Source organism: Aristolochia californica, unplaced genomic scaffold (genome assembly GCF_029961685.1).
Source record: "Aristolochia californica isolate CCGP_79_NKW_82.1479 unplaced genomic scaffold, dmAriCali1.0.hap1 SCAF_14, whole genome shotgun sequence".
Taxonomy (NCBI): domain Eukaryota; kingdom Viridiplantae; phylum Streptophyta; class Magnoliopsida; order Piperales; family Aristolochiaceae; genus Aristolochia; species Aristolochia californica.
In genome coordinates this window covers 2,417,627-2,647,877 of record NW_027181815.1, presented here as the reverse complement: position 1 = coordinate 2,647,877, position 230,251 = coordinate 2,417,627, and the positions used below count along the sequence as shown (strand labels likewise).

Genomic DNA, 230,251 nt, shown 5'->3' with positions numbered 1-230,251 from the left:
TGCTCTTATTTACCTCAAACTTAAAAGACGATCGATAGTTCAACCCTTTTGGATCTCTCAACATCTAATGTAGTTGTTTGCCAATAGAATAAATACTATTGACGAAGGTGTTTATTTTTTCTTTTGGGTCAATTAAGCTGGTCATTATACACTAGTATGCTCCGTTGCAAAGTTTTAGACTCCTCTTTGATACCTTGCGATTTAATAGTACCAAACTCGTTACAATACTCTTTATTTATTTTGTAACATTATAGTTTTTGTAGTTTTAAATGTAGGTCGGAACTCGAGCTCAAACTCGGTTAAATATTTTGGACTCGAAGCTGAGATCAAGTTCAAAGTATTCATATCAAACCAAACTTGGGTCGGCTCGATGCCACCCTTGATTCTATATACTATTCACAACGGCCCTGTTAGTGCCTCTGGTGGGAAATTTATATCCTAGGAAAAACTATAAATGTTTTAATTTTTCCTAGGATACACATTTCTAAGAAACTTTCAAATAAAATCCTATTAATGCGTTACTAAAAAAATTAAATAGAAAATTAAATGAGCATGTTAGTACATTTTTTAGGGAAATAAATAAAAATTAATAATAAATCTCATATATTATAGTGTGATCTAATAGATTTCCGTAAAATAAAATTTTAAATAAAAAATTACCGTTGAAAGTATTACAACATTAATTATCAAATACTTATTCAAAAAAATTTCATATAGGCTAGAAATTTTTATATGATTTTCCTAGTATGAATTTTCGGCCAGAAAAGTATTTCCATGAAACATGAGACAGTAATGGTCAATAAAAAAGGCCAAAGTATCTAGAGGCATAAACAAGGTAGTAATGTGGGGCATACAAAGTAGGACCTATCCAGCCCACCCGCGGTTGTTATTTATTAAAAGAAGAAGGCCATCTATTTCACATAGGAAAGCGCTATGACTGATTACTTAAGCATCACTAAGCCCTGTATAGATGCATACGTATACACAGCCACGCACTACTGAGTGATCCCATTCCCACCAAGAAGAAATCCACCGATCCACACTCTCTAATGAGCAGCAACCCAGACGATGTGATCCTCCGGGAGAAAGTGACAGACGGGCACTGAACCTGGCGTCACCTTCAGCACCTGGAAAGCCAAGTGCTTCGGGTTCCAGCCGGAGGTGTCCTTGTGGCACACGGCCACCGCTTCCACCTTCCTCCCGTCTTTCCCAACCATTGGCACTACGTATGCTTTCGTGTCGTGGGTCTCATGGCAGTAGTATACTGCGTAAGCGTAAGCCTCCTTGTGGCAGGAGACTGATTTCGAGCTTCCCACCTCTCCCACTCCCGACGTGATGGTGTAAACCTCGTGGCTGCTTTCCCGCTCCTTCCCGGCGACAGTCGTGATCAGGGGCTTCGTGTTCTTTCCTAATTTGGATGCGGCGAAATCCACCATCGACTCCAGAGATGTGGCACAGTACTTGCTCTCTCCCTTGGCCGCGGGCCCTTCGCAGCTCTCCAACGTGTTCTTCATCGTCTCCGCTTCCACTGAGTCGGGTTCGATGGAGAACTTGTGGAGGATTTCGGGAAGTTTGCTGGAGGAGAAGGGGATGGACTCGGCGGCGGATCTCGGTAGAAAGGTAGAACCATCTGAATCGGATTTGGAGAAGCGAAGAGTCATCTTGGCGCCGGCATGCAAGTCCTTTTCCAGGAAGAAGAAGGCAACGTTGGGGTCGTCGTGGAGCTGGTCGGCTTCGGCGGCATATACGTAGTTGAACGGGCTCTTTCCAGGGGCGACTCGGACGACGACGGGATGCCCCTTGTGGCCGGTCGCAACACCGACACCGCCTTTCCCCACTCCGACTTGGGTCTTCCCGTGGCCGGCATTAACGTTCACACCGCCTTTGTGGCCGACGTCGACGGCGGTGCCACCAGGTGTACCCTTTCCGGCGTCTACTTGAACTCCATCCTTACCCACTCCGACGGCGGTGTTTCCACCCTTTCCCTTGCCAGCGTCTACGTGTACCCCGCCTTTGCCTACCTGAACCGAAGTGCCTACCTTCTCCTCCCCCACATCTGCAAATTAAATAGCACAAGAAAAACCAGCAACATAAGATTTCAGCTGGTTGATCAACCAGAGAAGAAACATAAGCAGAAAATATGAAAACCCACCTGGTCGTAAGAGATCTCGAATTGCACTAGGCATCGGAGTGTTGGGCAGCTTGGTTTGCCAGTAAACTTGGGCGGGCAAGCTCGCATGGCTTGTAATGGCGGCAGAAACAAGCTGCAACAAGACCACAAAGCAAACTCTTACTAACTACCAAAAGCCATCAAAGCATACGGGCAAAACAGAAATCATGTTTTGTCCTTTAAAATCACAGAAGAGAAGAAATTATGCCTCACCAGGAACACTTGAAAGAAGCAGAACAGAGAAGTATCCATTGCACCGAGTTGCAGAGATCTACCGAGCTACTAGTGTAAACTGAATATCTATCAATATTCCGCACCCGCTTTTATAGAAATCTTTCTGCCTAAAGGGACTGGACACTCTCACCCAGAAGGGCTTGGATTAATTGACTCAACTGCCATCTCCTTACTGACTTAAATGCTGGGGACGTTGCCGGCCATACAGGTGGAGTTACTTGACAAGAGAAATCATTCAGTTCAAAGGACAGACAATACAAAAGCAGAAGAAAATTACAGTACTTAAAAGGGTATGGTGAAAGGTGGGAAGGCTTAAGCAGGGATGGAGTTCGTCTCACAGATACATTAATGAGCTCATCAAACTCCGGTTTCTCTCCCGGAGAATCTTTAATTGGGTGCCAACTACCCGGCTTCCTGTCGTTACCCTTCATTGGTTTTTCCGGTCCGCCTGGGCCATTCCGATTGGTAGCGGCTGAATCTACTGCACCCAAGTATTGATGGGATCACATTAAACCTTCCTTCGTTTCGCCATTGCTGACTATCTGGCATTCTGAAGTCCGAATCCATCCATCTTTTTCTTTCCTTTTCGTTTTCCTCTTTGTCATGATTTTTTATCCCGGGACGTTTTCCTCTTTGTCGTGATTTTTTATCCCCGGAATCTCAAACAGTAATATTACTGCTCAATTGGAGCTGAGGAGATGAATTAAAATTGAATTAAAATAAAATGAATTGATTCAACTTTAACTCATGTTTGGGTGGTAGTGTAGACGAGTTCAAGTGGCTGGAAAATAGATTCCAGTGTTAGTGCCTCCAAATGAAAAATATGATATAAAGAAGAGAATGAGTAAACTTTTATGATATACTTAAATAAAACATATACTTAAATAGATAATTAACTAAAATAAACGTGGTTACTATACTTATAAGTGATTTGACGTGTAGTATTAAAATATATTAATATCCTAATTAATAAAAAACTATATTATATTACTTAATGATTATAATTTATTATAAATTAAAAAATAATTACGTGTGACTAGAATAAATTATACAAATTAAAAAATAATATAAGAGAATATAATAAATAAACCTAATGGTTTAATTAATTATAAAAATTGGATAATTAAACCAATTAATGATAACAATTTATTATAAATTAATATACTAATTACGTGTGACTAGAATAAATTATTTAAAATAAATAAAAAAGTTAAAAATAACATAAGTGAATATAATAAATAAATAAATTATTTTGTAATAACATAAGATATAGTTTAACATTAAAACTCACTATTTTAATACAAAATAAAAATACATAATAAATAATTAAATATATTAATTTATCAATAACATAATATATATTTTACATATTATTAATTAATAATATATTAACAAAAAATGAAAAACTAATGGCTTAATTAATTGGATAATTAAACCAATTATGACGATGGTTTAATTTTTCCTAACTTATAAAAAATTAAACATCGTCTTTGTCTTCCTCAGCAACGGGCCAGCGGGCAACGACGACGGAGGCAACACTCTGACGGTACGCCGAGAGGGAGAAAAGAGAGGCCAAGAGAGGAGAAGCCAGGAGGCTGAGAGGATCTGCGACAGAGGGTCGGCCTCCCGTGCTCTGTGATGGAGGTCGAGAGGGAGAGGAGGGAGGAAGGCCGACGAGGGGGGGGGGGGGGGAGGGGGGAGAGAAAGGCCGAGAGGGTCGGCCTCCCGTGCTCTGCGACGGAGGTCGAGAGGGAGCAGAGAGAGCGAAGATGAGAGGAAGAAGATGGGGCAAAAAATCGTTGGGAGACGATGTTCGAGGGAGAGGAGAACAGCGAATGGGGAGAAATTTTTCGTTTTGGGGGAGGGGTGGGGATGAAGCAACACACGAGGAAAGTTGATAATTCACAAAATAGATAGGATTCAACTTTCTCCCGTTTTTGCCTAAGCGAATGAAACGGTGTAATGTCACTTCAATTCAATTCTTTCTACACTAACGCAATTTTTATGAACTAGGTAATGAGGGGGGAATTCATTCCACTTCATTGTGGACTAACCCCCCCTTAGTGCGTCTGGGAAAAGTGAAAGTGAATTTGACCGAATGCACTAGTGCATGCAACGGGTGCAAGTTCAAGTAGATGATTGAACTCGCCAATGAGTAAAGTGGGTGAAACAGGATTCCTGCCGAAAACCTAGTTCATCAACTTGAACTCACGTCTCAGCTTGCGAAAGTTGATCTCGCTCTCCTCTCAGTGCTTTCGCTCTCCCATCTCCCTCTCCCTCTCGTTCTTGGCACTGTCACTCACCCTTCTCCCTCTCACTTTCGCTCTTAGCCCGCAACAGCTTTGCGTCTACCCCTCTTACCTTCCCATCCAACCTTCCTCCCCTCTACGTTGTCTCGCCTCTCGCCTCGTACGTGCTTCACTTTTGTCGCCTCTCGCCTCTTTTTTCCCCTCTCTCACTTCTTACTCTCAACTTCACCCAAATCCACTCGATTTACCTCGATTTACCTCAATTTTCCCCATTGGGCTTCGATTTTTCCCAAATTGCAAAAGGTAACCTTAAACCCTATTTTTTCAGTTTAATTTATTGTTTTATTTAATTTAATTAATTTATATATGATGTATTTATATTGATTGTTTAATTGCTATATAATTTTGGGATTTTTAGGGTTAGGGCGTATGGTATTCAAGGTTTAATTTCGTGTTGTACAATTTCGAATTTACGGTTTAGGATTAATGGTTTATTAGGGTGTAATTTCTGGAATTAGGGTTAGGGTTAATAGAAATTAGGGTTTAGTAGTTTCAGGTTTGGGGTTTTAAAGGGGTTAGGGTTTAATTTCGGGTTTAGGGATTTGGGTTTAGGTTTTAGGTTTATTTGGGTGTAATTTATAGAATTAGGGTTAGGGTTAATAGAGATTAGGGTTTAGTAGTTTCGGGTTTCGGGTTTTCATGGGGTTAGGGTTTAGGGTTTAATTTTGTGTTTGTGGTTTTGAGGGGGTTAGAGCTTAGGACTTAGGGTTTAGGGTTTAATTTTGTGTTTGTGGTTTTGAGGGGGTTAGAGCTTAGGGCTTAGGGTTTAGGGTCACCTTCCATTTCTATATTAAGTTTCTGTATTTTCCATTATATAAGGTTGAGAATGTGAGAAACAAACAGAAGTAGGAAGATTTCAAACAAGAAAGGTGAACTTCTTCGTTTTCCACTTTGTTCGTACCCTTTTTTTTTATTATTGAAAATAGCATAAACGTTGTCTAGTTTTTAAGAGTTTATGTTCTGGTTTGTCGATCAAAAACCAATTATTCATATACTAAATAAATCAAATGAAGCCTTTAAATGGTGCACTAATGACGCAGGTTTAGGGTTGTTCTTAAATGGTGTACATACTTGTGAATGTTTAGGGTTTAGATTATATATGACTGGAAGAAGAGGAAATGGTGCTATGGACGAAGCTTGTAGGCAGTCATATGATATTGGAGCTTTAAAGAAAACAGCAAGATGCTCGGTCTCTTGATCGAGTAGGTCAATATGGGCAACAAGTTGTCCAATGTTGTTTGGAAACACGAAATGTTTTGGACTACGTCAATAAGTTTAATGAAGATGCATTAAATAAAAAAACATGTAACAAACTCGAAAATCAAATAAAAACATAGAAGAAAATAAACCAAATAGTAACGAGTTGTCTCAACACTAGTGGGTTCGATTAGGTTGCAACCACACAGTGATTTACTGCAAGTTAGTTTGTATATAGTCTGTATGGCAAAACTACATTAAGGTCAGTAAATCTAACATGTCATGTTTTTCGTATTACTAAGCTCTATTCCAAGACTTCTAAAAGATTTTTGTTTTCATGAAGGAGTACAAAGACACTAACAAATATAGACGTAAAGGGTGCCCACTATATGAAAAATTGTCTCTGGTTGTGAGAAACTCTATAGCCATGGGGATAGTAAGTCAAATTTGTGTAGAGCTAGGTGATGACCTCCTTCGCGAGCTAGAAGGGCCATTGAAAGATGAGCTCAATGATGTCGATGTAGTTTGGGAGATTCCTCTACCATTCTTTAGTAAGAATGAGTAGACACCTAAGTAGTTTCGAAGAGGTAAGTTGTCTCCTTCAAATTACCGTAGAAAAGTTACAAAATGTCCACTAATAACACTGGCTGCGAAACAAAAATAAGTCTTTATGGTTTAATACTTCACAATTTGAGGCTTCAGATGTGCCACGAAATGGAAATATAGTACGATTTTTTTGGTACCAGTTCCATCACTCCCAATTGTCGTCCAAATTTTTAATGCAGCAAACCACAATTCTTTCAGTGAGCAAAACAACCATCAACACCATCGTAGGAAAAGGACCAGAATAGATAAAAAACCACATTTCTCTGAAAGTTTCTGTATAGAATTTTTTTTTTCTCATATTTAGGTATGAAATGGTTGAAAACTTGTAAAATTCTTCCTGTATTTAATAATCAATAAACATGTAAATAGGCAAATGCTTGCATGGGTAAAGATTTTGTTCAGAAAAAAAACACGGCAAACGGGTAACAATTAAAAATCACTCCAAAATACTTTAAGAAGAAGTCAAGACTCCTCGTTGGGATCATTAATGAGTAACAGACACCCAGAATTGAATAGAGTTAATGAATTCAGTAATGATACTTGTTATACAGAAAAGAGTAGCCATCATGTCCCATTCCTGGAGAATCACATCTTCTATCTCTGACCGAAACAGACGTTTCATATCTTGAAGACATGTTTTGTTTCTCATACCAGAAATAAAAACAAATCAAAACTATATGCAATATCAATTGTCTAGAAGACTAGAATAGTGTTTTCATGCCATGTTAATTCATTTCATCTTTAATTACTCACGGGTAAAGGGGTCGTCTATGTGAGCCGGGCTCTAGCTTCGATCCTAAAATTGTTTTGGAGCTTGAACCCAATAATTTTAACCAAGTTCGAGCCGAGTTCGAGTTTCAACATTTATTTAAAATTTTTCAAAAATTACATGTCTTGAGTTCGAGCTCCAACATACATTTAATTTTTAAAAAAATATATGTCAAATAAATTATATATAAAATTATACATACATTTTACATAAAAATGGGCATAACCTATATATAAAACTGGGTATAATCTCTACTTAAAATTGGGCACAACGGTGGCATCGAATCCAGTTGAGTCTGAACCTTCCTATATTCGAGCCGAGTTTGATTTAAAGATTTTGACCTAGCCTCGAGCCTAAAATTGTAATTAAACTCGAACCTAATAATTTTTACCGAGTTCGAGGTTAACCTACATTTAATACTCTACATAAAATAAATGTTAAATAAATTATCTATAAAATTATGCATACATTTTTAAAGAAAGAATGATAGGGGGGGTTCGAGATTGAATCTCGATAATGGATTAGAACCCACCAATATTAATTTTTTTTACCTAAAATATTGTCTAGTTTATTTTTTAAATGGACTTCTTATTGCCTCTTCTAGGGAAATAAATAAAAATTAATAATTAATCTAATATATTACTATACTTATCGATAAATTTTTAATCAAATAAAATGTCAAACACAAAATTGCTAGGAAAATTACCTCATGTTAAAAGTATTATAGCATCAACTATCAAATACTTATTCAAAATTTTTCTATACGGTTTTCTAGCCCATCTTAGCAAAAAAAAATTTACTTAGAAAATTATATGATTTTTTAATAAGTTTTTCTAATTAGAAAAATATTTTAAAAAAACATGAGGTACTAATAGTCCCTATATTTTTACTAAAAATGAGTTTTCAACATTTATTGAAAAAACCATTAATAGGCTCTATATTTTTACTTGTTTATGATCTCGCATGTGTGACTTTCACACTACGAAATCGTCTTCACGGGCCAGCGAGGACCTATCATTGACAACAGAAACAAAGGCGAAAAAATCGAAAGAAGAGGAAGAAATCGGAGGGAAGGGGATGTAGCGGCCGACGAGGAGTTGTCAACGGCAATAGAGAGCCAGATTGGCGGACAGGAGGGGCTTGGCCTTTCCCCCTTCTCCCCCGCTCCCAATCCCGTGACTCACAAGCCCGTTAACGAGCCGGCACGTGAGCTTTCAAACCGAACCTTGATTTGGTCAAAACGAGCCATAGCCGAATATCCGGTATACCAAACTCGTGAGCCGGCTCGAAGCCACCCTTAGTGGTGATATCAATTCGAATTTAATGTGCAGATTTGAGTAGGAAACAGTTTGGAAGGATGCGACTCTTTTCTGAAATTGAATAATGTTTCTACTGTTTAAACATAGGAATAGCCAAACAGCTGGAGAGAAGCTCATTCCCCTGACGAGGATACCAGAAGTGTTAGCACTAGGCACTCAGCAGAGCTTTACAAAATAATGTGAGGCAGATCAATTTATATGACACAACAACGACAAAACATAAGAAACAGAAACAAATAACATCACTGCTTTGATACACCAAGAGAATAACACAATCTACCCAAGCAAAACCAGTGGTTGGAATCCTCACTTTGCTTAACCTCCACGGTGACAGCAACTAGTTGGGAGTTTGAAGCAACCAGTCTCCCCAACGCACATCAAAGAGTCGCACCAAGCCACCGCCGGCTGCTAAATACAGATATCAGACTCAAATTTTGTGTATGGTTAACACAAAATCATATAAGCAATGAGAGCAAACTTCAACCGGGACTGCAGAAAGGTAAATCATTGACTCAACGAGGATACTAGAACATTGTGTTCATTCAAAAGCCTATGGAAGTGAGCTAAACGATTTTGTAGGTTTACGATTCCTGCAGCCTTCTGTGAAAGAATTGTGTGCAGTCTGAAGATATATTCGTCAAGATGATTTCCAGGATGGTCGGCTTCTATTAAAAGCTTCATCTCCTGCATATAATACAATCGCTCAAAGATTAAACTAATAATATCTCCGCAAAGCGTTCAAGTAGGTGTGCTGACTGACCTCCCTGACAATATCTATTGTCTCCTCCACTTGTTTCCGATGAGCAACTACAAGATCTTCCTCCTCCTGAGATCATTTGAAACGGTTAGCATCAAGAGGAGCATTTGGTAAAGATGAAAATATGATTATTTTAGTGTTGCACCTTCAACAATGCATTTAGATTATTGTCAGCATTGAAGCCATTTGCATCCGAATCCGGCAGCTCTTTCCATTTCAGTTGAGCCTCACTCTTTCTCGTATTACTCTCAGTTGCTGAAACTCTATGCATCATAGGTTTTCCTTTTCTACCCGGTTGCTTATCTTGCCCATATGATTCATCTGGGAAATCTAACTCCTCTCCAGTTGCATAGCCCCTGCCTACTTGTTGCTCTCTGGAATAGTTCAAATACACAGAACCAAGTTGCCCATCATCTCCCCCTGAAAATTTATTCTTCATGCTAGGTGGCAGTGAGGTCTCCATTTGAGGTTGCTTGGACCAACCAAATCTGTTTGTCTCATTTGACATATCAACAGAATTACCATTTACAGATAAGACTTTCGATAGTGGCAAAGCTGTTGAGTCTCTGAAATTCAAGGTGGATGACAATGGATCCTTCTTTGAATTATTCCCCTTTGAGAGGCTTTTCACCCTGGTAACAAGAATTAACCCAAAAAGAAAAACAGTGTCAGCATAGCACAAGAGAGGGTATACACATATATGTTTAAGAAACAAATCCAACTAGAAACTCAAGCTTAGATTGAACACGTCCTACTCAAGTTCTTACACTATGTTATTCACAAAAAACACACACATACATATTAGGAGAGATAAGGGAATATAATGAACAGGAATGAAACAAGACAATCACCTATCAGCATATCTTAATGTGTTCAGAGTGTGCTCACATGAGCATGAGTTTGGAGAAATGCAGGATATCATAACAGTACGTGAATCTCCAACAAACGAGTCCCTAAGGACTTCGGTTAACTTGCTACCTCGGAAAGGTATATGACCTTGGTCATTGTCTAGAGCCCGAATACACTCCTTCAGTGCAAGTAAACTTTTGTTAATCTCGGCACCTTCCATTCTGTACCATAAATACAGATCAATTCCTGTGCTAGTGAGAAAAATGTCTCTGAATTTAATCCAAGACAAATAAGAATCTTCTCGTTTTGCAAATGACTATGAAGAATATTGACAAAATAATACCTAGTCTGCTTATCATTATCAGTTGTATCTGCTCCACGCTCACTTCCAGCAAGATCTATAAAGGATAGCTTCCCAAAAATTCGGGGAGGTTTAGATTCACTTCCATCAACAGATCTTTTTATAGCCAGTTGAAGTATTGCATGAGAACGCGATGATTCCTCATTTGCACCAGTTGTTCCAGTACTCCTGGTAGCATTTCCTTTCTCGATAAACTCTCTAATTGTCTCAACACTTGATACTCTATACTCTTGCAGTCCCACAATACATACTTGTTGTTTGCCATCTTCTCTCATACAAAGTTTCCTATGAGAGACCAAATTTGCAGGGTAAGAACAAAAATAATACTTCAGACCATCAAGTACACAAGGTAATGATGACACACCTCCTATCATTTAGGAGATCGAAAAGTTTCCCTCCATATATCTCAAAGAAACTGACAAACAACTGAAAACCCTGGTTTCGGTAAGTGTGATGCATCAACATTAGAATGTCCTGAGATGCTTTTAGGGGGAGAGGCTGCATTGTGTAAGTCTTTCCACTGCCTGAAAAGACTCAAAGAACCAATTAGTAATTGGTTCTACACTTATCAAGAAATAGATATAAGCCAGTAGATTACAGAATCAAAGACAAACAAAATAATAGGTCAAAATATAAAAGGAGAACAGCAAAAGTAGAAACAAGTCATAGGTAAAAGGAATAATTCGTGTCATTTATCAATTCAAAGCAAATATTTAAAATGATAAGCCTCCCACTATCATACAATTAAGTAACATCTAGCTTATGATTAATCACTTCCCCACGTCATCTTCTACACCCTGTTCATTAACTTCCCCTCTAAGAGCTTGACAAAGGTGTCCTCAATACCATATCGTAATAATTGTAAATAAACGGAATGGGCAAAAGCAAAGCATCATCACACATAAACCAGAACTTAGTCAACAAGTTTGGATGATGATAAGAAAGTACTACGTGAATAAAGTTAGCAGATAAATTCGGTGATATATTCCTGTAGAAAAAGTAGGTATATTATAAAAAAAAGCTTGTCTTTCTTACATCCAAACTAACATCTGTTAGAAAGAAAGGTGTATTCATCATAAGAAGTGTGATGAGTTAAAGAAAATTACCATCTAATGCATTGGGAACATTTGAACTAATCTTTTCTTATAAAAATTTTGTAGAAACAGTCCAAAGATGGGAAAATCAATAAACAATTCAAAACAAGAATCCAGTATATGAGACTAAAACCCAACCTGTTTGCCCATATGCAAAGCAAGTTGCTTTTATCCGTTGAAAAATTAATGGCACAATGGGTGCAACAGTTTCCCGATACACCTGCAAAAGGAAACTAATTTGAGGGGAGGAAGTGAACTGGTAGTTCAGATCTGAAAACTGTGCTCTCATCCCAGGCTTACTTCATCATTTGAAACATTCTGATTCAGCACTGCATCAAAAACAAATTCATGTTTTTCAACGTACTCAGTTAAATCTACCTGTAAAAGAAAGCAATATGGAACATTAGATACCATAAGCAATTTTCTTAGGAGAGCTCCAAACTACATGAACTACAAAATATAATAGTTCTAACAATACAGAGACACGGATAATGGTTCCATATACAGAACTTTTGGTTGAAGAAACAACTGAGGCATTCCTTTCCCATGAACCAGCAACAGCACCACAGTTGTACCAAAAAAATGGAATAGTCATTGTCATTAAATCCTGTTGTCACTTACTTTGAATTTTGTTTCATGAACTGTAAGGGAACTTGCGCTTGGTACTATTGTTATGATGTCTTCCTCTTTCTTTGATATCTCCTTCTTATTGAGTGGCCTTTTGCGTACCTGCAATAGAATCGCCAACATACAATTTATTAAGACATATTGACAGGTACAACAGGAAAATGCTACTTTTTACCCAAAATAAAAAAGGAACATACCACAACTTTTATCTTAGCAACGGACCCAGTCTTTTCTCTATCGGCTGAAAAGCTTTTGAGAAGATTATTTTCTGACAAGCCACGGGGTTTGCCAGTCTGTCTAACAGTAGAAAAGCCAGGATCTGAATCATCAAAGCTCCTACCTCGTGCAGAGTGATAGTTGAAAGTACCTTCAAATAATCCTGGGACTGGCATCTGCTAGAGGCAGTAGGGTAGAAGAATGACAAAAATGAATACTGAGAACAAAATGAAATAATAATAAAGCAATATTGATGACGATGACGAATCGTGCAAACTGTAGCATTGACAAATAAATAAATCATGAAAGAAGACCGATACTAAGCAACGCAAACTATGAATCCACAGGGGCCTCAGTTCAGCTATTTTTTTCATACCATGGGAAAACTAACGATGAATTTAGTACTTTCGGGATATAGATACGATTTCATTAAAACGGAATACAAACGTGCACTTTCAAAGTCATCGATTTGGGATCAAATCTGTGACGCAGGTCTCCGCAAACACTAAGAACAGAGCCCATAGGTGTTCTTACTCATATACTAAAAGAACCCAATTAATCTCCATTGCCACAATGAAAAATGTTATCAATCAGCATTACAACCAAAAAATACTATTAGTGTACTTGAAACGCATCGACAATAGGGACCCCTCCTATGGAAGCAACAGAAACAAACTATTTTAGATATTCTGTAGCAACACCAATGTAGTCGGGAGCTGAAATACCGCAATCACATTGTGAGAACTGTGAATAAAAAAAAGGCTCTTTTAAAATAAGTCGGGAACTTAACAAGTAAATTCTTATGGAAAACTTGCTCCATGTGCATCTGATGTACTATCGATTTAGTTATCGCTAACACATAAATACACATAATCCAGATTTGCTTACATCGGGTAGCAGCTCAGTGTCGAAGGAATGCAGATCCAGGATCCCAGGACTGAGCTCGCTAGGCGAGATGTAATCGTCCCCATTCTTCCTCTGACTCGAAGATCTGGAGAAGACCGGCGGCGTCGATGGCTCGGAGAAAAGCTCCCCGCTCCGCTGCGCGCTCCGATACATTCTGGAGTAATCCTAAAGAAGAATACAAAAAAAATCCAAAAGGACATCGTATTTTAGAGGGAAAAAACAAAAAACAAAGAAAGGAAAAGAAAAGAGAGAAGAGGAGAGAAAGGGACAGTACCTGAGAAGGTGGTGCGGCAGACTGAAGCCATCTGTTGTTAGAAGCAGCATCGAGAAAGTGATCCGTGTACTGGCGCTGGTGGTGAGCCGGAGCCGGAGCCGGAGCCGGAGATCGCTGCATTTGCCTTCCGACTGCGTTCATATTCTCCCGACTGATCAAACAAGGATCAGAAGACAACCAAACAGGGAATGAGCCTCTCGATCGACTGCCGCCGGGAGAGTGGCGAGAGAAAGAAAAACGAAGAAGAGAAACGCAGATAGGGGAGCGAAGCAGCAAGGGATTATTACAAGAAAAAACTTGAAAATTAAGAGAGAGAAGCTGAGAGGGAGAGAAACGAGTAATTCAAAACTTTGAGGAGGGAGACCGGGGGAAACTGACGATGCAGACGTACCAAGGGGGGTCTCCCTGTGTTGAATGCTGGAGAGCGTTGAACCAATGGCGGGGGCCCACGTGGCGAATCGGAGGATGTGGATACGCCGTTAAACGAGATAGGAAGGCGAAGAACGAAAGACAGTTGGAGTGAAAAAAAATATCTGCCTGAATTTTGTTGGGAACACAAAAGAGGCCAGTAAAAGCAGGTAGAAGAGTGCGTGGCCGACCACATTCTTAAGATGATTCCACGTCAGCAGAGTAAGGCCACCACAGCCTTTTCTCTCACGACAGCGATTTGATGCTTCATGAGATAAAATGAAACCATATTAAAGCGTGACGTTCTAACGGTAGGACCATGTGAACATTGAAATTTTCTTTCAAATTTTCTTCTTGCTTCTAATCTTGTCCCATTATTATCAAACATTCAATTCAAATTAATGTAAAGTTGTTTATAGTTTGGAGGTTAGTTCATATATGTTATGTCGTTGTATTCCTAGTTTTTATTAGGGTTGGTGACTTTCAATCTCCAAAGTTCTACCTAATTACAGATGAGCAATTCAATACACAAAGCAGGCCATTAGGTGCACTTGAAAACCTAAAATTGTTCAAGATGTGCAATGGATACCACTTGTTAGAATTATACCAGCTGTTTGTTGGCTTTTAATTGCAGTTTCTTGACAATTACTGAATTGTACATCTTATAGAAAAATTCTTATTAGGAAATAAGAATTCTAAATTTTATATAAATAAGTTTCTAAGAACTATTAGTGTCTTATGTTTTTTTTAATATTTTTTTTAATTGAAATTTTTTATTAAAAATCATATAATTTTCTAAGTAAGATTTTTCTACCAAGATGGGGAAAAAAATGTATAGACAATTTTTGAATAAGTATTTAACAGTTGATGCTGTAATACTTTTAGCATGAAGCAATTTTCATTGCAATTTTGTGTTTGACATTTTATTTGATTACAAAATTATTGATAAGTATAATAATATATTAGATTGATTATTATTATTTTTTTATTTCCCTATAAGAGGCAATAAAAGGTCCTTTTAACTTTCCTAAGAAAATTTTAAAATATTTCTTGTAATTTTCTAATAAGTCACTAATAGTAATAGGATTTTATTTAGAGTTTTTTTTTTGGGAATATGTATCATAGGAAAATATTTCTAGTTTTTCATAAAATATAAATTTTCATATAGGGGCACTAAGGAGGCTATAGTAAATTTATGGCCAAATTCAAAAACTACAAAACAAGCTAGACAACAATTGGAATAAAAAATTTAATATTGGTGCATTTTAATCCATTATTGAAATTCAATCCTGAACCTCCCCTATAATTTTTTTTTTAAATGTATGCATAATTTTATATATAATTTATTTGAAGTCACCCCTATGTGCAAGATCATAAACAAGGAAAAAAAAACTCTTTGTCCCTTCCTCATGGTTCTTGAAGAAATTGAAAAGATATTTTAGTAGAAATATGTTTCTAGAGACTATTAGTGGTTTTTTCAATAAATATTGAAAAGACATTTTTAGTATAATTATAGGGATTATTAGTGCCTCATGTTTTTTGAAAATATTTTTCTAATTATAAATTCTTGTTAAAAAATCAAATAATTTTCTAAGTAAGATTTTCTTGCCAAGATGGGCTGGAAAATCGTATAGAAATATTTTGAATAAGTATTTAACAGTTAATGATATAATACTTTTAGCATGAGGCAATTTTCATAGCAATTTTGTGTTTAACATTTTGTTTGATTAAAAATTTATCGATAAGTATAGTTATATATTAGATTAATTACTAATTTTTATTTATTTCCTTATAAAATGTAATAAGAGGTCCATTTAACTTTCCTAAAAAAAATTTAAAATATTTATTATAATTTTCTAGTAAGTCTCTAATAGTAATAGGATTTTAAAATAATTCTTATAATTTTTAAGTAGAGGTCATGCCCAATCTTATATATGTATTATATATATAAGTTATGCCCAATTTTATGTAGAGGTCATGTCCAATTTTATATAAAATATATGCATAATTTTATATATAATTTATTTTATATATATATTTTTGAAAAGTTTTAAAAGTATGTTGAGCTCGGCTCAAACTTGGTTAAAATTTTTGGGCTCCAGCTCGATGATAATTTTAGGCTCAAGACAAGGTTCAGGTATGGTTACATGTTATAAGTGTCACGATTTACAAACTTAAAATGTAAAAATCTTAAAGCCGACACGCCTTCCTCAACGCTTCGGAGAGCAAAATCCCGCGCGCGCCCTTCAATTTGAAATATGAAAAACCGCGCAATCTAAAATGCAAGTTCGTTATTGATCGCGAACGGCGAGGTAAGACCCACTACACGTCTGCACGGCGAGCGGCGATCATAGCGCAATGGCCCAGGCCGCGCGCCTCAACCTGCGAATGCAAAAGGAGCTCAAACTCCTCGCCACCGACCCACCTCCCGGCGTCTCATTGCCAGCCGTCTCCGAGGGCTCCAGTGATTCATTCTCATTGTCTGCGATTGATGCCTGTAAGCCCTCTCATGGCTTCTGCTGTTATGGTTTATTTAACCTCTGTTTTAATGTTACCATTTTTTTTAATGTTGATAGGCATTCGAGGACCTGAAGGTACAGTTTATGACCGAGGAGTTTTCAGAATCAAGATTCAGATACCGGAGAGGTTTTGTTGTTACAATTAATTTTTGTCATGATTTTGGATTTTATTTCTCTCTATACGCTCTACTGGTGGAGGAGGAGATAGAGGCAGAATCATTTGTCGAACATTTCTTATCCCCCATTTGAGTTGCTTGTCTCGCAGGTATCCGTTTCAGCCTCCCAACGCGACGTTTGCGACACCGATTTATCATCCTAATATCGACAATGGCGGACGTATCTGCCTGGATATTCTCAATCTTCCTCCCAAGGTGCGACTGAAGTTTTAAAATCAGTAGGAATGTGCGCGCGTATCAGTATACTTCTTTCTTTCTTTCTTTCTTTTTTTCACGTCTTTTCTTCCCATCTGCTTGCAATTTCTTTTTTCTGGTTTCATCTGGTGAATATGTGAACTGGAAATATTCCGAAGCAACAATTTTACAGGGCTCCATTTATTAATAAGTTCTCATCTGCGATGTGGCGCCTCATAATGACATTTCATAAAACAGATCGTTTTTCTTGCTCAGTCGACTGCTTCCCGGCTCTTGTCAGGTCTTCCAATTCTATACAGAAACAAATTTTTTGGAACTCTCTGTTTTACAGTGGATGCTTCACCAGGTTCTAGACTCCTTATTGTAGGTGTTGTATTCTCTACCTAGTTAAGTAGAAGATAGATTCTAGTAGTGAAATTATAGACATCTGAAAGGCCAAAAGAGTTTTAATTTCTCGCTGCAAGTTTTTTTTCTGGCCTAATGAGTTGTTGTCTGGCTAAAATTTATGAACCATTTCACCACTGTTGCTCTGCAATTCCTAAGCGACAGATAGTTGCTGTGAACTGCTTTAGCAAGATAGTCATAAGGTTGCTTGCATAGGGCTGTAATGTCTTGTTTGAGACGGCGATATCTATCTTTATAGTTCGTAGATACATCACACACAGAGGCCTGTGCTAAGCAAATTTAGTGAAATGCTGGCTGCTGCAGGGAGCGTGGCAACCGTCATTGAACATTTCAACAGTGCTAACAAGTATTGGTCTGTTGCTGATTGAGCCTAATCCTGATGACGGTTTAATGTGCGAAGCTGTATGTGCTTGTTTACCAGTGATTATAATAGATACAGCTTCCTTGCGGCCCTCAACTGAATTCTAACTTGATCGTATATGCAGAGCAAGGAGTACAAATACAACAGACAACTATTTGACCAAAAGGCGCGGTCTTGTACTCAGAAGTATGCCAAGCCTGGAGCTTTAGCCTCTACTAACAATGAATTTTTTCTTGAACCCAACGAGGTCAGTGGCAGCTAGATAGTTTCTGACCATTTCTCCTTCCATTTGTTTGTAACCTATCTTACAGTTCTCTTAATTTCTTCCTCAGGTCAAAACAGTGATCACAGAGAGTAGCTCTAAAGCTCAACCCAACGAAGACGAGGAGAGTCGGAAGAGGCTGTGTGGGGCAAACAGGAAGGTCTCGCTGGAATCTAGATCGTTATCGGTGATACAAAACAGTGAAAACAAGGGGAATGAAGGCTCTGTTCGTCGGCTATCACTCTCGCGGTCACAAAACCTTTTGGGTGCTTCAGACAAGCCTTCATCGTTGTTTAAGACTATAAAAGCCGATGAACGAGGCAGTAATAAAGATCATGGTGAAAGCAAGGCACTTAGTGATAATTGCCAGAGAGAGTCACTGGTTTCTCTTACTGTTATTGTGTCAGATAGTGAGGGAAGTGAAGAAGAGTCCAGAGCACACGCCAGGTCAAGTTTGTCTCTGAGACGGAAGCGCTGTCAAGAAAAATAGATAACCATCCGACCTGAATTGTTCACACCTTCATACCCTTTATCTCAAACATGCCATACAGTATTACAACAGGGAGTCTGACACCGTAACCTGTCTAAAATCTATATAACTTTGAGCTTATATAATTTCTTAAAAGTTCTATATAATTTTGAACTTATGGTTGCTAGCTTGCATTGAGTGATTGTATTCAAATTGTTTGGTCTCATGTTACTTAATATGCCAATGATCCTCTCTCCAACATCTTGTTGAGACTACTATACTCCCTTATCTGCACCAATTTTTTCTTGTAATTTTCATCTACCCGAAGTCTTCCAAAAACTACTTGGGCCTTGTTAGTGTCCAGTGCTGGGTAAAAATAGCCAAAAGTCGTTAGTGCCTAGCATAAGTGCAGGGGGAAAGTAAAATACAAATATATTTCACTTATTTGTATTTCATTTTCCTCCGTTTTAGGCATAATGGGAGGGAAAGTGAATTTAGAGGGGTCGAGCTCTGAATTCATTTTCCCTCCCTCAATTACATCGGGCTCGGGCTATCAGGAAGGAAGGCTCTCTCGAATGAGAGCTTCGGAGAAAAAAAAATTCTCTCTCGCTCGTGATCGACCTTTGGCGATTTCAATCGCCCTCTGTGGGACCTATCTCCGGCGTTCAACTCCCTTCCTCTCGCCGTCCCCAGCACCGACAACCTTTGGCGATAAACTTCGACTTTACACTGTACTTTACATTGTGCACATTAACACAAACAAGTACTTTATACTACACTTTCCATTGCGCACATTAACACAAATAAGTACTTTACTTTCCCTCTCACTTTCCCTAGGGAAAGTACTTCACTTTTCTTTCCTCTTTCCACTTACACTTACAATGTGCACTAACCCCCCTTGGTGTATAGTTTTTTCACTTTGTCTCGAATGGCTTAGTCATGGTTTTTACTTGTTGTACTTTACACCTTAATTCTCGTGACTCAAGTTTTGTCTGGTGTGGAGTTTGTCATTCAGGTTGTGTTTTTGTATCTCCATGTGTTGCCAAATAGTGTTTGGTCACTCGTTTGAAGTGTCTCCGGTTTTATATACAACATAATTGTAATTATACAAGTTTTTCTATGGTCAATATGTTTCATCCTTTTAATTGGTGTGGATAATTGTTATAGTCTACAATCTTCACCATGTGGTTCATTGCAATTTTCCAATGTTATTGGAATATTATTTATTTGGTTACATTTCATTGCAGGAATTTTCCTCCAAGGGCCAATGTTTCAGGCCTTAGGTGAGATACTAATGTTCCTCATTCACCCGGTTTTATCCTTGGCGAGTTTCATTGATATTTGATCCACTTGGCAAGTTCTGGCATGTTTTGAGTTTGTTTATGATTCTTAAACTGTTGTGAGCACCTATGAAAATCTACAGGGATAAAGTTAATGGTGTAGAAGGGGAGTGGGGATGGAAGGAGTGATAAATAACCGAGGGATTAGATTGACTTAAATAAAGATATAAAATATATCATGAAAAAGCAAATATTAGTCAAGTAAGAGGTTCACTAATATTGCTGGGTGTGAGCATGTACTCTCCTTTTTACATAAAAATACTTTCTTTTAGGAGATGGAATATCAAAGTTTGCATCTTCCATGGACCCCAATTGTCTCTAAGATTTGTACATTTCACATTAAAATATTAAGATTTTGTAGTAGTTGTGTCATTTTTGGGGATGATTTTTTTTCTTTCAATTATTTTTTATTCCTCTTACTTGAAATGAATGTTAAAAAGATTGGAAAACGAGTTTTCTATTGTTGGAAACTATAAGAAAACTTAAATCCTCAAAGATGCCATGGAGATCTTTTAGATGCTTCATTTATCTAATCCCTAAAGTTTCCCGTGAATCATGGTGGAGTAACAAGCCTATTAATTCTAGTACATCTTAATGGTTATTCTCTCGGCTAGTTCATTTTGTATGTCTTAAGAAAATATATTAATACAAAGATAGTTACTTAATATAATGATCAGGTGACTTGGGCATTTGGTTCAATGGTCACATTGGGGGTTCTTAGTGTGAGCTATTGTGTTCAAAGCTCAAGGACTAATGAGTTGTGAGTATGTGTAATCAATATATATATATATGATTGATTCAATACGAAAAATCATTTGGTACAAAACCTGCGAAACGGTTATCTTAGTCGTCCCATCATGATCAAACGATTGATCATTTTTTACCCTCTCTCCTTGCGTGCACTTTCTGTTCTCTCCCTACTGAATTACGATAATGAGACACATTAAAATTCAATATGAGTCCCCTACCATAAAAACAAAGAAAAAATAGGAGGGAGGGATCACTTCTTGAATGAAAAATAAATAATTTAATATTTAAATAAAATAATTAAAATCTAATATATTATATGGCCCTGTACAAATATGTTCAAGACACACACACACACACACACATATATATATATATATATATATATAATGTTCAAATAAGAAAGAAGGAATGAGGATATGGTCGAATGGTAAAATTTCTCTTTAGAAAATTGTGTGTATATCGACATAAAAAAATATTTTCTACTACACTTTTTATTGGGTATATTAATAAAAAATAATTTTACTAGGTAAAGTAGATTATATTATAATTCATTTTCACTTACACTAATGTACGTTTAAAATGTAATTACCTGCACAATTCACGAGACCAATGACAGTAATTTGCATATTTTTCAGGCGACGTTAATTAACATCGTCGTTAAATCCCATGGCTTGGAGCTGTAGCATCCTGCGTGGGCCTGGAGCCATCATTTGATGCCTAACGCGTTTTTGAGTTCATTTGCGGGCTGGAAGGGGGTCTCCCGCCGTTTTTGTTCAGTTCACCGAGGGAGGAGCTCTCTTCCCTTCATTCTCGTTTAATCGATTTAGTAACCGGGTTCCCGGTGTCGAACTGAAGTGGCACAACACCCTGTTTTTTCTCCATTCCCTGCACAGAAAAATTCTTCGTTGTCTCCGTTTGTTCTGGTACGGAGTCACGTATTTGAGGTTAGGGTCTTCAGTACATTGATTTTCTTCTTACTTCTTCGTCCGTTTGACGGTTTTTCTCCTATTACGATGATTAATATTTCATTATTGGTACCGGTTGTTTGCCTTTTTATGTATGGCATTTTCTGTTTTGATTCTATTAATGCTTCTGCGTTGCTCAGTGCGTTTTGAGGTAAGTAATTTTGTGCGCAATGAGTTCGAGTATCGTACTTGCATTAACTTTCCGCCCATGATTCAAAGCAAGTTGATTATAGGGTTTATGGCTTATAAGGCTCTTAGGTATCATCAATAGGTAAAGGGTGTTCGTTGAAATGCTGTTTTTTATTCCGCTAATATATCTTGCCGTTTTGAAGATTTCAATCATCATCTGTTTTTTTTTTTTTTTTTTGAATCCTTGTGGGTTCTGCCACGTTTAAATTCTGAACTCGTACCATTGGTAGCGCGATGTGTTATTGAACATTTATTTATTAAGATCCCACTATTTCAGAGAGTCTCTAGAGTACCTGTCACATAGACTGTACATTTTTTTTTTTTTTTTTTGCTGAAATGCTTTAATAGTAGATACTCATCATCACCAGATATACTATCCAGAAAAAAAAAAAAAAAGTCAAAAGCGTTCATGGTGGTTGTTCAACTTCCAAAAGATAGCTGGGTAACAGGGGACTCTGGAGCCTTTGTGGCATGATGTGTGGTCCCATGAAGTCCATTTAAATTTCCAGTGCTGATGACTATTTGTAGTTTTGATGGAGGTCGGGTCTGCAAACAAATGAACCCTGTCGATTGTCTCTAATGGGCTTGGACATATTAGTGTTTGTCACTAGATTGTCTAGAGTTTTGTGTGAAATTAGTTATGTAGTTACTCCCTAATCTGGTTTGATTTTGTGGCCAGCCAGCTAGTTTATTTGGAGACTTCTATTCTCTCTGTGGATAATCTCTGAGTGGTTGAAGGTGTAGAACTATCAAGTCTTGCCGAATGTCCTTACAACTGCTCTACTGTGTTGATTTGCCTTTCTGGGTGTTGATCCATGGATAATAGTTGTCCTGCATGAACAATCTAATTACTGTTGTTCATGATGGAACTATGGAACTTCCATGGTTCATTTTGGCTTAATGTCATAAACTTTGCTAATTCCTCAATTTGCAGAGTCAGACCTGTTCTTTGGGTCTGTAAACTTCAACGTTCAATATGTATTCAATCAATGCTTTCCTGGTAAAACATTTGGAAGATTGATCTGTTATGTCGTCTTCTAAAACGTGTGCTACCTTTTCTCCATTACAGAGGTATTGGTGCCACTGACATTTGCGGCTTCCAGTAGTCAATATTGCGGTATTTAACCGCTTGGAGTTAAATATCTGTTCTGCCACTCAACTGTTTAAAACTAGCAAAGAAACTGGACCTTTGAAGTTGATCTTAAATCTGAGATGTATAGATCAGTTTGCGTTGATTTAACTGTTGATTTGCATTATTCTATTACATATGTGAGCAGATGTTTATGATGTGTCTTATACAATATTTTATTCTATTTGTATGATCAATGCAAAACATCAAGAACACTTGGCATTTTGGAGGAGTTTGGAAATTTATCTGCAGAAGTTAGAGTTGTAGGGATTTTAATGCAAAAGGACAATGCTAGTTAGCAACTTAGAGGATCAAAAAGCTTGTTTTAGTTAAAACTGGACTAAAAACCCTAACCTACTAGTGCTTGAGCTGAATGAGGATATTGAAGGCCAATCCCGTTTGACTAGAAAACATTTGTTATATTTTAAGCTTTTTTTTTTGGGTGTGGCATTGTGCATATGGCTGTGTGTTAGCTACTTTACTTAATTTGGAATTCACTAATGGCATAAGTGTGATATTTTGATCGATCCATGTGAAGCTATTGTGTGAAAAATACTGCAGTTTTAAGTTTCTTGTTGTTGGAGGATAATTACAAGTAGTAAAAAAATTCCTAAATATAGTTGGACGTGGAACTGTTTATAGTTGTTTTTTGCAGTTACATCTTACCTTGTGCACATTGTGAAGAGCTTTCTTTGTTTGGTTTAATTTCAAATTTTGATTTTTTGAGCTGGGACTACTCAATGTGCACCCTTTTTTTTTGTATGTCTCTGGCTTGTGAAATGACGGCAACCACTAATGTTATTAGATTGTTCCTTCAAGTCTTCTGCTTAGATTTCTGTCTTTACAGTTCGTGATCCTCTTTCGTCTTTTCTTGTTCTTTATTTCCATTTATAGTTCTTTTCTTTAAATGCTTTTTATTTGACCTCATATTTACTGTAATTAGGTGTTGATCATTACGTTATGGGGCCACTTTTGATTAACAAAGGTATCCTTTTATCATCATGTTTTTCTTAATGTTTTACTTGCATTGCCATTTCTTTGTAGTGTGCTTCATTCAAGGTTGTAATCGAGATAAGGTTGTAGATTTTGTTATTTTATGCTTTATATTTTTATTTATGAATTTGCATTTACTATTATTTGTTGTATAAATTTCTCTTATTAGGATTGCTTGTTTTTAATATGATTATCTTGATCATTGAACTGCTGAACCAAACTAATAGTTTTCTTTTTCTTGGTAGGGTAAAAGGTTGTGTGGTGGTTCATTTATATCAGTTAGTTACCTATATATGCTTGAAAAGTTTCATAATTTGCTTATACCATTGAGATTTCCAAATACCTAAATATCCTTTTTATATCTCACAAGAGACCTAGTACCTTGACATCATATTTGGTTAATTGAAAAGTGGAAATTCATTGAATTTACTTTATGGATGAGAGGCATTGTGAGGAAGAGATTTTTTTAAAACAATGATTTTTCTCAATATGACAACATGATGAATCAGCAAAATTTAGTGAATATTTGCTTTTTCCACAATGAACTAGGTTTTTTTTTTTTGTGATATATTATAAGGGTATGTGGATACTTTTTGAAGTTGCAAGGGTATGCCGGAAGGCATACAATGGTTTAGTACGTAGGTAATATATTTTTCCTTTTTCAGGTGACATTATATGTATTTTTTTTCTTGAAAAGATGCTGATTTTTATTAAGAGAAAGCTCAAACGAGCAGATTACAAGGGGGGAAGCCTTCCCCAATAATGAGAGATTACTGGGAGGTTCTAAATTTTCCCAATTTATCAGCCAAAGAATTGACTGATCAAGGAACTAGGTTCCAATTACAATGAATAGATGACACAATGTCAGCAATACAATCAGTAATAGGCCAGTGGCGCCAAGGGGGGGAGCTATCTTTTGAGCACCAGCTGATGGCAGTTTTATAATCTCCTTCAATAAACAGCTTGCCATGGAGACGCTATTTGAAGATTAGAAAGCCGAATAGAAGAGCACTTACTTCAGCAGTATGTGAATCGGCAATGCCCATCGGCCCTGCATAAGATAGAATAGGTTCTCCATTGTTGTCTCTGAAAACACCACTAGATCCAGCCAACCTAGGACAACCTAAAGCACTGCCATCAAAATTGAGTTTGATGCAGTCGCAAGGGAGAGGATCCCAGGTGGCCATAATCAGAGTTCTGCACGGGCCCACCATATGCGCGATCAAACCCCAATTTTCCCAAAGGGAAACACTCGATAAAGAGGCAAACTCCTTCTTGGTATGTAACCAACTCGAGATAAGGCCCACTGCATGAGAAGCCGTGTTTTCCGGTATGCTAGCCGTGGAGTTGAATCTCTGGTTATTGCGCTCGAGTCATAGGCACTATGGGACATGTGCAAGGCATGTCGAGAGAATTAGCTTGCCCAACCTAGGAAGGCAGATCCCCATAATTATCTCATAGGTTCCAAAGAGGCTCTGATGTAGCCCCATTTGGAGTCCAATCTTCTGAAAGATCTTCATCCAAATTTGCCAAGAGAAATCACAATGTAATAGAACATGCTGGACTATCTCATCGCTCGTACCACAAAGGGGACAAGTACGATCGGGGGCTGTGTAGCCTCTGCTATGGAGGTTGTTAGAGGTGAGGATCTGTTCCCTTAGGGCTGTCCACATGAAAAATTTGATTTTACTAGGCGCTGAGAGCTTCCATGCTAAGTTTACCTTGTGCTCCTGCATGTTGTAATCTTGCTTTCTGATATGAGATTAGGCGGATGCAACTGTGAATCGGCCATTAATATTGGGCTTCCATGTCAATTTATCAACTACATGCTCACGGATAGTAATGCTGCTGAGTCTGGAGAAGAGAGACAAAAAAACTGAAGTTTCCTCATCATTTAATCCTCGACGAAACGTTAGACTCCATGAGTGGTCTCTCCAATAATTTGCCACTAATCAGGAGAGGTTCCCTCGCCACCCTAGAGAGCCCCGGGAAATCCTCGAAGAGGGGGTGGGGGTCGTGCCATTCATCCGACCAAAAGACGAGGATCCTTCCATTGCCTGTGTGAAAGGAAGTTGCATCTCTGAATATTGGGAGGAACTTTTGAATTGATTTCCATATCGGGGATAGGAGGCAAGTAAAGCCATTCTCCCTCCACCAAGCACCTGAAGGTTGAAGATAGAACCTGACCATATCTCTCCATAGGTTGTTATGCTTGATGTTGAAGTTCCAAATCTATTTCAGCATAAGGGCAATGTTCAACTCCTTCGTAGGCCGGATGCTTAAACCACCCCGATTGCGAGGCATGCAAATATCCTTCCAACTCACCAAATGATATCTGAAGGTATCCTCTGATCCTCTCCAGAGAAAATACTGACAGATGGCGTCAATCCTGTAGCAAACAGAGGCCGGACAGTGCATGAAGGATAATAAATAGTTTGGCAGTCTTGCCAAACAAGACTTGAGGAGAGTGAGTCGCCCTGCAATAGATAAAAGCTTGCCCCTCCAAGTAGTTAGTCTCTTTTCAAATTTTTTAATAAGGGGGGACCAAAGCGTCGTTGAAGGCCGAGAGTCAAAGAGTGGGAGTCCTAGATATGTAACTGGCAAATTTCCCAATGAGCACCCCAAATAGTCAGCCATACCCTGAAGCACAGATGAGTCGATGTGATAGCCTAGGAGAGTGGTTTTAAAAAATGGAACACATGTGGTGGATTGTAGTCGAAGTTGATGACTCAAGTGGAAGAATTGATTCTTGTTAGGTACTTAGCTCATAGGCTTGAAACTCCAAAGCTGGTGGAATGTTGAAAGTTAGGCCCTTAAACTAATCTATGTTTGAGTAGCCCAATTTAGTGCATAAACCCAATGTTGGGCTACAAGCACTTAAATGCACCTAGCTTTTGGTAGCCCTTTCACTCTTGTGATAACTTTCACTTTGATTGCCGCTTACTCTTCAAGAACATGACAATGCATTCTATGGTGACTTCTCGCTATATTTGTTGGCTCTTCTGACCTTTATGACAATTCTCACTCTCTCACTAGATGAATGAAATAAATGGTGAATTTCATGTTATGTAAGGGGGAGAAACACAAGCAATTATGTTACCGGTTTAGTTTGGTTAAGATGGCCTACTTGATATGATTCCTCATAATTTATGCGTTAAAGATAAGTTGATTGGTGAAAAGCACTCATTGTTTGGAATCTTCTAAGGACTTTTTGGTTTAGGATTTGACTTCAATTATGCAACCAAATGTGTGGATTTGAAGTATAAACCTGGTTTAGGGTTTGACTTTAATTATGCAACCAAATGTGGATTTGAAGTATATACTTAATTTACTTAATCTTGTGGGATCACATGATCAATCACTTTGGAGTCAAGTTGATTTGAGTTGATGCAGAAGAAGTGAAGATGATTCAAGGTTCATCTTTAAAATTGGAGTTGACGGTTATTTTATCTTGATGGCCATAGATGGTTAACACTTTGGGAATCCAAATGATCTAATTTTGCAATTAGTGGTGTATTGTACGTCTTTTCAGATTTGGTGAGATGACCCAAAGTTCATGGTGAAGTGATTAGTTTAACCAATGAGATTAAGCGCTTTTAGAACATGACAAGCATACATAGTTTCTTCCCATTGTGATACACCCTCTTTTTTTCTTTCCCACTGGAAGGTTTCATTATTCTCTCATTTGGTTAGTTTTTCTCGTTATGTTTATTCTTCTTTTGGAGTTCTCTAAGTTGAATCTTGAGGAATATGGCATCGTATCCATCATCTATTTGACCCTTTGGGCTTGCTAGGTCTAATGCCCTTGACTCTAGTTGTACCTTTTTATAAAAGTTTTGGAGTGTTGTAAGGATACTTTGGGGTTTCGTATTTAGTTTCTCTCGATAAAATTTCATGGTTTCCCTTCTTGATTGTAATTCAACTATTGATATCCTAAAATCAACTTCAAATTTTGTGCATTCATATATTGTCATTTGCTATTGCTAGTTCCTTCATAAAGATCTTTGTTATTTTTTTCTAGGTTTTTGAATCACTTTGAGATGTCTGCTTCAAATGGAGATATGCCTGTCACATACAATTTCGAGGAAGCAAATCATGGAAATGAGCCCAAATTTGAATGGGGTAAAAAGAGAGGAGTTGGTGGAGCAAAAAAAGATGTCCAATTCTACGAATCTTTTACTTACGATGGGATTGATTACTTTCTCTATGATTGTGTATATTTGTACAAAGAAGGTGACCCAGAGCCATATATCGGCAAACTAGTGAAGATATTCGGGAAAAAACACGAGAGGAAAATAAAAGTTGTTTGGTTTTTTCGTCCAATTGAGATTTCTAATTGGTTGGGTGATATCAAGCCTCTTCAAAATGAGGTATTCTTGGCATCTGGCGAAGGTGTTGGTGTTTGGAATCTCAATCCTCTGGTAAATTTGGATATTCAGTTTGTACTCCTGAAATGACATTTCTTCATACACGTCCTATAACTTTTGGCACATGGTATCCTCAATTTTTTGGGTTGTCCTAGTTACATGAACTTCATTGGAATTGATCTTGTGCCAACTATAAGCTTGGTTGCCCTTGTCATGTTTTTTAAGCTTCCGTATCATTTGTTTTCTAGTTTTGATGAAATTATGGGTTTCATTTGGAGATGTTTTATTATCATTTGTCATTTGATATCTAAGAAAAGAAATGCTCTACACTATATTTCTACAACTTAACTCTTTTATATGGCATTAGTAGTTTCATTATCATTTTGTTTTATGTTTTTTTATTCTTGTGCTCTTTGTGGAGTACTTTTATCCAACAAAATCGTGGTATGTTTAATTGTACTCGGTGTCAGTTTCTTTGATCTTCTAGTGTATTAGCTGTCCTTAAAAATATATTGTCAGACACTTGCAATGGATCACTTTCCAGTAGATGGGCACGGTTGAAAGTATGTTCTCTATAGAAAGATCTAGAGTTGGTGTAGGGAAACATTATCTGGCTATAAAACATGATGAAGATATTTTAGATGAGGAGATGATGGCCATTCCTTTAGTAAATGGTCCACCTGGAAAGAGTAGGTATGGTCCTTTTTGTAGATACCGAAAATTTTGTTAAAAAAGGGTTTTAGGGTGTTGGATCGTTCATAAAGTGGAAAAGATTGTGAAGAAATTTAGGTAGTATAAAATCATGATTGCACAATAAATTTATGGAGGGAGGAATCTCTTGTTGCTAGGTTAAAAAAAAAAGATGTCATATGCATACGTTTTGTTTAGTGGATAGATTTGTTAGTGGGAATAATTCTACATAGATAAGTGTTATGAAAAATACATAGTTATTAGTCGGAAAAAGACTTCTTACTCCGGCTAGTCACTTTAACATGGTATCAGAGCCATAAGATCCTGGCATCAACAGGTTTTCAAACTTTTCTCTCCATCATAGCCCTGCTTCAACTTCAGGCGAAGTAAAAAACTTAATTTTTTTGCTGGTCAGCAAAAAAGGTTGGTTCTTTCCCTCTTCTCATGTTATAACAAAGTGGATAATAGCTTGTTGTGCTGCTTATGCAGTTTTTCTATGCTATTATGCTCCTAAGACTGTTGTTTGACTACTGTAAGGCAGTCATATGCCACCACAGACCCTTTTTGTTTTAGTTTGATGATATCTTGATTGGAAGTAGATTAAAGGTCCAACTTATGTGTTGTTGCTGTTATAAGTTTGATTGGATTGAGAAATGTACTGAATTTTCTGGAATTGATCTCATTTTCTCTGGTTTAGTGCTATTTTAGCTGGATTTGGTCTTCCTTTTCTATTAATTGATTGTTGGAAGTTTGGGGTTTGCATTCTAGCTTCTGTGCAGGCTTGAGTAGTAGTTTATGTCATTTACATTATATTGTGTGTGGTGTACGGGGATAAAGAAACAACAGTACTTTTGTAGGCAAGAGCAGCTGACTTGGGGGTGTCATTGAGAGATCAGTAATAATATATTACTATGGGCAAACAGCTTCCGTTACTTGCTCCCCATTCTATCCTCTGTTATAAGGAATTTTTTTAGAGAGGTAATGCTTTTTTGTGCTCACAACCACCTTGCTGTGGTTGAATGGCAGCTCCCCTTCCAACTTGACTTAAACTAAACTTTGATGGTCCTCTTTTGGTAACCCGGGCCCTGCTGGGTTGGGTGGGATCTTTTGGGACAGCTCTGGTCAGCTTCTTCTTGCCTTCTCTGGACCAGCTGGGCTTTATAGATCAAATGAAGCAAAATCGAGAGCTTTTTCAAGGGACTTAGGCTGTTCAAGCAAAACTTTGGGTGGTCCCTAGTAGTGGAAGGTGACTTAGCGTTGGTTATTGGCTGTGTTAGCAAAAAGGCCTCTGCACCGTTGTGCCTTCAGCAAGTCATATAGCCTGAAACTGAGAACCGAGGTCAGTAAACTTAGAGGCAGATCTTCTTGCTAAAGTAGGTGTATCCAAGCTTCCCTGACCTTTGGGCCTTCTCTTGATCTCTAGATTGGTTTAGCCCAGATTGTATTTTATTTTGTTTTCTATGTTGTACCCTAAGTTTCCACTGCTATTTTAATATAAGCTACTTGCCATTTTGAAAAACAACAGTTGCATGCTGTTTGGTTTGTCTTACCAGTGAATGATGGCAAACCTAGCTGAAGAGATCACTCTAATAAATTTTGAAGGGTCTGAATATAAAGAGACTAATTCTTAGTGCCATTACTGTTAGTGTTGAATGCTTGCTGTACAGGGGCATGGCCCTTTTCTGGGACAATTGGAATTGGTGCTCTTTCTTTTTCAAATTACTCCTGTGATTTATTTATTTATTTATTTTTTTGGAAAACTGTGATAGCTTTTATTGATCAACTTAGGATTAGTATTACAACATAAGGTACAACCTAGAGTACCAACAGCTCAAGAGGCTAAAGCTCAAGCAAGGCCCTGAAATTGAATGTTGCCAATTATTTGTTCTTGTCAGGTTCTATTCAAATCTTTTGGGAAGCTAAGAAAAAGCTCATGTACTATAGAGATGATCCTCTAAATGCTGTGATCGAGGATTGGGAATTTGATAACATTAAAGTAATGATGTAGTTTGGAAATAGTATGGAGACACATATTAGTGCCCAAATTGTGATGTATGAAACTGCTAAAAGAATGTGGAAAACCTTAGCCTTCTTATTGTCGCATGATGATGTATTTCCTGTATTTATGAACTATATACAAAGTATTTCCATTTGATGCATGACATTTACAGTTTCAGGATATTTCAGCAAGGTGATAGGGGGTGTTACAAAAAATTATTGTGTACCATCCTTTTACCAGTTGCTTGCTACTGAAGATGTGTCTACACTGGAGAAATCCTTATATAGTGTTCTGAGGGCAGGCAGTGTAGTTACTTCTTTTGGGGATAAATCCATGAAGGGTTTGGATGCTTCTGCTATAAACTTAACCCCCACATCTAATAGAGTTGACAATTAAAGGGGGTGTGAGGGTGGTGTCAAGGGATGAGGTTGTGATGGAGGGTCATGCAGAAAGTAAATGTTTTCATTGTGGGCAATCCAATCATTACTTAGATAAATGTTGGGATAAATTAGGTAGACCAACATGGGCAAATTCAAGTGTCCTCGAAATTGGTGACTCAGTAAGTAGTGGTGAAGTTGAATCAACGACCGCCCTTCAGAATGGGATTTGGAAGCTAGTGTTGAAATTGGGACAAATGTCCTCATCCACGAGTTCAACTGGGATCCTCATCCATTGCCAGTGCCACTTTTTAGTATCAGGCGAGGATGTCTACCTTGTTAGGTCTCAGTTTGTGCTCCATTTAGTTTGTACTCAATTTGTGTTGTGCATGTTTTTGGCTGATTGTCGTTTGTCTAAGCGCCTATATGTAGGGGGAGTGTTAGCGGGAATATTCCCAGATGGTAAGTTGAGAAAAGTCACATAGTTATTGGTGGAAAAAGATCTTCTAATGGGTAATCATTTTGGGACTAACCTGAATTCAATTTTAATAAAATTTCTTGTTGCCTTGCTTTTACTCGACTTGCATTGCCCATGTGGATTGTGTTGATGATCAGCACCTTGGTTGTTTGGTGCATTTGTTATGAAAAAATAATCAGTTTCTTTTGTTCATTGGCTCTTAATTGAGCGTGGTTGGCTTTAAAGTTGGTCTTATGATGTAGGACAATAAGTACTCCAGGTTCTAAATTTCCAATAGATGCTGAATTAGGTCACAATAGCACTGACTAAACAAATTAGAAAATATTAATTGCATGCTAACACCATAAGAAAAATAACTTAAACAATGAAAATATACTAAAATCACTACAAACATGCAAAACAAGCATTAACTAAAGGAGAAAATAGCATAGGAATGAAACTTCTTAACAAATCTGGGAGGATAAAGGTAAATAAAGCTCCAAAGGGCTCAAAACAGGTTAGGAAACAAAAAGGATGTTATTATCTAGGTTTGTCTTGCTTTGATTTACTCAATCCAAACAAGATAAGCAAATTTTAATGAAAGAACTGAAGGTGAATGAAAAAATTAATAGTGAGCTGCTGTAATTGAAGCAAGTAGTCCTGAAATTTGAAGAAAAGAGGGTCAAAAGAGGACAAACAACAACTTTAGTTGTGCCACAGTACAAAATTCTTTCTTATTGCAATGACGTTACTGTGAAAAAATAATTTGTTTGGAATGCAAAAATTAAGAGAAAAACGAAGAAAGGAGGAGAAAGGTGTTATGCACGCAATAACATTATTATTTTAGTGTTTTCTTTAATTTACTTTATTTTATTTCAGTTTTAGGTCATAGGGGTATTTTTGGAATATTTTATTTATAGGGGTATTTTTGGAATATTTTATTCATAGGGATATTTCTGTAATATTTTATTAAACCCTAACAGGGTGAACCCTATTTAAGGGGTAAGAGTAATGAGAAAAGGAAGCATTGAAGTATTAAGAATTAGGTTAAATTTAGCGTAAGAGGCTTAGAGTTTTCCTCAACGAGCTCTAGGGTATCAAGCTTCCCTTTGGCTTGATCTTCGTTTTCGTCTTCCCCATGTCTTCCTACTACCCCTATGGTAATGCTTGGAAGACCCGTAACCCGTGGCAGATTGCAGATCCTCCCAAAGAATCCACGTGTCAGATCCGGGACAGTATCAAAAGGTAGGCATCACACCTGATTTTTTGAATTCACTTCCAAGAGAGTGAGATCTCTTCAAACCCTAGCAATATAATTCTGGAATTTCCTTCATTGTATGCCAATGAATGGACTCTGGTGCCTTTAAATACCACAAGCCCAAGATTTAATTGCCCAGATTAAAACATCTTATTGATTGCAATGAAGCTCTAAGGTTTAAAACTTAAAAGAATGCCAATGGACCTTAAACCGACATTAAATAGTTCAACTAAAATAAAAAATGCAAATTATAAATAAAACACATTTGTATGACTCAAGACAAAGCCCAACTTAAACATAACCTATTGATAATAAAAACGAAATTGCAACTAAAACCCACCTAATTTTCTAAACCTACTGATTAACAAAAATCTTGTGATTCTGACTTTCTTGGAACTCTTGATCCCTATCATCTTGTTTCTCCCAAAATGATTAATCGAAACTGTGAAGCTTGTTTCTGACTAATAAATATAGGATTCTTTAAAAATCCAAACCAATGTGGGACAACTCTCCTACATGCTGCATCTCTTGACTCTTAACCAACAAGTCTAAGACATATACCACATTTATTGTTGCCATATTCAATTCTTCTTGGGTTGTGTTTAGGAATGGCTATGGGTTGGGTTCATTTTATGTGGTGAGTTAAACTATTTTTTAAATGGGTAGACTTGAACTTGACCCATTCTTGAAAGGGTTAGACATGAAAACTAGTTGCTCTTTGGCGTTTTCCTTCTCTTTGAGTTTGTCAGATTCTGACGTTGAAATGTTCAATTATCAATCTGGTCTAGAATTCCTCTTTTATTGCATAGACTTTATAAAGCTATTGTAACTCTGAAGGGTAGTCTTCCTAACTTTGATTCGGATACTATCTAGTTGAATTTGGCTTTTGGTTTCTATATCGATGTTCTCTAGCCCTTCGAATTTATTTTCAATTCCATTCAAAACTTGGTCTTGCTAGAGCTCAACAAGCAGCCCCAAGTTCTAATCCATTGACTTGTGGAGGCCGTCGAGGAGGAGTTTGTTTAGCAAGGTATTGATGTTAATGTACATTCTAGTTGGAGGGGGAGCTTTAGTAGCAAGGTATTGGTGTTAACAAATTTTTCTATAAAAATCTATTTGATAATTTCAACCATGAATTCATGTGAGGAATTTTTGTAAGACAAGGTGTAGGACAAATTATCTCTGTTGAGCATGTTTGATCATAGAGTCATCTACAAGTCATCCCTTTGAAGTAAATTGAGCAATTGATTGTGTCAATCTGGGCGCTTATAATCTATATGCACCAACATTAGGGGAAGTGTTGGGGTATATTTATGCGAATAAACTAGTGAAGAAGAAGTAAACTTCTTACATGAAAAGGAGCCTTGTGGTTATGGTATTTGTCACTAAAGTCAACTATGATGTTTGAGTTCCACTCTAATTAGGAAAACAATGTAATTTACTTTCATAAATACAAGATAATAAGGGGTTGATTGGATTATGCCCCACAACCCTTCTATTTCACTCCCAAATTTCATGTTGTGCATTATGTGTCCAAATCTAACACTTTTATTGGAGATGAACATGCCAAAAAATTGGCTTTTGTGGGGTCGTTAAAGATTTTTGTGAGAGTTGCTAATGTTTAATTTTGTGAAAAAGTTTCATTATCTCACATGATTAGTGATACTTCCTCCATGGCTTGAAGTTAAATATATTTTCATAAACTATTTGTTGTTGTTGCAACCCCTGGACATTTTTATATCAGACCAAAATTGTATTTTCGTTTTTGTTTTTTATTTTTATTTTTGGGTTCCTAGGTTGTGTTCTCCCATACGCTTAAGTGTTTTACTTTTGATTTTTTTGTTAAAGTTGTAAGTTGTTTTTGTTTTTTGTGTGGAGACTTGTTTGAGGAAGTGTATATAGAGCAACTTCTTGGATATGTTGCTCAGCTGGTGTCTAGAAAAGCATGTCGATTACATTAAGCTATCTATGACCTTAAGCAAAGTTCTAGAGTGTGGTTCAAGAAATTCAGTCATTGTTTGTATTGCAGAGAATTCTTTGTAATCACTCATTATTTGTATTGGAGAGGTCATTTGGACAGTGTTGATTGCGTACATTGATGATATAGTGCTATTTGGCAGTACAGAAAGAGTATTGACTAGGTGAAAGAACATTTGGTAAATCACTTGTTAACCAAGAATTTAGAGATGTTTAAATACTTCATCGAGATTGAAGTAGAAGCAAGGTAGGTATTGTCTTGACTCAAAGAGAGTATGTGACTGATATGCTACATGAATTTGAGTTCTAGGAGCTAAATCCATTGAAACTCCTATAGAAGTTGGCCATAGTCTTCATGAGGAGAACAACGATGAACGTAGAGATAAGACTATGCACAAAAGGTCGGTAGGCAAGCTTATTTATGCCACAATGATTAGACCTGATATAGACATTGTAGTGAGTGTGATTGACTAGTTTATGGAGCACCCACAAAAAAACTCACATAGAAGCTACATTGAAAATATTACGCTATTTGAAGGATGCACCAAGAAAAGGGTTGTTGTATGAGCCACATAGGTATTTGTAGATTGTTGGATATCCTAATGCTTACTATGTTGGTTCTAAACTAGATCAAAGATCTACTTCAAGATATTGTGTTTGTTGGAGGCAATTTAGAAAGTTGGAAAAGCAAAAAGCAAGTTGTAGTTGCCCGTTCCAGTGCAAAGGCTGAGTATAGAATAATGGCTGATACAGTTAGTGAGTTTTTGTGGGTGAAATTTGTGTTACAAGAATTGGGCATCCTTGTTAAAGACGCTATGGTTATATATTGTGACTATCAAACTGCCGTATTTGTTGCAAGTATTCTTGTATTTCATGAAAGGACTGAACTTGTGGTAGTTGATTATCACTTGATCGGATTATGCTGTCATGAGTGGAGCGGTAGTTACTCTCTATGTGAAGATTACTGATCAACTTGGTTATGCGTTAACCAAACCTCTAAGAAACAATATTATGGGAATTTTTTGTACCAAGCTGGGGCTTCTAGATATATATGTTCGAACTTGAGAGGGAGTGTTAAAGTTGTAAGTGTCAAGGGTATTTTGGATATTTTACATACTTAGTTTTCTCCACTAGTGTTAAGAGAGTGTTCGTCTATTTACTTTTCAGGGTTGTATGATGTATATACTAGGAGATATAAGTAATTGAGTCTAGAGGGGTGTTTATATCTTCCTACTACGTGTTCATTGAAATGATTTTTTTTTTTAAATGATTGAAATGATTTATTTAATAAAAAGAGATCGAATTTTGACCTCTAAGAAGAGTGTCACACACTGCAGCACTTCTGAATTTTCTTCTTCCTCTTCTCTCTTTCCTCTCTCTACTCTATTCTATCTCTTCCACTCAATTTTACAGTGCTGTTCATGTTTAGTGTTTTTTTTTGCTGGTTCCTGGGTTTGTCTCCTCCCATTTGCTGTAGTGTTGTTTATTGTTTTTCCTCACATTGCCGAAGTACTTAATAGTTCCTAAGATCTTTTATGTTTTGTTAATGAAAATCTAAAAGGAGTTTTGATTTATACAACAAGGACCAAGTTGATCTCCTATGCTAATCATAAAATTAAAGTATTGGATTTGTTAAAAAGTTACCTTTTGTACATGTTTTGATGATTTTAAAGTATAAAATGTGCCTAAACTAATAAAAAGAAAATTGTCTTCTCTGTCTATAATGTTTCTCAGGAGGTACTTGTTGGCAAGTGCAATGTCATGTGTGCATTGAAGGACAAGAGAAACCCACTGCCATCGAGCGAAGATTTGAAAATGGCTGACTTCATCTTCTATCGTACATTTGATGTTGGAAAGATGACAATATCTGAGTATGTTGATGACAAAATAGCTGGAGTAGAAGGTATGATTGCCATCTTCTGTCCATTCTGTATCCAAGGCATTGTTACTTCTTCTAGAGATGTTTGAATGCACATGCACATAGCTTTGGTGTATTGTTGGTTACTTTGTTAAATATTCTTGTTAATATCTGCATTGCCCTGAATTTTCTTAATTTCTTTAAATGTGATGTTCACATTGTATTGAATTTTGGTTTTTGTCATCCTGCAATGGAAACGATTGTTTTGATTATGTATGAGTTTTGCGTTTTGCACTTGGTTACCTTCAAAGCTCTAGTGGTGCAAGTTATCATGTTTTATTGCTTCTTTCTTTTCTACAGTGGCTCAGAATCTAATCAAGATCTTTTCAAAGATTCAAAATGATTGTATTGTGTTGCACAATCCTATCATGTTATTTTGTTTAGTTTTAGCGTATAAATTTGTGTTGCTATCTGTAGGGTTTGTTTGCAAAAGCTGTTTTAGGTTGGTGTTTTGGTTTGTTACTTTTAGATTTTCCTCAATTTGTTGAGTCTTTCTATGCTTCACTTGTTGCATTTGCTTCAAGATATGATGCAATGCAAAATAAATTATGCTTGTCTTGTCCTATAATTTTGAATTTCAAGGACTTGTTTCTTTTATTTTAGTTTATATTTTAAAGGGAATATCTGTGACTTGTTTGTCACTTGCACAATGGCCATAGCGGGGCATTTTTTTCTTATGGTGAGGTCTTGGTTTTGCATCTGGTGGGAGGGAAATCTCTTTTTGTTATTGGGAGGGGTGGAAGGCTGATATAACTGTGGTTGAAAATAAAAACATAAAGGGAAATTGAGAAAGCATTAGATCAGTTACATAAAAAAATAAAAAAAATAAAAAAATACAAGAAAAAGTTGTGTGGGCCTTTAGCTCAATAAGCACTTTGGGGAGTTCTTGTGCGAAGCCTTGGGTTCAAGTTCGGCCTTGGTATGGGTTCAACAACCAAAAGATAAAGACTTTGTTTATTTTAAATTGTTTCAAGGTGTTGGGAGAAAAAAATACATTTATCTTATGAAGTTTCTCTTTAATTGATGTAGTTTTGATCACATAATCTCTCTTGTGGAGTTCCATATTGTTGAATTTCTAGAAAGAGAAGAACTTCATTGACTTGATGTAATTTGAATACATGAGCATCTATTTATAATAGAGAAAAGAAGTAGAATCCAATTGCAATTAAATTACCTTTATCCCAGTTACACCCAAAATTAAACACTAAAAGATAAGTCCTAGAATAATTGAACAACTGAACATAAACTGTTCTTCAACACATATTTTAGCAAGGTTGAACTTTTTATTGATGAGAAACTACCAACTCAGCTACTATATCAGCCCCTAGACTTGCCTAGGCAATTATGCGGATTATTACAGCTTTTGAATGCTTTTCTAATTCATCTTGCATTTGCTAATGCACTGCTTCGCAGTTAGGTATTTCTTTAACAGAGTTGGTGATCTAAAGCCTGCTTCTGTAGCCAAAGATGAAGGTCAAAGAAAAAATGGAAACAGCAAAGTAGGAACTGACAAATCTTCAGATGCAGGCATTCAGCCTGTGTTAAATTCAGAAAAAGGGGCAGAGAAAACGGTTGAATTGAAGGTTGAACAGAAACCTAATACAAACATAAATAACTTCATGGAAGTAATACCTGACCTGGTTAGTCATGGAAAACTTGATGAAGTTCGTGCTTGTCAAAATGAGGAGCGTGAGAAACATAGATCTGGCAATGATTCTGGCACACTAAACAACAGGCCTGTGAAGAAAATGAGGGTCTCTGAGACCTTGTCGAGATGTACAAAGGACCAACATGAAGTTGAGGCCGGTAGAGATCTTGGAAGTGTTTCTGGAGCCAAAACTTCAGATGTTGTAAAAATGAGGCGTGGGATTTCCTTCGATAAGGATAAAGCAGCTCAGGTTGTTGAACAGGAAAAGAATTCAACAGCTACTTCTAAGCCAGTAGAAGTAACCAGAAGACCAGATGCGGTATGTATTTCTCTATCCTCTTATGTATGTTTCTGCAGCATGGTTAAGCTGCTTCTCAATACTTAAAAATCATTCAGTATACCTATTGAAAAGCGATAGAAAAATTAATAAAAGTAATTTGGATTCATGGACCTACTTAGCATAAATACCTGGTCTTTGATTTGACTATTCCTTTGTTATGCTAATGCTCATTATTTTATTTTCTTGCCTTTCTGCAGGACAGGAGTAAATGGTTCAAGGCTCTTGTGAGTACCTTTTGGTTCTTATGATGTTTATCTTGTGTTCATGTTGGACAATCTGTGGCGATTGTGTAGTATTTGATTTGTTTTGGATTATATTTTTGAGTAACCTCGAGTCATGGCTACTAACGGTTGAGTGGATTGCTTTAGATAAATGTTTGGTTGTTTATCTGTCGAGTTAAAAGGTCTTGTTCCTTTTTAAAAAAAGTATAAAAAGGTCATAGTCGTTTGTTTTTCACGCTTTTTGACTTTTACATGAATGTCTACAACACTATGGGTGCTACACTCTTATTTCATGAGAGAGTCAGTGAAACAGAACATGAATAGATGAATAGAAGATGATGAATTTGAAACAGAGAATGAAAGAAACAATTCAACTGAAAACCAGCCAGCTGCGCTGTTTCTTGTTTGACTCTTAGCAAAAAGAACATGAACGTATTGTATTGCACAGAAATGCTCTCACAGGCCTGTCTTCAGAATGCTTACTGAATTTCTTAGTCAGATTATTCTATATGATAAATCTAATTGTTGTTTTTCATTTTTAGTCAAGTGTATGGTTGATCATTAAGTTGGATATTAGCTGTTGTATCTCTTCTACTGGCTTTGCTCTTTTGGAGGTTTGATTGGTTATATTCAAATACTTTCATGTTTAGGAAACTTGATTGCTCCTTATAGGGAGTTTTAAAATTTGGTAATTAATATACTGTTCTTTTGCATGGTTGGCCATCTTCACTAGCCTGATTGTAAGTTTATCTGTACTTTTTTGTCAGCCTTGGGAGGACAGAATGCAAACTGCTGAGCACCAAGGAACACTTCTGCTTCTTGAAAACTTGGATCCATCATTCACTTCATCTGAAATAGAGGTCTGTCTCCTTTATTTCAAATCTCTCGTTTACTCTCTTTTTTTTAATCTCTTTGTTTTCTTTTTATGTATATTTTGTTCCAAATCCCAGCCTCTTCATTAGTGTGCTCAACCATTAATGCTTAATGAGATCAACCAAAAGAACTATCAAATTATGTTGCTACTCTTTTTGTAAGTGCTTTCTTACTCAATAGACGTAACCATGATTTGGTTTAGGATATCATTTGGCATGGATTTGGGGCTAGTTGCACCGCTAAGGTTGTACCACGAACCAAGTTTTCTAGCCCGCATTCAGGTATGAGTATCTTATTAAGATTAGAAAGTTCTGACAGGTTTAGTAATTGTTTCACCCTTTACTATTAATTCTTCTCTTAGGTTCAAGAGAGACTTTGTGTAGCCATAACCCCATGACATGATGGATTGTTGTTCTAGGGAAAGCTTATGTTATTTTCAAGTCAAGAGATGCCACTACAAATGCACTTAAAAAATTAATTGAGGGATGCTTTTTGCTGCCAAATGGAAGGTTTGCGTCACTGTGATTGTAAATTTACATTTGCAGTGGTAGTGTGCAATTTTCCCCTTAAATTTCACTTCAGAAGAATTTGTTTCTTTAACCACTTTATTATTGGCTGGTATTTTCAGACCTCTAGTGTGCAGCAGGGGTACACCAAGGGAGCCAGGGAAGAAAGCAAAATTCTTTGGGCATCTGAGTGTTGACAATGTCAAACGTCAGCAACGAGAGGAAACAGTTACTGCCTCATCTTCTTAAACTACTTGCATTACTATCAACGTTTATTCTTTAAAAAAAATAATAATAATTTGAACATGCTGTTTTCCAGAGAAATGCGGTGTCTACATCACACTGTGCTCAGCCAAATACCATTGAGTACGAAATGTCAATGGAATGGAAACTGCTACAGGAAAAATCTGAAGTCTGGTGGAAGGAGTTATATAAGGTTAGCACATTGTGTATTTTTTTTCTTAAGTATACTATTTTCTTTGGCAATAGCATGGATTGGGAGAGACATGATGGATTACTCGTCAGTTCACAGTTTTATTCTCATCAGACATCAGACGGAACCCTTTTATTGTCTTAAGAATCCCTCTGCACCTATTTTGATATCAAGTAGTTCTCCTTTCATGTTCTTTCTAGTTGCTGGTGTCCCTTGTTGTTATTATTACCCATTTGGTGCATTCTTTCTTGTGGCCAATGAATAGTTCATTCTTTGTTTTAGCAACAAGGAGATGAGTTGAGAAAACTAAGAAGGAATCTCCAGGGGAAATGAGCAGCTGAAGCGGCTGGTAGGTTCGATTTTGAGATGCACAGTTCATGGTTTGGGTGGGTCTTCTGGTATTTGATATTTGAAGATCTTGATTCTTGGCTTTTTCATCAGGGTGCGTCCAAGGCCTTTGAGATATGCCAATTTAGATGGGGGATCGTCTTTATTTTTTGTTTGGGTTTGTATATTTCGCCCGGAAAGCTGTTTCACCTCCAAAAAATCACGAGATTCAAATGCAGCATCACAAGAGCAATTGCTTAAATGTGAAAGACAGAGAATTATGTTCTCACAGTAGAATCGATATGCATGTAAACTGTAGCGATGTATAATCCATTTTTGGCTGCAGAAGAAATCCCAAGAGGCATCGTTGGAATCTTTTTTCTTTTTCAATCTCACATTTTTTTTTTTTTATCAGAGTTTCCTTTTCTGGGGTGAATCGTTATATTTCTACACCATTAAAAAAGGGATCAATTAGTAGACTGGTACGTAATTTGCTAAAGAAATCGTTTCATTTCATATATAGTTTCTTCTTTCTTGTCTAAAGAAATTTGCTTCAGACGCGACTGGTCTCGCTCTTTTGCTTTTCTTCGTTCTAGCGAAGGCACGACGACGACTTTGGCTGTAGCTTCGTCTTCTTAAGACAAATGAAAGTCTTTTTCATCTTTTACCCAGAAGTGCATGAAAGCCACAGGTCGCAGCAAGGACCAACCCTGCGTTATAGTCGAAGATGAAAGCTTCCAAAAGACTTGGCCTGGCGTTTGGCGGTACAGCCAATGGGATTTGCAAACTGCGAACAAGTACATGTCTGGATTTAACCCAATTGACTTTTAACCTTGTTACTCGTTTGCCACGTGTCAGTAAAGCGGAAGGGCCACCCAGGACCTAACCTCCAGAAGCTTCCGCTCATATTCTTGGGCCCCAGTTGGATTTCTTCTGCATAACAGCACAAATTAACTTATTATCGCCATCTGCACCGCACAGGATTAACCGTACGATGAGCAAACGAGAAGTGGGGCCAATCCGATGCTCCGACTCTGGCAGCCGGATTCTTTTACTTTTTGTTAAGAGATGTGACATAAATACCCATATGGTAGCTCGAGCGCGAAGAAATAATAAAGCGTTAGCCGGTGGGGCAGTGTCGGAATTGAACTTTTTGGACAACTAGAGACCGCTCCGACAAATCTGGTGGAAGAAAAACTAATCCGACGGTCATGATTGTTTCTGGATGGACTTCACGCTTGCATTGAAAAGTTATCCACCTACTGATAAATAATAAAAGAATAGGAAGTAAAAGGAGGTTGCCGGCACCGTTCTCTCTCTTTTGGATCCGAAGAGAAAAAAGAGGGAAACGAAGCTGAGCAAACAAGCTAGAGGAACGACAGAAGCCGACGAGGTGGAGGAAGAAAACCGCCGACTGATATCCTTTCTTATCGACCGTCTGATCTTCTCTCCCGCCGCCGTCTCCGCTAGATCCGCTCCGGTTTTCGCGCTGTCCGGGAGATCCAGATTCGCCGCCGACGGGCTTTTCGATTTTTGGTTTGCGTTTCTTAGCCCTTCCCTTTTTTTCCGGTGTGGATAGGTATATAATAGAGTGAGAGTGCGTCGGATCTGAGGAAGTAGGAGAAGACTTGGTTGGAGATGGCGCCGAGCACGATCCGAAAGGCGATCGGGGCGGTGAAGGACCAGACAAGCATAGGGCTCGCCAAAGTGTCGAGCAACACGGCTCCGGATCTGGAAGTGGCGATCGTGAAGGCGACCAGTCATGATGACGATCCGGCCGAGGAGAAGCATTTGCGTGAGATTCTTACTCTCACGTCTTATTCTCGGGGATATGTGAACGCCTGCGTCGCCACCGTCTCGAGGCGGCTGGGGAAGACGCGCGATTGGATCGTTGCCCTCAAGGCGCTGATACTGGTCCACCGACTGCTTTCGGACGGGGATCCCGACTTCCAGCAGGAGATCCTCTATGCAACTCGCCGCGGCACACGACTTCTGAACATGTCCGACTTCCGCGATGAGGCGCATTCCAACTCCTGGGATCACTCTGCTTTCGTTCGCACCTACGCGCTGTATCTCGATCAGCGCTTGGAGGTGATTCTTTATGACCGCAAGTCAAGGGATGGCCGCCGCGACCGGGATCGAGATGGGGATGCTCGGGATTTCCGTGACAGGGAGTCTGACTCTTACGGGGATCGATATGGGAAGTCGTACGAATATGAGGACAGGGATCGGAGGGCGCCGGTGGCTTTTGGGAGATCGTACGAGTACGAGGATAGGGATCGGAGGGCACCGCCACCACCGGCGCCAGCGACCCCATTGAGGGAGATGAAAACGGAGAGGGTTTTGGGGAAGATGCATCAGTTGCAGCAGCTCCTCGATCGCTTCCTGGCGTGTAGGCCGACGGGCACCGCCAAGCACAGTCGGATGGTGCTGATTGCTCTGTATCCAGTTGTGAAGGAGAGCTTCCAGCTCTATGCGGATATTTGCGAGATCCTAGCCGTATTGCTTGATCGTTTCTTCGATATGGAATATCCGGATTGCGTCAAGGCATTTGAGGCATACGCTTCCGCAGCGAAGCAGATCGATGAACTCGCAGCTTTTTACGGATGGTGCAAGGATACGGGTGTTGCTAGATCTTCCGAATATCCAGAAGTGCAGAGGATTGCGGATAAGTTGTTGGAGACGCTTGAGGATTTTATACGGGACCGTGCGAGGCGGCCCAAGAGCCCAGAAAGGGGAGAACTTGAACCGGCCCCTGTTGCGGAGGAGCCACCTGCAGAGGATATGAATTCAATTAAAGCACTCCCGGCACCGGAGGATTACAAGGAGCCGGAACCAGAACAGCCGAAACCGGATCCTCCGAAGCCGCAGGTGGCTCCGGATTTGGTAGACTTGAGAGAAGATACTTTAACAGCCGACGAACAGGGAAACAAGCTAGCGCTTGCTCTGTTTGCCGGGGGGGGCACCAATTCGGCGACCAACGGGAAATGGGAAGCATTTGGGTCGAATGGTGCGGCCGACGGGGGTGTGACTTCAGCATGGCAGAATCCTGCTGCGGAGACGGGCAAGGCTGATTGGGAGCTAGCTTTGGTGGAAACTGCTGGTAATCTGTCAAAGCAGAAGGCAGCATTGGCGGGTGGGTTCGATCCTCTTCTTTTGGACGGAATGTACGATCAAGGAGTCGTGAGACAGCACACGAACATGCAGTCATCTGCAGGTGGAAGTGCCAGTAGCGTGGCAATGCCTGCTCCAGGCAAGAGCAAGACGCCAGTACTCGCGTTACCCGCACCGGATGGGACTGTTCAGACTGTGGGTCTGGACCCCTTCGAAGCCTCTTTGAGTGTGCCTCCCCCAGCATACGTTCAGATGGTCGATATGGAAAAGAAGCAGCAGTTCTTGACACATGAGCAGCAGTTATGGCAGCAATACCAGCGAGACGGGATGCAGGGGCAGGTGGGTCTGGCGAAGATTGCTCAGAACGGGCATTACCCTGGTGTAGCTCCGCCCACGATGCCTATGCCATACGGAATGCCAATGCCACCTGTTCAGGGTACCGGTTATTACTACACCCCATATTGACCATCTCAGTATTTTCTTCTTTCCGTGTATAAATTTTCTGCTGTTTTTCGCAGCTTGGGATAGGTTTAATTTTTTTGTTCGAGTTCCGTTCCAACAGTATGTTTGTGTTTATGTCTGAGAGAGGTAGGGGGAAGACAGACAGGTGTCTCTGCCTGTACCGGGTCGTAAGCTAAAGCATTTGTACTGAGAAGGCTATATAGAACTGATGAGGGGAGTGTGATTCCACAGACTGGTATCATGTTATTTCATTTTGTGCTTTAGTGAAATTCAATTCCTTCATTTTTATTGCTGTTTGATCGGCCGTTGTGAGTTAATGAATCACGGATCATCTCCCTCGCTTACCGCTGTCTGTTTGAGTATCGTTTTCTATCTTTTTTTGCTTTTGTTGCTGCTTGCATAGAAGCTTAAAGTGAATTCATGTGTTGGGTTTGCGTCGTCAATCACGGGGGAACGTGTGAATAGGTCCTTAACCGGATGAGATAATTCCTTCCTTCTCCATGAGACCAACAAATTCCATCAAGAAATGAATGAGTTATGAGTTACATTTACAGCTCAAGATGTTTTGGACCCTATATTAGCCATTAATCGTCTGTGATCATCGCAGCTACCCTGTGTGGCATATGAATTCAATCCTGGTTACCAAAATGGCCGTTAGATTTTTTGAGTGTTCAAGTTCTCTCTCAGATTTACTGGAAGGACGTATAGATCTATTCGTCTTCCTTTTCCCCTTCCTTGGTAGGATTTTAAGGAGCAATAAGTATTCTTAATAACACTTGACTGCAACTGTTACTTGGTGCCTCGTCAGAGTTAACTATTTTTTTTTTTTTTTTTTTTTGTGAATGTATTTTTGCCGTATGTATTTTCTTTTGTAAATCCTTTAAAATGTCATTACAATCCAAAAGCTTTTATGCAAAAACCAGCTTAAACCAGTTCAGCCAATTAAATCTATGGCCGAACTTTTCATAGGTCTGAAGAAGTATTGCTATAATTGATTGAAATTAACGTCAAGTAAAGTACGGAGGAAATGAGAACTTTTTTGGACGAATGAGTAAATATTCACCAAGTTGTTTTTAAGAGAGCTTGAATCAAATTTCTTTCTATTAAAAGCCCTTAAACATTAATTACTGCTCTCCCTTCCCCGGCCTAGAAAACCTGTTCATAAAAATGTTTCCGAAACTTACAAGAAATTTTTTAGAATTAATCGGAAACTTAATTTAGACTTCAGAGAAGAAAAATATTTCCTATAGTAAATGTGTTATCACTATTATTTAGACAGTTAAATATCAATTATTCCGAAAGCAAAAGAAAATATTTGATTATGCAAACATCTGAATGCCTTAAATGAGAACAATGCATGCCACTGAATATTAAGGTCGCCTGCTTGGAAATCCATCTGCCGACCTCAACTGCTTATGCTTGCGGCTTTTTTCAACGTCATTTCACTAACCCTCTCTTAATGTTAATTTTTACAAATAGATTTTTTAAAAAGGGCGAAAGATAACACAAATTACAATCTAGGAAAAAGGGCGACAAAATGTTATCGAATCTGAGGCTAAACGCGTTAACTTTCATACAAAAGGAGGGCAGGCTCCCATATAATTCCTCCAGGGTTCTTCATCTTTTTTTTTTTTTTTTTTTTGTACAACAAATTGGTCATGTATTCGTCTACTCACAGCGGAGCGCAGACCAGTCTGCCAGTCAAGAACCAGTTTCATTGTGGGGTTGAGCACCGTCCAGTTCTTGATTAGTTTCACCGACTTCATACTCCGACAAGAGATCCATTAACTCATTGAGCAGCCGTTGAACTTTTCTGTTTGACGCCATGGCTGGGAGGATATCTTCCCTTAGGAGTTTGTGTTTTTTCATCCCCTGCGTTGTTTGTACAATAAGTGCTTAAAAAATAAACGAGTTCTAAGTCGGTAACACTAAACGAGACAGAAATTATTACCCATAGAGTAATGGTGAAGTTCATGTACAACTTCCTGTCTTTTTAGTTTCTTTCAACTCCATAAATCGTTTGTGCACAAAAGTAGTACCAAAGCACATACTCCACAACAGAATCTCAGGCTTGAAGCCTTTCAGGCTGCTTTTTCCATATCATTGACTTTCTTCTTTCAATGGTTTTCCTTAGAGATATAGTTTCAAATAATTGCTTCAACGAGAAGAGTTTCATAATTTTCATCTAACAAAGGATGAAAGTACTTCCAAATAAAAAATGAATAAAAGAGAAACAGGAAGAAGATGCCAGAAAACAAAGCCTAGAGGTCAAACATTGCAATTCCAATACCATCATGATAGACTACCAAAGGACTAAAATTTCCAGAGGATGATACAGTGTAAGAGTATATGAGAGAGAGAGAGAGAGAAAGAGAGAGAGAAAGCTCACAAGAACAGAAGGATCCCAAGCTGGGTTCTTAGGATCTGAGGAAGCAGACTCAGCCATTCCAGTAGGAGGCCCTAAGAACCCTTCACAGAGTTCACGCAACCGCAACTCATCTCCTTCTCTGAAAGACATAATATAAGTAAATCTTCACTAGCAAACTGTTAGCAAACGTTGACTCGCTACAATCTCAAAACAACATTGAGAATCAACTAACCTTGCTAAAAAACGTATATAAGAAAGAAGGCATTGTCGATACTCATTAGGCGACTTCAATGCCAAGGCTGATGCCAACTGAGCCTCCAAATGAGCACGAGTTTGAACCCCATCATCTGTGACCCTGCAGATTCTTCTTTATAAATAAATAAGGAATTTATAGAACTTTTCTAGAAGGAACAGTCATGAAAGTGATCTTGTATGCTCAAGATTGCCTTCTTAAAAATCAGATAGATCTACATTTCTTGGAAATGGCAAATGGCAACACTACCCTTATGAACCTGCAATCTAACAACCCTCTATGAGTTTCCCTTGGGTCCTCCCCTCAAATTCTGGATTACCATATCTTATCAATACTTTTTAGCAGCTGAGCCTGGAACTTCGGCACCAGAAGATACCTGCTGTGCAGGTCTCAGATGTTTCTATTTTGGGGATTTTAGTAGAGGCTTTAGTCAATCAGCTACAACAGACAATCAGTCAATACTATACCAACTTTCGCAATTCCTCCCACTTCGATAAAGATATACAAAATAAACTGCCAGAGACACTTGGGGAAGTTATTACCATATGACCCAGGTCCAATAGGGAACTATTCCAAAAACTTATTAATTTCATTTGGACCTCTTTTGTTATTGTTTTTATTTTGCAATGTTGGGTCACTGCTAAATTTCAAGATTGGAAGCACAGAGTTGCAAACCTGCTCCAACCAGGCTTTCTGGCTAAAAATTTCCCAACGTCCACCTGCAAAGCAGCTAGCTCACCATTCTGACTTGAACCCAAATTCCAAGAGCTTATGAAGTTTGAACCAGGGAAGCAATCATCAGCTATTCGAAGCCAACACATCATGCTTGTGTCAAAAAGAAAAGCATGCCGAGTAGATAAAACAACGAGAGGCAAACCCGATCTTGAGAATCTGGCAGATATCACTTTCACTTGACCTGAAATTTGTATGTCAGCTCAGAATGTCAAATGATCCATTCAAGCATGCAGCAGCAAACAGTATGCTAAAAAAGGAAGGTACCAGCATCTTTGGTAGATGAAGAATCCTGCCTTGAGGTTATAAGAGAAGCCAAGGAATCATGCAGAAGACATGCCCGGTTAAAAAGATCCCACACATAAAGTGCACCTCTCCTTGTGACAACTAGCAGCTTCCAGCACTCATCACAATCTATAAATACTGCTGTGGATCCCATAACCATTGTTGGCATAGCTCGTCTCCCACATTTCGTGTAAATCTACACAAGGAAAATCAAGGCACACAAGAACCTTCAAAGTATAGTCATTGTATTTTTTTTTAAAAGTACACTCATTTGTACTTATAAAAGAACTAATAGACTCCTTTCACGTAAAAGCACCACTTCGAGCCATGTAAGGGATGAACATAATATATGATATGTATCAGGGATTCATATTCCACCCTGGGGCCATGCAGGTGATCATCATCAATGACCCTTATTTCAACAACTACATTGGAGTACATGACATGGATCAGTTTCCTCCATACCAATTTATAAGAATTGGTCCACATAACTGTAATGAGGTTTCTTACAAGTTTTTAACTGACTTTCAACAAGGTCTACCTTCTTAAACTATACTAGGAATGAAATTAAAACCGGTCGAGCAGATATCACAACCTGTAAGTCCTGCTCAAAAAGTTCCGTCGATTTTTTTTATTTTTTTTAAAAAAGCATTTGCTTTCTCAATTGTATTACAGTGAGCAGTTACTTTATCAGAGCCGTACGGCTCCTTGCAGTACATCAAAAGGATTGCAAAGGTGGTTCAAATTACCTACCGACTTTGCAATGTTTATCCAAAATTTAATACGATTATTAAAAGCCTTTAAAAGACCAGGTTAAGGACATATACCTGCAAGCAGCCATCTTCACAACCAACAGCCCAAAAATTTGAATTTCCAGCCAAAACTGTGACTTTTCCTGAAACTCTGTCAGACCACAGAGTCTGATCATCTCGCCTGCAACAAACTTCCGTTTCCCTCGCTGTAAATGTACTATTACCCATGCCAACCAAGTCATTCACAGCTCGCTGAACAGGCTTAGCTTCCAAGCAGGCTGGCACACAATCTTTCCCTTCTTTTTTATCAAAAGTCCGAATAGAAAGAATGTCTGAAGAAGGCTGTGGTAAACCACCAACTCCAGACTGTTCTACACTAATTTTTTCATCAGTTGATCCAGCTGCTTTCTCAATCACAAGGCTTTCAGTAATTTGGGACCTTGCAGTGACTCCAGAACGCTCCTTTCCTCCACAATTGTAGCATTTACCTCCAGCATTCCCACTAAATGATCTTTTGGCAGATATTTCCAGGGCCCCAACATCAGTGCCCACATCATCTTTCCGTTGCTGATTAGAGACTGCAGAAGAGAACTCAAGGGGCATAATTTCCTGCTGAGCAGGAACACCAACTGCCTCAGGGATGATCCTTTTTCTACCATCAGGCCTTCTATACTCCCTTTGTTTTACAGGACTTGAAATTCGAACTGGAGCAGGCTTTGTCAGCCCCTCACAAGTAGCTCCATCATCTTTCTTCCCATCTTCAACTTGAGGTTCTGAGGTTTTAATGTTTGGTTGTGAAGTTACTGGGTTTCCCAACTCAGTGGGAGATTTTTCAGGAATTTGATCATGTTGGACACTGGACGGCCCTTTTTTAGGGGCAGATTGCTTAGCTGATGCAGCCTCCAGCAACAACTGAGCAGGACTCTCAGCTAAGTTTGCTTGCCATCCTCTGACATCACCATAGCGACTCCTCTTCAGCTCATCCAACTCTGAGTCACTTAACCTGTGGCCCAGTTCCTTCACTTCAAAATGGAAGGTTGCCACTGTCCCGTCTAAGGAACATGCAAAAAGTACATAACCATCTGGACTCCTGTTTTGAAAAGAAAACAGCTAGTCATAACTGTGTTCTGTAATTTGGTCCCAACTTGAGCCCTGTTAGCACCCGATCCTGGAGACTCATAATTCTATAAAAGCTGGTGATGAATTTACAGAAACTCAAAAATATGAGAATACCAAAAGTGCCCTTCACAGGAAAACATAAATATTTAAATACCTCAAGCTTTTTTTCCTGAACAATATTCTGCCTTTCCTGTGGTCTATGTAAAGAAACCCAATCCGGGCTGTGATTGCCACCCAGGGGCAGCAATTTGCCCATTTCTCTGGAAATATCCAGGCTGGGAATCTATGGATGCAAAACAAATTATTTATCCAGTGACAAATAAGCAGGTAGACATTTTCCAAGAAAAGAAAGGGCCTAATTTCTCATTACATGAGCATTTCAAGGTAGCAATGCATTTGTAGCACCTCCAGAAAGGGCACTAACAGGGTATTAGAAAGTCCTAGAGAAAAGAAAATAGAAGGATTTGTAAATCATGAATTATAAAACTCAAGCAAAGGTATAGATACAGAAGTTTTAAAATCTTAGAGATGCCACAAATAAATTGGGACCTAGCCCCTGAACCTTACCATGATAAATCAACAACACTTTGCGTAAAGAAATGTTTAGCCACAAAGAGAGGCCGAGCACTTGCAGTTGTCCAGACGGTTATAGTACGATCCTGACTCCCTATCGCAATAACATTGTATGGCTGTGTTTCTTTCGTGGAAGACTTCGAAGCCCCATTTGCCCAGCCAACAGGTGCAACGTTTACATCTTGACCATTGGAGAAATTCTTGCGAAACATGGAGTGATTGAACTTTACTACAATAACAGGAGCATTGTGCCCTAAAAAGTCAAATGTAGCAGACCACTCGCCTCTTTCTAACACAGGAGCTGAATGCCGAGGCTTTTGAAACCCATGAGTAGTGGTTATAAAATGACCACAAGGTGACCAACCAAGTCGTCTAAAGAATGTGGAACCAAGCTGAAAAGACCAAGCGATACTTTAGGATGAAAACTACAACTGCCAACTCCACCCCTATAGGAATCTTAGTTGCTGTTACTTGATGGCTTTCCTGGTACGTTACTGGAGATTCCTCCCTCTTCAGTTTTCTTTCTCAGATTCCCTCATTTTTCTCCTCCATGCTTCTATGCTCCAGTTACCATGCCACTAAGTAACAATAGCAAGTACGATTCCCATAGAAGTGGAGTTATAAATATTCAATCATAACTGAAGAACAAAACTAGCAAAAGATGCTGACTTTGTGTTGACTACAAGCGATCAAAATTTCGAAGGATTCATGATCTAATAATGACAGTTAAAACACATAATCACTTGAAAAATCGTTGACCAAACCCATTCATTTGTCATCATTCAGACAACTGGAGTTAACACATCTCATCCAAAATTGAGCCATTCATGCCAAGGCTCTGTGGAAAATAGGTTTAGCTTAGCCGCTATTGGACAACAAGAAGAGTACTCAAATGTTTGAATTAAAATCTAGCATAAATAACTATTACATACAGATTTTGACCAGTGTCCTTCAGTTCGGTGAGCAAGGCTCCAATTGCTAGTGCGCCAAATAATAACAGTCTTATCATCTGACTGACTCGCTATGAAGGATCCTATAGGATCCCAGGCAACCCCTTTAACAAGACTAGAGTGACCCCTCAAAACAGCTGTGCAAATACCATGGGTCATGTTCCATATGTGAACTGTGTTATCCAAACTGCCACTAGCCAACATTGAATCATCTGGAGACCAATTAAGATCCACCTACTTCAAGCATAAATAATGAAAAAGAAAATATTAGACAGCTAAAATTGGAAAATAAATTGATTCAGCTTGGAGAAAACTGTGAAATAAAAGTAAAGACTTGTTTACCACATCAGCAGTATGCCCCCTCAAAGTCATTGCAACTTTCCAATTCTCCACATCTGGAGGCTCTCCACTGCCAAATTCAGTGGTCCCTGTGCCAGGCTTTCTCTCATGAATAAGAATGACCTGATCATCAGATCCTGAAGCCAGATAACGGCCATGCTTGGCCCACCTAACACAATTAACAGAACCAAAATGGTCACGAAGTGTTGCTAATATCCTCTGTGTTGACTGGTCACTTTCAGACTCCTTCCCTGCAGATTTCATATTCCATATTCTCACCTACGATAAAATCATATCAATATGAAAACCATCAATTGGAATGAAATAAAAGAAAAGACATGGAGAATTGCTCCACTCTGTATGTACCAAAATTGACCACTCTGCACATACATACAGTCAAATTACTACCTCTTGAACCAATGGTTATAAATTATATAGGGCTAACAGGAAGAGATGCGACAATCCATTTGCATCATGCTCAGTTTCCTTTTCACAACCAGCGTGCAATATAAGGGAGTGAACCTAAAACCTTTTACTTCTGGCCGATCATTTAAATAATGTGATCGTTATGCATGAACTAAACAAATCGGTTTTAGCTTGCTCGAATAAGTAAATGGGTACTGTCAGGTTAAGCTTATGTAATCTATGCCATGTATTGATTAAACGCAATATTTAGTGGGGCTACCGTACAAGTTGTTAACCTAGCTATGTCTAAGAGCAGCATCTTTTTTTCTTGATAAAAAGGAAAACTGCTACAACAGTTGAAACTTGAAATAGCTAACATATAATATACAGCTGGAATCAATATCACCTCATCAGAATTATTACAAGCTTGTATCAGTTTCTCTGAATTTTAATTAGGGAGATCTGTTGAAGAATTAAAACAAGCTGTAACAAATGCAACAAAAATTCGATCAATAAACTAACTGCCATGATCAAACACTGGAGTATTAAAGATGAGAAAGATTGATTAAACAACAGTAGAGCACTCTTCAAGTTTGATCTCTTCCCAATAAAGAAGAACTTGGTCTAGCCACAAAGCAAAAGCCTCACATTTGTTCAACCACATGAATTACTTTTAGTTCCTCAAGCCTGAAATCCTTAATACTCTTGGGTTCATCAAGCCTGAAATAGATCTCCAACATGACCAAAAGGATCTCCGACCCCTTCGTGAAATAATAAATCCCCATCTACTCGCATTTACATCTTCACAGGAAAGAAAGCAAACCTACTGATAAAGTTCATGAATTCACAACAGAACCAATGACTAACAACATGGCAAAATGTGCCGTTAATACAATGCACCTTTTCTCAACCAAGGAAGTAAAAGGGAGATTCAAGAAGCCGGAAAAAGTATACCAAGCTGGAAACATCAAGAGACAACAAAGAAATCGTTGACTTTAACGTCAATAACAAACAAAACAGAAACAGATCAAGTAGATTTTCCAACAAAAGAACCAGTACCAACAAATACAGAACGCACCTTGTGATCCCCTCCTCCAGTGGCAAACCTAAGCCCGCCTGGTTGAATATCAATGGAGAATATCTGCATGCCTTCATGTCTTACCCAGTGGGGTTTCTCAGCTATCATTCTGCCTCACCTGTTTTTGAACTAACCGTCAGTCATTGTTGTCACTCTTACTCTTTAATGACAATTAAAGGGGTTCTATACGCATGCTGACAGACAAACGCTATCTAAAACCCAAGAAAACCCCTTCTACTTTTTTAACCACCACAAACGGATAGCACCCTGCGCAGATGTGGGTAAGCACCTCCAACGTCTCAATGCCGTTGCGCAATCACGTATGAAACACCAGAAAAACAAAAAAAAAAAAAAAAAAAAAAGGATGAAGAGAGGCCAGATCAGATACCTGAAAATTCAACGTAGTGGCGAGAGGAGCTGGAAACAGCGAAAAAGCAGCGAAGTGAATGGTACTAGGAGGACGGAGGACAACAGGATCAGACAGCGATGGAGAAGAGCAGCTGTGAGTGGCTAACCGGGGACAGAGGACAGGAGAGGTGATCGTGCCCTAGGTCCCTTTCCTCACTTCCCTTTCAAACATTTACCAGAGCAGAGATAACCACTGTCATATAGGCTAACCGGACCAAAAAGAGTTTTCCGCCCTCGGGGGGTTAACCGTTGAAGTTTAGGAAGGATGAACCTGTGGTCATACTCATAATCGAAAGTATTTCATTTATTACAGAAATGCCACTACAAAAATATATTTAATAAATGAGGAAAATAAATAAAAATAATAATTTTAGATATAGGTTCGCACGAGCGACGGGGATGGTCAAGACCCGTCAACATCTCCTCTGTTTGACATTTTTTCCCCACTCTATAATGACTTCCGCAATTGCCGGGCTCGGCTCAGCTCTTGCCGACTTGGGGTAGTCCTCGGATGCTCACTTGTGAGAGTCACGGAGGCTGAGTGACTTGGTCATCGTTGGTCACAGAGAACTTAAGTGGTCCTCGGGGGAACATCGAAACACCTTGTTCGAGGTACCAAACCCTAGCCGAGTGGAGGAGGAAGAAGAAAGAGAAGCACCCACCAGCGAAGTCCATTCCAGACTCCATTCAAAGTAAAGAAAACAAAAGCAATGAAAAGGATGCGTCTACAGCATGCACATATAGATTGAATAGAGAATCCAAAGGGCCCCAAGAGCGTTCAAATGAAAGCCAAAAAAAAGGAGGAGAAGGGACCGGGGAGCGTTTGATGTTAGACAAAGCGAGCCTCTTTGTCTCCTTCTCCGGCCTTTCTTCTCAAGAAAAAGAGAAAGAAGCTTCAACGTCTTTGTCTCTCATCTCTTGTCGTCCCTTCACCATCTACAAATGACAAGCCAGCGGCGGGTGGTAGTTGCAGACAAGGGATATATCGTCCCGGGTTTAATTTCTTCCTCGCTTTGCTTCTAATCCGAGGAGATGCTACTCAGAGGCTCTTTCTCCAAAGCCAGGGCGCTTCTCAAGGATTCCCTCTACAGCGTCAAGTCGTTTTTCTCGAGTGGCTATCAGAGGCTACCCAAGACTCCTCCCTTCTCCGCCTTCTCCTGCGGGGGGAATGCCAAGCAGCTTCAACGGAGCTTCAGAGAGTTGGATAATTTCTACGACGGTTTCTCTCAGCAATGGGAGACCAGTACTGCTGCTACCAACGAGATGAAGAAGAAGAATAAGAAAGACAAGGAGTTGCAGATGATCACGGAGAAGACGGGGTTGGCCGTCGGCGAAAGAGATGAAGACATCTACAATGGAAGCTTCATGGGGTTTGCAAAGTTCCGTCCCTCGGACAAGAGACAGCAGCTCCAAGCGAGAGAACATCATGAGAAACGGATTAGAAGAAGAGTTGGGAAGGAAGAAGTAGAAGAAGAAGAGTCGTTTTCCCAGAATTTAAGAGTGGAGCTGTGCTGCACCGTGGCGGACAGGCTCAAGAAACTGGAGCAACTGGACGCCAGCAACGTCGAGCATGTCCTCGACATCGAGGAAGTCTTGCACTACTACTCCCGCATCAAATGCCCCTTCTATGTCGACATCTTCAACAAGTTCTTCATGGAGATGTACGCGGAGTTCCTCACTCCGACGTCCGGTAGCTGCCGCTTCTGCCGGCGTAATGCCTGACTTCCGGTACCTGAGGTTCGGGAGTTTCCTTCGGCTGATCTCTTTTTTATGTACAATTGATCGATCCAGTGAATATTTGTATTTGTTAAGGTTTTGTTCATTCAACGAATTATGATGAAACTATGTGGATTCTTCAGGAAGTTTTTGGTCATCAATCTTCCCATTTGTTAGGTGAAGAGGATGATGTCTTAGGTCCCGCAGCAACCGCCATTGAAGTGGCCTTCAGTCTGATCTCATTTCATGAATAAATGGTCTCGATTCCTGTCATATCATATTGAAAGTTTAAGATGAGATATCCAATATCATTAACCAACTCCCTGGATTTGGTCATCTACCTAAAACTCCATTAACACCGGCTAGGTGATTGGCCTGATCAAACCCAGGAAGCCCTGGAACTGCAACGGTTGTATTGTACACAGAGTGGCCCAAGCACAGCTAATGTTTGGAGACGATTTGGTGGGTCCGAGTGGTGATGAGTAGGACCTACTTAAGATCCTCGCCATGATTGCCGGCGCATTAGTTTAGGAGCGAGTTTAAGTTTGATGATTATGAGGTAGATTAATATTTAGTTAAGCTTTTCATTAGTGGAGTCCAGATTCGATGATTATGTTTCCTCGGATACCTTTTTTTTACCCAATTCCTATGCCGTTTCTGGTGGGTCTACCCTTTTTAGTGGGCCCAAAAGCCCATTATCGATCCGGTTAGCTTGTAGTTTGATCAAAGAAGGCCTAACTGATAATGGAGAGAGTACACATGGCTTTAATATATATATATATATTAACTCCACAAAGGTCTTTGATATTTAATATAAAATATATTAGATTATTGTTAATCTAAAAATATATTTCACTCTTAAATAAATTATGATTATTTTATTATTAAGCACACGAAGTTGAAATAAATTTAAAAACCATACTTTATTTAAATAAAACACTTATTTAAATAATATAAATATAATATAATATTTTATATTTAAAATTATTTTAAGAAGTTAAATTTAAAAATATTTAAATAATAGTAACTTATTTATTACTAAAAAAAATTGGTAACTTGAAAAAATAATATAATTATTATTATAACTATTTATTTTGATTAACTAATATTTATGTCATGATTTTGATATATCCAATTATTTATACTAGCACTATATTTATATTATTTAAAATTTATATAGGAATTGATCAAGTTGTCACACAAACTTTGGAATTCTGTATTCAAGAATGTGGTTGGAAACATAAAAATTTAACCACAAAATTTTGAACCTTGATCAACGGTCCAAATCGTGCACCTCGATCATAATGTCCATCTAATGGCTGAATTCAAGCACATACCTTGATTGATAACACACAATTTGCCATAGTTAAACATGCATTTTGATCGGTGACTCAAGTACAAAATAAGAACAAGAGAAAGGTCAACTTAAACTTACACATAATTAGCCCCATGTCAATTATTTATTCAAAGTTTTGATCGAATGTACAAAGAATAACAAAACCGACTATTGCCACACGTCATGTTCCCGTCAATGGAGGACTTGGATTCACTATGAGTACAATCTCATGAAGAAGACACTCGGCCTTGCCATATGGCACAATCTCATGAAGAGAATACTTGGCTTTGCCGTGTCTCTTGGTATCAAAGAGGAGGTTTGACAAAGAGAGTTTGAAGTAGAGAAGGGGGAGATAGTTGAACCACCTCTACTCCCTATAAATAGAGAACACCCTTAGGTTTCAAGATTGAGAGAAAAGAACCTTATAGAGCATTTGGAGGGAGAAGGAAATTGTTGAAGCAAAAAAAGGCTATGTGACCAAACTTTAAATCTTGCCTGTCTGTTGGAATTCATTGTAATGAACAATCATTTTTGCCACTATTTTGTCCTTATCCTTGAACCTAATACACATAATAAGATATCAAATCTTCTCATCAAGCACCAAGTGGAGGCAATTTTCATGGGTAGGGATAAAAAAACTTGTCTCCATACCAAATAGGTGCAGGAATTTAGGGTTTCACCCTGTCATTGCCCCACAAGGACAAATATGTGACTCTATTTAGCATAGTAGGGTAAGTTCCTTGTGAAACTTGCTTCTTTGTCATCTATAATGCTCCTTGTTGAAGATTATGATATAATATGCTTTTTTACTTTATTTTTTTTTCGTTGTTCCTAAGGCAAGATAATTGTAATTATACAAGGTTCATTTATTATCAATAATAAGAAGGGGAGAGGTCACTCTTATTTTGACCTAGGAGGTTCGCCTCACGAATACTCTCCTTCACTATCTTCTTTCACTACTCCTTACTTCTGACCACTCACTACTTCAATTCTTCTTCTTCCTCGTTTCCTCTAACTTCTCTACTCTCTTTTTCTCAGTATTAAGCACATCTCAAGGTGCTAAATCCTAACATAGTATTAGAACAAGGGTTCTAGATTGTTGAATTTTTCAAAAAGAGAAAAAATGCATTGACTTGATTATAACTGAGTACAATGAACCTCTATATATAATAGAGAAAACAAGTAGAATCACATTATAAAACTACCCTTGTTTGAATTACACTCAAAGTCAAACACTAACAGATAACTCCTACAATAATTAAATGACTGAAAATAAATAGAAGATTAACAAAACTGAAACACTTTTAAACTAGGACTCTTCTGTGAGACCTCCTTTCCATGAAACTCCTCTTAAACTCCACCATATTAATTTTGGCTCCGTGAAACTTCTTGCTATGAGAGAGTCATGTAAGACTCCTCATATATGTTCTTCAACAATAATCAATTTTCTCTAAATTCATATGCAAAGACAAAGGAGGTTCAAGTTCATGCCATGCAACCCATACAAGCAATTTTTTTTCAACCACATGCAAGTCATAATTGAGATTTTCTTCATTCAACCAAATAAGTCCTTGATTAAATTTGATTTGTTTTTTGTGTTTCCTTGAGTCATTAAACATCGACCTAAGTGGGAAATCCGGTGTTAATCAAGTCGGTCTTCATTCATGTCAAATAGAATTTGATACACTTCAAAATTCACATTTTCTTGTTTTCCCTAAACTTGGCCAAATCAGGTTGGTTTTGTTGGTTTTTCCTAATGCATGTAAGTAAGGTTCTTTGTTTATCATTGATTGATTGAGTTGAAGTTCTTAATTGTTGAATTTAGGATCCCATGATGTTAAACTATGAAGAACTAGATTAAGTGAAGAAGAAGCCAAAGAGGAAGATAGAAGAGAAGAGAGAAGAAAGAGAGAAGGAGTAGAAGCAAAAGTGGTCAACTAGGTGAGAGAGTTTGAGAGAGAGGGACGGAGGATTAGGGTTGTGAGTGATGTCCTTAATCCTATCCCTTAGCATCTATTTATAATATTAAAAATGTTAAAAATTACATCAATGCCCTTTACCCCAAGAAGGGAGGAAAGAAACAAAAATTTAAAATATTTTACTTCATTCCCACTATACTCGAGTTACATCTTTCAACACTCCCCCTCAAGCTAGGGGAGAAAAAAAATCATAGATTCCCAGTTTGACGCATGTAGTTTGAATATTGGTTGTAACTAGCTTCGTAGGAATATTTGCCACCTGACCTTTAGATGAAACATGTCTGAGAGATATAATGCCAACTTGTAATTTTTCTTCTATTAAATGGCAGTCTACTTCAATATGTTTTCTTCTCTCATGGAAGATTGGATTTGAAGCAATATAGCCTGGTTGTCACAATGTAGTTCCATATATGCTTATTTGTGGAACCCTAATTCAATAAGGAGAATTTTGATCCATAGAAGCTCACAAAATACATGGACCATAGCTTTGTATTCAACCTCGACATTGGACCTTGTAACAACATTTTATTTTTTACTCTTTAAATATATGGCATAAAATGATTTAAAAATAGAAAGGATTTCAACTCATGAAGACATGACTATAGTCATAAAACACCACGATTACAACAAGTAAATACCAAAACTTGATCTAGAAATTGAATTCCCAAGGTTTCAAAGCGGTATCATACATAAAATTGCCTCTTTTATCGAAGCTAACTTAGATTTGAAGAACTTGAAATAAGTAGTCCTATGATAATACTTAAGATAGAATTAGCATTTGATTTTCATTTGATCTTAGATAAATCACCCTTGATTACAGTCCTTCTTTCCGAGATACAAAAAAATAATCACCTCAAAGGAAGAAATAAAAAAAAAAAAAAACTTATCTTTTCTTGAACACAAAATGTTCAACTTCGAACCTTATTCAGCCGCAAGACTCCACTGAGAAGATTGATGAAGAACCTGATTAATCAACAACTGAAGTTCTGGATCCTAAACCCATAGCTCTAATACCATGTTGGATTTAGGATCCCATGAAGTTAAACTAAGAAGAACTAGATTAAATGAAGAAGAAGCTAGAGAGTAAGAGAGCAGAGAAGAAAGAACAAGGAAAAGAAAAAGTAGACGACTAGGTGAGAGATAGTGAGAGAGGGAAGGAGGATTAGGGTTGTGAGTGACATCCCTAATCCTCCCCCATAGTATCTATTCATAATATTAAAATTGTTAAAAATTACATCAATGCCCATTACCACTATACTCAAGTTATATATTTCAACACTAATATTTTTTGAAACTCATTTAACTATTTTCAAGAGCTTAAAAATATGTCCTTATGCTTGTCTAATTGTTGCTACTTGATGTTCTTAATTCCAACCTTCTTAGGTGTCCTTATTCTTTAAAAAATTGGTTTTTCAATATTTGATAAAGAATTTCTTTGCATCAATGAATATATTTAATATGTCTAAAAGTTCCTCCCATTCTCATGAGTTTACAAAATATAAGTTCCTAAAAATCACAATAATTCCATTAAAGTGTGTCTCAAATTATCTTTCTTGGTCATATTTATATCAAAAGATTTCTTATTACTCAAGACTTAGATGATCATCTCACAAAGTCTCCTCCAAATAATGAAGAAGAACTTACCTACAAAGAAAGCTTAAAATGATACCTTGGTGATAGATTGTATGATTAATAGTACGAAAGAATATGTCACTAATAATGTGCTTGTGAAGTTGGGCTCAAGGCCCATTCCTAAATGATTATCCAAGTTAAGAAGTCTGTTTTCCAAATGGATAACCCAAGATCTTTGTGGGACAATTCTTTAATGCTCCCCTTCACATGTAAGTCCTTTTTTGTAGCTTTACACATAGACAGTTTGGGTAGAGGCCCATGTATAAACATTTACTTTAATACCCTATATAGTTGGGTCCAAGGTTCATCCATAAATGACCAGCCAAGTTAGGAACCTTTTTCCAAACTAATAAAGCCAAGATTTTTATTCTTATTGATCCATGTGAGACTATTTTTTAACAATAACAAAAGGAGGAGAAAAGGGCAAATAAATTGAAATTGAAGCTTTAATTAAGGGAAACAAGAAAATTTTAAATTAATTAATTAATCAAAATTGAGCAATTAGGATGAGAAAGAGTTAAGTAAGCAAAAACTAATGAAAACATGGTGGGGGGTGTGAATGTTGGAGAAGGGTCTCAAGATCCCTTCACGTATCCTAATTTTGATGATAATAAACCCAAGAAATTAAACCATGGCATACACGTGTAAATTTTGGAACAAAGACATTGAAATAAGCAAAAGAAGTTGACCTCATATAAGGAGTAGAATACTTCATTAAGGAGGATGAAGACTTGAAGTAAAAAGGCTGAAACACAAGCACATATAGAGAGTTGACCCCTTCAGTGAACAAATGAAGAACTAAAGTCAAAAGTGTTAATTTGTGGAGCCTAATCAATGCCCTATGATATATTAATTGTTGTTTCATTAAGGGCAATTTGGGAATTTTACTCGTATCGTGGTTGCCATAATTTTCTCTTTATAATTGAGGGGCGCCGCTATTAGGGTTTTATCATCACCGAGAAGGAATTGGAGCTGCAACCCGAGAGAGGTTAGAGAAAACACCAGTAAGTGTGTGAGATTTCTCTTATAAACTTTGTCATATTTATAGTGGATTACTGCAGCGGCGGAAGACAAAATATAGTCTCACCTTCAGGCGAACCTGTATAAATCTTGTGTTTGATTTCGTGCATGTTTTTTTATTCTTTCGCGTTTATGATTATTACTCTCGTTAGTTTGAAATTAGGACGTCTAATTCGTAACAAGTGGTATCAAAGCATTGCTTTGTGATTGAGAGCAATGGCTAGCGGAGAATGATCGACACTTGGAGTCAACAAGTTCGATGGTATGAATTTTGTGGTTTGGAGGATGCAGATTAAAGATTATTTGTACAGTAAAAAGCTGCATGAATGAAAGATGATGAGTGAAATCTCCTCGATAGACAAGTATTGGGAGTAGCCCGATTAACACTATTGAAGAACGTTGCTCACAACGTGGTATCGAAGAAAATCACATTGAGGATGATGAAGATTCTGTTTGACATGTATGAGAAGCCCCCCGCAAATAATAAGGTACATATATAAAAAAACTCTTCAATTTAAAGATGATAGAAAATACATCAGTGACATCACATTTGAATGAGTTTATCACGATTGTAAATCAATAGACCTCCATTCAAATCAAATTTGATGATGAGGTTCTTGATTTAATTCTTTTGGTGTCTTCGCCAAATTGTTGGGAGCCTATGAGGGTTGTAGTCAGCAACGAAAAATTGATTTTTAATGATGTTCGGGGTACCATTCTTGTGGAGGAAGTTCGTAGAAAGGATTTCGAAGAATCGTTAACATCTAATTTTGCCCTAAGTGTCGATACTATGGGCAAGAACTTTGAGAGGGATTCCAACAAGGGCAATGGTAGAGAGCAGTCAAGGAATGGTAGAAACAAGTCCAAATTCAAAAGGAATGTGGAATGTTGGAATTGTGACAAGTCTGGTCACATAAAGAAGAACTACTGAGTTCCGAAGAAGGATGAAAAGAAAAACGATGCTACAAATGTTGTGATTGAAGAGGTACTAGATGTTTTACTCTTATCAGATGGTAGCCCTATTGACTCTTGGGGTGTTAGATTTAAAAGTTTCTTTTCACACCACCGCACATCGTGAGATCATGGAGAATTATGTTGCTGGAGATCATGGGAAGGTGCACCTTGTTGATGGAGAACCTTTGGATATTAACGGTATTTGTAATGTTAGTTTGAGGATGTCAAAAGGGACAGTGTGGAAAATTCACAAGGTGAGACATATACCAAAATTATTTCGTAATCTAATCTCAGTAGGGCGACTTGATGATGAAAGTCATAATGTGACTTTTAATGGTGTTGTTTAGAAAGTCACTAAGGGAGTTATAGTTGTTGCATGAGTTAAAACTAGAACTCTTTACATCACTTCCAGTTGCAGAGACACGATTGCAGTTGCTGATGCTGTTACTGATTCTGACTTGTGGTATTATAGGCTCAGTCACATGAGTAAGAAAGGAATAAAAGTGCTTCAATCCAAAGGGAAGCTACCAGGGTTGAAAACTGTAAATAATAGTTTGTGTGAAGTTTGTATTTTCGGCAAGCATAAAATGGTTAACTTTTCTAAGGCTAGAAAAGAGCAAAAGATAGCAAAATTGGAGTTGGTTCACAAAGATGTGGGTGGGCCTTCAACTGTTACCTCCCTTGGTGGTTCTAACTACTATGTGATATTTATTGATGATGTAAGTAAAAAGGTATAGGTTTCCTAAAAAAGAAATTTGATGTCTTTGATACCTTCAAGAAAAGGAGAACAATGGTTGAGAATGAGATATATATGAAGGTGAAGTGTTTACAGTCAATGGGGGAGAATACATAGATGATGATTTCAAGTGGTACTATGTTGATAATGGAATTAAGATGAAAAAGATCATTTCTGGAAAACCTCAATAGAATGGTGTGTAGAGGGGATGAATAAGACTTTGAACGAGCGTGCTAGGAGCATGAGATCGCATGCAGGATTGCTAAAGATGTTCTGGTGTAAGGCTATTAGCACCATTGCCTATTTGATCAACAAAGGTCCCTCAACACCATTGGATTGCAAAATACCAGAAGAGGTCCGGAGCGGCAAAGTAGTAAACCTTTCTTTCTTCAAAGTTTTTGGTTTTGTTTCTTATATTCATATTGATTCTACTATTAGAAACTTGATGTTATATCTAACATATGTTTATTTATTGGCTAAGGTGGTACTGAGTTTGGTTATTTCTTCTAGGATGACTAAAGTCATAAGGTTATCAGGAGCAAGGATGTGATCTTCAATGAAAGTGTCATGTATAAAGACAGGTTGAGAACAGAGTCTGAGATCACAAGTGATGAAGCCAAAAAGTTTGAAGTGATTCAATTGAGAGATCTTCTAACTATTGAGATGGAGAATATTTCTTAGGAAGACTAGGAAAACATACCCCCAAAAGTAAATCAAAACATTCCTGTGACTGAACTCAGGAGATTTACCAGAATTAGCATACCACCATAGAGGTACTCCCCTCCACTAAATTATATTTTGTTGACTAATAAAAGTAAACCAGAGAGTTATGAGAAAGTCGTGCAAGTTGATGAAGCAATCAAATGAGAGTTGGCTATGAAGGATGAGATGGATTCATTGTTATCCAATTAGACATGGTTGTTGACCGAGCTACCAAAAGGGAAGAAGGCCTTGTAAAATAAATTGGTGTACTGAATAAAAGATGAACATGATGACAACAAGATGTACAAGGCAAGACTGGTGGTAAAGGGCTTTCAACAAAAAGAAGGCACTGACTACACTGAGATTTTCTCTCCAGTAGTGAAATTGACTACTATTAGAACAATGCTTGGATTAGTAGCAAATGAAGATTTGCACTTAGAATAGTTGGATGTAAAGACAACTTTTCTGTATGGTGATTTGGAGAAAAAAATTTACATAATGTAGTCATAGGGTTTCAAAGCACAAGGAAAGGAGAAAATGGTGTGCAAACTTAAAAAAAGCTTGTATGATCTTAAACAAGCTCCAAAACAATGGTATAAGAAGTTTGACACATTTATGAGTAGTAATGGTTTTTTGAGGTGTCATGCAGATCAATGTTGTTATGTGAAAAAGTTTGATGACTCCTATATCATTTTATGCTATATGTTGATGACATGTTAATAGTAGGTGCTTGCAAACAAGAAATAAAAAAGTTGAAAAGAGAGTTGTCTAAGAAGTTCGCAATGAAGGATTTGGGTATTGTAAAACAAATCATTGGGATGAGGATTACTAGGTATATTGATGTCTTGAAATTGTCATAAGAAGAATATGTGAATAAGGTGTTGAACAGATTCAACATGAATGATGCAAAATTAGTAAGTACTCATTTGGTTAGTCACTTTAGGCTATCTAAGGAGCAATCACCTTCTATAGAGCAAGAGTGAACCAACATGGCCAATGTGCCTTATGCTTCTGTTATTAGCAGTCTCATGTATGTCATGATGTGCACTAGACCAGACATGGCTAAAAACATTGATGGCAGGAAGAGTACCACTGGATATGTATACACGTTGGGTGGTACAACAATTAGCTGACTCTCTACGTTATAAAAGATAATTGCTCTTTCCATGACCAAGGCAGAATATGTCATCGTGACTGAAGACAACAAAGAGATGGTATGGTTGCAGTCTTTCTGGGAAGAATTAGGTCTCAAGCATGGGGAAAATGTGTTATATTGTGACAGTCAGAGTGCTATTCATTGAGCAAAGAATCCTCTTTATCATGCCAGAACAAAGCATATACAGGTGCGTTATCACTTCATCATATGGACTCTAGAGGATGGAGTCTTAGCACCTGAGAAGATTCATGGAAATCTGAATCCGACAGATATGTTGACAAAGACTATTACGATTGAGAAACTAAAGACTTCGATCTGAGGATTGAGAAGTTGTTGCCATTGTAGAAGATATATTGATGATGGATTGGTCTCTAAGTAAGAGATTGTTAAGTTGTGGAGCCTAATCAACGCCCTATGTTGAGTCAGTACGCGGAACAAGGGACACCGCTATTAGGGTTTTATCATCACCAAGAAGAAGTCGGAGCTATAGCCAGAGAGAGGTTAGAGAAGACACATGTAAGTGTGTGCAATTTTTCTTGTAAAATATTTAATTTTTATAGTGGATTACTACAACGGCAGAAGAAAGGACATAGTCTCACCTTGAGGCAAACTTGTATAAATATTGTATTTGATTTCATGCTTGTTTTTTCCTTCTTCTGTGTTTATTATTATTATTGCTCTCCTTAGTTTGGAATTAGGGCGTCTAATTCCTAACAAAAAAGACTCGACCACCAAAAATAATGACTTGTAAATTTAAAAAGTAGTTAGCCCCTTTAGTGGAAGAGTCCAAAGGATTTGACCGCCTAAAATGAGTTGCCCCTGTTGTAGCAAAGTTAGTGACAAAAGGAGTGAAACTCCTCAAAATAGTGAGTTGTGAAAATGAAAGAAGTATCATATGATAGGTAGAAAAAGAAGTTGACACCTTCAATCAACGAGTTTTGAATTAGAAAGGAGTTACGTTTTTTGCAAGCAAAAGAGATATTGAGATAAAAAAAAAAAAGGTATTGACTACATTAAAAGAGTCAACTACGTGCATTCCACTGAATAAGGTTAGAATTCAAAAAGGACTCAAGCACTACTAGAGTTGAGCCCTTTCTACAAAAAATTAATTAATATAATATGAAACCCTGATCTAGAAGCTATAGGTCTCCTAAACGAGTAAGTGAATACCTCCATGCTCAATACCAAAAGTGAGATTAATCCAAATTTTTCATGATAAAAAAGTTTTTTACCAGTCATAACAATTAGGTTTTTGAATGTTGGAGAACTTTCTATTTAACCCAAACTCGCCCCAGAATGTGGTATAGTGATTTTCAAAGTTCTCAAGCCATCATCCAACATGATTTGAGAAGTTTTTGCTTCCTCTCAAGTTCAAAAGAAAGTCAAATTTCTATTTTTTTTATAAAACTAAATATTTTAGTACCAGTACTTTCAATCTAATGTGAATATTTAGATTCCTGATTGCTAAGCTTGTGCTAAGTGATATTTATATTATATTAAATTCAGCTCTTTAAATTTAAGTGCTTGATTGACCAATTTCCTTGTAAGAATTGTTTTGAAAATCAATTTTTTGTATTTTTAAATTTTAAACCACCCACATTTGAGCTACTTAATTCGTTGGTAGAGTCACCACAAGATTGATGTAATTATATTGATTTGGATTTGTAATATATGCCTATTAAGAGGCATTATTAAGCTAAATTAGAAAAAAATAACCTTTATAAATTTTAAATAAATCAATAATTGGATAAGTTTATGAGTACCAATGGAAAATCTGGGTCTAGGCGTTTGTACCTAATATTGATTACTACAAGTCCCATTTGTTCGATAAGTAATGTAATTAGACCCAAGAGGTCTGGTACCGTAAATTCTGTTTGAGTTAAGTATATAGTGAATTAACTTTGAGGTACAACCACCTTGGAATTGGATTAGCAATCCGAAATAATATTGGGTTGTGAACCACTACAAAAATTGTTGTGCTCAATTGATTCTATATATGTATGCCTATTATGATTTAAATTAGAACTAACAAGTCATTAATTCATTTTGAAATTTATTACTTGCTCTAGCCTCCATTAATAATTTGGCTTGGATGTATGCTTGGATATAAACTAGTTTACAATTATTCATCTTAACCATAAGAAAATACTATTTAGTGTTTATGTTATGTTGGTGCCAAAGGATCTAGAGACAGTTTATTTTGGCCACCTTTGTGACCTAGCCTACAAATCCAACTAATGGGCAATATATTACAAAATTGACACATGTGATTCTGTCATGATATTTGTTTGAAATAGTGTTGTTCCATTGCCATTTGATTGCTACTAAGCATCTAATTGAGGGTACTTCACATTCTATATATGTATGCCTACGTACCCTGTATGGTTCAACAGGTTTCTTTACTCGAGAAAGGGTATCAAGCTTGGTATGGTAATGAGAAGTACCCTCAATTAGATAAAGTTCAATCTTTGCTTATCCTCAGGTTCTTAATTACATACAAAAGCAATTGAGCCCTACATGCTCCTGATCATCAAAGAATGATGCACTTCTTTAATTGAATACTTGAGTAGAAAATAAAGCCATTCCTTGTTTTTTTTACATGAAAGGAGAAATCCCTAATTAGGAAAGGAAGATCAGGTCAGGGTGGTGATGATGGAGTCTGGGACCATCTTATTAGGTTTAAATGACATGGCTACAGGAGGAAGATGATGATTCTTGTAGCAAGATGCATAAATAAAAAAGAATTGCAGAAAATTCACCTAGTTCGCAAATTACTGTTCATCAAGAATTCACACAGCTCCCATTTTTTATTTTTTATTTTAATTTTCTTAACCATGATTCTTGCTTGAATTTTGTCTGGTATGAGATAGAATCAAGGCTGTCTTATATGAAAGAAAGATGTTGATTCTGTCGTACTGAAACATGGTTTAGAAAATCTCAAAAGCCTTTTCTATAACTTTTTTAAACATTAAAAAAATTAAGGTACTGGCAGCAATCTATGATCATTTGTGAATCTTAAGAAGGACAGTTACTTGATTGGTGGTTTTTCTCCAATGGGGTTGTAGCGAAGTCACGGAAATGACTTTTTATTCATGGGAAGAACAGTTGCCCCATATCTAGCTCAGAACGAACAGTGAAGCCTCAGCGATTGGGCAGAGATTACCGGCTCCATGATCAGAAACTACAAATTAGAAGAAGGTAGTGCGTCCATTTAAGGGGGAGAGATCAAGACTTGTCTCTTTAATCCTCCTTTTAGTCGTCCTAATTATAAGTTGGATTAATATCATTTGGTTGGGCAATGGGTTGATGCCATGCGCACTAGCCTCTTCTTTTCTCGTATCACATGGAAACGCACTAGCGCTTAATCGAAATCCTCCTCTTTTTTCTCACTAATGCGTCTGTAATGATCTCCGTAACCAAGCCCTACAGATTTTGTTTAGTATCTTTAGTGGGGATCTGAGTGTCGCCCACCATTGCACCTTTTGTTCCCATGCCCAGAACTCCATGAGAATCCCTAGCCGAGGACAATAGTCCGGGTCTCATATCTTCATGAAGTAAAGAAGACCCATCTTGTTTCCGCTATGGGAAATCCCCATTGTTCAGCTCCTACTGTCTTTATAGTTAAAGAAGAAGAAAAAGCAGGCTTTTGATGTTTGCGAATGATGCAGCTGGTTAGAACAGCGAAAAAGGGCTGTTATAAAGAAAAAAACACGTCCAGGCACCCCGACCCACCACAGTCTAATCAAAGCTTTGCGAGATGTTAAGAGATTAAGATACAAGTAATGGTGTAAAGAAAAGGTTCCAGAGGGGAGTGGAGGGAATGATTCTAATGTCTTATTTACTTTGTTCTATGGAGGGCCAGAGAGTGGAGGCAATTATTCCAAACAAAAGGTGCGAAGTTGCAGTATTCTCTTCTTCTTCTTCTTCTTCTTCTTCTTCCTCTTCATTTCTTCTCCTCTCCTCTTCTTCTTCGACTTAGCCGCTTTACTCTTTCCACGACACTCGCCGCTGATCAAACAGTGACATCGTTTGGACGCATTGATCCTCGTTTGGAACAATCTGAAAGGCGTCACTGGGAAAGAATGATACCCGTTTGTAAAGCAAAGAGACTCGAATGACTTGTTTAATGGAGGAAGCTGGCAATGATTTAAGGAGAATGAAGCCATGAAGCTTTCCATATTTAATAAGGGATCTCTCAAATGTACGCGGGGAGAATGATGAAGACGGGACGACGTTCATAGTCGTTTCTTTACTTGGTTTTCCTAAGGAGGACGGACCCTCATCAGTTTCTACTCATCATGCATGACGAAATCGGTCGTGGTCCCCTTGAAGAAGATGAATTTCTTTTTTCTTTTCAATGGGGAGGTCATTATCAGTCTTTATATAAAGAATTTCATATCAGATTTGGTGCCATGATAGCTTAGAAACCTCCGTTCTTTTTTTCTTTCTTTTTCATTGTTTTTTTCATAATAATGAGAAACGAGAATTCATTATGAAGGCGCGCAAAGGATCAATAAGTAGAAGGAGATGAAGATACAAAGAACTAGAAACAAAAAAATGAGAAAAATCTAATGAAAAAGTGAAGGCTAATGAGACTCTAAAAGGCAATTAGATTTTTAAACTGTTTGATGCTAATGAGTTTGTAATCGAGAATTATTTATTAAGTAAAAGATATCACCTTCCTCATTATATAAAGTCATAAGGCAGGAGCAATGCCTGAAATCAAAAGGATTTGCAAGAGGAAGGGTAATTTTTCAGGCTACAGTGGAGCTCTATACTAAACTCATATTCATGAATGAAGTAGACATTACTGTATCTGTATAATAGACAATTAGCATTAAGCCAAACATCAGTTTTTTATAACATAAACCAGACATCATTTCATGCAGTCAAAAAGTTGCAATAAGATTACAATATCTTCCTATCGTCTTTCTCAGTTTTTGTCATCGATCATTTGAAAAACTGACCTAACTCAAGGTAATCTGACCTGAAAAAAGTTTTGTGTTGCTTGGATTATGTGACATATTGAATTAGAGTTGATCCTCCAGATAATCAAACCAAGCATAGAAGCATACCTACCATAAACAAAGGAATGCTTCAAGTTAAGATTAGTATGCTACTTAATGAACTAACAAATAAAGCATAATTATCAATTATAAGGTTAGAGCCAAGGCAAGCTTAAGTGACAGATTATTTAATCACAGAGCCTGATGGAAGGAGCATTTTAGACAGAACTAATAGGTAGGAGTGGCTTGAAAGAGTTCGGTTGACAGGTATGTGTCCAGCATTTTAAGCATGTGATCTCACTGAAATCAGGCTTTTTCAGGAGATTAGGTAGGTGCTGATTCACTTGTGAAGCCAAGAACCAACATCGTCACGAAGCTTACTGTAGATGACCAAGCACTTTAAAGGGGGACCATAGCGTTATCTCCTTATCAATAATGCTTATAGGAGTCGGTCTTATAGAATTCACAAATTTCACAAACGAGGAGTGAGTAATGTTGGCTGATTTGCTGTCTTTTGCCTGGTTAGTGATGTTGCTGAATGAATACGAAGTATGCTTAATGACTAAGTAGGAATCCATGAAGTTCTCCTGATTCTAAAATAAATATATGTAAGTAATGTAATTAGGACAAGGAGATTCATTGTCCTATATTTAACTTTTTCCCACCACTCTAATTAGCTTGTAATGCGGTGCTTAATGACGCCAAGCTTTCGATGATTTCAAAATTGAATCGATCTTACTTGTGTTCGTACTTTTGATATTCAATTCGAGTAGATGCACTGCTGAAAAACATAGAACACGGGATGTGCCTTTATGCTTGATTGAGCATATTATATTAAGGACTGGAGGTTAGAAAAACAAAACTGCAGAGCCAGAAGCAATGAATCATGATAAAAAACTATTTAAGTTTTGAATTCTCACCATCTGTTCAATAATAATAAGTAAACAAAAGCCTTAAACTCCCAGTATCCTTAAACCATGCAAGTATCATTGGCTTCAGTCATCTACTGTATCACAACTCTAGTTCAGTTCCTTCTAGTATATTTACAGTGCAATAACTTGAGACGAAAAACCCCGAGAACAAGATTCTTGTGAGATTAGATAACTGATTAGAAGTACTTCATTTGTAAGATACTTTTTTGTTGAACTTGTAAACAAATGCTTTGTCCTCATGGAGAATAAAATAGGCTGTGAAGGGAAAGCTGCCATCCAGAACTATGTTATTCTAGTAATGCATTATTGTGGCCAAGTCAACACCAGCTGATTTCTTTGAGTAACAAGTATCACTTTGCTTTAAAGGCCGGAAAGTACCTTTCAACAATGGCTAATAGCAATTGAAGGTTTCAAGAGGCAATACACATTAAAAAACAAAAAAAATCCCACTAAAGAGTTCATCGGAAAGATGCATTTTCTCTAAGCTGTTTTACTTTGAAAAGGAAGATTTGATAAAGAGGTAGTCTAAACCGACGTACACAGCAGTGTAAGATCTATAGAGTTTGGTGTGAATCTTTTCTAAGCACTTGAAAGATGAGATGCTCTACTTTCTTTGTGCTTCACTTTAGTTTCACGATAACTCATTTGAATATTATATCCATTTCCAAACGTCACACACTACAGTTTAGTAAAAATTAAAAGAGTGGATTGTAGTCTCCTAAGCATAACCTCAACTCTTAATTATGCTTGATTTGACTAAAAGTATATTTGATTGTCAACTCAATCCACAATCGAGGAGTCTCTTTTACATTTGGAGAAGTACTAAGAGTGAGCATCTTCCTCCTGGTACTTCACCCAATTGTTCTTGACAAGATAATTAAAACAAGTTTGAGATCTGAAGGATTCTCCGACCGTCTTGTCCAAGGAAGTAGACAAGTCTCACCTGCTACACCTTCTGTTTTCATTATACATGTCTCTTTTATACTCGGGAACCATGTTGGAGAGAGAGTATTTAAGTTAATGTTAGGATCTTTAGTATTATTGTGACGAATGAAATTATCATTTAATCTAGGGCAAGTATAAAGGCACCCATTAGAAGGGATCCGAAGGTATTTCTATTCATTCTTCGAGTTTATAATTGGTGTTAAGGGGAACGTTTCCCAAATTACATAGTTCTTAGTTAGGCCAGAGAATAATGGGTTAGCCTCCTAGTTAACAAAACCTTTTCTAGTTATCGTAATTCCTAAGATACGAATTGGACGATTGAGAAGGTTATCCAGTCCTTATAAAATTGTGTGTTTTTTTCTCTTACCTGTGTTCTTTCCAGTTTGAAGGCCGATATCAAACTCTTCAGATATACAGGTTAGCCCAGACGGTAATAAGAAGTGAGGAAGCTTCTGACCTGTTCTTTAAGAAAGATGGTAGTGGAGGAAATGGATTCGCTCTCTAGAAATTTTTCATAATAGTTAACTGGTGAAGCTTCCACTGGACTGAGCAGTGCCCATCATAGTGAGCTTTTCCTTTCTTCTTTTCTGATGGGAATGGCTCACTTTCAGTGAACTTTATCTGCAGCCTAAATATGTGCCACATAGGATAATAAAAGAAAATGTCACCCAAAACCGACCCAAAACCGACCCATTACAAGACATCTTTTCTCTCTACTCTCTTATCCATCTAGTGATTAGTCTAGAGTGGGTTAATTACAACTTCCTAAGTATTACTTGTTCACAATAGGGCATGGCAACAAAGGAATGGGAATTACCATTCTTTACTCTTGGCTCCTCTCTCTCTCTCTCTCTCTCTCTCCTGTTTGGAGAGAGAGAGAGAGAGAGTGGGGAGATAAAAATCATTTCGGGAGAGGCAATAGTTTGATCTTTGGAAAAGTTGACAGGAACAAGATACGATTCGGTCTTCATTACATAGCAATTTGGAAATTATATAAGACTCTTTATGCTTCAGAGAACTGTCTCTGTGAGAAGGAGAGGACCGAGCAGGTGACCCACCTACTGTCATTTTATGCTTGGCAGGGTCCAAGTGGTCAAGAAAGTGAGAAAGGCCACGGTTCTTTTGGGCTTCAAATCAGCTTTTTGAAGGCCTCAGCCCGTGGTCCAGTTCCAAAGTTTCAGGGGATGAAGAAATACTCCAAGATCCTACCTTTAATCTCATCGATCTCTCTCTACCCTTTCTTTCCTCTGACAAATGAAACTGTTTCCCTTGCATGCTCACCTCCACTTCGTGGGATTGCTCTCATTCCTGGTCTAGGTCCAGTTTGAAATGCTTAACGGAATTTACAGGAGGAATACATATAGAATCTTTCTAATCCCGATCCGTGTAGGTCTCTTTCATTCTCAAGTTAAAAAAACTAACTAGTGACAGAATGATCCACTTGAAGAACCATTCCTTCCCTATGCCCTCTAGTCGCTTCTGCAAATATTCCTCGGTACAGAACCAAAAGGAAAGTGCTCGAACACCGCTAGATCCCTAAACGTTCCTCCGTCGAGTCTCGATCGCATGATGAGGCGCATGGAAAATCTATCATGAATTCCGGGGAACCTCCAAGTGCTCAGCTTTGGCAGGTCAATGGTCTATGAACAATCAAGGTCTAGTCCTAGCCCCTCCAATGGCAAGAAAACGGTATCTATCCTAATGTAGTTAGATTACAAAGAGTATCCATTCATGGTGGCCCATCTCAGGAATATGTCATCAAACTCACAGCATGGTGAGCTTAGTGAGAAAAAGAGTTGAAAACTCTTCTCTTTGAGTACCCTTGGCTGCAGTGGTCAATAAGCTTACAGAGGAGTTGACAGTTTAAACAGGAAAAGAGTGAAAGGTAAGGGAAAAGAAGAAGGGGGCGCCTTTTAGGGTTACGAGCGAGGAATCGTTCTTCCAATGGTTGAGGGGGAACTCCGGTTAGTTAAGCACATGGGGAGATACTCAGAGATTCCTGCATTGATGACTCTCTCTTTCTCAATCAGACACTCCTTCAACGCTACTTTTAAGTATTTAGTTAAAAAAAACCAAAGAAAAGGTAAAAGCCAAGACAGTTGCAGTTACCAACCAGCTCATAACAAGGGCCGGGACCAGGCACTTTTAAGATGGTAGCAAGGCTCTCCCTAGGGTTTCCGCTACTGTATTACCTTAGGAAGCCAATACCTAGTTGTGGTTTGTTGTTACGGAGTAACATTCTTTAGTTTCTCGGCTAAAATGCACTTTAAATTTAGAAAGTGAAAACATACCCAAGTGTTTGATAAAATGTCTGAGAGAGATTTGGCGAGGAGATGCGAGATGGCGTGCTAGGTAACCCAGATCCAGGCGTCAACAACCCTAAAGAACAAACAGGAAAAAAGGAGAGGAAAAGACATTAATGGGTGGATGATGCACCCAAAAATAGGCCCTAAAATTCCTAAAACAGTTGTGGGATCTCAAAAGACAGGTTCCAACCATTCAGCGGCATTGCCTTCATAGGGCTTCAATTTTTGAAGAATATCCAAAACCTTGGAGGGATCAGGGATCAGGGATCTGGGATCAGAGATCCCCTCATTTCTGATCTCCCTAAAACCATCAGATTCAATTTGAGCGAAATTCAAGCAGGGACCCTCTTGACTCTGTCACAAGGCATCGCCCATCCATCATGCGCTTGTCGACGGCAAAGATTGCCGGCCGGCATGCGCCCTATAATATATCAAACATATCTTTCCTCCCGGCCCTCCCCAAATCTTCATATCCTACAGCCCTTCTTAAACAGTACTACGAATTTCAGCTTCTTCATTCTCCATGTAAAGGAAGAAGAAAAAAAGGAGAGTAACTTATGACTACAGAGTGGAGTGTGGAGTGTGGAGAGTGAAGATCCTTCCCCTCTCTTTCTCTCTCTCTCTCTTTCAAGACATTCCTGAGTCTAAGAAAGAGAAGACTTCTCAGTTTCATTAAAACTGCAAAACGTAGAAAGCAGAGATGAGTGATGTTTCACACTCAAAAAGGGGCACTTTTCTCTCTTACTTTCTCTCTCAAGGTGGTTGTTTGTTAATTCTAGTAATTAATGGGACTATAAATTAAAGAGACTTGCCCCACTACCATTTCCATGTAGCTGCCATATATATTGATCTCCATTTCAAAATTTCCTTTGCAGAAAAAGGGGTTGTAAACGTATATATAGATATATTTTCCTTCACCCAGAACTCATTCTCCCTCTCCCTTGCCCACTTCGACTCTGCCGCCTACTCTCCGCCTCTTCTCTCGGAGTTGTATACTCACACAGCATTCACAATCGACACGAAAAGAAAACGACAAACGCAGAGAGAGAAGTAATTACCCATTCTTCCATTTGGATAAGGCCTCCGAATCCATTCCTACAAAGCAGGAGCTGATTATCCTATTTAGATAAGTGAAGGGAGTTCAACTTCCTCATAATCTCTTCCCAATCGGCCTTTCTCAGCCCTAAATCATCTCCTTCACATGTTCTTCTTTCTGGGTTTTGCATGAGATATCCCCCCTTTCTCTCTTTCATCTTTTTCTGTCTGTCTCTCTCTTTCAGTCGCTCTTACTGTTAGGGAAGGAACACAGGAAATAACTGCGTCACTAACTGCCACCATTACTACTAAGTAGTAGCTTCTGGGTTAATGAACTATTTGAGGGAGATGGAAGGGAAGCTAGCCCATGATCCGTTAGGAAATGGCCGTGGGACGGGAAGGTGCGTCTTGGTTCCTGGCCCTGTCATCGTCGGAGCTGGTCCCTCCGGCCTCGCCGCGGCTGCCTGCCTCAAAGAGCGGGGAGTCCCCAGCGTGATCATCGAACGGGCCAATTGCATAGCGTCGCTCTGGCAACTCAAGACGTATGACAGACTCGGCCTCCACCTGCCCAAGCAATTCTGCGAGCTGCCGCTCATGCCTTTTCCTGCTTCCTTTCCGACGTACCCCACCAAGCAGCAGTTCATCGCCTACCTGGAAAATTACGCCCGCAAGTTCGAGCTGTCCCCCACGTTCAATGAGACCGTGGAAAGTGCAGAATACGATCCGGCGGTCGGAATCTGGCGGCTGCGAACGACTGGTCCCAAGAAGGAGACTGAGTACGTCTGCCGGTGGCTTGTCGTCGCCACCGGCGAGAATGCCGAGGCCGTTGTGCCGGAGATCGACGGCATGGAAGATTTTGCGGGTCCCATTATTCACACCAGCTTGTACAAGAGTGGAGATGCCTTTCGTGGAAAGAGAGTGCTGGTGGTAGGTTGTGGCAATTCGGGCATGGAAGTTTGCTTGGATCTTTGCCACTACAATGCTCGTCCGTCTCTTGTAGTAAGAGATTCGGTAGGTTTCATCGATAGCTTTTTCCATACTTGACTGCGCTTAATCTTCTTCTGTCTCCTCCTTCTCCCATCCTGGATCACACGTATCCTCCATCCCTTAAATTTGAATATTTGATTAAAAAGCTCAGGGCAACAAACATGATTCCTTATTTCCTTCATTGGATTTCTGGCTCTCTCGTTAAAAATCAAACATAATCGAATTCCGCAATTATCGAAGGATACGATACGGTTCCCAGATACAGAAGTAGATTTAATTTTCTGCCTGTAGATCCCAATCACATCGGCAATACCCCACATGAATGATTTTTCTGCCCCATAAAATCGTACATGAAAACAGGTTCCTTTTCTGTATCTCGAACAGTTTGTGTAACTGCAAACTTCTTCACTGTGATACGTATGTACTTCCAAAGATTTTCTTTTTCTTGCCTAGGTCTAGTGTCTGTTTTCTGCTATGTCTCGGCTTGGTTTAATTGGAGAAAGATTGACCTGTTGATCTCGATGCTGGCTTTTCCTCGCCCATTTTTCTTTCGTTCTTCCTTTTTTAATCTTCCGTTCTGCTTAACTTTCTTGGGATGCGTCCGCATGCGGGGCTCCTGTACTTCCTTTTTGCTTTCTTCTGTTCGTGCCACCTAACCAAGCAAAGCATTATATATGAATATGAATGAAGCACTACCTTCCGTTCTTTCTTTCTCTGCATTACACCTTTCCATAGCAGAAAAGACAGTGTCGACAACATACAGATTTACTCCGATCCTTCGGTCTTCTCAGGTGCACGTTTTGCCTCGGGAGATGTTTGGGAAATCGACTTTTGGGATCTCCATGTGGTTGCTCAAATGGTTCTCCATACAAATGGTGGATCGCTTCCTGCTACTCTTTTCTTGGCTGATGCTCGGTGACACAGCCCTGTTAGGCCTCGACCGGCCCAGACTCGGGCCTCTCCAGCTCAAGAACATCTCTGGGAAGACGCCCGTCTTGGACGTCGGGACCCTCGCCAAGATCAAATCCGGAGAAATCAAGGTCAGTTACAGTTGGAACTCGAAGCTGTCTTTATCTGATCAAATCCCATGATTGATCCGTTGTCGCTTGTTATATATATCGAGTAAATTATGTTTTGGGATTACAGGTGTGTCGGGGGATAAAGAGCCTGACGAGGAAAGGAGCCGAGTTCGAGGATGGCAAGATAGAGGACTTGGACGCGATGATCCTGGCGACAGGCTACAGGAGTAATGTACCCACTTGGTTGAAAGTAAGTAGAGCATATATGAAGTTAAATTTTCTGCTTTCATTTGGTGTCGTAGTGGGCTCTTGCTTTTCTTGATTTGCCTCTGATCGATTTGGTTGTTGGGGGTCATTCGTTTTGATTGTACCATAAAATCGACAATCGTAGCTTTTGCTTTTGCGATCTGTCTGTGATTGATCTCACTGATCGGTCATTTTCAGGAGAGAGAATTCTTCTCGGAGAGGGATGGGTTGCCGAGGAAGCCTTTCCCTAACGGATGGAAAGGCGAGTGCGGGCTCTACGCAGTGGGGTTCACAAAGAGGGGCCTCCTCGGAGCATCCATGGACGCCATCAGAATCGCTCAAGACATCGAGCGATCTTGGAGAGTCGAGGCCAAGCAATTCACGGCCTTCTCCTGTCCGCCGCCAACCTGTGCCTGAACTCAACAGAGAAGGAAAAAATCCTGAATAAGTTAAAACGAAGAGAAGAGAAAATGGACGAGGAGAGAAACTAATAAGGTGATCAAAAGAAGAAACGAAGAAAAAGAAAAAAATCCAGCACTTTTACTAGAATGGTCTGAAGACTTAGGTAGAGAAGGAAGAAAGAAGAAGTGAAGAGAATCTGTGATGGATAGAAATCAGAGCTCCCTGGTGCAACCATCTGGGTGGGAAGAGAGCTCTACGCAAAGCCAAAATGTTTGTATAGATTGTACTAAAGTTACTCCGTTCGCACAGTGATCAGTTGGACATGGACTGTCACTCTTACCATAGTAGGCGATCGACACTCCTAGTGAGAGATTTAACTAAGAGGAACAGCCTGAAAGAGACTAGATTAATCAGCAAAATTGGTTTCGATTGGGGCTCCTGTGAACTCGGTAACCATGGTTTGTATATCAAAAATTTTCCAACTTGGGGATGACTGTGTTTGATTAGATTAGACAAGGGGAGGTGGGTACTTAGCTGTTCTTTCTTTTCTTCATATTTGTTCATTATTGTTGGTGATGATGATGATGATGATGTTTTGGATTTGAAAGGAGGGTTTAGGATTCTAATGTTCTTTTCTCATGTAGTCTTAAGATTTTATGTATCACTTTCTTTATTTTTTTCTTTCATGGCATTGTCTGAGTCACAGCTAGCAATTCAGATAACTTACACTTCCAAGCTCCATCTGGTTTTCTCAGATTCTGAAATGACAGATGAGGTTCATCCTGCACCCTTTCTTCAAAGCCATGAAAGGAAAAGCTCCTCTTGAGGCTGCTATTGATTCTCATCCCTAATGGACCACTCCTCATTTACTAGCCAGTATGTGTATTCATGCCCACCGTCCCTTTCCTTTTGCTCCTGTTCATCCTGCACCTACACATAAATGCTTCATCAGTTTGTTGTTGAATACCGATTTCCCTTCTACTATACTTACCTAGGTAGAGTTTTGATCAACTAAAATTGAAAAAATAAGCTTAAATAAGATTGATTCAAGACAAAGCTCACACTTATCCAATATATATTTCAACCGTTCTCAGCCTATCTTCATAATCAGTTCTCCCCACATTCAAAACACTCTTATAAGAGGCGACTATCAAGAAAACTTACTAAGATAAAGCGGAGAATTCTTCTTCAAGAACACAAAAAGAATCTACTTTTGAAAAAACTTCTTAATGGTATCTAATCGTATTTAGATGTTTATTTTATAAATTGAATGTTTATTAGTAGTGAGAAATGCAAACCTGATAGCCATCCATTTCTTTTGGAACTGATTATGTAGTCGTATTCGACAGATGTAAACTTGCCACATCAAACTAAGTTAGGAGTCTTCTTTACAAACCCAATTTTTTTTCTCAGTTTTCCAAGTGGGACAATCCTTTAGGGTCTGTTTGGAACTCTTAGAAAATAAAAGAAAATGAGAATTTGACCATTATTATTCCCAAGAATAGTTAGTGAAAAGAAGATTTTGATTATTATCTCATTTTCACTAACTTTCTTGGGAAAAATAATGCTCAAATTCTCATTTTAATTTATTTTCTAAGGGTTTTAAACCCTTAGGGACTGTTTGCAACCCACATAATGACAACGGCTAGCCAATACACTCAAAAGACGGACAGAAAGAAAGTTATTTTCTGTTGTTTTGGCAACAAAGAATCATTGAGAGAAAAGATTTCTCTCTTAGTTAATAAAATTTTCAATTGTATCCAAACAAGAGAAACTATATCTCTCTTCCATTTTCTCTCTCATTTTCCATAGGCATCCAAACAAGAGAAAAGAAACTTCTTTTCTTTTCTCTTCTTGCCACTTTCTCCGTTCTAAACACAGCCGGGGTAGAAGCAACAAAAAGGAATGGTTGAGACAGGTAGACCCGAAATATCAACATCAAGGGTTGCTTCTCCTAAACTCCTATTTAAGGACAAGCAAACACGATGGAAATAATTGCAGGGGCCTACCAGATCTAGCGGCCATGAAGAAATAATTGCAGGGGCCTACCAGATCTAGCGGCCATCTCTTCATGGGTCCTACCTTCTTTACTTCCACCAACTGTCTGAGTCTCCTACCCACAGGAGGTACTGGCAGGGCAACCCACTTGAGACATAATAAGCAGCAGACCAGTCACCTCTTTCTCCCTCCCACACAACCCCTGGTCCGTTCTTCTTTCTGCTTTTTACCTACTTGCCCACTTTGCGACCAATATTATCTTTGTCATTATAATTGTTAACAGTCGCATTCTTCTCTGGTTTGGACTGGACAGACTCCTCTCACCTGATTCAACTGCCAGCTTCTATGTAGAAATTTTCTTTTGGAGTTATCAGGAAGCACATGGCTGGGTGGACCAGGGAGCTTCTATGTTCAGGGTCAGGCTACTCTCTACAGTGCTTCGAAGCATCTCACGTCGGCCTCTTCTCTCTTCACCTCGATAAAAAAACCACCCATGTCGGTGACCATCACCATCGTTAATGATGTCTGAGATTCACTACCCGTTTTTGCCCTGAAACATCACAACCCTAACATCTGTGTTGATACTGTTCGTGACACTAAACCCTAGATCAGTTTTAATACTGTTGAAAATATTGTAAATGAGAGGTAGAGATCACGAATCGCCTGGCTTCGATATTGTGAACAGAAGAGTACTATGGGTGTCAAGTGGAAAGAACGATCTGAGGAAGAAACGAGTGAGAAGCAGGAAGGTAAGAACAATGTAGCAGAGAGATAGAGTGAAAGAGAGACAGAGAGGAGGGAGAGAACCCACAGTCCACTAAGAGGGAGATGGGTAGCCAGTTCGGTGTAGTGTGCTTTATGGGGAAGATGAAAAGGGTAACACGTGCATGCGAGGGGTTCGAGAATGCGACAGCAGCAGCTAAATGCTGAGGAAGGAATGTCCATCCAGATCTCTCTTCCTCTCTCTCTCTCTGTTCCAAAACCAAGCTCAGCTAGCTAGCTGTGTCTTGTTTTCTTGTTCTATTGAATCGGGTCTTCGTACGTGACCTATCTCTTTCTCTTTCTTCCGCAGCGTGAGCCTGTGCATCACTCACTACGATCTTGGGACCGCCACTTGCAACTTGCCCATGACCTTCCTTCAATCATTCGAACGTGATTTCCACATGTTTTTGATTCCGGTTGCAGGATCAGATACCTTTCTCTATTGGGATGCACCAAAAGAAAAAGGGAGAAGTACTCACGAAGCCTCCCTTCTCTCTTCCTCTGCAAGCGTTTCTGTAATTTGACTTTAAAATTATCCCAATGCTTCAGCTCGAGATTTAATTTCCTCCCACTTTCGTCCCATGATCAAGCCCACCGTCCTGAGCCAAATCCACCCTAGCTTTCCCCAGATCAGAAGCCCACGAACAAGTGGATTCTCTCTTCTCTGTCTAGATTTCCTCCAGAAGATCGCACCATGCTAATAATGGCATGGAATCTCCCAACAGAGGTCGTGTGCTCCTGGCAGGGATGTTCAGTGAAAGACAGCGAGTAAACAGTAGTGCTGCACTCTGCACCTCATCTTCTCGGAAAGATTACTTTCGAGAGGCAGGAGCCGCTCTGTGTTCTTAAGGCATCTAAGCAACTTGTACCCTTTTCCCTTTTCCTTCTCCAGGAATCTCCCAGGAGATCTTTGGGTTACTGTTCTCGAATCTTGCTCTTGGCTTCTTTATGATAAAGCCACTTTGGATTTTCTGCTCGTATTAGATAAGGTTTTGGATCGTCTACGAACGTAAAGGAGAAATTTCTCATAATTTGAAGCCATCGATCCAAACAGAGGTAGGAATAAGCTGATCCCTCCATTACATCTCGTTCTCAATCTACAGTAACCCCTTCTGAGTTGCCATTGACTTCCGAAAGTTCTGGATTCTCTTGTCTGATACTGAAAAATATGTTCGGTGAAGAATTATTTGATTTATAATAATCATTTCAGTTATCGATGATAGCGAAGCCTACAAATTCCAGCCTCTAGTGAAAAGTCGTGAGAGGCAGTGAGAGAATGGACCACGAGGCAGTAATGGTCCAACCCAACCACTAATTACTTAAATTTGGTCCCTATTCTATTAGTAGTTTGTGTAGTCCACAACTTTAGCTGCTGTCTTTTAATGACTTTTGAGTGAAACTTCAGAACGCTTTAAATCGTCCACAACATAAATTACATTTTTCTCCTATACCTTCATAATCCTATATATCCCCATAAATGATTTTTATTGCATTTGGAGCTGCCTCAAACCTATTACAGAGCCCACCGATGGGAGTTCCTCCTATTTATCCCCTCCATTCCGACTAGGCCCAGGTCCATGAGTGGGTACATAGTGCGAAATTTGGCTTGATCTGAATACTTCGAGCATAAAATTATTAACTGAGTTTGATCCAGTGTTCAAGCCGGGTTTAAACTCCAACCTATCATTTGGGTGAAGGTTTGGCTTAGTACCACCCCCATCGTTTTTCAATTTTCTTGTATTGCAATTCTTGTGTTTAGGCTCATATTTCTCTATAAAATAACCTAATTTGGAGGTTACAGCCCTGCAAATAGACATGAAATAAAACTTAGCAGACTCATAAAACTCTCTGAAGTCACTCTCACCCCGCCCGGGTTTCGAAGCTCGTGAACAGAAGCCATGTCCATCACAGGGCAGCAAAGAGTCCAAACTTTAACTCGGCAAAACGGACTCGTCTGCCACAGCAGATAGTCTCGGTAACCTATACATTCTCGTCTCCTAGGTGGCTAAAGGTAGGAGACCAGAGATAAGCTTAAATCCCTGCACAGAGCTCAAATACTGGATCACTGTCAGTATCCAAACAAGACGTTTTCACCAGAAAAGAGAGGAGTCGCGTCCCTGTTGCAGTGGAAAGTTGGAAACTACCTTCGTTTCGTTTCCATTCCAGAAAGCTCCTGATTTGCAGGGTTAGTTGTCAAACGTCTACAATGTAAGAGAGCTTTCTTTGCGGCAGTCGAGGAGGGTAAAAGGGCTCGCTCATTAAAGGAAGCTTTGGTTTTATTCTCAGAGGCCAACATTTTCCCTTCAAATTTTCGCCTGTCCAGTCCCTTTTTCTTCTTCCGTTTGCTTTCCTAAGAACTCAGCACCTGCAACTCCATTTATTGACTGACTTCCAATTCAGAGTGTTGAAGTCGGTCTGATGTGAAATATGAATACGTTGCTGCTAGTAGGAGGAGGCCGCATGTAGAGTCAAAAATCTGAACCCATAAATGAATAATTGTATTAATTATTAATAATACTTAATTATAACTAAATCAATTAGTAATAGTTAATTATTCAAATAGTAATTAAAATAAATTGTATTTTAATTAATAATAGTTAATTAAAAAATCAAGGATTAAATAATAAACTATTATTTATTCATTGTGCACTAACTAATGATTTATCTTTTTATTAATCATTAAGGATTAATTAAAATTTATTTAATAAATAATTTTAATAATTAATAATTATAAATAATAAGGTATTATAATAATAATAAAATATGAATTATTTATTTAAATATTAATTACAATTTATTAACTAATCAAATTTAAATAATTTTATATTATTACTTAATTACCTTTTAACCATTAATTAATTGTGATTATTTTTAATGATTAATACTTATTAAGATAAATAAATGTTGATGAACCATGCACCTCATCGGTCCCTTATAAGTAGAACCAATTAGGTCAAGAGAACGTTAAAAATGTGATTGGCTGCAGCCCAATGAGACTAAACGTGATTCTAAATTCAGAAAAGCAAATAGATACGAACAAAGCCCACGTGAGATATACCCCAACAGGGGAATTCCCAACGTGTTGTAAGCGTCAATCATGGCTGATATTTCCTTGTGCTTTTTGGCTCTTCTTACACCTTTATTACCTAGTTTAATTCACGATTGAAAGAACCGAGGAGCCGTTTACCGCCGATCCGGGGCATCGGAAATTCTTCCCTACTTTTCTCTTTTCACGCCAATTTCAACCTCTTTCAACTTTGAAACTATTCGTGTTGATTCCGACAGAAAGATCGGTGGCTCACCTAATCCGTGGAAAAACGCGTAGAAAAAAATTAATTCTTCTTACTGCAGATTCAAATCAAGCAAGTAGCCCCCCTCCTGAATGATTTTTCTATTATGGGTTTCGTTTCTGCTTCTGAAATCATTGTTAAAATTTTCTGAAACCATCATGAGCAAGCTATAATATTGGTAGCTTGAACAGACATTCTTGAACAAATATCATAAAATTTCTGAAACCTTAATGCGGAAGCCAAGATACAGAGATTCTTGAAACAAATATCCGACTTCGATTGTGTTTTCGTTTTAGAATGATTGGATTAGATATCATTTGCTGGGTTCGTCCACTAAAACCCATCTCAGATCGATTCCGACAAGTACACTGTGCAGATGACTCATTGATGGAAGGAAATAGTGGCTCCTTGCGCAAGGACGACTAAAAGCAGAGAAACATTAAATGGAGGTAAAGAATACAGCATGTGCAGCAGATGCTGCGGCTGTAGGAAAATCTGCGAGCAGAGGCAGATTCTGAAATACAGCTATCAAAACCGAATGTGGCCAAGAAGAAACAGAAGAGATCAAAGGAGGACTAGTTCCAGATTACAGTCATATCATTTCAAATGAAAAAAGGAGACCAACAGTAAATACAGATTTGTTTAATTGAACTGTTGAGAAGAGTAAACGAAGTTTAAGACCAATTACAGAACAGAGCTTCGCAAATTTCCTCAAACACCTCCAGAATGGCGCGATGGTGGCAAGCGGAGTTCAAAGATAGGAAACAGTAAAGAAGCTGCTCGAGCTCCTGCGCCCCAAAAATCTTCTTCTCCATTATCATCTCCACCATCGAGCTTCTGAAATCGGCATGGGGGTCTCTCGACCGCTTCACCACCGCGAAACTGCCTTTAACTCTTGCTCTCGCTGGCAGATCCGATAGCTGCGCATCAGTGTTTGAGTTTTCTTTTCTGGGTTTGGTCTTTCTTCGCCGGGTTCTCCGTCTCAAGGCCAGGCGACGACGCCGGTGAGACTCCCAGGAGGAATCCGAAGAGAAGCTTTTTCGAGAGAACAACGTTTCCATCCCTTCAACCTCTCTTTCTTCCTCGCTGCTGAAGAAACAATAACTATCGGCCGATGAGGTGCTAGGAACCATCATGTCAAAATTTTCTTTACCTCTGAACGATTTCTTGCCGTCTTTCACGCTCCTGCAGCTTCTCATCTTCCTGGGCTTCTCCTTTCTCTTTCCCTTCTCCACGCTCTCATCAATTTCTTGCATTCTGCGGCAAGAATTGAGCGGAGAAGTAGGAGGAGCAGGAGGACATAGTTTTGTTCTGGTCTCCTTCTGGCTTTCAGCAGGAACAATGGCCTTCCTTGATGGACAGAGGGAAGGAAATCTCCGTAACGGAGGCACAGGTACAGGTAGCGGCGGCGGCTGAGGTGGCTTCAGAGGGTGCTGAATATCTCTACTGGATATGAAAATGGGGTCTTGGGCCATAGCAGAAGCATCTCTGTTTCGGCAGGAGAAGAAAGAGAGACCAAACATGCGAGAAATTCCGAGTTTCAATCGTCTCTCCATGATGGGTTTTCTTGTCCCTTAGTACAGGACGAGAAAAGAATGAGCGAAAAGAATTGCAGATTACAGATGCTTCTGGTTTGAAAAGGAAGTGGGCGCCCCTCTGCATGTATATAAATACCCAGGACAACGTTTTCTCACCTCTCTTTGAGAGGCGAGCTCACCCTATCGTCATCACTCGCCCGAGTTGGGAGACTAACGGATTAACACCGAGTTGGACAGAGGTTAAACCAAGACATAATCTGCTCCAAATCGATTGTTATCATATAACTAAAGCTTCTTGCTTTGAACAGGTTTCAACTGTCAAAAAATAAAAAAAAATGTGTTTACTATTAAAAACTGCAGCTCCACTTACCTCTGGTTCAGTAGATTCTTCCCATTGTTCAAGTAATTCACTCCTTAAAATACAAAAAAAAAAAAATGTTTTCTTCGTTAGCCCAACAAACTGGAGTTGAGAACTATGAATTGGAATTTCTTATGCTCCTAATAATGGAGAGTCTTGCATTGACAGAGTCTCTTACTGAGTCGACCCGACTGGCCATTGACCTTAGCTGATATTGGTAGAAAAGAACAATTTAATGTAAGACGTCAATGATCGCCTGATATGGTTATCAGTTCAGTAATTCCATGCTCCCGTTGGATGAACAATAAATCTTTCAATGTCGAAGAGGGAAGCTGCTATGAATAGGAACAAGTGCAATCAGAGAAGAATTAATGCAAATCTCTGCATAGTAATATCCAGTTTCTTGGTGAAATCTGAATAGGATTGAGCTTTCTTAAGTTCCGAAGCTCAATCAACTAACCACACATAAAATTTCCTTTTCAAGTAATCACTGTAAGAGATTCCCACAGAAACGGAAAAAATGAATCTGTAGGAAATGATGTTGCAGAATGTACAGCAATGGCTTATATGCATATGCTGCTTCTGCATCGACTGCTGCAGCTGCTGCCGCTTCTACTGCTTTTGATATGAAATCACTTTCAGGCCTTTTATCAAACACCTTATATGGAAAAATTCTAGTGGGCATAAATAGATGATCTCTTTTAAAAGAGCTGTTTTCTGGGACGTCCTTGGTAAAACTGTTTTTTTTGTTTCCTGGCTCCCATTGACAGAGACAATTCAATATTCATTTTACGTGCTCCCCTCACAGACCCAGAAACTATTTGAATTTTTTTCAAAAAAAATGGAGATAGGACGTCGAGTATAACAAACCCCTTTGTCTCTGGTTCAATACCCCTTCATTAACGGCGATGTGATATCAGAGAAGAATCCTTGATGGGTCGCTTTTGCATGCGCCACCAGTCGATCGCACGACCTCCGATTAGTCCCACCAAATATTGTTTCTTCCTGTAAAACGTAAATCTTCGGTGATGCAGGGGGGGGGGGGGGGGGGGGGGGGGGGGGACAAAGGCAAAATTGTCAACAAATTGTCTCCCTACATCAAGTTCTGGGTTAATTAACTCCCCACAGTTCAAGCGCGGCTCCATCCCGTTGTCCGCTTCGATGCCTGAAGCTTCAAAAGACAAAAACCAGGCTGAGCAACCTCGGCGGAGCACGTTTGGCCGCGTCCAGGAGATTCTCTGAAGCGACTTGGGCACAAAGATAAAAAGGCAGAATGCCTCTTCTTTCCATCGTTTTACAGTCTTTGACTTGGCGGACGCACCGTGGGTGGAGAGGAACAAGGGGAAGCAAACAAGGTTGGAAAGTGGAGGTGGCAGCTTTTAGGGGTGGACTCTGCATGTGTTACGTAGATCATGACATGATGTAACCTAAGCTTTTTTGAAAAACGAAAAGAGAAGAGAGAACCAGTTTCGATATTTGAATTCAATGTGGGGGACGACTCTTGGGGTTCGGATCAGTACAGGTTCATTACTGTACAGCGGGGACCAGCACGCAGGTAAGAGGGAAAAAATAATTTAATTATTATTATTCTAAAAAATGCTTAATAAAAAAAGATAATAATTAAAAAAATTACTAACTATTTTTAGGAATAATAATAATTAAGACCTTGGTGTAATTAGATTCAAGGAGCTTGGATTTGTGATTAAATAACAATAATCAATATAATAGGGAAAAGGATCGCGTGGCCTAATGGATAAGGCGCTCGCCTCCGGAGCGGGAGATTGTGGGTTCGAGTCCCATCGCGATCGTTTTGTTTTAACTTCTTTTTATCGAATCCGGAGCTGGTTATCTTTTGTCCCATTAATGTGTTTATATATTAAGTTTAACACTAATAACTAAATAAATATTTTAAAATAAGAATTATAATATTTTAGATTTCTAATTTTTTAAACATTTTATCATGTAAATACAAAAAAGTTATTATTTCTCCTCTTTCTCTTTCTTTTAATTTCTCCCATTTTTAATGCTACCAAATACTACTTTAGTGATTTTCTTCTGTCTTTGGGTTCGTATGAAACCCTAAGAAAAAAATAAGAATTTGATCATTATTATTTTAAAAAATAGTTAATAAAAAAAATTGATCATTATTTCATTTTCACTAACTATTTTTAAAAATAATAATAGTTAATTTTTTTTTTTTGGGTTCCGAAGAGACCATTTCTTCGTGAATTTGTTGGGAAAGATAGCAGAAAAGTGCCAGATTCGATGCTGCTTTCCAAAAATTGCTGGGAAAGGTAACAGGGAGGCACCAGTTCCAATACTGCTGGGAGAGACAGCAGAGAGGCGCCAGATCCAATCCTGCTTTCCAGAAACTACTGGGAAAGGTAACAGGGAAGCGCCAATTCCGGTACTGTTGGGAGAGACAACAAAGAAGTTCCAAATCCTGTACTGCTTTCCAGGAACTACTGGGAGACGCAACAGGAAACGTTCATTAGATCCGGTGCTACTGGGAGAGACAGCAGATAGGCAATCTATGTAGCTACTTGGTCATGGCTTAGTGAAAAAAAAATCACCATTTCTTCATAAGAAAATGATTGAACCTAATTGAAATAACTAGTCAAGGTATTACGTTTTAAGTTAAAAACCATTTTTTTTATGTGAGAATCAGTCATATATGAACGAGGTTAATGTCTGGTCCAATATGAAGGAAAACTATGCACACAACGTGCAACTCTCCTCCTTGCCTTTTCTTTCTCGTCGCTGCAATCTGTCCTCAAACAACACTCCCATATCTTCCAGCGTCTTCCCTTTCGTTTCCGGCAAGAACACGTAGATGAACGCCACCCCCACGGCGGATACCGCTGCAAAGATGCAGAACGTTCCCCCAAAAGAGATGGCGGTGGATACGGACAGAAATGTCATTGAAACCACCCCGCTTACCACTCGGTTCACCGAAATCGCTATGCTCGTCCCCTGCGCCCTCAGCCTTGTCGGAAAAATCTCTGACGAGTACACCCAGTTGATAGGCCCCAGCCCGATCGAGAAGAAAGAGACGTCTGCGCAGATGGCCACCACGGATAAGATGATCGCCCATCTGGGTTTCGCTTCCGAATTCTGCTGGATTTTGGAGCTGACACTCAGCAGAGCCAACGAGATGGAGATACCAGTGGAGCCGAGAAGGAGGAGCGGCCTCCTTCCATATTTGTCCAAGAACCCCGCTGAGACGAAGACGAAGAATGTCTTCGTCAGACCCATCAAAATTGTGACGGCGACGAGATCTTTCTTCTTCTTGATTCCGGCGGCTTTGAATACTTCCGGGGAGTAGTAAACCACCGCGTCGTTACCGGAGGCCTGCATGAAGAAGTTTATCCCTATTGCAGCGATGAGAATCCTCTGGATGGGAGAAGACGGGCACAAAAGTTCCTTCCATACGGATTTTTCGTGCCGGTGAGAGGAAGCGGAGGGATTAATCATGGTTTCCCGTGATCTCAGCGAGTCTGAGCTCAGCTTCATCGGCATGGTGCGAGGTTTTGAGCAAAACCATTTTAGCTTCGCCCGCTCGGCCTTGCATTAAGAGCCATCTCGGTGATTCTGGCATGGCCAAGACGCCGAGTGAAACAGCGAGAGCAGGGACAACTGCAACTCCGAGCATCAATCGCCAGTTTATGTTCTGTGGCAGACCCGCGAAGGCGTAATTGGAGATGTACCCAAGTAAGATACCCACGTTGATGAAGAGCTCCGGCAGAGAACTGAGGAAGCCTCTGGTCATGGCGGGGGAAATTTCCGCGTTGTAGACAGGAGCAATCATGAGTGAATAGCCAACCCCGATTCCGGCAACTACCCTCCCCGCCATCAAGAACGAAAAAGAAGGAGCCAAGCCCATCAGCAAAGCGCCGATGAAGAAGGTAACTGAGGCGAGGACGATGGTGTATCTCCGCCCAATCCAGTCGGAAGTTTTCCCCGAAGCCATGGACCCAATTAAGGAGCAGAAATTCAGCGATCCGATCAAAATCTCTTCCTGGGTCGAGGATATCTTCAGATCATCCTTGAGAAAGAACGCCGCACCACTCATCACACCGATATCTGCAAGGAAAAAAAATCCTAATTTCATATCAAACCTTTCGTTCTGCTTACTGGGGTCACACATGATCAAAGGTGCTTTACCTCTGACATACCGTAGCCCAACAGAATTGATGTCATGGAAGCCAAAACACAGCTTGCTAGAGCGTACTTGTTGAGCCGGCCATGACGACAACGGCCGCTGCATAATGTGTCATTCTCATCTCGAGTTACTGCTCGTTGAATCTCTTCTTCACCTTCTTGCACCTTCGGATCCATATCGCTGCTGGCTGCCAACGTGCTGGAGCTGAAATCAGAAAAGATGATACTGACCTCTGCGAATCACAATATTTAAGACGAATAATTGGGAGTTTTCACTTTCAAAGAGGAGACGATCGGGGAAGATTAGCTCGGCTACTGTCGTACAACTGTTTCCAAATCTTCCAGGTGGAATAAAACGGGATAACAGGATGTGACGGCACAAAAAATCTAACTGTCAGTTACATGCTACTGTCTCTTTGTGCAGTCATTTTGTCGCTAACGTAAAAGACAATTCTCAATTTCGAGATTTTCCAAATTCGAGATTTAGGGAAAAATTTGCATCCCAAATCTTGGAATTAAGTGTAGTTCTATTGGTAAGGAATGAACACTAGGAGCAGGGCATACAAATAGTGTCTTCTACCAACCCTCTGCAACTGCAATTTAATGTCTTTAATCATACGAACATTTGCTTATCCATCTGCACTAAGGTCGCCAAAGATTTACCGTCGACAATATTGCTGATTTTGATTCTTGAACTTGCTAGGCTTGCAATAGCAGATTAACTCTACGAAATGGATGGGCTTCATCCTGCAGACAAATCACCATAAGCCATCAAAGGAAGCCAACTACTCACGGTCGGATTTTCTATTGACAGCTTCTCTGTTTGTGGAGTTTATAAAACTGGCAAAGAAGTCTATGAACTTCTCCATAGTTTTCAGGAGCAGAAACTAGACGATTTTTTATCCACTGAGGAAGCTTGCTAGTTGGTTGCGACTGAAACCCTTTTGATTGATTGGATGCATAGCGTGAATCGACCAACAAGATTGCTGCATAGTCACCAATGTGTCTGATTGCTCGACCTGCATTATCATAGCAGAAATTAAATGAGTGCTCCAGTAAAAGGAATTATGGTTAGGAACAAATCACAGGTTTGTTGAGCAAGAATCAGGCATACCAATTGATTGATTTACGGCCTTCATGCACAGATTTTCATAGTATTCTCGCCCCTTTCTCTTACAGCTTCTTAATACTTCAATGCCAGATTGAATAGTTGTTTCAACAGACTCCTCCACAAGCGAATTTTTTGAGCCAGGAATATTTGGTTCGCTGAAACCTTCAATATGCTTGATCCTCTCCAATAACTCAAGGTCAGAAGGGCTAGGATAAGGTAGTCCAACCATTACAACACATCTGCCCATTCCATCGCTGAAGTTGATCCCCTCAGACATCTTCCCGCCAACTACAGCAAGAAGAACTGCACCATTTTGCCGTGGGTCCTCTCCTGAACCATTGCAGGTTGATATTATGGCTTCCTTGTATTGCTTAAGAAGATTGTCAACATCTGCATTACTTTTAGGTTCTCTAAATACAGGTTTCTTCTTTACAATTCTAGCAAAGACACCTGAAGCTTGCCATGCATTGCAGACCTTGGCTTCATACTCAAAGGAAGGAAAGAAGATAACAATCCCTTCAGGAACTATTCCCACTAGATTGCAAACTAGACGACCCAGCTCCTCCATCTGCATTTGCAAGCCAATTATCAGTCAGGTTTACCCTTTTCTTTATCAAAAGCTACAGTCAGATTTTCTATCGGCTCTAAAACATGCACAAAGGGGAATGCCAATGCCAATGCCCTTGTTCCATGTCATATACATATGCCTCAACTCCAATGGGACCAAGCAAAATTCTCCTTGGTCTGCCTCAGTTCATGCAGCCCACCATGTTAATTCAGAGACAGCCCCATGGTACTGCAGAGGTCGCACCAGAATAAGCAAGTACCCAGACAACCTTTCCCTACTTCATACAGAAAATAAAATCATGCAACATTTTACCTACCAGCATTTAATGAAAGCCAGCAACATAGAATTAGTGAACAAAAAAGGCAAGAAGAAAAGACTACGAGACAAAGTGGGTCAAAAAGAAAACCAATGAAGAGAAACCTTGGGCTCTTTTATGCATTGCTAGTTACAGTGTTCCACCCTTCTAGTCACTAATACCTCAAACTTATTTCTTGATTTCTGGTTCCATGGTAGAACACAATGAAGATGTCAAGATTCTCAGAACGTATGCAATGTAGGGACAGAATAAACAAATTAAGCAGTTCCAGCACATAATATTAGGCTTACAGCTGCATATACTTCTCAGTTTAGGTTGTTCCAATAGGGTCAAAATTGACCTAAGGACGGCATAAACACAGAAGCTGCAATGGCAGACAAGACATAAAAAACACTTACCATCTCTGTAAAACTTCTGGCATTGTAACTGAAATCAAATGATCTGCCCATTGGGCCCTTCGAAACAGCTATAGGGAGAATGCTCTCAGGAGGTACAATGTGATTACAAGAGAAAAAATGAAACTGGTCAGGCGATACGTTTGGGAAGAGTCTCTCCTTTGTCTCCTCTATAGGCTGCAAGGTACCCCCAGCAAGCACAACGGCATGGGTTTGATCAACTATCTGTAAAATAATTGCATGCAGATGTGAAGAACATGAGGTTAGTAAAGCACCAATACTATAATGAGCCACAACATTCTTCTTTCAATGAATGAAATCCTTTGGATACAGTTTTCTGAGAAATTGTTTCTCTAACCTCCCTAAACAATTTCTCCCCAGAGAGCATGATATATTTCAGGTATCCGTCTTCGTGCTGCGGTTGAGAGGTTCTCCTCCGTGATAGTATTAACCTTCCTTCGGCATCATTATTTGTGAGTGAAAGCAAGATATCAACAAATGCCTGGAACCCTGATACGACTGTTCCTTCAGCACCACCACTTCCATCAACATCAACTGCCGGACCTCTTTGCAAGCTAATAGTTTTAGCTGCATAGCCACTTACCTGAAAATTTCTTTGTCAGTTATCTCACTATAAGGAAAAGTACCAGTCATGTAGTCCAGTAGCATCAGAGGTACCTTGTGAGTAATTTTACTCTCTTTTATATACTTCTGTAATTTGACCAAGTTGATGTTGTCAATGTCAAGTGAAAATAGGAAATTGTTTATGGTCAGTGAAGAATCAGAAAAATCTTCTCCCAGAACATTACTATCATCAAGTAACAGCCGAAGAAAAGCCCTCGTCAGAACCATCAAAGTTTGGATGTACCGCCGATTCCCAGCTCCTAATTGATTAAAGAACTTGTCAAGATACAACTTTAGGTGCAAGTGGATCTGCTCAAGCTGGAGAATGAAAAGCAAACAAGATTAAAATCTGTAATATTTTCATCATATTCAACATTTTAAAGTAAAACTACAAAAAAGACCCTAGTGGTAGTCAACCAGAAGAGGCAATTGAAGCATTGAGTTGTACCTGTGAAACAGTGATTTTGGAATTGTACATATTCAAAAGGGAATCTGCAAGATTGTGAGCTTCATCGATTATTACAACACTGTTTTTCAAATTTAGACCAAGTGATTCCCGAGATGATTTCAAGAGAAGAGATTGATAGGGAAGCACCACAAGACTAGCAGCTGGAACCATACTGCGAGATCCATAATAGGGACAGGTCCCTATCATCCTTCCAAGCTGTACCATATCTTCAATGTCCAATGCATCAAGCTCAGAAGCTTGACTTCTAAACTGTATCTGTAGCTTCTGTTTATGGAGCAATGGACATCCTGAAGAAGCTTTTGTTCGACGAATTCTACCTCCATCGCTTCGCTGCAAATGAGTAACTATATGAGAAAAGGTGACCCATCTGACATTGGCTTAAAAAACACAAAATTACGTCGGTATTACTGCGAGACAAGAGGTAAGAGGCAAACGACATTAATTAGCCAATACTAACACTTTACAAGGTGAAAATATGCAAATTCACGAAATTTGCTATGGGATTCCACACTCTTCTTAGCACCACCTCACAGTCCCTTACACATCTTCCGTGAACTGTCAAGGGTCATTTATGAATGTTAATCCAATGAAGTATCAGTCTTGGGTAGAAGCAAATTTGCAATCAAAGTAATAACGAGAAATTAGTACTATAAACATTTGTTTTAGCATTTTCTCTTTCAAACTTAAGAAAGGTTAATCAAATAAAGGGCCTAGGAAGATTTTAAAGTTTCAGAATATTTTTTTCCACAAAACCAATCCCGAGCACTGCATCCAAAATTTGAGCAATTTTCTCTCTACTTACTGGAGCACTTATGAGGATTATCATACTCCATATAAGTAACTCTTCTTCACTAAAGAGAAAGTGAAACCAAGTAAATGGTATTTTTAACAAAAAGAGAAAGAAAAAGGACCAACGAAGAAAGAAACAGCTAAAAGAGAAACTCTTCCAGAATTCTGTTGGTTGGTTTTGATGCTACAATAACAAAAAGCACTTACTAGTAGCACACACACCGCATATGGATCCCTCACACATCAAGCTGATTTGAGAACACTAACCTTAATTTTGGACACGTCTTGCTTTTTACTCTTCTGCAACTCCAAGCACTTCTCGTTGATCCGAGTTGAATTCCCAAGCCTCAATACATCTGAAACAGACCCATAAGCAAAAATTGGGAATTGTCGCAGCTGTTGTGTAAACTATGTTCACTTGATAACCGTACCTTCGTTAATGCATAAATTCTTCCTAGACCCCAAACAAACCACATTCATCTTTGAAGAAAATTCCGTTTTCCTCAACTCCTTGACAAACTGAGAAAGTTGAGAATGGGTTCTGCTACAGAAGAAAACTTTGAAAGCCTCCTCGTCCTCCTCCTCCAGTTCATCTTCGTCACTCGAACTAAATGATCCACTCGCCTTCCGCTTTACATCTGCTATTTCCTTTTCACTCTCATACTCTTCCATCAAAAACTCCTCGTCCTCATCCAACTGCAAGGTGTCATTTCTCTTCTTCCCAGAAGCTTCATGAGACCCGTTGCGACTAAAATCACAACTTCTCATCTCGAAATTCCCCAATCCGGAACGTGCACGAGACGTTTTATTTAACCAAGGCTGAACAGAACTCCCTTCGTCTTTCTTCGATTCGAAGTCCCGCATCCAATCGGGCTCGTCGTCTGAAACGGACTGAGCCGTTGGAGCGTTCTTCGGCTTCTGCTTCTGATCGACGGCCCATTGAAGAGCACTACATATAATGCTGAGAGTTTTTCCCGTACCTGACAAGGGTTTCAAAATAACCAAGAAAACAACGAGGAACAACCAGATTATAACAATAAAGGAAAGGTACGATGAAGGGGCTTTACCTGTGGGACTTTCAAGCATGGCAATTCCACCACGGTTCAGAGCATCGTAGAGAGCGCTCATGAAATCGAGCTGTATCTGATACGGCTCGTAAGGGAACGAAGGGAATTTTGCTCGGAGTGAAGCTTTTTCGTCCATTGCGTCTATTCTTTTCCTGATTTTCGTTCTCACCTCACGCTTACTACATGACTAACATGAGCCTCGCCATTTGCCATTCTCCCGCGCTTTTTTATTTTTCGGCCGAGATCGGGCCAGCCCTGGCATTTTAAAAGTGGGCTCCACTATGCAAAGGCACACCAAGAAGCCCACCTGAGGGTACACGAATTGAAAAAGTGGGCCTCACCCTCCACGAATTGATTCAGATTCCTAGCACTCGTTCCTCTTACGCCGCATGCATGGCGGGAGTTTCTCTATGATTCTAATAGTGAGTGGTTGAATTCCATGAGAACTCTAAATCCAGCGTCTAATGGGAGTTCCTATTCGATTTCGACTCAACCTCTTAATTTGATCTTCAGAGGACTCCCCGATTTTCTCGTTTTTAAATAACAGCACAAGATAGATCGATCGATTAAGAAGTTAATTTCTCTCTCTTTCTCTGCAACATTAAGGAAAACGTTAGAGAAGAAGCTTTTTTTCTGCAAATAGAAGATCCTTTCAGCTCCTTTCAATGGAAGGAGGTCATGAGCACGCCGAGGATTCGTGGCTCCTCGACGATGGAGGAGATAAAGAAGAAGAAGTATACGAGAGCAGCATAGCAAAGACGAAGCCGCTGGTGACCACATCCACGACAGAAGCTTGCAAAGAGGAGAAGATACAAGTGAATGACATGATTTACCAACCTCTAGCCACAGACAATAAAGAGAAAGAGGTACAGAACAAAGAAAAGAAGACGAGATGCCGCACAGGGACATCAAAATCCGGGTCGTCGAAGAAGAAGAGATTCAACTGGGAAAATTGTTTGGAAATAATCATGATCATCTTGGCCCTGATTGCCTTGGCGATGTTATGTTACGATGTCACGATACTCGCTTCCCGTTTCCGACAATATCAACACCAAGTTATCGAGGACAACAGCAGATTTGTGGTGCAAGTTCATTAGCATCCTCTCTCGCAAGACTCTGGCGCTGATCAGTTCGTCGATGACGACCATGAAGAGGTGAAAGTTATCGACTATCATCCGCTCATTACTAGGGACGAAGACGCTTTCCTACCCTATGATGATCCTTATGATGACTACGATCAAGATGAGTATGATCGGGAGATGCCATCGCCAACGCCTAGCGGAAGCCACGGATTGATCAGAAACTTTGGTAAGAAAGCACTCTGAGCAGGAGAGATGCAGAAGAGGAGATGTAGCGAGCAAGATTTTGGGTTTTTCGTTTTTTTTTTTTTTTTTTTTTTTTTTTTTTTATGGTTTTAGACTAAGAACGCAATCTCCTCTGTAAAAGGAGCCTAAATTATTCTCTGTGATCTTCTTTATAGCTGAAGAAGCCATTGTTCTGTTCTTCAGTCTGTGCGTTCATTGTTCCGTTCGTTTCGATTGCTTCCATTATTGTGGTGATAATACACTCTAGCATGGTATACATCTATAAGCCTTTTGAGGAAGAAAAGCTTGTCCGACTTTTAACTGGCAATGGGCTCTGATGTCCTTAGTTTGCCTAACATATTTGAATACATCTTTGAATCGTTTTTGTCATAATAAGCCTGTAGCTTCTTCACCTTGTCAAGCAGTTGGCGAGCTTCTTTTGGTAACCTTGGCTATTTTTTGTGAGCGTTTGTTGGGCGAAGACAACATGCAGTCGACTTGCTTGCATCACATCTTCAAAAGCGAATTGCTCAGAGTTTGGGGCACATCATCAAATTGCTTCAGAATATGCTACCACCTTGCAAATGACAGGCTAAATATGATCATTTTAATCATTTTCCATTCTGTAATTTCATCCCACTGCCCCTCAAATGGCAGTAGAGGTAAGAGTGGCTCTTAGGCCTCCAATGACAAAAAAAAAAAAAAAAAATTATTTTCCACCTAAACTTACCTACGTCACATGTAAATTATTTTGCTCATAATATTGTACATTTAGTATTTTCTAATAGATGGCTTTGTCTTTTTTAGATACCCTAACCCCATTTAAGAATTCTCTTTCAAATTCTCTAACTAGTTTTTCCTCTGTATTTTTTAGAACTGTCCAATGTTTTTTTTTCAGAGGGGTGGCGCGATTCAAACTCTTGACCTGATGTAACCACTACACCAAACGGCCTTTTAAGTAAAACTGTCCAATGTTTATCACCTAAATTGAACACCACAAAGCAAACGAATTTCGAGCTGCAACTGTGACATTTCGAAACTCAACGCCAAATTCGGTCCAACACATTACACCTGCCACTTCTATGAACAAGGATATGATATCTGGTCAATCACTCTGTAAAAGACAGCTATATTACCAGCGGCATAAGGTCTACAGATCATTAGTTCTATCGCTCAAATTTTCTCTGGGGTGTGAGGGCCGTCTGATCATAGGCATAAAAAGTTCAAGAACTGAAACACAATAAAAGTCACATGCAAGTCTATATAAACAGCGAGATTGGCCATCAGAATTTGTTTCCTCATGCTCCCCCCAATGATTTATAGTGGCAAATAAACCTCCCGTCTTTCTTTTTGTTTCTAGATGAAACCAAACTTCTCACAGTTCGGTCACTCTAACGCACAATTGTAAAACATCTTCATTTTAGCCCAGCCAACCGTTGAAACTTCGTATCTTTCTCATTTACTATATTTCTCATCCAAGCCAATTCTTCACAGGCTAAAACTCACAATAGTATAAAAAACAGGAATATTAGAAAAATTGCACCCATATTTGTCTAAAACCGGGTAAACACCCTAACCACAGGTACATAGAAACCCACTAATGCCAAAAGAACGGCTCTTTTTCAAAGTGCAAAATGTCCTAAACCTCACAGCAGCACCAGCTTCAAGTGAGAAAATCAAGGAAAATCATGGCTCCAATTAACACTGAAACCGTGTCAACAGCATGCTGTCACTGGCAATCATAGATAAATATCCCTGCTGTTTGAGCTGTTTCCCTAATGTTCAGATCATCACATTAGAACGGATTCATTCCATTTGAGAGAAACCCCAGCTAAAAAAGTAAACCAACAGATTTTAATTAATTGATCACAAAATGTCTAATTTATAGATCAATTAGCCACAGGTTCAACTTGTCTACGCTCAACAACATATGGCCAGGCAAGTACCTGACACTGTTAAAGAGTTCCTTAAAATAGTTCTTTCTTTGGCTACTCTTCATAAAAAGAATAGGGACAGATCAATACCAATAAATAAAAAATCAATGTACCTTGGACGAGTTTTCAAAATATGTGTAACTTAACCATGATGCAACTTTTTTTTAATGTTAATAGAATGACAACCCTTTCCCCATAAGAGACTTGAACCCAATACCTCACCTCACACTACAGAACCTCCATGTGACCATTGAGCCAAAAGCCCAATTCCACAACCAACAAGCAAAATTGGTGCAGGATAACTCGAAAGAGTTCGCAGACAAAATGTACAGATAGCCTAGTTCTCAAAGCCTCTCCACATGTTAAGCAATCAAAGCTATAATTCAGGGATGCGCCCAAGGGAAAGTAAAGAAGGCAACTAAAAATCGTTTATCAAAACTGCTATTCAAGTTTCTCTCCAATATAAGAAAACATTTGGGGAGGACAAACATCAATAGATACTTATAATTGTTTCAGATTTCCTGAGAAAAGGTAAACTAGAATAGTGTCACTAACACCTAGGCACCTCCTGTGAATCTTTCTTAAGAGGAAGCAGCGGCTGCACCCTTCTTTCTGGCAGCTGCAACGGTGCCTGGAAAATAAAATGAAGTAGACGTGGAAACATAAGCAACGTTGTAGGATTATCTTTCCTTACAATTCTGAGTTTTTCTTTCAATGAAAATACACGAATATAACTTCCAAGCAAAATTCAATTTGTGGATAGTAGAACTAATGGCGCAGACATTTGTAAATAATAAAAATAGATTAGGTAAATAATGAAAAATATAACGATGAAGCTCACCTTCTCTGAAATTGCTCTTGAACCGACGAGGTAAGTGACGAAGGTACCTCATCCGACCAGTTCCAGTTGTCTTCCTCCGAATAGCCTTCACACTCCAGTTATCTGCAGACGAAATCGCCAAACTTAATAATAAGCAAAAGAAATCAAATGACTAACCAGGGATAATAGATTCATGGCGGAGGGACTAGAATAAAAGAGAAGACTATAAAACAGAAAAATAAAACAAGAACGAAAATAAAGCAAAGAAAAAAAAATGAAATCTGAACCAAGATGAAACGTTAAACTTGCTCACATTTGCGGATGCGGCTGGAAGGATATCCACAAGCGGCGCACCTGCTCTTCTGCAGATGGAAGCTACGGCGACCGCACCTCACACAGAGCGTATGGGTCTTGTTCCTCCTCTTACCGAAGCTCCCCGTTCCCTTACCCTGTATGAAACAGAATGTGTGGTTGTAACATCATAATTGAAATATCTCCAGATACCGGAATTTAAGACGGGAGTAATAAACGAAGAAGAAAGTAAGATTTCACAGTGCGGAAGAAGAAAGACAGCGGAGGAGGGGAGGCATACCATTGCAGCAGTAGCAGAAACCCTAGCTCCGGAGCTTGTTTGCCGAGAGCCCCAATCAGCTTAACGATTTCGCTTATATAGTACAGGCGTCAGCTTCGGGTCTAGGGTTCTGGGAAGAGACCGGAGACCGCAAGGTTGATTGGTTACCATTGGCGGACCGGTATCATGAACCGTTCTTTTTAAATAAGCGTGTTATGTGGATCGCTGGAGCGAACCGTGGCGAACCATCCGGTTCGAATAATTTTGTTCATTTTTTATACATTTCTTTCTATGAAACTATGAAACTAAGTTGAAGAAATTTATATAATATTAATGTATTTTATTTTTAAAATGGTTGAGTATTTTTTTAATTTATTTTTTAATGCGATAAGTTGAACAAAATTTGTAAAAAATACTAGTAAACTGATGTTATTAAAGGTTAAAGCATTAATAAAAAATACAAAATACGAAAAATACAAATTTAAATTTATTTTTTTTGTCAAATATTTCTTGTATTTATATGCTATGTTGGTTTTTATGACAAAAAATTAATACCACAAAGAGATGGGAAAAATTAATCGAACGCAGAACGTGGTGTCTGGCTCTGAGACAATACATGTCAAACACTTAGCTAATACTACCAACCAAAAAGACTGATCTGTTAAATAGCGAAAAGCCAAGTACTCGACCCAGACTACAAACTCTAACATAAATTAATTGAGAAAAAAAGGAGAAGAAAGGCAAAAAATGTAAAATATTTTTTTATACAAAATTCATTAAGAGTGATGAAAATATAATTTTAATATTTATTTAGTTTTCCTATGACATCTTAAATGATCCCCTACTAAAATAGTAAATTATTTTGGTATTTTATCTGATATTGTTAAACCCTAAACTCGGTCGATTCGATTCAATTAAGACAAAATTGGATTACTTGATCGATTGGTTCATTACAACCATTTAAAGCAGAAACCAATCACTTGGATGAAAAATGTCATACCGACTTAATTGGATTTTGCTAAAAGTTAATAAAACAAAATATATATAATACATCCTATGGTAGCATACCATTTTAGTCCAACCTAATGTCGATCTAATTAGATCATAACCTACTATCTTACCGGTTCGTTTTAATAATTTATTTTATCTAACACAAATTGAAACAATAAAATTATAAATAGAGTGTTTAAACTTTTTTTAGCTGATTCTGACCAACTAGCATACTCCAGATCGATCTTTTTTTGCTGGAATGCTGGCATCTATGAGAAGAAAAAACTGTAAAAGGGTTTCTCTGTGGAGGAAGTAGTCTCAGGTAAATTGACTCCAATCAGTCCGAGCTTCTTGTGGTGCTGCTGCATACCAGATCACAATCGAAACTCAGAGACATATACCGCATGAACAGGTCTGTATAGGAGACTTGATATGCATCTGTTTTAATCTATTAAGAGTTTACTCCTACTTGAAACTAAAAAGCTTGATAGTTTGATGAGAGTTTGACAAGTTTGTATTCTTATGACTAAGCATAAATCTGATTTGCGTGTAGTCTGCAAACAAACTCTTTGAAGAAGTTACACCTGATGTTCCCACTGTCTCTACTTCAATTAGCTACCTAGAATGAATCAGGCGGAATGGGTACAAGTCTGACACATCGACTTCAGGTGGAATGAAAAGCTTATCAAGCGGAATTTCAATCTGGGCTTCTTCAATAGTCGAAGAGTCTTGTGAAGTTTCAACACGAGTATCGATTGAGGTTGGAAAGATTTTGGGGATTTCGATACTAGTAGTGGCTAAAGTAGATGAACCGCGAGGAGCTTCAATTGCGATATCATTCAAAATAGGTACGTTGATGTTTAGATTGGTTGAAACAGATAAATGTGAAGGAGCACAGATGGACTCAGGTTTGGCCAAGGAGCAGAGTGCAGAGAAGATTGGTAGCGATTTCTTGGGTAGAAAGAATAGATGGTACTGATATAAGGAGAGACATGGGAGGTGTGGAAGAAGCATTTTATCAGAATAGCAGCAGATGTAGAGATGCGGAAAGCTTCACTCTCAATGAAGGAAGATGAACGAGCCTGCATCGTGAAAAGAGGGATGAAGCCTTGAATAAAAACTAGTAAAAGTATTTTAAAGTTGATGATAATGGAAATCGTCAAGCTGGAATAGCTCAGTTGGCTAGAGCGTGTGGCTGTTAACCACAAGGTCGGAGGTTCAAGCCCTCCTTCTAGCGAAAATTTGTTTTGAAAGTTTGTACTGTTTTTATGTCCCATTCATTTCCTAAGATGCATCGGTTTATACGTGTTTAAAACCATATTAATCAAAATACATAATTTAAAATTACAATTATTTATTTACATTAAATTAACCACCAGATATTTTATAAATTAGAACAAAGGACATCATTTGTATGGTTTTTGAAACCTCTCCTTATAAACCCAACCCTAACCATAACCCTATCCGTATTTTTTATTACCTTCTATTTATTATAATAAAATAAAATTTATATATATATTAATTAAAAAATCATATTCTAATCTATTTAACTCTTTCAATATCAACTTAAAATATTTTTATTCTAAAAAAAATTATTTAAATTTTTAAAAATCTTATTTATCGGCACATGTTTTTCTTTAATGCACGATCTGGTCTAGATTTATTAAGTAGTTTTATTTTATTTCTTAAAATTAAGGTAATATCATTATCATATGAACTTAATACAAGTTGAACCGATTGAACTGGATTGGACCGACCTGGTTATAGAATTGAAAAAAACTGATTATAAGATGCAAAATTGCTCATTTTGTATAAGTATAATAGCCCCTAAGCATCCGATCGCACAAGGAATTACACCAAGAAAAAACAAATCGTTACTCAATGCCATGATGCCAATGCCAAACCGCAAACTTGGGTAGAAAGCCAGGCACGAGCAGGTGCTAGGTAGACCAATTCCACCTCACTCAAAATCAATCACAAGTAAATCCTAACACTCGCTATGAATATGACCTTTGGATTGTAAATCAATCAACAATGAAGTATGTGATGTGAGACCGCTACGGAGCAACTTGTCCAAGTTTTTCTTTTCCTTCACAGTATCTCTTCACAACATCCTGCAGCTCAGGAAAAACTGACAAAAGCAGCAACTCGAGAAGCTCAAACGCCAGTTGCTTCAAGCAGACAGGTGACTGCATGATACGTTCCACAACAACTGGATTAGAAGAAAAACAACTTGGAAATTTCTGCACCAACACGATGGCTTGGCTGACACAATCACAACCTACACAAATAGGCATCCCCGCATGATGGAGATAGTCTCCAATTTTCATGTTTAAGTTGCAAAGATTACCTGAAGAAAGAAGTAAACATCCTGTGCGCATCGCTGGTACTCCTTCCTGCCCACAAGGCTTACGAGAGCAGCGGGTGCATTATCTGAAGCCGCAAGGAAACACAATAAAATCGTAAACAGCCTACATAGCTAATCTATTAAACTGCAAAACCTTTTTCATTGCTGGGTTAGAAGAAGAAAAACATCAGAAATATTATGCTCTCACCAATCATTAACTCACGAACAAACTTTGCACGTAGAGCAGCTTCTACTGCTTCTAATTCAGATACAAATGAATTAGACCCTTCTTTGCTAGGAGAAGAAGACATTGCAGGGTGACTACCAGGACTTTGAGACCCATTTACAGATGGAGCTGGTCTCCGACGCTTTGGGTGCTTAGTTAGAAAAATTCCGTCAGGCCAGAGGATCTAAACCAGTGAGAAGTAAGAAACTTAGGACATCAAGCATTGTGGGCAATAGAATCAAATAAAACAAAGAATACAACATCATTGAAAGAATCACTAGTGATATTTGAAACTAAATAACCAATAAAATGACCAATTATAGAAAACAAATCACACCGAATACCCAGGTTTGCATAATCAAGTGACTTGGGGATCACCTGCTCTATTCGATTGATTATTGAAGCAATTACAGAGCCCTTCCTCAAAAGCTGGATTTTTCCAATCAGCCAATCATCAAAGGCATCACCCATTCCTAATTGCAATACCTGTTTCGCCACCCAAAATACTTGGCGTCTACAAAATGAAATAACACCACTATCATTAAAAAAACATTTTGTGAAAATCTTCAATATAAAGTTTTAGAATGAATCATCAGTGGCAGAATATGCAGCTATAAATACCTGATCCAACCACCATCCTGAAGTTGGAAAACTACATCCACCAAATTTAAAATAGGGATACTGAGGTTTGGAGGAACCCACTGCACTTGTGAGTGATATGTTGTTACACATGAAGGATATATAGACTAGATGTTTCCATCGCATCAACCGGGAGAAAAAAGGAGCTCGCAAATAACAAAGAAGAAAAATCACCTCACTAGGAAGTGTTGAGTCAGAAGCAGCTTCAGTAAGTGACTGATGTATATCTTGTTGACCGTTAGGTATACTGTCAGCATTTTTAAGCGTATCTTGAATTTTCATCACAGAATATGAAACTTTTGGCAGCTTACTGACTGAATCACTCTCTGACTGATACCCCATCCATTTTTCACACTCCTTTCCCAAGTTTCTGGTTGAATAATCATCATGACTCATTCTCAAATGTACACCATCTGATGCTTGGTTCTGTTTAATCAACATACTAGGCTGCTTACTTGTTGATACGAAGGCTCCAGCCCGTAAGATCATGTGGTTATCCGAAATCTCTCCCAAGCTTGGAAATTTTGGACTCTTTTCATGTGCCTTGGCATCAAGGTCAACTTCAAAAGATTTAAAAGGCATGGAAAGATAAAAATTAGTGAAAGATCCATAAAAAAATAAGCTAGAAATATACAACCAACAAATCTCATGCAGTCACCATTAAGAACCTGGCTGACCTGATAATGTTTCGATAATGGATAAGGAATTTGAGAATACATATGTCTGCAATTTACAAAAACACATGTTTGTTTAACCATCAAATCTGGTAAAAACGGAACCGCAAAAAGAACTGAGAACTGAGAAGTCAAACCTGGGAATCAACACTAAGGAAATCCCAAACTTCTATTGATTTTGATATGTTTGGCAGTTGAAGAAGCTTCTATAAAACAGTAACACGAGTTGTGAAAATTTTATAACATCCAACAACAAACTATTAAAGGTAAGACTGGAGAAGAACAAAATAATTATAACGATAGAAATGAGAGAGAAATATCAGTGAAGATAACTGCTTCGTTAACAGGTATGCTCAGAGTCAATTCCAAGACTGGGGGATTTAGGAGACAAGGCAAGCCACTTCTAAGATTACCCCAAGCTTAAATAACCAAAATTAGAGAAAGCCATATTCAAGCATTCATGAAATTAAAACATGAGCTGCCTTTAGATAAAAGCTTAGCACTCTTGTAGGACGACTGATGCAGGGTAATAGAAACTATTTTTGGAAGAAAGATTTGTTTAGATTAGTTGTTTCTGGAAGAAAAGAAGTCATCATGAAACAACAGGAATGGTTGTCCAAAGTCTATCCAACAATGGAGTTTGTTTTCTTCGAAATTCAAAATAGAAAGATTTATTGACTGACAAATTAGAAATTTTCTGGAAGAAAATTCTAGCTATTTTTACTTCTAGAGTACTAAAGCCTAGTTCACGTATGTGTTATGAAAATTCTTTTGCTGGTCAATGTTAGAACCATTCTAAACGGAAAAGCTTACACCTAGTAAGATGATAAATCAGTCATGACTTGGGCCTTTGGCTCAATGATGAATAAGGGAATTTCAAATGTGAGGTCTTGGGTTCAAGTCTCACCAGGGGGGATAAGGAGTGTGCATGTACTCAGCATTTGAAAAAAAAAAAAAAAACGATTATAAATCAGTCAAAAAAGTATGCCACTTTAGAAAGTTATTAGTGCTTAGTGCCTAAGCATGATGTTATTGGTTATGCTTATTTTGGTTTACTGTTCTATTTTACACAATGTTATAAGCCTAATACCAGGCTAGAGGACATTTAAAATTTTTAACTTCTTTTGTCATAAACTAAAGTTTTCATCAATTTGGAGCTCTATATGGTGAATGTGTCCACAGGTACTTGTCTTTTCCTTCCTTACCTTTTCCATTTTCTTCTACCCAGATCGCAACAAAGTAGAAGGCATTATCAAGCTTAATGATCTGCCACACACAGATTCTTAAATATCTTGCACAGTTTTATAGCTTATCCAGAATGAGATAATGTCCAGTGTAACATCTGGCTCAAAACTGAGTTTGTTTTAACCTCTTAGATGGATTGCAGTCCATCAAATTGTAGAGGAATATTCATATTGGGGAATCAAATGACCACCTTCAAGTAAGCATCAAGCAATTTGCACCTTGCTTGAACAACTGAAATATCCAGACCCGGTGATAAGAAGTGCTTGGGTGGCAGATGAAGATTATACTCAGGAAATTCTTTAAGGCGTCGATGCAGCTCCTCAAAATGGCGAAACCTAAATAAAAACACAGAATGCCTTAGAAAACAAGTAGAAAAAAACCAACAGTAATTAAAGGTTAAAAGAGAAATGTTACAGATAATATAGACAAGAAAATTCACAGCAGAATCTGTATCACCTTCTTTTGATTGACCAGTTATTATTATTTGCATCTGTAACTGAGATGGAATACACAGCAAATGTACTAGAACCACTCTTCACAATATTAGCACCCAATACCTGTAAAAAAAATAAAATTACATCCTTTCGATTTATCGATCACCAGACACCACTCAGCACCTAATTCAAATAAACTACAAAATTTTGAAGCTCTTTTGGGGCTACCTCACATCTTAATTTAAGGAAGGAATCAACCAACACAGAGTAACCAGAGGATTTTCCAGACTGACAATGACCTTCACATGTGGAAATAGATGAAGCAGATGAAGAAGCAGTGGCTCCACTATGAAGTCTCCCCCAATTTTCTGATTCAGAATCATCACCAGACTCCTTTGACTTAGTATCAACTTTGGATGCATTCAGGATGTCCTGTCCATCCCCCAATGGAAAAGAGGTCCTTTCAACCTCTTGCCAAATGGACATCTTCTGACTGCTTGACCTAGATCTCTTCCTTACTTTGGACAACCTAGAGTAGGAGATATGATTGTTATGGCCTTTCCTCATTAAATTCCCTTCAATATTTTCCAGAGGATGGCGTATGTGTGATCCTACAGCATTTCTGTTATTTTTACTATCCCAAACTTTAGTTCCAGGAGAATCCAGGCCTGTGACACTGCTACTTTCATCATCTTCAGAGGGGTAGGAACTTTCACTTTCCACGTCTACCTCATTGGAATGTGTAGGCTCTTCGTGCTCCACTCCTTGAGACAGACCTAATGGCTGAGATACAGAATTACCAACAATTTGTGGACATGGACTTCGAGGAATTATTGTTTTGGGATTATTTTGTCCCCTGAATGTATCAGAGGTCGCTGTTTCATCTATCTTGCGTTTTTCTGATTCCCCTGTCAATGCCTTTTGTCCAATTTGCTTGGCTGACTCATTCAATGTTTCCTTCTTTTTGTAGTTTCTTCCCTTCGCCCATATATTGTCAAAATGCTCTGGTGCAAGAGCTTGAGTCTTTCGTTCAGAGATTATATCTAACCTTTTACCCCAATCTCCACTACGACCAACCGCTTGAACTTCTTTTAGGTCATGAGTCTGGGAGTCTGAGGACAAAGAACTTCTGGGAACTGCTGATTGAGAATCACCAATTCTTCCATTGATAATTTCTTTTACTGCATCAGAGGTAGTTTCACTATTTCTTCGCTTGAATGAAACAAGTTCAAGACCTTCATTAGACTGGTCTAGTAACAGAGAGAAATTATCAGATGCAGTTTTAGATTGGTCTTTCTTGGTCTGTGAATCATTTTGCATCCCTGGTGAATCTCCTTTATTAGTCTTACTGGCAATAGACGAAGCCACATTTTCTATCTTTTCGTTAATAAACCTGCCATAACATTGAAAAAACATGAGAATTTCAGCAATGATAAGATAAGAAATAGAAAAAAAATCCAAAAAAAAAAAAAAAAACCTTGGGTTAGCCATGTTCAGGACAGGTCTAATCACTGCACATGCAAGAAGCTCCCGGACAGTATAACGGAAAAAGGAACACTGCAGATCTTCAGGCCTGAAGCTGCAGTGCATGAGCCCATCCATCAGCTGCTGCAACACCTGTGAAAGATATAACATTAACAAGCTAACAAAGCAGCAGTAAAGGAGATGCTCACAAATATACTTCAACATGGTCATAAAAAAGAAAAATAAACTCGTTGGACATGGGGACATAATCTCCTGGTGTTCAACTCATAATATATGCTTAAAAAAATTAATCGTCCCACCCTATGCTCAGCTTCAGCAGAAACCAAAGCTGGATGCAACTTGTTCTCTGAATCCATAGCTTGCTTCACTTGCAAATTCCATTGATCAAGTGCTAGTTGCCCTTCCTGTGACTTGAGCTTGGCTTGACACGTGCGATAAAGTTCTAAGTTGCGGCAGAATAAGTTGATAATATCTCTGCATAAAAATATATTGTCCAGTAAGTGAACTAGGATCAACGTACCATTAAATGCATCCAAAACTGAAAAAAACAGCACATGAAAACTTCAAACTAAACCTGGAAAGAAGATCAATAAGATTTACATCTCGAACGCGAAATGAAACCTCCCCAAGAACACTATTCATGATCTGGACCAGCTCCTCTGGACCCTCTTTATCAGGGCTTAGACGAGAGTACCAAAGATCAGTGATCCACTCAGAAACTAGATGTCTGGTGAGCCGATCAATTGCAGCCTCAACAACAGGACAATTCACTTTTTTTCTCCACTTTGACTTTTCATCAGGTACCCTGGGACCTTCTGGAGATACTCTCAGAGGAACATTACTCGTTGAGGGTGCACTTTTATATGCTGCAGTCCGTCTTCGCATGTCAAGATCATAGGACATATAACGGAGGAAAAGAATAAGGGAAGCAGCAGCTGGTAAATTTACCCATACTGAGGAGCTAGTTACTGAAAAAACGATCAGCAATTAGTGGGGGTTGATAGTATTTTTTTATGCTACAAATCACGGGTACAATTTTAGACAAGATAAACAAAATTATGCACAATATAGTTTGGTCGTTTAACCAAGTTCATATGTGTGATAACTCATCTTTATTTGCTCCCCAAAAATAAAGCTCTTTAAAACATCCTGCATTTGCCAGTAATACCACATAAATCAAATTTATTCCTGAAAAAAGTTATTTGAAACCTTGTCCTAGAAGTTTCTTGGTTTCATTACCACATCATTACAAAGTATGTAGTGGGAAAATTCCTTAAAGCTCTTATTTTACATCAACCATTAGAAACATGTTGTACAATCTAATCTTGCTTGAGAGTCGAGTATAATTATCGGGTCTGCAACCCAAATCCAGTTTTGTCACAATACTGCATACGATTATCAGTACCACAGTTCAATTTCCTTCACATGTTCCTCGCTTATCCGGAAAATTCTTGCAGAGAGTCTTACAGAACAAATTATTCTAAATGACAACAAGAAAAAGGACTTACAGGACATGAGGTAAGAAAGCCCCACAACACACACGAACAACAATACAATCCGTTTCTTCGCTTCCTCGACAAGGTCCCTCACTGTCTGCCTCCCGGAACTCATCTTCAAGGCCCCAATCCAAGAAAATTTTTATCCCATAAACTTTACCTCAGAAATCGCGTCCAAGAAGATAGAGTGTTCACGTACTCGTGAATTATTTCCAATGTAGAACTTTTTTTCTAGGAACGGATCGACGAAGAGACGCCAAAATGACCACATTTAACTACCAGCTCGTCAGAAAACCAATGCAACTGGAAGCGTCAAGCAAACTCATACGAACAGAAAGGTGCGAATACGCTGAATAAAATTGCCAATCGTCAACTCTACATAATCAAGCTGTCTCGTTTCAACCTTCTCAGTCAAACAACTCTTCTCAGAATTATGACGAATCGCTACCATACCGATATCAAACACAATGTAAACGAAAAGAAAACGAACCGATTCTTTCTCCAGCCAATTCTACTCAAATTCCCCAATGCGATCGCCAGAAAATTAGCCAAAAAAGAGAAGAGACAGATATCACAGAAGGCACTCGCCCTCGCCAATTGATGAAAGAATGTACCCTTCTTAATCGACCTTATTCACGAGAACAAAGAACGGAGCAAAGAAGTACAGAGAGTGGTTGCAGTGCGCAATTTGCTGCAAAGCAACTGACTGTTAGGTTTTTGGTTTTTGTTTTCGTCGACAAGCGAAAATAAAAAATAAAAAAATAAAAGGAGTAAATGAAATGAAATGACCGGAATGCGGTTTAAGCCCTAACAACCCGCCTCCCTCCTGCAACTAACTTTAATTTTTTCCTATTAAAAGGAAAATAAAAATTACAAAAAGATAATAGTAATTAATTTTTAAATTTAAATAAACACGTGATCACTTGTAATTTGTAAACTTCTTGCCGTCCTCTTTGTCATTATGTCTTTTTCTGTTTTTGTCTAGGAATCGCATATAAAGTTTCCGTACCAGCCGGATTTGAGTTTTGAGTCGTCCGAGTCTGAAATCCGAGTCAACCGATCTGATCCGAAACTCTCTAGTCAGGCGATAACGGCGCATGAGTGCAAGGTGTCCAACCTGGAGGCGGAACGAGTTTGCTGCACGTGCCGAATCGTCGCAGCACGCAGGTACAGCCGCGAGCTTTCGACTTCAAGAGGAAATATCTTGCTTTACGTCTTCCGTCAAAATTCGACTCCTGCGGTGTCTGAAATCCCTAGATTTGCTCTCTTCCTTTCACCAATTCAATATCTGCTGCGCTTCTATGATAGAATCCAAATCCGTTGCTGCATTTATTTCCTATTCATTGATTTCTCCTTCGTTATGTTTTATCTCGAAGGTTTTCTGATTTTCTAGTGACTCCGAACATTGGTTACTATCTGCAATGGCTCCCCCGGTCCAGCCGAACCGTTCTCCATCTCCTTCTCAACCATCTGGGTAATTAAATTGCACGTTCCTCAGCTCTGGTTTTTAACATTTTAGGTTTGAATCTGTTCATGCTTATTTTCAACCGTAGTTTCATTGGAGACTCTAATTCTCATTTCAGGAAAGGTGAAGTATCTGATCTAAAGCTCCAACTCCGGCAACTCGCTGGAAGCAGGGCACCGGGCTCTGACGATTCTAAGCGCGAGCTCTTTAAGAAAGTCATCTCCTACATGACTATAGGAATTGATGTCTCCTGTCTATTCAGCGAGATGGTGATGTGTTCCGCTACCTCGGACGCGGTTCTAAAGAAAATGTGTTACCTCTATGTCGGAAATTATGCCAAAGGAAATCCTGATCTCGCGCTCCTCACGATAAATTTTCTTCAGAAAGACTGTCGAGATGAAGATCCAATGATCCGTGGTCTCGCACTCAGGAGTCTCTGTTCATTAAGGGTGGCGAATTTGGTTGAGTATTTGGTGGGCCCATTGGGGTCAGGTTTGAAGGACAGTAATAGTTATGTGAGAATGGTGGCGGCTATTGGTGTCTTGAAATTGTATCATATCTCTGCGGCAACTTGCATCGATGCGGATTTCCCTTCATTGCTTAAGAGCCTAATGCTTAAGGATCCTGATGCGCAGGTAACCGCTTTTAAATTTTCTGTTCAGTATCCACTCAAAATTGGCGTATTATGTGGTCCCTGGAAATGAAACTGACTGGAAAGAATATGGAATTAACTGCAGAAAATGCCGCACTACTGCATTGGTCTTTCCATTGAATGGAGCATTAAACTTAATATTGTGAATCCAATACTTTCGTTTTTTCTTGAAGAATATTTCTATAAATTTCATTTTTTTTTAGATGAACAAATTGTCGATTCTATGCGAATGGTTCCAACGAGCTCTTTTCAATCTAAAAATTCTCCATCAGTGCGTTTATATCAGGTGTTTTCCTGCAGGGATATGGTTCTCATGTTTTCGAGCATACAGATGATAATTAATCTTTTTTTTAATAAATGATCTTTCTTAAACTCATGATCCACATATGCTGGTTCGCATGCATTGCCTTTCTGTTGCCCCTGCTGACTTATATGGTTTAGAAATTGACATCCTCACAATGGAATTGAACGTTTATGCTGTATTTTGGCTTTCAATACTTAGCCTATTGCTTTGTTTAATAGAATTATGCTGTTGTCTTCTCAGGTGGTTGCAAACTGTTTAATTGCACTGCAAGAGATCTGGAACTTAGAAGCAGTTTCTTCTGAGGAAGCATCAAGAGAGAGAGAGGCTTTGCTTAGCAAGCCAATAATATTTTATCTTCTGAACCGGTATGATGTTATCAACCTTTTCATTCTATCATAGGTCTGTAACTAAGTACCCAGGTAGTCCATGATCCGGTATGAGATGCAAGACATCTCATCCTAGGTTTGAAATAGTTCAGCCAGATGTGGGCCCATGTGTGTATCCAAGATATTTTTCCTTACACGTTAGATATAGTGGCCGGACTCGTGGATTCTATGGTGATACATTGACTGGAACTCTGGAACTAACTTCGTTGTTTTCTTGAACCTCTTCAGCAGAACTTTTATGTATATATATATATATATATATATATATATATATATAGGGTAATCTCGATTTAAACTTTGAAAGAGGATTTGAAACTCTTTTTGATAACGACTCTGGAGGATTAGTCCCTCTCTTAAGCCAACCATCTTGATGCTTCAAAGCTGATGCAATTCCTTATATATTGATGGGTTTGTAGACTTGGTAGCCTTTAGTCCTTCCTTTACAAGCTACCACTGTAATCTTTTGACATGATACGGCTCTTGATGTTCACCAAGTGCCAGTTTTCAAGAAGAGCATTACACTGGTATGATAAGATGTTCACCAAGTGTCAGTTTTCAGGAGGAGCATTACACTTGCATGATAATTTTTTCTTTCTTGCTTCTGTTTCTTTTGTTTGTATGAGTGTGTCTGGCTGCCTAAGGTCCTACTAGTTCATTTGTCTCTTCCATTAGATTTTCTGCCCCAGACTGATAACTTGTTGGTCAAGGGAGTTCTCTATTTTCCTCATTGAGAAAAATGATCTGGAAGAGTTTAGAAAGCTTGATTTACTCTCACTAATTTTATTACTGAAATGTTATCCTCTTTGGAATGTCAATCCTTTTGTTTGGAACTTTTATAGCAAATTCAAGTTAAAGGGCATTCATATCCACATTGATGACACCACATGTATGTTTGGTATTTGTGCTTATTTTATATCACTTTCACAGGATAAAGGAATTTAGTGAATGGGCCCAATGTCTTGTACTTGACTTGGTCTCCAAATATCTACCCTCGGACAGCAATGAGATATTTGATATGATGAACCTTCTTGAGGACAGGCTCCAGCATGCAAATAGTGCTGTTGTTTTAGCTACAATCGAGGTGTTTCTGCACTTGACCATGTCCATGACTGATGTTCATCAACAGGTGTGTAGTCAGAAAAACTCTCATTGTTGCATTGGCTTTTACGGGACTGATGTTTCTACTTGTCTGAGAGAAGACTATATTATTTGTTGTTTATCTTCCATTTAAATATAATTTACTCCTAATTTAAATTTAGCTGTACAATTGTAGCTTCTGGTAAAGCTGGTAAAAATCTGTACAGAAAATATCTTTTCTTCGTATCCCTTTAGGATGCCATGAGGACATTGATAATGGACTTTCTTTTCAGCAGTCATTTAATGTTTTAATGCATAAAGAACAGATGTTATGTCAGGTCCTGTAAGAAGATTGGCACGATCCATGTGCATTAGTTACCATCTATGGATTTTAGCACTGTCCTTTGAGCTTAAAGAAAGCCTAATAGAGCTTCACTATTTCCATGTATCTCTTTTTTATCTGATTTATAAAATATAAGAAAATATGATTTCCACTCAACAAAATAAGTAAAGACTTCAAACTGAATTTTGTCAACTGCTTTATGCAATCTGACAAAAATACTTGATCAGATTTCCATGCACACCTGGATATAATATGAAGAATTTCATTTCCATAACTGTGGTTTTATTATCTTTGCCTAGCAAAGCATTGGGTTGTTGGTATGAGTTTCATGCATGTTTATTGATTTGATGGCCATTTTGGCACCAATTGTCTTTAAGTTTGATATACAGCAACATTTCAAAAAAAAGTTTGATATATAGCAATAAGTCTTTTTCTGTGTAATGTTTGATATTATTTATTTTTTAATACAACTAAAAAAATTCTCTCTTTTGGATAGTTTGGTTATTGTCATGTAAGACATTCATATACTAGTGATTTACATGCAAGGGTTCCTTCACCTATCTTTCCCCATCTGCACCAAAGTTCTTATTTTGTTATAAAATGCTAAACAGAGATCCTGTTTCGTGAGAATGTATAGTTTTTTCACCAATATATATGCTCTCCCTCCCTTTCTGTCTCTCTCCATATCTTTGGGCCTGGCTTGTAATTCTTTGCTGTATCTTCACCTTCCTTTTGCACTCCAATGTAATGCCTTCTTTTATTCCTTTATTATTTTATACAGTAGATGTGCCTTGTCGGTTAGTGAATGAATAAATTGATGTGCTGAGCAAAAATCTCTGTGCTATAGGTGTATGAGCGCATAAAAGCACCATTGCTAACCCTAGTGAGCACAGGAAGTTCAGAACTGTCCTATGCAGTTCTCAGTCACCTGCACCTCTTGGTCATGCGGGCGCCCATGCTATTTTCATCTGACTACAAACATTTCTACTGCCAGTACAGCCAACCGTCATATGTTAAGAAGCTGAAGCTTGAAATGCTGACAGCTGTTGCCAATGAAAGCAATACCTATGAGATAGGTAAGCAGATACTTCTTTTAATATATGGTTGACAGACAGCCAGAGTCTATCAATCATGTATATATCATTGACATGACTTAACTTGTCCACATTTCTCACATTGATTAACTCTGTGATGCTTTACCATGAAGACCATTGGAAGATTGTAATATATAATTTTTATTTCTATGTGATCTCTGGGCTTGTTTATCCTTGATATCTTTCCGGTGTTACTGTGGCATGACTGTTATTATATTCATTGCAGTGACGGAATTATGTGAATATGCTGCCAATGTTGATGTGCCAATCGCAAGGGAGTCTATTCGTGCTGTGGGAAAGATAGCACTACAACAGTATGATGTGAATGCAATTGTGGATCGGCTTCTTCAATTTCTTGAGATGGAAAAGGATTATGTTACTGCTGAAACTTTGGTGAGCATTTATTCTTCTGACAGTGGTAGTAAGGGCCCTACTGTTGTTATTGCTGTTATTTGAATAGGCATTATGTACTGAATTTTTTCATTGTATGTTCTTCTGGATCACTTGACACTCTAGTACTTGTCCTGTTACACTGTGACATCCTTGTGCTATCAGTGACTAAGATAGGTCTTACTGATGTATATATTCTTCATGTCTTCCTCTCCTTGTGTTAATTTAGTCTTCTGCGAATACATGTTGTTGTTGTTCCTCAAATGGAGCAAGGGCAATATCCCAGAGTATATGATTTGTTCCAACTTACAAGCTTCTATATTTTTGCTGCATTTTTTTTTTAAACACCAGGTACTTGTGAAAGATCTCCTAAGAAAATATCCTCAGTGGAGCCATGATTGCATTGCAGTTGTTGGAAATATCAGCAGCAAAAATGTTCAAGAACCGAAGGCCAAAGCGGCTCTCATTTGGATGTTAGGGGAATATTCCCAAGACATGTCAGATGCTCCTTATATTCTTGAGAGTATTGTTGATAACTGGGAGGATGAGAACTCTGCAGAGGTAATCAATTCTCCAATAAGATATGCTTGTTTAGTCTTTTTTTTTTTATGAATTATTTAGTCTATTATTTGTTTATCCTCTATGGTATTATATCATCAAATTTGTTTTGAATAGTCCCAAATCAGCAGCCTATACATACTGTAAGAACTTGGGTGGATTCTCTTCACTCTAAGTTTGAGTTTTTGAGTTCGGATGATTTTATCCATGGTATCAACACAGGTTTGATGGATCTTCACAGATATGAGGCATCCATCCAAAACTATTCATGTGTTTGGAGCCTTCAAGAGGGCTCACATGTGAAGGGGAGTATTGAGAAATGTTCTACATGGGTTTTGAAGTGATCCATGACATTGTAGAAGAACACGAGTTGGCCACTCCACCCTAAGCTTGGGCTTTTGAGTTGGATGTGTTTCTTCGTTTTCTTTCTTTAACTTCTGTTCTATGAACCCTGATAGTTTCAGATATTTTTTCTATTCAGTATTGTTTTTTTTTTTTTTAAGAGAATGTGTATATCTATTCAGTATTGTTATTCATGTTTTCTTCTGGAGATATATTATCAGCACTGGCAGTGACAGTTATTTGGTAGAAATCATTTATCTTTGTGCTAGTTATTCTTTGTTGATTGTGTTCTTGCATCCAACTCATGCTTATAAAGGATTTCAGGGCCTTCCTTTACTTTTCCTAAGTAAGCCTTATTGAGTTTGTTTAACCTTTCCCAACTTCAGGTGAACATGCTGTGTCCATTTCTTCATGGCCAGGGAACTGACTGAAGCTTGAATTTGGGTCCATGATACTTCAATAATCACTTTCTCTGACAGTTGGTTTAACCATAATAATTTTTTGAAATCTAAAACAACAATCTCCATAAAATAGTGAATAGAAAAGACATGCTATCATCTTGTGATTGAAACTATTTTATTCAGAGCATTTAGAAATCCTGTAAAGATTGGAAAGATAACAAATCCTGACAAACTAGCTGCTCGAACTATTTGCTGAATTTTTTAAATCATCAGGTTCGCCTACATTTACTCACTGCAGTCTTGAAGTGTTTCTTGAGAAGACCTCCCGAGACTCAAAAGGCTTTAGGGGCTGCACTGGCTGCTGGCCTTGCTGATCCTCATCAGGTGTCTAATTTTATTTTTGTTCATTTAATTTTAAAGAAAAAACAGTTAATTCTCTTAAGGCATAAAATGGTATGGTTAGATTTTAGTACTGAAGATCTTCTTGAACACAGGATGTGCATGACCGAGCCTTGTTCTATTATAGACTACTGCAATATGATGTTGCTGTTGCAGAACGAGTTGTGGACCCTCCCAAGCAAGCAGTTTCAGTCTTCGCTGATACTCAAAGCAGTGAAATCAAAGATCGCATTTTTGATGAATTCAACAGTCTATCTGTTCTGTACCAGAAGGTGATACTTGTTTTGCTCATACTTTCAAGAAGTCTGCTAAGTGTCTAGTTCATCTGCTTTTCTAAGCAAATTTGGCTTTTCCATGTATGGTGATCAGGGCCACTTTTTTTTTTTTTTTTTTTTTTTTTGAAATGATCATGGCCACTGATCCACCACACTGCCTCTAGCCTTCCTGATGCTTGTAATCATATCTAGGTGATACGAATTTTTTACCCATTAAGATTGTATTTGCAGTATTTATTGAACTGTAACCATTTGTCCAACATCATAATGATCAGGATCATTCTCTCCTGCATTCTGATCGACTTTTGGTTGCAATCTTCTTGCTGTCCTGCAAATCAAAGCTCCCTGATTGGCATATATGTCAATATGATATTTGCATAATATTAAGAAACAAATTAACCCAGCACCTTAGAATTTTCTGTTGTTTCTTCTTATATATGATCATATTTATAAAGTTCATTTTTCTTGAATTTAGCGGGACTTGCTTTATGTTTGTGTTTATAGAGGATTTGAAATTAAGGTGGAGGATATCCTGGGATAAGAATGAAGTTACTTATATTTTGGTTAACCACAGACCGTATACAATGAATCTTGCCTCGTAGAAATGCCAATTCTAGCTTTACGCAACAGTAGTTTTACCAGTTTGTGGAGTCGCTATTTATTAATTATGTCATAGTCAACATAATTACCCTGCAAATAGCCAACCACTTTGAATTTCATGTTTGTTGGTTTAGAAGTTTATATGTGCGGAGTATGTAAGCATGTCATTCTGGTAATCAATGGTAAAGAAATCCTAGTTGCACACAAGCCGCTTTTCCTCTTCTTTCTAATGATGACAATTCTCATTGTTTTTTATTTTCAATTTTCTTTGTTTTGGGAATATGAGATATCTTTTTCTGCAGCTCTTAGGAAAGCTTGACCTTGTTTATGTTTCACATTTTTTCATCTATTCAGTCTCAGCAATATATATGAAGGCTTAGTGTCATGGGGTCATTGAAAGAGTCCATGTGGTACCTCATAGCCTCCTACCCATAGCCATTGTCCAGTCTATACCCCAGTGGTGACAAATACAGGATTCTAAAGACATAGAGATGATGAGAACACACACTTGGGACATTGCAAATAACTGTTAAAATGGCAGTAAAATGTCACCTTGGTGAATGCTTGTTTGTCCAAGGCATATGGGAGAGAATGGTCCTTAATACTTCGGACTATTTCTTTTCACTTTAGGAAAGGATTCAACACTATCTCCATTGAATTAATGAGCACACTACTGTTTTTCATTTAGTAATATTGTCATTTAGTAATATTGTCATTTTATCTCGGCTTAAACCATATGATTTAACAAACTTAATTATTGAACTAGTTTTATCTAAATACGTGGTTTGAGCAACTTAGAAAATGATAGTATTCCTACCAAAACCTACTTGATGGAGTTTTTTCGTATTATCAACTGAAAATAATTTACTTGCCTTGTTTTTAATGAGGCCATGCTTCGTTACCACTGAGCAGAAAAAAATGATTGCCCCATGTTTCCAAAAGAAAAGGAGGTCCTTTAGTATGTACTGGTGGTGGACATCACCAATGATATGCAGTTTCTGTACACTCTCGCTTGATAACAGTTAATGCTGCTGTTTTCGTTTTTCAGTTTGCAAGTCCATTTGTAAGTACTCATCTATGTCTTTTAAGTTGTAGCTTACTGAATTTTTTTCACGTTTCAGCCTTCTTACATGTTTACTGATAAGGAACACCGAGGCCCATTTGAGTTTTCAGAGGAACTTGGAAATTTGTCAATTGGGGCGGAATCTGAAGAAATTCGAGTTCAGAGATATGAAGCCAATGACAATGATCTTCTTCTAAGCACATCTGAAAAGGAAGAAAACAGGGTTACTTCTACTAACGGTTCTGCATACAGTGCTCCTGAGTATGATGGTTCTCTCTCTTTGGCCCCTGCACAGTCTCAATCTGAAACTGCTATATCAACCCATAATTTGCCTACTTATGCTCCCCAAGGTGGGAGCTCAGGGATTGATGATCTACTTGGTTTGGGTCCACCCGCTTCTACATCTTCTCCTGCTTCTCCTCCTTTGAAGCTTAATGTAAAACCTGTCCTGGATCCAGCCACTTTTCAACAGAAATGGGGTCACCTGCCACTTTCTTTATCTCAGGTACAACTTTTTGCATGTCCCTGTTAGATAGTTTGCTTATGTATCAATGTTGCTCATTTCGATGTCAATGCTGTTCAGAAGACAAAAGTAAAAAGAAAAAAAAGAAAAGAAAAAGAGGCCGCAGTGATATGTATGTGATCCTTGCTTTTAGCTTTATGGAAACAATTGACCACTTTATTTTATTTTTTATTTTATTTTTTTGAAAGCCAATTGGCTACTTGTGTGTCAATTTTCATTTCGATGCCATCACTTGGCTGCCTATGTCTTGTGAAGCTGAATCACATAATCATCTAGGCAAAAAAGGCTGATCATCTAATAGTAGGCAAGAAAATAAAGAAATGGAATAAGAAAATCAGGTTCAGGACTAGGTGCTGGCTCTTATTTACATTTGCATTTCTTAAACCTGAGCTAGCATTGCCTAAAACATAGAGGCTGGTGGGCTGCATAAGCAATTATCTTTGATAACGCTGTCCGGGAGGACAGTTCCATTTTGGGTTTTTCAAATTGTAATCGACATAGTTTAGGCCCTTTGGAAACGTACTTTTATTGCAGTGTGTCAGACTAAAGATTTTATCTTTCTGCAGTTATAATCATTCAAACGAGATCTTTATTTAGAGATATATATTTTCATCTATATTCTAAGTTTTTGCTTGAAAATGGCAACCTTATCCAATGCTTCCTTTTAACCTCTTGCACGTACTCGTTATATTTTCCACTTTCAGGAATGCTTCATAACTCCTCGTGGAGTTGCTGCTTTGACTACACCTCAGGTCCTCCTCCGACACATGCAAGGCCACTCCATCCAATGTATTGCATCAGGTGGCCAATCCCCAAACTTTAAGTTCTTTTTCTTTGCGCAGAAGGCTGATCAATCAGCTTCTTTCTTTCTTGTTGAATGTATTATCAACACTTCATCAGCAAAGGCACAAATAAAGGTCAAAGCTGACGATGGAGCATCATCTGAGGCTTTCTCTTCTTTGTTTAGATTGGCATTATCTGAATTTGGTATGTCATAATAAGTTTATTAGTTTCGTTTTACCTGCAACCTCATTTAGTAAAAGAATTAGATATTTGTTCTCTTATTCAATTCTCCTTTCATATTGGTTGATGTAAGTGTTCTTTTCTTGATTTTTCCTGTGGAAAGGGGGGGATAATTTATGTGTATCAGTGATATTATTCATGTTGAATGTGCTTCCACAGAAATAATAAAACATTAGGTCTTCTTTACCAGGTACATAAAGAAATGTTATGAGGTTGTGGAAAACAAACACTTCCATCTGGTGTCTCGACTCAGTTGATGGGTGTTACAAGTAACCTCCAACAATGGTGGAATAAATAACATTTAAAAACCCTGATGGTAACTCTGTTGCAAGCTTCTGATGCGGTTGAATGCTGGAAATGTTTGCTTAGATCCCAACAGGAATTGCATTACTGTCAGGCTAGCTGGTCGATGCTTTGTTAGGAAAAGCTGAACGCGCAGGTGTTGAACTAATTGCTTGGATTGATAAAACCTCCTGCTATTCTTTCCATTTTTACTTGGTTGTCTATGCTTGGTAAAAGTTGTTCAAGTGAGCTATTAGCACAGGTTTCCTGCCAATATTCCCCATTCTCTCTGAGTCTTTCATTAATCTATCTTTAGCAGTAAATCATTTCTGAATGTGCTTTTGGGTATCTAGGTTAAATTTTGTGTGTCAGCATCTCAAGGTCAATTTTTGGAGTCAATAGGAGCCATGGTTTGAATCTATCACCTTTTCACCCATTTTCAACAACCTCTGGTTCAAAATGGTTCACCTATGTTCATCTGCTTTGGTCTTTAAACCAATCCTTTTTTAGGGAGAATTAAAGGCGAATCTAGCTTTTGCTTTTAGATCCAAATTCCCCCCTCTTCCTATAATTTTTTATTTTATTTTATTTTCTGCAAGCTAAAGATGTGCTTCAACTTTTCTGGTTGAGGAAAGTAGGAAATTGTAAAACAAAATATGATCTCAGATGGGCAATAAAATAAGTGTTGTGGGAAAAGAAAGAAACGTACGAGTAATCCATCCAAACATGCTCTACATAGGCGGTACAGAATTTCAATTTGCACGCAAGTTAATTGTATTTGAGATGATCAAATAGCCTATTCATTTTGGGTTTGCAGAAAAGAAGTGTGGAAGCTAAAATAGTTTTTGTCATTTTTGTCTAACTTCAAAATGGTAAAACGTAAATTTACATTTTACAGGTAGGGGGGCACCTCTCACTCACCCCCTTCCTCAGTTTCCATGGAAAGAAGGAATGTGGGTCTTTCAGAGGCTTTCTTCGGAAATAGGGTTAGGCCCACACAGGGTAGGTCCCATTATGTAGGACCATATTAAAGATTTTTTTTATTAAACTCATCATGAATAATTGTCATTTTTATGAGCTGCAAATACAATTTAGTTTTTATTGTTTTAGTGAATATATTTGATTAAAAGTCAAATAAAAAAATTAAGCCCAAGAGAGGTTAGAGACGCTGGATTTGAAAAGTCAATCCTGTCACACTGCAAGGATAGGTTACAAGGCGGATAGTTGGTTTTTGTTATACCGCCCCAGCTGCGTATGCAAGTATTACGTATTTTTAATTACTAAACATTTCACTAAATTTGTTTAATTCCTTTATTTATATACCACTTTTCTTGATTTTGCATCTCATATTTTTTTTCGAATTTTTTCGAGTCTCCAGTTCTACTTCGATATTCCGGTTCCATTTATCTATCGATGTACGGCCTTTAGCTGTCGGCTGTTTCGATCATGCTAGCACGACGGGAGGAGTCTTCTAATGCTTGGTGTTGGGGTTGCTTTGTATTCTGCTCCTCCGGCTTGTAACAAACTGATGTCTGCAGGCTACAGTCTCTCCTCTCTCTGTGTCGTTTGCCTTCTGTATTCTGCTCTTTGATTTAGTCACTAGGCACAGTTTCTCGATTTTCTCTTGTCGTCGCCTTGAGTATGAGCCTGAAGGCGACAGTTCGGAGGATGGCGTTCTCGTCATCGCCTGCTTTGTGCGCGAGGTTGGCTCAAACAGGTACTTGCCGTTGGCGAACTGGTTATAGGATTAATAGATAGTTGGATATGGATGGCTCACCTTCGTTATTGTAGAATATGATATATTAGATTCATGAAGTGCCAAATTGTCTAATAGGCTCTTTCTGTTTGACATTGCATCGTTCCTCTTTGGGGAGGCGTTATTATTGTACAATCTATTTATTTATTTCTTTTTACTGCTGACGAACTCACGCACTTCACGATTGTTTGCCTGGTACATTGGAGAAGTTGGTCTATATCTTTAAAATTGTGAATGTTCTCTTGAGTCATACCTTGTAAGATTTGTTTTGAAAGGATCATGCCTTGTGAGATTGTGTTTCTATCTGTTTAGAATATTTGAAATTTTATTAGCAGTTTCACTTTTTGGGGTTTAGTCTCTTCAAAATTCGGGCCAATGATCTGTTTTTCGAAGAATGCTTTCTATTTATTGTTTTCCATTTCCATTTTTACCTTCTTATGAGAGCTATGTGTTATAAAATAGAAAGAAATGAAAAATACACAAAATTTGCGTCCTGATGCTTTCCTTTCTGTGGAGCTCGCAGAAAATGAAATAGTCCAGATGTTTCGAATCCCAAGTTTGAAAGACAGCTCCTCCTTATCATCCACCAAACCCATGGTGCTGAGAAATGGTCACTCTGTCCGCACATTGGATGAAAGGTTCATGAAAATTTTGAAAATATTCAAATGGGGACCAGATTCTGAAAAAGCCTTGGAAGTGTTGAAGCTGAAGGTGGACCACAGACTTGTCCGGGAAATCATGAAGATTGATGTAGAAATCAATGTTAAAATCCAATTCTTCAACTGGGCAAGCAAGAGGAAAAACTTTGAGCATAATGCTACCACCTTCATGGCTCTCATTCAATGCTTGGAAGAAGCTGGTTTGACAGGTGAGATGTGGAAGACAATCCAAGACATGGTTCGAAGCTCTTCTATCATCACCCCCTTGGAGTTGTCTGAAATTGTTAGGCTTCTTGGGAAGGCAAAGATGGTTAACAAGGCTCTCTCAATCTTCTACCAGATTAAGGAACGAAAATGTAACCCATCAATAAATGCTTATAATACTATAATTGTCATGTTAATGAGAGAGGGTCATCAGGATAAAGTTCATGAACTTTACAATGAGATGTGCAATGAAGGCAACTGTTTCCCTGACACAGTTACTTACAATGCGCTTGTTACCGTATTTGCAAAATTAGGGCGTGATGAGTTAGCATTCAGATTGTTTGAAGAGATGAAGGAGAATGGCTTGCAACCTACAGCCAAAATTTACACAACTTTGATAGGTATCTACTTCAAGTCTGGCAAAATTGACAAAGCATTGGGCTTGTTTAATAATATGAGAAAGAAATGTTGTGCACCAACTGTTTTTACCTACACTGAATTGATAAAAGGTCTTGGTAGAGCTGGAAGAGTGGAAGAAGCTTATGGAGTCTTCCTTGATATGAAAGGACATGGATGTAAGCCAGATGTTGTGCTTGTAAATAATTTAATTAATTTTTTGGGGGAAGCAGAACGGTTGGAGGATGTACTTAAGCTTTTTGATGACATGAGTAAGCTCCAATGTGAGCCGAATGTAGTAACTTATAATTCTGTAATCAAAGCTCATTTTAAGACAAAATATCATGCATCTGAAGCTGCCCAGTGGTTTGATAAAATGAAGGAGAAAGGAATAGCTCCTAGTTCCTACACTTACTCTATTCTGATTGATGGTTTTTGCAAGAGCAATAGAGTGGAAAAAGCTCTACTGCTATTGGAGGAGATGGATGAGAAGGGTTTTCCTCCATGCCCTGCTGCTTACTGTAGCCTAATTAATGCACTCGGGAAAGCAAAACGCTATGAAGCCGCAAATGAGTTGTTTCAAGAATTAAAAGAAAATTGTGGGTCTTCAAGTTCTCGGGTATATGCCATTATGATCAAGCACTTTGGAAAATGTGGACGTCTTAATGAGGCCATTGATCTTTTTGAAGAGATGAAGAAACTTGGTTGCAAACCAGATGTCTATGCTTATAATGCACTCATGTCAGGTATGGTCAGAAGTGGGATGCTAGATGAGGCTCTATCGCTGTTTCGATCAATGCAAGAGCATGGCTGCACTGCAGATCTGAATTCTCATAATATTATTTTGAATGGATTGGCAAGGATTGGTGGGCCTAGTCACGCAATGGAGATGTTATCAAGAATGAATCTCTCTACAATTAAGCCCGATGCAGTCTCTTATAATACTGTTCTTAGTTGTCTTAGCCGTGCTGGCATGTTTGAAGAAGCTGCCAAACTCATGAAAGAAATGAGAATGAATGGGTTTGAATATGATCTCATTACCTACTCATTAATACTTGAAGCAGTAGGAACAATTGATGAAGAACCTACACATACAGCTCCCTAGGAGAGTCTGTTATGCTTCTTCTGCAGCCTTTAAGGTACATCTGTTCTGGTAGTTCACGTTCACTTGACTCCTGCATAGTTAGCTCTCTGGTGAATATGAGTTTGGATCCTCAGATAATGCATGTATTTGGTCAACTAGGTGATTGTGTTAGAATGTGCCTCCTAAGCACCATTTTCTCTCGAAGTCTCCAGACCATTCAATTTTTAGATGGTTAAAATTTCAGGTTAACATTACTCTCACTTCGTTTGCTAACATGAGGGTCATATGTCATATGGCTCAGATTGCCTGATTACTATCTGCCTGGAATGTTTGGCCTTCCTGCCATGAACCATTGATTGGTGATTCTGGACTTTGGGCAATATGCCATTTCTGGACTCTGGCCTCTCTAGTTTGATATTCAAGTCACAGCTAGTTGGAGATTGTTGGACACATGTTGAGGACCTAAAATCATTGTATATGGACTAAATTTTCAGATTGCTTTGTTGGCTTGGCTATATTTCCTTTGCTTCAGAGGAACAGAGTTTCCGCTAACCCCATTATTTATCAGCTCATTCATTTAAAATATTATTGTCCCTTTTCCAGGGCGTTCAACATTGTCGACTTCGGACTCTAACCAGCTGGATGTCTGTTCCTAAAGTCCTGAGGGAGTGAGGGAGTGAAGGCTCTTGAAACCTAGAACTCTATGGAGTGATTTTTCCTAGAAAATGTTGGATGTCAAAAGGATAATTCACTCTATGGACCACTTGTTTAGCAGGATGTACCATGGTAGGATTTCAAATAATGGACAATTCAAAGATCAGGAAGAATTTGGGGAATGGATTAGGCCTTTGGCTGAATTGAGGGGTTTCCAGTGTGAGGTCTTGTGGGTATGAGTTGAAGTGTATGTGTAATCAACATTCAAAAGAAAAAGGGAAGAATTCCCTGAAAATTATGTGGAACTGTGATGACAGGATTCTGATAAACCTCAGGGGAGTACTTGAGCATCTACTGTCTCATATTCTTGCCCATTGGCTATTAAGCATTAAAATTTCCATGACAGTCAAAGTGTCTTTGCTTTGCAGAGAACTTCATATGACTGATTGCCTTCTTATTTCTGGTAACTTTAGCAGGACAATTTGCAAAATTACTGATACAAAGACTGGTTCCTCTTAAAAGATAGATACCAGAAATGATGAAGATTAAGGTCCTGTTTCTGAAATACAATCTTAATGATCATTTGGAAAAAAAATTGAAAATATGTGAGGGATGATTAGCTGAATCTCTATAATTTGCAAAATTGATTGTTGGACCCTTTTTCCTTCCTACCCTGGGTGGTGTTGCATGCGACCTTACTTCCCTGTTCCATTTTTTCTTTTGCCAGATAGAACAGATATAGTCGCTATTAAGATTACAGTATTCTGTTGTCATAATAATTTTATTTGTTCTGGCTGAGTCTCTGGCTCATTATTTCTTCAAATTTTAGCATTTTGAGCTTTTATAGGTTATGTTTCAGTTGTTTATATCTTCTCACAAGACAATCCCAATTGATTCATCAATCTTGGATTTAACCAGAAGCATGTATGGAGGAATTGGATGGCCAACTACTAGAAATGACAAAGCCCAGTGATTTATTTGTCATAGTGGTGAGAATTGCTACTGGCTTTACATGTTTTATTTGCTAATGGTGTTTCTTTTGATATATGATCATATCAATCAACAATAATCTGGAATCCCGAACAACACTAGTGCACTTTTGTTTAACGCAATTCTTGGCTACTGGTCAAACATGGTTGTTCCTGCTGTTAGTTGATGAGCCAACAAGAAATTTATAGAACAAAATACAAATCAGATCCTGCCACCAGTCTTTTAACTGCAAAAAGAATGTACTATTCTGATTCAAATTTTTTTTCTTGAGAATAATGATATCATTAAGCTTTAAAAAAATGATATCATTAAGGACCAGAAGGCAGAAAGAGAAAGCTACAGTGAAGGAGGGGGTCCATCCCCTCTTTTGCAAGCTTGTCTGCTATGCAGTTTACACATCCTTTTTCATGATACCATTTGCAAATAACCATCGAAGCTAGGTTACAAATTTTAAAGATCTGGAGATGACGCCATGGTGGCTTCACAGACTTTGGCAACAAAATCACAGCATTGGAATGTCCTTCTATCTCTAGAGAGGCAGAGAAGTGCTAGTGATAAAATCTCTGTCCACGAGGAACAGTGCTGACCTCAGCAAAAGGGGAACTCGAATGCCCTAGCAGAGGTACCATTCTGATTCTGAGTTGTGGTATTATAAAGGAAGGTCTTGTTTTCTTTCATAGTTGTGATACTTATTTGCAGTCATGTCTCTATAGTTGCATTGGGATTCTAATGATGATTTCCGTAGTTAATCTTTTTCTTGATGAGGCTGATCTATGGGGATCTCTAGGCAAACTGAATACAGATCTTTTGTTAGCTGGTTGCAGTTTTATTTTCAGATGGATTTTTAGGCATGTTTTATGAGGTGTGACTCCTGGTGCGGCAAGGAAAACAATTTTTTTTTCCTCTGATTTCCTTGCAGGTTTTTTATGCCTTCGCTTGCACTTGTTGGAATCAGTAACAGGAAAAGCATCACGCTTTCCTTTTCTTTTTCTCCTGGTTCAATTGTTTGCCCTTTTCCTTGGGCTTACCCCAAAGCCTGACAAACCTCAAGGATGAGCTTATGAAGATATCTCATGAATGGAGATATCCAAGGCAAACCGTTTACTGACAGCATCTGCTACAGGATGGATGCAACTTAAACCCGTAAGCAAACTGTCATCCAGTTGGTTATTTATTTTGACATGGATGATTTAGGCCAGCTATTGGGACCTAAAATCACCAAAATAAAAAACTTCGGTTACCCTACTGCGAAAACCTTCATTTGATGAGATAACTCTTTTCGTTGGTTCACCATAGCCCATTAATATGATCACAATTTTTCCACTGTCCATGACCAACATCTTTTCCGCCCGGGATTCCAATCCATAATCCTTGTCATCAGCCTTCTGCATTCGTATCAGTCTGTAAACCTCGTGAACAAAAAGCATACCCCCCCTTCCACTACTTTTATCTGCAATAGACAACGAGGACTAGTTTAAGTCTGGATCATCACAAAACACTGACAATTCTTTATTTAAAGAGTAAAGCAAATATTGTTCTCCTTGTCTTGGGTCCAGTTTTACCGACAAATTTGCCAACCAGATCAGTCTGCTGCACTTCAGTTACCTTGGCAGTAGGCAAAATTCCAACCATATGCAGAAGCCTCCCAGGTATCCGAGCAACTGTTGTTTTACGTGTTCAGCATTTAAAGGACGTGAATCTGTACACACTTATGTAGGTTTCTGTGGTGGCATGGAGGACAATATGGATCACATCCTTATCCACTTCCATTTGCTTGGAAGATATGGCCCATTTCTTCAATAAAATTGATTAATCCTACACATTCCAGGCTGCCTTACCCAGCTTTGTCACCTCGGTAAGGAGACAGGAATTCCAGCGCTGGGCAAAACCCTCCTCTTTGTGTGCATTACCCTACTCCATGGGAGATTTGTCTTGAGAGAAATAGACGTCGCTTCAAAAGATTTTCCTTGGTGGATGAGTGATGCGGGCCGTATGTGGTTTGCTGCTGCCGTGAGGGAGAAGAGAGAGTAGAAGGAGAAGAGGAAGAAGAAAGCTGTTGCAGGAATGGTGAAGAGAGAAGAATGGCAGGAGGAGAAGAAGAAGAGAGGGAGAACAGGGAACTGAGAGCAATCAAGAGGGAATTTTTTCTCAAAATTCACTATCTCCTTCATTTCCAACATTACATGCTTAAATAGGAATCAAAACCCTAATCATAGTTCAAAATGACAAAAATGCCCCTGAACAATTAAAACAATTAATCATAAGGACAATAAAAAATATAAATAATAAAATAACATTTAATTAGTCCTAAATGACCCACTACCCAACCACAATGTGGTGGGTTTCGCCTTAGACCAATGTCTCTTGGTGTAAACTCGTGCAATAGGTGGTACTTGAGTGGTGTCCTCACCAACGAGGTAATCTACAGGATTACCGGCTCTATTGCAGCTTGGCTGAGTACCAAAAGCGAGTTTGAAAGTTTACGGGATAGCTTTCTTTGAGACAATTGGCATCTTATTGCCCAGATGTCCTTTTGCAGGGCAGTGGCTATGGCTGAATGGATCCCTTCACTCCTGATGTTTTAAAACTGAACTTTGATGGTTGTGCCTTGGGGAGTCCTAGTCAGCCCGAGTTTGGAGGAGTGTTTGGGAACTACAATGGTGTCACTCTTGCCTCATACTTTGGCCCTCTTGGTGTTGCTGACTCAGTTACAGCTGAATTGGTCCTCTTGGTACTGCTGACTCAATTACAACTGAACTTGAAGCGATCGGACATGTTTTTCTCATCTTCAAGGAATACATGAGCAGGCATTTCTATGGGTCGACGGAGATTCTATGTAATTGGGTGGTGCTCTTCAGCATCCGACCCCCCCCCCCCCCCCCCCCCCCCCCCCCCCTCGGGCAGCACTAGCAGGTTTTCTATGAGATTGTTGGCCTTTCCTTGTTTTTTATTTCTTGCTCCAATGTTTGGAGTTCAGCCAATTATTTGGCTGACTTCTTTGCTAAGCCAAGAGTTTTCCTACAATCCCTCGTTATAGCAGGCTCCCCTATGCTTAGCTCATTGTGATTTGCTTTGGTTTTTTGCCTTTAATAAACTTCACTGTTCTAAAAAAAAAAATTGTGTAGGCTTTATAACATGTGTTAAAGAATAGTCCCACATGGATTAGTAAATACAAAGATCATGAGTTTATTAGTTGGGAAAGAGGTTTCCTAAGTTGGCTAGTCATTTTCGGATGGGCCTTGGACCCAAGTTTACATGGTATCAGAGCAGGTACTCATATGTGGGCCTACACCTAAATTATCCACTTGTAGAGCCACAAAAGAGGGTCTACACCTACACTATCTACTTGCAAAGCCACAAAAGAAGGCCTACACCTAAACTATCCACTTGTAGAGCCATAAAAAGAGGGTCTACACCTAAAAGTATCCACTTGTAGAGCCACAAAAGAGGGCTTACACATAAACTATCCACTTGTAGAGCCACAAAAAAGGGCCTACATGTAAGGGGGAGTGTTAAGGAATAGTCCCACATAGATTAGTGAGTACAAATATCTTGAGTTTATTAGTTGGTAAAGAGGTTTCCTAAGTTGGCTAGTCATTTTGGGATGAGCCTTGGACCCAACTTCACAACATGAATGCAGCATTTGCACATTATTCGTCACCTGTTCCCAGATTCCCAAGGAAGGCCATGTGGGGAGGTCTCCTAGCACCCAATAGCTGTAAACCAGTATTATTTTATGTGATGGCTTAAATCCTTTTATTCTGCAGACTTAATTATTTAACTAGTTGGTTTGAACGACTTAAAATATCATAGTAATTCCACACAATACCTTCTTGATGTAGGTTTGATGTACTATCACCTGAAAATAATTTGCTTATGTTGTTTGTAATGAGGCCATGCTTTCATTACCACTGAGCAGAAAAATGGTTGCCCCATGTTGCCAAAGGAAAAGATGGTCCTTGAATATGTACTGGTAGTGTAGATCATCAATCATATGCAGTTTCTATACCCTCTCTCTTGACAACAGTTAATTTCTGCTGTTTTTTTTTTTTTTTCTTCTTCTACTTCTTTCTGTTTTACACATCCATTTGTAAATATCCAGATGTGTCTCTAAGTTGTAGCTTACTGATATTTTTTTTTCACCTTTTAGCCTTACTACATGTTTACTGATAAGGAACACTAAGGCCCATTTGAGTTTTCAGAAGAACTTGGAAATTTGTCTATTGGGAGAATCTGAAGAAATTCGAGCTCAGAGATATGAAGCCAATGGCAATGATCTTCTTCTAAACACATCTGAAAAGGAAGAAAACAGGGTTACTTCTACTAACGGTTCTGCATACAGGGCTCCTGAGTATGATGGTTCTCTCTCTTGGGCCCCTGCACAATCTCAATCTGAAACTGCTATATCAACCCATAATTTGCCTACTTATGCTCCCCAAGGTGGGAGCTCAGGGATTGATGATCTACTTGGTTTGGGTCCACCTGCTTCTACATCTTCTCCTGCTTCTCCTCCTTTGAAGCTTAATGTAAAACCTGTCCTGGATCCAGCCACTTTTCAACGGAAATGGGGTCACCTGCCACTTTCTTTATCTCAGGTACAACTTTTTGCATGTCCCTGTTAGATAGTTTGCTTATGTATCAATGTTACTCATTTCGATGTCAATGCCGTTCAGAAGACAAAAGTAAAAAGGAAAAAAAGAAAAGAAAAAGAGGTCCCAGTGATATGTATGTGATCCTTGCTTTCAGCTTTATGGAAACAATTGACTACTTTTTTTCTGTTTTTTTTTTTTTTTTTTTGAAAGCCAATTGGCCACATTGTTTCAATTTTCATTTCCATGCCATCAGTTGGCTGCCTATGACTCGTAATGCTGAATCACATCATCATCTAGGTAATGCTCCATCTAGCAGTCTGTTCAGTCTCTTATAGTAGACAAGAAAATAAAGAATTGGAATAAGAAAATTGAGGTTCAGGATGAAGTGCTGGTTTTACATGTGCGGCAAAATAAGGTTCCTTAGGAAACCTGAGCCAGCATTGACTAAAACATAGAGGCTGGTGGGCTACTTAACCAATTATCTTATATAACTCTATCCAGGTGGACAGTTCTATTTTGGGCTTTTCAGATTGTAATCAACATTGTTTAGGCTGCTTCGGAGAAGTACTCTTGTTGCAGTGTGTCAGACTATAGTTTTTTATGTTTCTGCAATCGTAACCATTCAAAATAGATCTTTATTTAGTTATATTAATTTTCATCTATGTTCTAAGTTTTTGCTTGAAATTGGCAACCTTCTCCCGTGGTTCCTTTTAACCTCTTGCACATATTCGTTATATTTTCGACTTTCAGGAATGCTCCATCAGTCCTCGTGGAGTTGCTGCTTTTGACTACAACCTGAAATTCTCCTCCTGCACATGCAAGGCTACTCCATTCGGTGTTTGCATCAGGTGGGCAATCCCTAAACTTTAATTTTTTTTTCTTTGCGCAGAAGGTTGCTGATGAATCAACTTCTTTTTTCTTGTTGAATGTATTATCAACGCTTCATCAGCAAAGGCACAAATAAAGGTCAAAGCTGACGATGGAGCATCATCAGAGACTTCTCTTCTTTGTTTAGATCGGCATTATCTGAATTTGGTCTGTCATCATGAGTTTATTAGTTTGCTTTTGATCTGTATTTTCATTTAGTGAAAAAATAGATAGTTGTTCTCTTGTTTCATTCTCCTTCCATTTTGGTAATAGTGGTGAGAGTTACTACTGTCTCCACGTTTTTTATTTGTTAATGATGTATCTTGTGCTATGTGGGCATATATTTCAACAATCCTGTGGCATCTAGAACACACCAGTGTGTCCTCTTTTGTCTGGACACAATTCTTGGTCTACCGATCAAACATGGTTCTCTGCTGTTAATTGATGAGCCAACAAGAAAATTTTAGAACAAAATACAATTTCAGATCCCGCCACCAGTCAGGTGTTCACACTGGTTTTTTACTTCAAAAGGTTTGGAGCTCGTCCATAGTTGCGTAAAGAAAACTGCTCCAGACCCGATATGGGGAAAGATTGCTTTAGAAACGTACTCAGCCTTGACAAGGCCCTACTTAGACCTGCATTTCTCTGTTTAAATAGGCAGTTACAATCTTATCAAATCGAAGTCGCAAGTACTGCAAGTAGTTCTCGAGTATGCATAATTGGTTTACATCATTACATATCAATGTTAAAGAACAGAAAAGAATGATAAAACAACAAGAGAGGAAGAAACTCTCACAACAAAAGAATCGGGCATCTACATAAATTTTCAATCGAATGAATACTGAGATATACAATAAATTACCCTCCAGAAGAACTACAGGAATATGGCACTACTGTGAGAGTGACCGAAGCCCTTCTTCCAAATCTTGTAATGTGATTGTTAGCAAATGGTTAGCATCTGCACAATCGAAGTCAAGCCTCAGATCCAAATTTTCTCTTGCGTTCACAAGCATTGGATCAATTAAGCCTCCATTCATCTCTGTCCTTTGTTTTTCAGTTGATACTCTTTCTATCAGTTCAGTAACAGCTTCTGTGCTACAGGATGCATGCAACTTAAACCCATAAAGCAAGCTGTCATCCAGTTGGTTATTCATTTTGATATGGGTGATTTGAGCCAGCTCTTTGGAACTAAAATCACCAAAATAGAAGAATTTGGTTACCCTCCGGCAAAAACCTTCATTTGATGAGATAACCCTCTTCATTGGTTCGCTATAGCCAGCAAATATGACCACAATTTTTCCACTGTCCATGACAGACATGATCTCCTCCAGGGCTTCCAATCCATAATCCTTGTCATCAGCCTTCTGCATCGGTATCAGTCTGTAAGCCTCATCAACAAAAAGTATGCCCCCTTCTGCTTCTTTAATCTGCAATAGAAAGTGGGGACTCATTTTAGTCTCGATCAACATGAACACTGACAATTCTTTATTCAAGGAATAAAGCAAATACCTTTCTCCTTGTCTTAGGTCCAGTGTGTCCTACAAATTCGCCAACCAGATCAGTCCGCTGCACTTCAGTTACCTTGTCAGTAGGCAAAATTCCAACCATATGCAGAAGCCTTCCAAGTATCCGAGCAACCATTGTTTTTCCTGTTCAACATTTAAAGGATGAGAATCTCTATGTATTTATGTAGGCTTTATGCAGCATTGGCATACTATCTGTCACCTGTTCCTGGATTCCCAAGGAAGGCCATATGGGGAGGCCTCCTAGCAGCAACTTTAAGCCCAAGCGCTCTACGTTTCTCATCCAACAGCATTCCTTTGGCCCATTTCCGTAGTTGGAGCTTGAGATCATCCAGTCCAACAATATTTGACAAAGCACCTTCAAGCTCTGCCATCTTTGCTTTTGTCTCACTACATGCTTCAATAGCTTTTCTCTTTCTCTGCTCTTCGAGATGCCAATGAAGGAGTTCCTGCAACTTATCACTGCCAGGGCCTTGAGAGAGGTGATTAAGCGGTGTCATGCCCTCCTGCAGTAAAATATGTTTCAAAAGAATGAGAACTATTATAGTATGGCTTCCTAAACCATTATTTTACAGATATTGTGTTTAAACTCACATTGTCCTTGACATTGCAATCAGCATTAAATTCAAGCAATGTTTTCACAGTTAAAGAATCATCCGCTCGAAGAGAGTGCCACACAGCTAAATGCAGTGGGGTCATTCCATTCTGCAAAATAAAAACACGAGTAAGTTTTAAACACAACAAAGTTAAACGTCCAAAATTTTGGTGTTTTACGCAAGGACACTAATTAGGGTGAAAAAACTAGGATTTCATTTTACCAAATAGGGGTCCCATCAAATTTGCCCTAACTTTTACATTTAAGAGGATGATAAATTAATCAATTTACAAATATGAAGGCTTTTATAAGTATAAACTATGTAATTGCAAATGCCCCCAGATAAGCCCCATTGAGCTGCACTATCAGACTCCTGACATCACAGATAGCATCAGGGGTCAATTCTTTCATTTTTATGAATGGAAAAATGCATAAAAACGAACTTGCTTCTACCAACTAGCATCCTGGTAAGCCCATTAGCAAGCCAACCTGCCAGCCCACACTCTATTTGGACGTAACTCCCACAGCACTAATCCATCAGCCTCTGGCAGGCGGAAAGAGTATACTTCTTCACTGAGATGAAATAATGGTCTTGATTCTAACATGTTTTTAATGGATCTCCAGGGCTTAATCAATGTGAATCTAATTTGTGCTCTCCTATAAATACACCAAAGAAATGTCCTTCTTCATCACTTAAAGAAAATATGTAACATATCTACCTATACAAACACCTAATGCACTATTAGATGATCTCTTTACTCCAACTTTTCAGCTAATACAAGAAACTGAATAAACTAGAAATGGAAAGAAACATGATGGTAAAATTTCTAATGGATTGTGAGCACATGAAAGCTCAAGTATGCTCACTGAAACCAACTGTTGTGCATGGAAGACAATGTTAACCCTTCGGATCAGCGAGTGAGCAGATGACATCCATCAGCACCATTTGATTGCATAAGAATACTTGTTCAAAACGCATTTATCAGCAAGGATGTGACTCAATTACTATGGGACTCAAGAATCCTACAGACTTGCTCAATGCGGTGGTAGGCCATGAAAACTATATCAATAATTACATTTAATTTAATAATAAAAAATCACAATACATTTTGCATATATTAGATGCAGCCAGGAGATGAATAAGACTGTTTGAAGCACCCTTATAAGCAAAACTAAAACATAATGGAACCTTACATTAGCCTTTGCCTCCACAAAAGCACCTCGGTCCAGAAGCAACCGCACGGACTCATTGCACCCATTTTTTGCAGCCATGTGCAAAGGAGTTTCACCATACTGATAGCACACCCCACACACAACGTGTCAAGAACTATTGTATTAAAGAGAATGGCAATAAAATAGAAATAGGTCATTATCAAAAAATAAATTAAAAAAATATGGATAGGTAAAAAGTAAAATTCCAAGCTGACGAACAGTACAAGTAATTGTAAAAAACGAAGTATAACAATTTATTTTGAAAATACCATGTTTTTTGCCTCTAATTCAATAGTTTCTGACCCACGATAATCGAGAAGGAACTTGACTATCCCAACGTTGTTGTTACCAGCAGCAACATGGAGAGGAGTTTGTGCCATCTGTAGATAAGGATAGGAATGAGACAAAAGAATGCAAAAATCAATAATTTTTTTAGCAAAAAATATAAAGGTCATATGCTTACATTAGAATAAAAAAGGCTAATAACAGAAAAAATAAATAAAGATGAAGCCATTCCAATAAAGTTTCAGGTTAGCGATTAATTGAAACAAACAGTAAACTCAGAAAATATGTGATTGACTAAAGCTTTAAAATTATGGTCAATCCTTCAAGTAAATGAATACCAAAAGCCAGATTAACAAGTGCTTATAAAAAAAGTTTTATCCAGATTGTCAGTGAAGCTGATTACAAGCTGCTAGCCTCCTATAATAACTGGGTAAATAAACGGGCAAAACAAAAAATTCGTATAATATTATTTTTAAAAATTCAATATATTTATAAAAGAAAGTAACATTTAATAAAAAACTATTCAATACATATAGAGATTTCAAAGAATGGTAAGGGGACTTCCCCCCTCCCCCCCGCATGTAATACTTTTCTTCCAAATTGTTACAAAAATAATCACTAAAGAAAGGGCACATGGCAATGGAAGGGTAAGGCCTTATCCACTTTTCTTTTCCAAATAATCTGACCTGAAAAGAAAGGAAGAAGGCTTTACCACCCCTTTCTCTCACAAATATCTGTTTCTGAGATTCGAGAGAAAGGGGAAGGGCAAAGCCTCCCCCATGCTGGTAAGTGTGCCCCACAGGGGTTGACACCGTCCTTCCTCTTCCAACTTCCCATAAAAAATTAATAAATTAAGTAATTAACTTCATACTTATAATGTGCTAAGTTATAGAATGACGATTGACAATAAACGATGATACCAAGATTAGTAAATCAGTAAATTCACCCAAATTTTTACTTGGGTAATATTTTTATTTCATATCCATTTGTGATAGGACAAAACAGTGGGCAATCCAGTAAATGAATATAAATTGCCACCCTTGCTTGAGGTAGCAAATTACTTCTGATAACTATTATAGTTTCTCTTCTTTTGAGCAGCACTGTCTCAACCACACGTAACAAGTTCACAGAATAGCATCTGGTCCTGAAGCAAACAGGGATGTAATTTCTGGCAGGTCAAGACTATTTTTTCAACAGAATTAGGAACCAGAGACCCATTTTCAATTAGAGCCTGAAATAACAACGACTACTAAAAGGAGAAACAAATCGATTTTAAGAACATAGACGACTAAAATACCTATTCAATCAAGAAAAGGAAAATATAAAAACTAGCCTACAGAAACCCCGAAATCAACATCATATAAACCTGCATTTTGGTAAAAGTATTATGTTAAAATCAGAAATTCAATGTTAAATCTGCTCCAACAGATTGAAAACACTCAAAATCATGAACTCGACAACGATGCAAACAGGACAAATAAATTCTGGATGTCCAGGCTCCCTATCCCGATAAAAAAAACGACTATAACCGAATTACAAAATCAAATAGCATGCCATGAAGTTACACAAGATCTTAAACTCGAAATAAATTAAATGTAGCATCACGGTAAAGAAAAGAATGCCCCTCAGATATCTTCCACCTATCCCAACATGCTCATAAAATACGACAGAGACAGTAAAAAAACTTCGTCATCGCTATGTACGTTCCTTACACCAAACAAGCAAAAGAACAAAGAGCAAAAGAAAAATACCACAGCGTTTCGGGCATTGAGGAGAGAAGGGTTTTCAGCGACCCTCTTCTGGAGGCCGGTGAGATCTCCGGACTGAGCACAGTTGTGAATTGTAGCCGGTTTGGAAGATCTAGACCGCTGATCCTGATTCGGTGCCATCTCTTTCCCCGCCCAGTGGGTCGTCTCTGGGAACGGAACCACCGGAAGACGTCACCGTTGAGGAAAAGAAGAGACGCAGAAACAAGAGGCGCTAGCTTCGGCGGTCGGATTCGGACAGACCACGCGGTTTTATCGTGCCTCTGAACTGGCAGCCAAGCGATGCCAGCCTTTTAAACGGTGGAGGTGGCCGCTCATTTGCTGCGGCCCGCAGCTTCTGGGAAATTGGAGCAGAGCGCGGAAATGCGAGGGCTTTTCTGTCATCTGAAAAGGTAGTTTTATTTCAGACCAGATCGGATTGATTGGTTCGACCATTAACGGGTCTGGTTTCAAATTGGATGAAAAATTAAAGGCGGTTGGATCGGGCTGAGTTGGGTTTGAATAGTAATCCAAAACTCCCAGACCAAAAGCCTTAAGGAAAAATCCGCGAGGCCCGACAACAGCAACCTTTTGAAACGCAGGGCCATTTTAGGGAAAATGAGTTAATGGCTGGCATTGATTGGATTCGTGTGAACTTTACACCCTATTTTTGGAGAAGTCTTCGCCGCCGACAAGAGTAAAATAATTTACCAAAGCGGCAATAATGCAAGCACGTGACTCATGTGCATAAGACAAGCTCTGCCCCATCACGGCACGTGCATGGAGTTCGGTTTCCCTTACTTTTAAAAAAAAAAAATTAAAAAGAGGTGACTATAAATATTTAATATTTAGTTATAATTATAAATACATAAGCACATGTATTGCGATTTTTACACGGAGACATTTTTATCCAAACAAATTCCCATAAGCAAGACAAACTATACCCACTTCATGAATCGACTCGTGTCACAGGGTGCGACGTTCGTCGGGCCCGTTAATTCACGTGGGGCTCACTGGACCTTCCAGATCAACTGCAGCCGTTGGATTCTCTGTCCTGGGCGATCGGTGAGCGAACAGGTCCGCGTAGTAGCGGCAGTCGTCGCTGCCCCGCTTGCCGTCGGAGACATCCTTCAGTTCCGCCATGAGTTTATCCCACTTGTCTCGGCACTGCTTTCCGTCCCTCTTCACCCCTTCCGCCCACAGAGCCGCCGCCACTTCCTCCCACAGCGCCGCCCTCCTTGTCGACTTCGCAAACCTTCCTTCCATGCCCCTCCTCGCCTTTATCAGCAGCAGAATCTCCGATCTCTTCCAGTTCCTCGACCGCTTCTTCAACGCGCCACCGGCTGCTGTCCCCGTAGGCGATGCACCCAAGACGCCGTCGCCGGAATCCGACTGGAACCTGGCGGCGCTGCCGGTTTCGCCTACGAGTCTCTTCGTCAGTAGAATCATCGCGTTCTGGAAGACCAGTCTCTGCGCGCGGTCCTCTTCCCGCCACTTCTCTTCCATTTCCTGCCGGATCGTCTCTCGGATTTTCTCCCTTCGCTCGATCGCATCCAGAACCTCCACGAAGAATTTCTGTTGGCGTGAGATCAGCGTCTCCAGCAAGTCCTTCAACGCATCCAGCGCCTCGCTCCCGGAGCTCCTCCAGCTCCTCTGTTTTTTTGCCGGAAAGTACTCCGTCATCGTCACGTCGTCGGCTTCTTCGTCGTCCGAGTACAGCTGATCGCCTCTCTCCATTCGTTGAACAAGAATGTCTCTGATCCTTTGAGATTTCCCTGAGAGAATCGGATCGAGCTCGTCGAAGAACGCAAAGTCCACCTTCTCCCGCCCACCCTCACGAACTTCCTTATATCCCGCCGTCAGCTTCTCCCATTTATCTCTGCATTGCTGCAAATCTCTTCTGATTCCTTCTTTCCTCAACTTCTCAGATATCTCGACCCACAGATCCGACTTCCGGCTGCTACGTAGAAATCTGTGCTCCATCTCCGTCCGAAACCTTATAAGCTTCAACGTCTCCATCCGAGTCCAGTTCTTGGACCTCCGTTTGTGCTCCCTCTCTTGTTTCTTATCATCTTCTCCTTCCCCGCTCTTCTCGGCCGTCTTGAAGACCAGCGCAGATTCCGCCGAACCACAGCCGTCTCCCTCAGGCAAACCTTCCGGTATATGCGACTCCGGCTCCCTCGCCTCTTTCTTGGAAGCGAGAGTGGTCATCTGAGCCACCTTGGGCCCTGTACTTAATTGGTCGGAGTCCATGCTGGTAACGAAATCCTTCGTGGTCGCCGGACCGTCAGATGAGACTCCCGCCGGCGATCATATGCGAATTCCCGGGTATGTAAGCTCCCGACTTACACATCCTTCCATTTTTATTACGAAATGGGATTTTGGGAGGGTTAAAAGTTTCTGAACACGGGCTAAATCACGCGGAAAACCAGAGCTTGTGTCGGTTAAGTGCTCGCGTACGCTATAACGAATCATTATCAGTCGAAATCAGCATCAGACCGTCGAGTTTGATCGGACGGTCCATAAGGTATTAGAGAGTTAGAGCCGTGTGTTTTTCGTTACGGAATTTGGATGAGTGGGTGGAAGGGGGGAAAGAGTGGAAGTGGCGGTGAAAGGTGTCGAGTTGGGATTGGAGATAAGGGGTAAAGTGCTTTATTCGGCGATTTGCGTGATTAAAGTGGGGTTTGAGTGAAGTTATGTTTTTCCCATTTGCTTAAACGGAACTGGAAGTTCCAAGCTAATCAGATGTGGGGTTGAGAGCCAGGAAGTCGTTGTTAATTTTCTAATCAGATTTGGTAACTGGAATAAAAGAATTTTAAGCTAATTACCGGTCCCTGTTGTCCACCAAATCTTATCTCTAGCATGGGTAAGTTGCATTATTCTGATTACCAAGAGATACTTAGTAGAGGCTAAGTTGGATCCAAAGGGACTATCCTTTGCTTGAAATTGTTAAGTATAAGAAACAGATTTTCCAATCGTGAACCGACTCGATAGCATAGATTTATGAAAATTTATATGAAAATTTTCTGATATTCAACTTGAAAGTATACAAATATGTGGCTGAGTTTATGAAATTTGACGCAGGGAACTTGCCAGATGGCCTTTTTCATGGAAGAAATGACCAGTTGAAGTGATAAATCGATCTCCGTTTTCTTTGATTACATCAAAATCTTCTAGGATTGACTTCTGAAAGGTATTTATATCCTTTTGACAGATCACATTTCTACTTCTAAGAGCAAAGAAATTTTGCTCGGTGAAACGATAGAAAAGTAGATCTGAAAACTATTTGGCTTTCGAAAGCAGAAAAGCTATCCTGTGGATAGGGGAAAAAAATATTCTGAAGTAAATCCTGCAGATTCAGCTTAGACCGAGCAACAAAGCTTCGAATCAATGGAGGATAAGCATATACAAAAAGCTTGGTAAGCCGTTAATGGAAACCTGCACCAGTGACAATGGAGAGCAGGTAAGCATTCCTGTCTATTTCGAAAAGGCAAGAAAAATACCTAAAAGATCTCAAGAAGAGTTTGAGAATTACCGGTAATCCATCACATACTTGGACTTTCCTATTCTTCCAAGTTGCAGTATAGACTGTCTTCCATTTTCCTATTCAACAATACCAAGTGTTAGAATCCTGTTTTACTTTCTGTGTCAAAATAACATATTCCAAGTTCTAATGAACTGTCAAGAGCAAAAGATGAAGTTGTACCTCCATAATCAGCTGGAAATTCTTCACAGAAGATCGGATCCTTAACCCTGATGGTTTTCCTTTCTCTCTGAAATCTAATTCATATCGTTTCATGTCCTACAGTTCCAGAGATAACAAAACTAGTAATTTAACTTCTAATACAAGTGATCATGATCATGAACATGGCTGTACTCGTGCATCCTCTTGTTACAATTTTAGACAATTTAAGATAATATTTTCTGTTACAATATAGATAGACAGTGCAAGAAATGCCTCATGAAACTTACATTATTGAATTTAGGGACTTTTGAGTAGAGCCTCTGCGTCTTGCTCATTTTCTGTTCCCAGTTACTGGGCAAGCCATTAAGATGTTGGATCTGAACATTAAGATTGTGAGGAGATTCTGTTTCTGTTCAACAAAAAGGAGATCGGTTTTCTCCATTTCACATAGGTCTAGATTTCTATATTTACCTGACCAGTACTCTTTAACTGCATGGATTGGTGTTTAGGTATCCATGCCCTCATACTTCTAAAACGCCCCGTCAATGTTGTCACAGTGGGAATAAACCTGTCAATATAACAATTTGACTGACATAATACCAACAAAAGATTGTTTACTGTTAATTGAACAAACAAAAACTGAGTAGATGTATTACGTTACGACAGCAAGGAGTAGTTTAGACTGTTTTCTTATGGCATCAAAAGGAGTTCCCTGCATTCACAAGAAGATTCTTTTATCACTGCTTCCATTAATGTAACAAGAACCTGTTCTCTCGAAGAATTTTAACTTAACGAGTCTAAATAGAGAATAACCTGATCCCATATGTGATATCTTGATCCCAATAGGTTCGCAGCTACAGTGCCCAAAAAACTCTCATCTGAGGTGCATAAGATCCCTTTAACGTTCTGAGCAATGACAAATTCTGAGCGGCCTTTGTGCCATCGATGCCGAGCGACAGCTAGTTTCCGATTTTGTCGTCCTTGGCCTTCCTGGTTAGCCCAAGAAATTTCAGTCATAACGAGAAAGAAAAAAGTAGCTCAACTACTGGTAGATATCAAAACACCAAGCAGCTCATCTTCTCTAGGTTTACCCAAAAGTGATGGCCTCTGGTTGCCAGTAACTTGTTCAACAACTAAAAATAATAGTAAGACCTTGACTCAGGATAAATTTCCAAGTAATCCTCAAGCATTCCGACCTACATGTTTTTGTCTACTAATTTTACCTGGTAGAACAGAGCATTACAGAGTAAATCACCAAGGACTACTCACAGCTCAATGTTTTATCATCTTCCATTGCAGAAAGGATCAGATAAAAGTTGAAAACTCACATTGGTGTGAAGTGAATACAGAGAAGCTCCGCCGAGCTCTTGTGATGCCTCTTTCACTATAACGCAGGTACACCTCCCGATATCCAGAGGTAGTGGCCTACATAGCAAAGACCTGACAAAATTTCGCCACGTAGCAATTAACAATAAATTCTAAAAAAAGGAAACTTGTATTGGAATTTTATCAAATGATATGTGCGACCCTATAATCTTGCTGAAATTAAAATAAAGCACCATTTAACCTGTTGGGGAGAGTAGCCCAAGAAGAAGCAGGCGCAGCTTCAGAATCAGAGAAGTCCCACGCGCTCTCTGGTTTCGAATCTCTGTTCCCCCGTAGTTTGGAGCCGAAGGTGGAGTCCGGCTCATTTTTCTGCATGCACACCTGAAGCGAAGAGGGCTTCAGGATCCTGTCATCGACAGGGAAATTGGAGAGCGTTTTCCTCCTCGGGCGACGGCCGTCGACGGGTACGGCATTTTCCTTGCCGCAAGCAACAACAGATTTGCTGCGGCACAGTTGAAGGCCCAGATTAGCAACGTGTTCCCCACCTTCACTGCTGCTGTGGTTGTGCTTCATCTCCGTCAAGGGATTAAGATACAGGGAGTCGTACGGAGATTGGCGGGCAACAGTCGAAGACTTCTTGAAACTAATCATGGCCGGAAGCAGAATGACCTGAGAGAGGAGAGAAGTGGATATTTGAGAGAGTTAGAAGAGGGACCGCAGTGTGGTTGGGATTTGTGGGGAGGGAGAGAATTTTGAATTTGAACTGCATCGCTTCGGTAGTCGCGGCTTTTAGTGGTGGAACAAACGGTCATTTTTCTCTCTCTCTCTCTCTCTCTTTCCCCGATGCATCAACACGTCTGCCAGGTCTGATCTTTTTACTCATTTTACTAATAAAATAGAAGAAATGACATTGTTATAATATTTAATTAATTAAATGATATTATTTAAATAAAATAACTTTCTAAAGAAATAAAAACTCCACTTAGGTTCTTTTTTTAGCTTTTTAATTTTTTATAAAATTAAGTGATTCATTTTTTTATTAATATTTAACCTTCGTTAAGATTAAATTTTTTTAACTTAGATACAAACTAATTTCGACAAATCGCTTGAACTATGCATCCGATGGCTGGCGTAGACCATTGTCTGTGGCCATCATCCACTTGCTCGAAAAGAGCAAGAGGAAGAACAACCCTTTCTTTTTATAAAAGAAACCCTAATTAGGGTTTCTATAAAAGAGGGCATAGGAAAAGTTGAAAGTGCACATATGTAAGTTAAAACCACGGTTCAACCATTCAAGGTCTTAAGCCGTCTCACTATCAAATGATCCTAAGTCGATCTTCATTTTGTATAGGTCAACTCGTCCAAGAAAGTAAAAAAATAGGAAATAAATCTTCAAATGGTAATAATATGTTATATATTGTTAATTTCTAGGACTAACACACAAACCCAAGAGATTACAAGGGATGGAGACAAGAGAAGAACTCTAACTCTTAGGAGAGAGGAGAGAAGAAACTAAGGGAGACAAAGAAGAGGAAAAGAGAGAGAGAGAGAGAGGGGTGTATGAACGAATTTAAGCCTAGAAAAAGATGCTTGAATACTCTATCTCATACCTTGAGGGTGTATTTATAATTATGTGAAAGTGTTTACAATGACTACAATGTACTTAGTGCTACATGCTTCAAAAGGAAAAAAATATAAAAAGATATATACCAATTTGCATAATTACAATTATATGTCATATCTATAGAAGATCTCCTTATTTACTAGTCATGTCACTCATACACATGTATGTCTTTTAACACTCCTTCTCAAACTGGTGTTTGTAACTTCAATTTGCAAATAATCTTAGACAAATTTATGTGCTTGAAAAATATATTTTGATTGTCTTGCTTTAATTCATCTTGTTTTTGTTCACATCTTGCTTGAAGTCTTCATTTTGTTATCATTTTATTCTCCCCCTTACTTGGATATTCTAGTCATATAAAATTTAATTACCACGACCCATGAAATTCTTCATTGTAGATTATGCATCTTCTCAAATGATAACAACACTCATATTTCAATTTTAAAGGAGGTGCAACCATTATAACACTCAAACTTCCAAAGAGATAGAAACTCTTTTGTGATGCGTTACTAAATGAATAATTGTTGTTCGAACATAGAAACTCTCTATTGCAAAACTGAAGAACAAAGAGATAAGAATGGGCATAAGATAGTTGAAAGTGCACATTTGTGAGTTAAAACCATGATTCAATGACTCAAGATCATAACCCGTCTCATTGTCAAATGATCCTAACTTGATCTTCATTTTTGTATAGGTCAACCCAGCCAGAAAAAGTAAAAAAAAAAGAAAAAAATAGGAACAAATCTTCAAAATAGTAATAATATGTTACATATTATTGATTTACTGGACTAACACATAAACCCAACAGATTCCATACCCCATTTTTTACTCTCACTCATAGTGGCAATTTTGTAATATAAAGCAAGACACAAATAATAAAGATAACGAGATTGATGGGGCATATGAAGGCTTTTTTACTTAGGAACATATTTATCTATTTACATACTTATTATTTATTTATTTATCTTCTTACTTATATACTTGTGGATTTATTTAATTAATTACTCATTTAAATGTAGTTTAACTTAATTATTAAAACATATTTTTAAATTTAAAACTTTTTGTCTTATATTTTACTTTTAATCTTAAAATAAAAAATATTAAATATAAATTGTAAACATTCCTAATTATAATAAATTATTTATTTAAATCATATATTATCTTAACTATTAATTTAAATAATAAAATGATTGTATAAATTTAATAAGTCATATATTTTCTATTAAAATATAAATTTTATTTAACATAATTAATTATTTAAAATTATTAAACTTACTAGGGATGGAGCGGAGAGCGATTAGATGGTGCAGGGGCAGGATACTTCAAACTATAAATAAGTTTCACCAAATTTTGATCCAACAATACATTAATCTTCACTAAAACCAGGAAAACATAATACTTAAACAGTGATTAAAGAAAGCTGCTTGGTAAGCTTTCGAGGAAAATCCGCATCTGATTCCAGTGTTACCATGTCCAAAGCGATCTCCATTTCGTCTTCTTATCTATCTGAACCAGAAAACTATTTTAAGAGCTACCCAGTTTGAGATTTCTGAAATGAAGAAAAGTAAAGACTTACTCGTTGTACACCTGAGTCCTGCATCCGTTGGTTTTTTGGCAACCCCTCATGTAAGGTTGGTGCTGCTGAGCCTGCACCCCGCCGGCCGGTTGATCTCCCTCGAGGGCGCCATTAGTGAGGTGACTCCCGTCTTGCAGCATCCTTCTGCTGGTCTCAGAGTCCATGAGAAACTCTTCTTCTATGTAGCACTCTCCGATGGACCCATTGCAGCGAAGCTTACTTTCTCTCTCCTTAGTGTAAGCAGCTTTACACGCAGCGGGGACTACCAGTGCGAGAAATGCCGCAAATATAAGAAAGAGCCTCTTCCTCGAAACGAGTCCCATCTCGGCTTCCCACTTACTTCTGCGTGGCAACTCAGAGCTTGATTTGTAAGTAGCCAGAGCAGCAGGAGGAAGGATGAGATACCCGGGGGAAGATGATAAATTTCTGCCGACAAATAATGTACCAGCTGCCAGTTTGTGGAAAAAAACGAGACAATAAAGTAGCTTTTAGCAAAGAATCTTTGGTTGATTTTTCCAATTACTGGGGCCTCTCAATTATTTCAGCTTTTGGGTGATATACATTAGATTTCGACATTATTGATACCATATAGGGATAGTCGACATCATATCCTATTGTTTCACTCCAATAGTGAAACATATTAAATAACTTGTATTGAAATTTAAGTATCGGTGGAAAGTATTGTTTGTATGAAAAATTGAATAGAAATTTTTTTAAGTTTATTAGTTCAAAAATGTGATTTTTAACTGACTAGTTATTTTAGGGCAGAGTTTTGACCCAACTTTTAACATGGTATCAGAGTAAGTGCTCACGCATGGGCTTCCATGCCAGATTGTCCACCAATGTAACAAGAGCTAAAAAAAAGGTTCGCATACTGCATTGGAAAATGAATAAAAAATATCTTAGGTTTATTAGTTGGGACAAAGGGTCTCTGACTTGGCTAGTCATTTTATATTGAACTTTGGACGTAACTTCTAATATAGTGTCAGAGCAGGTGTTCACGCATGGGTTTTCACCCCAAATTGTCCACGTATAGTAGGAAGAAAAAATATGGGAGCCAACACATGAAAAAGAGTGTTAGAATAAATTATCCCACCGAGAGAAATGAATAGAAAGATCTTGAATTTATTAATTAAGAAAGAGATTCCTAACTCGATTAGTCATTTTGGGACAGGTTGGGCCCAAATTTCTAACAAACATCGATCCTTAACATGTGACTGTATCATCCATATCATTTGTAAAACCAGGTATGTGCCCTTAATATGTTTGAATCTCCTTACAATTAGGTGAATCATGTATAAAACCGGTTGTATGAATTCTTTATAGCCCTATAATAAATATTTTAATTAATAATTTACTTATTAAATATATATAATCATTTGTATCATTGACTAAATTGGATATATTTAAGGCTTAGGGTTTAGGGTTGAGTTGAGAGAAATGCATACTCGTGGTCTGCCCAGGTCGAGTCGGGTCCCGATTTCAAAAGTCTGCCACAAAGAAACGGGTGGCTCTCGTGGGCGTCGCTCTTCCGGAGAAAATGTTTTATCTCTAGCCGAAGCTCGGGAGTCAGCAGTAGGCACAGTTTTATAAGCCTTCACGCCCTGCCACTCCATGGCAACTGCAATTTCGATCTCGACTGCACTTTGGTCTGCCCGAAGGTACAGCAAACCGGCGACGGGAATTGCGTCTCGGGTGAGAGGTAGAGCATCATCGGTCATGGCCGCCGCGACTGACGTTCTTCCCGCCATCATTGTCGGTGGAGGGAGAGTCGGAAAGGCACTGCAGAGCATGGGCAATGGCAAGGATGTATTCGTTGGAAGAGGTGAAGTCATTCCAGTTGACTTTGATGGTCCAATTTTCGTCTGCACTAGGAATGATGACCTCGAAGCCGTCCTCCAAGCCACTCCATCGTCGCGCTGGGACGGTACCTTTTTTATGTCTTTCATTTCAATTTCTGATTTCCTCCTGCTGGCGGAAATGCCGAATTGGTCGTGTTTTTTATGCGTTTTCTATGTGGAGGATGCCTTTCTTCTTTTTTCTTTTTGTTCTTTTTTTTTTGTTTGTTTCTTAAATTGCAGAGACTTCGCAAGAACTTCGTGTTGGTTTTATTTGATAGGCGGGCGGTGCTCCCTATAAATATAAAAGATATGGAGGATCTTATTAACATTCCAGCAGATTTGGTTTTTTTCCAGAATGGGATGCTTGATCCTTGGTTCGAGAGTAAAGGTTTGAAAGATGCAAACCAGGTTTTGGCGTATTTTGCTATCTCGAAACTTGGCGAACCGCCGATTGATGGAAAGACTGACACCGATCCTGAAGGCTTAACTGCAGCATTTGGCAAATGGGCATCTGCAGTTGCTACTCGTTTACATTCTGGAGGTCTTTCTTGCAAGGTTTTTCAAGACTTTTTATTTATCTTAAATTCTTAATTTGCAGTTATAAATGAGTCGTTCAATATGTCCTCACAGTCGATGTTAACCGATCAGCTTGGGCAACTTCACAAGGTGCTTGGGTGGGTGGGATAGATTATTTCTGGTGATTACTTGGAAAATGATACTTCCTTTCAGCTAACAGATGGGGAAATGAAATTTCCTGATCCTATTAAACCACAAAACAAGCCGCGTTGGGTTGTGAACAAGCCAAATTAGGCTGAGCGTCTCTTGATTGAGAGCAGGCTTGTGCACAAACTTAAGATGATCTTGAGTTTGACTCAAGACTGACTAGTGTTCATGTTGAATCAAAAACTTGGTAGGTTACTTCAAGTTGGCTATTTCAATGTTCAATACCACGCTGGACCCTCAAAAATTGTTTTGAAGCCAGGATGGGAACCATTGCTGTTATCTTTTGAACAATATTAACAATAAGGATATCTAAAAAAACCAAACTTTCTTCTGCAGTTTCATCAGAAAATTGTCAAACTGATCCTATATTGGCATTTAGCTACTATCAGAAATGGTACCAAGCACCACTTATATATAAAGATTTGTCAGCATTCAGTCATGACTTGAACCAATTTGAAATACCTCATAAGATAAATCTATTGGGTGTGCTACTGAACCTTCGCCAGAAAAAGATTTCCATGAGACCTGAATGCCGTTTTGATGGAAACCTGACTTGACATCTTCATTTTTAATTGTCATTAATCTCCAAGAATGTTTAGACAGGTCTTGGTATTTAGCTGATCCAAATCAAGTTTTGGTGTGGACCTGGTGGATCCAAAAAACAAACTCTTGTCTAAACTCATGTCAAGCTTAGTTTTTCTTACCACAATAGCTTATATAATGGAGTTGGCTTGCTTCAAGCTAGGAAGTTGAATATGGGAGCCAGTAGAGCCAATCCTTAAAGCTAAAGCTACCCATCTTATTAAATGTCTTCTGTTTCTTTTCTTTGTAACACAATGTTTCTAATAACACATGTAAAAATTCCAGCTAAAAATTAGTTCCTAATGTTCCAGATACATGAGCTGGTTGGTTACATGTTTGAAACTGTATAAATGCACTGCCATGCTGCAAAAGTTCTTATTTTTTCTTTTAGTTGAAAAGTGTTTTACTGATTACAAACTGTATATATAGATTTCTACTATATTAAGAACTTCAACTTTATTCATTTAAAAAAAAAAGAACTGCAACTTTATGTTAAATTCTTCAATTTTAAAATGTTTACACAGGTTCTTGACAAAGATGCTTTTCAGAAGCAGATGCTAGAGAAGCTGATATGGATTTCAGCTTTCATGCTCGTTGGGGCCCGACATCCTGGGGCTACAGTTGGCATTGTAGAGAAGGAATACCGTGCTGAGGCAATCATTCTTTAGATTTTGTAGTTTTGGGCCCATTGTTGCCCTTTTATTTTTGGATGCTTTTAATTTTGACTGAAAATCACAGCACATCAAGTGAAAGTATGTTCTATTTGGGTGTAGGTCGCCAGCCTAATTGCAGAACTGGCAGCAGCAGCAGCAGCTGAAAGGAGTATATCATTTGAGGAGGCCATCGAAGAAAGACTATGTGCTTATTCAAGAGCCGTTGCTCATTTCCCCACTGCAGTGAAAGAGGTAATTGTTCGTTTATTTATTTAGTCAAAATAGCTTGTTCTTTCGTGTTAAAGTGTTCCTCTTCATGACCATTTTAAATATACACAGTTCAAATGGAGGAACGGTTGGTTCTACTCCCTCACTCAGAAAGCCATATCTAATGGAAAACCAGATCCGTGTCCCCTGCACACAACTTGGCTCCAAGAACTGAAGGTCGTTTGAGGCATCTGGGGATTTCTACTTCTGCTCTATGCTCTACCAGTGCCTGGAATGTCTGGTTTCAGGTTGCCTACAACAGGTGTCCTAGGTTCGTGAATACTTCGAAGGCTGAATTCAGCTTCCCATCGTCATTGTTCAGCAATCAAAGCATGTTTGTTGTAAAACAAGATTGAGACATTTTAAGGGTGCTGTTGACACTTGACTGTATACTATTCTATCTATTTCAGAACTGTTATGCCCTCGTATTTTCAGTGAGTTCTGCTGACTCACCCTCAGTCCAAAACCTGGAATTGGGCATGTTTAGACTGGTCTTCTCTTCTCAAACTAAAGCGCAATCCTCAAAGCAATGCCTAATGCACATAAAATCCTTTCAGAATTGATACAATCGGGCCACCATAAAAGATGTAGATGGAGCAGATGGTAGTAGGAAGAGGGGAGAATATCTGGCTGTAGTTTACAGAGTAGTTTTTATAAGTTAGGAGCCCTTGAAGTCATTCCAAAATAATTAATGTGTTATCGTCGAAGTGGATGCCTACCGTATGAACTGATTTCGTGCTCAAATAGCGTTTTGAGTTGGACATTATATTGAAACTGTAACCAAGCTCAGGCAGAAATCAAACTGGCTGGGTTGCTACCAGTTAATTTTGAATACAATTGATCCTGCCCAACAAAATACTCGGCTGCAAGTAGCACAACTAAATCAACAAAGCGTATACAATTCCCCCTGATCTTAAACATGCATCATGAGAATTTAGGAGTATATGCCCGCAAAGCATACAATTGCAAGGTTGCCAGCAAAAAAAAAAAAAAAAAGGCACACAAGCTTTCTTAAGAACCATAGGTCGTTATGCCTAGCATATGTACAGTCAATCACAACCCTTAACATATATACATGTTAAAGTTAGCCAATCTATCCAACATCTGTCAATGACCAATCGATTCAAAGTGCATCACTCACCCAAGGGAATCTAACCATATTCCCCTGGACAGTCTTTCTCAACTTTCTGACCTTGCATTTATGGCCCATTACTCAGTCCAATTCAAATTCAGTTTTTCTTTCTTTTCAGTCCTTGACTATTGCCGAAAAGAGCAGTTGATTAATGTCTTCAGCAAAAGCAGGATTCTCATCCCCTGCAGGAAGCAAGATATATCAGAAGTTTAAACTCAGACAAATTCCAGAGCATATGCTATTTGCTTGCACATAACATTCACCTATTTTTGATCTGATCTGGCTGGTCCATTCATCAATGGCCTGCAAAAATGAACAACAAATGTTATATTTTATCAATCTAAGGTTTTGATTGACTTGCTTTCACAAACTGCAAGATATTTCTTTTACCTGTTTTCTGTATTTGAAAAAGGTTTTACAGCAACAAGAGAATGATATAACGCAATGAGAAAAATATGAACAAACAGACAGATGAAAGTCAGTAGACTTCCTTTATGATATTTTTGGAGAAAGCCTACATTTGTTTCCAACATGGTTTTAAAGAAATAAATAAAGCTGAAGCTTAGATGGTTGTTATGCTTAAAAAAAAAAGAAAAAAGAAGAAGAAGAAGAAGATGGTTGATCTGCACTTTCTAGAGCTCCTTGAAACTCTTCTTGACCTCCAGCACACTTCCTGAAGGGCCCATTTGCGTCTGTAAGCATTGACTGAACAATAACATTCACCTAATAAAAAAACAGAGGAATATTTACCCAAAAATAGGAAAAGACCTCCCTTTGCCATTCAGAGGAGATTAGTCCCTCTTGTTAGATAAGGATAAAAAACACTACACCACTAAGTGTTAGATTATACATTTCAAATCACCTAATTCTAGGTATAAATCATTAGTGCCCTCTTTATTGCTGGAGAAGTCCTTTGAACGCCTCACTCTAGATATGCACCAGAATCATACAAGAGTTGAAATAATAAACAATGTGACTTCTCTTTAAAGAAATCCACCCATTGTTTTAAGACAAGCAGAAGTAGGAATTTCATCAATTAACTGCCTAGCCACAAACAGAAAAGCCTGGATTTACAGGTCAAAATGCTGACTTAAAATCATAAGAACAGATTTTTTTTTTCTTTTTATGAAATTGGTGAGCTTTATTGCTAAAAGCAAAGAAAAACAAATTTAGAGGGTCATTCCTGTAACTATAAGAGATTGTAGGGAAGTACCATCTTGGTAAGAGAGCAAGCCAAGGAATTGACTTATCTCGGAAAAAGAGACCAAAAGCATGAAAAAAGGGAAGAAATGTCTCAAAGGCGGCTCGAGAAAAAGGGACGAGCACCAACTAATCACCACACCTGAGTCGCCTTGGGGGTGAGCAAAGAGCTCGACCGAAGTGGAAGCAGAGACTCATAAGAAGAAAAGCAGAAGTCCTACTTCTACCTTTCCATGATTTGGTTAAACAGATAAGTATTGCTTCTACCTTTCCTATATACTTTATGACACTAATATAAGCATAGACTTCTTTTTCTTCATCACCTTCTGGCCCATCTTGATGACAATTATTTCTATCTCATCAATCTTGGTTCCTTCGCTCTCTTGGTCTATTTCATGTTTTATTGCAATTCCAGTTATTTCAAGGAAAAAATGCAATATAAACTAGAGTGCAGACTAACACAAAATAGGCTCAGACAAGAGTGTATGAAAATCTCCAACTAATAGTTGAACCCCAGGAATTGTTTGTAATGTCACTAGAACAGTTCATGAATTTGGACTAACATCTTAATCAGTTTCCAAGCTGAAAATTTTAACAGTTTTAAAAAGTTTGAAATATATATTTGCAAGAGAAATTTTATTTCAATTTTATTCAGAAATCTCCAATGTTTTCATCATCATGATGTTAAAATATCTCAGCTTTTTCACCCTTTCCCCATATAGCTTCTAAGTCTGTATTCATCTGAACACTTCTCCTTGGTTAAGAGGATAGGAATCTAAATTTTTTAATTAGTGCATTCAAGCTGGAGACAAACTGTACATTCAAATGTTGAACCAATGTAGCAAAGGAAGAAAATAAGATCTATGGCAAATACTCTTAAAGAAAAAATGCTATCTTAATTTTTAAATGCTAGCATACTTGAATTATTATTTTCTGAGGAATAAAACATCATTGCATATAGAGCATCAATAGCATTAGAAAGAATGTAGCAAAGCTCTGAAGTTCACTATGTAATGTCAAGGCAACTCTCTGCCTAGTATAGCAACTGCCTTGCCCTACATGCCTTACCTGAAACTCACTTTTGGTTGCTTGCTGGCAAAGAGTGCAAACTTGTAGCACAATTTGGAAAACGCAACCAGGAAACAATTATTTTATAAACACACATACACACACACACACACACACACACACACACACACAAAAAAAAAAAAAAACACTTATATATAAGTATATTGAATGTAGAACCTCATTACTTAGTGAGACTTGAACCCAAAACTTCAAACTACAACACAACCCTCCCCTGACGATTGAGCCAAAGGCCCCATTCCACAACCATGAAATAATTACTGTAAGGATAAGGAGATTTAGTTTTAGATGTTCAAATATAAAAGTTGATCAAATACCATGTTGTTTAGCTGTTGAACTGCATATAATAGAATGTCGCATCATAGGAACAAAGAACGGAGACCTGTATTTCATAGTAGTAGCGAGGCTTCCATAAAAGCAGAGGTTAAAAGATCTTACTGTCAAAATCAAGTCAGAACCCTTCCAACAGTAATCGCTAATCAGAAATGATGACCTAAACTGACAAGTAAAGCCAATACACAATTTTACAGCTCATATAAAATTACCTGATTGAAATTACAGTATGCCAAGTCTTCAGAGTCACTGACAAGAGGAAGACCAGAGGATGCTTGCAGTCGATGCAATAAACTCCTGTTTCTAACCAGGTTTGTTCTCGCCTTGTCGATCAAGTCCTGTGAGAGAAGGAAGTCTTGTGAGACAGGGCATGGAATGAACAATCCATTGCCATGAAGTAAACAACTATCATTATTTAAAACAGATAACAATCCTTCACAATCTGACGACCTAATATTAGGTTATGTTTATCAGATGTGTTTTACATAAAGTAGAAACTCCATTGTTCTGCCAATTCTGTAAGAGTTATAGTCAACAGTTGAGAATCAGCAGAAACACGAAACAGTGAAACCAGTTTTTGTTGAAAAATATGACTAAAAAAAACTAAAATATTCAATATAAACCCGCTGAAATTAAATTGGTCCTTATGCATAATTATTCACCAATCCACATCTTCTTAATTCAAAGAAAAAATATATTATTTAAATAATAGCAATCGAACAGGTGCTTGGGATTCCTTCACTGTCTTCATAAGTGAATCGCCAACTTACATGCACTGGATTCTGGCAATCTCTCCTCAAGATACAATGGTCTTTTGGTCTCTTAAATGTGCACAAAATTAAGAGCACCTCACAAACTTGGCAAAATCGTTTCTAGACACTCATACTTGGAATTATGAAAAAAAGACCATGAAAAGATGATTTCTAACTGAAATCATTTCGATATCTCGAACAAAAATTTTGGGAGAGAAAGGAGAGCAACTGAGATTGAGACCACTGTGAAACAATGAGGCAAAGAAGAATGAGAGAATTTCAGTTCATCTCGTCCCTCTCATATGAGATTGTATTTATAGCCTTCTACATTGGCATATATATTACAGTCCAAGTGGGACCGTTGCATTCCCACTAAAGACTATCACCTCACCAGCCCCATAGTGAGTTGGTGACATTAAAAAAAAAAGTAAAAATCCAACATTGTGCACGATATTTTTTAAATATAGGGGGTATTTTCAAAAGGTAATTTTTTTTGAAAATTCAAGTATGAGCAAGCGGTGTTGTAGCTTTCAGTGGTAAGTGTCTTTCGGACTTGAATCTTCATCTAGTTAATATTTCACCACCCATACTGGTCCTAAATCAAAAAGTTCTTACATTCATGTGATGGATTTCGAGTCTATATGATGCAACCAATATTATAAGCATTTGAACTGTAGTGATCCTAGTGACTGGAGAATAAGAGTTAAAAAAGTCCATTTCTTCTCTCTGACTAAAACCCTTAGCAACTAATCAAACCTTGTATTTGTCAATGTATCCATTAAGATTATGTTTTCTTTTTAAAGTCTATTCAATTGGCCTAGACCCTTGAGGTAAGTGGGTAAATAATCATGTTTTGTGTGAAATAATTGAATCCATTTCATTTTTCATGGCTTCCTCCCATAAAGATGCATCACTAGATTTCATCACTTTGGCATATGTTAAAGGATTGTCCTTTATGAAAAATGAGCAAAAGTCATCTCTTATGTTATATAAACATTATTACAGAATCAGATATTTAAAAAAAAAAGAAATTGGAAGTAGGAGAGTCTCTTATATCCCCAAAATGAGGTATCAAATTTGTGGCACAAACTGAATTTTAGAGTAGCAAGAAGTCTAGGATAGAGAAAAAAAAAATCCTAAGAGATGATTTTTACACAGGAATGAGGGGTTTTTTGTGAGGAACCCACCCACTGCAGGGACAGGGTTGCGATGTGAGGAACCCGGCCGCTGCAAGAATTAGGTGAAGTAAAAAACCCACGCAGTCAAGAATCTCTTGTTGTTAGGGGAGGCCTCCCGAGTTGTATTTTCCATTTCTTTCAAATAAAATTATCATCGTTTAAAATAAAAAAAGGTGAAGTCAAAAACCCATGCAGATTCAGGGTGGGGAAGGGTTTTTCCATCCCCCTCTATTGGGGTTCCGGAGAATATACTCCTAGATATTTTTAATTGAATGTTTTAAAAAAAATATATTAAAATTCTTATGTGAATTTATTTATAAATTATTACACGAAGCAAGGTACAGATAAGATTAAAATCAACCCCAATGTGGGATGGACAATTTTACAAGGTGAAAAACTAATCCCGTTGCGGAGCAGGCAGTGACCGGACTGTTAGGCAGGGATTGGGTTGAAAAAGTAAACCAGTAGTAGGGTAAGGCGGGGTTCCGGGGTGGGGTTGCAAGACAGGCTTGGGATTGGGATGGAGAAGCATAATTTCGTGGTATTTTAATGTGATGGAACAGCAATATTTCAGCATGAGGATCTAGCAAGATAAGGGTAAAATATCGACCAAATACTAATACACCTGTTTTGCTGTAAGAAGCACGCGACTCTGCTCTTTGAGCGTCAAGAGATCTTCCTGAATTCTCCTGATCCGAGCGACAAGTCTCACCGGATTTGCCTGCAATAGCGTGGTAACGGAAATCACTGACTGGATATATAGCGAAATTGAAAAAGTAAAACAGCCTGCAAACGGCACCAGAAGTTGGACAGGAATCCTTGGAAGGTACCACGATCCTCGTAACTTCTGAAAACCCTCAAGCACGAAATAAAGACACGAAAAGCGAACAGAAGTGGAGGCAGCAGGCATAACGTACATTTTCGGGATAGGCTTGGTTAAATTCCTTCTCGAGGCAGTGCTGAACGAGGTTGAGATCGTGGTTAGCTTTCGTCAACAGCTGCACCATGCCGTCCACCGCCGACTCCGCCATACCCTCCCGGTTTAAGCTTTCCCGCCCAAATTTCCTCCGGCTTTCCTCTAGTTCAGCGTAAAAAATTATGTCCACTCAAATCGCACCGACAGGCGAGGTCACTTCTTGCATCCGTAAGTGGCTCTTAAGTATCAGTAATTAAAGAAAAATTAATGTTGATTTATGTTATATTATTTATTTACTATAACTTAAAATTTAATTATATTTAAAATATAAATGTTGATAGTGAACAGTGATTTTGAGTTATTAAAGAGGTAAAAATTAAAAGAGATTTACTAAAAAAACATTTAAATGATAATTAAATAAATAAGAGAAAATAAAAAATAATAATAAGATAAAAATTTAAATATCTTATAATTGATTGCATTAAATTTTTTTTTTTCATGGGTAATCAATTTACTATCCAAATATCAAATTCTTATATTTAAGATATATTTATATTATTTATCATTAATTATAGAAAAAAATACAACATAGGTATAAATTTAAATTACAACGATCGAAATAAATATAACATATATGTTTCTCTCCATTTTAATTTTATTTTTTTCTCCTTTCTTGTTACATAAAAGGTCTAATTTAGAGGTGTGGACATATCGATTTATCGATACATATGAGATACCAAAAAAATCAGATTAATGTATACTTCATACTTACATCCACATATCACATAACTAGGTGCTAAGTACATATATTCAGTGTCATAATTATTTTTTAGATGTATAAATTATTTATATTTTTCTATTTTATACCATTATTAAAAAAATTGACGAACAAAATGTGTTATGGTTCTGGGTTAAGTACCTATGCCTTCCGCTCCTAACAAGCCGGTCTTTTGGGTAATATTGACTTAAGTGCGAAAGACATATGTATTAACCCAGGACCACAACAAAGTATGTTTGCAGTAATCCTTTTTTAACCTGCCAAGCGGTTACTTAATTGACAAATTACGAGTAAAATTACAGTATTTAATTAAAATAGTTTTGTGTTTTTTATCTGGTCCCACACGCAAACCGTGAGAACCGGCACGCGTAGCATGCGGGTCGTAGCTAAAGTGTGGGCCACGCCTCCTTGGAGGATCAGAAGAACCCCCCCGAATAAATTCGTTAGGGAACGCATCAAGCCGGGAGTCGCCTCTCTCCGCATCGTCCTATCAAGGCTTGAAGGGCCGCATTCTCGAAATGGATCGAATAGAAAGATGTAATAAAGCGGACTGTGGCGGGGGCCGAATGGGGAAGACTCGTCTTTCTGAGTTTCTTCCCGAAAGAAAGTAATAGAACCGAGAAACCGGGGAGTGGGAGCACGCATCTGCTGCGGTCGAGCTTTTCACGGTCCCCTTTTCGCACCTCGGTCCTCGGGCGTGCCAGGCGAGGGGGTGTTGCTAGATCATAACGTTCCTCCTCTGTCTCGACGGATCTATTGACTGTGAGTTTTCCGTCTCCATCTCTCGATCTGTGCTTCTTTTTTGCCGTTTGTTGATGGCTGGCTACTTTTCTAGCTCGTATGTCAACGTGTTGTTCTTGCATTTAAGATGGATCTGAGGGATTTGGTTTGCGGTACGGTTTTGTTTGCCGAGCTGGTTGCTGGAAGTGGGTATCGAATCGTTTTCCTTTTTGTTGTTGAAGTTTCGTTTTATGTCACTTTGCGTGTATTCGTGGGACATTTGAGTTTGATTATGTTTTTTTTTTTTTTTAAAAGTGTTTCTTGAGGAATTTGTTGTATTCGATATCTGTGAAACTTCGGTCTAAATTCATGAACTAATCGTTCGTATAGGTTCAGTCCCTATTATCATTTTTGGGTTTTATTCGACTGGTAGTAGTACGAAGATCTAGCTGTTGGTTGGTCTTGTAATATGTTTTGACATTACCTTACTTAATTCATCTCGATTTTTAAACTTCGTTATTATACTATTTCAGTTCTCAAGCAGCCGGCGTTGGCATTAGAGTTTTTTTGCTTCCCATCTGTCTGATAGAGACGTTTTTGGAGTAATCTCTTTCAATTTGCGCTTTTCTTCGATTACGTTGCATTTCAGTGGCGCTGATGGATAGAGAGTTAATAAGGTTGGTGCAACTGGTGAAACAATGTAAGAGACACGCTATATAAACTGTTCTTTTAGTTAAGTTCAGAGAGGAGTCTTCACTTGGTGATTGAACAGCAAGTCTTTTATTATTAATAAGCTTCCAGCTGAGGATGCGATAGAGGTAGACCGCCAAATTTGCTGAGGTGAGAAAGTCAGTGGGTTTAACATTGATTAATGTTGAGAGAGAATGCAAGAGAAAAAAGGGCATTCATTAAAAGCTTGATTGTACGGCTTGGTTTGGTGGTCATTTCTGCTTTCTTCCAAAGCAAACCTTCCTGCATTTGGGTAGTTATTAGCTTTCAAAGTTTATTGAGAAAGGGAAATACTATATTAATAATGACAGAGAAATTTTTTTCAAAAAAATAAAAAAAATAATGACAGAGAAAATATAACACAAGAATTTGATTTTATTATGTATGGATGTAATAACTAGCTAATAAGAGAAAAAAGATACAGCCCATGCAACAAGTACAGCCAAACTCCAAGACAGAACAAATATCATTCGGCATTTCCCTCTCATCCCCAACCTGATTGCCTCAACCACAATGAACTGATCCCCTATGCCATGTATAAAGCCAGTACTTGGACAGACACCTGCCTTGGCTGTCACGATAAGAATGTAAAATCAAGGTTCAAGCTGCTTTGTACTCTCCTTTGTTTTTTTTTTTTGACACATAACTAATTTAATTTGCTTTCTACTTCCAAATGATTGGTTTGACATAGTGGACTTTTCCTGGCATTGTTATGAGTCATGGCTAATGAATTGTTGCAGTTGGTTGACTGCTGGCTTCCTTTGTTCAATTTTTTTATATGAAGTATTCTCAACCAACAAAAAGCTTGCAACAATATAATTTTCTTTATACTTTTTGAATGTCTAGATAAGGATCTTGTCTGATCGTTTTATTACAAGAAGTTTAATTCACTCTTCATGAGTCCTTTTTTTGTGTAAAATAATCTGTTGAGGTATGAATGTTTCTGTTCTTGTGCTTCTTTTGGTGCCTGTTATAATTCAAGAAACTTCCTAGGAAGCATTAAATTTTCTTTATTTACTATGTGAGTACAAGTGTTCTAAGTAGTATGGTTCTTAAATGTTGTGAGAGTCTTATTCCAGTCTTTTATTTTTTATAAAACATTTGTTCAGTATTTGAAAGTTGTGTTTTTTAGGTGTCCATTGCTTGCCTTACTGATAAATAACAAGACTTGTCAATACTGTATAATAATCTTGTCTATATTGTTGAATAGTAGTTTTTTTCTTTTAATGGGCGAGTGAAACATTTGCTCAGGTTTGATTGACATGAATATTTTGTTTCATTTGTTTGTTTTTTTGTCGCTGCTGATTGGATATTACTTTGGCTTAGGTACTGTACTTTTATTAAAATTCCTCTTATATAATATTCACTAGTGAGCTTGAATTGCTGCAGGTTATTTGACGGGGGACACAAAGCTAGAGCCAATGGTTGTTGAGATTTTATCATCTCCACATCGGAGATCCCAAGCATCTCCATTTACTCCTCTATCACCATCATTTAAGAAGCCAATCCGTGATGAATTGGGTAGTTGGTCAGCAATCTTTAGGCGCCATCGGTTCTTATTGACTGTACTTGTTCTGTTGGCATTTTTATGCACCATATATCTTTACTTTGCGGTTACATTCAGGGCAGGCAGCAATTCATGTTCAGGCATGGACGGAACTGAAAAGGCGTTATGCCATCTGACTCGGGCCAAATCTTCTGTTTTTCATGTTGGAAAACTGAAATTCTTCTAACAGAAGCTAATACTTACTCATCTTCACTTAGATCATTCCTCTGCTGAGGAATCTGTATCTAGGGCTTTTTTTGGTTATACAGGTCCAAAGGCCAATTTGATTGTTGGATCATTTCTTATACGCATATGCTATATTATATATGGTTGTATTCTGTTCCTCTGGTCAAATGATTGGACAGAAATTGTCAAACTTAACATGGTTTTCATTGAGTTAATTTATATATTTTTATAATATCTTCTATGTTTATAGTGTTGATCAAATTGCATAGTTTGTGATTATTGTGACAAGGTTTCCTTGTAGGGGCATAGACCAAATTTGCTAATCAAGGATAGTTCTTTGCTATGGCTGCTCAATGATTGGTTGGTGCTTTGAGCTGTTCGTTTCTGTGGTTGCTCACTTTATGCGGTGCTGAATTTTACTCATTTCCAGTGAAGCCATTGCGTTGCTCCACTGACAAGTTTGTAGTTTAACTTCTAAATGAACTAAGGGAATTCTGATACAAGTCTTGAAGTACAGACAGAACTCAGTCACTTTGCAGCAACGATCCACCGGAGGAATGGCTTTTACTTCTAAAACTTTGCAAAAATGAGCAATGACTATTTCGTTTTCAATTGCATCTTCCCCCTCGCCAGAAGATCATGGAGAACCACTACACCTCATAACGGAAGAACGACATAGCCTCAAATTAAGTTTAGACAGCGAGCTCTTCAGGTTTACAACTACCGTAGCTTATATTTTTTCATGGAGATTGCCAGTTTCTAGGAAGTGTACTTGGATATATCCAAAATTTCCAAAGAGGAGATCGTGAGGCAAGTGGAGAGTTGCTTCCATCTAAGTACGACCAATGATCTATCCGCAGTTATTCAGTCGCTGTCGTCTGGATACGGTCAGTCCGCATTCATATCCATGAAGAAAACTAGAATCCATCAACGTCGACTGCACCCTGGCCAATCAAGTTGTAGAAGCCAATGTCATCAAGATTGGCATTCCAAATGGCTTTGTGCAAGGTTAGGGTTAATCATCTACGAAAGAGGAGGATAGTATTAACGGTGATGATTTATTCTTCTTCTCCCATCACTCAATTCACTGAGGAATAATTCTTATGCTTTTTAAGGGAATAAAAGGAAACAAAGATTCTATTACCACTGCCGCCTGTGTCTCATAAAAGAGTGATGTTTAAGCTGGCTAATTGTTTTCCCGTAATGATCTTAAAATCGAAAGCTATATTGTAGTTAAACGAAAATGAGATCGGCAAAGTTGCTTAAATGATCAACTTTCTGAAGATGGTTAGTGAATGAGATGTATGAAAGTAGCTTATAAATTTAGTTGATACCGTTCTCACGTGATTTAAAATAATTTTTAGAGAAAACGAAATCTCATATTTCTTTTTTAATTTTTTTATGAAATGTTCGTTTTTTTTTTCTTTCTTATTTAGGTTTGAAATGTGGACTAAATTTTTTCCTTTTAATTAAGGATCGCTTCTTTTACGCAGTTACGGGTTAAACCTGAGTAGGTTTTAATTTGCGAGAGAACGAGAAGATTTCAACGTTACTTCGTATTCTATGAAGTAAACAAACAAGTTTCTGCTCGAGGGAGTAATCAGCTCGTAGTCATGGCCGTCATCGCACAGGAAGACGAGCTCCTCGACGTTCTTTCAAACACTGGGGAGAAAACCGGCATCTCCAGACCCAGGCGAGTTGTTGACCTTTCTGTTTTTTCAACTCCAGCTGCGATTTCATTTTACTTTAGGTTTCCTTTTCATTCATTGCTACGCACTGGTAGATGCTTTTGGATTTGATAACTTGTTTTCGAGGGGTTTTGGTAGATAGTTGTTGTGATAATCGTTATTCCGGTCTTACTGTTGTACTATTCGTCCTGTGATTCGTTGACTTCGTGTTTGACTTACTACTGCGAGATTTCCAGTAGTTTATTCGTGCTGGTTCGTGTTAAATGATTTCTTTGGTTGCTTTTTTTATGGATATATTGCTCATGCATTTGAAATGTCATGAAGTCAACGATTCACAGGACGAATTATAAAACGTGTCTCCCTCTATATAACAATGTATTATGATGTTTATACTTCCTTTTTCTTTAAAAAAATGATGGTGTCCCTTGCTCGCATAGTGTGTTTGATTTTGTTGCAAATTAATTTTTTGTTAATTTATTGTCTGATAACGAGCTTGCTTATCTGTACATTTCTATTTTTTTAAATTTGTTGATATTCTCGAAATTAATCATATCAATAGATTGTTGGTTAATTATCCTTTTAACTAATCGGGACTTATGACCTTTCAGTTGTTATTCAAACGGATTTTGTTGTTGCAGGGGAGATGTTCACAGACATGGAGACTATCACCGTGCCGTTCATGTGTGGATATTTTCAGAGAGTACTCAAGAGTTGCTTCTTCAAAAACGTGCTGACTGCAAGGATTCGTGGGCAGGATTGTGGGATATCTCTAGTGCTGGTCACATATCTGCTGGTGATACATCGCTTTTGACTGCCAGGTAGTTAATTGTTGGTCGGAGCAACTCTGTTCCAATTAAAAATACAATTGTGTTGTAAATTTTGATCCATAATCAGTTACCTGCTTGGCTAGTGTCATCGAGTTTCATGGAAGTGTCATATGCTTATTATTCTTAATTGGATACTGCATTTTACGGACTAGATTAAGATTTAAGAATCTTAAAATGACTTTGATATAGTTAGTCTATTTTTTGGGTTTTGTGAGGATTTGTGTGAAAATGAGTAGTTACTTTTTGCACATTGTCTGCTAAGGATTCAAAAATGGGTGGGCCATCCATGTCAAACACTTAAATTATGGTAAACTTGTTGTTCTGGTAACTTTACCCTGTAGTAATGGTTGCCATGTGTGGTAATATGATGTTGGTATCTTCTATGGTTAGATCTCATCTGTCGCATTATTTTGTTTATGACTCAGTAATTAATAGTGCTTAGATCATATTTGGAGCTTAAATTTCCTTCTTTTCAATAACTTATTTCTCTTTTTTAGTTTTTTCTTGATATCAATTTTCTTTGTCTTTTTTCTGCACTTACTGTTTTGATGGGTATGAGGTATCTTGAATACTTAAGGAATATGCTTATGGTCCAGGGAAATTTAGAACTTATCATCAAGTCCCTATCCCGTGGTGCTAAGCCTTGGTTACCGTTTAGCATCTTTGACACCCTTGAGATTTCCTGAGACGAATGCTGGCTGTGACATGCATAACAGCTGCCTGTTGCATCGGCTCAGCATGCATGGCTGCTGTGATGCATTGTAGTGAATCAGGCATCTCTTTGACAGTTTTCCTGATGTGTTCTTAGATGGGGCTGATATGGTGTCATGCACCTCATTCAGGGAAAACTATTGTTGTCTGTCTTGCCAAGATGGTTTTAACTATCAACATGTTGTCAAGGGTGATACTGTTTCTTTAGGAGTTAGAATTGTTTTTTGTCTTTCATTCGTATATTGTTACATTATACTTATTTCTTTTGTTTTGTCAGTAAAATTTCACTTCTTTTAGAACTATGATTAATTGAACCTTTTAGTGTTGATTGGTTCTTTGTCATGAATGGTGATGAGCTTGTTTAAAAGAGCAGCATGAATGCAAAAGCCAAGGGGGACATTGCGACCTAGCAAATAAACTATGCCGAGTGCAATCAACTAAAGGAGATGTTGTTTATGGACATCATCTTTATCTCCGGTGCATCTACATGATATGCTTACCAGGGGCACTGGCTTTGCAAAACTACATGGTTTTCCATCAGATATTATCCTGGGCTGGCAAATTTTCTAAAACATTATTCCAGCTCAATACTCAGAGATAAACGGGAGCTCTCTGGTTGACTTGCCCTTGGATATAGTTCATCAGTAGGCATTTCTGCTTGTTTAATTTGCCTAGTCTAGATTTGGATGGTAGGTCCATGGAGGCGATCCAGCTGGTGGTAGGTGAGTGACATGTTCATTTTATAGTCTGTTCCTTCAGATATTGTGAGGTGAAGATGTGGTTTCTTCTTTAGGGGCTCAGGTTTTTTATTAATTCTCTCTGATCTTTTGTTGGTGAGATGGTGAATCTATGGTCATCGTGTTTGTTGGGTTTTCAATCGGTGTACTCATTTTCTTGAAGTTTCCTTGGTGCAAAATGGGTTTAGCCTTCAACATGTTATTATGACCTAGAATACCTTCGGTGGTAATATATTTATTAGTTATTTTTTACATCGGTCTTTCTCAACTTTGCAGCTGATAACATCTTGTTCCATTTCACACTCAATTGCATAATGATAAAAGTTTATGATTCACAATCTAGAAATTAGTTACAGATTGGAGCTTATGTAAACTGTAGTTATAGTGATACATGCAGTATTTTGTTATTAATTGCTTAAACATTCAACTTAGAAAATATTCTTGTATATCTAAATAATACTTATTGTGAGCATCAAGTGGTTTTTTTCTTTTCTTTTCAATTCTACTTGTATATTATTGTTTGCTATATTTATGTTAAAAAATTTGATTATTTGCTCTATTTATTCAAAGGGAAATTTGTTTTTTTCTCTCCAAACTCTTGACTATTTGTCATATTTTACAATTGCAGGCGTGAGCTTGATGAGGAGCTGGGTATAAAGCTTCCAAAGGATGCATTTGAACTGATATTTGTTTTTCTTCAAGAATGGTATGTGGAATGCCTTTCCTCTCCTAGACTTTTGTGTTCTCTGTTTTTGTTCTTCTTCACTTTCTGGTTTCCTAAATGCATTCCTTTTTTCTGAATACAATGTCCTGAATGTTGTACTTGAATCACTACAAAATGCTGTAAGATACAAAGTGTAACTCCTTTGTAAAAGTTTTTTTGTGTTTACAGTTGTAAATAGCAATCTTGCTTGGTGAATGAAATGCATAGAATGTCTAGTATATGTTGTTTGAAGATATTTAGTGCTCTTGTAAACAAAATTTTGAGATTCATGAAATAGCCAGTCATCCTTTACAATCTTATGTTCTATTAGTATCTTCTTCTTTTCTTTTTTTGTTTGTTTGTGCAGTACGATAAATAATGGGAAGTATATCAACAATGAGTTCAATGATGTATATCTTGTGACAACTCTCGATCGCATTCCTGTTGAAGCATTTACTCTTCAAGTAAGGGAGCTGAAGTAGCTATTGCATACTCCTTTCTTTTCCCCTTCTACAACTAAGAATCACTCACTGTTTATGTTCTTTCTGTTCAACTTATCTTTTTCATTGGTTTATTTTCTCCTTATTGCACTGTGAAAATGATATTCAAATCCACTGAACTGAAGGAAGGTGCGATCTTAATGTTAAATATTGATGATATAATTATCAACTCAGTTTTTTTAACTCATCAAATTGGGGTGGGTAGAATGTAACAATATAATTAGCTTTGCAGATAAGATTGGTTCAACGATGTATTGACTATGCAATTGTGTGTTTGGGTCCTTGTTTTAATTGCGTTTAGGACAGTAGTTCTTTCCCTAGTCAGTGATTTTCCATTATAGCAATAGCAAGATTTGAATTTGTGAGGTTTCATTGACACCTTCATCGTTTTAAGGAAAACTAGAGAGAAGAAAATGCCAAAATTTTTGAGAGTGGCAATCTCCAGGTGAAAGGGGCAGAGATTTAACGCCTTGGTTATGCTTGTGATCATAAATTTATGTCTTATTTGAAGTTGAGTTGTTCAACGTTTTCTATCTATTTATTTTTCGTGGTACAAAAATTTTATATTATGTTTCGGTAGGAAACAGAAAGTCCTGCCGTTAAATCTCTGCTGCTTTATTGTTGTGAACGGAACTATGTTATGATTTAATTTCATTATGGTTTTTGTAGGAATCAGAAGTTTCTGCTGTTCAATATATAGCTTGGGAGGAGTACAAAGACTTACTTGCAAAGGAAGATCCAGAATATGTCCCTTATGATGTGCTGGGGCAATATGGACAATTATTTAAAATTATTGAGAAAAGGTATGTCTAAATTATGATGGAAAATGATACCGAAGGGAGACATCTGTTGAGTTTCAAATCAATGTGTTGTACTGGTAATGGTTTTATGTGTAAGTTGTTTTTATCCTAGTTTATTTGTTATTTCATTGCCATTCTTGAGGTTGTTATTTATTGAATAATTGCATAAGGGGAAAATCAGGCATATATTTCTTGTTAATTAATTGCATAAGCGAGGCATAAAACTTTTATCATGTTGCATACCATGGATCCAAGTGACGGCTGAACTTGAACACTCTGGGAAAAAAACCAAAAATGAAGACAAAGATGAAGATGAATGTGAACTGTTAGATGTTTTCTTCAAGGAACCAAAATCTTGATTTTGTTGCAATATGTTTTGCCGGCACAGAAAATGCATTACTAACTAATCTGCTTACAAGTTTTCCTAATGAAAATCTGAACTGGCCTGTGAAGATACAAGATAAACAATGTTGATCGTTGTCTGGCATTGCAAAAACAACTTGATCGTTATGTAACCATTCCTCTTGAGGCAGAGGTAAATTAACAATCTTTATTAGCTTTTATCTATCTGCTCTTATAATTGATCACTGCTGTTTCTCTAGTATTGATTCCAGTATGAAGTAGATGTTCCTAGCATATTGAATTATTGAAGGTGGAATCTTGATTTAGGAACAGTTTTGTCATAACTATTTGTTATTTTAGTTTGAGGTGAAAATGGTTACTCCCAAATTTGTCAAATCTAGGCCAGATGCTTTTTAGTTGATAGATCTAGTGCTTGTTATTGTGTGTATTTGGAACTTTGTTGAAGTGGGGTTTAGGTCCATCTTCAATTAGCTAGCTGAAGTTAGGAATCTTTTCCCAACTAATAACTAAAAGACTTTATTGATATTAACCCATGCGAGATTATTCCCACTAACACTCTGCCTCAAGTACATGCCTATGCAAACAAAAAACGGGCTTGAGATGTTAATCACACAAATTGGGTACAAACTTAAACAGGGCACGAAACTGGGGCTGACAAGGCGGATGTCCTGCTCTGGTATGATGTTAAAGTTGAGTCCAGGTCTATCGTAAAACGACTAACTGAATTTGGGAGGTCTTTTTCTAACTAATAAGCACATGGATTTTCTTGATATTAACCCATGTGGGATATTCCCACTAACAAACTTAATCTTGGTATGTGGTAAAATTAAAAGAACTTGTTCTTTGTTCTTGGTTATAGGGATTTTTTATTATTTATTTTTCAACAAAAGATTTCATAAAATAGTGCCATTTGCGTATTAATCGCGCACTTATTTTTTTTGATATCCACAAAATATCTTAAAAAAATTCCCATTTTTATGATCACAACTCGTCTTGTTAGAAATAAGATTTATATCTGATTCTTTCAATTTGATCTCTGATTGTGATTGTAATATCAGCCAGATCCAATTATTTTTTGTTGGTGATGTATAATACAATGATGCTTTAAATTTTAGTTTTCTGAACGGAACACTTGAAATGCATATTTATGCATTTAGAAGTTATTGGTTCTTCTTGCTTATATTTTATTGTTATTTCTTTAACACAGTTGGCTGGACTATCAGAAGCTGACAAAGAAGCATTGGTCTGTCTGATTAAAGCTGCAAAAGTTATGGATGATATCTTTTATTTGCAGGTTAAGTTTATTTCTGATCCTTTATTATATCCTATAATACATATGTGCCAGTCAAAAACTAAAAAAATTCTCAAGTATTCTTTTCTCTGCTTTCTGGCTCCTAATTTTAAATTTCTTATCTTGTCCATTACATTCATTTTTTTGTTGTCATATTGAACTTCCATTGTGATTATACTTTCTCTGCATAACATTAAGACTTTTGTGCTGTTTAAATGATGTGGATGTCTGGTTCTATGGTGCCTCCAGGTTTGGTATAGCAATCCAGCTTTGAGAGATTGGTTGAAGGAGCATTCTGGTATTTCCAAGTTGAATCTGTTGAAATGGACTTATTACTCAATCAATAAGAGTCCATGGTAATTTCCTTTCTGAGATAGTCTTACCTATAAGGCAATCATGTAATCTTGGTATCTAGATTTGGTCTCTCTCTTGAAAGTTTTTCTGTTTTTTAAATTGTAAAACGGGATCTCTGGTTTTCAAAGCGAAAGCATGAACTATCCAAAGTTTGGAAGCATGGTTCTCTTTTTGTTTGCCAAATGGAAATTCAATGCCACTAAAAATACTTCATTTTTTGTTATAGGATGTTTCAGATTTTTACTTAGACCAAATCTCTTATGTACTCCAATGGAGATTAGATTTTCGACAAATAAGAGTTTCTTTTAATTCAAGAGTTCTGCTAGTTGGAATGTAAAGTTTCCTCTGAAATTATTATTTCGAATTTCATTTGGTCTTAAGCATGTTACATAAGATTTCATGAATCCCTTTTGAAGTATGTGAGCATAGTGTCTTAGTAAGTGTTGAAGCAAAATATGTTGTTATTTCTGTTGTGGTTGACATAGTTAAATGTATTTCTGATATAGTGTTTTATTTTGAGCGCATCCATCCAATGATCAGCTTTCTTCTTCAATTCTTTTGTCCACAGCTGATTTTTGTCTGTCCAGTATCGGTCATTGTTTGGCTCAATATGCTCCATCTTGAGGGAGCATATGCAGAATGTTAGACAAGCTTGTTTGTTATGTATTTTTTCCTGTTTTCATGATTACATTTGGACAAGGTAATCTAGCTAGTGTGTTAATGCAACACTTCTTCTGTTCTGGCAACATATTCCTTCACCCCCACCCCCCCTCTCCTCCCAATATAATTTCTTTCTTGTATTCTTTCTGTGGCCTACCATTTGGGAAATAAAAAAAAATGATGATTATGTTTTCACTATTATTTGGACTTTTTCTTATCTTATCTTATATGATGTGCGCATCTCTTGTTTGTCTTGGCTGATGTACTATTGGACTCTTTATTTTCTTAGATGTTCTTGGATATTGTGTAGTGAAAATTTATATTCTCTACCATTAAAACATCAAATAAGTTTGTCATTTTATTTATGCCAGGTTTTTCTTGTAATAGGTCTATCCTTGATGAGAATGAAGCATTTCTTACCACTGCAGACTCAGCTGTCACATTGCTCCCTGACTCATCAAAGCTTGTATCTGGTTGGAGAGGTCTCGAGTATAAAGCAGCATTTCCTTTGATAAAGCCCCCAGGAGCTAATTTTTACCCTCCAGATATGGACAAAATGGTAGCTTAAATGTTTCTTTCTGAGAATGCGGTGTTCATAATGATCTCTGTTTCAGCTTCCATGGTGCTTATATTTATCCTTGAATCTCTGTAGATCTGTTCATGAAGAATTGTTGAATTCTGATGTGAATAGTGTCATAAGTTCTGATCTCAGGCCATTCAAAATTGTCATTGCTTAATTTTATTATGATGTAGACACCTGATGCAACAAAGGGTTGCAATGGAAAAAAAATTAGAAAACAAAAAGTGCGGGAGGTTTATTTTTGTGTTGAAGTGGAAAGAAGAAAACCCTAGGAAAGTTGAATTTTTTTTTTTTTTTTTGAAAAGGGTGTGCTTTATTGAGGCAAGAAGCCAAAAACAAAATTGCAAGACCTGGGGGCAGAGAGTCTTGAACAATGAGGGATTGCAAGGTCACTCTCTCCCTGGCAAGAGAATCAGCTAAGCTATTGGCTGATCTAAGAACATGAGACCTAGAAATTACATTAGAGGTTAGATAGATTTTGGGGTTCGTAACCAACTCTAGAATCCTCGGATTGAACAAGAAAAAAAAACTGATTGTGACGATTCAGTTTTGTTTATGTTATTTTTTATTTTTTATTTTTAAAGCAAGATAAATAATTGACTAAAGAAATAAAATAAGTATAATAGGGTAATCAATTGGTTTTGGGAAAGAAGAATCCATTGGGAAAATTTCCCTTGTATTTTGATGAATAGTAAATATATCTAGCATCTCTTGGTGCTACACCTGTATAATGGATTGGCTGATCCTCTAGCTGAGGAAGTTGCTCGTGGACAACACCTTGTTGTGGGATCCACTTTTACTTTTACTATTTGATTTTATTTCCATTTCCTTTATTACATATCTTTTTATGTAATTATCTCCTCTCAGAGGAGTTTCTCTTAGTGGAACCTCTTTTCTCGTTGTTATAAGAAAAAAAAAGTAGGGGCCTCTAATTTTGGATTGGATTTTGTTCAGTGAATTGGTTAAGGAAGATTATATGAAGGTATTCAGATATGTAGGAGTCCAAGAGGTGGAAGCCTGACTACAAATTGTTGTTGGGTGGTGAAATTTAAAAAAGTTCATGATTGAAGCAATTTGAAATAACCAACTTGGAGGATCGCCTAATTAAAATTAGAACTTAATCTTTATAAAATAGTAAGGTAAGAACTATAGAAGCTTTCTGCAAACATTTGCATTAATGGATTCTGTAACAAGGAAGCTAGCTAAAAAATGTTTGATTCAGTTTGACCTCATTTGACCATGACATATGGCCTTCTCTTTTCTTATTCTGTAGGATAACTCCTACACCATTTGTAGATTCTTGTGTCTTCCGATTAGCTTTATTTTTTAATATAGATCTCCCAGCCAGCTTTTTGCTGTTAAACTTGTGCAGAACTTCATATGGAGACTTATTAGGGTTCTCATGACCTGAAAAACAGGAGGTATCAAATTCAACTAAATTTGCATGCAAATTCACCAATCATTGCATCCAGGTGATGCTCATCTATAGATGGTTGTAGACGTCAGTGAATCTGTCTGTAAGATCTAATTTAGATCTATTCATTGTTTCTGATCATTAGACACAGTTGGGCTCTCTATCATCTGAGACCTTGAATGTGAACCACTCTTAGCATTTAGTTTTTATTAACTTCATTTCTTAATGCCTATTTTTCTACATGCAACAAACCATTCTAGCCCAAAAAGTTGCCTGGAGATGTAGAGGCTGTAACAAGTAGTCTTACGTCCTTTTAGATGTGCATATGTACAGACTCCAAACCAAAGGTCATGACATGTTTTTCCCCCTATATTACTGATATTTTATACTTATATAGGCTTGTATGATTCTTTTTTCTTAATGTGGTTGATTCGTTAAGTTATGATGGCCATGCCTTTTGTTGTGCTGTATATTCTTGTTAAGAACAAAAATATGATTTTCTCTTCTTATTCATCTAAAGGTTGCATGGTATGTACCCTTATCTTCAGGAGTTCCAACTATGGAAAAACACTTTATCAGTAGATCAACAAATGGCTGCAACAGGATACTTTACTATTGTTAAGAGACGCTCTGAATCTGATGTAGATACTCCATTACATGATTTGCATGATCTTTATGTTGTTCCATTTTCGGAAGAGTACAGATCTTTTCTTACGAAAGCGACTGACTTGCTGTATAAAGCTGCTGAACTTACGGACTCTCCTAGGTCAAATTTTCACTCTGTACCTTAAGTAACGCAAAGTTGTATGTAATGTGTATGAGTTCCTTGCCTTACTAAGTTCTGGTTCTATCTTTTTTTAGTTTGAGGAGGTTGCTGATAGCCAAAGCAAATGCGTTTCTCTCAAATGATTATTATGAGTCTGATATTGCATGGATGGAGCTGGTGAGTGTCTTTTTGTCCTTCATGACTTATTTTTATTGCAGGACAGGTTACCCCTTGATCACAATGTGTTATGCTCATTTAAAACTTCATCTCTACATTGATCCTGCTTGAGTCTATCCAGTAGAAGAGGTCCCTGGTAGAACTTTTATCTCCACTTTTTGTCTAATTGCGAACTAAGTTACCATGGTACTGTTTTTTCAGTCATGATGGGAAGAGTATTTGGCTGTCTTATTTGTTGATATAGCTAGGTCAGCATGTGGTTACAGGCCCATTTCCAGACCAAAATAGTACAGGCTGGACCATTTTATTGAGCCTGGACCAAAATAAACACTAGTTATTATGCAGATTTTGAATTGCAAGTGGTTGGGCAGTTAATACTTACCTGCCAGTCCCAAGCCTGGATCAGGAGAAGGGTTTTGTCAATAGGTCAATAGCTAAGTGTAAAACATTTTGCCATGTTTTGTTGCACTTGCCCTACAAGCAGTATTCATGATGGGGACATCCCTCGTGTGCCACCAATTACACGAGTTTATACTTGAAGACATCGGACTACGACAAGGTCCACTACGTTGTGGTTGGGAAGTGAAGTGTTTAGGAAAGATTAATTTTTATCTTATTTATCTATATTTTGCATTGTCCTTAGAAATAATTATTTCATTTGTTTAGGGGTATTTTTACTATCAGGGGTATTTTGGTCATTTTGAAATGTTCTAGGGTTTCGGGTATCTATTTAAACCCGTATGCTTGTAATTGAGTATTATTGATTGAATGAATTAAAAATTTTACTTCTCTCACTGGTTTCTCTACTTCTCTCTTCCTTTCTTCTTCACCTTCTTCAATTTCCTTTAATTCCCCTTTGCTGTAACTGCTCGACACTCGTCCCGCGTCAATTCTTGTTATTGAAGAGCTCATAGTTTCCCAAATAGTTGTGAAGATTACTTTTTTGTGCTGGGGAGAATGTCAGTTGTTCGTCTTCTCTTTCTTTTTCTGAACATTATGGAATTAAATTAAAAGAATGTTTATGTAATCACAATCATAATACAAAAATTAAGAAGAAAAGGAAAAGGAAATGGTACTGCTCTTCTTTTATTTTCTCTAGTGAAAATTTATTGGAACTGCTCATCCTCTTATTTTCTCTAGTGCAAAGTTTATTGGAACTGCTCATCCTCTTATTTTCTCTAATGTAAAGTTTACTGGAACTGCTCATCCTCTTAAAAATGGTACTATGGTCAGCCTTACTGTTAGTTTTTTTTTTTTTAAATTTAATGGATAAGATTTCCCAGAGAAATCTGGAAGCATTATGGACTTTTTGTTCGAAAGTTGGTTGGACTATTGTTGCAGGCAGTTTTATTGCTTGATTATCTTTTCTGCACTGCTGAGAGTATAAATAATGTGAGCTTCTTCTTCTACCTTGTGCAGAAGAGTTATTTGAATCACTCATTGATTCAAAATGGTTTTTGGTTGTACTAAATTTAACTTGAGGAAGTTATAATGTAAACACTAGAGCATCAAGGACTACTTGGTTTTAAGTTTTAATTTATCAGGTAGTGCTAATGGATCCATGCAGTGGAGGCTTTTTCCAGTGTAGGTTGCACATGTGGGTGTTTTCTTCATGATCAGTTGTTAAAAGGGATGTACTGAATGTGCTTCGGTGAACATGATCTGGCATGTTTTGCCTATGTTAGCTGGTTATATTAAGAAATCAAGTATCTCGCTGTGGGTGTACATGCTCATTGGTGTCATATCTTGATCTGTTGAATTCTGGGGTAGACCTCTCAATCAACAGTGGGAATTGCCTGAATGGAACTCCTCTTTTTAGAAGGACTAAATTAAATTAAATACTGTTGTTTTCTACTCTTAGACTGGCATCTTGTCATTGTGAAGGTGTGGGCTCAATTCTGATGCAGAATGGTGGTATTACCAATAAGAGCAACTGTTTTCCTCAACAGAAGATTCATAATCTACAAACTTCATTTAAAAAAAAAAATCTATGAACTTGATAAGCAATTTGAAAAGGACAAGTATAAATGAACTGTTTCAGAGAAAAAATGCCTTATTTTGCTTATAGAGGATGAGTACCAACTGGCATTTTACTATCTAGAGCAAATTTAGTTGTAGAATGGGCCCTTGGTTAGAATTTATCTACCGGACAATGATACCTTGAGCCCTGGTGGGATTTCAACCCAAAACGTCATGCAAATAAACACCAGATGTGTCCATTGAGCCAAAGACCCAATCTAAGGGAATTAGTTCTTTGTAAGACGGAAAATAGAGATTCAGACCACAGTGGAGAAGAAAAGTTCCCCCAATATCATGAGTAAATCCCTATTATTGAAGCATCTACATCAAGGATTCTGTACCCTTGTGCCTCATTTATCAAGTTAATAATCTAAGTAAAGATTCTCTTGTTTAACATGCACTCAATAAAATTTTCAAAAGAAGAAATCCACCCAATAAAAGAATGTTATTTTTGAATGACCTAAAGGCTTTGATGCCAAGGTGGCAGAGAGAGGAGGAGGGAATCTCATTGGATGGTATAATACGTAGAAGCAACTGAAAAGGTGCCCAAAGCTGTCTACTTCCATGCTAACTTATCATCTCTCTCTTCCCCTGTAACATTGTTTTATGCTAACAAACAAACTTGCTGCTTCTGAATAATCAATAGCAGATAATCTCCATCTATAGTTCTGGTTCCACCCATGCCGATTGCCATTGCAAATAAGAGATTTCCGTAGAGATGGATTGTGTCAGACCATGATATGAAAGCCCTGGCTTGACGCTTATCTGCAATATTCTTTTTTGGAGTGATGAATAATCAAAATGTTATGCTTGAGCATTTGTTTTGGTAACAGTAGCTATTCAAGTTCCATTCCAAAAAAAAAAAAAAACAGTAGCTATTCAAGTGTGTATACTTGTTTGCACTGTCAACTCTTATTTCCCTATTTGTTTAATTCAGGACTCTAAATTGGATGTCACCATTGGCCCATATGAGACATATGAAGATACTCTTTTTGGATACAAGGTAACATCAGTTAAACTAATATTGTCTTCCAGTCTATCGGGGTAGATCTTGATTATCTGGCTATTGTTTGGCTTACTTCTAGCAGTTTTGCTAATAAAATATTTGTTTCTATCAGTAGTGTTAGTTTTAATTTTCTGTATATGATATATATGAATATATGTGTGTATGTGCGTGTGTGTGTGTGTATTTATCTATAACTTATCATTGTACAATAAATTCTTTTTTTTTTGTTTTTTTTATTGGAAGGCTAAGAAATTTTGTGGATTGAAGGTGGAGGAGAGGGGTTTGCATGTGTAATCAGCACTCAAAAACAAAAAAAAGAGAGCTAGCTATTTCTTGCAGTTTGCTCTATTTCACTTTTTTCTTCCAGGATCGTTCTCTTTCATTAGTGTGCGGATTTTGCTGATAAAGATATATATACAAGGAAAATAGTTACAGATCATAGAAATCCCGAATTACTTACATGGGTCACATACAAGTTACATCTGTCAAACAACCTAAACTGAGTCATTTATTGACTAACAATTCTGTATTAAATACTTTTTGAACTAATTCACTACATGCTTGTAGGCAACATTTGAGGCATTCATTGGAATACGAGATGACAAAGCAACCTCACAAGTCAAACTCTTCGGTGACAGTTTACAGGTATATTTCATAGGTTATTCTCAACCCACCTTTCTGTAAGTGTTCTAATGATGGTGCCTTTGATATTTAGGATTTGGAACAAAATCTTCCGCTTGATGATGTGTACAAATCAAAAGATGTTGTTGCTGCTCCTATTCGAGTAATTCAGCTAATATATAATTCTGGGGTGAGCATTCTTTACTATTCTTCTTTGCCTATTTCATTTATCTTTTGCTTTTGTTTATTCTTATTTTCATCCTGGAGGCCTGACATGTTAATTTGCTCCTTAATTGATTTTGAATAAGTATTGGTCCATCTGGGGTAGTGAGCTGGCCATTCTTAAGTCTTCTTAAGGTAATCTGTTCCAGGGAAGACAAATTGGTTAGTGCAGATCATAATTGTAACTTGACAACATGACCTCAATATTCACTGTTTTTCTAGTGTTGGGTTCTTGCACTTCCTCTCAAGCTTCAGAGTTCATTAGGTTTTGCATACCACTTAGTTGATGGCTGTTTTTATCACCTGAAATGTTTAATGGACCACTTCACTATGATATAATCTATCTTGAACCAGATGGATAAATCTTAAAATGGAGATCTAAAGTTGTTCAAGATATTTGTCAAGAAGTATCGTGCATTATGTTAAAAGCGTAAACGATGTAATAGTTATGTCTATTATCTATTTTACCAAAATTCTAGCTAAAATCTGGATTTTAGGTAGAAGTCTGCAGATTTTTGACACCATTATGTGGTTATCTAAAAAGCAAATATGAAAACATGTCAGATGCTAACATAGCCAGGCATTGCTAATTTATTTAAAAGCAATGCCACTAATATTTTCACTATGTGGTAATCTCTTCTCTGGGAGTTTATGGTTCATTTTAAAACATATTACTTTTATATGACTTATGATTTATTTGAATTCTATTTCAGGATGTCAAAGGTCCCCAAACTGTGGCTTTCAATCTTCCCAATGATGAGCGCCTAGTTAATGAGCGGGGAACATCAATGGTCATGCTTAAAAATATTTCAGAGGCCAAGTAATTTTTCTTTTTCATTCAATTGTTTATTATTCTTTCTATTGTTGAGTGATTCTACTTTGGAAGTGTACATATCTCCTGGGCCTCTCATAGTCTTGAGTTTTTTTAAATAAACAGGTTCAAGCATATTCTTGTACCCATAGCTAATTCATGTATTAAAGAAGAACAAAAGAAGAGCGTTGATTTTGAGTCTTTCTTTACTCACACTGTATGTCACGAGTGTTGCCATGGGATTGGCCCTCACAGCATAAGGCTTCCAAATGGTCAAGAGTCAACTGTGAGATTGGTAAGTTAAAAGGCCTGCCTTGAGTTACTTTATTATGCTGTTCAGGCTGTTAAGTATTCATCATCTTGTTGTAGAAGCCACAAATCGTTTTGGGGTGTATACTGGTAGCTGTAAATATGTTGACTAGTATGTGAGGAGATTGATTTTGAAGAACTTGAAATCAATATTTGGTAGATGAGGTGGTGGTTTAATTTATGTTGTGTTTGTGAACTAGGAACTTCAAGAACTTTACTCTGCTATAGAAGAAGCAAAAGCTGATATCGTTGGACTTTGGGCACTTAGATTCCTCATTGATAAGGTCTGTACCTAGAGAATTTCCTTTAAATTACTTCTCATTCCTCAACTTAAGGCAGGCAGTTAGATGATTATTGTAGGTTATTATTCAAGGTGGCATTTTTGCTCGGTTATGTGGACAGTTTTTTCTTTTGTTTTGTTTGCTAGACTGTATGACTTCTTGGTGTTCTTGGAATTGTTTTCAACACATTATACTAAGCGAACTGGTTAAGCTGCATATGTACTTTGTGTTTGTATCATATTTGCAGGGATTGCTCTCAAGTAGCTTAATGGAGTCTATGTATGTTTCTTTCCTTGCGGGATGCTTCCGCTCTGTAAGATTTGGGTTGGAAGAAGCCCACGGGTAATGGCTATGTTCTTACTTGCTGTGTCAAATCTTCTTCCACTAAACTTAAATGGTTAAAATATTTTGTTTTCTGGATCTTTTTTCACTTGAAAAGGAAGGGTCAAGCTTTGCAGTTCAACTGGTTATACGAGAAAGGAGCTTTTGTTTTGGACTCTGATGGAACCTTTTATGTGGATTTTAGCAAGGTCTTATCCATTCTTTCTCTGTATATTTATATAAGTATTATATATCAATTAAAAATTCAGATGTTCATGTATAGTTCTTTCCTCTTTAAAGGTTGAAGAAGCTGTTAAAAGCCTGAGCAGTGAAATATTGACGATCCAGGCAAAAGGAGACAAAATTTCAGCGAAGTCTCTTCTTGAGAACTACGCAAAAATGACTCAACCTTTATCTTATGCCATGGAGAAACTTGAAAGTATTAAGGTATGAGGCTCTTGTCTCAATGGTATAGGTCTGATGACAACCATTTGTTTGTCAATTAATTCAAGGGTAGTTTCCAAATATGGCCATCCTAGATAACATGTTTCATGAGTATCACCATCTAGATAGTGTAATTCCAAATCGTGGCCTTATAATTAAGATTCGATGGATGAATATTGCCCTGCTGCTAGTGAGAGTTAATAGATCCATTAGATGATGAATAAAATTATAACTTTACCTTTATAATTTATTTATTTATTTCTTTTTACAAAAAAAAACTCTTCTCCCACTTCTCCCCCACACACTCCCCCTCTAACAGTAAGGCCATATGATTTAAATATGCTCTGCTATTAGAGAGAGTTAATAGCACCATTATATGATGAATAAAATCATAATTTTACATTTATAGTACCCTTCCTTGTGCCAGAGAGAAGGGAGGAAGGGAGGGATGGCCCTCCCCATGTAAGAAAGAGAGAGGAAGAGAGTGGGAGGAGGGGCGATGTAGCACATCATAATGTAGAAGATCTAGCTGAAAGATATCTAAGGACTATAGATCACTCCAAAATCTCTCATATGTATAGAAGAAGAAGAAAGAAAAAAACTCAAGTTGAAGAATTCTGAATTTCCTATTTTGGACTCATGTTCCAAGAATGAAAAGTCCTAAATTAGAAAGTCTAAATTGCAATTTCTTATTTCAAGCTTGCTGAAATTAGAAGTTTTATTGGATAATATATATTTTTTATGGGAAGTATCATTTAGCAATTTACTATTTTGGTTAAAATCTTCAATTAGAAATGCTCTTTTAAGAGGTAGTTTCCTGTTTTAGGTGTGGGTCTTTGTTTCTAAACTAGGGAAACCTGCAATTTCTAAAGATTTGAAGTCATTTCTTGTTTTGAGTTTTCTTCTAGCAAGAGAAAATAGATTTACAAAGTCTTAATTGGAGTCTATTTCCTATTATGGATAACATAAGAGTTTTCTATTTTGTAGATTTCTATTTTAGATAACTTATCCTTGGTGTTCCCCACACTTTAGGGGGCATTCAACTTTGTTATTCCTTGAATCTAAACCACCATACTTTTTAAGGGGAAATCTCCCCATCTATTCCTTCCTCTCACTCTCTTTCTAAGTGAACAGAGCTTGAGGAAAAAACCTCCAACCTACACCCCACTGAGGCAAAACGGGAAGCAAGGGTCCTTCCCCTTTGCCTCTTTCCCTCCCTTTCTCTTCCCTTTTGGGCGATTGAAGACAAGACAGAATGCTTTTTTTTTATTAATATGAAATATATATACAAATAAATAAAGTAACCATGCCTTCTCTCACCAAATTTTCTCAGGATTTAGTTGATTTTTCTCTAACTATGGAAGCTTTAGGACCACTTACTGCAAAATTACTTTATGTGAATCACTCAAGAGATGTTTAAATTTTTTATTTTATTATTTTCAGCAGTCCATATTTCAGAGGGAACTCTTCATTATCCAATTATCAGTTCTTATATTCAAGACGTGTTTAGATTTAGGTTGTAATAAATAAATTGAAAATAATATAAACTATAATATATATTATATAGTTGATTTTTCTCTCCCATCCCTTGGATGGGTTCCTTGACTTGTTATAAATAAAAATTTTAGTCCTTTCTAATTGTTTCTATTAAAATTTATGGGGCAGAACTTGGATTGTGACCATAAGTTGAATTAGAACATAGATGGTTATGTGTGAAATTATGGCTTTTGATTGGAAATTATCCTTAATTTCAAAGAATAAAACTAAGAATATTGTATGTGACAAAAAAGTGAAATAATTTTTTGCAATTCCTTCAAGGAATCCTGATCAAATAGGATTTCTTCTTGAAATTATGGCATCCATTGAAGTTACCCATAATTTCAAAGGATAAAACTGAGAAATTTGTCTGTGACAAAAAATTGACAAAATTTTTGTGATTACATCTACAAGAAATCCTAATCACAATAGGACTGTTCTTCTTGAAATAATGGCAACTGATAGAAACTTGCCCTTAATTTCAAAGGATAAAACTAAGAATTTTGTACAGGACAAAAAAATCGACATAATTTTTGTGGTTCCTCCTTCAAGGAATCCTGATCACAATAGGCATCTTCTTATTGGTGGAGCCCCAGTCCAGATTCCACTGTACTTGGAATCCTTATACTATAGCAATCTCACTTCTGGAGCGGTCTCAAGACTCTTAACTCAAGAAGAGTCTTAATCTGACACAAGCCCTATTCTGAAAAAATAAAATAAAATTCCGACTCAAGCTCTTTTTTTCTGAAACAATCCTGCTTCAACCTGAGTCTAACTCAGACTGTATCACTGCACTATTATTTCCTACCTAGCCAATACACACACTGCCAGAGTCTTGCAACTGTACTGCTTTAGCAGAGTTTCATCTCATATAAACCTGATATATAACATTTAAAGACAGGCAAGAGGAGCTTGATGTGAGGAAGAGGTGAAATAGCCAAAAAATTTGTTCCTTTGCTGAAGATGCGAAATCCCAGTCATTGGCAGCAATAGTTGAACCTACTCCTTTGCATTAACCATTTGATCCTTTTTCAATATGAATGGATGAACTTCTAGATGGAGACACTGTATTTCTAAACCATGGAGAAAGGAAGGAATTGGCTTTTACCTTAGGCCGAAAGCTGCATCACTGCCCTTAAGAGAGCAAAAAGAAAAACCATGGACTAGATACTCTGTTTTCCACACCAAATAATAGAGACAAGAACAAATTCTTCGACCTCTTGAATACAGGTGGTGGGAAGGAAAAAATTTCCCTGACTATGGAACTCGAATTGATTATGATCCAATCAAAGGTCATCATCATATTGGGTGGTGATCCCCATTTCATCATGCAATAATGATAATATGGGATGAACACAGGTATCTCTATATCATGATGTAAAACACAGAGATTTACATCAGGCTTTTATGTTCAGTTTCTTTGCTATTATTTGTAGTGAATGACTTCTCTGGTGTGTAAACAGAACTTTCTGATTGCAGGTGCCTGTTGATATAACTCCAGTATTCAGTGCCACCCATATATTGCAGGACAGACTTGGGTGAAAGCTTCTGTTTGATCAATATTTTAAGGTTGTGAGCTCAAAGAAGTTATGAAACTCCTGCAGTTGAGTGGGATATAAATAATTTTCCCCATGTGTGAATGAAAATTGGAACATGAATTGCTCATCTGAGGGGCTGGTGGAAGCTACCAAACAGGTGGGGATATCATCCATGGAAAAGTAAGAGAACTTGTTTCTCCCAGCTGTTTATGATAGCGTGCAGCTGTGTTTCTCACTAAGTGAAATCATCAATAAATAGACAAGAAGCTCCTCAGCCTCAGATAGGATAAAATCATTTTGGACCTTCTGCATCTATTTAACTTTCCAAGAAGTAAATCATCACGTTAGCCTTCCGCCCAACATTTTGGCGTTGCTAGTCCAACTTTTCCTGTTAGAAAGTTATTCTTATCTGTCTTTTTTCCCTCTTTTTCTTTTCTGGACATGGACGTCCACCTGAAACACGACAATCTCTACCTGGAAAATGATTTAACATGAGGATTCCCAGGTGAGATAAATTATTGGGCTTGCCAGGCATGTCTCATCCATTTGCGCCACATTATGTCAAGTCACGATATCCTTTTTGTTGCAAGTTTTTCAGTCTCTTTTACTACAATAAACGAAAATGTGAGTATTAGTTTAGAACTAAAGGTTGTATAAATGACAGAAAGGAAAGGCTTTATTGACAAGAATGTTATTCATTTTAATAAAAGAATGCCCATTCCTGAAAAGTAGCAAAAGGTTAATCGATAGTGGATGGAGTTGAAAAATCAGAGCCTAACCTTTTTCGTGGGTTTCGGGGGTCAAGGATCAGGTTTTGGTAAACCCATTCTCGAACCGACCCGTACCCACCTATACGGGTGTAAACTGGTTCAGAATAAATATCAGTTATTTTAATTATCCAAAAATATTTTTATTTCCTTTTAGGAAATGAATAAAAGATATTTTTAATAGTTATTTTCTACGAATAACTGAGTAATTATGTAAATAATTGGATTTGAAACAAAAATCTAACAAATACTAAATAAATTTATGACAAAAATAATTAAATTTAATATAAATTATTTTTTATATTTTCCTATAAATTTGACTTAAACTCATTCATCCGTCCCTATAAAACCCCATTACAAGATAAAAAATGAAATTAGATTGTAGCATCAAAACTCCAACCCGAACCCTAGGCGCAGGTTGACGGGATAGAAAAAGGTCAAAACGTCAATATTCGGTTATGTTTTCTATTTACGGTGGCTACATGCCGGTACGGCTCAAACATGCTAAAACCCACGTGACTTTCCCCGTAATGTGGCGTCCGGCTCCTCCACTTCGCCACGTCATCAACCACTTAATCATCGTTATTCGCTGAAAACGATCCATCAGTCAACGAGAAATTAACAAAGTACACACTCAAACACAGGCTCTCATTATCGGACAAGGAGACGCTGAGTCGGAAGTAGCACGCCGAATTCCCTTAGATTCATGCAATCTCCTGAAAGCTAGGGTTTTTCTCGATTTTTTGTGTTGTGCGGAAACAAGTCGATAGCCTTGACGAAGCATCTGTTTTTTTTTTTTTTTTTTTTTTTTTTGTAAATTGTTATTCGCATCCCATCTCTTTTTTTTTTTTTTCGCTTTTTGAATTTTACCTCGGGCTGGAGGAGGGGAGAAGAGTTTGCGGAACGGCGGAGGACATTTCAATTTGTGGCGATTCCGGTTTGTTGGAACTTCTGCTTCTTTCTGTTTCTTTTTCTGTGTTTTTTAAAATTTTAATTATACCTTCTTGTTTTACATTAATGCTTTTGTTGAGGTTAGTTGTTGCTTTGGATTGTTGGAAGTACGAGGAAGGTTGTGACGAGGGAAGGAATTGGTGCGAAGCTGTTGATGATATGTTTGTGTGGAGGATTATGGATTTTCAGTCTTTGACTCGAGAACACTCTATTTTTGTGCTCGTTGTTGTTGTCGATATATAATTTACTTTTCAACGGTTCTTTATTTATTTTTTTAATTTTTTTATCGCTAATTTCCATGATATCGAGTACCTACCAAATGGTGCTGGGCGAGGTTGGTGAGGATAATCTAGCCAACAGACATTCTAGTTCAGTCGTTGTTTGGATGAGCTTTTGGATGAATTTTGGAGTGATATGTGTGAACATTCATGTCGGGTCAATCAGGCATCATGATTTAGTGCTTATTCGTGAACAGAAGTTGTCGAATTGTTTTTTTTTTTTTTTATCTCCGTTCTTGCTTTGGTCTTCTCTTCCTTGAGGTGTAGATAATAATGTTCTGATTTTTGTTTCTAGGCAAATTAAACATCAAAATTTGCAGTTTAATTTGATTTAGAATAAATGCTGGAATTTTCTTTCCCGCATTTGTTTTTCCAATAAAAAAATTCTTTTTTATTTCATTCAGTTTTATAAATGTTGGAAATTTCCTTTTTGGATATTATTTATCATTAAAAATGCCCTAAATAGTTGTTTTGAAAAAATAAAATCTTTACTATCTTAATTTGTTTCATAAAGGTTCATCTGGCTTTTGATATGCAGATTAATTGTTGATCTCTTCTTTTATTTTGGTCATTTTGATTATCTATTTTCCTGGGTTTAAAGGGTGAAGTTGCCATGTACTCTAAGCTGTCATGACTTTTGCAGATAAAATTTCAGTTAGCACTGCCTGTATATCTTTCAATTTGTCAACATGAAACGCATAGTTCGAGCTGCACGGTTTGTCTGGGCTGCTTTTTGTCAGAAGGAAGAAGTTATTTTCAGGAGTGCTGTGGGGAAAAGGCAAAGGACTTACAGTTATCTGTTTCAAGGTTCTTTAAATACACACTCTTGTTATGACAACTTGAACAGATTCAGGCACAATGCACCGATGTCAAGGACATTATTCACTCCTGCTGCCAAATATCCTAGTGGAGGTTTTTTATTTTGATCTTTTTGGCTTTCTTCATGGCTCATCTTCCATACTTAGATTTCGTTTTATACAGAACTAATATGATCTGGTCTCTCATGCTTTAGCACTTAGTTCAACTGCAAGTGGAGTGAAGGCAGGTCCACTTGCAGAGTATGAGAGAAGAATTGCATCAGGTGAACTTGTGGATGGTGACAGTTTCCAGGTCAGTGCCTGGATTTATATTGAAATTTAACGTTAATATTTTATCATCAACCCACTCATGGAACAGATAGTTCACCTAGAAAATCCTACTGGAATCTGGTTTTAGGTCTATACTCTGCAAGAACTTCAAAGACTTTATGATGAGCTAGTTGAGTCTGCTGATGCCTGTAGATTGGATAGATATGCAGCTTCAGAGAAAGCTGGAAGGTTATCCTTCATCTTTGCATTGGAATTTCTTGAGCTTGTTCTATGAAATCTATATTATGAGTCTCATTTGTCTGTTTTATCTGCCAGGAGTCGATGGTTATGGTCCCGCCTATTGACAGAAAGTTCTTATTCCCCCGTTAAAGGACTTTATCTGTATGGAGGAGTTGGAACTGGGAAAACAATGCTGATGGATTTGTTTTTTGAGCAGCTGTAAACCAAACTTAGTCCTGAATGAAGTATCCTTTCTTCTCTAGGTTGTGGGTTCCATGACATTTCAATTCTCAAGATCTTCGGTTTTCTTGTGCAGGCCAACTAACTGGAGAAAAATGCGAATCCATTTTCATGACCTCATGTTGAATGTTCATAGTCGCCTGCAGGAAAGATCGTTGACAAATTTCTTTCATTAGTATACCTTTGGTTTGCAGCAGAGTATTTTGCTTTATAATTTTTGTGTTAATAGGCCGTTATGATTGAGTTAATTTACCTCTTAGGTGAGACATTGATGTTTCCTCATACAAATCTTACACCAAAGTACTGATCTACATTTGATGTTTCTCCATACAAATCTTACACCAAAGCATAGATAACATTGATTGAGACTTGAGAAGCACCTCATTATACTATAGGATTTTTGGTACACCTTGGAGATTCCATCTTATCCATTGGTTTGATTGGTGAAATCCAACCTGGATGAATTATTTGCCTTGTCACCCTTCATTGGATTGCATTTTTCCAGTGGACAATGCAGCACAATATGTTTATCTCTCTTCCAAGTCTTGAATGAGCTTGATGTCTTGTTCTTTTAAACCTTACTTGTGCTTGATTGGCATGAATGTTGAGGCTGATTGTATCATGATTTTGCAGCGGCATAAGGGTGTGGCAGACCCTCTTGAAGTTGTGGCAGGGGAGATATCAGATGAGTCAATTTTATTATGTCTTGATGAATTCATGGTACGTTAGAAAGAACATGGTAGGTCCATTTCTTCAACTTTTATGATATGCATAAAACTCCATATGAACTCTTGATATTGTTTCATCCAGCTTTTGTACCTTCTTACCTGCAGGTGAATGATGTTGCCAATGCCTTGATATTAAACCGTCTTTTTGGACATTTATTCAGTAAAGGAGTTGTATGTAATTCACTTAACATCTACGTTCTATTAATGTTGTCTAAAATATTTGGTAATTTGATTTGTGCTAAGCTTCATTGTAGGTCCTTGTTGCAACATCAAACCGCGCACCAGATAATCTTTATGAAGGAGGTTTGCAAAGGGATCTATTTATACCCTTCATTGCCACATTGAAGGTATTGTTTGAAAAATGCCCTTATTTTGTTATTTTGGCATCTTAAATTTGAAAATGCTGGAAGTTTGAGATTACTTGTAACTTCTCAATGCAGGAAAGATGTATAGTTCATGAAATTGGTTCTCCGGTTGACTACCGGAAAATGACTTCAGTAATCTATCCACACTCAGTCAAAGATCTTTCATTTTTTTCTTTTACTCACTCTTTTTTGAATTAATTTGAAATATCTTTACTTTTTCCAGGCAGAGCAAGGATTTTATTTTGTTGGAAACACTCACTTGGGGCTTCTGAAACAGAAGTTTCAACATTTGGTCGGACCTGATACTCCCACTTCGCAAGTAGTGGAAGTTGTTATGGGACGCAAGCTGGAGGTTTAGTCTAGGCTTTTTTTATTTTTTTCCTGGACCACGCCTAGATGATATTGACATATGTGATTCTTATTTTCAGGTCCCATTTGGTGCTAATGGCTGCGCATATTTTCTTTTTGAAGATCTCTGTGATAGACCTCTGGGAGCTGCAGACTATTTTGGCTTGTTCAGTGAGTCATTTCTCTATCATCTTTTATCACTTCCAAGTTAAACTGGAGTCTCTGTTAGAATTGAATCTTGACGTACTTCCTTTGTGTTGCAGAAAAGTTCCATACTTTGGCATTGGAAGGTGTCCCAAGTTTTGGGCCTCACAATACCACAGCAGCTTACCGATTTGTGACTTTAGTGGATGTGAGTACTACATTTCTCTGTTCCCATTATACTTGTCTAAGCTATGTAGAGTAATGTAGTTGCCAAAGAAAAACTTATCTTATTGTCCTCAAAAAACAAAAACAAAAAACACCATCTTATCACAGGTGATGTATGAGAACAAGGCCAGACTTCTATGTTCTGCTGAAGCATCTCCGGTCGAACTGTTTGAAAGAATAATGACAGTATCTGATGCCCAAAAGATTGCCCCAAGAACTTCTTCACGTTCAAGGAAGAATGACAACTTTGATCTTTGTGTAGATAATGAGTTGGGATTTGCGAAAGATCGGACCATTAGTAGGTACATTCAAAAACCCAACTTCTTTTATACAGTATAATCTCTGTTGAATTGGAAACCTAGCAACCCTCTTTAGATTTCATATGGTCACTAAATTTTGTTCAAGAATTAACTTGCAATGGCATGTGACACAGATTGACTGAGATGAACAGTAGAGAGTACTTGGAGCAGTTCTCTGCCATGCTATCAGAGAAAAACGCCAAGGATGAAGAAGTGAGGGACAGGTTTGACGCCGTTCAAGCATGAAAGGGTTTCCCTATAGCCCTACCATCATAAATGTAATTTGCATTTAGAACTTAGGGCATTTTTCAATAATAATATTATTTTGCTGTATATGTTAATAAAGAATTGAGCGAACAAGTAGCATGCTAAACCCCATGGAAGGGGTGTAGTTTATCGTCTTTCTCATGACACAGATATAGATTACTTGATTTCTTTCAGTGTCCGTTTCCAATGCTCGATAGCCACTTGGGATTATTCTGAACCAAAGAGCTTTTATGGTTTGTTGCAGCAGACCTCAATAACAAAGAACAAGATGGTATCCAACTCTGAAAATGTCTTAGTTCACTCTGTCAGCTTCTTGTCTCTTTGATCTCTTCAGCTCTGCAACTTAATGGCGGATACAAGAATAAGAGGGCATCATTAGAAGGTGCTTATCAGATGAAATTCCCGAAATGCTACAAGAAGTTAACCATTGCCATAATCAATAGAAGCTAATCTGGGTGAACACCTTGCCATGCAAGAAACCAACCATTACGCAGCTTTTCAGCAGTTTGAAAGGCTGCAAATAGGGGAGGAAAAAGGTTTTATATATTCTTTGGCAACAAGTTTGGAACTCTCATTCACACTAATATTTGTTTTATGCATGCTCATTGTTGGACTCTGCATGGAAAATAAAATAAAAGAAAAGGAAAATCTAATTATTATTATTTTAAAAAATAATAAATAATTTTTTTATCATTATCTTATTTTTATTCACTATTTTTTAGAATAATAATAGTTAAATTCTAATTTTCTTTTCTTTTCTATGTCTTAAAAACCTATCTGTCGAGGGGTGGTTCAGATTACACTAAAAATGTATGACCCAATTACCAAACCTTTACATTTGGTTTTGCTTCAATTTCAATTTTGTAGATTGAATCTTGATATAAACATCTCCATACTTTTTTTTTTGTTTAATATAAATAAAATAAAAATATTAATTTATGTGTATACGCATAATTTTTTGAATATTATGAAATATTTGAAAATTTTATTTCCAAAAATTCAATTTTTTTTTTCATTGTATTTGTATTATTAAAACCCGATATATTGTATAGTCATGGGACACTCCATTGGCGTGAGAATACAAACTTTAGAACTATGAGTCCGAGTTACTCGGAACCTCAAGCTATTCAAGAAAGCTCTATGAGGTAAAAGGAAAAGGGAATGGCCAATGGGCTCTCCATGAGGGAACAGACCTATCCCACGGCCCATCAAAATTACTGCCTGGTTGGGTATTTAATGCATGCGACACGTAGACTTGAGAGGAAACGAAGCTAGAGGTTCAGCTGGCGAGGTCCCCATGCAAACCGTCTTCCAGAATTCGTTACGCTCGCTTTTCCTCTGCGTTGTATCTGCGGAATTCTCTCTCTTCTTCCCTTCTCTCTGCACCTTCTTCATTTCTCTACGTGTTAATCCATGTCTCCCTCTTCCTCAGGACCCTAAAACCCAAACCCTTCTCTCTACAGGTTCGTTGGTCGATCCTCGTCCATTCTACTCTCGTGCGTTGGTCGCTGATGATAGGGTTTCTTTCTTCGTCCTTGCCTTTCTGCACTGCGGCTTCCGTGAATAAAATCCATCCGGGATTTCGCTGAAATTTTTGCCTCATTTCGCCGATGAATTCTTTGGCTGTTCTCGCTTCCGGATATTTGGTGCGAGGTTGGAGGATTCAATACGTCAAGTCTACGTTGCGGTATTTCTGGATTTATGATCAGTTTCCTAAATTGTGAATCAGGTATTTGTACTCCATACCCTGTTCATATCATCTGAATCAAAATGAAGTTCCATTTTGCAGTTTTATGTTTTTATCGTCTTGGCATTTTAAACGAAATTGGAGATTTATATATTTCCCTTGATGCATGGGATGCGCCAATGTTGTTTCCTGTATCTCTTATTCTTGTTCGTTCATTTATTCGTTCTCAGTTTAGGTTTTTGTTTCACATTTGTTTGCCCATTTCTCTATCCAGTATGTGAGTCTGCAGTAGTGATCAACAACTTCAGAAGTGGTATTTGCAGAGATGGAACTCGTGAAGTAGTTTTATGGTCACCAACGTTGAAATTAAAATCTCTCTTTCTCTCAGCTCGACATGACTGTAATGACTCTTCTAATAATTAGATTGGTCTTTTGCATTACCATTGTAGAAGCAACAGTAATGAAGTGAGAGATCCCACATTTTTTTTTCCTTCTATCATGTAAATGGATAATGTTTTCAGATTCATCATCCGGACCAGTTGAGAGTCTATTTCATAGAATTAGTTTCAATGGGTTTCATGTTTATGATTTCTGAAACACCACTCATAGATGCATAATGTATCTATCTTCATCATGTAGGTTTGGGCAGACTTTGGGTTTTGGTAAAATCTGTTGAATTTCTACAAAAAACTAGATGGCTGGGGTTGGGAATACGCAACTAAGAAAAGCTTTTGGAGTGTTGAAGGACTCTACCAAGGTTGGATTGGCAAAAGTGAACAGCGATTACAAGGTGATTAATTGGTTGTTCTTATCATATTTTTCAACATGTTAAGCCTTCTTGTTTACCTTTCATGCTTTGGGAAGTTCCAAAATTGATTTATCAGCCATTTGTTTCCTCCAAGGAATTGGATGTCGCAATTGTCAAGGCCACAAATCATGTTGAAGATATGGCAAAGGAAAAGCATATTCGCAGTGAGTCCAACCTTCTCTGGAGCAGTATTTCAATTGTTAATTTGTTCTTTTTAATTAGTTCTCTTCCACAGTTGAAGTTTTTAACTTTTACATATCCTCCTTTGCTGAAGTTAACCAACCCCAATTTCTGTCAAAAACTCCTTCAGCTTGAATTTTCAACCACAGGCTATTAGGAGTTATTGACATAAATTGCGAACATAGTCTAAAATCTCTTCTGGAATTCAGATACGTGCAACTAGCTTGATTTGCTGTAATTTTTTTTTGTTCAAGGCATTATTAGTGAAGGAACTAAGCAATGAATGATAGGTCTCTGAAAGTAAAAATCCAGACACGCTTGAGCCTTTTTGACTCTCTCCTTTTTCTATTCATTGTTATCACTTGATTTATTTCAGTAGGATCTTCAGAACATTGAACTGCATCTTAAGACAAATGTTAATCAGTTTTTATAATGGGACTGTAATCAATACTGAAAAAAATGGTATTGGCTTTTGGGCTCGATGGCCAATCGTAATTACTGGAAATGAAAAAATATTAACACTGGTTGATTTTTTTTTTATTTTTTGTTGATCTGATGGGTACATATATGAAATTGAAATTAGATAAAAAGGAGTGTTTTCACTGTGATTACCAATAAATCCATTACTATACACGGGGATGGTTCAAGACTAGCATTGGGTTATGCATATCAGTTCTTTTTTTTTTTTTTTTTGCGGGGGGGGGGGGGGGGGTTCGAAAGAGTTACAGTGAGTTCATTTGAACCTGGTTGATAATTTTTTTTTGTCAAAAATAGATTGGTTATCAATGTAGACTTCTTTATGTTTTTGTTAATTTTTTTGGGTTTATATTTCTGAAGAAAAAGAAAGGAAAATGATATCCATGTACATGGCCTCCTGTTAAATGAATTGCAGACGTTTGAAGTCGAAAGAGTTTTGACAGCAAGTTTGTTCTGATTCTTGTCCCAGCTATTTTTGATGCAACTGTATCTTCAAGGCCTCGAGCTGATGTTGCATATTGCATACAAGCACTTGCTAGACGTCTTGCCAAAACACAAAACTGGGCAGTAAGAACCTCCTCGCTAATTTGTTCCTCCAAGCTTCTTTGGCATTAGAAAAAGGGTATAATATTAATAGCTGCAATTCTAGGTGTAAGACTATGGATTTTCAAGTGCATTTCGTTTTTTCTTTTCTTTTTTAACAAATAGTTTTTGTGTGAGAGGCCATATTTGCTCTAATGTTTCAGCTAACTGGCTCTAATCCGGTTTAGGTTGCTTTGAAAACATTGATTGTCATTCACCGTGCATTAAGAGAAGCGGATCCCACATTTCGTGACGAACTGATCAGTTACAGCAGAAGTCGGGTTCGCATGCTAAATGTTTCACACTTTAAGGATGACTCTAGTCCAAATGGTATACTAGTTAATCCTACACTTTTAAGAACTTGAATTTCACACGGAAGTTTATCCCGCTGAGATTTCCTTTCTCTGTTTTTCTTGTAAGCGTGGGATTATTCTGCCTGGGTTCGCTCTTATGCACTGTTTTTGGAGGAGAAATTAGAATGTTACCGCATTTTGAAGTATGATGTTGAGGCAGAGAGTTCTGTAAGTAATTTGCATTGTTTCGTTCGAATTCCGTTCCACTTGCTTTAAGCCATCATGTTGCAAAAATGTTTAACAATAACGATAATGATAGTAGTGTATCTTTTTTTTTTTTAAAAAAAATCTGCATAAAGAAATGGCATTTGTAGGATAAAGAACCATTTGATGATGCCTGTAAACTTCAACTACTGTGGCTGTTTTCTATTTTGATATACTGTTTCTTTATGTGGATTGGAATTATGAGATGATGGCTTATGGGGAAAGCTTGTTAGATGGGTTCTGATTATCAAACTTTGAGTTCAGGAGTAAAAATATTAGCAGATAATACCATATCTACTGTCCTAACAAAATTGAGATCATTTTGAAACATTTCTCTTTTCCCATTTAGTATGTCTATTCAAGCTGCATTAGATAGATAGCTAGAATAAAACCTTTGTTAAATCTCACAAATGAGTCTAAATCATTCTGACTAGGAAATAAAGACTTGAAAAAGGTTTAAGTAACAACGAAATTTTTAAAAAATAGATTGAACCAGAGGGAAAGGGTTCAAGGAGGTGATCCAAATAGTTAGTACAAGCTTTTGGTGATGATTTTGATCATCTGAATTATAATAAAAGAGCTTGAACATTAAACTCTACAGGTATGGGCAAGTGTTTTTTACCTAATTTTCACACGACCTAGTCACTTTTTCTTGTTTTTTGGGTATTTTCAAACTGAAACAGTGAATATCTCATGGTCAGTTTAACTATGCCTGTCTTAGCAGTTTGATTTGAGTTTAAAAAACATTGTTCTACATAAATTTTTATATTTTTTAAAAGGTTGTCCTACATTAGTTTATTAAAGTGTTGTTGTGAACCTCCTGTAGAGGTGCTGAATGATATTGAATGACTTCTTATCTACATTAAGTTGCTTAGGAGACAAGTATTTACTTATTCAGCCAATTTATGCCTGTAATGAGCTATTCTTGGCAGCAAACTAAGGGACTCAACACCACTGAGTTGCTGGAACAGTTACCTGCTTTGCAACAGCTGCTTTTCCGTCTTCTCTCTTGCAAGGTAGTATGTTGTTTCTTTGGCTTTCATAACAAACAGAGGTGGAGAGTTCTCTGTCCAAATTCTTAGCAGCACCAATATACCATGAATCATTCTTTTATTGGTCTAATCTGACTGCAATTATTATGTTGTTTTGACTTCTTACCTTTTTGCAGCCAGAGGGAGCGGCTGTATCTAATAATGTGATCCAATATGCACTCTCAATTGTGAGCACATCTTTATCAAATAATTTTATTTCTCAAGCGTATTTTTCTGGTATCTAACCCTCTAAAATGTTATTATCTTCCTGCAGGTTGCTGGTGAAAGTGCCAAACTTTTCAATGCCATTAATGATGGTACTCTTAATTTGGTTGACAAGGTAGAACACTCCACTGTCTGGTTAGAGAATGAGGTCTGGTAATAGCTTCATTTTGTAACATATCTTTATAGGGCTGAATGGTAATCAACATCTTAATATCCAGCCTGTCAGAAACTGGTAATCTAACAGAATATTTTTTATGTTATGTCCAACTAACAATTCAACCTGGTACTTGCGAAGATATCTATACATTTGAAATATCATATTCTGGATATGGGCTACAGATAGTTGGATAGTGGAATATGTACTATGTTAGCTTTCTCAGATTAGGATGGGTTGGCATGACAACCTCTTGAATTGAGTTACTAGTTAAAAATGGATTTCCGGTTTCTACTTTAATGATAAAACCAGCTTTAGTTATAAAACCAGATATTAAGCTATGAGATTTTGAGCACACATCCAGTTGAACTGGAAATAGTCCACACAATGATGTTCAGTTGAGTGGAATTGGAATTCATAGTTTGCCATACATGTACAGTCTGCTCTGCTAATATTATTTATGATTTAGTTGTTAACCTTTTTGGCAGTTTTTTGAGATGCAGCAGCACGATGCTGTTAGAGCGCTTGACATTTATAAGAGGGCAGGGCATCAGGTACGTGTTATAGGTTTGTTTAAGTCTGGAAGTTTCTATAGTCATTGATATGTTTACAATGAGATGTCATTTTACTTCCTGTTCTGAAAATTAAGAGTATTAAGATGTAACAATCCAAAAAAGGGAACATGATATTCATGGTTCTTGATATTTTCTGATTTTTTTTTTTTTTGGTTTGTACGTTATTTAGCATCCTGTAGAACCTGTGACATTTCTCTTTCCACAGGCAGAGATGTTGTCAGAGTTCTACGAAATTTGTAAAAGAATTGACCATTTGCGTGAGCAAAAGTTTATGAAAGTTGAACAGGTTTGTGGCTTCCTGTCTCCGTGGTATATTTATTTTTTTCTTAACTCTTATCATTCTGTCATTTTGACTGTTTTCCACTTTCTTATTCATTAAAATTTCCTTCACATGAAGCCTCCTGCGTCATTCGCCACAGCCATGGAAGAATATGTCAAAGGGGCTGCACATGCTTCTCCGCGCCATCAGATTGCGGTAAGGCCATCAGTTCTAGTCAAATAGGATTTGGGAAATGCAATTGCACTAGTAACAGCATTTCTAACCTTTGGAAGGAGGAAATAGGAAATTATAGGTAATGTCTAGCATAGATAGGTCATGAAAATTTTTTAGGACATCTAACGTCATAGGAGTACCAATTTATGCTGGGTGCATTAACAGGGGGAGGGGGAACTCTTTGTCGAGTTCAACATTTTCCTTAAAGATACTTAATTTTCGGTGCTTCTAGCATATTGAACAGGACTTCCACAGTTGAATACCACCAATGCAAACATGGCCATGAGTGTGTTTTTGAATCCCATGGAAGCTGCTCAAGTGGACCTTGTGTGCATATTTATTGGATAACCTTTGGATGATCTTATGTAAGATGACAACCCAAACAATCTATTGAAGGGCTTCGATTCCAATTTGACTACATTTCTAACCTTTTTCTGTTTGTTTAAAAATTTAAGTTGACAACACATCTAGAGCTCTTAAACTTTATTAGCAAGCAATTTAAATTGCTTTAAAATCCCAATGCAAGGACAACTCTGTTTACTTTCTTCCATCTCTGAAAACCACTAGGTTCAGAATTTATCAGCTTTAGGGAGTATTAGCAGACTCTTTAATGTGTTCAAGCTTTTTTTTTTTTTTTTTTTTTTCTTTTCTGTCTGTTGCTATAAAGGGGCCTAACTTTAACATCTCAATCTTGAATCCCACATTCTGCCTACTACTTGCTTCATCTCCAACTCCTGTTCTTGACATCTGTTTTCCTTCTGAGTTTTATTTGGTAGTGGTTCTTAATTAGCCGTAATTGAATCCACTAGATTGTGGTTACCTGAGTTATTTTTTTGGTTTGTTTACTAACTCTATAATTTTAAGAATGCCTTAGCTTCATAGAATGCACCATTTAGAGGTACTCTAAGATTATACATCTATACGAACTTCACATAGTTTCCCTTGCCACTTCTGTGTATTTCCTACAAGCCATGTGCAATCACCCCATCTATGTGATTTTTGTGAAGTTGATGGAACTTGTTGTCAGGGATTAATTTATCCATTAAATTACCTGAGCACTTTCTGGATGTTTTTTTTGTAAAGTTACTTAGTGATATGAATCATCTACTTTCATGGGAGGCCACTGTATCAAGTTTTGAACTGAATGAATACCCTGATGCTATTGAAGTAGAACCTCAACAATAGAGCTGGTTTTCTTATGATTGTCACATGTAATCTGCACTTATGAAATCAGGGAAACGAAGAAAGATCTGTAACTCCTCAAGCGGTTAAAGCAATTGAATATAAGAGATCACAAGATATTCAAGATCCGCCAGAGCCATCTTGTGTTGTACCTGAACTTGCCATGAGTGAGCATTGTGAAGCTTCCGCTTCCGCTTCAGCTCTGGCTACACCTTCAGCTTCTGCAGTCTCTTATCTTACCGATGACCTCTTGGTAACAGTGTCCTACAATCATGAAGTGTACATAACTGAATGTTTTCTCCTGTATAGTCACTATCTGTTAATAGCTGATTCTTAATTTGCATTAATATAGGGGCTAAGTGAATTGAGGAAGGATGCATCAGAACTTGATGAAAAAAATGCTCTAGCACTGGCTATCGTCACAGGTGGAGAATGAAACTTTATAATATGTGTTTTCTGGGTTCAGTTGGTTGTTATCTTCTATTTGCCATTATAAAATGCATTCTTATCACAGACGAAAATGAAGATCAAGCTGCAAATCGGGCGGCTGACTGGGAACTTGCACTTATCGCTGGTTCAACCTCTAACGGAAATGCTGCAGTAACTAATAAACTGGTGAGTTCTTGTATTAATTACATGGGTCCTTTTCTTCAGGTATGTTCTGATCATCAAAAGTTTAATGTAGAACAGTTCCGTTACTTTATGTGAATCAAGCAATTATAAGCATTTTTCCTTGAGACCAGAAGATCCTCATGGGCATGGTTAAACCTCGATTGATTTGAGTGTTTTTCATTAGAGTTGGTCTTCAATCCTCGTTGTGCTTCACTAATGTTTGCAGGCTGGTGGATTCGACAGACTCACGCTGGACAGTTTATACGATGACGCATTGACGAGACAAACAAATTCAAATGGGTCTTACCATACAGTGCAGTTGGCGTCCAATCCCTACACGACTTCTCAGTATTCCCAAGACCCCTTCTATGCATCCAATAATGTTGCACCGCCTGCAAATGTGCAATTGGCAGCTATGGCACAGCAACAACAAGCTATGATGATGGGAGGTCAGAATGCTTTGAATCCCTTCGGGCATCCTTATGGGGACACTAGAATGCAGTCTTACCAGTCCCATAATCCTTATTCTGGTTTCATCTAGGACTCAGTTACTAGTTTTACAAAAAGCCGAAGCAGAAATGGGAAAACAACTAAGGACTTGTAGTTAGTGGAAAATGTACACTTGTGCATAGAGAGCTCCCCTCTGCAACCTTTTTACAGAAATGTATGTTATGGTCCGAGTTTTTAGATGCGATTCAGGTTGATTAATCCAGTTTCACTTGTGATTATCTGTATTGAATACCCATCGAATATTACTCAAGTTTGTTCATAAAATCAATTATCTTCCTATTCTCTTCCCAAAAAAAAAAAAAAAAATGGCAGATAGAAATTTCAGTAGTAACAAAAAATGTTTTCGGCAAATGGGTACTGCAAATTTACCGGCTTTTGAGATCGGCAATCACCGAATCGATTTCTTTGTGAATCAGGGACCGAGTGTGGTGTGTGGACTGGTTGATGGTAGCTCGAAGGATTTTTTTCTCTACAGGTTTTTGTCTGCTTTCGCAGATCGATCGATCAGATTTTCTCGATGTTCATTTGAAGACTTTAGACAGTCTGCGGCAAGTATTGGAGCTTTTAGAGACTGTAATTTACTTCTGAGTTTTCAGTTTCTGATCTGCGGACGGAAGCAGTTGCCGAGGAAACGAAAGAAGATTTTGATTTCTAGGGGCAGGGATGCTAATTTTATCTGTTTATTAAATAGAATAAAATCGGAAAAAAGATTTTTATTTAACTAATTAAATGAAATAAAAACGTGACAGGGCCATGCCATGGAAGCTGCCACATTTCCTGTGAAAACACAGCGAGTACCGTACGAGTCACATCAATCATGCTCGTTCGTGATATTCACACGTCTTGTCCATTCACTTCCCTGCGTGCTGACACTAACGGACGCGGCAAGGGAGGAGTAGCCGGGAAGTGCGATTCTCCGGTCAACCATGGCGAACCAAGGAGCGAAAAAGCGAAGAGAGGAAAACCGCAAACACATGAGGAACCTCTTTCGTCTTATCGTTTTCTGTAACGTAATTTTCTTTTTCTTTTTCTACTGAAGAAGATTTTAGGTCTTGCAAATTGATTGCTTTCCAGTACTCCATTTTCTTTCTTTTCTTAGAGTCATCACAGGTTGATTTGAACTAGAAGAAATAATTACGAATTGCAGACGTTTGTAGTCCAAAGATTCGTTTCCAAACCTACTGAAGTATTGACACGACCAACTGCTTCAGCTTATACCCTAATTGCGTGTAAGAGGGATTGCTTTTTGGCCTAGCAAAAGTGGATATTGTCCATCAGTGCTCAAGGGCAGCAATCAAGTAATTAAACCGAATTTGCCCCTTCAAATAGAAGTTTTAGTTATTGACTTGTTTAATGGTTTTCTGTCCCTCAAATTTTGGTGATTTCTGATACAAACGATGAAGGGTTTTGGGTTCTAATTCTCAAATATTTTGTGTTGAATCTTACCAAAATTGTTAACTCGTGGACGCAGATTGTCCTTTTGCTACTTGTGTCCTAGTTGCTAATGAAGTATAATTTTTGGGAAGCATAGCAGTGGAGAAAATTTTGGAGGAAGATTTCTGAAATTAATATTTCCTAGTGATGAATACTAAATTTTGCCATTTACATAGAAAAGAATAGCAATAACAGGATTAAAATTGGCAGGAGAAGGAACTTAACCTTCTTTCTTATCTCTGCTGGAGGTGTTTATCTGTGGAAGATGCACATTACTTCTGAGTTTGGACTCTTTGTAGCTTGGAACCTGCATTTTGTAGATGAAAGGCAATTGTGGTAACCAGACTTCTATATTCTTGTGATTCAAAAGTTTCCCAGAAATTGGCACCTGTAAAGAGTTATAGAAAGAAAACCGTTAACAATTCAAGGTTACTGGAATGAGCATCTGGAGCCTACCAAATCTCGGTGTCATATCATTTATTCTCTTGTGATATGAGGGAAGGTTAGCTTGAAAAAAGATTCAAATGTTGAGTTAACAAATAATAGATCAGTCTTCTCTTTGTCCTTCTTTTGCATGGTCATTAACTGCTAAATGTCTCTCTGAGGGATAGATTGTTGCCACATTTACATTGGACTTTGAGCCATCAAGCAAATGTCTCTTCTGCATTTTGTTTTTTTTATCGTGGATTTGTCTGGTTCAATCCTAGATAACTTAATTTTCTTTCCTAATCATCTGTAGCAACGGTCGTAATATAAAAAAGGCCTTAATAATCACTCTCAGTAATTTCACTCTGCCACTAAAAAAGTAATTTTTCCTTTAATTATCTTATTTCCAGGTGGTGTATGTGGTAGTAAGGATGCTAATCTTCCATTCCAGTCTCACCTGGAAGCATTGGCTTGGCCAATTTTTGACATCGCTTGGTTATACCTTCCCGTATCAACAGCTGGCCAAGATGGCAAGCCAGCATTTGATGAGAGTGGCGAACTTTTAGACGGTGGACATGATATGAGCGGTGGTGGAGTTTGTGGGTGTGTTTTTGAGCCTCCTCTTTGGTTGCACACAAATGTTTGTTTTTTCTATTGAACAAATTAAATCCTTTGCATATTTTTTGACCTCTTAATTTTGTTTTGACCTCATTCACAACTGCTTTATTGCAAGCCCCAAATTTTACCATACCATATTTGTTCCACATTATTTAATTCAATATAGAAGAACACTCAGATGGCCATTCAAAAAGGTCATGTACCTGCAAGGTTTATAGTACCATCCAAGGTTCGATATAAGGATACACTTTCCTCCTGGCTTAATTTTTAATTTGTTCACCAAATAATGCTTGTGGAAATTTGCAGAGAACAGTGTGGTAGAGATTAGGGTTTAGAGACCACTTTCCCCTATTTAATTTATTACTTTTATTAATATTTATTTTTTTAAAATAGTTTCTAAAATTACATTCATGCCCTGCAACTCATAAACTCTAGGAGTATATTTTCTAATGAAAATACTTTCTTAAAACACATGGAAAACCTAATTAGCTCAAAATAACTACTTCTTGCACTCCCCCTGAAGTTCCCTATTCTAAGAATGAGAAAAAAGAAAACACAAAAAGAGTATGTGTAGGTACTGATAGAAATTAGTCTACTAGTCAGCCTTCATGGTATTAGAGCAGCAATCCAAGATGGATATGAAGAAGAAGAAGTTCTTATATTCATATGTTATATTTTTATGTGAGAAGCTCTTGTCAGATCTGAAAGCTACCGCTATTCTCACAAACGCATCAAAGTCTTATATTCATATGTTATATTTATATGCTATTGAATAATATTGATTACTTGAGGTCATTCTGCAGTTGCTTGACCGTAGGTTTTCCATAAACCAAAGTAAAGCCTCCAGTTAGCTGATTTTTCTACAGAACTAAATTAAACTCCAGTCTTTACTTTGTATTAATTTTGTTCAGTTGTACATATTGTCCTGGTTTTTAGTTTAAGTCTATCTATCTTATTTTAGTTTTAGCTTGCATTTGCAGCTTCGTTTATTCAATCTAGTGTGACTATTCTAGATGATTTATGTAACAGGTACCTGCATGACATTATCTACATAACAAGTTTTGTACAGCTTATGTCCATCATTTCTGGCAAATTTTGGTACATATATTTAGTGGTAAGATCCCTCAAAGGTTACTGTTAAATAGTTTAAATCATTAATAATCACTTCCAAAGCTGAGACATTTGTTTGAAACTTTCTACATGCGTGTAGAAGAATTCTAACTTGGAAAAATAATCCCATCTTCATCAGTATTTGGTTTTTAAATTATTCTGACATGGCAAGCTTCATGGTCCTAGCCCTCTTATTTTGCAGGTGTTTGACATTGTGATTCTCTTACCTTCAGTTAGTTCATACAGAGACAAAAAATGCTAATTGCTAGAATCAAAAGTATTTCATTATCTACTTGGAGTTGAAGGTTCCATGTCCATGGCGGAAAGAGTTAAGAGATTTTTGTTGGCAGCAGGTTTTTGTTTGACAAGAAAAAAATATTGAAAATAAAAGATCAAGGAAAAGAAACGAGCATGTGTTTTTTTTTAATGGAAAAGAGCATGTATTTGGGATGTGAAACACCATATACCAAATGGGAATAGAGATGGCTAAGAAAAGGAAATAAGACATGAATTGTTGAAGCTGCCTGGTGAGATTTGCAAGAGAGCCAAGGCAAATGTATTCACTTTTTTGTTTTTGAAAATGTATAATTATGGCTAGGGAAGAAGTAGGAAAACTTTGAGAATTATAAAGGGATGGAAACAGGAGAGAGTTTATGGATGTATAACCGTATCAAGTGAAATATAAGAGGACATATTTGATAAAAATTACAAGGAAGCAAAAGAGTTGAAAGTATTCGCTTTTCTCAAAAAAAAAAAAGTTAAAAAGTATTTTGCTTTCCTGTAAAAATGTTGGGGTGAAAACAGAGGAGGCTGAATGAAATATTGGTTGTGTGTTCCATCAATTTCTACCAAATGTTTGTATCAGTTTTTCCAAAAAAAATTTAGATGTTTTAAGAATGTTTCTCAAAACAAATGTGATGCATTTTCTAAATGTTTCTCTTTATTCCCAATATATTTTCAGTGCACTCTGGGAACATCCTTCCTTCTCATTTTGGACATCCCAATACACTGGGATTTGGTTGCTTCTTCTTCCAGGTTGTGTGAAATTTAACATGTAGACAGCTGCATGGCTGCAGATCATACTGCCACAGTCTAACACATGCAAATCAAACTTGATTGGAGTGGAAATTATGCTCTTAATCTCATGGTTTTCCTTTGGTGGCTGGCCTTATTCGAGAATGGACCTGGTTGGATTGTTGAACTACAGGCTCTAGCCCTATATGGGGACGTAAGGCCAATTCTGTATATATGGACAACCCCAAATGGAAAACTCACATTAACAATTGTGAGCTATACCCTGCATAGATGTGCTGCCTGCTAATAATGTCCTTGGAATACCTTACTTGTGCAAGTGACCCAATGCCACTGCCTTCAGTTGTGTCCATCCAGCCAACAGTGCTACATTCCATATGTTGGTTTACCTTTTCGTCACTTTTCATAATTGTAAAAGAAGTGAGACTTTGCACGATACATTAGATGGGAAATTGATATTCTGAAAATGAAAAAACTGTTATTTGTCATAGACGTTTTCTCAATTCCACTTTTATCTGTGCCAGATACCAGCATTTGCTGTTTACCAGCTTTCTGGTCTTATAAGAGCATGGTTTTCACAGGGTTCAGAGGTACACCATAGATTTGCTCACCATAATCTAGTATTTGAAGCATGGTTCCTGTTAACAATTAACAGATAATTTGTGATTTTCTGCGTTCAGGGACAAGTTGAGGATGAGAAGGCCCGTAAGAAAAGGGAAAAGATGGAGAAGAAAGCTTCCAGACCTAAATTTGCCAAGACAAGAAACAAACGATACTGTGAAAATTCAGAAACTATGAAATCTCGTCAAGAGTTGGTGGAGGGTCCCAAAGTTCCTTCTGTTCATGCAGCTGAGAAAGAAGTATCCTCAATTACAAAGGCTTCATGCTGATATAATTACTTCTTGTAGAATGTAGCTGATGAGAATCTGCCTTTTGACTCACATTTGTTGCTGACCTGCTCCGTAAGTTTAATCGAGTAAGACCAATGGGGAAGATGGTCGAGGTTAGAACCTCTTTACATCAAGAACCAGAATTTTGCTTTTAGTGAATATACTAAATTATGATGCCTATGACTGGAGTTCAGCTTCTGTTGAGAACAGATCTCTTCAAATTGTTCTTTCGGTGACTGCATTTGAATTCCTAGAAATTTTACGTGTCAACAACAGAGCCTGCATTTGAATTCCTAATCGAATCTTAAAATGAAATTAAACCATCCCCCTTTTGTTTCATGATTTTGGTATGAGAATGGTACCTGAAAATTAAGATTTTTCGAAAATTCTAACATGCTTTACAACCTTTACAGGGAATAGATAAAAAGGATGTGATCTGAGTGGCTAGAGAAGAGAGAAGACAATTAATTGCCACTTCAAGTTTCCTGATTCGACGTTGAATTAAAGTTTTACAGGGCCGGCGGTGTTTGTCCTTCACGAGACGGGAGTAAAAGCCAGATGAAGCCAGCCGAGTTGTTGCATCCCTTGCTCTTATGGGTTTGGCAGTCGCAGAACTGACTCTCTTGTACAAACTACACTGCAGTGCACAGACAGATATGGTTTGGTCAGCCAACAGTATGCACGCGTGATGAACTTGCAATGATGAAAAGAGAGCTCTAGCGGCTACAGGCACGTCAGTCAAAAAAGCTTCAAAAGAGCCACATCAAAAACTACCGTTTCTCTTTCAAACACCCACTCCACCTTTTTTAACTTTTCTCGTAATTCATCTTTATCCGTTCACATTTCACTGTTGCCGATTCCTCCGTGTAAAAGTACTAAAAAAACTCAGTAAGACAATTCTACGAACACTTGATCTGCAAGAAGGAAGCAGAGAGAGAGTGTAATCATCATCTGGGTCCTGAGAGCTCCATCTCTTCGAGCTGCTGTTCATCATCATCGGCATGGATGGCTCGTAACATGATGGCATGGTCATCATCCATGTCCTCCTCACCGGCCGCTTGCTTCTGCTGGGACTGCTTATGGGCATTCTTCTGTGAAGCTTCCCATCTCTCGGCCAGCCCGTCTCCTTCCAACATTCTCACCACTTCAGACATCTTGGGCCTGTCTGCTGGCAGATATTGAGTGCAGAGGAGTGCTACCTGAACCATCTCTCCCACTTCTATCTTGTCGTACTGCGCCCTCAACTCCTTGTCCACCAGCAGGTCCAGCTTCTGCTCCTGGTGTACTTTCCTCACCTGCGGTCCCCCCACCGGTTCCAAATGCACGGACATAAAGAAAACACCAAATTAGTATGCTTCTCTGCACACAGTATGCTAAGATCAACAGATATCACGGAAACGAAATTTGAATAGATAAAGTTGTACAGCGAGGTTACCCAATCAAGCATGGCGCCCTTCTGGATTGCAGACTTGCCGAAATCAAGAGCCCGTTGCCCGGTTACGAGTTCTAGCAGTAGAATTCCGAAGCCGAAGACGTCGGTCTTCTCCGAGGACTGCCCGGTGGAGAGGTATTCCGGGGCGATGTGGCCGACGGTGCCGCGAACGGCGGTCGTGACGTGGGAGTCGCTGTGGTCGAGCAGCTTGGCCAGCCCGAAGTCCCCCACCACCGCCTCGCAGAAATCGTCAAGGAGAATGTTCGCCGCCTTCACGTCGCGGTGGATGATCTTCGGGTCGCATTGCTCGTGAAGGTAGAGGAGGCCGCGTGCCGCACCCAGCGCTATTCTCTTCCGCGTGTTCCAGTCCAGAGAAGGTTTAGCTTTGAGCCGAGAAGCGACACTGCCATTGGCCATGTAAGGATAGACGAGCAACCTCTCCTTGGAGGTGGCACAATAACCAAGCAGACAGAGGAGGTTACGGTGGACGGCCAGGCTGATCATCTCCACCTCTGTTCGGAACTGCAACTCTCCGCTACCCGTCGTTTCGTTTAGCCTTTTCACCGCCACCACCGTGCCGTCGGCCAACCTCCCCCTGTAAACGTTCCCGAATCCTCCTTTCCCCAAAATCTTCTTGCTGCTGAAGTTATCAGTCGCCGTTTGGAGCTCCTTCAGGCTGAACCGCCGGAGGTTCCCCAGCTTCACCATCGTCATCCCTTCCTCTTGCCTATCTGGACAATGAAATTAAGAGTTGCATTACATCGCAACGGCTCTCGGTAAAAGAAATTGTGCGAATTTAGTTTAGACAATGTGTTAGCGCTTCTCAGCCTGAGAACATAACTGACCGTTAAAGTCTGAGATCATCAGGAGCTTCTGCTTCTTTCTCCACCAAATGAGAATTCCCAGGAAGAGTAAGAGGAGAGAGATAGAGCCCAGACTCGCCCCGATACCAACGGCTATCTTCATTGCCTTCGATTTTCCTGTAAAAGTTGGAATCAAACTTTAATTTTCTTACAGGGAAAAAGAGAAACAAAAAGAAGAGGAGAAAATGGGCATTACTTTGATAAGAATCCAAGGGGAAGGAGAGAGTTGCTACTGCAGAGGCTGTCCCAGAACATTCTTCACTAGAATGACTACTGCATATCATAGGATTTCCCACAATACTGCGCGGAAAATAGACATGAATGAGAACTTTCAGTAAACAGTTATCAATTTGAAGAAAACAGAGCACCGATTTCTCACTTGAATGTTCTGGCAGGAAATTTTGGCACGGGTCCACTGAGATTATTGAAGGAAAGATCACTGGGAAAATGGAAGAATGGAAAAAACCAATTAGTTGAATTTTTTCCTAAATTTGAAGATGCAATAAATACATGTTAAACACAAAAGAGTAATGGATAATGAAAGATGAACACTAACAGGAAAGCTAGTTCGGGGAGTCTGGATAGAGACACGGGAAAAGATCCAAACAAGCTGTTATTGTTCAGTCTTCTGCAGGATTGATGAAGAACGCCCATATATTAGAAAGAGAGAATGATTTGAGTCGCATGAAAGAACAGTAGTTTCCTTTTCAGAGAGGAAGAACGTACAGGTACTGAAGGTTGGCAAGCTGACTCAGAGAATCGGGAACGCTTCCTGAAAATCGATTGTTTGAGAGATCTAACGTCTGCAACTTGGGAAGCCTTCCGAGCTCAGCTGGGATTTCTCCAGATATGTTATTGTTCTGCAGTAATCTGTGAAACCAAATAAATTCAGAAGGTTTTACAAGGGAATCTGGAAAACGAACAGAATTTTTTTTAAAAACTTCATGACAAAAAAAAAAAAAACTGAAAAGGTTATCTAAATTCCTTACATTTGCTGGAGATTGGTCAGGTTGGCGATCGTAGGAGAGAGCGTTCCAGAAAGATTTTGACTTGGAGCACCACTGCAAGAGATAGAAGCTTTTCCCTGGTTAGAGGACAGTCACCGGCTTTCTCTTCTGTTGCTTAGTTTCGAAATGTTAAACAGTGAATAAAAACGAAGATGAAAGACCCACAGGCCAATAACAGAATTTTCAGGGGAGCAAGTGATCATAGCCCAACTACATGGGTCGACTGAATCTTCGTCCCAGTTGTTCAAAGCCCCGTGAGGATCTTTGAAGGCGTTTCTGATACTGATCAAAGCCTCCACTAATGCAAAAGAAAAGAAGAACAACGGCAACCAAGCATCAACAATCAGTATGGCAGAACAAAACACGAAAATACACAAAAGGGAAGCATAGAATCCACATACCTTCCGGGTTAAGTGGCTCGAAGGAGAAGGTGACAGTTGCGGAGTGCAGAACGAAGACGAGGCAGAAGAGCTTCAACGCCATTAGAGCTACAAAGGCTCAAGAGAGCTCCTGACAGACATCCGATAAATATCGAAGCGGTCAAATGCAGACACCCATGGACAAAGAGCAAGAGAAAGAGAGAGAAAAAGAGATCAGGGAGACGATTCGGATGTCAGAGGAGCGCAGAAATTGAGATGGGGAGTGGGAAGTACCACTGTGCTCGCTGAACTTAACATGCTTTCTCTCACTCATTCGACGCAGGCGGGCAGAGAAAAGAAAAAGAGAGCCAATTTTTTTCTTTCTCCTTTTTGCGGTTTCAAGAAATAAAGGTGAGAGGAGGGTTACATTAATCCAAATAAAATTTAGCTAAAGGCCTTCTTTTTCTTTTTGCTGGGAAGATAAAGATTAGCAGAACCACTTTATTCACCAACACGTTAAAACGACGAAACCAGAAATACAGCTCTTTGCTGCGACAGGCTATGCAGTCTTGCAGTTCATTCCTCAGCTACACACTTGCCATGAAAGCTTGCACCCAGTTCTCCAATGGAGTTTCAGAGACTGGTACAGGCAGACTTATGGGTCCAAACATTACATCTAATCCCGTACGATAAGGGGTTCTGGGGAGGCCGATACTGGCAAAGCCTGAGAATAAATCAAATCAAATCAGTAACCAATACCCATACATGTGATTCTTACATAGGGTGAGTAGTCGCTACTGGTAGCCGATACAAGCAAGAGAAACTCTTTTTAATAAAACAGTGCCCTGTTTTCGACAGAGATAGAAAGGGAAAGCAAACCTTTTCGAAAGGGATCCTATTTGTGTGGATAAAACATGAAAACCTCCTATACAAAGGACCTTGTTGGTTATACTTTCTCTCTCATTTTCTGTTAATGGACATGTTTGAACCAGACATAGAGCAGGGAAGAATCACCCAAGTAGCTTCCAATGAAGAGTTCAATTCTGTCCACAACGTTTCAAATGAAATGTTTACTGAATCCATTTTTTTCTTTTTTTTTTTCTTTATTAAAGAAGATGCCAAAGTGTCAAAGCCAATAAATAAGGTTTGAAGGAAAACAGGGAAGATGATCAACTGCTCAAAGCTGGTAAACGGGTCTTTCTTTAGTTTGATTTCCTGAGTGGACAAAAAGAAAGAAAACATAAAAAAAATGTCTATTCCCCCAGCTATCAAACAAATAATCTAAAGTTCATAGAGCCGGTAAGATTTATTCAGTTGCTTGATTATTGAAAACTAAAGCCTGCAAAAATATAAGAAGAAGAAGAAGCTGTCATTTCCCTGGTTTTGGAGTAAAAATGCATTTCTACGAAATGATATACAGACTAAAAAATGAGTTTTTCAAAGCCGAAAGCAATGAATTTAGAAATCTTTTTAATGGGCGCCATAGAAATTGAAAGTTGAAAATCCTAATGATGTCCGAATAAACAATATCCCCAATTCCCCATTTTTAAGCTCATACTCGAATGCTCTCTTTCAAACAGTGGAACGCATTGAATCAGCCGTCCATTAACAAAGAAAAGGAGGAACTTCCCCTTTTACTGATTCGGACTGGATGCCGAGAAGCAACCAATCGAGAGGGATAAGAAAGCATATCGCATCATTTAAAGGAAAGTGGAAACAGAAAAGCAAATCCCTCGTTGCCCTACAGCCGCTTTAACAGTCATGTTTCTAAAGTTTAATAAAGATAGTAACAGGAAGAAAGGATTTGAACAGAAAAACGAGTAATAAGGATCGGTTTATGCTGGGCATCCTTTATGGATTCATTCCGTAAGGAATTGAAAGTGGTCTATATGCCATATTTGAGATGCTGGTAGAAGAACTTGAAAAGACATGAAAGTTTAACGCTGGAAGGCTGAGTAGAGTTAAAAGCTTGCTGATCATTAGTTCTAAGTTTCAGACGAAGTGGGGAGTTGATCCGGTGAGCTCTTCCTTGAGTCAACGGGTTAACAGAGAGTGATTCTTTATACTTTGGAGGCTCCACGGGTACATATTTATGCAAGTCAAATATTAGATAAGAAGCTTTAATCATGAAAAAAATTACCACGATTTCAAAGGCAACCATTGAATCAGAAAGAATAATTTCAGACATCCACATTTAAGCTTACAATAAGCTATAAACCATGTTCATGTTGTCAGCTCAGATTTGATAAAATTATGTTGTGAATTGAATCCATCCTGCTGATTTCGTGAACTTGGCTTAAACTTACACAACAACCATGCACACGACCCCTACGACCACACCAAGGAACGACACTATGGCACTGGAGGCAGACGAAGCATCGGCATCTTCTGATGAAGGGCCGGGGGAGCTGGCGCCAGTGTTGCCAACATCTGATCCAGGGGCCTCTGCAGCGGATGGACCGAGACCTGGCGTGGGAGCCTCCACTCCAACGTCTTCTCCAGATGGAGCATCGGCGGCATCAGGTGCAAGGGCAGGGGTGTCGCTTTCTGTCGAAGAAGGGGCGGAGGCGGGAGTGTCTGCATCGGCTTTGGGGGAGGCCGCAGGGGGAGATGTCTTGGGTGGAGGTGGGAAGGCGGTGCTGTTCACGTTCTCGATCCCCGTGGGGTAGATAATGCCGCTGACTTGCAGAACCGAGATATTGAAAGGTCGAGTTGTAACTTCTTTGATAATGGTGGCGGTCAAACCAGCGCCCGGGACGGCGGAGCCGACGTGGACCTCCCCGGACTTGTCCTTGGTGATGTTGATGAAACCCTGTTGGTTGACGGCGAGGCCTGAGCTCTGGAAAAGGGTGGTGAGGAGAGTAGACTTCTTGGAGAGCCCCGAGAGCTTCTTCTCGTCAAAGTAGTCAAGCACGACGTGAACGCTCAAGACCCTTTTGAGCTCATCTTCCGGCTTCCCGGAAAGGGCACCTGCGGCACCATTATCAATTGCAAGAACCGTGATGGTTTCCCGGCTGTTGATCTCGGCGGCAAGCTTTGACTGGGTGAGGAGGCTATTGAAGGTGGAGAAGTCGGGGTAGTCTGCAAGTATCTTAGTGATATTCAAGGCAAAAGCCGAGTGGGAAAGGAGCAAGAAGAAGGACAAGAGTAGGATATGGGAAGAAGACTCCATTTCCTTCTCTTGAAATATGTTTTCTCCCCGACAAGGCTCATCGAAGACTAGAACGATAGGGAATTTAAAGGGAAGGGAAAATGGAAATTTGTGGACCGGAGCGATGAACTCCTGGAAACATGGCGGGTGTGTTTCAATTGAAGGGCACAACCTAAATTAAGGAATAACAAGAGATCCAATCAAAGTCATCTATTCATATAGGTCCTATGTGAGCTCCAAGCTTATGGGAACTCATGAACCATGCTCATGTGAAAATTGTAGATAGAACTCTTCTGTATGCTGATTTGTGAATTATTTTTCAACTAATAAACTCAATATCTTTGTACTCACCAATTCATGTGAAACTATTCTTTAACATACTGGGGATCAGTCAGGTTTACAGGGACGGGTGGAGATAGAGTTACGGGGACGAGGTTGGGTTTGATTTTTCAAGTTTGGTTTTTTATGTCTGGTTTGGGTTTCAGGAAACTCGACCCATGGCCACCCCTACCTGTGCCCGACATAGCCTGCGGCAATGGTTGCAGCTTATGAACTCTATTTAGGCCTAAAAACTTGTTTTATGGCTAGAAAAAGGGTCCTTTTTACACACACAAAAAAAAAAACTCAATATTTAGATTATTGAATAAAAGTTAAATAAATATATTTAATCATTGTTAGTTTAATTAAACAACCTAATTTAAGTGTTTCTAGGTCAATTGAGATTAACTATTTTAGTCATAAAGATAGTTTATTTAATCCAAATTTTACTTTCTTTCATTATTATGTTTATTTTGTGCATGTCTCCTATTTATAAATATGATGTCATGTGATCGGTATACATTTAGTAAAGGAGTGGTCACAATATCCTTATTCATGAAAAATGTAACATTAAGTTTTGTTATTAAACATATAGATAACATATAGAATAAATACATCAAATTGTAATTAAATATGTCTAAACATTGATTTTACCCATTTTTTAATTAGGATTGAATGGGAAATTATCAAATTACCAAATGCAAAATTTTTTATTTACTTGAATAATGAACTTAGTACAATCTATCCAACATGTAGTCATATCAGCATCCTCTTTAAAAACCTAAAAAATGCCCTCCCTCCTTTCCTTTTCCTAAAATCCAGATAAGATTTTGGTTACATTATGTTTCATATTTGAGTCTTGGTCACTCCATGGCTGATCCAATACGAAAAAGTCATTTGATGTGAAACATACAAAACGGCTATCTTATAGAGTTTTGCATATTTCATGGTTTTTTGTAATGGATCAGCCCCTTGGGGAAACTTACTTCCACATATTCACAAAGAAACATGTTATATTGGGTCGAAAACCCTATCCCAAGATGACTAACATCTTAGAAAACCTCTTTTGCCAACTAATAAACTCAATATATTTTATCTCACTAATCCATGTGGGACTATTAGTTGCTCTAATACCATGTTAAATTGGCCTCTTATTAAGCCAACTAATAAATTCAAGATTTTTTATCTTACTAATTCATGTAGGATTATTCCTTAACAAAACACCCTCCTCCCTTTTTTTCGTAGGCCAGGTAAGCTCCAGCAACAGAGGAGATCGGGGACTCTCCTGCCACTTGCACGTAGAAGGGGAAGAATAGTAGTGATACTTTGCAGGAGGCGGAGGAACCTCTGCACCACGATGCAAAGCTCCACGCAATGGCCAGGAGGTTGAAGGCACCAGAAAAAAACAAAGGGAAGGGGAAAAATCGCCCTTTCTCCAAGTCTACCTGTAACAGAGAGATCGTGGGGTCCTTCAATTTGTTTGGTTTTTCCCGAGGACCATTCTGATATGATTGCGTTATGCTTATACCTGCTGCCGATGTTAGAAAGTTTAATACTTGAGAAGAACCAAAAAAAAAAATGGCAAAGAAATGATCCGGGTTAACTGATTATATAGGGTTCACTTGTTTTATATCAATGGAAGCAAAAATTACAGAACTTGAGTCTGTCCTTCGGTTCATACATTCCGAGGAAGCAAGAAATCAATTTGGAGAAACTAGATTATTTCCATCGAAAAGGAAAAAAAAAAACAAATGACAGAGAGAGATTCTAATGCTTTGCACAGCCCCACCATAATCAAATCTTCAACTATTTAGAGGCTCTAGGCAAACTTAGATTTAATCACAGCTCGGTCCATCTATGTTGGAGGAAGGCCGGAAGGTCCTGTCACCAATCGGCGGCCGTGTTTGGTGCATGACCTTTCTGTCTGTTTAGATCCGGTAACCATGGTCAAGTTCATAAGGACCCGTAAATGATGAACCAGGATGGCAATGGTTTTAGCTGAATTTGAGAGAAGTTAAATTGTGGGAAAAATTGAATTTTTTATCTTGTTCGGTTGTAAAATTTAGATCAAACTTATCCAACAGTCTGATAGATGATCCCCATGACAACACCCAGGAGCGATAGTGCGGCACGGGAGGCAGACGAAGCATCAGTGTCGTGTGATGAGGAGCCGGGAAGGCTGGCATCATTGCGAGCATCATCGGAGACGGGCGCCTCAGCAGCAGACGGTCCGACACCGGGTGTTGGAGCCTCCTCAACGTCATAATCGTAAGATGAAGGATCGGTAGCGTCAGGGGAAAGGTCAGCAATCTTCCTTCTTTTCAACGAAGGGGCAGAAACGGGAGGAGACGCCTTGGGTGGCGATGGGACGGCGGTGCTGTTCTCGTTCTCGATCCCGGTCGGGTAGATAACGCCACTAACTTGCAGAACGGAGATATTATAAGGATGCGTTTCCACATCTTTGACAACGTTGGAGGTTAAACCAGCGCCGTGGACGGCGGAGACGAGGCGGAACTCCCCGGACTTGTTCTTCATTATATTGAGTAACCCCTGCTGGTTGACGCCTGTACTCTGGAACAGAGTGGTGAGGATAACGGACTTGTTCGACATCTTACCAAGCTTCTCCATGTCATAATAATCAAGCACGACGTGAACACTCAAGAGCCTTTTGAGCACGTCAGCCGGTTTTCCAAAGAGAGCGCCAGCAGCAACATTATCGACAGCAAGAACCGTGATAGTTTTCCGCCTGTTGATCTCGTTGGCAAGCTCCGACCGAGTAAGGAGGCCATTGAAGATGGAGAAGTCGCCGTGGGCCTCAAGTATCTTAGTGATATTAAAAGCGAGAGCCGAGGAGGAGAGTAGGAAGAGGGACAGGATGAGGAAAGAAGAAGAGGAAGCCATTTTTGTTTTTCACGTTGATTTTTTTCTTCTTTTTTTTGTGTTTTTGTTTTTTGGGGGGGGATTGATTGTGGATAGAGGAGTGCTCGCCTGAGGAAGTGGTGGGTTAATGCCCCCAACGAGGCTCATGGCAGACATAGCAGAAGGGGGAATTTAAAGGCAAAGGAAAAAGGGAAATTTGTGGTTTTCAGAGATGTATTCCTGCAAAAATGGAGGGAGTCGTTGGCTTTTTACCCTAATGAGTTATTTTCTTTATTTTTCATAAATAGTCTATTATTGTTAGTAACCAACTAATATTAGGTTATTAATGAATCTTAACATCTTTAAATAAAGAGTTGGGCGAGACAAAAATGAGGAATTAGTTATCTTTCATAAAATAACCAAAGATACGGTGAGAAAGAACTGGAGAAAAAGGAACAGAGAGCCGTGCATTCCATTTAACTCTCCTCATCTGAATATGTCACTTGCAGAACAGAAGGCCAGAAGGCATTCATCATCAGCGAGCTAAAACATAAATAAGAGGATGAAAAGGTTGAGGAGAAACCTAAACGGAAAGGAAAATAGAGGGTACTATGAAAGATTGCATCTCTTCTCGTATGCTTCCCATCCTTGAATACGGTACTGCCTCGCAGCCTCAGTAGGGTCTGCCGCCTTTATGATTCCACGACCAACAATGATTATATCACTACCTCTATCAAGAATGACCTGCCAGAAAAGACAAGATTCACTCAAAGACAAACTACCATGAAGAGGTATGAGCATTTCCTTTAGACAGTTCAGTTAGAATCTTGAAATACAGATAAAATTTCCAATCCGACTATTCTTTGTCTTATTGATCAGTAGCTTAGCTTTGTCAGGACAAACCACTTTTAGGATATCTCTTGAACTATTAGTTTATAACAACCCTGAAATCTGGGAAAACTTCAATCTAATTGGCCTGATTTCAAGTGTCATCTCAACTCTCTGGGAAATAACATTGACAAAAGCTCATAATAGCAGATAAACACTGGAGAGTTGCTTTTTTACCTGAAGAGAGTCCAGGTGAACAAGGTAAAACATATATCAGAATAATTCTAACAAATTCTATGTTCACCAGCTAGACCCAGATTACCGCCAGATTTATGGTCACCAGAGCCAACCTTAAGCTACAACTTAATGGAATTATAAAAAACAAAAAACTAATAATACATGAAGTGTTTTGTTTAAGGGACTGGGGATTGAACTTCTGCTTAATTTGGGATACAGACAAATCATGTATCAACAGAGAAAATTAAACTCTCTTTGCAATGCGCTAGAGAATTAAAAGATAAAAGTTCAGTGGCAAAAGGTGGTCCACTGTTTCTGCTGCCCCAATCTAAAGTATTAATTTCTATATGACAGCCACTTCTCAACAGCTGGTGAGAGAGAAAGAGAAGGAGAGGGAGAGAGTGAGTGAGTGCATGAGAACAGCATATTTCTACATAGTTCATGTTCTTTCTTCGGCTTCTTTGCTAAAATTTATGAGCTAAAATAAAGCAAAATCAAGAGATCTAATAAAGAACAAAGTTACTAAAACTTACAGAATAAGGGGTGTTATACTGCTGACCCAATGCATCACCACCAGTAACCATTTGAACTCCTGGAGTTGCATTAATAAAGGATGAATTCAAGGGCCCTGTTTTCCATGATGCAGGGTTGACTGATATAAAACCAATAACAAAATCAGAATGGCTCTCCGCAATTTTCACAGCAGCAGCAGTATAATCACCAGTGGCAAGGTTACCGGCCGAGCTCATCTCAGCAAGCAACAACAAGCCTCTACCACGAGGTAAACCCTACATATGCATGACAGCAGAAAAGATTAGTCCAAACAAACAGACAAGATAACTATGCAAAATTTTTTTTTTAAGTGTATCAATTTCTCAATCGTGGTTATGCACTTGAATCACATTACCCAGTGACTTAACAAGGCTAACAGAAGATAAGACAAACAAAAAGCATATGTAAACCTTCAACTTAAGACCATCAACGATGCCTGGGCCTGAAATAATATGTGCATTAATTATGTCCGCCCATTCCAATATCCGATAAATGCCCCTGAGAACAAGACAGAGGATATGTGATAAGTAACCAGAACAAGAAAAGGAAAACAAAATAAATAAATAAACGTCTAGATGAGCCAAATGATTGTATCTCACCCTTCATACTGCATAGTCACTGTATTTCCAATGTCAGCAAACTTTCGGTCTTCGAATATCAGGAAATCATGCTTTTCTGCAATCTTTAAGAAATGCATTGCTAGATCAGGACCAAGCAATAATTCCACAAAACTAAATCTTAAGTAGACATGTCAGCAAGCTACACTTGCTAAAGAAAAACCAGGACTTTTTTCACTTTGCTGCAATACTGACTTGTCTAAACCTTCCAAGTTGCATAATTCAATAATTAATCTTGTGATGAAGTACTTAAATAGCATGTACCTCACGTAGCTGAGAACCAAAGTCTGGTGTGAAGTCTGGTAATATATCAACATGAGTCTTCAACAAACAAATCTCTGGTCCAACCTGCACATAAATCAGAATAAAATGGAACATCAGCACTAACCTAGAATGCCATTCAACAAACGTACATATATCAACTATAAACCCTTTGGAAAGAGAGAAAATGTTTTCTGTAAGTAATTACAAAGCAAAAGGTTTATATAGGACTTTGTCTACATATATACCTGGTGTACTGAGGATGGTTCACAAGATGCAGGTAAAAGATATTAAACCAGTTGTTACAACCAAAAACTCATTTAATGAGCAGAAAAGCTCTAGTGAGTTGCAACGAACTATTACTAATATCTTTATATCATTATCAACAGCAAGGGAGTGGGGTTAAGCCTGTCACTGTAAAGTGCAAAAAAATATCCGGTTTTGCCAAGACGAGACTGGCGGAGGCCGGAGAAAGGACGCGCTGGCAAGAAAAGTCTAACGTGCGCAAGGGAGCGCCGCGCAGGATAGATGGAACAAAAAAAAGAAAAAGTCAAACCTTGTCGGCGAGGCTCAAGAGCTCAGCGGCGGTGGAGACATCCGCTGCGACGCACAAGTTAGTTCGTTTCGCCGCCATCACCTCGAACAATCGCTTTCCCGTCGCATTCTTGGCCGACGCCGCTCTCTCCTCGTAACTCAATCTCAGGGCCTTCGATAATCCAGTAGGAGCAGCTGGAACCCCAACTCTCCGGTTCTCCTTCAGAAAAGCCCTAACGGCGGCCTGCGTCTCCTCGGAAACCTTCCCATTATCCACCAAAACCCTAACCATCTCCGTCAACTTGAGTATAGAATGCAAGCGAATCCCTCCCTCCTCCAGATTCTCCCTGCCGCCCTGCTCTCGGTCAATCAACACGACGACATCTCTGACCTCCAGCCCGGCGGCCCTGAGTGGTCCCGCAGTCTCCAGCACGGAGGCGCCACTAGTGACCAAGTCTTCGACGATGAGGCAGATCTGGCCAGGCCGATAGATACCCTCGATGGCTTTGGCTGTGCCATATTCCTTAACTTCCTTGCGACGCATTAGCATGGGGATGTTCCTGGTGACAGAAACGCAGGTAGCAATGGGGAGGGCCGTGTAGGGGACTCCACATAGGAGATCGAACCGGACGTCGGAGACGCAGGAATGGAGAAGGTCGGAGATTTGGCGGAGGAGCGCGGGGTAGGAGACGATGATACGGAGGTCTATGTAGATAGGGGAGGAAATGCCCGATTTGAGTTTAAAATTACCAAACTTGACGGCTTCGAGCCCATGCAGCTGTAGAATCAGCGACTCCATTGTTGCAGACGAGAAGGTGGCGAAAGCCGGCTTTAGGGTAACCCGAAGGTTTTATCGCGATGGAAAATATCCGGAATTTTGTCGCTTTGTATATCTGATAAGGGCCGAGTTCTAGATTTATGTTCTTATTTTGAGACGCTTGCAGAAAGTAACGAAATTCGACATTCGCCAAAAAGAAGGGAAGGGAGTCTGGGCTGTACGCCACTTGGAATTATACTCGCACTTTTTACTTTCACTCGTCACACTCTGACGCGTGGCATGTGGATAGGATCCTATTTCATTTTATTTATCTTAAAGAATTAGCCTTTTATTTATTTTTTTGGAGTGGAAATGATTAATAAATACTTTAACTAAGACATCTAGCTACTTTGGATAATTATAAATTTAAAAAAATAAATAAAAATATAAATTATTGATTATATTCAATTTTATATTTTAAAAATTTTATATAAATATATTTTTTATTCTCCAATTCAAACTTTTTTAAGCTAGAGACTTTGCCACATTTAATGTAAAAGTGGGTGTCATCATCAAGTGTCACTAGCAAAAGGGACAGTTTTAAGTGCTTATCCAGCACAACTTTCATTAGTGGCTTCCACACTGAACCCATGTCTACCAATAGATATTGCCACCTTTCGGCCATGGGTGAATAAAAAAGTGCAAATACCTTAGTCTTCACTAAGCATCTAATCCAATTGGGTTCCAATGAATGTTTTTAGTTTAATTGCTCGAGATAATAACAACCATACCTTTGGTTCCATTCATGAATAATTGAACTGATCTCAAACTCAATTGATTTCCATTCAATCAAATCCAATCATGATTGTAGCCCGATAATTAAGTTGGGTTTGGTAATTAGAGATAGAGATTAAGTGATCGATAGACATGCCACTAAGTTTTTTTTTTTTTTTTTTTTGTCTTAAATGTATCTCTTCTATAACGATCCAAATACAATCTTTTCAAATATGGCCGAGAGATGGAGAGGAGAGAGAACATTTTCTACTACCATAATTCTAGTTTTTGGGTGAGAGGAGAGAATAAACTACGAGAGAAAAAAATGTATTGACGAATTTGAACGAAGAGGTTTAAAAATTTATCTCATTTTTATTATCACTGAATACCTATTAAAGTATAGCCCCTTTTCACACAAAAAATGTAAAAAAATAAAAAATTTAAAACCATGGTGTTCCAACTCAGCAATCGACTTACAACCCCATTGGGATGATTCAGATTTGACAGGTGGCAGGTCGGGTTGCTGGGTTACCGAGTCAGACCGAGTCTTTTGTTTAACTCTCTTTGTCCGGGTCGGAACACGGTCTCCCAAACCCGACCCGAATTTACTGTTTACTCGTTAGCGAACATACGGGACACGTAATTTTTACCGGGGACGGGAAAACAGGGAGGGAAAAAGCGCGGGAAATGGACTTGTTTTTATCTTTTATGACCCGCTCCTTCGTCCACTCTTTACTGTCTTCATTGCCGAGGAGGGAAGAGAAGCTCAAGCGACCTTTCATGGCACCAAAGAGAAGAACGACCGAGAGTCCGAAACCCGCGGCTTCCTTCTCCCCCAGGAGGACTCGCAGCTCTACTGCGGGCACAGCAGTTGCTTCCAAGCCGGTGGAGCTCCCTCCTACCAAGAAACGGAAACTCTCAAAATCACATGCTCCGGAACCGGAAGTCATTCCTGAACCTCGTAAGGGCAACAGAGCCAAGAGGAACTTGCAGGAAGTTGAGAACCCAGCTAGGTCCGAAACCGTTGTTGTGGAGCAGAAGTCCTCAAAGGAAAACGCGACGAAAGCTGATGTTACTCCAGTACATTCCGATGGGAAAACCAGAGCCAAAAAGAGGTTGCCCGTAGAAGAGCCGCCTGCTGGGTCCAGGACCATTATTATCGAACATTGGTAATGCACGGCTTCTAGGGTTCCTGGATTAGTTCTTTGTCCCTTCTTTCTTTCATTGTTTATTTTTACAGTGACCCATTTCTCGTTGCATGCTTATCTTAATGATTCTAGCCTTTTCACACGGAACGAACCGTTTACTTCAAGCTTTGAGGCTCCCATTTCTTGTTTCTTCTTCATCTTGTTTCTTATTTATTTAATTTATTTATATATTTAATGTTTTTTCCTGCAGAAGGTTATATATAAACCCTTGAATCCCTATGCATGGCTGTCGACATTTCTTCCCACTTCGATGTTTTTTTTTCCTTTATTTTTTCATTATCATGATTGTTTTTTTAATCTCTAGTGCTTCGGACTACATTATCTTTTGTTGGAAGTCATGCCCCATACCCAATTAGCATTTCACTTAAAGTAGGAATATTAGGTTTCCTAGTGGTGTTAAAATTGCCTTGCAATGGGTTGTTTAATGCCCCAAAAAAGTGTCTACATTTATTGTAGCTGGACCTTAAAGCAGAATGTGCTCCAGAAAACAGTCTAATGTGTATGTAGGTTCTATGATCCATTAGAATCAAGCAGCAATACAGAGCACAGTTGTGCCTTGTAGAAAAAAATTCTTCTCCTTAATTTTTTTTTCTTTATTTTTTTCGTTTTGCTTCTTTCTTTTCTGTCTTGACTACAACCTGCCCAGCACACATCGGCTAAGTGTGTGCACACGTACAAGGGAATGAGCCTGGTCAAGGTTATCTCCAACATTTTCCTTGTTTCAAGAGAAGTTTTACAACTTAAGCCTTTTACGAGTTTCTTTATTGGTTGAATTCATGGGCATTTTGCTTTGTTGTGCGTGTTTCCTATTTTCATCAATTTGGTCCAAGTTTGAGGTCAGATCCATAGCAATGCAGCTGATTGTTTGGACCTGCACATAACCATTTTTTTTTGTTTTTCATTTTCGTTAAGACATTTTGCTATTGTTAACTTAAACGTAAATACGGTTACCAAGTCCTCGTACGGGAGCATAGCCCTCTCCTCTCAGCGACTTTTAATTGTGTTTGAAATTTGACAGGTTTTTCTTCAAATTTATATCCATATTATGGATGGTTTGCCTTATTACATCATGGTTTTGACAACATGATTGTGGTTTTCAATCTGTGATTGCATGATGTGCTTATTCTCTGACATTGCACCTTAGTGGCAGAGAGTTTAGTGGACCGTATGTTATTTTTCCCACACTTTGTCATATTCTTCTACTTATTTTCCATCTTTTTAGTTAAAGAGGAATCATGCTTTCTACTATTTCTTTTGTTGCTACAGCAAACAGTGTTCTACATTTAGACGGAGGTCAGAGGAGGTCAGAAAAGGCCTTGAGGATGGTCTTCCTGATATTGTGGTGCAGATCAACCCAGAAAAGGTGCCATAATTGGATAATTCTAAATTTTACTCTGTTACAGAATGTGCACTAGCTTGTTTTATCTCATTGCACTATGTGTTCTTTTGGGAACCACTGTTGAGTTGACAGAAATCAGCCAATTTTTCCAACTTATTTTGAAGTTGTTTCTGTAGAAAAGAGATCTGATATGCAATGCCTATTTTCTGCTTGAAATAACTTGTCAGGTTTTAAATACTATATAAGTTTTTAACCAGAACAGAAGTTCTCTCCAAATAGTTCTATACCAATTAATTTGGGCGTTATAAATAGAGTAGTTTGCTATGGCCCTAAAGTTTTGCACTACTTCCAAATATGACCACTTAGATGCTGTATATCAAAATGTAGCCTTGTTGTTAAAATTTAGTGGATGGATATGATCTGGCTGTTGGTATATCCTAAGGAAAAATTGAAGTAAAACGACTATGCAACACTTATTTTTTAAGTAATATTGTAAAAATAAAACTATATATGAGGATAGAGGGCCAGTTCTCTCCCCCTTCTTTGTCCTCCACTATACGGGAGGCTATCTCTCACTCTCCTTTCTTTTCATGCATAAAACAGATTAAAGAGTGTAGGGAGGACTCCCGTGTTCCCATCTCCTTGTCTCTCTGTGCAGTTCCACTGTTACTCCCATCTTTCTGCCTGGAGGTGGCAAGCAGAGGGCCCCTTCCTTTGAGAAAGGAGGGTGAAGTTTCTCACACCTCTCCCTTTTCTTGGAGGAATTGGATTCCAAAGGTTGGGGGTTAGGTTTGCATTCTTGTTCCCTTTTTCCCCCATAACTGGGAGAGAAGGGGGTATTTTAATTAAATAAGAGATAAAAAATAGTTATGCCCTTAAGAGACTGATTCTATTGACTCAATAGTCACATGAGGGATTTTTAGGGTGTTATGCCCCTAAGAGAGTTTTCATTGGCAATACTCAAAAATATGAAGTAGCTATATATGGAATTTTTATATTTTAATTACTGTTATAAATATTATTCTTCTGTATTTCAGTTGGAATTTAATTTTCTGAATGATTTTCTTTTGTTTTATGGCATTTAAAAACTTCTGACAATAATGCATAAGTATGCAAAAGTGGTCCACATGAGTTTCACCTCTAAATTTAAAGCCTAAAAAGTCTTATGATTCAGGAAAGTTATCCTTTTTAATAAGAAAATTATCCAGGTCAACCAGCTCAAATGATTAAATAGTCGAAACAGTTCTTTCAATCATCCTCTGCTTGTGTGCTGGCTTTCTTGGCATTGCTCAATTAGGAGGGAAATGTGGGTTTTGGTTTTTAAGGTGTTTTGTCAAATTTGTTGGAACAAAGAATAAACTTTAAAATTATAGATTTTGTGTCCTTCAAATTTCTCTAGAGTTTTCCTTCTCCATCTTGGGGGCGTTTTTAATTGAAAGGTTGAGGAAAGCCTGCCAGGAGAACAGCTTAAATGATATTGCAACAAATTGGCCTCAAACTTCTTTTGATCCTTACATGAGTTTCTGGACATCACTGGTTGAAAAACAATGTTAATTGCCTCGACCTTCTGGCTTTTACATTTTGGGATTACATGCTCTTAACGGGGCTTTTTGTATTATGTCCATAGGACTGAACACACTATGATGTCATAAATGTGTAATGCATTGTTTCACCATTAACTGGTCATGATAATCAGGAGATGTTTATGACCCTCTATCTGCTGTTCTTTTAATTTTTTTTTTTTTGTGTCAATACATAATTGATATGAAGACTGGCTCAAACCTATATTAATCTAATGATATGTTTATGACACTAAAGAGAGACAAACCAATTTTAATTAACTGAGCTGTGTACTTGTTGATGTGGCCTGGCCATTGTTAAATCACTTCATAACTTCAAAAAGTCAGGTCTCTCTAAATCTTAGCTTGATGATGTCACAGTCAATCATTAACTGGGATGGATCAAACCAAAACAGCCTTATTGTAGATCTTCTTTTGTACCAGAGGTTGGAACTAGGTTTAGCATCTTGGAGATTTGGGAATTGCTGGTCCCCAAAATGTCTGTTGCATTTGCTCATTCCACTGGTATTATCAGGCTAATACAACATTCAATTAAGAATGATTACTATGGATTGACACGGGTGGGCTTCATTGATGTGGCTGTCAGAGTGATCCTATCGACTCTTGTAGGTGGTAGCTTTCCGCACTTAAAAAGATTGGTCCTTTGGGTGTATTAGCTAGTCGTTGACATGGTATCAGAGCTGGATTCGTCCAAAGATTGACAAAGCATCTCCGTTCGAAGGTTTTCCGCCCGAAGTAGCCTTGTCCGACGACCTGCGTTGTCCGACGACTCTGTTTTTGGCAACGCTATCGGGGGTTATCGAAAAACCTTGTCAGAGCTCGGAAAAGTCGTCGGAAAAGCTCCAACGGGCGGTTCTGTTGCCGGAGAAGCTCCAACAGGTGGTTCTGTTGCCGGGTCAGAGTGGTTCCATCCACTCTTGTAGGCGGTAGCTTTCTACACCCAATAGATTAGTTTGCTGGGTTGTATTGGCTAGCCGTTGTCATGGTATCAGAGCTGGGCACGCCACGTCCCGCTTTCGAATCCTGTGAGAGGCGGTCAAGAATGGGCGGGGTGGGTGTTAGAGTGGTTCCGTCCACTCTTGTAGGCGGTAGCTTTCCGCACATAAAAGATTGATCTTTTGGGTTTATTGGTTAGCCTCTCTCAGTGGCAAACCATGTTAAATTGTCCCACCTAAAAAGGCAAAAGTTCATGCTATAAATGCATCTCATAAATCAGAGAAAGATGACAATATGCTGGTAATAGCTTCACCTTGAAAACCAATATATTCCCTGCAAGTGACTTTTTGGTAGCAGGAACCCATCCTTCTTCAAAGATTATCAATTAGTTATGTCTTGAATGTTTAAAAATAAAATATAATCCAGCATCTTGCATGTTTTTTTTGTCATATGCAATGCTTCTTGAAAGCTATTTTCTTAGTGGTATTTTTCATTAAATATGTTCAGGTTGAGTTGTTGAATCCTAGAGTGCTAATCAAGCATGCACATAAATTCTTGGATCTTATTCTTCTCTTATTATGAAATATATGATATACCCCTGATGTTTCTAATTGTAAAACTCATCTTTTTATGTAACTCTCTTATTTGTTTCCCTTTTATTCTGTTTTCTTTCTTCCAGCCAAGGAGGGGATGCTTTGAAATACGTGAAGAAAGTGGTGAAACCTTTGTCTCACTTTTGGTAAATCTCCAAATTGATACCTTTGTAAACTAAATGTTAGCTTGTGCTTCAAGCTTGAGCATGTTCTTATTCTTTGGAATTTGAATGTATTGCTCTTAAAGCACATCAGTACACATCATGCAGGATGGATAGCAAAGAGAATGGTCAAATAAAATTATGTCTTCTTAAGTTTCATAATGATCAAAATAAAGAAACTTGTAATTTGTATATATTCTGCAAAAGCTATATTGAGGACTATCCCAAAATAACTAAGTTAGAAATCTTCTTCTCAACTGATAAATATTGGATCTTTTCAAGTTAAAACTAATGTGAGACTTTTCTCCCCAATATAACAACTCATTCTTAGATCACTAGCCTGAGACTTGCAGGTGAATTCATGACTAGGGCAAGTTGACCCGGTTGGAGGTTGCCAAGTTGGGGAGGGGGAGGGGATAATTGCCCCTTCTGGTTTGGGTGATTCCCTGCCTTCCGCTGCTGCCAATGGGTCCTCTTCCTGCCTTGGACTTCTGGGTGATTGGAGTCTGTTCTCGAGTTCTAGTCTGAAAAGACATGCATAAAACATATATATACGTGCATACATACTTGGTATTTTGACCTTTTCATCAATAGTTGGTTTAAATTAATTCCTTTTATATGATTTGTTTCAAGAATCACCTTGATTATCATGAATTTCAGGATAATGGTGAGCAATTATGTTGGGTTGTGCTTGATTTTTTTTTACGTGGTATGTTTACAGGATATGCCACGGCCATTCAAAAAACTGACTGAACTTGACATGGATGAAGTCATTGCAGGCATCATTGAGAAAATTAAGTGATCTTCCTTGTATTACTGTTTTTGGACTAAGATTTTTGTTGTTGTTCTTGTTTCATGGTTGTTATGTAGTTCCATGGTCTGCTCCATGTTTTGTAATTTTGGTTTGGAGCAGGAACAAAGATCGCAGTTGGAGTTGATATGTTGGTTGTACTTCCATATGCTGTAGATACCACTGTCTGATCATTGGTCAAACTGAATGACTTTATATTGCAACTTTTACTGAAATCACCCTTTTTTTCCCTCTCTGGTTTTGAGTTAAACGTCTAAAAGCTGTGAAGTTTAGACTGATTTCACTGGTTTACTCTGGCCATTCAAAGAAATCTAAATGTTTCCCACATACAGCAGCAGACCCACAAGTAATCCATTCATCTCAATCTATAACAGCTTTTTATAACGATGGAACCATTAGTTTCAGTAGAAAACTGAAAAGAAATTCAAAAGAAGCTGGCTAAGTTGGGTTTCAGTTTAGGCCAACTTGGAAATTTGTACAATCTGGGAAGTGCCATTTCGTGGATTTTAAATGAATGTTTACCAAATATGAATAGCCGTTCTCAGGATGCAAAAATCTTTTCAGCAGCCAAAAAGTGTAGAGTCAATCTCCAGACAAACCACTAATAGGCATCACAGCATTTGTCCCCGATACATATTCATCTTCTACGAATGGAATTGTTTTCCATACTTGTAATCTCAAAAGGTCAGGTTCCTTGTCTGCCATTTGAAATAAAACAGAAGATTAAAAAAATGAACTTGCTCTCCTACCGATAATAATAGTAATAGCAATAACTGAGAAAAATGAGCTTCCAGTGGTGAGGACTCAACTGTGAATGCTTGTGTCCGTTTCAACACAAATAGCAGCATAGTGAGAACCAGCTAGTTGAAAATGTGCAAACTGCCAATTAGTCGTGAGGCCTGGGTGATCACCGAGAGTTTCTAAAACTACTTTGGCCTGAAATTATTATAGATAAATGAGCAATGAACTGTGAAACAAGCTGAAACTGAGCTTAAAATTTTATGCCATACATCAGAAAAGGATTTAGCTTGATTTTTCCTGCATCCATCTGTCTTCAACTGTATATTAAAGGTTTTGAAAGGTGCTGCAGAGAATCCCCGCCCAAGTGCTTTAACATATGCTTCCTGGTAAATAATACAAAATTGTAACCAGAAAAGTACAATTGGATAGCAAAATTTGAGACTAACAGCAAATTTATTAGTGTACTAAGTATTTAGACAACATTAATAAGGTACTTAAGACTTATTCCAACATAAAAGTATACTAAGTGAAATAATAGACAACAAAGTAAATCGGCTTAAAAATAAAAAAAAATATAGTACTCTTGGAACATTTATAATATCAAACTCAAAAGAAAACATACAAAGACCTCAAGATAGGAAACAATTCATTTATGTACATCTTTAAATATTCACACAATACAGGTAGGATAGGACTTCAATTTCAGAAGGGAGTGAAATAGAAATAAAAGCATCTATTACATCTATTACATCTTGCAGTTTAGATGAATTTCAAAGATGCATTCGATACTTACCTTCTTTTTTTTTTTTTTTTTTTGAAAATGCTTATGGTACTTACTTTCAAACTCCTATTGGTTGAAATTTCTTCTATTCACCACCTTTAGAGCCTTATCACAGCTCTGTCAGGTCAGCCATGTGAAATCTTCAGCTGTATATGGATTTATCAGTTACAGCCTTCAAAATGTTTAGATGATCTTCATCCTCGACATTTTTAGCCAACTCCTTTCAACACAATCCAAAGACATCCAAACCATTTCAAAACATCTCTCTTTGTTTTTTCGTCTAATGATGTTACTCCCCAGCTCTGATTAGTTATTGCATACTTTACGCAACAAACATACAAGGGGTATGCAGTAGAGGCCACCACTGCAGCTGTGCCACAGTCATTGGAGCCATTAAACGAGAGGACAATGCATGGGTATCAGTATCCAGATTAACATTTTGATCTCTGCCACACTTACAATAGTGCTGCTTCTTTGCCCACTATTCCACTTCATGGCTTGTCTAAAAAGTAACAACTTTTGGTAGAATTTGGCTTTCACTCTTCTGCAAGCACCTATGAGACAGTTCAGGCACCGGTTTCTACTTTGACCATCCAATGTACTCCATGAGTTCTCACCATTCACTTAATCAAATATGAGAGATAAAATCAATGCTAGTTCAAATTAAACAGATTCCATAGTCGGGCTTATGTCTATTCAGTACAAAGTGGTCACTTCATAGTTGTGACAGCACCATTAAAGTGATTCTCTATTCTCTAGTCTTACTCAGGTAAGGTTAGGTTATTCTCTACTCTTACTAAGGTAAGGTTAGGTCGTGCACTTTTTTTTTTTTTTTGAGAAATAGTATTTGCACAACTATGAAGACATTTATTGGTTCTTCAGAAGTCTGGGTTTTGCACACATGAACTAAACTAGACTGAGTTTAGATAAAAACAAAAGGACAAATCTCCAAAACCCAAGAAATATGATCTATCCTACCCATTTTCCAGATGAGCTTCTATAATGACCCAAGTTGCAGCGTTCACACTAAATCTTTATAGAGCTTTGCATGTCACATGTACACTCTTTTACAACTTGTTCAGTAGAATACATTAGCATTTTCTACTGAAGAAATGTACTTTAGTTCAGTACACCATGCCCATAGTGTTTGCTTGTGGCAAAAATAGCAATCAGGAGGGATAACAGGTATGAACATTTTTCTTTTTGTAGCATATGGTCAAAACTTCAAACACCATTACTGCAATCCTCCAGTAACCATGCTCACCTTGAGAGTCCACAATTTAATGAACTCTTCTCGCTGTTTCTCAGGGTCTGAAAAGGTGTTCAAGTATTCTGTTTCTTGAGGGGAGAAATAACGGCGAGCAAAAGCTGCTACATTGTTTTTTGTCTTCCTTTGCTTTTCTTCTACATCAATGCCTATCTAAAAATTATAAAAGGAAAAGGTTAAAAACATATAGTAAGTATTGCAATTGAGAAAGACACATGAATATACTATTATATGGATTAGAGACTTTATGATAGCAGAGTATTACTTGGGCTATTGTAGTCACCCCACAGGCAATCAATGAAGATGTATGGGAGATGTTGAAATGCAGCAAGGGTGGGTTCCATTTTTTATCAAGCTGCCACAATATCTACACAAATGCAATGCACATAGACCAGGATAAACTTTCAAGCAACTGTCAGAGCAATATACATGTATATATATATAAAAGAGATCGCCCAAAACTGAAAGCAAAGATCATCAGAAGAAGATGAGTAACTGATCCTTTTATACAATAGATTAAAGCTGATACACTACCTCTGGCTTTCCAAAAATATTCTTCCTAAACTTCAGTGACTGTGGACTCACTTCAGATCCTGTATCTGATCTACAGGAAAATAATGAAAACTATCACTGGTCATGTACTTTGACTTGCATCTTCACATTCCACAAGTTAAGTGCAGTTATCCAGTCTTTTTTTTGTAAAAAATAATTCAGCCCAGAAGTAAATAAAGACATTATTTTTGTCAGAGCTTGATCCAACTCTGCTGGGTTCTTTTACATGAATCCTCCTTTCCACTCCACAACTTACTAACACTGAGCACCCAACCTATTAACTGGAAGCTTACCCATGAAAACCATCATAATTGAGTTCTATATGGCACCAAAATAAAAAAGTAAAGGTACACTATATGACTTGGACCATACATCTTGCAAGAGTAGTCCGTACCAAAACGCGAGCTAGAATAGCTTTTTTCTTGAGATCATCTTCTTTAATGCAAATAACATAGTCTCTTTCACATGGTGATAAAACTGTCATATACTGCTTTAGGAGGGACTCATTATGCACCTCATCTGGTAATAGATACCAAAAATGGGTCTCCCTGCAAAAGAAACAAATTATTAATTTGATCCTGATGGATGCTACAATTCAAGCAAAAGTGTCAGCCAATATGAAATGAGATTACACCAAAAATGCAATAAAGCACCCTCTGTTCTCATCATCATATATATTAATTTGTGTGGATTCATTCATGATGAAAAATATGAGATACTAAAGTTAATTGATAGTGTAAGTTCAAGGAATTGTACCGTTTAAGCTCAACTTTCATCCTTTGCATTTCATATTTAATGGTAACTGTTAGAAAATACATTCAAAGGTATGTTATGTCAGTGGTTAAATTTTCATGTACATAGGGTATATAGTTTGGGAGATATAAGGAGAATAAGGTTTATTAAGTGAATAGGGGCATTGCTGGAATAATCATCCCAAATAAGTTATTTAAGAGAACTCCCAACCTTCTCTGGCTCTTATCAATTTCTCTCTCTGTTCTTTCTCTTTGTCTCTCTTTTCATCTCATTTTTCTCCTCTTCCTCCACCAAAATCTTTAATTTTTAAAGTAACTAATATTCTCAGTCTTATATTATCTTAATTCATTCTTGTCAACCAAAAACACGCCAAAATATTATCTTAATTCATGTTATTTGCGATAAAAAAAAGAACATTTCCCATCAAACTGTCAACCTGACTTCTAGTGGGTATAATTTTTATAAAGATTGCACAACGAATACAAAATACATAAAACACCCTTGTATCTAGCGTTATAAAAAGGGAAAAAAAGGAAAATAGAAAATACATCAACTTGCTCTATACAGAAGATTACTGCAACGATGTAGCAATTCACAACATACCAGCACACTCCACCCTACTAACTCAATACATAATAGTGTACAATCAATGTCACAATTTGTTTCATCTTTAAGATTCGACCAGCTAAAGCATTGGCATGTATTGAAAGTTCATTCAACACCAGACCAAGGCAATCATGTAGGTTTGGCTGTGATTATGTGAAAGCTCCTTCAACCTCAGACCCATTCAATGCAAAACGAATGAGTTTGAAGAGTTCGCAGAACAGTGAAAAGAGAAAACTTATGTCTATGCGACATCAACAACTCAAGAGTTTTCTCGGCATAGTTAGAGAAACTTGCAAAAAGAACATATAGAGTTTCGTCATCTATCTTATAGAGGAGGCAGCCAATTTAGCCGCGGTACTCACTTCCGTCATACTTTGTTCGAGGCAACCACACAACCATATAATTTAAGCATTTTTTGAATCTGTCACCATACCTTGGAGATGGTAGCACTACAGGAGCCAAGGATGTAGAAGGACCACAGAATCTCCTGGCCAAGAAATTCGCCTGCATCGAGAAAAATTTCTCTGCAAAGATTACGTACTGCTGGGTTATTAAGACAACACAGGTATCTCAAATGACCCAGAAAGACAAATTTAAGAATGTATGAAGCCCATTAACAAAGAGGAGGAAACGGAGAGAAAGAGGATCTGATGTCACGATAAGTCTGAAGAGAGAGGTTGATCGAGACAGTGAGAGAGAAAGATAGAAAGAATCGAAACAGGGAGAAAAGACAGATTAACCTGATTGGCTACCGTCTCGGAGAAGACGAGGCAAGCAGGACAGTGGCCAGGATTACAAGAAGAACCTCCAGCATCGACGAATTTCAACTGTTCATATGGGATTATTCAAATAGGACGGCACTTTTATTCTCTCGGGCTTCTATTAAAAGAGGCAAGTAGATTCGACGGACATCCAAGTTTCAACCTTGAGCTACGCTACATTGCTAACTACACTCCCACAGCAGAAAGAAATGGTTTTACCTGTGACACGGCTGCTTAAGTGGTAGCGAAAGCGGCAGCGGTACAGGATTTACTCCAGGAGCCAAAACCTGTTCGATATAAAAGCATCGGCCTGTGCAAAAATTCTTCCCCTGAGATACCTAATGCAATTAAGGAATAGAAGTATAACTAATAAACGATTTTGATAAGATCACAAGGCCGCTAATGGCAGAAGGAATTTGGGTTACCTGTAGAGGCAACAGTCGAGGAAGAGAAACGAATGGGCAAATGAGACAAACGGGATTGGGCGGATAGTGGGAAGTAGACAGAAGGATACGCCTTTCGACGGGTTCGATCGCCAAGGTAATTGATTACGTGAGAACTGCCATCTTTGTGTTAACTTGAGCATAGAGAAGAGGGGAGAGGTGTTATCCTCCCCTATTGTTGTTTTAAGAAGGGAAGGTGTTACCCAATGTTTTGCCTGATAAAAGACACGGGATTCTTGCCTTAAAAGAAATATAACAAAATGATAGGGCAGCACAGCGAGAGGAGGCAGCATGGTAGCATGGCGAGATGGCAGAGAGACTAATGTGAAGCAACATCAGAGAGGGATGCAAAGAGTGTCGAGAGAAAGGAGGATGCAGAGAGCCTCGAGTGAGCGAGTGAAAGTGAATTTACAGGGCGAATCCTTGGATTTCATTGTCACTTGTTTTAGGGGGGTTAGTCAACAAGATGATCTTCAACCACATAACGCTCTTCTCCACTTGAAGTCATTAGTGGAGCGCAGATGAAGCTTCATCTCGATGCAGGAGATGAAGGGGTACTTCATCTCCACGGTTTAATTTCAATCATGTGGAAGAAGGCCCTTTTTTATCTTCTTCGAATTGAAGGACGGGTGACGCCCTCGGCCTCGCTCTCTCTCCTCGCACCCCCCCCCCCCCCATCGCGCATCGTCTTTTTCTTTTTTCTTCCTCTCTCCTGCACTCCCTTCCCTCTCTCGTCTCCCTGCGCCCCCGACATTGTTCTCGTCCTTCGTCTCCCTGCGTCCCCGACGTTGATCTCGGCCACTATCTCAGTTCCCTCTCGTATCCGGCTTCAACTCTCGGTCTTCTCTCGGCCTCGCCCTCTCTGTCGCACCCCCTCTCTCGTCTCTGTGACTCTCTCTCTTCTCTCGGACAAGCTCTCTCTCGCTTCTCTCTCTCTATTCCCTCCCGACCTCCCTTTCTTCTCTGTCTTCTCCCTCTCTTCTCCCTTTCGGCCTCCCACTCCCTTATCTCTCTGGCTAGTCTCGATTAGGCATCGATTAGGCATCGATTTCACCCTTCGGCTTCGGATTTCCCCCTTCGATTTCACCCTTCGGCTTCACCCTTCGGCTTCGGATTTCCCCTTCGATTTCACCCTTCGGCTTCGGATTTCCCCAAATTTCAGAAGGTATGCTTAAACCCGAATTTTTTTCATTAAATTAGTGTTTTATTTGATTTAAATTTATTTTCCAGTGCGTAATTGGGGGTTATTTGTGCATTATTTTGGGATTTAGGGTTACGGTTTATAGTCTAAATTAGGGTTTAGGGTTTAGTGCATAATTAGGGTTTATGGTTAAGGGTATTTTAGGGATTAGGGGTTTAGGGTTTTTAAGCTATAAGGTTTTTTGGGTTTAGGGTTTGGAATTAGGGTGTAGGGTTTAGGGCTTTTAATGTATTAAGTCCTGAAATTAGTGTTTAGGGTTTAGAGTTTAGTAGGTAATAGGGTTTAGGGTTTGATGGTTTAGTTTTTTTTTTTATGGTTTGTGTTTCGGGTAGGGTTTAGGCTAGGGGTTTATGGTATTTTAGGGATTAGAATTTTTAAGGTTTAGGGGGGTTTATGGTTTTTAAGGTTTTGGGGGTTT

General features: G+C 38.3%; 28 protein-coding genes, 2 long non-coding RNA genes, 2 other non-coding genes and 2 pseudogenes across 45 annotated transcripts; 16 read left to right on the top strand and 18 right to left on the bottom strand.

The window, feature by feature from the left end:
* Positions 1-769: 769 nt before the first annotated feature.
* Positions 770-2,461, bottom strand: LOC137950001 (BURP domain protein RD22-like). Its single transcript, XM_068796325.1, has 3 exons — positions 2,384-2,461; positions 2,153-2,264; positions 770-2,056 (listed from the first exon to the last, which is right to left on the bottom strand). The coding sequence occupies exons 1-3, from the start codon at positions 2,420-2,422 to the stop codon at positions 1,047-1,049; spliced, it is 1,161 nt and encodes a 386-aa protein (XP_068652426.1). The 5' UTR covers positions 2,423-2,461; the 3' UTR covers positions 770-1,046.
* A 6,189-nt stretch (positions 2,462-8,650) lies between these two features.
* Positions 8,651-14,000, bottom strand: LOC137950365 (kinesin-like protein KIN-13B). Of its 2 annotated transcripts, none has more exons than XM_068796783.1 (12): positions 13,689-14,000; positions 13,397-13,579; positions 12,490-12,687; positions 12,287-12,394; positions 11,966-12,043; positions 11,804-11,885; positions 10,936-11,095; positions 10,554-10,856; positions 10,213-10,431; positions 9,507-9,993; positions 9,365-9,430; positions 8,651-9,288 (listed from the first exon to the last, which is right to left on the bottom strand). In XM_068796783.1, the coding sequence occupies exons 1-12, from the start codon at positions 13,827-13,829 to the stop codon at positions 9,109-9,111; spliced, it is 2,205 nt and encodes a 734-aa protein (XP_068652884.1). In that variant the 5' UTR covers positions 13,830-14,000; the 3' UTR covers positions 8,651-9,108. The 2 variants fall into 2 exon arrangements, with proteins under 2 accessions (XP_068652884.1, XP_068652885.1); XM_068796784.1 differs by having other exon boundaries at positions 12,490-12,684.
* A 2,422-nt stretch (positions 14,001-16,422) lies between these two features.
* LOC137950651 (uncharacterized) lies at positions 16,423-18,726 on the top strand. Its single transcript, XM_068797231.1, has 6 exons — positions 16,423-16,593; positions 16,673-16,742; positions 16,881-16,986; positions 17,695-17,793; positions 17,877-17,999; positions 18,085-18,726. The coding sequence occupies exons 1-6, from the start codon at positions 16,455-16,457 to the stop codon at positions 18,502-18,504; spliced, it is 957 nt and encodes a 318-aa protein (XP_068653332.1). The 5' UTR covers positions 16,423-16,454; the 3' UTR covers positions 18,505-18,726.
* Positions 18,727-21,340: 2,614 nt separating this feature from the next.
* On the top strand, positions 21,341-41,699 carry LOC137950039 (protein ANTI-SILENCING 1-like). The gene is made up of 13 exons (XM_068796386.1): positions 21,341-21,517; positions 23,800-23,841; positions 27,871-28,270; positions 36,709-36,877; positions 38,306-38,859; positions 39,078-39,104; positions 39,869-39,961; positions 40,177-40,255; positions 40,393-40,483; positions 40,603-40,708; positions 40,800-40,916; positions 41,196-41,262; positions 41,355-41,699. Exons 3-12 carry the CDS (start codon positions 27,890-27,892, stop codon positions 41,244-41,246), a joined length of 1,668 nt encoding a protein of 555 aa, XP_068652487.1. The 5' UTR covers positions 21,341-21,517; positions 23,800-23,841; positions 27,871-27,889; the 3' UTR covers positions 41,247-41,262; positions 41,355-41,699.
* An 834-nt stretch (positions 41,700-42,533) lies between these two features.
* Positions 42,534-45,106, top strand: LOC137949898 (probable clathrin assembly protein At4g32285). The gene has a single exon (XM_068796139.1). It carries the CDS (start codon positions 42,879-42,881, stop codon positions 44,817-44,819), a length of 1,941 nt encoding a protein of 646 aa, XP_068652240.1. The 5' UTR covers positions 42,534-42,878; the 3' UTR covers positions 44,820-45,106.
* A 1,225-nt stretch (positions 45,107-46,331) lies between these two features.
* Positions 46,332-54,277, bottom strand: LOC137949889 (protein HIRA-like). 4 transcript variants are annotated; one of them, XM_068796124.1, is made up of 11 exons: positions 54,059-54,277; positions 53,671-53,788; positions 52,191-52,466; positions 51,831-52,082; positions 50,893-51,290; positions 49,282-50,296; positions 48,437-48,650; positions 48,113-48,353; positions 47,417-47,539; positions 47,206-47,323; positions 46,332-46,688 (listed from the first exon to the last, which is right to left on the bottom strand). In XM_068796124.1, the coding sequence occupies exons 2-11, from the start codon at positions 53,776-53,778 to the stop codon at positions 46,518-46,520; spliced, it is 2,916 nt and encodes a 971-aa protein (XP_068652225.1). In that variant the 5' UTR covers positions 53,779-53,788; positions 54,059-54,277; the 3' UTR covers positions 46,332-46,517. The 4 variants fall into 4 exon arrangements, with proteins under 4 accessions (XP_068652225.1, XP_068652226.1, XP_068652227.1 ...); XM_068796125.1 differs by having other exon boundaries at positions 52,191-52,356; XM_068796126.1 differs by lacking the exons at positions 53,671-53,788; positions 54,059-54,277 and having other exon boundaries at positions 51,831-52,085; positions 52,191-52,279.
* A 717-nt stretch (positions 54,278-54,994) lies between these two features.
* On the top strand, positions 54,995-56,056 carry LOC137950808 (uncharacterized). The gene has a single exon (XM_068797435.1). It carries the CDS (start codon positions 55,111-55,113, stop codon positions 55,798-55,800), a length of 690 nt encoding a protein of 229 aa, XP_068653536.1. The 5' UTR covers positions 54,995-55,110; the 3' UTR covers positions 55,801-56,056.
* A 19,807-nt stretch (positions 56,057-75,863) lies between these two features.
* LOC137949585 (indole-3-pyruvate monooxygenase YUCCA6-like) lies at positions 75,864-78,289 on the top strand. The gene is made up of 4 exons (XM_068795672.1): positions 75,864-76,544; positions 77,312-77,560; positions 77,667-77,789; positions 77,984-78,289. The coding sequence occupies exons 1-4, from the start codon at positions 75,864-75,866 to the stop codon at positions 78,200-78,202; spliced, it is 1,272 nt and encodes a 423-aa protein (XP_068651773.1). The 3' UTR covers positions 78,203-78,289.
* A 6,498-nt stretch (positions 78,290-84,787) lies between these two features.
* LOC137950840 (transcription repressor OFP8-like) lies at positions 84,788-85,853 on the bottom strand. The gene has a single exon (XM_068797484.1). The coding sequence runs from the start codon at positions 85,791-85,793 to the stop codon at positions 84,912-84,914; it is 882 nt and encodes a 293-aa protein (XP_068653585.1). The 5' UTR covers positions 85,794-85,853; the 3' UTR covers positions 84,788-84,911.
* A 2,015-nt stretch (positions 85,854-87,868) lies between these two features.
* Positions 87,869-87,941, top strand: TRNAR-CCG (transfer RNA arginine (anticodon CCG)). Its single transcript has one exon. It is a non-coding gene; the product is annotated as a tRNA-Arg (tRNA).
* Positions 87,942-88,815: 874 nt separating this feature from the next.
* LOC137950214 (polyol transporter 5-like) lies at positions 88,816-90,471 on the bottom strand (annotated as a pseudogene).
* Positions 90,472-90,595: 124 nt separating this feature from the next.
* Positions 90,596-95,776, bottom strand: LOC137949584 (uncharacterized). The gene is made up of 9 exons (XM_068795671.1): positions 95,634-95,776; positions 94,998-95,546; positions 94,834-94,922; positions 93,757-94,107; positions 93,363-93,626; positions 93,043-93,288; positions 92,688-92,909; positions 91,409-91,973; positions 90,596-91,313 (listed from the first exon to the last, which is right to left on the bottom strand). Exons 1-9 carry the CDS (start codon positions 95,767-95,769, stop codon positions 91,099-91,101), a joined length of 2,637 nt encoding a protein of 878 aa, XP_068651772.1. The 5' UTR covers positions 95,770-95,776; the 3' UTR covers positions 90,596-91,098.
* A 3,497-nt stretch (positions 95,777-99,273) lies between these two features.
* On the bottom strand, positions 99,274-100,388 carry LOC137949587 (large ribosomal subunit protein eL37z-like). Its single transcript, XM_068795673.1, has 4 exons — positions 100,284-100,388; positions 100,005-100,140; positions 99,713-99,814; positions 99,274-99,502 (listed from the first exon to the last, which is right to left on the bottom strand). Exons 1-4 carry the CDS (start codon positions 100,284-100,286, stop codon positions 99,453-99,455), a joined length of 291 nt encoding a protein of 96 aa, XP_068651774.1. The 5' UTR covers positions 100,287-100,388; the 3' UTR covers positions 99,274-99,452.
* Positions 100,389-102,415: 2,027 nt separating this feature from the next.
* Positions 102,416-102,489, top strand: TRNAN-GUU (transfer RNA asparagine (anticodon GUU)). Its single transcript has one exon. It is a non-coding gene; the product is annotated as a tRNA-Asn (tRNA).
* Positions 102,490-103,041: 552 nt separating this feature from the next.
* On the bottom strand, positions 103,042-110,463 carry LOC137950498 (uncharacterized). 3 transcript variants are annotated; one of them, XM_068796991.1, is made up of 16 exons: positions 110,289-110,463; positions 109,811-110,201; positions 108,877-109,270; positions 108,602-108,776; positions 108,295-108,434; positions 107,046-108,210; positions 106,840-106,940; positions 106,574-106,718; positions 105,276-105,344; positions 105,142-105,187; positions 104,639-105,024; positions 104,447-104,526; positions 104,204-104,339; positions 103,808-104,009; positions 103,603-103,685; positions 103,042-103,441 (listed from the first exon to the last, which is right to left on the bottom strand). In XM_068796991.1, exons 2-16 carry the CDS (start codon positions 109,911-109,913, stop codon positions 103,310-103,312), a joined length of 3,357 nt encoding a protein of 1,118 aa, XP_068653092.1. In that variant the 5' UTR covers positions 109,914-110,201; positions 110,289-110,463; the 3' UTR covers positions 103,042-103,309. The 3 variants fall into 3 exon arrangements, with proteins under 3 accessions (XP_068653092.1, XP_068653091.1, XP_068653093.1); XM_068796990.1 differs by having other exon boundaries at positions 109,811-110,463; XM_068796992.1 differs by lacking the exons at positions 109,811-110,201; positions 110,289-110,463 and having other exon boundaries at positions 108,903-108,972.
* A 568-nt stretch (positions 110,464-111,031) lies between these two features.
* Positions 111,032-121,387, top strand: LOC137950277 (beta-adaptin-like protein A). Of its 2 annotated transcripts, XM_068796668.1 has the most exons (12): positions 111,032-111,272; positions 111,382-111,898; positions 112,460-112,584; positions 113,533-113,731; positions 114,873-115,101; positions 115,346-115,512; positions 115,861-116,070; positions 117,084-117,194; positions 117,305-117,481; positions 119,206-119,652; positions 120,375-120,657; positions 120,884-121,387. In XM_068796668.1, the coding sequence occupies exons 1-12, from the start codon at positions 111,220-111,222 to the stop codon at positions 120,889-120,891; spliced, it is 2,526 nt and encodes an 841-aa protein (XP_068652769.1). In that variant the 5' UTR covers positions 111,032-111,219; the 3' UTR covers positions 120,892-121,387. The 2 variants fall into 2 exon arrangements, with proteins under 2 accessions (XP_068652769.1, XP_068652768.1); XM_068796667.1 differs by lacking the exon at positions 120,884-121,387 and having other exon boundaries at positions 120,375-120,874.
* Positions 121,388-122,351: 964 nt separating this feature from the next.
* Positions 122,352-132,662, top strand: LOC137949885 (pentatricopeptide repeat-containing protein At3g16010). Of its 3 annotated transcripts, none has more exons than XR_011111901.1 (6): positions 122,352-122,692; positions 123,255-125,129; positions 126,647-126,717; positions 130,924-131,313; positions 132,061-132,158; positions 132,260-132,662. XR_011111901.1 is itself a non-coding variant. In XM_068796120.1 (3 exons), the coding sequence occupies exons 1-2, from the start codon at positions 122,617-122,619 to the stop codon at positions 125,093-125,095; spliced, it is 1,917 nt and encodes a 638-aa protein (XP_068652221.1). In that variant the 5' UTR covers positions 122,352-122,616; the 3' UTR covers positions 125,096-125,129; positions 126,647-126,891. The 3 variants fall into 3 exon arrangements, 1 of the variants encoding a protein (XP_068652221.1); XR_011111902.1 differs by having other exon boundaries at positions 122,658-122,692; positions 123,248-125,129; XM_068796120.1 differs by lacking the exons at positions 130,924-131,313; positions 132,061-132,158; positions 132,260-132,662 and having other exon boundaries at positions 126,647-126,891.
* A 164-nt stretch (positions 132,663-132,826) lies between these two features.
* On the bottom strand, positions 132,827-137,868 carry LOC137949775 (uncharacterized). Its single transcript, XM_068795959.1, has 7 exons — positions 137,544-137,868; positions 135,777-135,887; positions 135,490-135,588; positions 134,295-134,405; positions 133,903-134,206; positions 133,687-133,826; positions 132,827-133,604 (listed from the first exon to the last, which is right to left on the bottom strand). The coding sequence occupies exons 1-7, from the start codon at positions 137,679-137,681 to the stop codon at positions 133,068-133,070; spliced, it is 1,440 nt and encodes a 479-aa protein (XP_068652060.1). The 5' UTR covers positions 137,682-137,868; the 3' UTR covers positions 132,827-133,067.
* A 668-nt stretch (positions 137,869-138,536) lies between these two features.
* On the bottom strand, positions 138,537-139,790 carry LOC137950213 (trihelix transcription factor GT-2-like). Its single transcript, XM_068796601.1, has one exon. It carries the CDS (start codon positions 139,788-139,790, stop codon positions 138,537-138,539), a length of 1,254 nt encoding a protein of 417 aa, XP_068652702.1.
* A 779-nt stretch (positions 139,791-140,569) lies between these two features.
* LOC137949776 (tubby-like protein 4) lies at positions 140,570-143,273 on the bottom strand. The gene is made up of 9 exons (XM_068795960.1): positions 142,790-143,273; positions 142,551-142,662; positions 142,036-142,212; positions 141,879-141,934; positions 141,694-141,790; positions 141,510-141,599; positions 141,244-141,339; positions 141,073-141,140; positions 140,570-140,975 (listed from the first exon to the last, which is right to left on the bottom strand). Exons 1-9 carry the CDS (start codon positions 143,197-143,199, stop codon positions 140,900-140,902), a joined length of 1,182 nt encoding a protein of 393 aa, XP_068652061.1. The 5' UTR covers positions 143,200-143,273; the 3' UTR covers positions 140,570-140,899.
* A 2,217-nt stretch (positions 143,274-145,490) lies between these two features.
* Positions 145,491-146,187, bottom strand: LOC137950638 (uncharacterized). Its single transcript, XR_011111984.1, has 2 exons — positions 145,749-146,187; positions 145,491-145,678 (listed from the first exon to the last, which is right to left on the bottom strand). It is a non-coding gene; the product is annotated as an uncharacterized lncRNA (long non-coding RNA).
* A 1,070-nt stretch (positions 146,188-147,257) lies between these two features.
* Positions 147,258-150,242, top strand: LOC137950610 (uncharacterized). 2 transcript variants are annotated; one of them, XM_068797174.1, is made up of 5 exons: positions 147,258-147,675; positions 147,927-148,144; positions 149,419-149,547; positions 149,668-149,799; positions 149,887-150,242. In XM_068797174.1, exons 1-5 carry the CDS (start codon positions 147,363-147,365, stop codon positions 149,998-150,000), a joined length of 906 nt encoding a protein of 301 aa, XP_068653275.1. In that variant the 5' UTR covers positions 147,258-147,362; the 3' UTR covers positions 150,001-150,242. The 2 variants fall into 2 exon arrangements, with proteins under 2 accessions (XP_068653275.1, XP_068653276.1); XM_068797175.1 differs by having other exon boundaries at positions 147,450-147,675; positions 147,944-148,144.
* Positions 150,243-150,662: 420 nt separating this feature from the next.
* On the bottom strand, positions 150,663-156,601 carry LOC137950722 (uncharacterized). Its single transcript, XM_068797328.1, has 5 exons — positions 156,413-156,601; positions 156,121-156,216; positions 153,778-153,903; positions 151,210-151,249; positions 150,663-151,128 (listed from the first exon to the last, which is right to left on the bottom strand). The coding sequence occupies exons 1-5, from the start codon at positions 156,524-156,526 to the stop codon at positions 151,061-151,063; spliced, it is 444 nt and encodes a 147-aa protein (XP_068653429.1). The 5' UTR covers positions 156,527-156,601; the 3' UTR covers positions 150,663-151,060.
* A 1,062-nt stretch (positions 156,602-157,663) lies between these two features.
* LOC137950778 (uncharacterized) lies at positions 157,664-160,611 on the top strand. Its single transcript, XR_011111998.1, has 2 exons — positions 157,664-157,951; positions 160,028-160,611. It is a non-coding gene; the product is annotated as an uncharacterized lncRNA (long non-coding RNA).
* A 961-nt stretch (positions 160,612-161,572) lies between these two features.
* LOC137950532 (nudix hydrolase 3) lies at positions 161,573-181,431 on the top strand. Its single transcript, XM_068797061.1, has 22 exons — positions 161,573-161,657; positions 161,864-162,063; positions 162,697-162,876; positions 164,962-165,039; positions 165,404-165,500; positions 166,206-166,339; positions 166,790-166,871; positions 167,907-167,993; positions 168,240-168,346; positions 169,392-169,563; positions 171,547-171,764; positions 171,860-171,941; positions 174,898-174,963; positions 175,534-175,611; positions 175,682-175,777; positions 176,523-176,629; positions 176,747-176,915; positions 177,130-177,213; positions 177,458-177,552; positions 177,650-177,740; positions 177,832-177,978; positions 180,991-181,431. Exons 2-22 carry the CDS (start codon positions 161,984-161,986, stop codon positions 181,051-181,053), a joined length of 2,313 nt encoding a protein of 770 aa, XP_068653162.1. The 5' UTR covers positions 161,573-161,657; positions 161,864-161,983; the 3' UTR covers positions 181,054-181,431.
* A 1,024-nt stretch (positions 181,432-182,455) lies between these two features.
* Positions 182,456-187,225, top strand: LOC137950376 (uncharacterized). The gene is made up of 15 exons (XM_068796816.1): positions 182,456-182,753; positions 183,689-183,957; positions 184,058-184,155; positions 184,261-184,361; positions 184,449-184,571; positions 184,669-184,731; positions 185,219-185,312; positions 185,426-185,491; positions 185,575-185,667; positions 185,761-185,817; positions 185,909-186,037; positions 186,114-186,204; positions 186,297-186,385; positions 186,511-186,704; positions 186,836-187,225. The coding sequence occupies exons 2-15, from the start codon at positions 183,735-183,737 to the stop codon at positions 186,945-186,947; spliced, it is 1,533 nt and encodes a 510-aa protein (XP_068652917.1). The 5' UTR covers positions 182,456-182,753; positions 183,689-183,734; the 3' UTR covers positions 186,948-187,225.
* A 2,124-nt stretch (positions 187,226-189,349) lies between these two features.
* On the top strand, positions 189,350-196,072 carry LOC137950212 (putative clathrin assembly protein At5g35200). Its single transcript, XM_068796600.1, has 15 exons — positions 189,350-189,445; positions 189,558-189,627; positions 190,590-190,687; positions 190,891-191,032; positions 191,123-191,223; positions 192,192-192,275; positions 192,428-192,478; positions 192,565-192,630; positions 193,158-193,223; positions 193,450-193,530; positions 193,642-193,719; positions 194,972-195,172; positions 195,272-195,344; positions 195,434-195,534; positions 195,758-196,072. The coding sequence occupies exons 1-15, from the start codon at positions 189,350-189,352 to the stop codon at positions 196,070-196,072; spliced, it is 1,623 nt and encodes a 540-aa protein (XP_068652701.1).
* Positions 196,073-196,851: 779 nt separating this feature from the next.
* Positions 196,852-201,866, top strand: LOC137949548 (uncharacterized; annotated as a pseudogene).
* On the bottom strand, positions 201,837-205,376 carry LOC137949547 (probable LRR receptor-like serine/threonine-protein kinase At4g30520). Its single transcript, XM_068795615.1, has 10 exons — positions 205,255-205,376; positions 205,019-205,151; positions 204,836-204,907; positions 204,573-204,716; positions 204,403-204,474; positions 204,226-204,285; positions 204,043-204,146; positions 203,829-203,963; positions 202,987-203,714; positions 201,837-202,846 (listed from the first exon to the last, which is right to left on the bottom strand). Exons 1-10 carry the CDS (start codon positions 205,334-205,336, stop codon positions 202,499-202,501), a joined length of 1,878 nt encoding a protein of 625 aa, XP_068651716.1. The 5' UTR covers positions 205,337-205,376; the 3' UTR covers positions 201,837-202,498.
* A 423-nt stretch (positions 205,377-205,799) lies between these two features.
* Positions 205,800-208,384, bottom strand: LOC137950211 (fasciclin-like arabinogalactan protein 3). The gene is made up of 2 exons (XM_068796599.1): positions 207,553-208,384; positions 205,800-205,936 (listed from the first exon to the last, which is right to left on the bottom strand). Exons 1-2 carry the CDS (start codon positions 208,382-208,384, stop codon positions 205,800-205,802), a joined length of 969 nt encoding a protein of 322 aa, XP_068652700.1.
* Positions 208,385-210,583: 2,199 nt separating this feature from the next.
* Positions 210,584-211,822, bottom strand: LOC137950671 (fasciclin-like arabinogalactan protein 14). Its single transcript, XM_068797259.1, has one exon. It carries the CDS (start codon positions 211,580-211,582, stop codon positions 210,755-210,757), a length of 828 nt encoding a protein of 275 aa, XP_068653360.1. The 5' UTR covers positions 211,583-211,822; the 3' UTR covers positions 210,584-210,754.
* Positions 211,823-211,986: 164 nt separating this feature from the next.
* Positions 211,987-215,476, bottom strand: LOC137949758 (uridine 5'-monophosphate synthase). Its single transcript, XM_068795937.1, has 6 exons — positions 214,592-215,476; positions 214,039-214,122; positions 213,757-213,839; positions 213,568-213,655; positions 213,139-213,393; positions 211,987-212,284 (listed from the first exon to the last, which is right to left on the bottom strand). The coding sequence occupies exons 1-6, from the start codon at positions 215,366-215,368 to the stop codon at positions 212,150-212,152; spliced, it is 1,422 nt and encodes a 473-aa protein (XP_068652038.1). The 5' UTR covers positions 215,369-215,476; the 3' UTR covers positions 211,987-212,149.
* A 1,370-nt stretch (positions 215,477-216,846) lies between these two features.
* LOC137949880 (uncharacterized) lies at positions 216,847-222,959 on the top strand. The gene is made up of 4 exons (XM_068796112.1): positions 216,847-217,269; positions 218,575-218,671; positions 221,843-221,902; positions 222,639-222,959. The coding sequence occupies exons 1-4, from the start codon at positions 216,881-216,883 to the stop codon at positions 222,717-222,719; spliced, it is 627 nt and encodes a 208-aa protein (XP_068652213.1). The 5' UTR covers positions 216,847-216,880; the 3' UTR covers positions 222,720-222,959.
* A 129-nt stretch (positions 222,960-223,088) lies between these two features.
* On the bottom strand, positions 223,089-228,920 carry LOC137949879 (uncharacterized). Of its 4 annotated transcripts, none has more exons than XM_068796108.1 (10): positions 228,615-228,920; positions 228,409-228,527; positions 227,862-227,952; positions 226,442-226,617; positions 226,052-226,116; positions 225,783-225,884; positions 225,515-225,670; positions 223,739-223,852; positions 223,538-223,664; positions 223,089-223,426 (listed from the first exon to the last, which is right to left on the bottom strand). In XM_068796108.1, the coding sequence occupies exons 3-10, from the start codon at positions 227,936-227,938 to the stop codon at positions 223,311-223,313; spliced, it is 933 nt and encodes a 310-aa protein (XP_068652209.1). In that variant the 5' UTR covers positions 227,939-227,952; positions 228,409-228,527; positions 228,615-228,920; the 3' UTR covers positions 223,089-223,310. The 4 variants fall into 4 exon arrangements, with proteins under 4 accessions (XP_068652209.1, XP_068652211.1, XP_068652210.1 ...); XM_068796110.1 differs by having other exon boundaries at positions 228,409-228,518; XM_068796109.1 differs by having other exon boundaries at positions 228,409-228,499.
* Positions 228,921-230,251: the final 1,331 nt, after the last annotated feature.

Bases quoted from the DNA above. Each gene is read 5' to 3' on its own strand.
- LOC137950001 (XM_068796325.1), bottom strand. From the start codon at position 2,422: ATGGATACTTCTCTGTTCTGCTTCTTTCAAGTGTTCCTG. The intron at 2,265-2,383 runs GTGAGGCATAAT...GTCTTGTTGCAG, and splicing joins GCTTCTTTCAAGTGTTCCTG to CTTGTTTCTGCCGCCATTAC. The intron at 2,057-2,152 runs GTGGGTTTTCAT...TTTAATTTGCAG, and splicing joins TCGAGATCTCTTACGACCAG to ATGTGGGGGAGGAGAAGGTA.
- LOC137950365 (XM_068796783.1), bottom strand. From the start codon at position 13,829: ATGAACGCAGTCGGAAGGCAAATGCAGCGATCTCCGGCTCCGGCTCCG. The intron at 13,580-13,688 runs GTACTGTCCCTT...ATTCTTCTTTAG, and splicing joins CTGCCGCACCACCTTCTCAG to GATTACTCCAGAATGTATCG. The intron at 11,886-11,965 runs GTAAGCCTGGGA...TTCCTTTTGCAG, and splicing joins AGAATGTTTCAAATGATGAA to GTGTATCGGGAAACTGTTGC.
- LOC137950651 (XM_068797231.1), top strand. From the start codon at position 16,455: ATGGCCCAGGCCGCGCGCCTCAACCTGCGAATGCAAAAGGAGCTCAAA. The intron at 16,743-16,880 runs GTTTTGTTGTTA...CTTGTCTCGCAG, and splicing joins AAGATTCAGATACCGGAGAG to GTATCCGTTTCAGCCTCCCA. The intron at 18,000-18,084 runs GTCAGTGGCAGC...TTTCTTCCTCAG, and splicing joins TTTTTCTTGAACCCAACGAG to GTCAAAACAGTGATCACAGA.
- LOC137950039 (XM_068796386.1), top strand. From the start codon at position 27,890: ATGTCTGCTTCAAATGGAGATATGCCTGTCACATACAATTTCGAGGAA. The intron at 36,878-38,305 runs GTATGATTGCCA...ACTGCTTCGCAG, and splicing joins CAAAATAGCTGGAGTAGAAG to TTAGGTATTTCTTTAACAGA. The intron at 39,105-39,868 runs GTGAGTACCTTT...CTTTTTTGTCAG, and splicing joins GTAAATGGTTCAAGGCTCTT to CCTTGGGAGGACAGAATGCA.
- LOC137949898 (XM_068796139.1), top strand. From the start codon at position 42,879: ATGGCGCCGAGCACGATCCGAAAGGCGATCGGGGCGGTGAAGGACCAG.
- LOC137949889 (XM_068796124.1), bottom strand. From the start codon at position 53,778: ATGATAGCTGAGAAACCCCACTGGGTAAGACATGAAGGCATGCAGATA. The intron at 51,291-51,830 runs GTATGTAATAGT...TGGTCTTTTCAG, and splicing joins AAGGACACTGGTCAAAATCT to CTTGGTTCCACATTCTTTAG. The intron at 48,651-49,281 runs GTATATGTCCTT...TTCCTTGTGTAG, and splicing joins GTGAAGATGGCTGCTTGCAG to ATTTACACGAAATGTGGGAG.
- LOC137950808 (XM_068797435.1), top strand. From the start codon at position 55,111: ATGCTACTCAGAGGCTCTTTCTCCAAAGCCAGGGCGCTTCTCAAGGAT.
- LOC137949585 (XM_068795672.1), top strand. From the start codon at position 75,864: ATGAACTATTTGAGGGAGATGGAAGGGAAGCTAGCCCATGATCCGTTA. The intron at 76,545-77,311 runs GTAGGTTTCATC...CGGTCTTCTCAG, and splicing joins CTCTTGTAGTAAGAGATTCG to GTGCACGTTTTGCCTCGGGA. The intron at 77,561-77,666 runs GTCAGTTACAGT...TTGGGATTACAG, and splicing joins TCAAATCCGGAGAAATCAAG to GTGTGTCGGGGGATAAAGAG.
- LOC137950840 (XM_068797484.1), bottom strand. From the start codon at position 85,793: ATGGAGAGACGATTGAAACTCGGAATTTCTCGCATGTTTGGTCTCTCT.
- LOC137949584 (XM_068795671.1), bottom strand. From the start codon at position 95,769: ATGGACGAAAAAGCTTCACTCCGAGCAAAATTCCCTTCGTTCCCTTAC. The intron at 94,923-94,997 runs GTACGGTTATCA...GGTCTGTTTCAG, and splicing joins GAATTTATGCATTAACGAAG to ATGTATTGAGGCTTGGGAAT. The intron at 94,108-94,833 runs GTTAGTGTTCTC...ACTCATTTGCAG, and splicing joins AAGACGTGTCCAAAATTAAG to CGAAGCGATGGAGGTAGAAT.
- LOC137949587 (XM_068795673.1), bottom strand. The intron at 99,815-100,004 runs GTGAGCAAGTTT...TTTCGTCTGCAG, and splicing joins TTCCAGCCGCATCCGCAAAT to ATAACTGGAGTGTGAAGGCT. The intron at 99,503-99,712 runs GTGAGCTTCATC...TTTATTTTCCAG, and splicing joins CAAGAGCAATTTCAGAGAAG to GCACCGTTGCAGCTGCCAGA.
- LOC137950498 (XM_068796990.1), bottom strand. From the start codon at position 109,913: ATGAGTTCCGGGAGGCAGACAGTGAGGGACCTTGTCGAGGAAGCGAAG. The intron at 109,271-109,810 runs GTAAGTCCTTTT...TCGTTTTTTCAG, and splicing joins GCTTTCTTACCTCATGTCCT to TAACTAGCTCCTCAGTATGG. The intron at 108,777-108,876 runs GTTTAGTTTGAA...ATTTTTATGCAG, and splicing joins CTTATTGATCTTCTTTCCAG to AGATATTATCAACTTATTCT.
- LOC137950277 (XM_068796667.1), top strand. From the start codon at position 111,220: ATGGCTCCCCCGGTCCAGCCGAACCGTTCTCCATCTCCTTCTCAACCA. The intron at 117,195-117,304 runs GTGTCTAATTTT...TCTTGAACACAG, and splicing joins GCCTTGCTGATCCTCATCAG to GATGTGCATGACCGAGCCTT. The intron at 119,653-120,374 runs GTACAACTTTTT...TTCCACTTTCAG, and splicing joins TGCCACTTTCTTTATCTCAG to GAATGCTTCATAACTCCTCG.
- LOC137949885 (XM_068796120.1), top strand. From the start codon at position 122,617: ATGAGCCTGAAGGCGACAGTTCGGAGGATGGCGTTCTCGTCATCGCCT. The intron at 122,693-123,254 runs GTACTTGCCGTT...TGGAGCTCGCAG, and splicing joins CGCGAGGTTGGCTCAAACAG to AAAATGAAATAGTCCAGATG.
- LOC137949775 (XM_068795959.1), bottom strand. From the start codon at position 137,681: ATGGCACCGAATCAGGATCAGCGGTCTAGATCTTCCAAACCGGCTACA. The intron at 135,589-135,776 runs GTATTTTCAAAA...GTGTGCTATCAG, and splicing joins AATTAGAGGCAAAAAACATG to TATGGTGAAACTCCTTTGCA. The intron at 134,207-134,294 runs GTGAGTTTAAAC...ATTTTACTGCAG, and splicing joins ATTGCAATGTCAAGGACAAT to GAGGGCATGACACCGCTTAA.
- LOC137950213 (XM_068796601.1), bottom strand. From the start codon at position 139,790: ATGGACTCCGACCAATTAAGTACAGGGCCCAAGGTGGCTCAGATGACC.
- LOC137949776 (XM_068795960.1), bottom strand. From the start codon at position 143,199: ATGATTAGTTTCAAGAAGTCTTCGACTGTTGCCCGCCAATCTCCGTAC. The intron at 141,791-141,878 runs GTAATACATCTA...TTATATTGACAG, and splicing joins CTACTCCTTGCTGTCGTAAC to GTTTATTCCCACTGTGACAA. The intron at 141,141-141,243 runs GTACAACTTCAT...ATTGTTGAATAG, and splicing joins ATTTCCAGCTGATTATGGAG to GAAAATGGAAGACAGTCTAT.
- LOC137950610 (XM_068797174.1), top strand. From the start codon at position 147,363: ATGGCAACTGCAATTTCGATCTCGACTGCACTTTGGTCTGCCCGAAGG. The intron at 148,145-149,418 runs GTTTTTCAAGAC...ATGTTTACACAG, and splicing joins CTGGAGGTCTTTCTTGCAAG to GTTCTTGACAAAGATGCTTT. The intron at 149,548-149,667 runs GCAATCATTCTT...ATTTGGGTGTAG, and splicing joins AGAAGGAATACCGTGCTGAG to GTCGCCAGCCTAATTGCAGA.
- LOC137950722 (XM_068797328.1), bottom strand. From the start codon at position 156,526: ATGGCGGAGTCGGCGGTGGACGGCATGGTGCAGCTGTTGACGAAAGCT. The intron at 153,904-156,120 runs GTGTATTAGTAT...CTTCTCTCACAG, and splicing joins TGCTTCTTACAGCAAAACAG to GACTTGATCGACAAGGCGAG. The intron at 151,250-153,777 runs GTAATTTTATAT...TCATTTTTGCAG, and splicing joins CATACTGTAATTTCAATCAG to GCCATTGATGAATGGACCAG.
- LOC137950532 (XM_068797061.1), top strand. From the start codon at position 161,984: ATGGCCGTCATCGCACAGGAAGACGAGCTCCTCGACGTTCTTTCAAAC. The intron at 165,501-166,205 runs GTAAGGGAGCTG...TGGTTTTTGTAG, and splicing joins TTGAAGCATTTACTCTTCAA to GAATCAGAAGTTTCTGCTGT. The intron at 175,612-175,681 runs GTATATTTCATA...TTTGATATTTAG, and splicing joins TCTTCGGTGACAGTTTACAG to GATTTGGAACAAAATCTTCC.
- LOC137950376 (XM_068796816.1), top strand. From the start codon at position 183,735: ATGAAACGCATAGTTCGAGCTGCACGGTTTGTCTGGGCTGCTTTTTGT. The intron at 184,572-184,668 runs GTAAACCAAACT...TTTCTTGTGCAG, and splicing joins GATTTGTTTTTTGAGCAGCT to GCCAACTAACTGGAGAAAAA. The intron at 186,705-186,835 runs GTACATTCAAAA...CATGTGACACAG, and splicing joins AAAGATCGGACCATTAGTAG to ATTGACTGAGATGAACAGTA.
- LOC137950212 (XM_068796600.1), top strand. From the start codon at position 189,350: ATGGCTGGGGTTGGGAATACGCAACTAAGAAAAGCTTTTGGAGTGTTG. The intron at 192,276-192,427 runs GTAGTATGTTGT...ACCTTTTTGCAG, and splicing joins TCCGTCTTCTCTCTTGCAAG to CCAGAGGGAGCGGCTGTATC. The intron at 192,631-193,157 runs GTAGAACACTCC...CCTTTTTGGCAG, and splicing joins CTCTTAATTTGGTTGACAAG to TTTTTTGAGATGCAGCAGCA.
- LOC137949547 (XM_068795615.1), bottom strand. From the start codon at position 205,336: ATGGCGTTGAAGCTCTTCTGCCTCGTCTTCGTTCTGCACTCCGCAACT. The intron at 205,152-205,254 runs GTATGTGGATTC...CTTTTGCATTAG, and splicing joins CGAGCCACTTAACCCGGAAG to TGGAGGCTTTGATCAGTATC. The intron at 204,286-204,402 runs GTTAGTGTTCAT...CCATTTTCCCAG, and splicing joins CTCCCCGAACTAGCTTTCCT to TGATCTTTCCTTCAATAATC.
- LOC137950211 (XM_068796599.1), bottom strand. From the start codon at position 208,384: ATGGAGTCTTCTTCCCATATCCTACTCTTGTCCTTCTTCTTGCTCCTT. The intron at 205,937-207,552 runs GTGTGGTCGTAG...ATTTATTCTCAG, and splicing joins TGCCATAGTGTCGTTCCTTG to GCTTTGCCAGTATCGGCCTC.
- LOC137950671 (XM_068797259.1), bottom strand. From the start codon at position 211,582: ATGGCTTCCTCTTCTTCTTTCCTCATCCTGTCCCTCTTCCTACTCTCC.
- LOC137949758 (XM_068795937.1), bottom strand. From the start codon at position 215,368: ATGGAGTCGCTGATTCTACAGCTGCATGGGCTCGAAGCCGTCAAGTTT. The intron at 213,840-214,038 runs GTACATGCTATT...CATTTCTTAAAG, and splicing joins TTGGTTCTCAGCTACGTGAG to ATTGCAGAAAAGCATGATTT. The intron at 212,285-213,138 runs GTAAGTTTTAGT...CTTTTCTGGCAG, and splicing joins AGTATAACACCCCTTATTCT to GTCATTCTTGATAGAGGTAG.
- LOC137949880 (XM_068796112.1), top strand. From the start codon at position 216,881: ATGGCACCAAAGAGAAGAACGACCGAGAGTCCGAAACCCGCGGCTTCC. The intron at 218,672-221,842 runs GTGCCATAATTG...TCTTTCTTCCAG, and splicing joins TGCAGATCAACCCAGAAAAG to CCAAGGAGGGGATGCTTTGA. The intron at 221,903-222,638 runs GTAAATCTCCAA...GTATGTTTACAG, and splicing joins AAACCTTTGTCTCACTTTTG to GATATGCCACGGCCATTCAA.
- LOC137949879 (XM_068796108.1), bottom strand. From the start codon at position 227,938: ATGCAGGCGAATTTCTTGGCCAGGAGATTCTGTGGTCCTTCTACATCC. The intron at 226,618-227,861 runs GTATGGTGACAG...TTTCTTTTGCAG, and splicing joins GTAGTGCTACCATCTCCAAG to GGAGACCCATTTTTGGTATC. The intron at 223,427-223,537 runs GTTGAGTCCTCA...TTCAAATGGCAG, and splicing joins AACGGACACAAGCATTCACA to ACAAGGAACCTGACCTTTTG.